Here is a 288,358-nt window from a genome sequence, read left to right on the forward strand (position 1 = left end):
AATCACAACGCATAGTCTGACAGCATTTAAGGTTATGACAGTTGAGAGACTATTCAGAGAGACTATTATCAGCGAAGTAAATCGAGCGGAGCGAGAATAGAATTTCTGTCGAATAAATTGTCAAAAATAATCATGTCCAGTGGTAGGACGTAGCATATACATATTTTAGCGATTTTCGTGTCTAATATACCTTCTATTTCTTCACTTGGGCTTGGCTCAAGCGTACCTGACCACAAGAGAAATCAAAAAACCAATGGCACGTCCCCGTTAAGCCACTTCGATTTAAATCCTCATTTCTAACAACCAAAAGGCATGTTAAACAGGACATATGGCATAAGGAAATATTTTATTTCTCCATGATAACGCTGTGTCCTACTACTCTCTCTGCACTGATGGTTCACAGACAGGCGAAAAAGTAGGGTTACCAGTTAGGCAGTTACCAACTTTTGGAATCGGGAAAGGAGGACACTTTTACCAGATCAGAAAAGTTAGTCGACCAAAACTGAAATCAGCCGATTGCGCTATTTTTGCTGAAAATTTTGGTGGTTCGACTAAAAAAAATAAAGTCATCACTTTCGTTCGACTCCCGTTTTACACACTTTTTACTTAAAATTAGTAGTGTTGACTAAAAATAAGGTCGTCACTTTCGATCGAACCACGAATTTCCTATTTAGCGTCATTCATGCCCATTCTCACTTGAATCTATCCATTATCTTTGTAAAATATGTAGAGGAGGATGAATTGCCAAAAATGAGGACATATATAGGCGTCCTCGGAGGACATTTACAGAAACCTGAAAAAGGAGGGCAAATCCTTCTAAAGGAGGACGTATGGTATTCCATCCTTACAAAAAGGCAGTTGCGAACACCTGTCCTACTCGCATTCCCCTGTCACTCCTATTTCGGAGACATTTTCTGATCGGTGTAAGCTCCAGTATGAATTACAATCTAGTGCCGGTGTATGGATGCTACAACGCAACTATGACATCCAAAATTGTAGTATAATTCGGACCATCGCCGTTGTTTAAACTTGGAAGTTTCGGCACATATCAAACTCATTCCGTGTTCAGGAAACTTCAAATCTTTCAGGCGGCTTCACTCCCTCCTTCAGATGCTTTCACGCCCCCCAGTTTGAGAACGACTGATCTAGCGCGCAGTATACATAGGCCTACAAAGTAGGCTACAAAAAGTTGGAAACTGCCAAATGATAAGTTCATCAACAGTTCAACCTCCACTACATTGCAGGCAGGGAACAAAAAAACCTTGAGCTTTGCAAACAATTTTGACAACTCTTTGACCTAACACTGCAATTTTGACAAAATTGTATTAAAAATGATCACTTTATTAATATGTTTTCATAGCATTCACATATAACCACTGGCGTAGCAGCATGTGCTGCCGCCCCTGGCTCTCGCCTAAAATGCCGCCCCCTCCCCTCAGTAGACCGCAGCAAATTTTGACATAGATTCATGTTCAAGCAACCTTGTCAATAAAATAATTACAAACAATATGCCGCGTCTCAGCCTCACGATCTCAACATTAATAAGGCCAAAAATAATAAAGACAAGAAATAGCGAACGATTGTATTGTGCAAATAGACAATCGATAGCCGCCTCAAAGCAAAATCAGCGATAATATCCCCAAATTCAAGTTTTTGAACGTAATCTCTTTTTATAGACAGAATGGATGGAGCGGATAACCGATCATCATTCATGGTAGAACGTAAATAAGACTTAATCAGTTTGAGCTTTGAGAAGCTCGCCTCACACAGCTCGCAATTGAAACACCAATGGTCAGATAAAGTTTCAGACACGAGCATAAATATGGTGTCGAATCAAGTAGCTTTGCATTAACTAACCTCTGTAAAACATCAAACGCTGTTGCACTACGATCAAACGTGGTTTCACTGCTCCGCACCAGCGTCTTAACCCTTTCAAAATCTCAAGTTGAACAACTTCATATGATCATATCTTAATTTGTGTCCGTTCTAGAGGCCTTATATTGGTTTGTACGAAAAGCTAGCAATCTTCCGATTTATATGATTCGAAGGTATAAGGCATGACAATTTTCGCAGCTAACTCCAAAAAGTCCACCTAGTTGCCAGAAGTGCTTCAAAAAGCGCTGGTGACTAAATTGTGACTTTCGCTTTGCAGCAGCGCGTGGGAATTCAAAAATCCAAACATATTCAAGTGGTGTAGGCCGGTAAACCTAGTTTCAGCTTCAAGTATAAATCTGTCCAAAGCTTAAAACATGCATCGTCTAACTTCTTCGACAACACTGAGGCCGGCATCTTCTGGTTGTTCGCCAGGCATTCTCCATTTTCTGCGAACTCTCCGAACAATCAGCATTGACGGCTATTTCGGAGTGGTTAAATCGCCATTTTAACATATTAATTCGTGTTTTCGGAATCAGCGCGACACTAGCTTTCGATTGAGACCTGCTTGATTAAATTTTAGCTTACGGGACGCTATAGCTATTCGACTATGCTTCTTTTAGCCGGCTGTGTACACTGTGCCGAGCGAGATAGTGCATAATGGTGGTGCGTCCGGCTTCTTGATCGGTAGGTCGTGGACAAGAACAAAGGGGAAAACGGGGGTGCAGACTAGATGGCCTTATTATTTGAAAAAGTCCGTATCGCATCTCCGTCGTCAAAGCATCTCGATGATACAGGCAAAAAAGAATACCATACCCATCTCTCTCTCTCTCTCTCTCTCTCACTGTGCAGCCACATCTTGCCGCCCCCGGGAGCCTGCCGCCCCTGGCGCAGAGCCAGAACCGCCAAGTGGCTGCTACGCCATTGCATATAACTAGTCTTAAACAAGTTGTCGGCTACTTTTTAGCAGTTTCATACCACATTTACTTCGTTGTGACGTGTGTTAAGTCCAAAGTGAACAATGAATGGTATATATTAGGACGCCATGCAGATAGAATACTTTCCAAAATTCAAAATCAATTGAAAATTTGATGTTTCGTTTTTCTAATTAATTTACAAGCGTCGAACTTGTGTTTTCGAACAGAGATAAAATTCTAAATTCTAAAATTCAAATATATTTCACGGACCGGCGGTTGAGAACCACTGCATCAGATCGTATTGTGTCTTGAGCATCGCATTGTTAAATGTGTGTTGAGCGGATAGAAATAATAGAAGCGTCAAATATTATTGTGATGACCATACAATTATTTGGATTCGGACATGACTTTATGATAGGGTTACCATACGTCCTCTTTTAAGAGGTTTTGTCCTCTTTTTTGACTTTTTTTGAAAGTGTCCTTGGAGGACGCCCTTTTGTCCTATTTTATGAGATTTTGTCCTCTTTTTTGAAAATTTAGGTCATATTTAGAGCAAAATGCGACTGATATGCCGTAAATTAGCACAGAAGTGACGCTCCGGCGGGTATTTCGGAGTGAAAAACGGTGATTTGAGCTCTGAGCGAAAAGTTGACCTTTTCTTATTTTTTATTTATTTTTTAGTCAACCACCTAGCAATCTGGAGAGAAAAACGGTATTTTGAGCTCTGAGCCCTTTTTTTAGTCAACCACCTAGCAATGTGGAGAGAAAAACGGTAATTTGAGCTCTGAGCGAAAAGCCTTTTTTTTCTTTTTTAGTCAACCGACCACAAAGTGGGAAAAATTCGCCGTTTATTGAGAATTCTTCTCCGGTTTTGCAAGTCTGAAATTTCTGAATAAGTGTCCTCTTTTTAGATTTCCAAAATATGGTAACCCTACTTTATGACAACATGAAAATATCTCCACTTGACTCAAGTCAAGACTCAAAAGCAGTGATTCCCCAACTTTTTCAGCTTATGGCACACTAAAATATTTATAGAACTCTCAAGTTTCACTTGGGCCCAGAAATTTTGCTTTTAAAAGATGCATGATATTGTTGATAATTGAACAGAACATACACAACAGAAACGGTTGAATTGGTGGCAAACACTCGCATTTCGTCATTCGTTTACAGCTTTAGGTCCCAGACAAAAAATAACAGCCATGTTCACAAAGCCACGAGGATGCAAATGTTAGCATAATTTGTGTTGTTTTTTCACCAATCATGAAATAGGATTTGTATGTATGTATGTATGAATGGTCACAACACAGTGTAGCCTATCGCCTTTTTAGGCCTTGTGCTCCACGACACGGATGTCATAATGTTCATGGGTCTTTGCTTTCTTGTATTCTCGGTAACGTCTTTCAACGTCGCTCGCAGTCATTCCTCAGTCCCTCTCACTCACATGCGTATCGATCGTGGTCGTTGAGGCCAACTTGCAGACCGGCTCACTTTACATGTGAGCTTTTAAATGCACTGCGGCTGCAGTGAGGACGGCCACGAGGAGCCCAAATCGGAGTAGTAGACAGCCAAAACGCCTCCAATTTCGAATGGGCATTTTCGTAAATCATAGCTGTTCTTCTGTTGACAGTTGGCAAGATTTATTACGATGCCATAATTGATGTCACTGTCACATGTGCTTGTGTATCAGCTTTTGAAGACGTTCGCACGCCTTTGAATCGCATGTGCTAGTCTCCAGGCCTTTTAAACTATTTTTACAGTTCTTTTTGAAAATATTCGTCACAAGCCTAAGAATATATGGAGGCGCACTAACGTGCCGCGGCTCATAGTTTGTAAAACACTTCTCAAGAGTTAAACTTAGATGATTACCTGTGACTTGGAGCCTCGTTTCTTAGTTACAAACCCCCAATCAATATTCGGGTACTGCAAAATTTTCATCGGGTGAAGGGGTTTTGATTGACAGCTCGCAATAGCCAACTGACATGCGCGGGTAGATCACTCAATCAAAGTTCGCTGAAAATTGCATACAAGCACATCCATTACAATCATGCGTGCACTGCGCCCGGTTACATTGAAATATTAATAATGAATAGTTTTAGATTCGTGGTGGACATTAGAATCGTCTGTGATTTGATTTTGACCATCCCTCTGGCATGCATCGTGGTCGACTTCGTCAATAACTGGGTTACGGTCATTAGACAAGTTTTTCGGGGTACAACTGCTGCTCATTGAATTCTGTCAGTTAACAAGCGGATTACTTACACACGAATGGTATCCATGATTTAGTAAGCTGTTTACAAGAACAAACCAAGACTAAGTCATCGAGCACTCCTAATGTATCGCACTGAAACTCCGCCAACCAAAATGGTCACAACTAATTCAAACATACTCTTTCAGGTTGTAGCTTGCATACATACTATAGGCCTTAGCTTCACGAGGTACGGTATGGAATCATGCAACTCGATGGAGTAAAGCAGCCGAAATAACGAAAGGATATACCGACAAATCATTGAGATGGTGCGACTGAAGACGCCACGAAAATGCGCTCTCCTGTTGCTGGCCCAATTTCTCGCAATCGGATACTTTATCGTATTAACAACTTCTTGCGAAAAACGGTCACGTGAGGCCAACGAAAATTCTCAGCAAGGTTTAATTAGAGTTTCGGTAGATGGTGAGTCAGAAACCTCGATAAATCAGGACGACAAAGAAATATTGAAGGGAAATAGAGCATCAGCTGTCCAAACTCCCTTACCGTACGACACGGATATCGTAATAGGAGTGCCTACCATCAAAAGACCCGCAGGAGTGGTATATTTGGGCGAGACAGTGCGGCAATTGATAAATAACAGAGGAAAAATTGTTAGAGTGGTCGTTCTGATTTACATCGCAGAAGAGGACGCACAATGGGCGACTGAGATGGCAAGGTCAATAAAGCAAAATTTTACGAAGGAAATAGATGCTGGCTTGATACGCGTAAGATTATCCTCATTCATCCTAACTTTGAGGGATCCACGTCCTCTGATAGAATCACTATGATGCTCTGTTCTCATTTGTCGCCCCGAGATCAAATTCTGATTGTGCCTGTGCGCTCAAGATCGGGCATTTTATTGCGATGCTGTTATGAAAATCACAGTTATCACTGCATGACGTTATTTGTCTGGATTATGTCCTAAGTCGGGATTGTCAAACGAAACATCGATTCGAGTCAATTTGCATGCGATATGATTCGAATCAGGGATGTCGAATCGAATCAAGAAGACTGATCATAATCACATAGTAGGCAAAAATCGACAGCTCCCAATAGAAGTTGTAATGGTTTGCCTACTTGTGCGAGGCGATATCGCTTTCAGAGATCTCTTCCAAATTGAAGCCATAGTGCTTACATGCACTGCAATTGCATGCGTCATCGCTCCACAGTTCACAGTCATTCATGCTGGATGCTAATGTTGTGGCAGAGATGCATGTCCGCGATCCCCAGCCTAAATGATGAACGTGATAGTGTCGATATAACGGATGCTTCAGATGATGTGAACCTTGTTTGCTTGTATGTGGTATTGTGGTGTTCATGATGCTTTTCGACATCAATCGCCATTTACATCTCCACCTTATGGTTTACATTTATCCTCGACAATTTCGTCAAAAAGACCGATGCAATAAGGGATGACGTTGTACTTCAATGAATGACCATTGAATTTGATTAGCAATCCCTTGAAAATGGTGGAACATTAATCAGCTCCAGCTACCTCTACGTCAGTGGTTCTTAACCTTGTCTTCAGCGCCCCCAAGGGGCGATTTGAATTTTAGAGGGGCGAAATGGGGGGGGGGGGGGCTGGGCTCAGGGGGGCGGTGTAGGGGGCGCTGAAGAAATATAGCCTCGCAGTACATGTTGTATGCTAGTATGGATATACGATTATATAGTATAACAATAGTTCTATGTATCCCTGGGTTTTCATTGCAAACTAACGTTCGGAGAAATCTGTCAAATCACGTTTTTCGTTGCGCCCATCGCGAAATATCCACCGACCATGTTTCCATGAATGCAGTGGTTTATTTTAATGCATTGGAAAGGAATTTGGAGTACTTTTGGATTGCCAATACCCCGTTATAATACTCCCGTCACGCTAGCTTCTCCAAGTCGCTTCGACACCTTTCTATCTTGGCATTGTAGGGCAGTTTTGTGCTGTTTTGAAACGATGAAAATATTTTAAAACTGATACTTGTACCGATAGCTCGGGTTATTTTCCACAAAATGTTTTGAACTAGGTATTCTATTCTGCACTGCGTGTCGAAGTCGATAAGGCGCCGTAGGCTACTGTACAACTTTTTAGAGTGATGACCTTTGAACATTAAAGATGTTTTGACGCTTTTTGGCTTGTTGTACTTGTATTTGCGAGCTTCAAAATTAAATTCTCGGAATGTTTCTTCATCGCATCATAAAGGATGATTCTCCTTAGTATTGTTACCCCAATTCATGTTAAAGTTACGAGCTTGGTGCAGTACTAAATTTAATGTGAGCCAATCTCTACCACATTCTCAGTTGATTCAGCAGTCACAAAAAGCAATAAAACAAAACCCAATAGCAAAGGAGAATTAGGGATTTGTACATCGATCTCTAACCAAATGCTATGAGCCTGTGGGCCTTACCCGATGGTTGCTGTAAAAACAACCTGGATTTGATGCCCGGAAGTAGCACGTGCTGTTATACCGTTAATTTGTCGAGTATTCTAATAGTGAAGTTCCAGCTCGACACCGGACTTGGCCACTTACCAATAGTTTTTTACTGCAGTCCTTAAAATAGGGGCGCGCCAGACCCAAGCAAATTTTGAAAGGGGGCGCCGGAGAATAATATCCCGCAGGGAATTTTGAATTGTAAAAAAGATTGAAAAGTGTCCATTCCATGTCGTTGCCGCCAGTGTGCGCTATCTTATTTCATCTCGAATTGCATTGCGTTTATTTACCTTTAGGTAATCACGCCACCGAAAGATCTTTACCCGAACTGGGACACAGACATGAAAATAACGCTCAACGATGCCCGGCATCAGGTCAAGTGGCGGTCCAAACAGAATATCGACGCCTCGTATCTGATGCAGTACGCGCACGGGTTAAACACGAAGTATTATCTCGGTATCGAGGACGATGTCATTCCCGTCGACGATTACCTCGATCGAATCTGGCAGGTGAAGTTTTACGCGCTTTCCGTGTTTCTACGGATCAATTTCGAGACCTGCCAGATCCTATCATGTTGGACTTAGGGTTTAGTCCAGTCAGGGTTCACTGAGCCAGTCAGCTGACTAATAGGAAGTCACGCTTCACTGATTTGCAGTATATAAATCTTCATTACAATACTTTTGTTGTATTTTAATGGTTTTGTTCTGTTAGCGTTGTAGCTAATGCACCGTTCATATTGTGCACACTCTATTGAATGTTAAAAAAGTACGGTACGCGTCTTACACGAGTCTTTCCTTCGTCTTCCGTTTGTTAAAGTAGTTTCGGCCTTCATTGCTAACATAGGCGTAGTCAGAATGGAAATTCGGGAGGGACAGCTTTAAATCACGGGATTGGGGAATGTCACCCTTCCCATTGTGACGTATATATGCAGTGAAATCTGTCAAGGCAAAAATGGGTTGGAGCAAAGGTGATGGCTGCGCTTGCTAATCAGTTATGCTGTTCTTGGATACGGTCGTGTATTCCTGCTTTCCTAGCATTTGGGAGAGCTTTCGAGGGGGGTTCCTCCATTCATCAGGAACAAGCTTATTATTGATCTTCAGCACGCCAACGAAAAATGGAGCGGACAAATCATGTACGCTTCCTACTGCCCGATGGGCGCGATCGGCAAGCTATTTTTCAAAAAGGACCTTCTGACAGTGTCCATTTACCTGCGGACGTTTTGGAATTACAAGCCGCTCGACTGGCTCTATTTCGACTTGAAAGCGCTGGTGGCTTGCGGCTATCCTCGCGTGGACTGTGAATTGCACGCGAACGACGTGGTCTTGGACTACAAACATTCGCTGTTCATTCACGCCGGGAAGTAAGTAGTGCAAGCGCATGTATTTGCATTAAATTCAAAATTCATAGAAGCACACATGTAATATGAATATGCAAGACGTCTGCGTGGGTAATGTCCATATGAGGTTATTCATGATCGGATAGGTAAATTGAGCGCCTCTGCTCCTACAGTCCTGAGCGTCTGGGTTGGAACACGTGCCGATCCCTGGAATCGACCAACGCCTGAATCGACAGAAAACTGCATTGACTGAATCAATTCTGCACTTTTATTACGCATTCTGCAGCTTGATTCATTGATCGTTTCAACATCAGCAGCCTTTTAAACCCCCTCATTTTCTCTTAGCGCCCCTTCGCCCAATCTATAGGCAGCGTAGGCTATACCCTTCACGCGAAGGGGTCGCTCGCGCGCACTTTCGAAATCACTGCTTTAAAGAAACAAACTGCTGTGGAGCGATACTCTCGAAATGTTTTCATTAGGGACGGTGTGAACCTCTGAAAGTTCAGGATCGTGTGAACGCGAACCTTTTTGAAAGGTTCTGTACAAACGCGAACGTGAACCTCGTGACGTCACTTGACGTCATATTGCTAATTCCAACCCTACATTTCAGTGAAGTGACGATAGCCCAAATATTAATGTACGTGCGTACACAATACCTAGCGACGACTCGGGCCACATAATACCACAATGCGGAAGTACATATTGGCGTTTTAAACGTCGCCAAATGTATCAACTTGGGCAATCAAATGATATAATAATCCCATAAAATCAAAATCTTCCGTCGTTTTGCAAACAATTTCGACGAGGACTTGCAAGGGAATATAAGCTTGCGCCTCGACGGTCTAAGCCAGACCGGACAATGTTTTCGGCGTCAGAGTATTGCTACGTTGATATTGAGCAGAGCCAACACCCCAATCGCACTGATTTGGTTATTATGATACAATAAACATCTACAATCAAGATTTAACCCACGCCTGCTAGAGTTTTTTACATCAGACAACGATATCAATTTCAGTGATTAGTCGAATAAGCATCATTCGCTGAATACCTATACGTCGTGTGGCGAGATAGCGCAGTGGTATGGGCTAATCCGTGGCTGCAACACCAACGGGTGCGGGTTCAAGGCCGACCGAGGTCGACTTCCGAATTTCGATACCTAAGTGTTGGAGGTTAACCTAGGCTCCTCCTCGTCACCTCATCCGCGTCAGTGGTGTCTTACAAAAAGTCTAGAGGTGGGCCGTGCTATAAGTCGGCAGTTACGGAAAATAAGAAGAATATCGGCCTGGTGTAAATGACCATAGTAGTCGACAAACACCATGAATACCCCAAAACAAACCTACATGTAGTGTATTTCTCTTAGTGTTGTGTGATTGCTGTCAAGATCACAGCAGAGAGTCAATAAATATTCACGAACGGAAAGCTGGATATTTCGAGCAAACTTTTAAAACAAAGCAAGTAAAATTCTTGAGATTGTCAAGATGCATGCTCTTTAGTGTTTATTTTTTTATGCTGCCAGCGCCATGCATAGAGTGGCCTGCAGTTAAAACGCAATAAATTTCAGCCAAAGATGTTATAATGAAATGAAAATTGTAATATATGAAAAAGGTTCACAGTGCAGAACCTACCGAGATTCGTTTGTGAACGTGAACCTCTAAATTACTGAGGTTCACACCAGTGTTGGGATCAAGTCACTACCGTCGAGTCACGAGTCATTTCGAGTCATTGCAGATTTTGACTCGAGTCAAGTCAAGTCACTCGATTTTCAAAGGTGACTCGAGTAATCTCAAGTCAAGTCACCCGATTTTGAAGGTGACTCGAGTCAAGTCGAGTCAAGTCAAGTCACGACTCAAGTCACTAGTCGAGTCAAGTTGAATTTTCGAAGTAGGCTACGATACATGATTCAAGGTCATTGCATTTTGCTAACTGTTTCAAATACAGATGGAGTTCCCATTTGTTCTGATTCGAGAACGAATAAAGAGTTGATTTTACAACACGCCAGAAGCAGTGTTGGGATGACTCGAGTCACTTTTTTCGTATGACTTGACTTGACTCGAGTTACCTTGCTAAAATTACTTGACTTGACTTGACTTGACTCGGCGTATCAGAAATGTGGATTGACTTGTGACTCGGAGTGAAATTCACGAGTCAATTTCAAGTCATCAAGTAATCGGTGTCGATAAAAATCATTGTGTCTTCGGATTGTTCGCGAAACGTTGGTGTAGCCCGTGAGAGAGACCAATCATTCAATGATCGCGCGTTTTACTGAGCCTCCGTTTGTTCTCTCACAAACAAATTAACCGAAAACAAAGTGATCGAAGCTTACAGCTTACGTTGTTGCAAACTAGTATAGTAAAGTAATTTAATAGCAAAACGTATATTCCTGTTCTCTGTTCTTACCTTCACCAAACCTCTTGTTTTATTGATATTGAAATCGAATATAGTTTATAGTCCTCAACCAGTGACGCAGACTCGAATTATATCATATCAATTAGTAAATGGGTAATGCATTGCATCTTATCAATTCGTTTCTCTATTCTCCACTTTGACTGAGAACTATAAACTGAGGCTATGCAATTACTTACGTGGTTTAGCAGTTCGACGTATATGTGAGAGATACAGCGCCTTCTTGCGTGTATATTTACCTCTATATTCGTTCATCGGTTCAAAATCAATGATAAGTCAATCTTTGTTTCAGACAGCCAGCAAAATGCAATGACGTAATCATACCTCATACTTCGAAAAGGCAGCTTGACTTGAATTATGACTTGACTCGTGACTCGTGGCTTGACTTGACTTGACTCGAGTCACCTTCCAAATTCGAGTGACTTGATTTGACTTGACTCGAGTCACCTTCGAAAATTGATTGACTTGACTTGACTTGTGACTCGAAGGTAGTGACTCGATCCCAACACTGGTAAGAAGGCGAAGATGCGAAACCAAACACCAAAATCTCCAGTGCCACGAGTTACCCAAAAAAGACATATTTACGAACTATTATGATTACCGAGGTCCGCTCTGTTGGACGTCATATCATTCCGATTTCCAACACCTTACGAAGTGCTTTTTCGGCACGGATTGCCGGTATAGTTACTGTAAGGTGTTTTCTTGCGTCACGCATTGTAGTCGTAGTTGCCAGAGTAGCCTATGCGTCCGGTGGCAGTGGGCAATGACCAAGGTAACACGACAAGGTGCTTGGTTCTACTCCGAAACGCTTCTTGTATCGATATTGTCAAAGAGAAGAATATTATTCGAGTTGGCGTGGTCCGTTAAACCCACGGCCTTCGGCACGAAAGACTGTAAACGACTCTCGACGGTAGCACGTTTATCTGGATAAGGCAATTTTACATCGACTCAGCAGACTAACTAGCTAAAATCACATGAATGCCATCGTGAATATAATTAATCACTATCAAAACCCTCTAAATGTCACTCTCTAGCATCGTATAACTGCAAAAACGTTTGCATGTTTACTTTTTGGCTTAATTTCAATTTTGAAAGTTCACCGGTCCGCCAGTCATTTTTCTGAAATTTTACCGGTCCGCGAGGTGAGAAAGGTTGAGAACCACTGATCTAAAGCACGCAAGAGGGTTGGTTGAGGTGAGCAAGTTTACGACAACGTAAGCTATATGCACCGATCACTGCGTTAACGATCAATTAGTGATCATTAGTGATGTAACAATGGAGGATCGGTAAAATGCACGATCATTGAGTGATCGGTTACCAATCCGAACTTATACCAGATACGGCGATTTAGTCGACATCGATTTCTTGATGACTTGAAATTGAATCATAAATTTTCCTTCGAGTCACGAGTCAATCTGCATTTTTGAAGCGTCGAGTCAAGTCAAGTCAAGTCATTTTTGCAAAGTGACGCGAGTCAAGTCAAGTCATACGAAAAAAGTGACTCGAGTCAAGTCATGACTCGAGTCATCCCAACACTGGTTCACGCACAGAACGCGAGCGTGAACCTCACGTTCACACCATCCCCAGTTTTCATTTTCTAGTTAGAAATGGCGTCTAGAAGGTTTCTCTTCTGCACGAATTAGGCTACATGAGAACGCCTTGTTGTATCAAATACGCACGACTTTGGAACTATAGAATGTAAACCTTGAATGGCAACGACCGATTTTCCAGTTTCGTTCCGCTTAGCTGAAGCTGGATTCAGAATTGTTTTGCGTAAGAGACTGTAGGATTTCTGGCAATCCAAAAGTGATATTCCAGAACGCAGAATTTACTGAATCTGGCCTTGATATAAAGCTACTGTCACACCGATTTAGAAAATATAAATTAAAATATGATCAGTCACTGAACCACGTGGAATCCACCCTCCAAATCTGAAACATTGGCATTGTCCGAACAATCGGAGAGCCGCAACGGGTCATTGTTTCGCGATTAGCCGATTGTTCTGAACAATGCACATTTCAGATGTTGAAGGTGATTCTTCATCAATGTCCGGACCCTGACCATATTCTAATTCATACTTTCGAATCAGTGTGACCGTAGCTTTCGATCAAGACCAGATTCAGTAAATTCTGCGCTGTGGAAGATCACTTTTGGATTGCCAGAAACCCTACAGTCGCTTAAGCAAACCAATTCTAGATTTCAGCTTCAGCGAAGCGGAACGAAACTGCAAAATCGGTCGTTGCCAATGTTCCCTCTAATTTTTGACAAGTCTGCGCACACTCACCAACTCACTGCGCAGACCCTTGAATACAGACATGCCACTCCTGGTTTTTATCACCCAGATCTGGGTTTTTCGAGCATCACCTGGGTTTCTGGGTTTTTGTGTTTGAAATCTGTTTTTTTTTCAACATCATGTTTGTCAAGTCAATTTTACGGCGCTAAATTGATTGTTAGATTAGTAAGATCTTATGGTGTCGATAAATTCTAATGTGATTGAAACAGCAGAATGTAAAGAGATCCATTTACTCTTAAAATGAGAGGTCTTGGCGTGATGCGATAGAGCTTCATTGACTACTAGGTCGCAGAAAGTCATGTTCACAGGGCAACTCTGGAGCAGTTAGTTTACAATTCAAAATGATTTAGGACTTGAATATAAGCGCTGCAACAAATTCGCTGAGTGTCAGTAAATAGTATGTTACTGCTGTAAAGTATGCAATTACTGCACATTAGGGCTGTTAAAAAAACAACTACTTTTGATTCAGATTTCACTGGCTACTTGATAAAATTGTAAGGTTGGTTAAAAAAAACGCACACACCAACTTTACCTCAATTCCAACCAGTAGAAGCGAGATTCGTACAGTAGAAACTTTTCAATTTATATTTAAAAAACAAAAAATAAAATTTCAAAATTTTTCTGCCGACCTCATAACATTGTTAGGCTGTCAGTAGAGATGGTGCACACCAAATTTGGCTCAATTCCAACCACTAGAAGCGTAGTTATTGCAGTAGAAAAATTTCTAATTCCATGATTTTATATTACATAATCAGAGAGTAAGTCACAATAAATACTATTGTATTCAAATCCAAATATTTCTACTGCCATAACTTCGCTTCTACTGGTTGGAATGGAGCCAAAGTTAGTGTGCAGCGTTTTTTAACCAACCTAACAATTTTATCAAGTAGCCAGTGAAATCTGAAGGAAAAGTTTTTTTGAACAGCCCTGATGCACATGTAAAGACCAAATGTTGATCTTACTCAATGGTTCCCAACGTGGGCGATTTGGCGGTTTAGGGGGCGAAAATACCAAAGGGGGTGATAGGGGGGCGATAACGGAAGAAGGGGGCGATGGCACATTAAAACGGCTATATGGAGTCAGGACCGTAGCTGCCACACCCGAAACTCCCCAATTGAGGGTGCGAACTCGAAGAGGACCCAAAATTATTTCGTGAATAACATAAATTATAGAGTAGGGGGAGACCGGGGACAAATGTAACTAGGGGCAAATGTAACAATCGAGCTCACCGCTAGTAGGGTGGATAAATCGCCTTGATATTTTGTGTGCACATGTGGTAGTAATCTCTCCTAACATATCTGAAGTTAAGTTGAGATACGACGCGACACTCCGAAATAATTTGAAAAAAAACGAAATTTTGGACATTCGAGTAAATATTTTCTGATCTGGAATAATTTGTTCAGACCAATAATACCTCAAATGGTTACCACGTAATATATGTAGCTGGAACAATGTTACCGCAGTCTACCTTGATTATAGAAAAACTAGGACTTGCATCGCCAGAAAGGTACCATACTAAGACACTAATCATGGTCGAGCGTGTCAGGGGCAAACGTAACACTCTGTTACTTTTGCCCCGTTACAACATCTTTTCAATGCTGAATATCTTTGTTCATATGTTGGTATAACCATTTATTTACTGCAGATGAATCTTGAAACAGCCAGAAGTTCAATACCAGAACAGATAATACCTTGCCATACCAATTCTAACATGATTATCTGTCGGAATGGCCATACAGCAGTGGTGACGTGAATCTTACGGTTCGGTTATTTCCGTGATTCTACCACCCTTTCTCATGTTGATCGACTTTTGGTGTGTCGACCTTCAATGGTCACTTAAGAACTTGCCCGTGACTGAATCCTCATCCTCTGTCTTTGAGCATGGCCCAATTACATTTTGTCATTTGTTGTGAACAAATTATTTTAATTTCGTACAGAACAGGAGAATGACATTAGCTTTGACTTCACAAAATGCTGTGTCCTCGTTTTGCTACACTATCATAGGCGCATTCGACCAAAATATTTTAGCCAGGTCGGTTTCGCACCTTCGCAGGCTGACCCAATGCCAAACCCATTATGCGCGCTGATTGAACAACAGCACCTTGGTAGAAGATGCCTAATATGTGTTAGGAGATGATGGAATGAATGTGGTTCTTGTACACTTTGAGCTCATGAAGAAATCACGAAGGCTGATATTGAATTTAAATGCCAAAATGCTATGGGACGTAGCCTGGAAGCGTTTAAACTTCTATTTCTTTAGTTTGATGCAATAATACAAGTTGTGGTCCCGTTTTCGTTTGTTCATTTTGTTTGTTTTCACTTATAAATAACACTGTTATAATTGCCCCGCATGGGTGGTACAATTGCCCCTGGGTACGGGGCGATTGTAACATTTGAGCGGCGATTTTCGCGACCCAAAATTTCCATGATTGAGTGTTGATTGAGTTCTATTTTAGTTTCTATATAAACTATCGAGTTGCAGGCTTCCTTTTATAAAACTTTGGAAATGGAATTTCCATGAGAACAACACGTAATGTTGGAAAATCCAAAAAGTGTTACAATTGTCCCCGGTCTCCCCATTTTTTAGAAATTCATGCAACTTATTGAATAATACTTCGCGTTGCAAGCGATTGCATTTTGTCATAGATCTTGATTTTGGGGAACCCTTCCCCCAACAAAAACACGCATGATTTATGGAAATGGAGACTTCGGCGTCGGCCATTACTGCGCCACGACGCACCAAGACACATGAAGTTATAGGCCATGTAAGATACGACTCCGAGAAGTGTGCCAGAACGATCATCAGCGAGAAGACCTTGACCGAAAAGGAATGCCCTTGTGCTGACTGAAAACTTCGATGTATATACCATACATATGTTTAATTGTGCATAGGTGCCTCAATGGCTGGCGTTGAATGTTCCTGTCCTGGCGATCTGAACTCTACAGGACTAATGTCATCCCGCAGAGGAATTATTTGCCAGTTAAAAATACCAATTTAGAATCATGTGTGTCTTTTAGTTCGGTACTATTGGGCGATATCCATATATTTTGACATATCAGATATAGAGGGTCACGCAAAAGCAACATGCAACAGAGTCAATATAACAACTGGCCCGCCTAAAGATGTTTCAATATTATTTAGTGGCTCTACCTTTTCCAACACCCTACAGTCATCAGCTCTACCGGCAAATCTGATTGCTTGACCAGAGAGAGGATGATAAAAAATGCCTGTAGCTGATATGTAGCGACAAAAAGCCCACTGGCTGAGGGGGTCTGCGGTTTGGTTTATCACCCTATGGGGGCCCAAGACCAACGTTTTGGGGGAGCCTGACGAAGGGCTGTTACTGTCCTGATTGGAGTCGAGTTAGAGAGATGACTTGCTTTTAGTCAACTCACGAAAATTTAGCTGTAAAAGTGTAACTTCGAGGTAGAGCTGAAAAGTTGGCCTTTTTTTATTCGCCAACTCGCCGGTGATCCCAGTTTGTATACCCATTTTTCGGTTACCAATATTTGGGGGGGGGGGGGGGCGATGATCGGTGTGGAGCCTCAAAAGTGGGCGATGAGTCGAAAAAGGTTGGGAACCACTGATCTAACTTATTTACCATGTTGACATCAGAGTATATTCACTTTCAACAGGGACACTCAAAGAGAGGCAGTTTGGGTACCCGGGCAAGTTATTCAGAGGGAGAGGGGTTAGTTAAATTCAAATGTACCCTTGATTTCATGATTTGGAAGTTTCTTTTTCGACTAAACATCCCAGATAAAAGTGCTTGTCCCAAGTTTAATGAATCGAAAGCTATTTTCAATCTATCTGGTCTGCTCACAGTCACTGGAACTACCCTAAAATCATCCTCATCATAGATGGGGATTAGCATTGTTACGAATATTACGACTATATGATACATTACGTATTGACCCCCATACCGAATGCCTCGTAGCAATGTGTCGAGAGGAAAACATCATATTTCGATGGATTTGCTCATTTAACTGAGCAATATGTATAATATGAAAATGAACCGTTGGGATTTCAATATCAAGGGCTAAAACTTCGATGTCCGATTGTCCGTATAACTGTCATTGATGATTCTCAGTCTCTGTTTTACAGCTATATCATAGAAATTTGAGTGGAATATAGGATCTGGGTTTTTCTGTCTTTTTAACATACAAATCTGGGTTTTTCCAAAATATCTCAGTGGCATCTCTGCTTGGACAACAGTGAGTAATGACTACAAACAAATTCATCACTTCGGATTTTTTGTGCGCAACTTAGATTTTCTCTACGCAGAGACCGTGTCGGTACTGCGCATTTGCGCATGTGCATTGCTTAGAGGGAACATTGGACTCGTTGCCATTCTATAGTGGAACAATATTTGGCCTGCAGTTAGAATCGCCCAAACGAACTGAACTAAAATATCACACTGGCATATCATTTCACTGGCATATCATTTTTCCCTGCCGGATGGTATTTGTTTTGTGAGGTTCAGATTGCCGTTCGGTGCCGGTCATTCAGGCGCCTATGGACAATTAAACCTATATGTATTTTGTATATACATCGAAGTTTTCGGTCATCATAAGGGCAGTCCTTTTCGGCCAAGGTTTTCCAGCTGCCGATCGTTCTGGCACACTTCTTGGAGTGGCATGTTACATGGCCTAAAACTTTATATGTGTTGATGCGTCGTGGCGCGGTAATGCTCAGCGCCGATATGCTCATTTCTATAAATTTTGCGTATTTTGTTCTTGGGGGAAGAGTACCCAATAATCAAGGTATTTGACAACTAAAAATCGTGCGCAGCGCGAGAAAAATTCGAAAAAGTTGAATCAATTTTCAAAAAATACTCTATAATTTATGCTAATTCACGGAATAATTTTGGGCCTCCTTCGAGCTCGGGCCCCCCAATTAGGCGGTTTGGGGTGCGGCAGTTACGGCCGTATGTATGTAGGCTATGTATCAATTCTTCTCTCGTTTAAGGGTATCGTCATTGGTGAAAAACGAAAGTTGAACATCTGATTGCTGCATCCATATATATATATGTATGTATCAATTCTTCTCTCTTTTACGGGTATCGTCATTGGTGAAATACGAAAGTTGAACTTCTGATTGCTGCATCCAAATTCCAGCCGGTTATTCGAGCGCATTCAAAAAGTGTATACTGTTACAAATTTTCGCACATTTAGTATAGAGGCATGCGTGTTTGGTTTCGCCGTTGAACCATGCATTATTTGCGCACATTCTGCTGTAAAATGAAAATATCTTCACGTCTGTTTTGGAAAAATCACATTTTGCGTTACTCTGTCGAATGTCAGCGTGAAAGAGCTCATTGATATTTTTCCTGAGTGTGTTTTCTTTTATGAAATCCACTATATTTTGTGACTGTTACTGTGTTTTATGATAGTAGTAATTGTCACCATATAGTATTGTCTCAGTTTTGGTAGTATTTTTCAGGGTGTAAGCCCTTCTATGCAGACTGATGATTTTAATAGTAAAAATATAAACTGTCTCAAATCAACTACACTGGTTGTACTGCACGCCAGAAAGCGAGTGGCTCAGAACCTGATGTTTAGCTACAGGTAAATTGGTGGGTATCGGGCGAAAAAGAAACACATACAAATACAAATACCATCGACAAGCATACATATTCAAAATTAGTAGAGAAAATTTAACGGTTTGAATTAAATCCACAATTCTACACGTACAATTCGAGATCGCCTGCTTGTTGAGCGTTGAGGCACCACGCTCCACTTCACTCGAGCCAAAACTATACATGTCAAATTCACTCGTGATTAGGAACATTGTGACTTGGTTTTGGTTACATCTCTGGTCTCATCCACCTGCTGGGTAACGCGACGCGCCTGCTACAAACGCGGTCCACATCCCGATTTATTCATTTTGAAAATTTCCTCCTCGCTTCACGCGATTTGTTGGAACCGGATTTCATGATTTTAATGCGGTTAGCCTCCCTTACATGCAGGAATTTATACAAAGAAAATATGCATGATATACAGCTAGTGAGGAATAGTGATGTTGGGCAGAGGAGAATTGCTGACGTTGAACAACAACAACACCAATACCAACCATACGTTTAAACTGAAATCAATTTCAACATTTCAAAATGCTTTACTAGGCGTTCTTCCGAGATTTCAAATCAGGTCGCTGGCCACAAAATATGACCTCGCGGGCCATGTGTAGGTGACCCCTGCTTTAGACTTTGGTCTCGCGGAAATTGTGGCTATTCTGATAATTTGATACCGAAGTGAGCAACGGAGCTTTACTTGACGAATACGCTTCATGCGGGAACGATCAACTGGAGCAGCGAGTCACGCGTTCGACGAAAACCGGCCGGTATTTCTAGTCTGATGTATGCATTTTTCTTGGTATTTCTATGACTGAGCTTGAGCGTGGCTGTGCGTGAGGGTATTGTTCATTCGGAAACTGAGTTTCGCATATCATTTCTCCTACGTCATTATTCTTCAGTCGAATCGGTGTTTTGGTGCGCCGCTCATTGATTGCATCAGCGAGAGACCTTTGGGGAAGAACGAAGTGAAGTCACTTTTTCTATGGTAGCCATGGTAAACGATAACCCGCACTTATGATGTTAGTATGGTAATTTGATGTATTGATGCGCTTGGCTTTGAAAATTGAAAGTATTGTATACTGCTATCTGTTTTCTAAACAAATCTAATTGCATATGCGGCTCATCGCTTTCCTGGGAAGCGTTGACATCGTTAGGTTGTGGAAAACAATGGGGGAGCCAAGAGCCGGTCGCTTGGTTTCGTTTACTTGGTGATCGAACGACGATAATGAGATTTTGAGCTATGTGATTGAAGCCAGTCGCGACAGGAAAATGTAAAACATCTGGCTTATATCAGTTAGATCAAGATGAATAGGTTAGGCTCGACAATAGATGGCATGCCGTCAAACGACGCGCTCGTATACAGCCTACCAATGGTGGTTTTGCGATCATATGCCTTCGTTAATATTTTATTCGTATTCGTGGGGTGTATTAGTGTGATGTATGATAAACATGTTGACATTACTACCAATTTATTTGAATTGGCGCAATATGTTGTCATGCTGTGCCAAGACTCTTGAATTAACGGTTCTTCGTGATATCAGTTGTAAGCACATTGCAGGAGGGTATAGTGCGTGTTTTATACAGTTATCCATTAAAGGATATTGAAGTGTTATTGACAGTGGATATTGAAAATTATATGTTGTATACATGCGAGATGCGACTATTATGTTGCTGACATTCGACTATTCTCTTTATTAAGGAATTGGCGAAATGGGCAGTTCGTAGAATTTTCAATTTTATTTATTGACAACGCCGAATTTATAGAGCGGGCGTGTGTTCGTTCAAATATATAGTACAGACATAGGCATATATACATGAGCTATACATATACAATTAATCTATATGTAACCGTGTTTTGATGTTTTGAACTACGACGAAGTTCTATGCGTCGCATATTCCACCGCACATGAGTTGAAATGGACGTTGGATAGTTCATTTATCTTGCGCAATGCGCAAGTCTTCATTATTCGCAATAGAATTATAAAATTGCATCTACTGAATTGTCCTTACTTGTGTAAATCGAAACTGTGACGTTGACTCTGATAATTCTGGCCTAGAGCTACGGTACACCGATTTTGATAAGCTTACAACTCAACTCATATTGTCATTCCGTTTATACAAAGCGCATTCTATTACGATTCGTAATCCGGCATGTCGAATATCAAATCGGACGAGTCGAAGCGAATCAACAGCACTGTTCACCAGGGTTGTATTGCCGCAACCTCAAGTCTGTATTTTCACGTGACTCCACTTGACTGCTGTCATTTTCTTGAATATAGAAAACGACTCGACTCGACTTGTGTCACTTTTCCTATCGATTCGACTTATTGCGCATGACGCGCCAATTTATATGACTTGAGACATTCTGTATGACTAAGTCAGGTATTTTGGTAGCCTTTCTCGGTGTCTCATATATTTTGTCACATTTTCCCACAATGATTTAGCGATTCCTTAACCTCCCTATTGTTCCATGAAGGCCGTTCGAGTTTCCGGTATACTAGCACACAGCAGGAGCTGTTGAGCGCGAGTTCGTGATCGCATGACCATATTGCTGTGCATTGCACACGTTGTTGTTGCTGTATGTGGGGTTTAGTGCTTGACTACTATATGGTCTTGTTCACCAGACGCCCTCGAAAAAATATATCCGCAAAAATTAGATTGATCGAGTGACCAATAATGCGAATCCAAAAACAGTCTGAATTGTATATGGACTAAATAATAGGGCCCGTACTGTCATGGTTCCGTCTAGCCGCACTCTCCAAACATCCTCTCTGGGAAGCATAAACTGGGCACACTAGCAGGAAGTGTTCAGACACAGTATGTAAGGATCTGATGAAGATAAGGAGCCTATATAATCTTTCAATACTTAGGTAGAGGGATTCTGGCGTCGATCTTGGTTGGACTCAAATCTGCTAAAGAGGCGAGTCGTTGTGTATATAGTTGCCGGCTGTCCTTTGTCGTGGCTAGTACTAATATTTTGTTTGTCTGCGATACCATATAAAGCACGTCCGTCCATTTTACCTCCGTGAATCTGTGTTCTATTCACAATAGACAGCAACGTTACATAACGCAAAACTTGGTAATTTGTAGGTCTTGGCACAATGATTCTAGTTCTCGAATCAGAATTGCGTATTAGTTCTAACCAGGGACGCGCGGTGAGGTTCATGACTGGTGAGGCACGCCCCCCCCCCACATACAAGCTCACAGACAAACACGTACGCACGTAACAATAGCAGCGGCCATAGAGAGCATCTTCTGTGCACACTAATAGCCGTTGCAATTCCATATTTTACAATACATGTAGGAGTGGTCGCTATTGTGCTAAATGGGCAAGTTTTAGACGGATAGTAGCCTAACTACTATCTCTTCAAATACCGGTGTAAATTATTCGAAGCACATGAAAATAGCATACTCAGTTACAAATATTTTCAGTTAAAAAAACACTAGATTTGCCGAATTTCGAAGGAAAATGTACTAGGCCATTGACGATAGCCCTTGATTGATACCAGTTATTATGAATTCCGAGCTATTTATGATGAATTGCATTGTCGCAAATGAGACACGACCCGCCCGTGCCTCACCTGTGCCCAGAGGTGGTCAAAGTAGTCAAGAAAGCTACTCAGGTAGAAGTAGCAGTAGCGACGAAAAAATCTACTCAAGTACGAGTAGAAGTACTTCTTCCGTGAGCAACCTAAAACTACTTGAAGTAGAAGTAGAATTGACTGACTTTAAAAGTACTCAAGTAAGTAAGTAGTTGTGAAAACGATCCTAATTCGTTCACATGGATTTTAAAAAGGTGCAAATTGAGCTATGCGAAAGGTGCCTAGCTTGATTCATATTGATGCATACCAGCAGGTCTCCAATTTTCGATAACATGTAAGCATTCGTCCACATCATGGGATGAAAATGATATAGTATTGATGTGGAAATGCTATACTAATTCTCTGTTTACTCAAACAGTACGTTTTAGAAAATATCATGGTACTGCGCAGTCCCCCATATTATAAGGCCTGTAGTTTAGTCGGAAAGCAATACGGAGATGTTGTGTTGGATACAGTGTAAACGCTTTGCGCGATTAGTAAACGTGAATAAAAATACGGTGGACCGTAAGCTATATTGTGTAGCTTTATTTCTGGATATTGAAGACATTACTACACTTGTTTTTATGCTTCAACATGTATGTTATACAGACAAAAGAACTGATATAAAGTAGAAATTAAAATATGTGGTACTGGGAATTGAAAGTAAAATATAAATCTAATAACGGAACAGGTATTTAATGTCTTTAGTCCAGAAAATTACGAAGGTTGGTATGCTAAAACAACTCTAAAACTAAAAAAGTGAGAGTCCACTTTTCCAGATTAGGACACGCCACGGGCAGCTTGATTACAATATGATAAGTAAATGCTAGATTGCGAAACATCAGTTTCAAACGTTATGATAAGCCATAAATTCTGTGATGAAATACTTGATATGGCGAAGGGTGACAATACGGTGTGAACGGAACCACGCCAACCCGCTACCTAAATTATATATTCACCGATACTTTCGTGAAATCATACTAGTTACTCCGTATTCACTGCACGCGAAGCGCGACGAAAATTCTGGGCTTAACTCACATTTTATGATATGGCTTTATGAAAATGTCGATACTCCGTGAAAACAGCCCCGAAATTTCTCTGGCTATCTTCTTGATTAGAGGATTAAACTACTTCTTGACCGACTGACATTGTGTAATGGTCATGCGTCCAGCTTCTCGATCGGTAGGTCGTGGGTTCAATCCCCGGCCGGGTCAGACCAAAGACTCGAAAACTGGTATCCACTGCTATCCAGCTAGGCGCTCAGCATCCACGGATAGCATGGAGGAGAAAATACGGTGGTGCAGACTAGATGACCTTGCTTAAAGGTCGTATCGCATCTCCATCGTCAAAGCATCTCGATGGTGCAGGCGAAAATAAATCTGATCTCTTTCTCTCTCTACTTGACAAACTGAAAATATCGAGAAGTAAATAAGTAGATCACAAAATATTATGAAGTAGAAGTAGAAGTAGTGAAATTCAGATCAACTTGAGTAAGTACCAGAAGTAGAGGAAAACTACTTGAGTACTTCGAAAAAGTAGAAGTACCTCGTTACTGACCACTTCTGCCTGGGCCACACCTTAAGTTTGGCGCTGTATTTTTGAATAATAATTATGCAGATTGATGATGTTGGGTGATAAAAATGTTCCAGTGTGGAATTGGGTGTTAATGTCTCCTACTTTGTTCCTAATGGTGAGTATAGTTAAACTACTATACCACTGTCAGATGGTCATAATGTGGCTTATCCATGCTCGACATTTGCTGTCTGGACGGATTGTTTGGTGGAATCCCTACTAAGAATTTCAACATTTGTCGGAAATGTGCTGGATTATAATACAAGCATTTTTCAATCTACTCATAATGACTTCGCGGGTCGGATGAGATCGTTTGCTGGTTGGATGTTTGACACCCCTGTTCTACGTCATTCATGATGTTGTGGCATTATAATAAGTGATAATCGAATGCTTGATTCGAAGCCTAACTCATGTGCTAGATTTTGACCAACCCTAGTAATTTCCATAGTACAATGTAGAAATTATATGATGCGTTCTGCGAATGCGGCGATTTATTCGGTAAACTGTGAAATCTGACGCAGATGCTTGTCAATGTCGACATAAAAGCGCTGTGTCTATTTCATTTTGATTTATCTGAATTATCTGGATTTCTGAGTTATCTTTTTCGTCACTATCGAGTAATATGACTCATGCTGTATGTGATGATCTAAATATCGCCAGAGTACGATCATGACCTGCGATCACTAAAAACTGTGACTTGGACACGTAGTTCGCATGTAGTTAGTAAATACTACTGCGAATACACTCTTTCAAGTTGTAGCCTGAATACGTGTGCCTTGGCTGCATTAGGCATGGCGCTACCAGAATAATGGATCTGACCGCTGGAGTAACGCGGCCGAATTAACGAACGGATATATCGACAAATCATTGACATGGTGCGAATCAAGACGTCTCGAAAATGCGCATTCGTGCTGTTGGCTCAGTTCCTCGCTATCGGATACTTTGTCATATCAACAACTTCCAGCGACAAGACGAGGCTACGTGTGGCGTTGGAAAATTCGGCAGATGACGAGCCGGAAACCCCATTAAATCAAGACGACAATGACACACCGAAGGGAGATAAACCTTCAGTAGCCCAAAATACTTCAGCATACGACACCGATATCGTGATAGGGGTGCCTACGATCAAAAGACCCACGGGAGTGGTATATTTGGACGACACCGTGAGGCATTTGATAAATAACAGAGGAAAATTTGTTAGACTAGTCGTTCTGATTTACATCGCAGAAGAGGACGCGCAATGGACGAATGAGACGGCCAGGTCTATAGAGCAAAGTTTTTCGAAGGAAATAGACGCTGGCTTGATACGGGTAAGATAATCCTCATCCATCATAATTTCTATATGCATCCAGATCCTATATCGCGGCATTTGCCTGCTAATTATTACTAGGTTTTGGGCTGTACTTACGTGTTTCCCGACCCTAGACTTCCACTATAGAGATTGTACAATCTCTATACTTCCACCATGAGAGAGCCTAAGCAAAAGCATTGAAATTATACGAGCGAGCATGGTCAAGTGTACGTACACTGTGCAGTGTACAAGTGTACACTGTACAGTACATACATAGCATTGAAATTACCTAATTGATGTATACGACAAAAGACTGGCCAAATAGGAACATAGCTCAATGGAAACAGACACTGCAAATATTCTTGAGGTTTCCAACCATCGCATATCGATATACGTCGGCCATACCTGGTGGTAATTGTCCGTAGGCTCATACAACATGTTTTTTGGAAAGTATTTGCACAATTATGGCATAATTTTACAGCTTGAAAAAAACACAATTTTTTAAAAAGGCCTTAGTTTAAAACATAAACACACTGTTTAAAACATGTTTTGAACAAAATGTTTTAAAAAACCGTTTGTCTTAAATGCAATCCCAGGAGTATGAGTTCATTGTTTGGGTTTCGTCCTTAGTAGTGATGGGCAGAACGAATCGTCCTTTACTATAACGGAATCAATTTTCGAATCGCATCCATAAGACGTATGGGTAAAGCAGTTTTCATGGACAGTAACAACTGTTTACCGGCTTGAGCGAAGATATCCCGCTCTCAGAGATCCTTTTCAGCTTGAAGCGATATTGCATAAAAGTACTTCGCTTGTGTTTATACTTAACGCGATCATTCAAGAATCAAGCTCGTTTATGCTAATGTTGTTGCCAAGATGAATGAATGAATGACATGAATGCTGAAAGTAAAGGTGAAAGTGAAAGTGTCGATGCAGAATGTTCCCGCCGATTTCTACTATCTGGTAGACCGTGTCCTCGGACATTTAGTACAAAGACAGTTGTAATTGGGATTGATAAAGTATAGCGGTGTATTTTCAATGAAAAGGATTTACAATCGGCAAATAAACCTCCTTCAGCTCCACGTACTCTATGTCCACAAATACATTAAACTGTAGGAAACAATGTTGAGTTGAGAAACTGGTGAGTGTATTTGTCACGGTGGATATTATTTTCTTTATGGCTCACTCGCCACTTGGACTGCTTTGGAGCGCACGTGCACTCATTTCGTGAGCGACATGGTGAAAGTAGCCAGCTTTGTTTTGTTGTTGTTGGTCTGTTCATTATTGTTTATTTACTGGAGTATTTGGTCTTACCAGGATATTACCAGCAATTTTTCAACGGTATTTTAATAAGATATTCGTCCATTTGGAGTTCTTGTTTCGTACCAGTTGGGGAGGAGATCCAGAGTCAGCCTACTCCAATCAAATTCTTCATAAGTCTCTACTTGGAGACGACAAAGGTTGAAAAATTGTGTGTATTCCATTAACTTCGTTATGGATCCTCCATCTACAGTCAAAGACTTCGATGCGCAAGTCAATCATATTACTTTTGGTCCAAGAAGAACCCCTAATGCCTATAAGGCGATTACTGTCAGAGGCTTCGATATGCAAGTAACTGACAATATTTTGGCCGGTCTAGCAAGGGACTTCCACGCTGCCGATGCCTACTTTACTAAATGTTTGAGTGGAGCTACTCCCCGAACTGTTCTGGCTGCAAAAGACAGTCTTGACGAGACATTCCATCGAGTCAATACCCAGTTAAACAATCTTACTACCGGTATCAAGGAAAAGATAAACGGAGGCAGTGTCGATGCCGAATCAATATTGGAAAGTATTTCGTCATTTCATGACCTGTGTCTATATACAAAGAATATTGCTGATGGCACATTCCGTAAACTTATTACTGCTGAAAGTGTAAGTACGTCACTTGACGACTTACAGACATTGTGGACGCATGAGGAAGACAATTTGAAAAGGTTGGAATGGAAACTTTTCAGTGCTCAGTCAAAACTTGAACAGTATAAAGCAATTGTTTCGTCACAATTTGGATCATTAGCTTCTGTGACCAGTAACAAAGGTTGCTGCAGCTTGGATAGTAATGACACCCACAACAAGGCCCCGTGGATATACTCAGATATCGCAGATATCGCAGTTATCGCAGATATCGCAGATATCACTACTGTGGATATACTCAGATATCGCAGATATCGCAGATATCATTGTGGATATACTCAGATATCGCAGATATCACCAAAAACCGCAGACATCGAGGTCATATAAAGGTCACGCTTCGTTTAGAGCGCAGATATCACGTCTTAAGCATGTCTAGGTCGATTGAGTGCGCGATATCAGGTCCGGACCATGCCTCGGGGAATTTTGTGCGCAGATATCAGCTCTGGAGCATGTGCGGATACAAATAGTGCGCAGATATCAGGTCTGGACCATACCTGGGCTCTTTTGGTGCGCAGATATCAGCTCCGGAGCATGTCCGAATACAAATAGTGCGCAGATATCAGGTCTGGACCATACTTGGATTCTTTTGGTGCGCAGATATCAGCTCCGGATCATGTCCGAATACAAATAGTGCGCAGATATCAGGTCTGGACCATACCTGGATTCTTTTGGTGCGCAGATATCAGCTGCGGAGCATGTCCGAATACAAATAGTGCGCAGATATCAGGTCTGGACCATACCTGGGCTCTTTTGGTGCGCAGATATCAGCTCCGGATCATGTCCGAATACAAATAGTGCGCAGATATCAGGTCTGGACCATACCTGGGTTCTTTTGGTGCGCAGATATCAGCTGCGGAGCATGTCCGAATACAAATAGTGCGCAGATATCAGGTCTGGACCATACCTGGGCTCTTTTGGTGCGCAGATATCAGCTCCGGAGCATGTCCGAATACAAATAGTGCGCAGATATCAGGTCTGGGCCATACCTGGGCTCTTTTGGTGCGCAGATATCAGCTCCGGAGCATGTCCGAATACAAATAGTGCGCAGATATCAGGTCTGGACCATACCTGAGCTCTTTTGGTGCGCAAATATCAGCTCCGGAGCATGTCCGAATACAAATAGGGTGCAGATATCAGGTCTGGACCATGCCTGAGTTCTTTTGGTGTGCAGATATCAGCTCCAGAGCATGTCCGGATACAAATGGTGCGCAGATATCAGCACCTATATGAGCATTGAACATATAATGCCCTAACCAGTGCGCAGATATCAGGTTTGGCGTCTTTTTCATGCGCAGATGTTAGCTTCGGAGCATGTCCGTATACAAACAGAGCGTTGCGACGGTCAACTTAATCGAATACGCAGGTAGGGCTAGTCGACAAACATGGTAAATACTGTTTAAACAGCTAAATGAGAAACTCCGACCATCTGCGCTTTGTTCGGCTCATGCATTAGCACGAAATCCGAGCCGTGTCGGATTCTTCGGGAATTGTGTATATTGGTAGTTAATCCGAGAATTATCAACGAAAAACTCAAATAACTCCGCTTCTACTAGTTGGAATTGATTCAAATTTGTTTTGCATCGTCTTTGAAGAAAATTCAACAATTTCGGGGGGTTGACAGGAAAATTTGAAATTTTTAAAACATTTTTTCTAATAAATTAAAAATTTAAATTGGCTCTGCGGTGGCTTATATACTTGTTAGAATTGAACCAAATTTGGCGTGCAACGGTTTTTAGGGTAACCTGACAATTTAATCAGTGAATGGCTGGATTCCGGAAAAAAAGTTATTTTTGAACGACACTGTACTCATGACACACAAAACCTGAAAGTACCTCAGATTTAAACCGCGGTATAAATACAGTAGCCTAGCCTACAACATTTTAATCCAAATTCTGCATGCTCATAGTAACGTAGAATGGTATGCACGTATAGGCACGTAGGATTTATGACCGCTATATAATTCTTAGTTAGGTTATGTTTTCTTGTACCACTCTTCTCCGCCCTTCGGGTGTGAATACACACTCTTTTCGCAAGGAGTGTGAGGCTATTTGAACATTTATCATGGCAGTTATTCTTATAAACGTGATAGAAACATGTGCCAATGCTACTCTCTACTTTACAAAATACAAAGTGTAAAAAAGTATTATTATTTCCTTAAAATTTTTTCAAGTAGAATTGGATGTAGTACAAAGATATAAAACCACTAGAGCAGGGGTGTGAAACATACGACCGGACGATTTTATCCGACCCGCGAAAAAATTTCGATTTGATGGAAAAATGCTTGTATTATCCTGCATATTTCTAACAAATGTTGAGATTTTTAGTCCGTGAAACTTCTATTAAACAATCCCTCAATGCAGCAAAAGTAAAATATGTGCATAGGCCACATTTTACCTATTATTTTGTGGTTTCACTCTAGCAGTATTACCAAAAGTTCGGTGACATTGACACGCAATTCCGGGAAGCCAAAATGGAGAACACTGAGTTCAGAGTTTTATGGAAAAATTGACCTAGAATTGACCTAGAAGAAGCGAAAACGCCAATGTGAAATCGTTGTATGCATGAATATATGGAGAATATAGTAGTTACAAAAATGTAATTCAAATATCTGCGTTCGCACTACTGTATCACTTCTGACTGAAAAGGTTCCCGACCACCAGAGGAAAACGAATCGCGATTTAAATGAACCGAATTCCAACGGCCACGTCTACAGTTAAATCTCTTGTATTCCTCCCAACACATACGCAGAGTTAACGCCAGATTACGACTGAAACAAGGCGATCATAGAAATATGCTGATATCGTCGTAAGAGCCCCTGTTTTAGCGGTTTGTAACTATATTCAACCAGTCAATATTTGTATTTTTGCAAATTCCATTGTTTGCGAATAAACGTGTCGCTTGAATAGAACCCCTAATCCCCTATGTTCTGAAGGTTTGAATGCGGCCCGCGAACACAACTTGAGTTTGACACCCCTGCACTAGAGTAGCCTAAGAGATGCAAGCAGGCAAAATCTGCCAGAGGACTCCAAAATAACTGTAAGTGGTTTGTTACTGGTCAGCTCTGACCAGTGACCAGGCCTGACCATTTCCATCCAGACATGATGTGGAGTTGATATCGACCAAAGAAGTACGCTCAGGCATGGTCCAAACCTGACATCTGCGCAATATTTGTATCCAGACATGCTCCGGGTCTGATATCTGCGTATCGCTTGGCGTCAGACATGCTGCGGACCTGATATCAATGCACAATTAAATAGTATATTCATATTGAAATGAACCCGAATATTTTCGGCTGACACTCGTCAGGGGTAATCGTCAGCAACTAGTAGAGAATTGGAAAGAACATTGTATATCAACAATCGTATCACAAAATATGACGTCACCAGCATGAAATTTCGAATGAGAGAGCGTTCAATGTACTATTTTTATTATCAATGCAGGAAACAGCGCCAGGTATGATCTAGACCTGATATCTGTGCACTATTTGTATTCGGACATGCTCCAGAGCTGATATCTGCGCACAAAATTCCCCCAGGCATGGTCCGGACCTGATATCTGCGCACCAAAAGAATCCAGGTATGGTCCAGACCTGATATCTGCGCACTATTTGTATTCGGACATGCTCCGGAGCTGATATCTGCGCACCAAAAGAGCCCAGGTATGGTCCAGACCTGATATATGCGCACTATTTGTATCCGGACATGCTCCAGAGCTGATATCTGCGCACAAAATTCCCTAAGGCATGGTCCGGACCTGATATCTGCGCACCAAAAGAATCCAGGTATGTTCCAGACCTAATATCTGCGCACTATTTGTATTCGGACATGCTCCGGAGCTGATATCTGCGCACCAAAGAATCCAGGTATGGTCCAGACCTGATATCTGCGCACTATTTGTACTCGGACATGCTCCGGAGCTGATATCTGCGCACCAAAAGAATCCAGGTATGGTCCAGACCTGATATCTGCGCACTATTTGTATTCGGACATGCTCCGGAGCTGATATCTGCGCACAAAATTCCCCCAGGCATGGTCCGGACCTGATATCTGCGCACCGAACCGACCTAGACATGCTTAAGACGTGATATCTGCGCTCTAAACGAAGCGTGACCTTTATATGACCTCGATGTCTGCGGATTTTGGTGATATCTGCGATATCTGAGTATATCCACAATGATATCTGCGATATCTGCGATATCTGAGTATATCCACAGTAGTGATATCTGCGATATCTGCGATACCTGCGATATCTGCGATATCTGAGTATATCCACGGGGCCCACAACAAAGGACTGCCGGTTGGCAATGCTATTAATGCTAAACCAGTCACAAAAGACTTTCTCAATACTCTGGCCATTCCCACGCAATGTCAAACTTTCGCAACTTGCCCTACTCCCTGTGTTGAAGAATGTTCGTTATCAGACAAGACATCCAATTTCCAATTCTCAGCCCCCCGTAATGGGTCGGCTGTGAAACCAGTTATTTCATCCTATTACCGATTCTCAGTCCCCTGTAATGGGCCGGCTGTGCAACAAGATTTGCCATTCAGTTGCCGTTACTCAGAAGCCTATAATGGGCCGGCTGTGCCTCAAAAAATTTCCTCTGATATTCACTACTCGGCAACCCGTAATGGGCCGGCTGATGCGACCAAATTTAATCGAGGCTTTCACACTTGTGAAATGTCTATTGATAGTTCTACGAACTCTGCAACTGTTACCACTAACAATAGTGAGTTGCTACAGTCTGCTCGATATCCTGTTATTCCACCTTCATCTCCTGTAAGTCACCAGGATGAAGCCTGTGTTAATCCAAATTCCAACGATTTCGTTGAATTTGTCAAGACGAAGACAACATTGACTAGGTCACCATTTGGTCCGGTTAACTGCGAATTTGATTGTTCATTTGAACCTGAAGATGTTGATCTAAACGTGCCGCACAAGATGTACTCGAAGAATCCGCGCAAAACTGCAATGGAGGTGAATTCTACATCGATGGATTCGAGCTCGATGCATCGATATGTCGCTAAAAAGGAGCTACGTTCATCATGTATCCTGTGTCAAGATCTTCATCCTCTTTTCAACTTTGAAGACTTCCAACTTCATGGACTCGTAGAAGGGGGTCTGTTGCGCCGTAATTGTTTATTCTGTGATCATGATCACAATTATTACCCATCCACATGTCATTGCAAAATTCATGGATGTGGCTGTGCTCAAAGCACTTTATTACATGACGCATATAATTGTTCATTACATCCTAAATTGATTGTTGTTGCCAGTAACAACACAGTTACGGCTCTATCTCCTGCAATTGCCGAGATAAGTTGTCCGGTACATCTGTCCGCACCTTTGGTGATAATCACCTGCCTGGTAGCTACTACCAGTTTAATCGCACGTGCATTCCTTATTTCTGAGGCTACTAACTGCCTGTGTACTTTCTTATTTCTAAACCAATTGGTTATCAGTGGTGAACCGCTGACTTGTTTAATAAATACCGCTGCCATCCTTCCCCACCAGCCTAAATTTGTGCCCATATCCGTTAAAGGAATCGGGTAAAGCACAGGCATCTACTTGAATGATGTATTCAGCTACTTTGTCACTTTCCTGATATTGTAAATCTACCCCCAAGCGCAGACATTGTTGCACATTGTCCACCCAATTATTGATGTAAATGATTTTTACTGTATTATTGGTAACAAGTTCTTATGCGATACCTGCATTACGAAGTCAGCAGTTACTTCATGATAACTTGGCCACTCTTTTATGGGTTGTGACAAAACCCTTCGAACAAATTAGGTGTATTCCACTGAGGTTAATTCCCTTGATTGCAATAACAAGACTTCTGTTATTGTTGAAAATGTCATGAGACACTTCTTTTTCTGCATTTAATGCCAATTTTACTAATCCTAATTGTCAATTCACTTCTAGCTCATCGCTCATTGGGGCATTATGTCGATTTTGAATACTTGAATGTCTATGGGCAGCAGATCTGACTTCAGATGACTTCTCACATCTTTGGAGACACTTGTACTCCTGATATTGCACAATTTTGTGTTCGCAAAATAATTGCCTGCGACGTACTTATGTCGATAAGGCAACCCTTTATTGTATCCTAATCATGCTTCCTAACTGTAATGACTTGGTCATGAGAGTGAGTTTTTGTACTGTAAGTAGAACCTACGAACATAATATTCGTAAGTTCATATTCGTACAACCACCCTGTGTATTTTTACGTTTTGTTAACATTCATTACCACCGCTCATCAGTTATTGTGACTCTATGTAATTGCTTTGGCAGTTCACAGTTCGTCACAGGGCCGGCTATGTCACGGTGGATATTATTTTCTTTATGGCTCACTCGCCACTTGGACTGCTTTGGAGCGCACGTGCACTCATTTCGTGAGCGACATGGTGAAAGTAGCCAGCTTTGTTTTGTTGTTGTTGGTCTGTTCATTATTGTTTATTTACTGGAGTATTTGGTATTACCAGGATATTACCAGCAATTTTTCAACGGTATTTTAATAAGATATTCGTCCATTTGGAGTTCTTGTTTCGTACCAGTTGGGGAGGAGATCCAGAGTCAGCCTACTCCAATCAAATTCTTCATAAGTCTCTACTTGGAGACGACAGTATTTACCATCTTTAATAACTTTATGATTTATTTACCTAGTACTCCACGCTTCTAGCTGTACTGTACAAATCTCGCAAAAGTTCGCTTCACTGACTGATGTTCCGCTAGAAATTTCGGCTCGTAAAAGAATATTGGAAAGCGGTGATGCAATTTGAGCATGAATTTCAATATCTGATAAGAGCCAGCTATCCTTCGATTTTGCCCCCTTCCAGTAGTTCTATAGTAAGAGGTGGTCAGTAACGATGTACTTATACTTTTTAGGAGTAATCAATCACGCTTTGCCTACGTCCTCTGTTTCCTTCCACTTCTACAGTTTTTGGCCAGAACTAGTTAGGCCTACTCCTTACTCTTTGGATTTTGTTTAGTAAAACGCAGTTTTGGATAGGTTTGTATCAAGTTTGAGACTGTGTTTATCATGGCAACCGGTTTGAGTGTTCGGGAACTTGGTACATTCTGAAAATTGCAACTACTTGCCGCCTTATTAGTCATAGTCATATTGCGTTGCAAAGGAGCATCTTGCGATCTCGAAAGTGGTCACGTCTGATTATCTACTAAAGGTGTTCCCCATTTCAACCCAAGCTAGTCTACTTTTCTCACTTGATTAATTCCTAGATATTCGTTTTCTGCTTTCACCTAAAAGTAATTTTGACGTGCCTTGGAAATATTATCGCTATGTATGTCACATATAGCGCACATCATGGCAGGGCAGAACCGTTATAAGAGACTGGGTGATGCATGAAGTTCAAATGTGTACCCTTTTTCCAACCACAAAGGAAATAATGTTAGTTCCACACATCATAAACATAATTGGGTATTGGGCTTGTGATCCGACCAATTAAATGTTGTTGGGAAAAACATCGAAACTCGTTGATAATATAACTGTTAGAGAAAAGGTAGCGTAAATTTTAAATCTTCTTTCGCTACTGGACTCGAATCATTACAAATAATACTCTAGTCGCGTTCGAGTATACTCAAATCAATGTACCCAGCCCAAAAGATGCTAATCCAGGCACATTACCGATCCATTTGAATCTAGATTCTAGATTCTACATTAAATCTACCATTGTACGAATGAGTACTGAGTGATTGAGCAATTGAGTAACACTTCATCAATAATTACTGATACCACCGACAAGATAGCGTAATTGTGAAGTGTCTGGCTTCTTTATAGGTAGGTCGTGGGTTCAATCCTCGGTCGGGTTAGGCCGTAGACCAGATTAGTAACACACTGGTACCATGATTTCCCCATTCACTCATACATTAATGGGACAGCGTGGACGGGTGTTGCAAGACTTAGAAAGCCAAGGCTATATCTGCACCTTCCTTGTCCAGCGACATGTGCAATAATGCACTCATGGTATGCATATGCAATGCATAGATCGTGCGTATGTGCATATGCCGCAGAAAACAGCAAGGACAAAAATATACTACGCCCTCCTCTAATCATGAGAATCGACGCGAGGCTATAATAACGTGAACTTTGTAAGAGACTTCGATTTCGACACCCGTAAGTAGGCCTACAGTAGTACACTGAGAGACGCCATCTCTCGTCTTGATAAGCCGAGAAATATACTCCGACCGTCTGTGAATTCCAATTTCACGCCGATAAGCGCTGCAATCCGCATTCCAACGTTTGTGGTAACTAGAGAACGATTTTCTGGACAGTATTGTTAGTCAGAGGGCGGGAGTAGAAGTGTGTTATTGTATATGCCTGGGAATATTTAATTCATTCTTGCGCACGATTGATACTTTAGTAAGGCGTGGCGAAAGTTAATCGGCAAATACAGCAATGTATCTAAAAATCCCGCGGTGTGAACAACTCAATTCGAAGTCAGAACACATGGTATTGACGTACTGACTAACTACTAGGGCAAGTTTTTGCAACTTTTGCAATTTTTATACAGCTTCCGGGAGCTTCTTAAGTACACAAAATTTATGTAGTATGATGGTTTAAGCCAGGGGTTCTCAACCTGGGGGCGCGCCCCCCTTGGGGGGCGCGGAAGGCTCTCAGGGGGGGCGCGAGAAATTGACGAAGTCACTATTGGGGGGGGGGCGCGAGAAATTGACAAAGTCAGTATAAATTGTACGTGTCCGAACATGTGTTTCACATCCATTATGAGAAGACGATTAATGAAGATGAAATTTATTACATATTCAAGAAAGCTTGCAAAATACAAACTCTAGCAACCGCGCTCAACGGAGTATAGTCTGATTTCAACTTGATTTGAGCAAATTTTTGAAATTCTTTGGAGATATAGAGAGCAATTCCCACGTGTAAGTCATTCATTGCTTGATAGCTTTGACAGTAGCCTAATACTTGGCGCGCTGGGCAGCTCTTGTTAGTAGCTTGCGAACTGCACTGCCTAAGACAGAATTAGATGCAACATAGGTTGCCCGGTTTCGCCCTCAATTAGGCTATAAATCAACACAATTTAATTAATTTCCAAAACTGATCAAATTTAGCCTGGCAGGACAGAACGACGCCTTGCGCTCTGTACTCACGGCCAGCATCAGGATTAGTCTCAGGGTGACCTACCTTGAAATTAATTATTGGATGTCTTGTTCAATGTTTTTTGTTATTTTCAAACAAGTTTGGAGAAATTTGTCATGTAAAAGACTCAACAACTGGAATGCCGATTCAAAATTGGCGTAAGATATACCTTATGTATACTATTAGATCAGGGGTGGGCAGCCTGTGGCCGTAGAAGGGAATTTGAGCGGCGTTCGACGCCTAATTCAACTAGTAGGCTATATGTTGGCGGCCGTAGACATGCAAATTGCAATTACGAATTCACTCCCGCATTTTCGAGAGATTTTAATTAATCTTGAAATTTTCTTCGCCCTCCGCGCAATTCAACAAGACTTCATTTTTTGATTTTAATGCAGTAGCGCCCGTCTTAATCTGAGCCGGAATGGGAATTGGCAAGAAATAACAATTCGTTCGCAGCCCTGAAAAATTTTCGCGCTCCGCGCGACAATATGCACCTCCCGGCAACTATTCATAACATTGCCACTCGCGATTTAATTGCGTACAATAGGCCATTGTGAAAAGTAGAATAGTCCGGAGTTCACCGGGAATGGATATGGACAGTTTACCATAGGAATTTTGTGTCCAGATCGTTCATTGCGGCTATGCCCTGGAATGCGGCCTTACGCTGCCCCGTACATAAGTAATCGAAATGCGGCCATGATTATCAAAAACGTTGCCCACCTCTGTATTAGATGATGTGCTCTTTTTGACATGACGATAAATGCAAGGGGGGTCAGGGGGGCGCGATTTTTTTGACCATCTCTAAGGGGGGCGCGAGTCAAAAAAGGTTGAGAACCACTGGTTTAAGCTGATTGAAGGTATTTCATGTTGCAATTTTTGCAAATTTTTCTTATTTTTCATGCTAGGTTTTACCGCAACTTTTATCAAGTATAGCAAAACATATAAAGGAGTGATTTTAAAAACATGGTATAAAATAATTTATAGTATAGTTCTCTCTTCGAGTTGCTAAACAAAGAGCTATGTGGTTAATTAGCTGCATCTCGTTGTCATCAATTACGCGGTAGCTGGTAAGCTTGAAATTCAACAATCCCTGCCAAGCGCGACAATTATACTACGCAGTTATACCTATATGTAAATATATCGCGTGATTGATTCGCTATCGTTTAAATTTGAGGTCCTTCCCCATATGATGGATGCCCACTGCCGAGGCGAGATGGAGCCTTTCGAGCATCCCATACCGTAACAATTCTAAAATATTATAAATGCAACTTTTTACTGCAACTTTTGGTAAAATTAAGAGCAACCTTCTCACGATTTTAGTGCAACAAAAACTTGCCCTATACTAATTGCTGATTAGTAGGGCTGGGCATAATGATTCTAGTACTCGAATCTGAATCGAGTATTAATTTTAATGATTCGAGTCGAGTAGTAAAACACGATTTTTCGAGTACTGAAATTATATGCTCCTCGCAACTGATAGTTAATTTACTAACGAGAGGAAGCCATGAAACCTTGATTGGCCGTGACGCAGCATACCAGACATAGTACAAAAGCTACGAACGTTAGGCCTACTGGAAATAACACATTTCCGAAGTCATGATCATCCCACAATATTGTCAAAAAGTGCAATGAAATGGGTATGGTCGAAAAAATACCAAAGCATCTTTAATGTGACGGATAACAGCCATTATGTTCTTTGTGGTGGCATAAAAGGTACATATTTGAACTTCGACATAATACATTATGTTGTGACGTCATAATGAGTGATACTCGATTACTCGACTCGACTCGAGGCATATTAGGTGATTCAGAATCGAATCACTCAGGTACTCGATTTTGCCCAGCCCTACTGATTAGCTGCTCGCATTCTCAAATAAAACTTGCAGTCATATGTTTCGTATTGCATGCTTAATTCTCAACGTAGCGCATATCACCTTGTCGGTGTGACGCGTCATGGCCAGGATTTAATTCAGATTGATTGATTGATATCGATGCCGATTGATACTAATTAATGACTCAAACCGTGCAATAATTAAATTGAAACACACAAATAAGTAAATGCTGCTCAGTAGCTAACAAGCGCGGTTCAATATTTGATCGAATTCCCGCGAACGGTTTTCGCTCACGTTCTGAATTCGTGTATCAACGTCTATTGGTGTGAATCCACATTAGGGCTGCTCAAAAATAACCTTTTTTCCGGATTCCGGCGATTCACTGGATAAATTCCCTGAAAAAACGCTGCACCCAGATTTGGCTCAATTCAAACCAACAGAAGCAGCCGCAAGGCCAATTGAAAATTTTGAATTTATGACATATATCAAATTCTACTTTAAACCCCATGACATTGTTGAGTCGTTTACAAAATGATTCAAAGCAATTCCAACCCGTAGAAGCGAAATTTGAGTTCTTCGTTATTAAGAATTCGTGGATTTCCCACCGTCAATGCTATTTTTGCATATCCACAAGTTTCAACTGCAATAACTTCCCTTCTACTGGTCGAAAGTGAGCAGAAATTGTTATGCGTCGTTCTTTTATTCGACTTAACAATTTCACAGAGTTGCCAGTAAAATTTGAAGTTATTTTTTTATAATAACTTCAAAACTTTTAATTGGGTGTGCAGTGTGCAGCCGCTTCTACTAGTTGGAATTGAGCCGAATTTGTTGTGCAGAGTTTTTCAGGCAACCCAAAAATATAATCATCGAATCCCTGGAATCCGGAAAAAAAGTGATTTTTGAACAACTCTAATGCACAGCGCACACGATTTTCGCTAAGAGTGAATACTGAAATTTGCGCCTTCCAAGTCGCTACCGACAGTGTGCGCTATCCTGTTTCATCGCGCTTTAAATTACATGGATTTACGTACAGGTAATCACGCCGCCGAAAGATCTTTACCCGAACTGGGATACAGACATGAAAATAACGCTCAACGACGCTCGACATCAGGTTAAGTGGCGGTCCAAACAGAATATCGACGCCTCGTATATGATGGAGTACGCGCGTGGGTTGAACACGAAGTATTACCTCGGTATCGAGGACGATGTCATTCCCGTCGCCGATTACCTCGACCGAATTTGGCAGGTGAGCTTTTAAGCGCTTTCTCGGTTTCCGCGGTTGAGTTTCCGAACCTGCCAGAGCCCAGCATAGTGGCTTCAGAGCAGTGGTTTTAAACCTATTTGTTAGGACAAACCGCTAAATATCTTTTGGGTGGTTATGTGGAGCCCAGAACCGTGAAACTCGAGGAGCCGGATGACACAAAATATCATCACTTTCGTCTTGCCCTCGTCACAGCCTGGTTGCCAGTCATGGGTGCAATTATTAGTATTCGTATGCGTATCCTGCGCGTGGTTATCGTGAGCGGATACAAGACAAAATAAGGACATGTCTTGCAAATAAGACGTTGTAGTTTCAACATCGACATTTCACAGATCTCCTAAATCTATAGTCAGCGTAGGCTACTCCCAAGGAAGTCATGTACCCTAGATGAAGAACCCATGCTTTAGTGTTTATTCCAGCTCAGTAATTCTAGAGGCCAGGCCTTTTCGAACTTAACCCAGATTGCGCACCTGTTTGGTATTGAGCGTATATCGCCCGTTTCACTAAACCAGTTCCGAACGTTCGCGGTCATGCGTAACGGATATGAATAATACATGTAATTGGTTTTCTTTGTTTTCCCACGCGGTCGTGAACACTATACGGTGGCTGGATTTTGCTTGAATAGGCCTATACTTTCCAGATGTGGCGATTTTGTTCAAAATTTGGTGTGAATATATTAAATGATATATGGATTTGCATACAATAGCATATAAGCCCCGCGTAATTATTCCACATTGCTGTCAAATGTTGTAAAAGTGACAATTTCCGGCAATCCGTACCAGAGCCGTGCGAATATAAACGGCTGAAACATAGTTTCGGAGTGCAGATAAGCGTTATATGTCCGAAGCTATGGGCCAGACTTTCTTTGCGCCAGTGATTTGGGATGCGTTGTACAGCCCTGCGCGTCGGTATAACCCTCATCAAATATATATGAGTAACGACGCAACAGCAGCAGTGATATCTGCTGGACGCGACACCACTAGTAAATACGATCATATCTTCATCTTTTCACCTATCAACGGAAGTCTAATTTGATAAACCTACCAAAACCTTGGAACCGCGGTTACTAGTGATAACAATCCATCGTTATGGCGGGGTGAAGTTGTTTTACAGTGCAGGCACTTTGTTGATTTTAGGACATCTGCTAGGAACTTTTCAAACGCGTACTGCTTTTTAAGCGGTTACGACTGAATTTCAGCATTTGGGTAATTCGGCAATTGGTGGCCCCTAATCCTAACTATTGCCTACCCCTACCATAACCCGAACCCCGCCTTCACGTAAACCTTATTCCATTAACAAAGTGCCGAATTTAACATACCGACTTCAGCAATTGCCACATAAAAAAATGCACGCCCATATTCAGTGAAATATTCATTTTCGAATTTATTTATGCAATATTGATGCATCGCATTCATGTATTATCGTAATTACATTTCTTGTACCAAATTCACAAGCAACCCTTCAAGCGGCTGAAATGATATCCGTACTCTTGAGAAGGTCAATAGTGCCTTGTCATGTCTTTTTATTGCGACTGCAGCAAAATCTGGCCGTAGTCGATTGCGATTACGATTACATGAAAAGAAATGATTTTTTTACATTTTTGATTTTAGGTTTGATTTTTTACATCCACGAACCTGGGCCATGAGCCATGAGCCATGAGCCACATATCCGAATACGATATATGATATATATATAATGAGACAGAATGATGAGAGAACAATATTTTGATGTCGTCTGCTTGCCACGTATGTGTATTGTGTAATGTATATATCCAATTCTCAAGTTGATCAATGATCACTGACGATTTCTCACTCCCGCAAGTTTCAATCAAGCGACAGACCATGTTCACATGGTTTGTAAGCGGATGGCTAACGGCAGATTCAAGTTCAGAGTAATGAATTGCAAAATAGCGATTGGGGTCCGTTGGAGACAGACCATAGACGAATAAGATAGAATGAAATTCTGCCGTAACAAACAATGTTTTTCCAGTTCTGACAAGTATTTATTCATTACAGACAGCATATCGTTTGATTTGAATCGGTTATGATTCATCTCAGAAACCGCAGAGTTTTAATGTTTTGATATGAAAATCGTCACGTTCTATTTGACGATATAAAAAGTTGAAATCTTTGATCGGTTAATGGGTATATGTCAGGTATATAGACATAAGCATAACCAAACATCAATAATTCTGATGATATTTGATCAGAGTGGGGATTATCCTCATCCTTCCGTGAGCTAATGGTCGTCGTCATCTGTTGATGACCATATCTACCAAACATACGGTCATGACGCAATCTCTTTCTCAACCGTGCCACTACATCGAATATATCGACCGACTACGTGTGAATAATTAATTCGTTCTTTACGTCGCTACGTCGAGCAAAGCTATAGTAATAATCGGCACTGCAGCTTACAAAAGCGGCGTTTCTACTGCCAATAATACTCGATACAACGCACTATTCGTTGTTCGCAAATGCTCAGTTTATGTCATAGTCGTCGCAAAAGTATAAGTCAACAGATTTGGGCAATCCATCACGCACTCAACTACCTCGCAAAGCTTGCAGCGATGGCAAAACCTAGCATAACTATGCTGCTCATGCCAGACACCCATACCTTCAAGTAGTCTACCTTTGAGGGGACAAAGGGTTCCATAGTCATTAGTCAGCCATGAAACTTCTCTTACTGTACAGAAACACACATCATGTGCAGGATTTTCATTATATTTGTAATATTTTTGAAGCAATTGAACAGGGTACCCTGCCAGTCGCCTATGGAAAAGCTGGAAACCATTGTTTCACATTTGACCTTGCATCAACTTTCAATAAAATCGACAAAATAAACATATCGGTTTACATGTAACCTCAACTTCAAACAACCAATTTCGGCCGTGTTTTTATAGCGTATTAGCTTTGTGTTGCGTATCTGCTCGGCTCGCTATCAGAACCGTGAGTTACGGGTTCGAGAAACGTCTTGATTTCCCCTGGCCTGTGATAATAAGTTATGATTTGTTTTGGACTCTTGGTTTACCTAGCGGATGCCATTTCAAAGCGCGCCAAATTATTTGGTGTCCTATGAAATATCATCTCGCCTGTCAGGGGCTGCCAAACTCTGGCATAGGCCCACACTGTGCGCGTGGAACGGTGGCAAAATATAGCCCACTGCTGAATTCTGACTGCGGTTAACGGATATTATTTTCCCTATAGGTAAAGATTGTAAGCTCAAAGGAAAAGATGTACATATTTTCGGCATACGTCATACGCATACGTCATACGCATACGCGTCAAATATAGGCCCTTGTAATGCGATCACGCTGTCTCAACCTCATGTTTTGATTTCAACCAGATCAGTCCGATGCTGGCATTTCGCACACGTTTGCTAACGAATAGGAAAAATATCATCACCAATGCCGAGTTGATTCGGGGCCTACACTTCACTGAAATGTAGGGTTGGAATTAGCAATATGACGTCACGTGACGTCATGAGGTTCACGTTCGCGTTCACACAAAACCTTTCAAAAAGGTTCGCGTTCACACTAACCTGAACCTTTCAGAGAATTACGTCATCCCTACAAATTACCATGTTCAAATCGGTCACCTTTTGGTGTACCCGAGTGAAAACGAGTTTAAATGGACATTGGATATATATGTTTCGACGCGACAATCTCAATGAGTGCCGATTGTCCAGGCGTCGGATCCTGTCCGCTTAACTAAATCTGCTTTTAGACTAGGCAAACCTTGCGTAGGCTATCAGTCTTGTATTCAATTCAATCACAATCAGGCAACCCAAATCGAATAATGAATAATGTGAGCTTACGAGTTGCTTTGAGAATACTAAGATGCTAACGCAAACAAAATTCGCAAGACTACTTTCTCGTCCGTTGCTAGGTGGGATGGAGAGCGAAACAAGAACAACGAGGAAAAATATAGACAAACGATAAGACAATTAAACAGTAATCAAAAAATCGAATCGACTAAAAGCGGGCAATTAGAATGATTAGAAAAACGGAATCCAAATAATGGACAGTTAAATTGCGAACTGTTTCCTTTAAAAACGAGGGATGGCGTGAACGAAAGGTTCCGGTTCGTATGATCGCGAATCTTTTTGAAAGGTTCTGTGTAAATGCGAACGTGAACCTCATGATGTCACGTTACGTCATATTGCTAATTCCAACTCTACATTTCAGTGAAGTGATGTATTAACGTACAGGGTCATACACGATACCTTGCGACGACTCGGGCCACATAATGCAACAATGTTGAAGTACATACTGACTTTCTAAACGTCGCCAAATGTATCAACTGGAGCGATCAAATGCTATAATAATCCCATAAAATCGATATCTTCCGTCGCTTTGCCAACAATTTCGTCAACAATTTTTGAGATTGTCAAGATGTGTGCTCGTTTAGTGTTGATTTTTTATGCTGCCAGCGCCCGCAGTTGTTGTTTATGAATTTCAATCAAAGATGTTGTAATGACGTGAAAAATGTAATATATAATAAAGGTTCATTTTCACAGTACTGTACAGAACCTACTAAGGCTCATTTGTGAACGTGAACCTCTAAATTTCCGAGGTTCACACACACAACGTGAACGTGAACCTCACGTTCACACTATATCCCTACTAAAAACGTCATCAAATTAAGGATGGCAAATAACATGCGCAATCGCATACAATATATCCCAGGGATGTTCTGGCCTATGGGCTATGTTTCTGTTCTGCGCCTTCTTGGGGATGTATTTTACACGGAAACATAATCTATTATTACATCACCCCATTGATACAAGAAAACTACATGGGAATTTCTGTGTTTGGCTGCTTTTCCGTCCTATTGCAATGAAGGAGAAGGCAAACTTATGAACCACAAAGTGTCGTTTGACTGATATCCGACCTACGCTACGATTGAAATCGGCAAATTACACCGAATCTGGTGTCTATCGTTCGCGATGTTTTAATCAGGGCAATGTTAATCATATTTTACTGCGAGCGTGTACGCCACATACATGCCAATGTGAAAACATATACTCATTTCCCCACGTAATACTAACACCAGCGGATGTATTATCGCGACAGCATGTTTGCACCGTTTGTGATAACAAGGAAGATACACGTTTTCAAGCTATAATCGCATCTATATGTATAGGCGATAGTTAGATGGTGCGAACTGCGGACCGCTGAAAGGTTCTGGTTCGCGTGAACAATTCATGATTGAATCAGTCAATATGATCGGGAATTGCATATATATTGCTATCACTTTTTATCCTCTCTCTACTCACGTAATCTGATTTGCCGGTAAAGCTGAATGACGTGTCTTTAAAAAGGTAGGACCCCTCAATAATAATTAAACACCTTCGGGTGTATACCCGTTGGCAGGAACGTAACAGCACTTCGTCACCCCCGAGAAAAAAAAGAGTCTTGGACTCCCATAGGGTGATAAACCGACCCCAAATCACGTTGTTCGCTTTCGCCACGAAATTATAATTGTGCTGTTTAGTGAACCAGCGCGAGGCGCGAAAATTTGCGATAATTCATGATTAAATCGGTCAATAAGATCGGGAGTTGCATATATATTGCTATAAATTTCTTGTCCTCTCCTCCCGTAGAGCTGAGTGATGTATCTTGGAAACTGTAGGGCGCGTAAATAATGATTAAACATCTTCGGGCGGCGGACACTTTGGTATGACTTCGTTCCATGATGTTATTTCGTGACCCCTGTCTGCTATATCAAAAAATATGGAATCGCCAAAACGTACTAAACTAAAAGATCACGCGATTTAAAATTGGGATCTCTTCACTGGCATTTAATTTTTCCCTGCAGATGGCATTTGTCTTGTGAGGTGTAGATGGCCAAGACAGGAACATTCGGCGCCAGTCATTTTGGCGCCTATGGACAATTAAACCTATATATATTTTGTATATATAACGAAGTTTTCGGTCAGCATAAGGGCAGTCCTTTTCGGCCCAGGTTTTCTCGCTGCCGATCGTTCTGGCACACTTCTTGGAGTCGCATGTTACATTGCCTAAAAATTTATATGTCTTGGTGCGTCATGGCGTGGTAATGGCCAACGCCGCTACGCCCATTTCTATAAATCTTGCGTATTTTTTCTTGGGGGAAGAGTACCCAAAAATTAAGATATCTGGCAACTTGAAACGGATTTGGTTCTTATGATACAATAAGGTTATTATATCAAGATCGATCTCGTAGGCCTGATAGATTAGACATCGCTGCATTTCGTTGGTGTAACTAATTGATTGGTTGACTAAGCACACTTCGCAAACTTGTAGTGTGTTTCGTTCTTGCTATTGTGAGATTGCGCGCAAGGCTCACAACAAAGTCTATGAAGATGCACGAATGGAAAGCTGAATAATCCGAGCAAACTTTCGAACAAATATATTTCGAAATCGTCAATGTGCATGCTCGTTTATTGCTGAATTTCTTTTCATGCTGTCAGCGCCCCGCGGAGAATGGTCCTAAGTTGAAATACAAATAATTTTAACTAAAGACGTTATAATGACGTGGAAAATTGTAATACATGAAGAAGGTTCACAGCAGTGATGAGCATCGGAGCGGAGTCGGAGTGGATTCAGAGCGGAGTTTTGCCGATTTTGTGTCAGTCGGAGTTAACTACAGATATTTTTTTAGATAACTTCGGAGTATTGTAACTTTTGTCTCCGATATCTTTGGATAGGTCTGACCAGAATACACTATTGATTATGATTACGAACCAAAACTGAGACAGCTGACACCTTGTAAAGTTGTAATATGACGGGTAACACGTAAAATGATTGCCAAGTGCATGAAAATCAGCCATCTGCATTGCAATTGGGGACTGGAGAGTATACAATACTATAAGGCCAACCATATTATCACATTTATTTAGTAAAACACATTACCAAGCACACCATGCTTGCCACTCTAATGATATGGTTAAAATGGTATGATTGGCCACGAGCTATCTTAACTTATAGATCAGTGGTCGGGAACCTATGGCTCGCGAGCCATATATGACTCTTTTGGGTATAAGATATGGCTCTTTGCCAAATATTAATTTTTGTATTGAATTGATCAATATTGCAACGAGTTGTTGGTAAATTTTAATCACGGCCAAAATAGTTATTCTCGTGGCAGTACAAACATGTCTTTGAGAGGTAAAGACAATGACGTCTTCAGGTTTAGGGGGTCGGACCCCCTCTTTTCAAAATCATCAAATTTAAGTTACTGTCACGCCAGCGGCCAATATCACTCGCGAATTCTATGTACCCGACTCGAAATCTTGAATCGCGCAATACGTTGATTAATCAAAGAGCATATAAGACACGGCGCCGCCCATTTCAAAACGCAGTTTTCAAATACGCATTGTCTTGCAGACCTACGTCGCGAAATGAACTGTTGTAAATGTGACAATTACAAAAAACGTCATAGCTATCCACGTTCTTGATCGGCAAGTATAGCTCTGTGTAGTGCCAGCGATAAAATGTAGGCGTGTAGCGCAACGTTATGTTGCCGCCGAATACTTTGAAAAGTCGATTCAGTATTTAGATTTTCGTAATCAGTGTGACAGTCACATTCGATTAATATCATTTCTAAAAAATTTTCAGCTACATATGAATTGCGTTATCAAGGGTGAGGCTTGGCCCGTCTGTTCTATACCTCTCGTTTCGACCTTTATTTCCGAACAACAAATACCAGATTTTACTGAGAAAATATGGCGCACACGAGGAATTCCATGCAGTGAGCTCGAATTAATGCTACCATGATGTCATGAATTTTCAATTGTGATGTAACAGTTGATTGGCACGTATGGCTCTTTGGTAGTTGAGATGGAAAAAATAGGGCCTATATGGCTCTTCGGACAAAAAGGTTCCCGACCACTGCTATATACTACCAGGTAGCCCGCGAGAACCAGATGAGTGGCACCCAAGCCTGCTCTAAAATAGATCGAATAGCAGCATTTGCCAATATTCGTCAGATTATCACCAGTGAGCTTTTAAATATGTAAATTGAGTGATTTAGCTATTCTTGTTTAAATCAAACTATAACATATGTGACTTAGAAATGACAATACATATATATATATAAACACTTAAAATGATGATATAAAATATCCTCCAATAAAATTAGTAATATACCAACATGTAATAGAATAACAAGAGATCGAAGACGTAGAATACGGCGTAGGCTACTGCCCAGTGCCCATACATGCGATATGACGGCATGCCATCCACGGTCTTCTTGAAATGGTGGGGGCTCAGTTATGGTGGCCCGACGTCCCGGACAATGCCAAAGTAGTAAACAACATTATTATCCGGTAGCAGATAGCGGTGACGTAGCCTACTAGCAGATGCAGTATGCCCATTACGTATTGCATCTTTTGACACAGCTTGTCTCTCTTACACTCAACGCAGTTTATAGTACCATGTTTCTAATTTTCTGTAATCGATGCTGCTGTCAGGTATAATGAAATCTGTCATGTCTGGATGCTGAATAGTCCGACATTGAAATTGTACCACTGCAAAATCACCTCCACCTCAAAGCCCACAAGGCTACAACTATTGGTGCCTTCATGACACGGAAAAGTACAGGGGTGAATGCGCATTGCGCACTTGCGCAGCAGCGATGAAGGTTGCAAGCGTATTTGGTTCAACTTATCGTTGTGTATCAGCCTTTGCGGATACGACATTGATCAAAAAACAAACACAGAACACGCCTCACTTGCACATTGCACATCTGCAACACTCACTCAGAGTTGCAGTGTAAGTTACATACCAGAGTACAGCGCACTAGTTGATAGCATTCAATGCCAGGCCTCGCACTGACTGGTATAGAAACAGATAACACGATGTCCAGTCTAACGTATGACGTGATTTATTTTAAAATCTAAGGTTACAGTTGTTATATAATAATTTATATAAACACGGTGCAAAGTAATTCGTAATTTCTTCAAAAGTCTTATGTGGCTAGCTGGTTGAAATGAGATGTTTTGAATTAAAAGAATCTCTTAGAAGTCTTACCGCTATGCAATACCTGCCCAATGCTATGAATATCAAAGCGGAAATTCCGTCTGATACGGGTAAACGGCGGGAGTAAATGGTAGCCCGTCGCTTCAATCAGTACCCAAAAGTAGCCCTTGGTTGCAAAAAGGTTGGTGACCTCTGTACTATAGTGATATAGCAAGGCATTTTCGTTGAGCATTGTCTGTAGTTAATTATGTTTCGAATACTTGACGAGATTCATCGGAGTATCTCGGAGTCTGAGATTGAGCTCTTCGGAGTCGGAGGGAGTTTTCCTGAGACACTAAAGTTGTCGGAGGGATTCGGAGTCTCGAAAAGCACTATCCGCTCATCACTGGTTCACAGTACATAACCTCCAAACTTTAAAGCAGGGGTTCTCAACCTGGGGGGCGTGAAATATCTGAAGGGAGGCGCAAAGAAGCGGTCACCTGAAAAAAGTTTTCGCGCTTCGTGCGATTTACCTCAAATGCACACGTGTTTCTCTTTATATGGACCTAATTTCATCTTTTTTATTCTCTTATCAACATTCATAACCGTCCATACCACCGAACAATCTGTTATGGTTGCTAGCATCCCAGTTGGATTTTGTGATATGACGATAAGGGAAGCGCGAAATTTTGCAGTATCAAAAAGGGGGGCGTATCTAAAAAAAGGTTGAGAACCATTGCTTTAGAGGTTCACTCACAGAACGCGAACGTGAACCTCACGTTCACAGTTCACACCATCCCTAGGCGATACAGTGTCGAATTGTTCAATCATGTTGCGTGCGCGAAACAACTCTCTGAAATAGGCTGTAATTGGAAATGTCGTCCGACGTGGACTATATATCAGTGTAAAATAGAAGAGCACGCTTTTTCCGACCCTAATTTTAAGAGCCTTACACGGGTAAGCCTACTTCTCACACATTTCGTTTGTTAAAGTATAGTTTCGACCTTCCTTGCTGGCATATTGGCGAAACCAGAACGAAAGTTCGAGACGGGCGGGTGTTGGGCAATTTCTCCAAGTAGATATAACGTCACGGAGACGTATATAGAGGCGATGAGCACGTAGATGTCGTGATATTTATCAAGGCGAAAATGGGTGCTTGGCAATCGCCACTATACTGTATGGTAGTGCGGAGCGGATCGACAAATTCTCTGGTCCTGCTCCGATCCTGTTTTTAAAAGCTCTGGTCCGACTCCTGCTCAATTCCTTAGCCGTGTTCTGAAAGTGGGGGTGATCCTGTCCGAAAAACTCTAATAATATTACCTAATCACAGGATGGTATTGAATATTGCTTGAAACACTGCAAACAGGAAATAAAAAACTCAAAGATCAAGCGCAACCCTTATCCGAAGTAAATAATTTTTCACTTTAACTCTTGATTCGAGGGTGGAAAAGGGTAAGGCCGTCCTATTTTTAATAAAAAGTACTGGTCCGGCTCCGATCGGACTCCGGCCTAATCAAAAAACGTTCTGATCGGGCCCCGAACATGCTCTGACAAAAAATCAGAAAAGGCTGTTGGATATCCAATCCGGCTCCGGTCCATATGCCCCGTTCTACTGTATGGATATAGGTGCTTGTAAATCTCGCCTACTGCACGTGGATACGGCTGTGGATTTCTGCGTATCTATAAGTAGCATTCGCGGGTAGTTTGAATATCCGTGTGATTCTCTTTTACTCAAAACAAGCTTATTGATTTCCAGCACGCCAACGAAAAGTGGAGCGAAAATATCATATACGCTTCTTACTGTCCACTGGGCGCGATTGGCAAGCTCTTTTTCAACAAAGACCTTCTAACGGTGTCGACTTATCTGCGGACGTTTTGGAATTACAAGCCGCTCGACTGGCTCTATTTTGACTTGAAAGCGCTGGTGGCTTGCGGCTATCCCCGCACGGACTGTGAAACGCGCGCGAACGCCGTGGTATTGGAGTACCCGGACTCGCTGTTCACTCATGCTGGGAAGTGAGTATTGCTACTATAGCAAGTGCCTATATATTAGGGTTATCATATTTTGAGATGCGAAAAAGAGGACACTTGTCAAAATATCTGAAAGCTCACCGGAAATGAAAATATTTATTCGAGCAGAAAATTCCAAAACAAAGTGTACAAAGGAATTTCTCTAAAACATAAGATCGCTTCCCTAAACAACGCAAGTCAAGTCTTCTTTTCCGTGGCCACATATATATGAAAGGGGTGGTAAAACAATAATGGGTGCAGCATGGAAGGTCTCGTATAATTTGTCCAACATAATTTCAGCTTTCGGAACTTCACTCCACATTCTCTTTGTGGTCTCGTTACATCGTCTCTTTATTGCACATTCGGCGTTCAGGATATTTTGGTCGTCATTTTTGAATTATTCCCAAATGATTGGCTAGCGATCCTGGAGCACGTGGTCCCGTGCTACTCTTTAAAGCAGGGGTCACACACCCGCAGGTCGCATTAAAGCCCGCCAGGACATATATTGGACGGAAACAGGCTATATGAAAACTCTAATGAGGAACTCAGCAGTGTCGTAGCACCTTTTCCTTTCGATAGTGTTGTTTTTGCGGATGGTGCCTACCAAGTCGGAAAATATACCCTCTTGCAATATTGGCCCTTTGAGTTGGTAACAGGTAGTCCACAAACATTTTCATTTTGAAGTGATTAAATTAATACATCGAAATGAAATTTAATAACACGCTACGCCATTAGACATTGAGTATAATGTGAGTACAGTTAGCAGTTAGCAGTCCACCTCCGCCCTTAGATATACTGCTATTTAGTCTAGAATTCCACGCACTGCATTCTTTGATTGCATATCAATACTTCTCTCTTTTAAGGGTATCGTCGTTGGTGAAAAACGAAAGTTGAACATCCACTTGCCGCATCCGAATTCCCAACAGGTTGATCGCGCCGATTAAATAGCTACTGTTACTAATTTCCGTATGTTTAGGCATTCGTAGCTTATACATGATGGACTGCCGCTTGGACCATGTAGCATTTGCGTATACATTATGCGTTAGTACCTTCAGGCATGTGTCCGCGCTAGCGCCTGTTCTAGTAAATCAAACTGCGTTGTTTGGCCGGATGTCAGCTTGAAAGAGGTCATTGAGATTGTTAGTGATGTTCTATTCTTTCATGAAATGCACTATAGTTTATGATTGTTACTGTGCTGCATGAAATGCACGCAAGTAATAATCACCTTAGCACTGTATCAGTTTTGGTAGTATTTTTCTGCACAACGCCTTTATATGCTGACTGACGATTTTAGTAATAAAATATGTGTTCAATCAAGGTCATTGGGATGAACTGTGCAGTGCAGGCTTGAAAGCGTTGGTAGTTTAGCATATGATGTTTTCGTACAGGTGAATTGGTGGGAATAAGTCGAAAAACACAGACAAATACAAATACCATCGGCAAGCGCATATTCAAATGCGAGGTCAGGGGTCCCCAAACTAGGGGTAGCGACCCCAATGGGGTCGTTTGCCTATTCTCTGGGGTCGTGAATACGAAAATTTATTACCAATGATTATTACAAGAATGCCCGTTGAGCGGATGCTATTGTCGACTCATTTCTCAAAATTTTAGTTCATCTCACAAAATAGAAGTAAAACGAATTTGGAAAAATGCGAAACAATAAACAAGGTATCAGATCAGACGAAGTTTCATTTTAAAGTGTCACCCACTGAGACGTACGAATGGTATCTGCCATGGCAATGAAGATTAAAGCATTGTGTCCTATACGGTGTGGGCCAGCGAGACAACGGCTCACTGCATTTGGGTTGCGTCATACCTTCCATTTGACCAAATGCAGCGTCACGGCCATTTTGACCGACTTTTCGAGCCCTAAATTTGATAAAATTGGTATCAATGGAAAGCTGCTGCTGTACTGATTACGAAAATGTATCTTCTATTTTGCTTATGGACCTGAAAACCCCCAAATCAGCCTTGTAAGTTGCATCGTGATCGAGCTTGCTATTTTGACGCAACAGTGCTATCTAGCTCTTTCTTCTTAGCTTCACTCTCGTTTTGCCAGACAAAACTTTTTCGTCACAAGGCCAAACTCTATTACCATCCAAATTTCGAGGCTGATCTTTTTGGAGGGGGGAGTTTCCAGGTCCATGAGCGTCTAGGTATTGCTACGTTGATATTGAGCAGAGTGTAAAACGGGTTTCTATATTTGCTACCGATATTGCGAATTACCCCATTAACAAGTTATATAGCAGTAGCCAAGTCAACACCCCAATCGCACGGATTTGGTTTTTATTATACAATAATATAATACTACACATCAGACGGCGATATCAATTTCATTGATTGGTTTAATAAGCATCATTTTCTGACCACCTGCATGTAGCGTATTTCGCTCTTGATGTTGCGTGATTGAGGGTCAAGCTCACGGCAGAGAGTCACTAAATATTCACAAACGGAAAGCTGGATGTTTCGAGCAAAGTTTTGTAACAAACCAAGTAAAATATTTGAGGTTGTCAGGTGCTTGCTCGTTTGGTGTTGATTTTTTTAATACTGTCAGCGCCATACATAAAGTGGCCCGCAGTTGACCTGCAAAAAAATTAAACCAAAGATGTTATATATAAGTGAAAATTGTAATATATGATAAATATTCTTAGTGCAGAACCTACCAAGGTTCGTTTGTAAACGTGAATCTCTAAATTTCTTAGGTTCACACACATAACGTGAACGTGAACCTCACGTTCACACCATCCCTAGTAAATACTTTCCTAATAAATGTTGTATGAGCCTGTTACGCACGATTACTTCCATATATAGCCGACGTATACGATATGGGACGTTAAGAACCCTCAAAATAATCGGTTTAACAGCGTCAAAGGAGCTTTATTTACCCTATATTCTAAATTGTCAATTTCAATCTACTGTGAAGTCGCAATTGAATCTTCGTGACGTCCTGGATTAAAAAAAATAAAAATAAAAAACATGTTTTAAACAAGGGCGTTGTTTTAAATATGTTTGTTCTAAATTGATTTTTGTTTTAAATGCAACCCAACAGGTGATGAAGCTGATGTCTGTTCGTGAGGTTTTCGCGAGTTAGCTTCGGGTGGGCCCATTGTTAATTATTATTTTCTTACACAACTTCAAATTGGCCTTTCATTTTGGGGCATTATTTTCCTCAGCGGCTCTCGTTTTGGACGCGACGGAACCAGAGCCATCTTTTAATAGGTATGTAATATTTGTTAAATTTCCCGCACCGAAAAAAGCCTTCGCACGATTTCCTACTGCTGATTTGTATGCAGTAGGCCTTCATGTCCGAGGTCCCTGTGTAGGCTATACTCAGGGCTATCTAGAAACTAGTTCTAGATATCCCTGGCTGTACTGTATCCAATAATCCGAGACACGCACAAAAGTCGTTACTACTACATTGCTTGATCATGAAATGTGTCGAATTTTGCATTACACCACTTGGTTTAAATTCATGATATGATTTACCCAACATTGGTTTATCTAGAAAACGCTGTCAAAGACCGTTGGGATGCTTTAATGTGGGGGTGTACAACGAGCGGGTGCGAGACTATGAGACACAGATTATTGGCAGCCAACCCCTTCCGCGCCGGGACCCATGAAGACATGAAATTTTGGCCAACGTACAGAGCATAGTGAGGTGCCAAAAAGATTGGGGGCGAAAACAACCTTGGCTATACAAATGACTGTCACTGTTTGGCCAAAACCTTTATACATCGATATATCCGGTCGTCGATATGGTCGGCACCGAATAGTCCCATCCTTGCAATCTGAGTGAACTGTAATTCAAATGCAGTACAAATGCCGCCCGCAAAGAACAATTAGGCTATGCATCGTAGTTTGAAATCGCGTGCGTCAAAAATATTTCATAGAGCTGCGTTGCGTATGATTGAAAAGATTGATTGAACATGAAACTATGTCGAGATTTGCTACGGTCTACTTGGGGGGGGGGCATTTTCAACGAAAGCAATAGGCGGCAGCACATGCTGCTACGTGCCCGGTTACCATGTTTTGAAATCGGGAGAGGAGGACACTTTTATCAAATCATAAAAGTTGGTTACGGTGTCACTTTCGCTGCTACTTGAGAAGCAACAATAACTATGGCCTTCTCTGGATTTCACAAACGGTAATCTTGCATAAGATCGCCATCCAAGTAATAATTTCGTTTTTTTTTTCAAGCTCGCCGGTAGTGTGAATAATAATTTAAAATGCTAGGAATCTAAGCATCACAATTGCATGGTGAGATGTCTAAACTGGGAAGTAAAAATAGGTCAAGGTGCCAGTCACCGCCGGTTGACAAAGTCCTGGAGAGAAATCGTGTGATATCAGGTTTTTAAATATCGCTCTGAGGGCGTATAACTCGTGTCATAAAATAGCGTCACTGACCTATAGCGGGTGTTACTCCGTTTGCGAGTCACTATAGCGGAAGCGTGAACGTATCAACAACTAAATATTAAGCATTTCCATTATGGACATCTCTTTTTCTAGTTTCTACGGGCTTAGATCGGGAGGCATACATGTATTGTATAACCTTTCTGTGAAAGCGGACCTCACCGGCCGCACCGGATGGGACAGAAGTTTTGTCAGATTTCGCGAATTCAAGGCTCCGAATATCCTATCACAGTGGTTTTCAAGTGTTTAGACCTTGGAGGCATCCCATGCAGCAAAATGTTAAATATTTGCCGGCAGGACAGTACTGGTTCAACGTTATGAGTTTTCAGCATTTAAAAGAACGGTAGAAAATATTACTGAATAATTTTTAACACGTATCTCAACGATCGTTTTTATTATGATTTCTATCAACGTATGTCGAAATTATGATTCAGTAATAAACTTTATTATGATAAATGCTTGAAACTTTTATTCCAGGATAAGCTACTATTCCAAAGTCGTTTTACGCGTATCTTCAAAACAAAGTCTTTGCACGGAATTAATCGATGTACTCCTAGCCATTTCCACATTATAATCCAGTCTGCGCAAAGTATAGCTGTAGATAATTGCGATACGTGAAATTTCATGCGCTCTGACACATTAAGACCAGTAGTTCTCAGCCTGGGTTCTCTTTAATCTCTACATCAGTCTCGAGGTTCCGTGGAGGTTAAAAATCACACCCCGCTCATATGATTCCTGATTAAACGCCCGTCTTGGTCACCATTGTCTGCAAGGAATGATAGGTGCGATCAAGAGCGAGATAGTGTGTTGTTGTTATTGTGGCATTTATGGTGTTTGTCGACAACTATGGTCATTAGGGTTGTTCAAAAATAACTTTTTGTTTGTAAATTTCACTCGCTTAGGGATAAAATTATCAGGTTGCCTAGAAAAAACGCTACACACCAAATTTCAGTCAATTCCGACCAGTAAAGGCCGGGCAATCTTGAGTTAAAATTTCGACCGTCTTTGAATACATAGTATTTACGGTGGCAAATTTTGACACTCCGGTATGGCCAAACATCTCGTTCCAGGCATGTCTGAACTCTGAAGTGAGAATTATGCTTTTTTCACGGGTTCACTTTTGGATAAAGGCCACTACATTGAAAGAGCCCCATGAATACGATAGTAATATACATCGCATATGGATACTTTCAGCACTGAAATCCGGGACTATAAACAGAAAATGAATTACCAAGCAGAAAATATATTTCCGAGACTTTAGGCGATATCTTCTGTCGCACATTCAGAGTGAATTTCACGTAATCAGAGGAAATGAGCTTGTGGATGTTGTCTCCAACGCATTATGACATGTTTTTCCGATGTTCTGCGGTAAAATGTCTGTATTCCCCTGATTAGCGAACTACTACTTGCGAGACATTATGTCGACTTTCAAAGAACCCACATCATTCTCCATACATTTATAATAAGGGAACTCGAGTATCTCGCAATTCGATGTTCAAGGAATCTCGGGTCATCATTAGGTTGATAGCGATGCTGGTCTCGTGTTTCGGTATTTGAGACAACGAACCCGTAGATACGCCATGTTGAACTCACTGTGCAATGTTTGCTTATCCTTTATCATTTCATTGGATCACGATCGTCTGCGGTATATAACTGATGAATAGCTAATAGAACCAATTAATTCTAACTTTTTACTGATTCCAAGTTCGCTGTTCCACAGGCATTAGCATCAATCAGCGGCCCAGACAAACGCTGCTGATTGCAATCGGAAATGGTATACACGCCAATTAATGACATATGTGGCACTTCAGATATGATTCTTATTTGCTCGAAAACCCAGGGAAGCCAAATTATAACATACCAACTTTATAGAGCGTATTAATCATCTATGGGATCTTTCACTATCAGCAAAAAACTATTTTTGCAGTAGTGCAATAAAGCGCATTGCCACATTACTAAGCTAAGTGAAGGCAATTGTATGCAAAGACAATAATCAATAATCAGGAGATTATATTTTCATCCGATCAAGACGCACACAATGTACAATGCGTTAAGACACCATGCGATGTAATGAACATATAGGAGGATGCCGAACGACGCGCAGTTGCGGTTTCTTAAACTAGCATCCACCTCGGCCTAAAGTCCAATATTATAGTTAATTTCAATGTTGGTCTTTATGCCGAGGCTCGTTCTAGCTCTTCTTATTCCTTGCGGGTGCTTACTTTCATCGGGTCTCTTTTCACCACCAAATCTCCAGGATGATATGGAGAGGTTCAAAAGACTTATTGATATGAGGAAGATATGTCATCATTATTATCAACCAACTGGTAATATGACATGCCTCAAACACCCAATTGTTGGTTGGCGTAAAAGTTCACTACGGTATACATATTTATGGCCTATGATGATGCTGATCCGCTAAAATTAGGAAATACTGCCTTAGCACTCGTAATTAAACTTGTGGATGTATATAGGATTCGTGAAAAGCAAATATTATAACCAGAGGTGGGCAAATTAGTCAAGAAAGCTACTCAAGTAGGATTACGAGTAGCGACGAAAAAATCTACTCAAGTACGTGTAGCAGTACTTCTAACATAATTCGTCAAATCTACATTGGCACGACAAAAGATACTTTCGGGTATCGATATTAACCTGGGAAATATGTTTTGCTGCATTTTACCTGTGCGTCACTTCATTTTCTGAAATGGTGACCGATTTGAGCCGTAAAAGTATTTCATTTGCTAATATAGATCACCATCGTTTAGACGAGCATATTTAAATTTCGTTATGACTCATTTCAGGCTAATCAGTGTAAAATTAATTCTTCATTAATTAGCAATTTCATTATCTCAACTCTATCACAGCCCAGTATCAAGATGTAAACCCGTGAAAAAAGCATCACTTTGCCTAGGCAGGCCGGCCTATGCCTTGAACACGATATATTTGGTCATATCGAAGTGTCGAAATTTGCTACCATAAATACTATAAATTCAAAAATGGTCGAAATTTCAATTTAAGATTGCACGGCCTTTACTGGTCGGAATTGACCCAAATTTGGCATGTAGCGTTTTCTTTAGGCAACCTGACAATGTTATCACTAAGCGAGCGAAATTTGGAAAAAAAGTTATTTTTGAACAGCCCTATATTGGTCATTTACACCAGACCAATTCTCTTCATTTTTATTCTGTAACTGCCGACTTGTAGCACGGCCCACTTACAGGCTTTTTTTACAAGACACCGGTTATACACGGATGATATGGCGAGCAGGAGCCGAGATAAACCCCAACACTTATGCCGGAATTCTGCAGTCGAGATAGTGTAATGCGTCCGGCTTCTTGATCGGTAGGTCGTGACTGCGATCCTCGGGCGGGTCAGACCAAAGACTCGAGAACTGGTATCCACAGTTATCCTGCTAGAGGAGAGAAACGGGGGTGCGAACTTGGTGACCATACGGTGGTATCGCATCGCGTGGCAAACGAATAGCCTACTTCCTTTCCTTCTGTTTCTCTCTCAGTAGTGGATTGTTAAGGATTGGATAGATCTATTCCATGGATGCCAAGATGTGGAGATCTCAATACCAGGCAGTTGTTTGCATTTTGCGTGGTGAACGTGCCTGATGAGTAATTTACTTTTATACGAACAGAGTGAGCATACGAAGTGCTAGTAGCTCACTTAATAATTGAACGCAAACGTAGGCTATTCTCTGTATTTTCCACACAAGAGGTCACGCAGACTGCAATGAAATGTTTTTTGTTATAATTGTCCAATTAAAAGTTATCCAAATCGCGATAGTTAATAAAACGGACAGTAAGTAGGCAATCACCAGCTCCAAAGTCTTCCGGTAGTGCAAAGCTTAATAGCCTACACTGTCATCGTAATGTGAAACTAGCCTACTAATGACCGTGAGACGAAAGATGGCAAAAAGTACAATCAGACCCGCCTGTTAGAACGTTTGGTATAACCCAGATTCAAACTCGGAGACCTACTCGGAGACCCCTCCATACTATACCATTCTAACAGCGATTGAACAATGAACATGTATTGTTAACCAAGTAGAAATTAATGTAATGGCAAAATTCATTGTTGATGAGTACCGTAAACACCATATTCATACCCAATACGAATAGGCAACTTGTTCCCAGAGCGCTATTTTCATTCGCGGGAAATATGCATAAACTCCATACTCCATAGATGTAAATGCAGTGGCAGACAAGCAGAGGTGGTCAGTAACGAAGTATTTTTAATTTTTGAAGTACTTGAAGCAGATCTTGCCTACTAACACTACTTTTTAGTAGTTATGATTTTAGACTACTTCTACTTCTACTTGACAGTTTTCAGTTTCTCAGGCAAAAATAAGCGTAGAATACCTACTTACTTACTTACTTGTGAACCACCACTCCTTCTCCTACTTGAGTAGAAATTCCGGCGATACTTCTACTTCTACTTGAGTAGCGACGGTGACTACTTTGACCACCTCTGCAGTAAGCCAGTATGGGATAAGACCCCGAATTTATGTCATTTATTAATGGGTGGTCAAAATCCATCGATATAGGGGCCTCGAGGGTTCATTGTAGTATAGATAACTTAACTAACCTACGGATAGATGCGCAACGCGTGATTCACGGTCACGTGATGCGAGAATCGGCAGATTTGTTGTCGCTTCATAGTTCATAGCACGAAACGGCAACGTAATTGCTAATCCCGACCCGAGCGCTCAAATTATGTTAAGTTGATCTCATTTGAAAGCTACACCCAGCAAACACGAGATATATTTCTGACATGTTGAGATATCTTTTTCTTGTCCTAATTTTGTCCAAATTATATCTTGTGCTGAAACATATCATAAATATATCTCGCTGATATTTCCCAGATTATATATTTCTGTATATATCAATAAGATATAAACTGTATATATTATTTGTATCGCGCCGTACATGCATTATCTCAAAAATACATGAGGGCTGTGAAATTCGATTTGGCTAGTGATGTATAGATTTCAGCTTACCAAAGCATTTCAAGGGTTATAGATCAAATGAAAGTCATCACTTGACTCAGGATTATTTATCGTCGTGCGACATAACCGGAATATATTAAATCCCCGTTCGACGTTTCGGACTTTTAGTTGTTACTGCTCATGTGGCGAACATTCGCAATTCTTGAAAGATATGTGAACAGCGTTTCTCGGACGCCATGTTTGAATGGATTACTGTTTTTCAACTGCATTGCGCAGTGCACTGCACACATTCCACGGGTTCAAGTATCCGACAGAATTGGTTGAGATCGAAAAAGTTTCAATGCAGCAGCAAAAAATATTGTTATTTTATTCATATCGTTAAAATTATTTCGGCTCGAAGCTTTTCGACGCAGCAGCGAACGTCAAAAGGTATGAAGAATTTTGTCTTTGTGCCGTAATAATGACAAGTACACATAGAGTCAGGATTGGTTGAAAACGAACGAAAAAGTTCGGGTCAGGGATCACGTGATTCAAGGTTCCGTCAGGAGAATAGACACTTACGTGACCTTTGACACGAACCAATCAGGTTGCAGTAGGATGTAAACAAAGAACAAGCCCGGGCAAGCTTACTATGAGCTCTTATGGAAAAGGGTTGAAAAATATAGGTTTTTAGCAAAATTACATTGAATTGGGAATAGCTGGGTTTGGTGAATGGTAATAACGTAGAGCTAGTATGTATATGCAGTGTTATAACCTATAATAAGCATGAATGATGGCAAGCACGCATCAGCATGGTATGTCCAAATGAATGAATTTCTGACAACTTTTCGGATGAAGCAACTATTGCTGTATTATCCTTAGTCGTATACTATAGGATTGTCGTAGCGAATAGAATGTATTAGAGGAATATTGAGTCAGGATATGTGTGGTATCCATTATGTGGCGTTATATGCGTTCTATTTATGGAATCGACATTTGTAGATAGTAGGCTTACCATATTTCGGAAATGAAAAAAGAGGACACTTTTTCAGAAATTTCAGACATGCAAAACTGGAGAAGAATTCTCAAAAACCGGTAAATTTTTCCCACTTCATGATCGGTTGACTAAAAAAAAAAAAAAAAAGGTCATCAATTCCGCTCAGAGCTCAAAAACACGTTTTTCACTCCACATTGCTAGGTGGATGACTAAAAAAAAAAGGTCTTCATTTCGCTCAGACCTGAAATCACCGCTTTACCCTCCGAAATACCCGCCGGAACTTCACTTCTGCGCTAATTTGCGGCATATCACTCGCAATTTCCTCTATATCTGACCTAAATTTTCAAAAAAAGAGGACAAAATCTCAAAAAAGTGGACAAAAGGGCGTCCTCCGAGGACACTTTCAAAAAAGTCAAAAAAGAGGACAAATCCTCTTAAAAGAGGACGTATGGTAAGCCTAGTATATAGTAGTCTACAGTCTGTATCATTATCTAGCAAATTACTGTTACACTGGACACTTGTCTGCATATTCAATGATCATATTAATATGATATATGTTAGGCAACATTAGGCTTACCATACGTCCTCTTTTAAGAGGATTTGTCCTCTTTTTTGAGATTTTGTCCTCTTTTTTGAAAATTTAGGTCAGATATAGAGGAAATTGCGAGTGATATGCCGCAAATTAGCGCAGAAGTGAAGGTCCGGCGGGTATTTCGGAGGAAAAGCGGTGATTTCAGCTCTGAGCGAAGTGATGACCTTTTTTTTTTTTTTTTTTTATTTAGTCATCCACCAAGCAATGTGGAGTGAAAAACGTGTTTTTGAGCTCTGAGCGGAAGTGATGACCTTTTTTTTTTTTTTTTTTATTAGTCAACCGACCGCAAAGTGGGAAAAATTCACCGGTTTTTGAGAATTCTACTCCGGTTTTGTATTATGGTAAGCCTAGGCAACATGATCTGTTCCCGGCTGAAATCGTCATTTTTTGTTCTAGCTCGTGTATTGTATCTATCAGGAGATGGCTACCCAGACCGTTCCTGGTGTGCGCTTTTACCTTTCCCAGAGCCAATGACATGCATGGAAGAATGTAAAATCTGGATAAAGGCATGTGGACTTCCTTGTAGTCATCTGAATTCTCATTTTATTAAGAAAATGACATATCTATTATTGTACCAAAAATATTGAATCGTGACATAATCTAGAATCTAGATCAGTGGTTCCCAACATGGGCGATTTGGCGGTCTAGGGGGGCGAAAATAACGAAGGGGGCGAAAATGGACAAAGGGGGCAAAAATAGCGAAGGGGGCGATTCGGGGGGCGATGACGCGTCAAAACGGCTGACATTTTTTTATTTTTCATTTTTTTTTAGTCAACCCACGGAAATTTAGTTACAAAAGTGTGTCAAATTAGACATCGAGCCGAAAATTTGACCCTTTTTTTTAGTCAACCCGCCGGTGATTACAGGTTTGTATGCCCAATTTTCGGTACACAAAATTTGGGGGGCGATGATCGGTATTGACCTTGAAAAGGGGGCGATAGGTCAAAAAGGTTGGGAACCACTGATCTAGATGAGAAACAATTCTGTGTTTCAAAATGAGTCCAATCTGAAATGCAGTCACACTTGATGCCACAATCGACTTGGTGTGTGTCTCGTTTTATTCCACTCCAGTTTTGTTGCTTGATGGTGTGTAATGTATTGAAATTGTTGAAAACAATATATTCAATAATGAGACGAATAGTTGAAATTGGTAGCGGTGATATGTTGTACGAGTCGGACGAGTACGCCTTGATAGGTGCCTGCACAGCAGTATTGCTCTGTAAAATAAACATATTATATATTTTGTGCAGGCTTGATGGATATCTTTTATGAAGCTGCAGAAAGAGGAAGTCGATGGATATAACGCAAGAAAATCAAATTTCTGGAAGAAGTATAGAAGCACAAAACAGTAAACTCGTCCAGGAAAATTACAAATTGGCGGACAATTATTGCTAGTGAAGTTCAGTTCTCAGAGGAGCATCATAATGTCAAAAGATGCGGAGAAGCTGAAATTTTATGCTAGACTACATTAAATTCTTTCTGAATTGCCCGACTTATCCTACTGACGTCAAATTTATAGTATTGCTGTAAGCATAGTATTTAACCATTGGGTCAGCCATATGTAACTGCTTCATTAAATCGCGATTTGGCCATGTAGATATGTGGTTCTTAAAAATGCACCATTTGCATTCATTCATGATTTCTCAAATCTAGAATGATTATTGACTGTCAATAAATCACATACAACTTTGAAAGGATTGATGGATTGTGGTACACTTACTTTTGTGCAGGAACTATTTACAGGGAGCATTTAAGATCGAAATATTAGTTAAATATGTGGATTCGACAAGAAATGTAAGAAAATGATGGAGTTTAGCTATGGTGAGCCAGGCAATGCTATCATGGCAGAAAAGGGATTCACCATTGAGTCTGAAATCAAGAAATTGAATCTAGATTTAAATATTCCTGCACGTGATTTACACACCTTCAAATGCCTGAGCCAGACTGTTCCACAACAAGAAAGATGGCGAGAGAACGTATTCATATTACTTTTGTGCAGGAACTATTTACAGGGAGCATTTAAGATCGAAATATTAGTTAAATATGTGGATTCGACAAGAAATGTAAGAAAATGATGGAGTTTAGCTATGGTGAGCCAGGCAATGCTATCATGGCAGAAAAGGGATTCACCATTGAGTCTGAAATCAAGAAATTGAATCTAGATTTAAATATTCCTGCACGTGATTTACACACCTTCAAATGCCTGAGCCAGACTGTTCCACAACAAGAAAGATGGCGAGAGAACGTATTCATATTGAACAGCTGATCGGAAGAATCAAGGAGTATAAAATTTTGTCTGGTGTCATACTATGCAGCATTGTGTATCACAACTATATATATATATGGACTAATTGCATACTCTAATTCAAGATTGAAAATTAAAAATGAATGACGCAACATATTCGGCAATTGTGCAAATTCAGTTCCATTGTCAATATCGTAATGCCTAATAGCATGCTATGGATCGTAATTGCGCGGTGCCATGGTCAGTCTGTACCAACAGTGCATGTCTAGATATTCCAGTGGTGTGCATTATTGAAGCTAATTTAGATGCCCAATTTGTTGAATGAACAATTCTCCAGATGAAAATGTTCTAGGATTATTTGTGTTTGATGGAATGTTATAAAACTGAAGACACCAGATACACCAAAATCTACCTTGAGGCAGGAGTTGATCGGTTGCGAGTACGGTGGAGAGATTGCTTGTCAATCACGATGGAGCTCACTGATGCTGATGCAAATCACAATGTAGTCCTTTTAGCTTCAGGTGCTGGATTGTCTTAATCAATGCATATGCATGAGAGAATATATCAGAACCTAATATGAAAATAAATCATGGTTAAAATATCTATTGAAGGAGTCTCTGAAAAAATGTCTTTTTCCTTACTTACCCTGTCTTACAAGTGCAAGACGAATCAATAATGGATTTTCCGAGAACGTGTATTTCCATTGAGTGTGTTATCTCACTTTTCCGCAAGTTGCCATAACATTGGCTGTTCACTAGAATATTGCTTCTAAAAAGAGTGGATTGTCTCCTCAATCTTTATCCCTAAATCGTGTGCATAGCGCTCCATGAAATATTTCGTAGCTTTCTCCGCGGTGTTAGAAGAAGATGCTGTTCCACTCAAATCCATAAATTCGATAGAATCTCCATAGCTTTCAAGTTTCATAATCAATACACAAAAATTGTGATGTGTGGCAGCAGCTATATTTTATAGTATATATATTTCTGAACATGAGATATGCTTGAAAATTTTGCTCGAGACCTGGAGCCTATGAAATCGTCAAAATATGCATTACCACAATCCTATAGTATAGTATACAACAATCGTCGCTTAATCATAAAAGTTGTCAAAAACCCGTGCATTTGGACACAGCACGCTGGTGCGTACTTGCCACCATTCATGTTCATCCTAGATTAAAAGCTGCAACCACATACTAGCTCTACGCTATTACTATTCATTAAGGCCAGTCATCCCCAATTCAACGTAATCTTGCTTAAAACCTTCATTTTTCAACCTTTTTCCATAAGAGCTCATAGTAAGCTTGCCCGGGCTTGTTCTTTGTTTACATCCTGCTGCAACCTGATTGGTTCGTGTCAAAGGTCACGTAAGTGTCTATTGATTGAGAAGACAAGCCATTTCCCTCCGCGAGGGAAATCGCTTAGGGCTTTGGACCCGCACGCTCCGTAGGGCTTTAGACTTGAGTGCGTAGTGAATTTACCGTTTGTTGTTAATATTGCTATATTGCCTGTCATTCAATGTACTGTTTGATCGTTTTCTTTGTGTTCGCAGATTCCTATCACTACCGGTATAGCTTTTCTGAATCCGCAGTAATATGCAGTCTGACAAAAGATGAATATGCTGTACTGTTTGTGGAGGAGGAAGAATCGGTTGCTTTGCTGTTTAACATAGGGACTGGAAATCCAATGTGGATGTGAGATCATTCATTCACTCCTTACTGATATGTTAGCTACCAGTAATTGATTGTGAATTGTGTAAAACTGTTTGCATACATTCAGGATTCAGGAAGTACCGGTATTGCATTGCTTGTGGCTAAAAATGGGACACTGTACAACCCGCAAAACTTGTAAAACCCGCAAAACTTGCAAAACTCGCAAAAGCAAGGCATATTCAGGTAATTGTATAGGTATCTTTTACAATATTGTCGCTGTAGGCCTCAAGATATCATCGATTTGTTATGGAATTTAACTGCCGGTAAATATAAAGCAGGGTTTTGTAGTTGGCTACTAGGGTTTTGCGGTTGTCCAGAAGGGTTTTGGTGGGACCTAACAGGGTGTTGCTGGTGATTAGCAGGGTTTTGCGGTTGTCTAAGAGAGTTTTGCGGGTGAAAATAGGGTTTTGCGGTTGTCTAAGAGAGTGAAGCGGATAAAAAATAGGGTTTTGCGGTTGTCCAAGAGAGTTTTGAGGTTGTATAGGAGAGTTTCGCGGTTGACTACCAGAGTTTTGCGGTCGTAAAGAAGAGTTCTGCAGTTAACTAGCAGGGTTTTGAAAGTGACTATAGCAGTAGTCAACCTCAAAACTCTCCTATACAACCGCAAAACTATTGGAAAACCGCAAAACTCTCCTACACAACCGCAAAACTCTGTAGTAGTCAGCCGCAAAACCCCATTTTGCACCTGCAGAACTCTCTTAGACAACCGCAAAACCCTGTTAGGTAACCACAAAATCCTTCTGGACAACCGCAAAACCCTCGCAGCCAACTGCAATACCCTGCTAGTCACCCGCAAAACCCTGCCGTATACTTACCGGCAGTTTAATTCAATAACTAATCCATGATATCTTGAGGCCTACAGCGACAATATTGTATAAAAGATACCTACAATTACCTGAATAAGCCTTGCTTTTGCGAGTTTTGCGGGTTTTACAGTGTCCCGCTAAAAATACCAATACTAAGACAAGAAGAGGAAGTCCCAATAACATATGATAGCAATTGGTCCTTGTACAAAATACATATGATATGCTCAGTCAGTAACGGAACTTAGAATTCGCAAATGTACATCGCAGAATTATCAGCACAATCTTCATCATCCATCTGTTTTAGATGAATGAAATGTGGTTATGAAGTATATGGTGCGAGCTGCGGAGAGTAGTGGCTTGCCTTTGGATGTTTAAAGATGGGGCAGAATGACCAAAATGGAAACGTCAGCCAAACAAAAAAATTTTGGATACTTCTGTGTCAACGAATGGTAGCCTTTTACTGTGTCTGGTATGTTATACACGTAGAATATATAAACAAGCATACTTTCATACTTTCTAGATGGGGCCAGTATTGCAAGGAGACGTATGCAGACACCAGACATGCCAAATTCAAGAATGCCATCATCAAGTTTTGAGACTGAAAATCATGATCAAAACATGCACAAAGTAGCAGCCAGCTGCAGGAACTACCCCAGGCAGTAAGTTCCTAGCAATATGATTTCTTCTCGAATTTGAGTACGGTAATTTAAAGTAATTCTGTATTTAAGATGCTCCTTCATTTGAAAGTATTGTTGACTTAGAAAACTCTGAACGTCAAGAATGTGTTGGCTTATTACAGAGCACTGGTAAGCTTCTCACATATGGTCAAACTGGCTATCTTTTAATGGAATCTATTTTTAGCTGCTCTGTATTGTACATCCACACCTGCAAAGCTGTGCGATATCGAATCTTCTAGTTCGTCCGTAGACAATTGCGACGTTTCGTTACCCGAAGATATGAAGTTGGAGCTGAACTAGATGCATGCAGCTGAACCAGATGATGGATCTCATGGAAGGTCATATGAACAACGACATCACGGCAGTTGCCCAGTATTACTGAAAGATGTTATTGAAGATCCGTGTCAAACCTTGTCTCAACTGTAACGCCTAGAAGACGACTTGAACAGGGGCAATTACAAGACGTCTGAACTGGTATGTTTTAGTTCCTCATTTGAATGAAGCGCTTGTTCGCCCAAATCATGCCATAAGTGCTAGCGTTATTAGTAGGGCAAGTTTTTGCAACTTATTTTTACAGCTTCCGGCAGCTTCCTAAATACTCGTAAGATATGTAGAATGCTGTTTCAAGCTGTTTGAAGGAATCTTATAGTGCAACGCTTTGCAACTTTTGTTCATGCAACATTTTGCAACTTTCTCGATTTTTCATGAAAGTATTTCCGATTCTGGTGAAATACACGGCCAAATTCAACTGAAACACCGTAAATCAGCACCGAAGTAAGGCTTTTACGGGTATTTCGGGAGCTGAGCCGGAAAATTAACCTTTTTTTAGTCAACCAAGCAAAATGTGGTCAAAATGGTCCGTGGACATATGAGCATGCGACATTACAGCATGCGACAATTTGGCATGCGACACATGTTCACATAGGCGCCGACTTTTATTTTTTTACGAGGTGGCGAAGTCTTGTGACATCATAATTGTCCCGTGTCGATAACGTCATCGTCGCACTAAAACGCACTTTCCTACATACCGCTGGTGTACGTGCCGAGTACCAATCACTGATTGATTGATTGATCAGCGTTAACCATTTGCGTTTTACGTTACGTTTTAATACCGACTCTGCACTCATTATTATCAAACCATGCAGTCAAGTTATTAAGTGGAATCTTAAAACGGTACGATCATTCGTCCAACGATATATACGATGCATTCCATCAGGCGGAATGTATCGAACAAAAATCAGAAATTACGTCACTAAGAATTTGAAGTTGCATCAATGTTATCAACGCGCAATGTGTCGTGTGAGTAACGAAATACACCATGCACTGGGCTGGCAAGTTCGCAAGTAACATACGACAACTCTCGAATATGAGGTTTCAAACCGACGATAATGATGATTACAAACGTGAAATCGCGCAGATAATCAGCAATTGTCTCATGCGGTTTCTGGCTTCGCATTGAGAAGCTCCCATCGCGGCAATTATATGCAGCTTAAAACAGGGATTTTGGCGGCATTGGTGCATTTCCCGATTTACGTTCGCTAAGCAATTTCGGAGTACATCCAGGCGCGGGGGTCGGAAGCCCCTCCTTTGGAAGCGCGAAGCCCCCTCCTTAAACGCGAAACCCCGCCCTTTTCAAATGAGTGCTCTGACGCTAATACTCGGTTGCAATTCAGTCGTATTATCAGTGTTACGCGCGGCCAATTAACGGAAGGCGTGTCGACAATATGCGAGATACGTCCGTACGCATTGCACTGAACAATGTAACGCGACACGATCTGCCGCTGAGATAATTGCGAAATTAGGTCAGTCATTGCCCCGCGCTTGGCAATTGTTGGTAGCCTGATTTATCGCGTCACCTACAAGCCTAATTCCGCTGGCTTGAATAATCGCATCTGCAATAGGCCCGGTGCGCACGATATCATCGTTGGCTTACAAAATCGCATCTGCATTGGCTTGGTGCACACGAGATCATCACTAGCCTACACAATCACATCTGCAATAGGCCTAGTACGAAAGAAATAGCTAGCCTAACTACCGCGTCTCGGGCCTACCATGCTTTGGCTCCTACTTCCCGATGGCGGTAGCTTGGATGAAATGCCGTTAAGTGTATGCTGAATAGCGATTGTGGTTAAAGAGTGACTTCGCGAAACTGAATGACATGGAATGTCCGCAAACATGTGCGACGCGTTCGTATATGCGTAATTGATTTCCGCTAATACTTGAACATAACCATCAGAAGCTGTGATAAGGCTTGAGTTATAAAAGAGGAAAGGTTTGAACCACCTGAAATCGGCGTCATTGTAGCACCAGGCAGAAGCCGCCAATGCAGATGCGATTGCGCAGACAAGCGATGATATAGTTTGAACTGGGCCTATTGCAGATGCGATTGTTCAAGCCAGCGGAATCAGGCTTGTTCGAGATGCGATAAATCAGACTGGCGACGATTGCCACGTACACGGCAATGACTGACCTAATTTCGCGACCATCTCAGCGGGATATCATCACAGACTCTTCACGCTGATTGACTCTCGCAAATTGGCCGCACGGAACAATGATAACACAATTACTGAATATTGGAGTTAAAATGGTCATTTCAAAATGAAGGGGTTTCGCGTTTCAAACAGGGGGATTCGAAGACGTCTCTAAGGAGGCCGCACCAATTCGCCTGATTACTAAGTACTGGTCACAAACAACTTCGGCGTTTGATCATTTCGTACGAGGTGGCCGCCACCTCGTAAATATGGCGACGAGGTGGCTGCGTAACCTCGTAAGTCGGCGCCTATGCATGTGCATGTGGGTTAAATTACGGGTTAAGGGTAGATTAGGGTTGGGTTAGGGCTAGAATTTAGGTTAGGATATATATAAGGGTTAATTTCAGGACTATGTTTCGGGTTAGGGTAAGTTTTTGAGTTATACAGTCACATGCTGAAGTGACGCAAGCTGATGTGTTCCATGCTTAACTGTTGTTTTCCATTGTGTCGCATGCTCATTAGGGCTCTTCAAAAATGACTTTTTTTCTCAAATCGTACTGGCTACTTGATAAAATTGTTAGGTTACCTAATTTAAGCCTACACACAAAATTTGGTTCAATTCCAGCCAGTAACCGCTTTGCTACAGGAGAAGAAAGTTTCTATTTATTATATAAAAATAAATGATAAAAAATTTGAAAATTTTCTGTTCACCCCGTGAAAGTGTTAGGTTGTCTATAGAAACGATGCTCACCAAATTTGGTTCAATTCCAACCAGTGGAAGCGGAGTTATTGCCGTCGAAAAATTTGGATTTGAATAAAATAGTATTTACGGTGAGCACAACTATAATAAAAAACAAAGAATCGGTCACCGTAAATACTATTTTATTCAAATCCAAATTTTTCCAAATACTATTACAAATTACGATACAAATTTCCAAATACTATTATAGACAGCCCAAAGCTTTCATGGGGTAAACAGAAAATTTTCAAATTTTTTATTATTTATTTTTATATAATAAATAGAAACTTTCTTCTCCTGTAGCAAAGCGGTTACCTGCTGGAATTGAACCAAATTTTGTGTGTAGGCTTAAATTAGGTAACCTAACAATTTTATCAAGTAGCCAGTACGATTTGAGAAAAAAAGTCATTTTTGAAGAGCCCTAATGCTCATAGGTCGGGCAACCGGTCAAAATGCAACTTCTGCAACTTTTTTCAGAAATAAATGCAACTTTCCACGAATTTAACTGCAACAAAAACTTGCCCTAGTTATTAGTATGGCTTTTACCAAGAACACATCAGGAGTTATTGATCATTCTACCACAAACGTAAAAGTCAGTACCGTACTTGTACCACTGATTTACAATCAAGAGGTGGTTCCTTCTGCCTTGGTGTGTACGTTATCAAAGTCGAGCAACGTTGGTTGTGTCATCAGGAGTTTCTGCGTAATCTAAATATAGTACGTTGATCCCAAATCATCTGTTCGGCTCGATTATTCGACCGTTTTTTGCGGTGACATCATATTTGGTGATAAAGACCTGCTGAACTAGAAGCATGTACCAGTCAAAAATATTTGTTTTGATTATAATGTGAATATAGTATTGATGGTATATTAAAATTTGATACCTCAGAGTCTCGTTAACAATATTTTCGAAATGTCTCAACTCAATGATACTTCGTCGTTGTCTGATAATGTCTTGTAATACCATATCTGAACACATCTTCGAAGTATATTTTCTTTTCAGGAGCATGTAGATTGGCTCATCCTCACATTGCCAATCCAGAAAAACGAATTAAAGACCAAGTTGCACCATATGTCACTGTTATCGGATCTTGCAAGGTGATTTTGTTAATGAGTTTGGTGCCGGTGTGATATCTGTGCAATTTATGGTATTATTTGAGTGTCAGTGAATTGTTGCTACTGCACGTCTTCAGTTCACTGTATTTACTGTGCAGTACATGGAATAAGCAAAAATTACCACTCCAGCCTCTAACAAGCAATTGAAAATATTCATAAGGAACAGTCTTAACCCCGTGCTCAAACTAGGCTTTCAAAACCATTTACTAGAATGACCACTTTATGACGCCAATGGAGTGGGAATCTCCTCGACTAAGGACAAGCCTCATTCTACAGGTTCTGGTTTCATATCTTGACTTTACAATGGCTGCAGTGTAAATCAGTGGTTCCCAAACATCATTTTCACCTTACACGAGCTAGAATGAGTCGAGCAATATAATTTACTAAACGATCTCGCATTTTTCTCCAATCGACCCTTTCGTTACCTCCCATATCTCTAAAATTCACTCTCACGATACCGCCCACTTTTGGAATCACTGGTTTTAGTTCAGGGTCAAACAGCAGGATGATCGTCCTACTTTTGAAAGAGGCTTTGAAATCTTTTAATGTATGTAACTTGAGAGGATCCACTTTACTTGTTATATTCCACTGATAATAATCAATTGTAGTAATAATCTACTCATTCTTGTTATAGGGTGATCACGATCATGAAGAAGAAAGAAGCACTCCCGTCATCGTGGAATCTGAAGACGCAGATACTTGAGGACATTTCGCGATATTCACAGCAGACTTGGACAACTAGATAATTCTAGTTGTGTAATTTCAGTAATTGGAGTGAGATGCTGGTTATCTAATTTCTAAAATATTTATTTGCTCAATTCTACTCTAATTTGTGGAATGATCTTATTTGATTCTAATCAAATTTCTGATTTTCTTGAAACTGAGACAGGAGATTTGATATCAACTGAACTTGTTGAATTTCAGTAATTCCAATCTAATTTGAAAAAGCTGGAAATTGTCTAGTTGACCAACTCCGCACTAATTCAATCGATTTAACTCACTTGCTAAGTGTTTTTTGTACTCGGTGCAAGCGCTGACTCCCAAATGAATAATGCATTGCTACCCAAATAAACCCGAATACCTCCCGGCGACATTCGTCAGCAAGTTGTAAGGAATTGGAAAGAACCTGTTGATAGTATCACCAAACATGACGTCACTGGCGTGGATCACCTTGATTATTCAAAATTTCATGCCGATGACTTTATATTTGGTGATAGGATCAACAAGTTCTACTCTCTACTAGTTGCTGACGAATGTCACCTGGAAGTACTCAGGTCCATTCCAACACATCACTCGTCTAAAAATCAACACTTGAACTAAGTAAAAAAGCACTTCGCAAGTAAATATCTTCTGACTAGTGTCGGCTGTTAATATACGGGTTTATTTCAATATGAATATATAATCCAATTGTATATTGATGCTCCGTGCGTCCAATGTATTGATTGCTTGGTTCAATTTTTTGCTTATTGTTTAATACAGAACGAAAAGTAATGCATGATTTGTAAAATTAATGTTTAGTTTGCTTTCATGTGAAGTGCAGGATGTAACCGACGACAGTTCAGGGCCAGCTAGATCAAGTTTTGTGAAAGACAATTGATGAGGATGGGGAACTGATATATTTTTAGAATATATACAATAGATATCTTCTCAGGATATCTTTTAGACATCTTATATGGATATCATATAGATATCTTAATGTGTCGACAGATTTATATATATAATACATATTATTAGGATATATTTTGAACACGTGAGAGATATAATATGTATATCTATAACATATCTTGTGTTTGCTGGGCAGTCGGCCTTGACGGCTATGTCGGAGTGGTTACATTGCCCTGATCAGCTTTTAAAGTGTATTTGCGGAATCAGCTTGGCCCCAATAGCTTTCGATTCCGATCAGTATTGTTAAATTGGAGTTAGCGGAGGAGATAGCGTAGTGCATACTCACGTTTTAATTTGTGTGTTTCAGATTCAGTGCGACACTAGCTTTCGATTGAGACCATTTCGATTAAATTTTAGCTCTCTGGTCGCCAGCTATAGGACTGCCAATTACGCTGCTTTTTTCCCACTGTGTACACTGAGCAGTGTGCACACTACAGATGCGTGGATCCTCATTTTGCCGCCCTCTTGCAGCCTGCTGCCCCTGGCGCAGAGTCATAACCGCCAAGTGGCTACTACGCCACTGGCCGAAAACCGTGGTTTTGCCGACCACACCAGCTCTGTCAATAAGCCATACTTTCATCTTTGACAATTTCGAGAAAAGAAGCGTTTCGTAGTCAGACCGAGCACCTTGTCGTGCTGCGTTGCTCATTTCCCACTACCACCAGACGTACTATTAATACACTGCGCCTCACGCAAACATCTAGCAACAGCGATACCTGATCAACCACAAAATTAACGAACCGAAAACGAATGATCGTGAAAAATGCGCGGTTTCACGAGTCCGCTCATATATGTCGTCACCGATGACGGCTCGAACTTCAAGTCAAATCGAACATGTTTCGAGACCTGATGTTTCCTCACGAAGTTATGAATCAGTGTAAAATTTGAAGGTTTATTTATTTTATTAATGGGAAAGCCATTAACGTCTTGCATCTTGAAACTAAGGTAAAAAAGGTTGATATACTAGGAGGCGGACTGGCGGTTGAGAACCACTGGTCTAAGGAACATAGATACGTTGCTAACTGCTAGTATTTTAACGCAAGCTGTGATCATTTCGTTTGCGTTCAATTTGTGATGTGACAACAGAGGCAGAGATGCCACTGAGATATTTTGGAAAAACCCAGATTTGGAGGTTAAAAAAACCCAGAAAAACCCAGATCCTATATTTCACTCAAATTTCTATGATATAGCTGTAAAACAGTGACTGGGAGTCATCAATGACAGTTATACGGACATAGAAAAAGTTTTAGCCCTTGATATTGAAATCCCAACGGTTCATTTTCATACTATACATGTTGCTCAGTTAAATGAGCAAATCCATCGAAATATGATGTTTTCCTCTCGACTCATTGCTACCAGGCATTCGGTATGATAAGTCAAACGTAGTGTATTATATATTCGTAATGTTAGTAACAATCCTAATCCCCATCTATCGTGAGGATGATTTTAGGGTAGTTCCAGTGACTGCGAGCTGACCAGATAGATTGAAAATAGCTTTCGATTCATTAAACCTGGGACAAACACTTTTATCTGGGATGTTTAGTCGAAAAAGAAACTGCCAAATCATGAAATTAAGAGTACATTTGAATTTAACAAACCCCTCTCCCTCTGAGTAACTTGCCCGGGTACCCAAACTGTCTCTCTTTGAGTGTCCCTGTTGAAAGTGAATATACTCTGATGTCAACATGGTAAATTAGTTAGATCAACATTTGGTCTTTTCATGAGCATTAATTGCATACTTTACAGCAGTTACATACTATTTACTGACACACAACGAATTTGTTGCAGCGCTGGCATTCAAGTCCTAAATCATTTTGAATTGTCACACAACTGCTCCTGAGTTGCCCTGTGAACATGACTTTCTGCGACCTATTTTCAGTAATCAATGAAGCTCTATCGCATCAAGCCCAAGACCTCTCATTTTAATGGTAAACGGGTCTCTTTAGACTCTGCCGTTTCAATCACAGTGGAATCCGTCGACATTATAAGATCTTACTAATCTAATAATCAATTTTGCGCCGTAAAATTGACCTGACAAACATGATGTTGAAAAAAACCCAGATTTCAAGCACAAAAACCCAGAAACCCAGGTGATGCTCGAAAAACCCAGATCTGGGTGGAAAAACCCAGGAGTGGCATCTCTGAACAGAGGATCCGTGAATGACTAGTTGCTCTCACGAGTCACACCGGCGTGTCGCGAACAATCCAAACACAAACAAGATACAGTGATTTAATCGACACCCTTTATTTCATGACTTATAGTAAATTTTGCTCTGAGTCACGGGTCAATCAACATTTCGTAAGCCGCGAGTCAAGTCAAGTCATTTTCAAACAGATATCCCTGTTTTCAAAAAGTAACTCGAGTCTTCCCAACACTGGATTTTATCGGCCATTAGTTCTAGTTCTCGTGATCCTGGTCCTGAACCGTATACATACTACCCGTATTCACCAACGCTGCATCTAAACACAACAGACACTTATATTTCTAAATAAAAAAATACGTTGCCAAATTGAAACTTTCTATCACAATGAAAAATGGTGCACCAACAAAGAGGTAAATGTTACAAGCATCTATACTAGCCACACAGTCTTCTAATACTGACACTACTACTAATACTGATAAGTGAGAATAAATCACACAAAAGTCACAGTGTTGTATTCCGGGCGAAACCATCACATTCAGGACATGCTGTCCAGCGTGTTTGGCCTGGACTGCCAGTAGAAATCGTCGAACTCGTTGTCCATCTGCCGCGTGCCGGCCTGTCTCTGCCGGGACACGTTGAATCCCAGCTGCTTCATAATGCTCATGGTCAGCAATCGACCTGCTTCGCTGACCCGCTGGTTTCCAAAAGAAAGTTTGCTGCCACCGCCTGTAACAGAAGAACACTCGGACGATACAACTTTATCCCGACCGGTATATCGCATCTATATCTAATTATCTATATATTCAAAAAGTAAAAAGCGGAAGCAGACAAAACCCAGTGACAAAACTTGCAGAAAGCTGAAGTACTTTGTTACTGCTTCTGATTATCGCCCCGTCAAAATCAATGTGAGACGTCGTGTTATTGCTTAAAACTTTCGGCCCCACCATCTTATGAAAAGCAAAACATTGTTAGTGTTACCTTCGCGAATCCTATCCTCCCTGGCCTTCTCCACTCTCCCGACTATTTGACTCTTCAGCAATTGGACGACCTGGACCAGAGACACGTACGCCACAACGCCTGAAATAGCAACGGTCATATTTGTATCGACAGAACGTCAATGTACAATTGAATAATATATTCGTATTGAAATGAACCCGAATATTTTCGGCTGATACTCGTCAGGGGTAGTCGTCAGCAACTAGTGGAGAATTGAGAAGAACGTTGTATATCAATAGTGGTATCACCAAATATGTTGTCAGCGGCATAAAAATTCGATAACCGAGGCAAACAGATCATCTGCTAACAGTACTACCCACTAGGTTGGCGTACTTTGATATAATCTCAAGGCACATTTACGAATTCTCCACAAGTTGCTGACGATTACCCCTAACAAATGCCACCTGGGTTTACTTCTATATGAATATACGATTCAATTGAATAGCAACTGTATTTGAACCATGAAAACCCCGACACAATCGATGAATATTTTACTAAAATTAGCGACTCACCGGCCAAGTAACCGATGGGGGCAGACCCGGACTTGTGAAGCATGTAAGTTTCCTTAGCGAGACGCTTCCAAAGTTTTTCATTCGCCAGTGGCGCCACGGACTCCATAGCCGACGTAAACTCCGCCAGGGTCATGTGACCCGCCGTAGAAACTTGAATTGCGCTCAACTTAGCCTCAGCATCCTGCATACAGAACAAAAACAAGCTGATACAAAACGGCCCCAGAATGAAAGAATAACGACAAATACGGCGCATGCTGCATGTTCCACTTGAATGATTGCAAGTGAATTCTGTGCTTGGTGAATTTGACATTGGAACTGTAATTCTCATGAAAGCGATGCATCGATAATGCACAAATACATTCGATTATGATTGTTTCACTGAATATGAGAGGGAATTGTGATATATGGCTCTTGATATGTATGTATCAAAATAGTCAGTCAACGTAAGTAGTTGATTTCACTACTTCCACTTTTATATAAGTTTAGACCAAACAACTTACCTCGTAAACTCAGTATTTTAAAGACTAGAATGTTGTTTTGGGACAAGTAAAGACAAGCATTCACAGCTGAAATGAAGAACTGCATAATCTTGCCAATATGGAGTGTGTTCGCAATCGGCGTAACCGAATGATGATGGTAACCTGAACAACAAATATAACAAGCCACCTGTATTCTGGGCTCCTTGTTCTTCAGGCTGATATGAATGAAGTAGTCCATGAGCAGCGTTTTCGATATTTTATTCTCGCTGAAAGCGGTGTATTCCACGACAAGTTGGTCGATGTCTTCCTCCTAACGAAAAACAACACCATATTACTCCCGAATAGATCTCTCACTGCAACAGCGTAGCATACTATAAAAGAACTAATGACGGAACATTCCTGAGAGAAGTCGGCTAGGTCAACGTACCGCCAGAAATGGGTAGAGAGCGTCTGCGAATCCGACAAAATCCTGCACTTCCGTCCATTCCACCATCTCTACAAGGTCGGCTATGAGATGAATGTAGCGAGCGATGGAGGCATCAACGCTTCCCGCTGTCACGAGTCCAAACAGATGAATCCCCTGCAGTAATGAAAACAACATTCGTTACGTTGTTACCTTCACAGCCAAGCGCCAGAAACCAGGTCAGATTCAGATATCTACATGTAGGGCAGATATCATAAAGTTTGATTGATTAAAGAGTGGATTATCTCGTTCATCAGATTTCACAACCCAGGATCAAGGAAACAGGTTGACCGCTGCACAGAAAGTTGACCAAGCCACATTTTTAATCTTATGATTTAGCGAACCTGGACGAACTGCACAGTACACAGTGTAAAATTCCTACACAGAAATATTTCCGACAAGGAACATGACGATTGTTTCATCGGTAATGGCGTCACGCAACAATCTGTAATCGCTCTGAAGTTTTGAAAATGTGCTTAAAGCTAGATGCCATATCTTGAGAACGTCAGCTGAATGCATGGGGATATAGGTGCTATCTATTCGTTTGATCAGTATCAACTTAAAAATCCGATATCAGACTGTAGTTGTGACCGCTCTGAAAGTGAATTTATTGTTCTCTATTTCTGTTGTATGTGTATACGTGGTCTGGTGATTATGGTATTGAATATGGTTTAGATTGACTGTCGTGTTGCTCTGAGACACAACAAAAATTACTTTACGAAATAGAGTCTAGACACACTGAACAATTACAGATATTGTAAATCTCAGACCCTTTGTCCTGTCCCACGAAGGTCGTCGCGTGGGATAGAATAGCCCGAACACAGAGTCCGGGACAGTATTTTTGGGCTCAGACCGATGTGGGGTGTCAAGCAACTGAAACCTACCTTGTCGTGCGCTGCGTACTTTGTAACGCCGGTCAAAAAGTCAAAAGTAGCCATCGGCGATATCTCGTCTTCCCGGTAACGTTCCGATATGAAATTGTACAAATAGTCTCTGAAACGCAGAGTCACGATGTCAGCATGCCCCTGGTTGCATACCCGCAGATTAGCCTATATGAGAATACTTCACAGTGCCGATGCTGTCATCATCGTGGTCCAAAGCGGGATGGTCGTCTTGCCAGACGATGCTCGCAAACAGCTGCTCGATGAGTGAGAGAACGCGGAAATGTGAGAGGTCACGCGAGACGTTGACCAGCGAGTGACGATCAGTGCCGGTACGGGTCTTGAAGTCCTCCCACAGCTTGGCTTCCTCTTCGGCGGGCCAATCGCCTGCTTATCAGAGAAAGAGAGATTTGAGCGCCGAACACTGTATGCAAATTACTTAATTCTACCCTAGCGCGGACCATAAATTATATCATTACTCTTTTTCTAAAGAAGAGTAACACAGTTTAGTTAGTTTTATGTGTAGCAATTGGAAATCAGGATTTAGTCCCGCGATGCTCAAAGCGGGAGCCATTTCACGAGACGAGGGAACTAAGGGGGGCAAAAATGCCAAGGGCTGACAGAGGCTGGAAGTGCCAAGTCTGCAGTGTTTTATTTTAAGTTTCTTGCGAAGTTGAATTTTTAAGCATAGATTTTATTGACTTGAGTCGAGTTTTAGTGGTTAATGGTCACTAGTCCTAATACTGAATCTGCACGCCTCTTGCGACTAAGAATTGCTTTTTCAAGGATGATCAATATTTCCATAATTTCTTCTCATCAAAGAATCCGAAACGCGCAGCAAAGTGCTACATGTCGTCACGAGAACAACGTTTCTTAGTAGTGATCGATACGCGTCATTATTCCTGATTAGCTTGAGACGACAATATCTTATTTGTGTTCAAAATTTCAAGAAGACTTCACTCGACTGCAAATCGAAACATCCTGGTACTCAATTTCCGAAAGCTCTAGTTGGAATTAAAGAGTATAATGCAGACATTAAACATGTTTAGAAGTATACCTGACTCGCCCCAACCGTGTGGCTCTTGCCTGGATGAGAGCCACGTATCCGCGCCGGGTCGTCCAGGGTATAAAGTGCTTGCCGTTTGTGGCACTCTGTAAAAATGCATCGTATTCTAGCAAGGAAATTAAAGCCTGCTTTGGCAGAGTGACCCGACTGTTACAAAAATACTGGCAGTTTTGTGAAAAAAACAAGTTCAAGACGAAAAGCAAATTTTGACGGTGAGTTGGCTGGAAATCATGTTGCAAACGGACATTAATATTTCATGATGACCTCCCAGAATTACAGAACTAAATAGAATCAGATCTTGACTAGCCTACTCTGTGAGGGCAAATGCTCTGAGTGACAGATTATTTGAGTGGCAATCTGAGTGTTAGTCGCATGAGTGACAACTAATTCAAGTTCAGGTAGGTCAATTTCATTTGAGTGTCAAATGCCAATGATGAGTTAGGGTTTGGTGAGAGCTTGGGCAAGCTCCGAGTTAGGGTATGAGGTTAGCGTTACAGATGAATTAAATCAGGGTTAGAATTATCGAGTTAGCAATAGGGATAAGGGACTGAGGTTAGCGGTTGGGTTGTGTTATGGTTACGGTCTATGGTCATGGAAAATACCAACTTGTCACGCAAAATGCCAAATTTTATTTCCTTCATTCAGTTGAGTCGCAACTCAAAACGATTAAAACAGCAATACTGTATCGGTCGATATACGATCGCGATTTAAGAACTAGCACTAAGATACATCATACCCTTGTGAAATGGTGATGGCGACTCGGACCTGCGGTCGAGACAGCTTCACGTGCGTGCACCGTTTAGGCAATCGTAATATCATGTCTTCCTTGGTCACTTTGTGCGGACAAATGGCGGTCTTCTCGCCACAACTTTTGCAGAATTTGGCGCAGTTGATCTCGTCGAAGCTCTTGCCTAGAAAACAATGTCTCTTTTGCACATATGAGCAGGCGTTACGGATTTATGATATCGGTTAAGAAGTATTCATATTTGATATTAAAATACCATGTGCTTGGGAAATTACTTCTCTACCAAAAATGGAAGAACTCGTCCAACGCCCCTGGACGCAACACTTAAAACCACAATTACCGCACTTAAGGGGCTGTTTCGCTAAATAATACATATAAAAATGATGAAAACATATACTATAACTACTTGGTTATACTTTTCAGGATCAATTTTCAAAAAATAAAATCGTATATAAGACACACGTTAACAGGTTCCAAAGCCTAATATGTTAGTCTCAAGTCAACTCAGCTGACGCCGGGAATGAAATTAACACTGGTTCCGCTGGCCAGCATCACGTTACCTCCGTTCACAGAGGTGTAGATCATCGCCGAATACTTGCTAAGCACACGCTCGTCTGGGTTGAACGGGTCGCTAGAGGGATCCGTAAGTTTTGTGTTATCTTCCTCTAGGCCGCTCTCAACGAGAGACGTCGAATCTGAGAAAGTCAGTGAATAAAATTGTGCTCACGAATCAGGCAATTTTTCGTAACAACAAACGAGAGAGGTATCAGGCTAATACCGTACTTTTCCAAGTATAGTACGCCCCCATGTATAATACGCACCCCTAAAATAGCATGTAAATTCTGGGAAAAAGTCTGTACCCATGTATAGTACGCACCCTGCATTTCAGTACATGAATAGTTCCGATTTCGTACACGATGTCATTCTGTTTTGCGATGTCACTTTTGAACAATCATTACACAACGATCGCTAATTATTATATAATTAGCGGGATTGTCTTTAAACGATAGTAGATAGCAGCCAAAGCCTGCGAAACGGGCGGCGAGATAGTTCAGGCTAGCGACACGACATCTTAAGCACGAGGAGACCTTTTACAGGTGCGATTGCTAATCATTATACAATTAACGGTATTGTCTCTAAACGATAGTAGATAGCAGCCAAAGCCTGTGAGGCCGGCGGCGAGTTAGTTTAGGCCAACGAACCGACATCTTGCGCACGATGCCTATTACAGATGCAATTGCGCCTAGGCTAACGGTTATGTCATGCGCAACAGGTCTGTTGGAGATGCGACTGATTAGTGATTACGCAAGCGATTATATCTTGCGCACATGGCCTCTTTTATATGTATAAATTGCATATGCGATTGTTCAGGCCTGTCGTTGACACGATGACTTGGCGAGAATTGCCACACGCGAGTGTCTATTAGTGACCTAATTTCGCTCACGTACAAATGGCAAACCAACTCAGCAGGAGATCGCACACGACTCTCGTTAATTGGCAACACGCTTCCCACTAATTGGCAGCGCGTTACACTCTATAATACGAATTACTACGCGCGCTGGCTGAAAGTGATGCACGATTGGGAACTAAGATGAAGATAGGTGTGATTTCAAGTTTTTTATCGAGGGAGATTTTTTCAAGGATTGTTGTACCCATTAGGGTTGTCCATAATTTGGAAAATCTTACAAATCCTCGGTTGTAATGTCTTATTCGATAGATTATTGATAAAAAACGACACTGAGCCTGAAAGAAGCTCACAGAAAGGCCGTTAAGATTTCGTGCAAAGCTTTTGGAAGTAACTGCTGAAGAATGGGCGTGCCACCGACCATAGAACGGCGAGAAGACTAGTAATCAAGAAACCAGGGCTCTTGATTGGATAATCGGCTATGCTTCAATGACCACGTCAGCAGCAGCTTGCTGATTAGGTGAACAAGGAGTCTGCTACTGGCGGCGATTCTGAAAGCGCATTGTATGTAGGTTGACAGATAATGATATAGGATTGATTCAAGGTATCTTGAGGTACGAAATGCATGATGTACAAACAACAGCTGCTTCACAAAAACGTCTAAAGCATGACCGCTTCATTGTGAAGGAAACCGCTGTAGCCTATATGCCTTGTTTTCAACGAGGGAAAGCATAGGCGCTTATGCAAGTGGCGACGGATTCCTAGTTTCAGAAATAATATATCATTATTGAATACAAAGATAAAGCTTAAAAATGACACTATAAGTTAGGTGATCTTATTGGGCTCAGGTTGCAATACATAGTTGAAGTTTTGAATGCTCTAGCGATCGGCTGAATCAGACGGTTAGGCTTAGCACTCATCAGATGTTTGCAGCAAATTGAATTCACTTGTAAATGTTTTCAAAGTCCCTAATGATGTCGCAGAAACGAGGTTTAAATGCAAGCACAGGCCCTGCTTGATATGATATGCAAACTATGCTGGATACTATGCACTATGCAGCATTGTCTGTGTTTACCTTTACACCCCTTTTCTGCGCGATTATTAAGGAATTTGACATATCATATCTAGCATATTATGTGCTTACTTTTACGCCTCTTTTCTGCGTCATCATCAAGGACTCTGACAACACTTCCAAGTGAATACAGTTTGCTGCAAGCATCTGACAAGTGCCAAGCATAACCCGCTGATTCAGCCGACCCTTAGAGCTTTCAATACTTCAACTATGTACTACAACCTGAGCCCAATGAGATCACACAAACTATAGTGTCATTGTTAAGCTTTATCTTTGTATTCAATAATGATATATTATTTCTGAAACTAGGAATCCGTCGCCACTTGCATAAGCGCCTATGCTTTCCCTCGTTGAAAACAAGGCATATAGGCTACGGCGGTTTCTTTCACAATAAAGCAGTCATGCTTTAGACGTTTTTGTGAAGCAGCTGTTGTTTGTTCATCATGTATTTCGTACCTCAACATACCCTTAATCAATCCTAAATCATTATCTGTCAACCTACATACAATGCGCTTTCAGAATCGCCGCCAGTAGCAGACTCCTTGTTCACCTAATCAGCAAGCTGCTGCTGACGTGGTCATTGAAGCATAGCCGATTATCCAATCAAGAGCCATGGTTTCTTGATTACTAGTCTTCTCGCCGTTCTATGGTCGGTGGCACGCCCATTCTTCGGCAGCTACTTTCAAACGCTTTGCACGAAATCTTAACGGCCTTTCTGTGAGCTTCTTTCAGGCTCATTGTCGTTTTTTATCAATAATCTATCGAATAAGACATTACAACCGAGGATTTGTAAGATTTTCCAAATTATGGACAACCCTAGTACCCATGTATAATACGCAGTACGCACCCCCCTATGTTAGGGCAAAAAATCGTGAAAATTTTGCGCATTATACATGGAAAATCACGGTATTATATTATACCAAGAATTGGTCAGTAACGAAATACTTATCATGAGCACTCAACTAGGTTTTACTCAATTTGTTGTTTTTAGAATACTTCAAGTTCTGCTTAACAGCTTTTTAGGTAAAACTACTTAGGCTACTTGTGACACTTCAGATTTTGTAAGTATGGCGGGATGTTTGCATCACTAACATGAGTGAACTTGTCACAACAAGTGGGCGACATAGCCCCTGTATCGTATCAACTGATCGTGTTTTCCATGCATAACAAATTTGGCTCAATTCTAACCCGTGGAAGCGGAAGTTATTTGAGTGGAATATTTGGATTGAAAAAATACTCTTTACAGTGGAAAATTCAATTAGTTAACTATGCTGCTCCAATGACTTCGCGTCTACATTAGGGTTGTTCAGATTTGAAAAATTGTCAGGAAACTTCGACCATTGTGATCCAAATGATGGTGTAGTACACAAAAAAGCTTTTATGAGCAATTTTGGCCATTTTCATCGTGATCTTCTATTTCCTCAAAGCCCCCAAAGATCAGAGGCCAATTCTCCTCCTAATTATTGGGGATTCCCCAGACTGTGTTTACCTAGCTCATATTGAAATGCGGTTCTTAGCGGTGATGATTATACCTTTAGTGGAGTTTGCAGTTGAAAATGACCGTCTATATGTGAGAAATATCAAGTTAATATATATATTTTTGACAATTGCACTGAACTACTACGTCAGGCTGACTTTCTGGAATATGTGTTGTAATCTGTAGGCCTACTACTGCAACTAGTCAGGTTGTATGAATGAAACAAATGCATGCATTTCCAGGTGGTTTTTACTTCGTGAATGTTGGTGAAAGATCAGTTAAGAAGGAATGTGATGTGCAATGTCAGTGTCTCCGCCTCAATTCCAGTTCATTTGCAAAATACTGTGTAATCACTTTCTGCCCGAAGACGGCGAAAACGCAGGACTCTCCTGTTCAAACTGTCTAAGAGGTTGCCATAGTGTGGAAGTGTGGAATATGACAAGGATATCTACGGAGTAACATTGTGAAAGCACTACAAGTTCATGATACCAGGCTTGCTCTTAAAACAAGACGAGAGTCAAGTGAGGAAGATGTATGTTTCTGAAACTCAATGAATTTATTGCGAGAACATTTTGCATAATCAAACTTATGAAGCAGATTATGGCAAAAAATATTCAGCACGCTATAACATTTTCGTGGCTTGCGACAATTGTTATTATTGAAAATATGTTTAGAATTCCAAGTAATTTTTCATCTGTATGCTGAAGATAAGACAATATCACAGCCAATGCTTCATAGTTTGTTCCAAATCTGTCTTCTGTCAACTTTCCATCCCAGTGTATAGCAGCATGATTGGGTAGGTCTTGTTTGAATGATTCAAATACATCATGCGAAACCCAAGGCCATCAGCCGCTCTATGTCTCTTTATACTTGATCTGGATAGCACAAAGTCGTTAATATCCCATCTGCATGCATGTATGAAAGCACTAAGTAGCATAGTTGCTTGGTTATCAGTCAATTTTAGACGGTCCAGCACATCAGTAATATGTTTGTGATCTAACAAGTTTCTTGGAGCTTGATGTTTAATAAATGAAGGATATTTGATTGCAGCATCATATTTAGAGGGTCGAGTACTGGTTTCCTCCCCAGATGACGAGGACATTAAGGTGCCAAATTCATCACTAAAACCTGTGCTCGCAGAGTCACAGATGCTGAAATAGGTTTGTCACTGATCTCAGTTGGAATCTGTGCCTGGCTTCTTTCAAAGATCTCATATTTTCCTGCGAGTAGTGAGCTGCGAGAATGCTGTTGGTCCTCATAAAATGAGACGTCTTCATTCTTCTAAGTGAATTGCGTCGCAATGTCCCACAACTTATCGAGTTTATCACAAAATGCTTGGCGCTTTTCCCCAACATCAGCTGACCGATCCATGTTCTTTTTGGGATCATACCAAGTGTCATGAACTTTTCGCAGCATCGAAACAATGTCCTGCATTTCTTCCATAGGTATTCTTGCCATATTCCATACTTTGGCAACCTCTTTAACAGTTTGAAGAAAAAATTCCTGTGTTGTGGTATTCTTGGGGCAGTTTTCTTTCAGACATAGCAAATACTGTAGAAGCTGACGTAGAGTCAGAAACTTGGAGTGACTAATACACTCAGATAAATATCTGATCAAATAGAGACCCGACTTCGATCATGTTTTGGTGGATCCGGCACAACCTTTCTCCGCTTTTGTTCAGACATTCTTCTTCAACTAAGTTGCACTATACCATCAAATGAGACAACTTTTTATTTTACAGATGCACTGAAATTGAGACAAATTTTACTGACATTACATATTACACACCTTTCAATAACATTTACTGGCAAAAAAACTAGCTGCAAATAACTGCCTTAGTTCTCGACTTGTAACCCAACGGCGCACACTCGATGTACGGTCCATAACAAACAAGTGTCACCCGTGCAACTAATACATGCTTCCCATGAACACGATAGACAGGTTTTGAAAAGGATAACGGAGATACATCTGACATTTATAAGCCAGCAATCACGTACAGTTTTGTAAACAGATATATTACCTGGCAATTTCCCATCTCTACACGACCGTTTTCAACGGCTAAATTCACAAATGCTACGAACTGGCTACACGGACAACACTACAGAGCAGTACTTCAGGATAAGATCAAGGTAAACACTCTGGCATATCAGCTGTAGTAAGGAGAAATGGCCCCCGGATCTTTGGGGGATTTGAGGAAATAGAAGATCACGATGAAGTTAACCAAAATTGCTCAAAAAAGTGTTTTTGTGTACTAAGCCATCATTTGGATCACAATGGTCGAAGTTTCCGGACAATTTTTCAATTCTGAACAACCCTAGTCTACATGTTGGAATTTGGTATGCACCGTTGTTTTTGACAAAGCAAACACTTGATGGGGTTGCCAGCATAACTTTTTTCGTACATCCAAAAATTACTCTAATAACTACACTTCTACAGATTGGAATGGATAATTTTTTAGGCAACGAACAATTTGATAAACTAGCCCTGTGTTTATTGTTGCATGGGTATGCGCTCTCCGCAGAAATGATCTATAAAGGTCTACTGCCAGACGAACTAAGATACATTCCGTTAAATGTCATCGTACATATGCGTTTGACGTCAGTGCACTTAGCCTGCAGGAATTCTCTTTCTGGATTTCACAAGCGGCCTGGAGCTTTATAAGTAATATCAGTCAGGGTATAAACATTGATACACAGCAATTGACGAGAACTATTGACAGAATTGAACTACAACTGTGTATTATATTTATGTGAGATTTTCAGGGGTCATGAGAGCTATTGAAATAACTGGTAAAACTTGGACAAAAAAGGTTCTTAATGAAGAACCTGTTGAACAAACGGGGATATCAAGGTATCCGATTCTGACCTCTTCCGTTTTTCCCATCATCGAGAAGCAACATCCTGCTGCTCCCTGGTCGTCCACCCGCCATGGAAGACGGGACCATGGTCCCGCCGCCGATACTTCCGTCAGGCGCCGCCCGTGCGCCTACTTCCACCTGCTCTAGCTGCCCGAGTTCGCCCTGTAGAGTCTCGCGGTGCGTACGGATCAGCTCCAGTTCGACTACCAGGCCCGAGACGACGCGTTGGAAATTTTGTTGCTTTGTCGCCATCTGTGGTTGTGACCAGAGATGAGTGTGGGTTTGGACACAAAATTATAGATATAGATACAGGGGTGCTCAGTAACAGGATATTTTTTATGTACTCAAGTGAAATTGAACTTCTGCAACATCTAGTTTACACAGTTTTGATATTTTACTCAAAACTAGGCCTAAAATAGCCCACTTACTTTTCCATGTGCTTTGAAATCGCTATTTTTACCTGTACTTGAGTTGAGAACCACATAATTTCTACTTCTTCTTGAGTACCAACAATTTGACTAGATAAGATAGTGAGGTCGTTGGGACGCACATAAGCTTTCAAGCAGTCAATTAATTCCATGTTAGTTCAAACAAAATGATTGATCTCCCCTGAAGCTTCATATTTTTCTGAAACTTGGCTTAAAACACTATCAAGTATACCTAAGGTTCAATTCATTTTACACGAGGTAAATATGCAGTGTTAAATTTGTCGCAAAATAATTTCATCTTGCTCATTCAACTACGAAACTGACAAACATATTACGCATATTTGCAAGTATGCCATCGTTAAGAATTGGTGACGACATTTGCGAGACTTATCGATAAAATTAGTTAAACCTATCCAACCGCAGGATAGTAGAATTTCTCTGCGGGTCGCAGGTCGCACACATTTACAGGAATCGGCTGTGATGTAGGCCTCAATAGATGCAGGGCACGTGAGACTATTGTGAAGCGAAAATTCGAACAGACAAGGTTTGAGTCTAAACGAAAAAATATTAGCATGCCTGCGGCAGACATAATAAAGTTCACCGTATCTGCATAGTAGACACATCTGCGATGCGGCTGATTCAAGCGGCCAGGAAACTGTGTCGGTGTAAGTCTACTTATATTTCAGATATCTGAAAAAACAAAATCAAGACACATCGGTTACCTCGTCTCCCATGCTTTCCAACAGCAATTCCTCGTTGTAAAAATTGGGATCGGTCGGGTTTATCGACAATTTCTTCTCCGAAAGCTTTTCCTTCACTTCCTCCAAGTACTGATCCTGCTCCTCCAGCGTCTTGTTTTGAACTTCCAGAATCTGCTGCTCCAGTTTCGAAGCGGCCTCTATGCCGGCCAGCAATTGAGTCTGAACGGGATGAATCGCCCGTGAACCAAATATTGCTTATGACTCGCTATCAACCATTACCTTCCAAGTTTTTGCGAATTTAGTACCGTAATTTTAATTCCAATCCTATTTGGAAAGGAATTGTGTAGCTAGTATAATTCTATATCTAATTTAACTTTCTGGCTGTCCTATGTTGTCACCAGTGTACACACAGCTGTACATGGACCATCTGAATTACCTTCTTCGTAGCCAATAACGGCCTCCTGAAGCCTCTCTTTGGCCTTTTCTCGGGCGGCAAATCAAAAGTGTCCTTCAGCGTGTCGTAGTTGATCTTGTACGGTCTCAGACTGTCGTTTTCGCCGAGCAATTCCCTCTTCGTAGCCAGCAAGTGGTCGATCTCGTCCACGAGTTGCATCTGACGTTCCCCCGATTCCTTTTCGACCTCGTCGATTTTCGCGTGCAAACTGACGAGACATAGTTACGTGATAGCAATCGGACTGTTGAGCCGAGCCTGATTCATGCATAGGGGTCCATTAGCGATTATACAATTGAATAACATGTTTGAAGACACTCTTGGAGGAATAGAAATTCAATACGCAATTGAATGGTGTGTTCATACTGAAATAAACCCGGATATTTTTGGCTGACACTTGTCAGGGTTAGTCATCAGAAACCAGCAAAGAATTGAAAAGGACATGTGTATCAACAATCGTATCACCAAATGCGATGTCACCCAGCATGAAAATTTGAATAATCAAAATTGGAATGTCAAAACCCGCTGAGGCGCTGACAATTTTTGCCAGTCAGAAAGAGTGATTAAGTTGGTGCATTGAGCTTAAACCAGGGGTCGCCAACTCAAAATGGGTCGCGGGCCACTTTTCGAAATTCCTGGAGGCCGCGGGCCGCAAGACTTCAATATCGAGAATAAAATAGGCAATGCAGTTTAATAACCACGTTTCATAACTCTACATTAGTACAATTCTGTGCTCTCTAACATGGGCGACGGGCATAGTCACCACAAAAGAAATAATATTCTATTGTACAAACACAATACAACAAAAAAATATCATGATCATCAATTTCATTCTATTTTGAACTATGAGCTGCGCATGATACCTGATAACACTCTGTAGCAACTATAACAGGGGTGACCAACCTTTTTGCTATTCACGGCCGCATTTCGATTACTCATGTAGCTTGCTACCGCATAATGAACTAATTGGGGCCAAATACCCACGTTAAACTGTTCATGTCCATTGTCGGTATACTCCGGACTAATCTATTTGCTCATATCGGTGTACTATGCGCACCGAAATCGTGAGTAGTCATGTTATGAAGAGCCACAGGGATTAGTTGTGTAGTTGCGCCAAGCGCGAAAAAATTTTCACTTTCATTAGTGTATTTTGTCAATAAATATTAGCAGAGTTTGACATATTACTATCAGATATTTATCCTTTCTCGGCCAATATGATCAGATTCACCGCTAGGATTGATGCAGGGGGTGTATTCGAAAACTTAGGGAAGTTGATAATGCGGTGCTGCATCTTTGTGTGCCAATTCTTATTACTCCCCTTTGTTGCGTGCAATTATTTCTTGAACTCCCATCAGATTTGTCGGTATAGTGGAGATATAGCCTATTTGATTCGCCCAAATGAAGGCCTACCAGAAACAAATTTCATTCATGATGAGGAGAACACGATTAAAAATTGTATTTCTTTATGGGGCGCATGCATCATTTTCCTCTGCTGTTTGCGTCTGTACTGTGGGACTCAGATTACAAAGGACACTACTATATTAAAATCGAAAATTAACGCGCACTGAGCCGCGCCTAGCGCGAAGAAAATTTCAAGAATGAGTCAAACCTCTCATTAAGTAGGGAGTCAATTCGCAAGTTCAATTTGCAGATTGACGGCCGCCAACTCATCCTAATTGAATTAAGTGTCGACGGCCGCACACTTTTTCTTCTACTGCCGCAGACTGGCCACCGCTGGATTAGAGAATCGATATTGGGGTTGGCTAGACACGGTAGCCTACTAGCTGGAAAACTATCTCCTAGTATAGCATGGTCTTTTGGAGAACCCGAAATCGTTTTTCAAGCGCATCAGTCTCGGCAATGGTGGGCCATTGTAGGTCAAGGCAAGATGCCCATTCATATCAGCAAATTCTTCCTCCTTGGAATGATATTACCATGCCGAAGCCGTATTAGATAGTGAGGAAAATGGATATTGGGCATGGTAGAATGGCTTATTTGAACACCAACAACAATATGTTTAAACTGAAATCAATTTCGGCATTTCGAAATGCTTTAGTAGGCGTTATTCCGAAATTTCTCCAAATCAGGTCGCGGGCCGCAAAATATGACCTCGCGGGCCGCGTGTTGGCGACCCCTGGCTTAAACCATCTGTTCCCTTGTGTATTCCAATTTTTATGCCGGTGACGTCATGCATCAATCTATAGTTGGGTATTAATTCTAATGATTCTAGTTGAAATTAGATGCTCCTTGCTACTAAGAGTTGATTAATCGACAGAAAATACACTTTCGATGGTATTTTCCATCCTGGTAGGCTTGAAACTGTAATCACCATATGTAGCATGTCGTACAAAGCTACTCACTTAATAATGAAAATGACATTGCTGTGAGATCGTGATCAACGCAGAGCATTGTCACAAAAAAAAAAAATATAAAATTACTGCGTCTTCAATGTGAAGTAGGCTACAACTGACATAACATTCTACGCGGTGGAGGACTGCTTTTATTTTCTTGCTGGCCGCATAATGGGTAGGCTACATGTTTGAATTGGAACATGAAGCACATCTTCCATACAGTTATGTGATAATAATGAGTGATGCTCGAACTGACGGCCATTATTCGATTCAGAATTTAATCACTCGGGTAATCGATTTTGCCCAGTGCTACATACGTGGTTATACAAAGGTCCTAGAACACTGACCGATTTGGAAATTGCTACCTTTATTGCACCCAAGTATAATTTTACATGAATTCTATTTCGACCCAAGTAGCCTACCAACAGTGACCAGCTCTGGTAGCGTCTTAAAAACCAAACCTCAGCATTCTCTTGAGGTTACGATGATTATTTCATACCGAAAATTCTACTGCATCTATCAACCCTAACCCTATCATTGATTCCATTACCGTATGACCGCGTCTCCTAAAACGGACAAATCGTATCAGCTTCGCTAACCTGTCGACTTCTTCGTATTTGAACTGCAACTCGTTCTTAGTGCCGATTAAATCCTCTTCCACGTCGGCGAGCTTGCGCTGCAACAACGTGATTTCGTCTTCTTTGTCTCGGACGACCGCTTCGACGGCGTCCACTTTTTTCTGCAGGACTTCGACATCTCGGCGAAGAGCTTCCGCAGTTTCGTTTCTTTGCTCTTGCAATCTCTGGGAAACGCAAACTTCATATGTGAAACCAGCAAATGGCTGCCTTCTTAGGACGGAGATCATAAGTTAGCTGATCCGGGAGATCGCTCATCACGCGATAAAAAACTGCTAATCATGGCGCATTTCGGGCAGAGATCATAAAGTATATTGCTCTGCAATGGTGCAAGTGCGAAATTCGTTGATTGTCCGATTGTCGAGTGAAGCCATTATGGAAAATCTTTCTGGTTGAGAATTTCACGCAGTGTGCCAGTAAAGTTTGTCTGGGTTTGCTAAATCACGAGATGAAAAAAGTTAACTCGATCAACTTTATGAGCAGCGATCAACCGGTTTCCTTAAAACTTGGGTTGCTGAATTATGATGAACGCGATAATCCACTCTTAACTTTATGATCCCCGCCCGTAATCAGCGATTCTCAACTGCCAGTCCGTGTCAACTTTCCTGCCAGCCCGCAGAATATATTACAATTGTAAGTATCTCAATTACAGAATGAAAATTTTGCAAAAAAATTACACGACATATTTTAAACAGATTTAGAAATTTGAAACGGACTACGGACCAAACGTACGTCAAAAGGCTGCAAGTGTTGTTATAAGCTGCAGCCTACACAACTCATTTAAGACCAGTAATATTATGAAATCTAACAAGAATTTCGAACGAAATTCGCTAAACTCACCCGTTTCAAGACAAAGTACGGTACGCGCTGCAACTTCGGAGCTTTTGCGGAACTACTGGACTTCGCTTCGCTATCGTCTTGCACGGCCGTGTAAGTGTCACTGTACACCGCGTCTAATAACAAAAATATACATGGCCATCTTCACAATGGCCTGATTCAGAACTAGAGCTGGGCTGAGTGATTCGATTTTGAATGGAGTGTTAGGCTTCCGGCCGAGTGTTACCAATTATGACTTTACAACAATATGAATGATGTGGAAAGGCAAAATACATATCGTTTATACAACCACAAAGAATATAATGACAGTTCTAATTGAAGATCATTTGGTATTTCCTCAACTATACTTATTTCATTGTACTTAGCGACAGTGCTGTGGGTTGATCAAGACTTCACACATATCTTCATTTCAGTAACATGCATAACTTTGTACTACATGTAGCATGTGTTGTGAAATGACCAATCGATGTTCCCAGCCTTCCATGGTGGAAAATGGTATCGAAACTGTAATTATCGTTTATAAATCAACTCTCAATGGCATGGATGTATAATTTCAGTACTCGAAAAATCATTTCTCGAGTACTCGAATCATTGTGCTCAGCCCTATTCACAGGGTTGCCATCGTCATATACCCAAAAATAAGGACAGTCGAAAAATTAGATTAGCATGAAAACACGTTTTTGAACATACTTTGTATTTATACGAGCCGTGGCATACCACATCCCATACTTTTCGCCAGCAACAACCTGCTCCAGCAACTCCTTGTTATCAGAAAGTGCTTGATGGATCTCACAAGAGCTAATGTCTAGATTTACCTTTACTCAGGGCCGAATCAGCACTTCGTCAGCCCCCCTTCCCAAAAAACGTTGGTCTTGCCCCCCCTCCCCATAGGGTGATCAACCAAAATTTTCACCTCGTTGTGATTAGAGGCGTCAACCAAGATGGAAAAAGGCCGTACACCATGTTTAGACAAAATCATGGAGCAAGAACTCGAGTAACAGTAGTCTTGGTCCTGGCCGAATAAAACTTATTTGCGATGTTGGAATCGGGGAATATTGCTTTGAACAATTGCGATGTGCAATCATTGGTGGGAAATGATTGCTGGTGTTTGACGGTATGTAATGCCCCGGTACCCTCTGCAGTAACTGCCTCGTCGTCTGTGGTCGTTGGTGCTGATCGACTTGTGGAAAAATTATTTTTCGACTGGCTCAAATTAATCATTATGACACACTTCTTGTGTTTTGGGGTGTCAATGTGAGTTGAAATAGCGGTCGTTCCTATGGCCTCCAAGGCTAATGTCACAATTGCAGATATTGCTATGTGCGAAACACTCGCCCTTCAAACTTCGTTAGATACCTTTGAATTCTCTCTCATAATCGTCACGAAAAACGTTTTTACGCCTGCTCATTTTAACTAGTCAGATTTAACCTTATTAATAGCTAAAACTATGTGCGCAAGTGCAATATAATTTAGAAAAATTTATCAATAATTAATAGCTTTACTACTTTTTAACCAATGTGTCGACTGCACTGCGCCTTTTTTCACTACGCAATAAATGCTGCCTTCCCGACAGCTTGAGCTTATTCTGCTGTAGACCAAACAGCAGGAACCTGGTACTGCTGCTTACTGCTAAAATGACGTCCGCCGTGGTAGCTTGGCACAGACGAAACCACTCACTGCCCGAGCTATCTCACCACTTATAAGTCAAATTTTATGGTGTGTAGTGTGTACGTCACGAGAGTTCCTTTCCTTTATGATGTCATAGAATCTCGACGCAAAAGCATAATTTATGAATATTATGCAACACAAATACCAGGGGAAACGATCAAAGTTCTGTAGTGGTTGAAAATAAGACAAATTAAGGACGCAAGTCCAAAATAAGTACATTTCTTAGAAATAAGGACAGTTGAGTTTTCTAAGACGTAGCCCTTCAAAATAAGGACAAATCTTAAAAATAAGGACGGTATGGCAACCCTGCCTATTCACGATATTCTCACCAAACAGCTCTTCCTTCACCAATTTCAAAACTGGCGCGTACACCCCGCAGTAGGGCAGCACTTCCGAGAAGCACGCAAAGGCAGAGGTTACGCGCTCCACATCGCTGACACCGGTCTGGTACGTGTCCTCTTTTGTCTTTTTTTCCAAAATGGACAGCAAGTACGCAGACGCTAGGAAATTGAAACCAGGATGAATGCATTGATGAAGTCTAGCCCGGAATATCGTCAAATCGTGTGCAGTCAAGTGTGTGTGACAAGATTTCGTGAGATCACAGTAAGATTTTGATGTCAGATACCAATCAATCTTAAAACATGGTTACATATTTTAATGATCTGATCCAATAAACATTAATACCGGTATACGAAATTTTGCATACGGTAGTAATTGTGGTACCGTAACCATTCACTTTTATTCTCTATAATTTTATTAGCGATCAAATCAGTCCAATACAAAGTCATATCTTTCAACGTTACAGCAACTGAAAACTTCTACCTCGATACATTATAGTGTACAGCATTGGTGCGCATCCTGCAGGTCGTGGGGAAAAATTTTCGGGCTCGTGAAGAAGTGTCAATTTTGAATGGTGTGCGGCCCACGAAATGGGTTTCAAATGATCTTACAGTCTGGCACATATGAGCTAAGCTGAAAAATGCGATGACTATGACTTTGCTCAATGATGGTTTTTAGAGAAAGATTTCCAATCGTCGTGAAAAGGTTTTCAGTCTCTGAGCAATTTACATTGCTAGTTGCAATGTGTTGTCAGATATAGTCCTGCCATTACCATTGAATGAGATGATGAGCTTTGCAACCATGTGTGAGATGCCAATGAGGTTGATTGGGATCAAATGATTCACTGCAAGATTAACATTAAAAAAAATCATCAGTAGTGATCAAGTTCAACGAGTCCACTCGTGGTAATAGCTGGTGAGTTTTAAATGTAAACAACGCTCTAAATGGATCATGATAGTCTGACACTAACAACCCCTGAGAGAACTGCGGTTCTATTGGTAAATATAATCCGGTTGATAACAAGCACAGAAAAATGGAACAAAACACGTGGTAACTACAATTACATACCCGGAGAGTGCTGTCCACGCAAAGCGTTACAAAGCATTCGTTTCTCAGACATTGCTGCTCCTTCACTACGGTAAACTATTCACAAGACCTACCACATTCTGAAAAAACACAATAAAAGCAAATAATATATTAAGAAAAAGTAGCAACTTCCGGTAGTACGTAGCCTTACATGTAGAGAACATAGTTTGGAAGACATGTTTAATATATAGGCGTAATAATAGGCTACAAACATGTTTCTAAACTTGTCGTAACTCTAAGGAAGGGCAGCAGTGAAAAGAGCTCTTGACAAGCGTCAAGGGACAAAATCCAAGGCTTGCAACATAACGTAGATGCAATTGATGATTGGGTCAAAGGCTGAAAGTGACAGCCTATTATTCAAAGCTGAAAAATGTGTGCTCGCAAAATTGCTTGGGTTAGGTAGGAGGTGTCCAGACCGACCTCACATAATACGGAAGTGTACATACGGTAATGAAATAGCAGAACAGAACATATGTTGGAGACATGAAAAAGCAACTACTATGAGCGGTACTTGCAAATGTGAAGAAAAAGCGCTTTATCGACACCGGAACCAAAAATAGCATGATACGTTAAAAGAAGATACAGAAAAATTTCAAAAGCAGTATTCACAAATAAAATATATTGTTTCGCTTTGTAGGGCTTACACAAAAATCTTTGTATTTAAAGTAAACAGGGCAGTCGGGATGATGGCATCGCTGAAGTAGATACAAATTTTCAACTGGATTTAGTAAGGAATATAATTCCATAGATTCTGATGTCACTATGGAAATATGTCACATGAATAACCTGGTTGCAGCCTACAGCCACTCATTGCAATATCACCGGAAATATTCGATTACCGCCAAGCCAATGCACCATTGGAAAGCTGGATGGTGGCAGTTTACTATCAATTATTATTACTGATATTTCTTCTATGACTGATATATAAGTAATTATGACAATGGCAGGTTGGCATTGAGAACTGTTACATTCATAACTGACAAAAGAAAAAAATACACATGATCCAGACCCATGTACACATACCTTCATGTAAAACACATCATTCTACATTACTATGACTGCAAAGGGATGGTCTTACAAGCAGGAACAGCAAATTTCAATAGCTTTCACTCCGAAAACATCAGATTATCAAATCTGACAAATGGTGTATTTTATTTAGTTTCATCTGCGGTGTCTCCCCTACGAGACTGACTACGGAATCATGTATCACGCATGTGCTCTGGCAGAGAGAGAAATGGCAAGACGCTCATGAAGGAAACCAAGAAGACTAATTCAATTGAATGTACTTTACAAGCATGAAAAATATGTTTTAGAGCAGTGGTTCCCAACCTGGCGGGCATGAAAGCATCTGAAGGGGGGCGACTGAAATTTCACCTCCAATTCACGCGTGTTTTTCTATATATAACCGACCTTCCACGCCATCAAACAATCTGTTGAGGTTGCTAGCATCCCGGTTGGATTTTGTGATGACGATAAGGGAGGCGCGAAATTTTTCACTATCATAAAGGGGGGCGTGTCTAAAAAAAGTTGGGAACCACTGTTATATAGGGTTACTCACATATCTTTTGTCATCATGGTGAACATAAACATCTCTACCAAAAACAGTAGTAGGAATTACTATGGCCGCAATGGATTACCGATCAGAGTGATGGGCTCATGGAAGAAGGGAGACGGATGGAGCTTATTCCCTCAGTGACTTAGAAACCCCTAGCAGACGACAGATATAAAAGTGACATCTGAATGGAAGTGCATAATAAACCAGGGTGAGAATGGTGTTGCACAATAGTAATGGGTTGTGGAGCAACTCGGTCTGGGCAAAATCCTGGGAGATCAATTATGATTCAAGTTCCAACTACCACCATAACGGTATAGCAGAATGAAAGAATTTGCACGTTTAAATCTGTGACCAGCCATAAAGCAAATAACGCAAGTTACATGATGGCAAAAATAATTTGGTACTTCTTCTCCAGGACTATTCCATAGGGCTTTTCAACAATGCCGCGCTTTGGACGCTAATTGTTAGGAATTCTGATTCCACGAATATACACACTAGGCAGCCTAGCGCTACGCGTTTCATGCACTGTTATACCCCCACGACCAGTCGAGGCTCCCGCAATGGAAAAAAAAGTATCGACAATAACTTTTTTGGTCGTAAAATGAACTTATATTTACTCGAATCATTACAATCAACACTCGACTCAAATTCAAGCATTCGAATCTTCACGCTCAGCAATTCGCTCCATATACAGCTTCTCCATCTCGTCGCAGAGGAAAGGTACACATTCGAACTGCGCCAGCTTATATTCCAGATAATGCTTCGCGATATACCCTGACAACGGATACGATATCGCGTGCTGCGTGTCCTGCGACATGCTGCACACCGCGTTTATCTTGGGGTCGTACTCGGGCGTGCCGCGCGTGACAATGTTCCAACAGCGTTCCAGTTCTTTTCGCGAGCCACGTTTCAAATGGGCGATCTTGCCGTTAACGTTTTGCAAGGCCTCCAACAGAGTCCCGTTCTCATGGGCGGTCTTCAAGGCTTGCACGGACAGTTTGTTGATTTCGTCGTCCGGCAACTCGGTGAACTTGTACACAAAAACTTCCGCCGACATAGAGCTCAGTTGGACGCTATTCTCAGCCACTTCAAAGTCAGTAAAGTCATCGTCAACACTCAATTCACCATCAACAGCCAAGACATTATCAACGCTTGAGACCCCGACAAGAGATTCATCACCAGGCGCTAGTTGATGATTATACTGATACATCTCCTCTAGTTTTGCGGTTAGCTTAGATTTCGCGAGCGACTTCTTCAAGCCTATCTTGGTGGCACGCCGTATCACCTCAGGCGTGGCCATGGCTCTAAAATCAGGCATAGGCGTAATCGGCACAGGTCCGACGTACAAGACCTCCTCCGAGTCACGATAACTTTTGTAGTCCGCATTAGGGATTGCAAATTCAGCAACAATATCGCGACTAGGCGACTCGGGAATTTCATCTGAAACAGTACCCTCTCTAATCGGGGTGGAGAAGAATTTATCAAAAAACGAATCGTCAAGGTCATCATTATCGATACAAGGAGCATCGTCGCTGGGCGGGGATTGTTCTCGATTACATGCTGGTGACTTGGACGCGATATAATCGGATAAGCGAACTTTTTTGAACTTGTACTGCTTTCGTGGCGGTGCATTGCATTGCCGCTCGGCGAAATCACAAACATCGTGACTTTTTCTCGACTGTGTCTCAACTATGGACGGAGGAGACACGGTATCATCGTTCAATCCGTCACGTTGCTGTCTATTTGCGGTCGAAACCCTGCGATCAGACGCTGAAGATTCCCAATTTTTGGATGTGGTCGGTGTTTCAGCTATGTAATCTTCCGGTTCTTTTCGCGGCGTAATAACGTCGCTTTCGTTACAATCCTGTTCGGTAACGGTGGATTTCTCTTTCTGGTTAGAATCTCTTGAGGCTTTTACTGGGTAATTATCACTTTCGCTGGGACCATTGCTCGTACAGTTGTCCTGTGTTCTTGATAACCGCGATAGGCTTCGCGATTTCACAATCTTTTTCGTCGACTGAGGCGTCCTTGTCAGCGAACGCGATAACCGATGAGTTTTCTTACCCATGTTGGCCACCGCCGGTCTTTTCAGTATGCCGGCGCGTTCTTTAAACCTCGGCAACCGCTCAGAGTATCCTATGGTGGGAGAGCATTGCTGGGCACGTACTTTGTTGCTCGGAACGCGTTTTTTGTGCTGCTGCACATGCTCGGTGACATTCTGTGGAGCATGCGCTTTCGTGCTCCGAGTGGATACGTGGTCTTTGCGGTTCTGCACTTGCTCAGAGACACTGTGATCAACCACTTTGGTGTTTGGAGTGCGATCGCGTTGTTTTTTGTGCTCCTGCACATGCTCGGTGATATTGCACTGAGAATGTAATTTCGTGCTCGGAGTGCGAACACGTTTTTTGAGCTTACGCACATGCTCGGCGATATTGCGTTGAGCATGCACTTTAGTGTCTGGAGTGCGAGTACGTTTTTTGTGCATCGACGCCTGGCCGGTGACGCTGACATCTCTCACCCTTATTTTAGTACATTGCGTATTTTCGAGATCATTCTTTTGCGGGGTCAACTTTCTCTTTGGGGCTGGAGACGGCTGACTTTGCGAATACCTCGGACTCGACGACCGTACTCTGGGAACGTAGCTTTTTTTGTACGGCGACTCGGAGATTTTGCGGTGCCTCTCGCACTCACGCGCTCTACTCAAAAGCAACTCGCGTCGCAAATCCACACGTTTTGAATTCCCCCCTTTCTTCGGCGACACAGTGACAGCAGTCTCTTTATCTTTCTTTTTCTGCGAACTGGTAGTAGGCAACTTCATGCAGCAGAAGCAGTCTTTATGCCGCCAGTGGTGGCCGATGTTGCCTTTCTTTTTCTTGACAGATACGCGGCGACTTTTTCGTTTAGGGCTAAAAAAGTCGCTCTTTTTCCGTTTTTTCGGTCCAATCCGGCGCGATCCGTTTTTTGCCGGTGTAGACGATATCGAATCGGCAGAAGATAGAACGTCTACGCCGCTGTAATCGTGCAAAAACGAGGTGTCTGCGGTTCTCTTCGCTGAATTTTCGCCGCCCTTGCACTCACCAAGCTCGGACTGACGGCTATTGCTGCTATCTTCATTGTCGAGCGAAGTCTTTGCGTTGTAGGCGAAAATGTCGAAATCCGAGCCGTCCGAAAAGCAATCTTCTTCCGTGTAATTGTCGATTAACGAATCCTGCCCTTGCGTTATCGAATCCTCCTGCGCTAAGTCACAAGCGGCAGCATCGTCTGATAGAGGATCGTCTGTTTTATCAGTATCCTTAGCAACTGGGTTTTCAGACATAGACATTTCTTTCGGTAAGCCCTCATCACTGTCCAGCATGGTTTCGCCGGCAACAGAATCTAATATCATTTGGTCCGTGTCTGAAATATCGACACCGAATCTTTTTATCAACTCTCTGATTTTCGCAAACGAGTCAGAGTCACGTTTAGCGGCGTTAACCAGAGGATCGATGACGCCGGAATACACGTAACATATAACGGGCATAACTTCGCTTTTAGCGTATTCTTCGAGGTGCAAGGTTTCGTTTCTGCTTTCAGCCTCGGAGATTTCGTCAAGTAACAATGAACTGTTGCAATACAGGATGTTTCTGTGCAAGTTGATCTTGTCACGGGCAGACCCGACAAGAATTTTCGCGTCGCTATACAACGAGTTATCAATCAGCTTGTGAAGTCTTTGCGATTCGGTCCGTTGCGAAGACGCTAATTGTTCTTCCACGGGGACTTGTTGAGAAGCCAAAAAGGAATCGTCTGCATCGGGAGAGCGTTCTAGGTGCTGTATCACAGCAAGGGTGGAATCGATGTTTTCATTATCACAAACGGAAGCTGGTGTACTATCATCAGCAGACTCGTTTGCTTGATTACGTTGTTCTGTTTCGTTGGATTTTTCAAACTGAGATAAGAGATTTTTGGCACGGTAATTCCCAGGTTGAGACGCGCCTCCTGCCAACGACCAGTTGCTATTCTTGACCGCTGATTGCTTTTCGTTCGGTTGCGTATTGGAAACAGCCTTGTTGGAACCAGATGCTCCTATAGTCAGTTTTGAGGAGAGGCCGGCATTAGTTTCCGCAATACTTTTGATCGTGCTTGAGCTTACTTCAGGCGATTGTAGCTCATCTGACATATCCGTGTTGCCTGGGTTGCTTTGTACCGGCTGCGACAATCGAGTACCCGACGTGCAAGGTTGATCGTCGCCAATCTCGCGTTGACCTATCCTGATTCCAATAGCGCTACGAGGTAATGCTGGTGTACATGGGATTTCCTCCGCAGCTACATCAGACGGTGCTAGTATCGTATGTAGCCTTCCTTCCAATTGCTGACGTCTCGAGTTTGGACTCAATTCTAGCATGACAGGGATTATGGTTTTAGGATTTTGTTTCCGTGACTTCGAACTTTTAACAGCTATATCCTCCCCTTTCGAGACACGCAGCGCAATCTGCAGCATTTCCTCTCCAAAAGCTTCAGGACTTTTCTTTTTCCTCGCAGCACGTTTCTTTTTAACGCGTTGCGGCGGAGGTAACAATTCGTCTACGGTCTGCTGTTCGATACTGTCCACGTGGCGAATTCTCTCTAAAATATCATCGTCTACAAATTCTCCATCGTTTATGTCAGGTTTATGCAGTGCCAACGTGGTCATTGTGTTAATGTTGTTCTTTTTTTGGCACTTTACCATGTGCCGTGTCAAGCCACTAGCGGAACGACAAGTTTGGAAACATATAACGCAATTGTAATCAGTCTTTTTCAGATTCGATTTCTTGGCGTTTTTAACGGGCTTCGATAACGCTTTTTCAGGTAAACTTGATTGCTGTTGAACGGTTTTCGAGCTTCCACTCGTGCTCGGTAAATTGCTGGCGTCTATACAACGGTTCATGTGTCTGTTTTTCTCTTCCAAGTCAACTGATGTCAGATCCGTGCCACAAATGACACAAAAGCAGCTTTCTCCGGATGTGATAGATTGGCGACGTTGTTCAATGCGTTGCGACCTCATTCTAGCCACGTTGCAAGCCTCAAAATTTGCACGTAGACAAGCTCCTCTGTGCTCTGCCATTTGAGTGATATCGAACAACATGCCACAAGTCGGACAATGGGATATATCAATTTCGCTGTCTCGTTCTTCAGGGTTAGCTGAATTTGTTGTGGCTTCCTCGGAATGGTCTCGTACTTCGTTCATTGCGGAGTTTTCAGATTCCCCCCTCACATCCGGATTTTTCAATTTCAAATTATCATTGTCGGACTTTGTTTTCTTGACTTTTCTTGAGGATTTTTTTGCTTTTTTCGATGTCAACAATTTGTGCTTTCGTGCCGGTCTTACAGGTTCGCGAAAGTCACTTGATTCGTCCATATCCGATTCCATGTTCGAGCAATAGAACACTACAGTATTTTCTCGTATCAACTAATCTTGTAAACAGTGTAACAAGGAAAAGTCACGGTATGTGTATGAATAGATTATATCTGCATATACCAACCACCATAATATGCCAAGTATTTTAATATTTTGATTTCAAATATTCATATGCAGATATGCTGACTTTGAACATGAATATCTTCAACTAAATCTGTTCAATTACTCGGGATTTTGTTTTCACAGTTCACACCGCACGATTTATAATGTAGTGTAGTGGTCCTGGCTCGGCTGCTGGCCATGCAAAGTAGAAAATGGAAATGGCTGCAACGTTACCGTACGTAATTATTCTATCTTCTATGCAACCCTTTTACCACCCGCTTTTTCCCAATCCTTCTATCACCTGTTTGGAAAAGTTTGAACATATCTACCGACTGTATGCCAGCATGGAATTGGTGTCTCATCCACACCAAAGATTCTACCGACTATACCAGACCTGGGCAAAGTGCGGCCCGCGAAGCTATTCTGTGCGGCCCGCGAAAGGATTTTGGAATTTAAAACATAAAGTTGCTTTTTGAATGACTAACACCATAGGCTGTATCAAGTGAGCAGAAAATTCGTTTACTTTGAAGCCTGTTCATTATTATACAATTACGCTGCCTACGTACCTTGTATGCGTAATTCAGATTCAAAATAAGGCCAATGCGGCAAAGTATGAGTAGCAAATAAATTCACAAAAAATCACTCTTTCCATATTGTTGAGTTCAAACGTTCTTTGTTGCCATTGTCACATGGTTGCCGGAGAACTCGGACCTCGGAGGGTTGCCAGTGAACCCGTCCCTCAGTGAACCCGTCCCGTGAACCCGTCCCTCGGTGAACCCGTCCCTCGGTGAACCCGGCCCTCGATGAACTCGGCCCTCGGTGAATTCCGCCCTCGGGAAATTTATAAATTAAGTGTATTAACAAGTATTAATATGAATTATTAAACTAATAATGTTATTATCAACTGATTTGTCGATCTTGTAAGGAGGTCAGGGCATGCGTAGATCACGCAGTCACGGAGTGATCAGATCACGTGATCACGATTGCGTGGTCGGCTAATTATTGAATTGACTTGGCGAGGGGCGGACGTGCGACGTTCGATATCCGTGTATCTGTTCATGACATCGCATTCGGTCTTATCGCATTGTACATTGTGTGTGACTTGTTCAGATGAAAAATATATCCCAACGATTGTTATTGCTCACATATCAACCACGCGTGGTCTGCTCGTTATTGCAACTGTAGGTTGAGGTCGGGTGTTAGGGTAGGGGGGAGGGAGACATTAGGGTTCGGGGAGTGGGACATTGGGTTCGGGTAGGATACTGGGGTTGGGGGAGGTGGGATATTAGGGTTGGTGGAGGTGGGATATTAGGGTTAGGGGAGGGGATATTAGGGTTGGGGGAGGGAGGATATTAGGGTTGGGGGAGGGGGGATATTAGGGTTAGGATATTAGGGTTGGGATATTAGGGTTGCCGGAGGTGGGATATTAGGGTTGGGGGAGAGGGATATTAGGGTTGGGGGATATTAGGGTTAGGGTTAGGATGTTAGGGTTGGGATATTAGGTTTTCCGGAGGTGGGATATTAGGGTTAGGGGAGGGGGATATTAGGGTCGGGGACGGGGGGGATATTAGGGTTAGGATGTTAGGGTTGGGATATTAGGGTTGCCGGAGGTGGGATATTAGGGTTGGGGGTGGGGGACATTAGGGTTGGGGGAGGGGGATGTTAGGGTTGGGGGAGGGGGGGTATTAGAGTTGGTGGAGGTGGGGTATTAGGGTTGCCGGAGGTGGGATATTAGGGTTCGGGTAGGATATTAGGGTTGGCGGAGGTAGGATATTAGGGTTGCCGATGAATACAAAATTTCCCGAGGGACGGGTTCACCGAGGGATGGGTTCACCGAGGGACGGGTTCACGGGACGGGTTCACCGAGGGACGGGTTCACTGGTAATCCCTCGGAGAACCCGGCCTTACAAACTCGGCCCTCGGAGAACTCGGACCTCGGTGAACCCGGCCCTCGATGAATTCCGCCCTCGGGAAATTTTGTAATTAAGTGTATTAACAAGTATTAATATGAATTATTAAACTAATAATGTTATTATCAACTGATTTGTCGATCTTGTGATGAGGTCAGGGCATGCGTAGATCACACAGTCACGGCGTGATCAGATCACGTGATCACGATTGCGTGGTCGGCTCAGTGTTGAATTGACTTGGCGAGGGGCGGACGTGCGACATTCGACATCCTCGTATCTGTTCATGACATCGCATTGGGTCTTATGCATTGTAAATTGCGTGTGACTTGTTCAGATGAAAAATATATCATAACGATTGTTATTGCTCACATATCAACCACGCGTGGTCTGCTCGTTATTGCAACTGTAGGTTGTGGTGGGGTGTTAGGGTTGGGTAGGGTAGGGGGAAGGGAGACATTAGGGTTCAGGGAGTGGGACATTAGGGTTGGGGTAGGATATTAGGAGGTGGGAAATTAGGGTTGCCGGAGGTGGGATATTAGGGTTGCTGGAGGTGGGATGTTAGGGTTGCCGGAGGTGGGATATTAGGGTTGGTGGAGGTGGGATATTAGGGTTGCCGGTGAATACAAAATTCCCCGAGGGCAGAATTCACCGAGGGCCGAGTTCTCCGAGGGCCGAGTTTGTAAGGCCGGGTTCTCCGAGGTCCGAGTTCTCTGGTAATCTGTCACATTATGCATGGTGGGTGTTTTAAATTGTTACGTGGTACGCTTCCAAATCTCTAGTTCGTAAAACAAGTCAATCAGTGCTCGCGATTACTATATAACTCATCATATCTATCTGCCATAAAGGATGAACGGTCATGTCACAAAAGAAAGCCTGAAACTGAGATTCAAAGAAGGTTTAGAGCACTGAATATTTGTATACTGGACTCACACTGCTTCACAGTGCTCGGAAAGCAACCAAGAAAATATGCTTTGTATAATTGCATAATGCATATACATTTCACTGATTTCAGTGCAGTAGTTCTCAAACTGGGGGCGTGAAAGCACCTGAAGGGGGCCGCGAAGCTGCAATTTATTGATTTTTTGTTTCGCGCGATCTACCCTTGCTTATACTTGGTGCTCTGCATTTTGTCCGACTTTTACATTTCATAATTCTCTCATCAACAGTCATAACCTTCCATGCCATCAAACTATCCGTTGGGATCGCTAGCATTCGGGTCGCACTTTTTATTATTTTTTGATATCATGATCAGAGACGCGAAATTTTTCACTATCATAAAGGGAGGCGTGCCTAAAACAGTTAGAGAACACACTATTTTAGAGTCTTAATAGAAGAACATGAAGAGGGCTTTAAAGAGACTTAATAATTTATCATGTTTACTATTGTTTCGAATGAGGACGGCAAATATATATTTTTCCAATTGACCGCCCCTTTCTCAATACCTAACATCAACCCTTTCACTGAGCAGCATTTATTAACAATGGAATTTAGAAATAGAATGAAAACACGCTGGAGAATGTAGTTAAATTTTTTCACTCGGCCCGCCAACTCATTTCTCACTTCTCGTTTGGCCCGCGGAGGAAAATAATGGCCCACCCCTGGACCAGACTGGAATCAGTGGTTGTTTTCGTCAATAAGTTGCGCGTGACAGAAGGGTTTCTTCCATAGAATAATTAAAGAATTGAATGAAAAGTTGCGCGTGACGTTTGCCAGCAATTCCACTCTGGCCCCTGGACTATACGCATGACACATGGGTGACGCTATGAACCGTTTTGGCACACCAGATATATTACGCTCAACGTCTTGGGATTCCAATACGGACTGTATGCCTTGCGCTGACACAGTAATCGACCGAGGCTCTGTTAAATAGCCATCAGGGTTGTAATTGTAACCAAGTCATGAATCGACTCGAGTCATTAGTACAACCCTGCTAATAGCCGTCAATAAATTGGTCCGAAAAGGCGCGGTACATGCCTCAAGAGCTTAGATGGCGCAAGTTAAATCATTGGATATATCGCTTTAATCAGTAATTATAGAGCCATATAAACGCTTACTACATCTATAATCTCCTTCAGTATCTTAGCTACTGAGCGCATCTTCGGTAAAAATCGCCCATGGTTGAGTAACTTTACATTTAAGTGGAAACCATAGATGAGCGTCTTCTTCTGCAATTCGAGTTGCGACTAGAGTAACGCTCCCAGGCCCAGCCCACGAGAATCACCGATTAATCAAGCACTTTAATTGATCACTTGTATCCGAACTTGCTTGACAAAGAAATATTTCTTTTTGTGATATCTACTAAACTAAGTGACCATTATTATATCGACTGCTTATTATCTCAGCAACGCCTGAATCTCAACACTTCAGCAAACAATCTGCTTAAGTTGACGAAGATGCCGTCAAAGAGGCGGCATTCTGTCTCTTTTATCCGTCTACTCTCCCTCACATCACCAAAGGCAGCTTTGACGATCAATTTGGAGAGTTCATATTCATATTCACCATCAAAGCGCTGATAGATAAATTTGCACCTCTGCAACGCATCTCAAGAAGTAGTCTCAAATTGAACAGGATACCAAGGATTTCTTTATAACGAAAATTGGATCTCTTTATGATGTTAAAATTGTGTAATCTGACTCCAGAAGGTTACTGTAGGATCCGCTGCGTAGCCTATATCTTCCTTTCGACCAATGATTTTTATACAATGATTCGAAACTCCTGTGAGCTCTGCGTTTGAGCGCGTCGCGAGTCATGCTTCGCCAGCGGTATGAAATCGATGTAAACAAACGGTTCGCCAGCAATCTTTCTTCAGGAATTGGCGTTAACGTAGTGAAGTTTTTTTTTATCGAGACCTCTGTTGCAGGTGAAATGTGTGCATACTGTACAGGTTTTGGCGAATACCAGTAGCATGGCTTATTATTCAGACGAAACTGATGTACCAGCGTCCTGCTTCTTGATCGGTAGGTCGTGGGTTCGATTCCCGGCCGGGTCAGACCAAAGACCTGATTAGTAACACTGGTATCCATGGCTTCCCTGGAATCCCTGCTTGGCGCTCATGCATTACTGGGATAGCATGGAGGGGTGGTGCATGACTTAGAAAGCTGTAAAGGCTGTATCTGCACTTCCTTGTCCAGCGGCATATGCACATCATGTACTCATGGTATGCATACGCGCAGATCGTGTGTATGTGTATCATGAGTCAGTGTATATGCCGCAAAAACATCAAGGACAAAAATAAACTATGTCCTTTCCTTTCCTTATCGGAGGTGGTCTCGCAGTATCAAATAACTGTGGATACTTCATAGTACGAGGTAGAGTTGGGATCAGGTCACTATCTTCAAGTCATTGCAAATTTTTAATCAAGTCACGAAGTCATTTCTAAATTTTTCAAGTTAATTCAGGCAGGTTCTAAAACTGACTCTGAAGTCAGGCCTTCTGAAGTTGTGAAAGTAGACAAAACCTACTTGAGAATATCGCAAAAAGCATCACGTTTTTGAAGTTATAATAGTCATTATATTCCTTTGTTACGGCGATTCATCTTGTGATTCGAATGCTCATATATACAATTGAATAAATCGAAATATTTTGTTTGATACTTATCAGGAGTAATCGTCAGCAGCTTGTAGATACAGTATACAATTGACTAACAGATGTATACAAAGTATAGTCTAACTCATTTCTTCATACTACTCAAGTACTTTTCAGACCGATCATTTTCTGCTTCAACTAATTTTCAGACCGATCATTTTCTGCTTCAACAAGTAGATTTCAATATCCAATTAACTAACAAATGTCTGAAAAATCTGGTCTTAACTTACTTTTTCAAACTACTTCATGAGTACAATTTACCATGATATGATGGTATATCTTATAAGTGTGTGACAAGAGCGACCCACAATAGGTAAAAAGTTCCTGCCACTGTCCATGTCAGGTTTGATAGACTTGTGCACAGCCAATGATATATAAATGATTATTAACAGCATATACTTTGTATAGTCATTAAATTGTAATGTTGTCCATGTCCAGTTTATCAACTCTTACAATCATAGCTGACTTGCAAGACGGTGACTTCGAAGAATGGGACAGAATAGAGACCAACCAACAATCCCCTTCACTCAACAAATTTCCGAACCTACACATCACCATCTTTACCCTCAACGGTCGAGGTGATCGTGGAAAAAGTTGATCGAATCCGAGCGTCATAACAATGTGTCATCGGATGGGTATTACAGAAGCAGGATTTTGAACAGCTTAAATACCTCACCTCTTCATGGACTCCTAAATGCGCTGATACTAGTCGTGACTAAATTTCAATGAGGATACCCACACCATAATATCATTGAGAATTTTATACAGGGTATAGATATTTCATTTACTATAACACTTGAAAACTGCATAAACAACTTCTGTTATCATGTCAGACTTGTCATCTAAATTCAGAATAACAAGAACCAAAATCCTAGTCAACGGAAAGCATTTAAGTCAAGTCAATATGTAGCAAAAAGGGATTTTCATGTTAATGCAAATTACAATATCAGATATACCTATGTTTAAGGCATTCGATAAATGTACCGTGTGCTTCCATTTTTGTTGTAATTTATGAAACTGTACTGTGCTATTATGAACAATCGAATAACTGTGCCTAATAGTTGATAACGTCAATGTTTCTTGTCACGTAACAAAAATATATATTCTCAAATGTTATTCTATCTATTCTTATTCTCTCTTAATGACAATAACAGGACAGCAGTTGGATGGTAGAGCAGCGATTTTACATGACGTTGAGCATCGCAGGGCATTGAAGCATCAAGTACCATGGCATTTGAACACTAGTTTGTTTCAAGCCTCTTTAGAAATCAATTACTCTTTGAAAATTACCATATCGCAGGTGCGGCCAGATTTCCTGATCAGGATAAAAATGATTCCAATAACGGATCAAGACTCAATCTCTTGGTGATAATGAGGTAGTCTGCTCGATGGATTGGCAAAAATGTCCGTATCAAATTTATCATTGTTGTTGTTTTCTTGTCTCTTTGATAAGCTTCCCTGCTCACGAATTTCGTGGCTGTTTCCGAATTTCTGCGGCATAAGAATAACTCCAGTTTTGCAGTAGCGGCATATCTTTTTCCAGCTAAGTGAAGCAATATTATCTGGAATGCAATATGGCTTTAAATGGCAGTTGTAGCTGAACATGGTTGTCATATTCACAAGGCACACAAAATTATCCACAGATTGCATTGTAGTGTCCATCTCCTCACCTCACGCACTCGAATAATACGCATAGTCTTTCAGCAAGACCATTTTTCTCTGCATCAATCGATCCAATGAGTATCAATCCGATCCGGCACCAATCATCAAAGTATTATTCATTTTGAATACAATCTTTGGAAATATCTCAATGTCTGAAGCAGAGTGGAACATGACATGGTTGCTTCTCATGGACTGCAAGGCGTGCCAGAATCCCATAAGATAATGATTTGCACTTTTATTAGGATCCATAAATTCTTTTTAATTTCCTCGCGGTTGTAGGTTGCTTTGCGGCTGTTCAATACACGAACAATCTTTTCTTGAAAGTTAGAATGGATAATAATTTGTAAAAAATGTTAACGGTCCTGTAAAAAATTTATGCATTAGACATTTGCAGAATGGGAATTTGTTATGTCACAGTTTTGCCAGTCAACTACAATTGAAATCAAGTTAAATATTCAATCCGTCAAGTATTTTCCGTACTTCCGCATATGCAATATATATGAGCAATGTGCATATGCAAGAGAGAGATTTTGCATTGGAGGGTTGTGAAGTTACATTGCTGGAAAAATAACCTGGGTATTTGAGGCAGCAGCACCTACAAATGCAAGTTGATGCTCATGCTCAGGTCATAGAGCGTGATGTAAATAGCGAAAAGTTATGAAGGTTATACATAAAATACCATAGACGTACACACTATACAAGACAAATTACAAAATCATTTCCTAACCTTTCAACGAATAAGACGACATAGAATGTTGCTCGCAAATGCAAAAATCATCTATTCTGTACAATCCTTCCAGCTATCAATCTTAACGAGTGCTCCTAGTTTATTTTCAAGGTTTACAGGCAATTCATGGGGAACACTTCACAACGTGTAGTTTATATCAAAGAAGTGCCTAAACGTTTACCGGGTATATTTTGAATAAATGGGCATTGGTAGACGCTTTCGGACACCCCGGTGTGAAAGATTCAACAATCCTCAAAGATTCAATTATCCTCAATGTCACTCTGGTGCATTGTTTTGCCGATTCTCATGATTGATGTGGATTCAACGGCCTGACCCGGTAAAAATTTATATATGTTAGCATTTTACCAATCAGTACAATGATAGTTTTCGGTTAGTTCCGATTTTATATTATGAAGGTACAATCGCTATACTGATACTATGGTTGCCAGTGAATTCGGCCCCACAATATTACAATATATACTATATAAAACAACTTAGTTGCTCACACATTTATCGTAATCAACCCTTCTCTTTTAAAAAATCAGGTGACACAAATGCTGCCAGAATATTTTAAAATCCTCTTTTACCAATCGGCACTTCTTCGATGGCAGTCAGACATCGAAAAGTGTTCACCATGATCACCGATGAATGTTTTCCATGAACACGAAAAAAAAATTATAAACGTCAAAATATTTTTTTTTTGTGCCTTTCGAAAGACGAATGTTAGGGTTGGGGTGGGGGGTATTAGGGTGGGGGAAAGGGGGATATTAGGGTTGTCGGAGGCGATATTAGTGTTAGGATTGGTGGATGGGGATATTAGGGTTGGCGGAGGGGATATTAGTGTTAGGATTGGTGGATATTAGTGTTAGGATTGGTGGATAGGGATATTAGGGTTGGGGTGGGGGGTATTAGGGTGGGGGAAAGGGGGATATTAGGGTTGGCGGAGGGGACATTAGTGTTAGGATTGGTGGATAGTAATATTAGGGTTGGGGGAGGGGGAGATAGCGTAGTCGTAACGATAAGCGTCCACCAATCTGGCGGACCCGGTTCGATTCCCGTCGGAGGTTTATGTGGGCTCCTCTTCCCTCGCCGTTGCCGCTCTTACGGAGACAAAAAAGACCAACGAAAGAAAGCACTCACAAGGAATGGAAAGAACTAGTAGAAAGGACCGCGGCTTCAATAAGATCAACATCGAAATGAACTGCGACATCGGGCACGGCTTCGATAAGATCAACATAGAAAAGAACTGCGACATCGGGCACTCCAGACCGAGGTGGAAATTAGATTAAAAGGATCGCAACTGCATGCGTGTCGTTCGACATCCTCCTATCTGCTCATTACATCGCATTTTGTCTTATCGCATGTACATTGTGTGTGACTTGTTCAGATGAAACATATAACCCAACGATTAATAATATGATATTATTACTATTAGGGTTGAGGTGGGGAATGTTAGGGTCCATTCATTACATTCAGCACCCATTACCATCCGTTCAAAAGATACATATTTTCCAATTGCCCAGACAGAAAGTATCGAATCTTTCATTCGAGCACGGGGTTAGATCGTTCTAGTTCATTACAAAACTGATTCAAATATAAGCGAGTGATTAATATGATGCCTATTGAATCAATAGGTTACGTCAATTCACGCGGAGTCATCATTACAAACGATGGAAAAACATAAGCGGGTGAATTCAAGCCTGCAGGCTCGTGCCGCTAGGACATACTTTGCGATAGGTGATGCTGGAGCAAACTGATGATAATCAGTATGTTGATATTTCATCCTTTCGAATACACGAAAAGATTGCGATTGAACGAAAAAATTGGAAGGTATTGAAACGATATTTAGTAGTCGTTGAAACCGGACATTCGGACACCACACTTCCTGTAGCCATAAGACAGTGTAAAGAGGCACTTACGTCATTGTAGCCTTGTAGGATGGGCAGTTGGACACTGAATATAAAGTAACAGAAGTGATGGGATGATAGCCTAATGAAGTGGCATGTTTCGGAATGATGGGCCGATATATCAAATTGAGATTTGAATGTGGACGTTCTTGACGACTGTCGGGATGGCCTTCGAGGCTTTTAGCGATGTCTTTCCCAAACTTATTTCCACGGCGTATTTCAATATCGAATATATTCCACATATCGATAGAAAGTCTTGAATCGACAGGTGAAGTCAATGCACGCATTCATGGAAGAACACGAGCATATGGAATTATAGATAACAATGTCTTGGCGAACGGGACTTAATAATTTCGATTTTCTCGACGGCAAATTGAAAGTTGAAAAGTATCGGGATAGACGTCGTTGAATGACCAGTAGCCAAAACTATTCTTTCAAACTATTGGTAAATATACTCCTACACAACTTGTGAAGCAGACGCAGTACAAATACAGTTGATGCCATGCAGCATTCACAATCAATATCAATCCTAATGAGTAATGTATGATACACGATAAATTGCCTATGCGGTATGTATTTTCATGACAAGTTGATTCTGCGTGTGTACTAAGTTGTTTCTGCTTGTGTGTACTAACTTTTTGACTTCTTAGGGTGAAGCAGAACGCACTAACACCGTACTGATGCATCATTAGTGGTGTGTTTCACTCATTTCCGCCCGTAGGAAGGGTGTGGAGAAACGATTTGGTACCCGAGTGATGCTGTACCGTAGAACCTTAGCTAACCTATTCCTTGAAATTGACATGATGCTGCCGGCGGCGATTACCAAGTTGAAAAAGTGGCCCTTTACTCTTTTCGAGTTGGTAGCCCCTGCTCTGATATCAATATACCACTATATGTCACTGCATGCACATTGCACCATGCACAATGCACATGTCTGTCTGAGGAGCACTGGAGACGGTACAATTCACGCATTGTTTTGTTAACGAATGAAATATAATAAATGTAGCAAAGCCAACGAAAAAATACAGTGTAAATCATGGATGTAAATAAGTATAAATTCAAACAGGATAGCGAGTGCGAATCTGATTTATCAAATTCTGAAATGGATCGTCGCCGAATTTGAGGCGCCACATGAATTCAAATAAGTACGTATCCAGGAGAGTACGATGAGTCCCGCACTCCCGCTTATTTCTCTGTTTCGCTCGGGCCCACATTGATTCAACGTGATTTGTCGTTGCGTGGGAGATCAGGTCCACAAAGTTTAATCTGTGGTTTACTGTGAGATGCTGGTAGCCCAAATTGCTCACCGTATTGTACGCTGCCCAGAGATCTGATATCACAGTCGTTCCGGGCAGGATATAATGTTGTATGATGGGCAAAAGAGTACCAGCATCTCGTCTCTCGACTTCCACCAGGAATCCCTCTTTCGATTCAACGTCGATGCCCCCGAACACCCACTGCGTCTTGACCGTTCTTCCAACCAGGGCCGTAACAGCACTTCGTCAGGCCCCCCCCAAAAACTTTGGTCTTGGGCCCCCCATAGGGGTATAGACCGAACTTCTGGGGGGCTTCGCCCCCCAGACCCCCCTTCGGCGTACACTGTTTACCGCCATTCATCATATTCATTGGGAGTTTGTTTGGTGTATCAGCTTTCGTCGCCTAAGCGCGCGAAGCGCGGAAAAATTTCTAGAATTCATGATTGAATCGGTCAGTATGATCGGGAATTGCTTATATCAAGGGTCGGCAACCAACGGCCCGCGGGCCGGATTCGGCCCGCCAAGCGAAATCGTCCGGCCCGTGACATAATAATTAGTTATCACAGGAATACGGCCCGCCACTTCATAATGAGTTTCAATCTACAGTGCAGCGCTGCATGAAAAAAAATGTGGCATTGCTACGATATAATAGTAGCCTACATCGTATTAGTCTATTGTTACGCCATAAAACGAGGGGGGTTGAAGTAGCAGATGGAGATAGACTGGACTGGATCAGTGCTTATCAATCGGGTGTATCTCGCAACCGAAGGTGTTCCATGCTTTTTTAAAGGGTTAATCACTCTAACGGGGTGTGACAATAAATAAAGGTGTGCTTCCTTTGCTTCGAAAACGCTTGTAGCATCTCAGACGCAATGACGGAATCTCAAACTATTCAATTATAGATAACTAGCCTCCGTATGTAAGTTAGCCTGTCTATAGTTTGATTTTCCAGAAGGCTTGTGTGCCAAGACAAAAAACCTGAAGAGTGTTTTGGCCACAATGGTGAAAACTGTTAATATGATTTTTGTCTCATCAACTGAATCAGTTACGCCAGATATTACTAGAAGCAGAGAATCAATATGGCGATGTCATGTAGGCCTATGTCATGTTCGCTCATTGAGTCGAGCAGCTATGCTTACACGAGTGTATGGACTAAGAAATGAAATGGCAACTTTCCTAGAAAATACAAATATCGCCGACTCATAATCTTGTAATCGAAAATGGGTATCTCATCTTGCTTTCCTGGTACATTTAACGTCACATCTGGGCAAATTGAACTTGCAACTTCAGGGGGAAAACAACTACATACATACATGAGATGTTGAGGCGCATTCAAAACAAATCTGTGACTCTGGAAATGTCAACAGTACAAAGAAAATTATGCTCACTTTCCTATACTGGAGGAGAGAAAACCTAGTACCAACAATATATTTGTAACTGTGATACGAAATTTAACTACTGAATATTCACCCGTTTTCCGACATTCCTTCTCTACAAAATGAATTCTGACTATTCAGTACTCTGTTTAATGTGGACGTCATTACTATCGCCTGGAAATTTCAAATGGTGTTTATCCAAGCTTGACCAGCAATGCAAAAGAAATTGCATCGATTTTTGGAAACACGTACGCATGTAAGCAATATTTTTGAACAATGAAATTAACGAAGAGCAAGCTAAGATCACGTATTTCGGACGTCCATTATGAATAGGGTCTGATTCTTGTTTCATCTGACTTGTTACCAGAAGTTGAAAACCTTTCACAAAGAAAGCTGCGTCAATTGTCACAATTATTCTGTGTCGTTGAAGTGTAAATAGCCTACATGTGTCTTGGGATTGGTATGATTGAGATTGCAGCAATGTAGGATAATATACCGATGTGAGCGTAAAATATAGTACTAAGAAAAAATCCGGCCCGCCAAAAGGTTGTTCACCCGAAATTTGGCCCGCGACTAGCAAAAGGTTGCCGACCCCTGGCCTATATTGTTATCAATTTTTATCTTCTCTCTGCTCGCGTAATCAGATTTGCCGGTAGAGATGAGTGAGGTGTGTTTGAAACGGTAGGACCACTCCATTAATAATTAAACATCTTCAGGCGTATACCCGTTGGCAGGAACGAAACAGCACCTCGTCAGGCCCCCAAAAACGTGGGTCTTGGGCTCCCATAGGGTGATAAAACGACCCCCCCATCACGTTGTTTGCGTTTGTCACTAAATAATCTGTACTGTATTGTGAGCCAGCGCCAAGCGCGAAAATTTTCGATAATTTATGATAAAATCGGTCAATCAGATCGGCGATTGCATATATCTTATGCTATCAATTTATTTTCCTCTCTAATCACGTAATTAGATTTACCGGTAGAGCTGAGTGAAGTGTCTTGAAAACGGGATGGCCCGTAAATAATAATTAAACATCTTCTGGCGGGCGGACCCGCTGGTATGACTTCGTTACATGATGTTATTTCGTGACTTCCAGTCTGCTATATCAAAACATATAGAATCGCCCAAACGTAGGCTTCTAAACTACGAGACGCACACGATTTCAAATTGGTATTTCTTCACTGGCATAAATTTTTTCCCAGCGGGATGGTATTTGTCTTGTGAGGTTCAGATTGCCAAGACAGGAACATTCGACGTCAGCCATTTAGGCGCCTATGTACAATTAAACCTATGTGTATTTTATATACAGAACGCAGTCTTCGGTCAGCATAAGGGCATAGACCTTTTCGGCCAAGGTTTTCTCGCTGCCGATCGTTCTGGCACACTTCTTTGAGTCGCATGTTATATGGCCTAAAACTTGATTGTAGGTCTTGGTGGGTCGTAGCGCGGTAATGGCCTAACACCCAACAATAAAGATAGATGGCTTCTTGAATTCGCGCGCAGCGCGAGAAAATTTTGAAAAATTGGCATAAATTTAAAAAAAATACTTTAAGATTTATGCTAATTCACGAAATAATTTTGGGCCCCCTTCGAGCTCGGCCCCCCCCCAATTGGGGGGTTTGGGGTGCGGCAGTTACGGTGCTGCTTCCAACATTATGTTTTCTGCGGACAAAGGCCGACTCGTCGATTTCAACGACTCTTCCAGGGCCGCCCAATTGAAGTGGATTGTCCACGAAATACTCGGCATATATGTCTCGGACGTAGTTGCGATAGTTACAGATGGTCTCATCGCTAGCGATCCCGCACTCCCGTCTAACATTTTTGTACGACGCCATTTCATACGAGTATAAATACAGCAATTCGATGGTGGTTTGAAGTTGAAATCTGGTCCCCTCGAAAAAACTATTTTTCACAATTTGCAATGTCGTTTTGCAGTCGCGGTCTCGACATTGCCAACGGAATCCGATTTTTGTGCTCCGCTCGTATTCCGCCATATCGCCATTGCATTCGGGGCATCGCATTTGTTTCGCAAGCAGTCCGTGCTGTCGGCACCAAGCAATTGCGCTTGCCTTGTCGATTGTCGCCAAAGTCAGCTCCCTCCAATTTACTTTAGAAAGACTCGGATATACATTCGCCCCCGCCATCATCAACTCAATGTTACTCGGTCAGGGCGGCATGGTATTTAAATACGTACGGTGAACATTGTGACGTGTTTTGTTTTCGATCGCTGGATGAAGCCGAATACAGAGTCAACTATAGGGGGCAACGCGGCAGTGAAGACTTTAGTGACTGAAAAACACATCGATGAACTCTCGTCGGTGTCCTTTCAATGACAGCTCTAACCCGTAGTAATAGAGGGTCAAAGGACGAAGGAAATTCTTCCACTTCAAGTTCGAGTACATTTTATCGACACACACTATAGCCTACTGGTTGCATTTTCTGCATACTTCTACTTCTACTTGAACAGTTTTCGATTCAAAACAGGCCTATAATACTGACTTTCTACCAAGTTTGAAGTCGCTACTTGTACTACTTGAGTAGCAACGTTGATTACTCTTATCACCGCTACCCATAGTTGAATGTCTTCTCTGTCACAACTCAAACATATAGGTCGCTAAGGGAATAAATTCTGGTTGCGATCGCATTAGCGCGATCGTTAAACATTTATGTGATATTTGTTACATATCATCCAACAATGTCCTATGTAGCCTACATTTTGTATATTTTCAACGTCACTGTGTTGGGTACCACAGGTCCACAGCCAATGATCCAGAAACGCTGAAAAGTGGTTACGGCAATACGGATTATTAATTATGAAGACGCTCGACTAATGCACGGACAGGGTAGAGCGAGTTAAAGACCATATGATGCCCATATAAACTACGTTTTCTACGTCCGACACACAGTCAGAGTTCAACAGCTTATATATCTTGACTTCAATAGCTATTCATGTGCATTACGTTAATTATTTCACTGAATACTGTTTTTGGTCTCTACGTTTTCAACTTGAAGTTCACATTAAACACGGTTTGTTCCTTGTATAGGTGGAGAAATAGGCGAATAGTATTATGATTGAGGAAAGCGTTCCGCAAAGTACTTCATTTTCCCATATCAGCCCACGCCCGCCATATATGATAGGTTTGTAGATGAACGTATAGTCAGAATAACGATTCGTGTATTGTCAGACCTGGTGTCATAGGTTCACGGCATTGAATAAATGTTGAGTATTGCGAAATCGAGAGACCCGTATGCCGAGTCAACCGGAGGTCAACGCAGCTGCTAAGACAGATTGCTATATTGGTGACCCTGACATCGCACCTGAAATCCATCTAAAGAGAATTACGTCACTCGGTATCGCCATGCAATTTCAACGCGTATACTGGCAAATTGTTAATTGCTGTATGGAATCGACACGATCTCTACTATGTATACTTCACAATATTTTGAAGAGTAGTTTTGCCTACTGGTAGTTCAGAGACGTCCAGCCAGATAATTTTGAACTTTCAATTTGCCGTCGAGAAAATCAATATTATTAGGTTGGCAATGAACATTCCAAAGTCCCGTTCACCAAGACATACCGCGCCTTTATCGTGTAGCACGCAATAGACATTAGAATTGACCGTAGCAGTAGCCCAATTACGTTCTATCGACCTAAATATATTATGGACGTATACTATAGATAAGTTTGAATATGTGATTATGCAATATTGGGTTGGCTAGTGCCAATTTTCTGATGACATTCGTTTTCTGTGTGTCACAATGGATTCCGAGGAAGATCATCATTCTTCGAAGGGTATATATCGCCTTGCCTCAGTTGGTCGTTCACGTGCTGGCAGAAAGTCCGGTCCACTATAACATTATTAAGGTCAATCTCTATCCCAGCGATGCAAGCCTATATAATCTTGATTCCATTATAGATAATTAACTAACATACGGTAGGTCAGTTATCTCTAATTCCATATGGTCGTGTTAACCATGAATGCGTGTATTGACTTCACCTCTCGATTCGAGACTTTCTATCTATATGTAAAATATATTCGATATTGAAATACGCCGTGGAAATAAGTTTGCGAAAGACATCGCTAAAAGCCCCGAAGGCCATCCCGACAGTCGTCAAGAACGTCCACATTCAAATCTCAATTTGATATATCGGCCCATCATTCCGAAACATGCCACTTCATTAGGCTATCATCCCATCACTTCTGTTACTTTATATTCAGTGTCCAACTGCCCATCCTACAAGGCTACAACGACGTAAGTGCCTCTTTACATTGTCTTATGGCTACAGGAAGTGTGGTGTCCGAATGTCCGGTTTCAACGACTACTAAATATCGTTTCAATACCTTCCAATTTTTTCGTTCAATCGCAATCTTTTCGTGTATTCGAAAGGATGAAATATCAACATACTGATTATCATCAGTTTGCTCCAGCATCACCTATCGCAAAGTATGTCCTAGCGGCACGAGCCTGCAGGCTTGAATTCACCCGCTTATGTTTTTCCATCGTTTGTAATGATGACTCCGCGTGAATTGACGTAACCTATTGATTCAATAGGCATCATATTAATCACTCGCTTATATTTGAATCAGTTTTGTAATGAACTAGAACGATCTAACCCCGTGCTCGAATGAAAGATTCGATACTTTCTGTCTTGGCAATTGGAAAATATGTATCTTTTGAACGGATGGTAATTGGTGCTGAATGTAATGAATGGACCCTAACATTCCCCACCTCAACCCTAATAGTAATAATATCATATTATTAATCGTTGGGTTATATGTTTCATCTGAACAAGTCACACACAATGTACATGCGATAAGACAAAATGCGATGTAATGAGCAGATAGGAGGATGTCGAACGACACGCATGCAGTTGCGATCCTTTTAATCTAATTTCCACCTCGGTCTAGAGTGCCCGATGTCGCAGTTCTTTTCTATGTTGATCTTATCGAAGCCGTGCCCGATGTCGCAGTTCATTTCGATGTTGATCTTATTGAAGCCGCGGTCCTTTCTACTAGTTCTTTCCATTCCTTGTGAGTGCTTTCTTTCGTTGGTCTTTTTTGTCTCCGTAAGAGCGGCAACGGCGAGGGAAGAGGAGCCCACATAAACCTCCGACGGGAATCGAACCGGGTCCGCCAGATTGGTGGGCGCTTATCGTTACGACTACGCTATCTCCCCCTCCCCCAACCCTAATATTACTATCCACCAATCCTAACACTAATGTCCCCTCCGCCAACCCTAATATCCCCCTTTCCCCCACCCTAATACCCCCCACCCCAACCCTAATATCCCTATCCACCAATCCTAACACTAATATCCACCAATCCTAATACTAATATCCCCTCCGCCAACCCTAATATCCCCATCCACCAATCCTAACACTAATATCCCCTCCGCCAACCCTAATATCCCCCTTTCCCCCACCCTAATACCCCCCACCCCAACCCTAATATCCCTATCCACCAATCCTAACACTAATGTCCCCTCCGCCAACCCTAATATCCCCATCCACTAATCCTAACACTAATGTCCCCTCCGCCAACCCTAATATCCCCCTTTCCCCCACCCTAATACCCCCCACCCCAACATCCCTATCCACCAATCCTAACACTAATATCCACCAATCCTAACACTAATATCCCCTCCGCCAACCCTAATATCCCCATCCACCAATCCTAACACTAATATCCCCTCCGCCAACCCTAATATCCCCCTTTCCCCCACCCTAATACCCCCCACCCCAACCCTAATATCCCTATCCACCAATCCTAACACTAATATCCCCTCCGCCAACCCTAATATCCCCATCCACCAATCCTAACACTAATATCGCCTCCGACAACCCTAATATCCCCCTTTCCCCCCACCCTAATACCCCCCACCCCAACCCTAACATTCGTCTTTCGAAAGGCACAAAAAAAAATATATTTTGACGTTTATAATTTTTTTTTCGTGTTCATGGAAAACATTCATCGGTGATCATGGTGAACACTTTTCGATGTCTGACTATAGATAACTAACCTACGGAGGTTAGTTATCTATAGTCTGACTGCCATCGAAGAAGTGCCTAACAATCATTCTAGGTTCTGCACATCTATATTGACGCTCACCCACAGTATCTATTATTTTTTTAGGCTGTGTCGTACATGCATGGTTGCAGCCGATGCTAAAATGCCTCACAGCTAGTCGGTACTTAGATGAATATGCATTGTTGAAAGTTATATTAGGGGAGATGTGGTACTGATGGATCACTGGGACCGAAAATACTTGAAAAATTCTCCTTGATAACTCCATGATTACACTCCGTGAATTTGTCTACAATTGCATGCTGGCAGAATCTTTCCTCATATACCAAAAATTTCCACGTGAGCGAGTTATTGGGTCTCTGACAGATGTTTTCTGTTTTTGGGGGTGTAAAGTAAATTTGGATCGACGTATACATTTTTCATTGTAACCTTCAACCAAAACAAACCAGCAATCATTTTTAATGTGATGTGTAGGGCTTGTATCAGGCTATATAATGGCACATATTCTTTTATTAAATATTTTCCTTGAGTGGAATTTTTTTCGATTTATGTATAAAATTCGTAGGGTGGGGACCGATGATACTATAGCCAAATCAAGTAAAATAATCGAGCATACTAATCACGCAACAACTGAAACATGCCTACGTACAGAAACTCTTTATGTAATATTTGCATATGGTGTTTTATCGCTATAACGAGGTATTTGGAAGTCACAATGTCGATTTTTGGGCAATATGTGTTTACCCTCAAATTTAGAAATCCGAGCCTAAATCGAAACGTGATTGTTTGGCAACATTTGAGGTCATATTTATTCTATTTTTTGACGGTTGCGACCAAACATTCTTCTTTGGCTTGCTGTAGCTTAGATTATAATACTGAGCAAGAAAAGTTATGTCACATCTGAGTTTTTGAGAGTATGACTCATACGTCCCAGGGTCGTGTGCCATTGGACCCACCGGGTGGGGACCGATGACACGTTCGAGCAACAAATTTTGAACGTCCATAAATATTTTTTCAACAGACGGATATTCATGTATATGTGCGCGATAGGTAGAGCTTGTATCAAAGTGCTGAGCCAGCAAAAGATCTGCTGTTTTTGGCGGAACATTTTGGGGCTAGCGATCATTTTCCAATTTTTGATCCATCGGTACCACATCTCCCCTACATCCTAGTATGCAGCACTGCCTCACTATGCTCAAGAATCCAACAAAAACTAAACAAATTGGGGGAAATCAGTGAATTAGTACGCCAGGAATGTCGATTACAGCACTCCCCCACAGTCGACATACGCAATCCCGTACCTCTGCTCAAGCATATCCCGTGACGGACCGATTTCGCCGGGAACCTATCTTATAGCGTTAAGGGGCGTGGCAGTTTCCAATCATTGTATATTGTAGCAGACCGCTGGTCCTTTTAATCCATTGTCCCCAGTTAACGCCAGGTAGCCAATCTGTTACGAAGGAAATATACTGTGCTTGTACTAGGATTTGACCATATGACAACTATTATAACTCTACTATCTCTTGTAGTGTTGCGCAAGCTTAGTAACCATTGAATAAATGGGCGTTGGTAGACTAGGGTTACCATATTTTTGTGTAGCAAATTCCGGACACTCTTCAGCGCCTCCTAGCGGATTTTGAAATGAGGTGTAACACGTTGACCGTCACTATGACGTCACACTATCAAAACATTGCCCATCGACTGTATACACAATACAGGAATGAAGTGGAACATAGGTCATGAATTGGGCAATCTGTAATGTCAACTCCGGTGATTGCTACTTGGTAGGGTTAGCAATATCATCCTCTACGGGGCGGATGAAATCATCTGGCGGGTCGTGTCTGGCCTGTCAGCATTGTGTTTGACAGCCCTGCTATACAGTTACGTCGGTGCGGCTATCTGTTTATGTGTTTTAATCAGGACCGAAATAACATTTTTCCCCCCCCCCCCCCAAGCACTGACCTTAGGCCCACCTTAGGGTAGTCGATGTAACTTATCGGGCACTTACTATATGCATTTGGCTGTTATATTTTATGTATGAATTCTGTCAATAATATTGATTCTTCGATATATTAGGCTACTCTAAAATGCACCAGCAGGTTGCACATCCGGTGATTTCCAACCTCTTATGCTCGCGACCTCATTTCCCACTTGAAAATGTTCCGTGGCAAAGCTCAAAACTTGATAAACTGATTACTAAAAAAAAATCAGCTTACCCAAACTTACACACGGCATAGGAAGCTGATTACGTTCAACATCATCGCGATCTTTAGATAAAGGCGGACGACCCCACAATATTTGGAGCCACTGTATGTGATTGAAGCATCCAATCGGCCTTAACCAACTCTAGGAATATACCGTTAGCTTATAATTGCGATTACAATCAGACTTATTTCAGTAAATGATGGTTATTTATATTTATTTTGATTGCATTTTTTGGCTATGGTGGTGCGTGAAGCCCATACTAATATCCTTATACGTTCCAAACTCGCGCGCGGCGCGAAGAACAATTTTGAATAGCATAAACCTGCTTGAAAATAATATTGTTTATGTTGATTTACGAAAAACTTTTGAACCTGCTTCAAGCCTTCAAAATTCCGGACATTTAGGTATATTTTTGAAATTCCTCCCGGACGCAGATTTTTCAGTGAAATTCCGGACATGTCCGAGAAATTCCGGACGTATGGCAACCCTATGGTAGACGCAATCGGACACCCCGGTGTGAAAGATTCAACAATCCTCAAAGATTCAATTATCTCATAAGTTCTACCTTTTTCGTATCACTAGTAGTTTACAACCCGTTTCTAATTGGCTCATTAAGCTTCACAATTACATGCATTGTTACGCATTTTCGGGTATAAAAACCCACGTTTTCTCTGTTGCGGCCTTGAGATCTGAAAATTCACCTCAGCGCCTGACGTACCATTCTCTGCAATACATCCGACCGAGTGAACTCGTGTCAGTTAAGGAATCAACGCGTAAGACAGCAAGCTACCAGCAAGTCGTTCAGCTACCTACTGCTCCACCACGACACACCCTTACTGTTAGATGGCGCCTCGAGTTCCGCAACACACAGCCACTATTACAATACCATTGCTTCGACGGACCAGCATCCGACGGCAGTGAACGGCTTTTACTGACGTACGACAGAGCCTGTCTTGTACACCCCTCGGACGGACAACTTTCTTTGTCCCTGTCTCCACCACTCGCCCAGCAAACACAGTACAGACCAAAGATGTAGAAAAGCCGAGCCGATATAGTAGATATTAGATCTCGGCAGGTCGTAGAAAGGGGGATTTTGTGTCGACTCAATTCAACGTCTTTTCCATGTCCTTCAATAATGTAAATATTATGCAGATGCTACAGCCTTTAAACATGGTGAGTAGAATGTAGATCCTACGTTAGAAGAAGAAGATCCTGATATAATAACCTGTTTTCCACCACTATGGGCTTAACCTGATCACGGCTGCGTACACACACCACATTATTTACTACATATTAATCACATTTGTGATAATTTAATTTCAAACGAATTGGCAATAATGCCGTTGTAAAAAATAAAACGAACGAATGTCTTGAGAAAGAAAGTGAAAACAGTCCTTATCATCAGGTTTCATCTTCTGATGAGCCAGTTAAATAACCAGCATGCGGCCTTTTTTTTTCAACACCCTGCAGAAATAAAATGAAAATGATGATTAATAGCTAAGACATTCGTACTGCGAAAATGGCAGAGGTAGCGACTAACGAATGACTCCTACATTTTTTTCGCCCATACTTACTAAAATGGATTCGATTCTGAACTATTTCCACTCAAGTTTTCAAGTTTTATTATTATATTTTTTAATATTATATGACTAGAGAACTGACTTCAATCGTCACTTCTACTTGATTATCAAGATCAACGATGACTACTTCAGCACTCTTTGAAAACAGCCACTAACACAAAAAGAATTCTTGACTAAAATTTCTTCACATTCTGTCCAAAATGATCAATTCAACAATCCAAATGAATCAGTTATTTGGCAGCTAGTTGGAGAGATATATACTCAAGTCTAGAAAGTGGAATGATACTCTGCCTGGAAAGCTGAAGACCTAACAATATTGTGTACAGAGAACAAAACATTTGAGTGGCGGCACTGGTATAGACATTAATAAATTATTAGAATTGACAGCAAGATAACCAGCAAGACATTAAAATGAGAATTAGTGCAGTTTCTTAGGCTGTAGTGATACTCAGCCAGTAATTGACCTAGCAGAGAGCAAAACGTTGTAAATAAAGCGAGCGAAACCTCCGACAAATGATACGATAAAACCTTAGAATCGACAGTCTTACTAGAAGCAGAATAACAATCATGAGGGGTTAGAGAACAGAAGCCCGGGAAGTGACCATCAGAAATTACTGCATACTGGCCGAACAAATCCATGACCACTAACAAATGGTCTTTCAATAGCCAATATTGATACCAAATGACACCACCCCTATTTCATAGCAACATTTAGCAAATACAGCGCTGGAGTCAACCTTATATAAGCCCTAACCAAACGCCCATTAGTTTTCCCACCTACTACTTCGCGGATGGAAATACGCGTTAAAGCGAACGGACGCGACTTGTCACACTCTTGCTATTTCTGCTCCTTTTTTCTCTTCGTTCCTCTTCTCTGTCGCTTCCGCTTGAGGAGAGAAACAGTCGGCCGCCTTTACGGATCGTGAATTCCCGGTGGGTGATTCTTACTCGAATGGTCAGCACCTTGAAAATTGAGAACAATGTTGTTGCAAAATGCATGACAATTTGAAAGTTACATCATTCTAATTATTCCAGTTATGGCCGTGAATCGTTACAAGTGCGGTAACCATAAGAATTATTACTATACTTCAACTACAAATACAATACATTGTATAAAATGATTACCAATTCTTTTACGTTGATCGAGTCCCAAATAGATGAAATATGTCAAAGAATTTGCTAAATTTTTGTATAATTTGACAGATTCTGAAATCTTCTCAAAGTGCACCTTTCAAAAATTTGATATCAAGACTCCCAACATTTTACAATTCGAAGTTGGATGGCTTTACCAATACAAGCAAACAGTTTGTATCGCAATTGACAATTATGTAGAGAACGCTGCGAGACATATGAGTAGGCCTACCCTAAAACGTTTCTCTCACATGGACATTAGGGCTCTTAAAATATGACTTTTTTCTCAAATCGTTCTGGCTACTTGATAATATTGTTAGGTTACCTAATTTAAGCCTAAACACAAAATTTGGTTCAATTCCAGCCAGTAACCGCTTTGCTACAGGAGAAGAAAGTTTCTATTTATTATACAAAAATAAATAGGTAATAAAAATTTGAAAATTTTCTGTTCACCCCATGAAAGTGTTAGGCTGTCTATAGAAACGATGCTCACCAAATTTGGTTCAATTCCAACCAGTGGAAGCGGAGATATTGCCGTCGAAAAATTTGGATTTGAATAAAATAGTATTTACGGTGACCGATTCTTTGTTTACTTATTAAAGTTGTGCTCACCGTAAGTACTATTTTATTCAAATCCAAATTTTTCGACAGCAATAACTCCGCTTCCACTGGTTGGAATTGAACCAAATTTGGTGAGCATCGTTTCTATAGACAGCCTAACACTTTCATGGGGTTAACAGAAAATCTTCACATTTTTTATTATTCATTTTTATATAATAAATAGGAACTTTCTTCTCTTTTAGCAAAGCGGATACTGGCTGGATTTGAACCATATTTTGTTTGTAGGCTTAAATTAGGTAACCTAACAATTTTATCAAGTAGCCAGTACGATTTGAGAAAAAAAGTCATTTTGAAGAGCCCTACTGTTCATGACCGTCCACGTTTAGAGTTGCATCTCAAAGATGCTAAAATAAGCCTAAATATAATCCAAGCAATACGATCGTCCACTTTGACTGACTGAATTTCTAAAAACACCTTGATAGCTTCCACATCTTACGTTTATATATACTGTCTGCTATCGGCACAACAAAGTAGGCCTATTTAAAAATACCAAAACAGATTCAACATACCACATCTCTTGCAAAGGCTTTTGCTTTCATTCAATTTTCCATCAAACTTCTTTAAATCCTCCTTTGTGGTGAGTTGCTTTGGAATTCTTCTAGGATCAATTCCGATATTGTTTTATCATATACAATCTATGGCGGAATAAAAGTTTCGGATAAGTTCTAAAACGAACACAATTTTCCACACAAAAGTCAATTGCCACACGAAATGCCAAATGCTACGGTCTCATTTTACAAGGTATGGCGAGGAAACGTAGTGGTACGTTCCATTATAGCTAAACACCAATGAATTGCGGGTTCGAGCGTGACACGTCGACTCCATAATTCCTACCGAAGTGTTGGCCGTTTATCTAGGCTCCTCCTCGCCATCTGATTCGCATAGCCATGTCTTAAAAAGCCTAGGAGTGGGCCGTGCTGTAAGTGGGCAGATGGTTGCCGATGCACCCGGCACTTGGTGAATTCGGCCGCACAAACTCGGCACTTGGTGAATTCGGCCCTCGGGAAATTTTGAAATGAAGTGTATTTACAGCTATTAATATGAATTATCAAACTAATAATAGTATTATCAAGTGATTTGTCAATCTTGTAAGGAGGTCAGGGCATCCGTAGATCGCGCAGTCACGGCGTGATTAGATCACGGATTGCGTAGCCACGGGAAATAACGCAGCGCTCATATACCGACCACGCGCGGTCTGCTTGGAATCGATGGCGTGAGTCACGAGCCTGTGTCGTGTAAGTTTTGAGAAGATGGATCTTGGCGTTGTATGTGAGATCAAAACTGTGGAACATCAAGCGGCGCTTCTTCGTTCATCGATCACAAGCCAGTGTTCCTCATCAACAAATGTTTCGCATGATCACGTCAAAATAAATTATTTTTTGCCTTTGGAGAGACGATTCCACTCTGGGATTAGGGTGTCTCGATAACACGTTTGAAGGATCCCAAGATTACGAGATCTACCACGAGCCACGACACGTTTAAATTTCCTTTTTGATACTGTTCATTCATACTAAATGCATTTCTAATGCGAAGGTGTTCTAGTGCCAATTCCTCCAAGGGCCGAGTTCACCAAGTGAAGAGCGTCGCGTTATTTCCCGCAATTACGCAATCTGTGATCTAATCACGCCGTGACTGTGTGATCTACGCATGCCCTGACCGCCGTACAACATTGACAACCACTCAAAGTGCCAAGTTCACCGGCAAACATTCCAGTAACCAATCATGGTGACCGGTACCGCTACGAGATCTACCACGGCCGAATTCACCAAGTGCCGAGTTTGTGCGGCCGAATTCACTAAGTGCCGAGTTCACTGGTAATCGGGCAGATACGGAATAATAATAATAAGAACCGGCCTGGTGTAAAATGACCAGTGTAGTCGAACCACCACCATGAACACCACAAACAAACAAATAAACATCTAACAAGGAAAAGAAATTACCTTTGCAGCCTTTGACAAACACAGTTACCATTGAAACCAGCAATTAAGGTCTTATTCGAAAGCAGAATAACAACTGTTTTAGTGGACATATCAAATCAAATGTTGGAAAGTTCATGTAAAATAGCCCAAAATATTATCTTACTGTGACCATATTCCATCAATATGGTCTGGCTAGCCAAATTCTCTGGGCCAACATAATCAAGCTGCGTTTGGTTTCAACGATTAATAATCTTGTCACTGGATTCGAGGTATAATTGCACTCAAATATCAAATTTTGCTCCATTAATCAACATCAAGTTGAAAATGTCCATTCTTGCACCAACTTTTATAAAATCATGAATCAGTGTTCTACAGGAATGTATCTATAGGACTTATATACCTAGAAAATTCAAGCATAAATATTATGATATACCGTATAGGTACCGGTAATTCAGATGTTTGAAGCGAATTATAGTGGTCTAATTTCACTAAATTAGAGCGAAATGCCAGCAATATAATTGTAATCTAATTCGGAAAAACGGTTTAGCTCTAATTCTAACCTGGAAAAGCTGAAACTTTTCTATAGTTGTCTACACCTGTTTTGCAGAAAGTAAAACAGCTCTAGGCGTCATATACTACAGGCAATTCGAAATACCCCATAAGCTATATGCTACTGCATATATACCTTTAACCCGCTACCTCAGTCAGTCACAATTCCTATATATTTACGGCATTTACCATACAGAAAGAGCGAACTATGCCTGGCTGCGACCTGTTGCGCTTCAAATCTTTGTATGGCGCGATGACGTAAAATTTGAATCGCCGAAATATTCTAGAAGTCACGCATCGATAATCATATTCCTAAACGTACAACATATCACTTATTTAGTTATTCTCTGAATAAAACTATTAACCATACTCGTTGAACATGCGAGATTACCGAAAGAGCGAATATATATATAATGAAGATCATATATATCAGAGGAAAACAAAACTATTCGACCTTAGAGCAACAACACGAATATACAACACCGGTGACATCCTCACGCAATAAAACGAAGGGAGAACATTGTTTTCTAATAGATAGAACGAAGCTACCGCATGAGATCGAACAAAACCGGATAGAATTCATCGTGATTGAATGTACCGACAAAGTCATCCTTTCTACGTATTTTAGTCGTACCCGCGAGAGATAGAAAATTTGCATTATTAGGTTAACTACCGGATATAACGAAGCCTAATGCATGAGATGGAACAACACCGAGTATGAATTTATTCTGATTGAATATAACCACAAGACCATCCTACTACGTATTTTAGACATTCCCTCGACACTTAGAAAATCAGAACCTAATCGAGATGATCCCGGATGATCCTTTTACGGTTTTGTGTTTGCTGGGTCGTAAATTCATTGAATCATTATAAAACATAATGTTGAATGAATATCTCCGAATTGATGAATGAATATTGCATAGAGTATATAAATAAATAACTCTGTTTCCACTCGATATTTCACATTATACACAAATTGTATCACACCACATTTCCTGTATAACATTTCGAGATACTCTAGTACAGGGGTCGCCAACTCAAAACGGGTCGTGGGCCACTTTTCAAATTTCGTAGAGGCCGCGGGCCGCATTCGATATCGATCTAAAATAGGCAATCATACGTTCGAAAACTCTACGTCAGTATGACGGTGAGCTATTTTGAACTGTGAGCTGTGCACGATACGTGGAAACGCTTTTCAGCGAGTAAGGAGTCGATATTGGGACCAGCGAGATCCGTTACTAGATGAAAGACCGTCTACACGTAACGCTTGATCTTGTGGGAAAACCCTAGGCCAGTGGTTCTCAAACTTTTTTAGACACACTCCCCTTTATAATACTGAAAAATCGTCATATTACAAAATGCAACCAGAAAGCTAGCAATCCCAACGGCTAGTTTGATGACATGGAAGGTTATGACTGTTGATGAGAGAGTTCTATAAGATGAATTCCGGACCAGACACAGAGCAATAACTATGAATTAGAGGTAAATAGCGCGTAGCGCAAAAATGTTTTCAGTTGAGCGCAGCTCCGCCTCCATTTCAGCTGCTTTCGCGTCCCCACAAGGAGCGCTAGCTCCCCACTTTGGGAACCACTGCCCTGAGCCGTTTTCTATGCGTCTTGGTCTTGGCAGTGTTTGGGCCATTGCAAGTCAAGGCAATATGCCCATTCATAACAGCCGATTATCCCTCGATGGAATGCTGTTGCCATCACCAGAGCCGCTTTAGCTAGTGTCGAATAGTGATGTTGGGCGCAGGAAAATAGCTTATTTTGAAATAACACAAAAACATGTAGAGACTGTAGCCAATTCCAGCATTTCTAATTGGTTTTCTTAGCTTTCTTCCGAAATCTCAAATCAGGTCGCGGGCCGCATGCGGCCCGCGTGTTGGTGACCCCTGCTCTAGTATATGTGATGATAAGCATATACACGGCGTTACCATTATATTCTATTCTAGGCTTACCATACGTCCTCTTTTAAGAGGATTTGTCCTCTGTTATGACTTTTTTGAAAGTGTCCTCGGAGGACGCCCTTTTGTCCTCTTTTTTGAAAATTTAGGTCAGATTTAGAGCAAATTGCGAGCGAGATGCCGCAAATTAGAACAGAATGTGACGCTCCGGCGGGTATTTCGGAGTGAAAAACGGTGATTTTAGCTCTGAGCGAAAAGAAGACCTTTATTTTTTTTAATCTTCCACCTGGCAATGTCGGTAAAATTCACCGGTTTTCGAGAATTCTTCTCCGGTTTTGCAAGTCTGAAGTTTCTGAAAAAGTTTCCTCTTTTTAGATTTCCAAAATATGGTAAGCCTATTTTATTCCCTGTAATGATTCAAAATATTTTCCCAAGTCACTTACCAAGCAGTGTTGGGATCAAGTCACTACCTTCGAGTCACGAGTCATTTCACATTTTTACTTGAGTCAAGTCAAGTCAATAGATTTTCGAAGGTGACTCGAGTCAAGTCAAGTCACGATTCAAGTCACATTCAAGTCAAATTGAATGTTCGAAGTATGAGTTATGATTGAGATTCATTACATTTTGCTAGCTGTCTGAAAGACAGATTGATTGGCCATTTATCTTGAATCAAATAACTAATATAAAGTTAAAATTATATACAAGATGGCGTGGCATGGCTGACACACCTAGGACTGCTAATGAAATGCGTGAGCCAAAATAAAGGATCGAATACCAAGCCTCGAGAAGTACACAACCCATCTACACATCCGCGAGAATATATACGCATAAACTATATTCGTTCGATTTAAATCATACACGAGGGTTGATTAAGGTGACCACTGCGTAATACATGCACTGAGATATATTGCTATTATATTAATCTACTACTAGTACATTAACGCAAGCTATGATCAATTCGTTTGCGGTCAATTTATTTGTGATGTCACAATGGAGAATCAGTGATTACATCGACACCGTTTAGTTAATGACTTGAAATTGACTCGTAAATTTTGCTCCGAGTCACGAGTCAAAATCCACAATTTTGAAGCACCGAGTCAAGTCAAGTCATGCGAAAAAGTTGACTCGAGTCATCCCAACACTGTTACCAAAACATTACGTTATCAATCAGTTTTCCATAGTTGCTCTGAAGAGAGCCAGTCGAAAAGCTTCCAGTGGAATAAATTTAACAATATGAACGTATTGTTTGCTGCAATATTGAAGTTTTGTACTTCGAAAAGCCTATACTGTTACCAAGATACATATAACTGTCATAGTCGTCTTAAAAGTTCGAACATGATCCGAAAACGGAACCAATATAGAATCACAGACTCGATACCACGAACCAGGGTTATAATGACGACACGACTCGAGATTTTTCGGTGACTCGATCGAGTCGACTCGAGTCATTTTTTCAAATGCGTAAAATGACTCGAGTCAATTTTTGTATTGACTCCACTTGTACTCGAATTTTGAAAAGTGGCCCGCGACCAGTGCATGATGACTCGACTTGGCTCTAGTCAAAACTATAAAAGTGAGAATGACTTGTGACTCGAAACCTTGTTACTTGGTTACAACCCTGCCACGAACACCTCACAAGATCGCCCGCCCGAAAAGCGATCAACATGATGGGGGGGGGGGGCGGTTTATCACCCTATGGGAGCCAAAGACCCAAGTTTTTTGGGGACCTGACGAAGTGCTGTTTAGTTCCTGCTAACGGGTATACGCCCGAAGATATTTAGTTACTATTGAGGGGTCCTATCTTTTCAGGTACATCTCACTCAGCTCTACCGGTAAATCTGATTACGTCAACAGAGAGGGGATAAGAATTGAGAGCAATAAAAATGCAATTCCCGATGATACTGACCGATTCCATCATGATTTCGTGAAATCCCCCAGAAGTCCGGTTTATCACCCTATGGGAGGGTCCAAGATCAAAAAGTGCTGTTAAGGCCCTGCCTACATGTAGAACCGTAACTGCCGCACCGCAACCCCCCCTCAATTTGGAGAATCTCGAAGGAGGCCAAATGATCTCATGAATCAACATCTTCGCGCCGTGCGCGATTTAACATCGATAGATGCCTTGAATTCAATATGGGTACACGTCCCTTTAATATAAAAAAAAATACGGATAGAAATAGGCATTCCGGTGTTGGCCATTAACGCGTCACGCCACACCAAGACACATGGAGTTTGCAACAAGCTGGCCTAATTACTAAGAACGGGCCAGCCTGAAAATCCGATTACTATTAATCATTTATGTGCCCGAAATTTTTTAAAAGACACCACCTCCTCCCTCAGCTCTACTGGTAACTCTGATAACGTGAGCTGAAAGAGTACAAAATAGAGAGTAATATATGCATTTGCCAATGTCTTTGACCCAATTCAATCATGAATTCCGGAATATTTCCAAGCTAGCCGCGACCAGGTAACTGTAACACACTGACAACACCACTAACCCCACTAGCTGTGGTTAAAAGGTCAGTCGCAAAAGAGGGTCTGGTGGGTCGCGCAATGAAATTTGGATGAAAAGTGGGTTGCGAACTGAAAAAGGTTGGGAAGCACCCTTTACAGTTGGCGACCCACTTTTAATGTCATGTTTCATAGTACGAGCCACCGTGACATATGACGGAACGAAAGAATGACGCTATTCAACGTACAATGAGTCGTGCGAAAATACGAGAACATCAAACAGACAAGAATACGCCTAGTTGATGATCACAAACGAGAAAGTGCGTATTCAAGCAGTGATTTGTATTTTGCGTTCAACACAAAGGGGTCCCGGTCATTGTTTGCTGTTTAAAACGGGCTAGATTGCATTTTCAAATGAATCTTCGCAAAGCCTTTGGAGGAAGAACTGAAGGCTGTCGAATTTTAAGGCATGCACACATACACAATGCTCAATTTCGCGCTCCAATGACTGTTACTAAATCATGCTCACGAATTATTGTGAGCATCACGGGATTACGGCACTCGGCACTTATTGGCGCAAACGCATGGCCAACCTTTTCGGCCAAAGGGCCACATGAGATTTACGGATCATTGCGCGGACCACTTGAATGTTGACCACATTTTTTTGTCTTCCGATAGGAGCGAACCGGATTAGGTGACGGTGAAACAATACTTATAATAATACGCATCACTTATAATAATACGCATCAAAATCAATAACAAATATGACACGAAGACTCAGACTTGACCCATCACCTAGCCGCGCCCAGCGCGAAAATTTTGCAAAGTTAATGAATGAATTCGGTCACTAATAATGTTACTTGCATATATTGCGGGTCGCCTCTGCATACCGCTGGCCTCATTTGGCAATGACAGGATTATTCGGCGCTTGCACTTATAAATATCGAAGATTTCGTCTAATATGCGAAATATTGTACTTTATGGTCATATACGAGGACATAGAAAAATGTGACTGGCCCCTGGCTACGCCAATGCGTTGAAACTGATATTTTAGTCATTAAAATATCAAATTTCACGGCGAGGGCAATCGAACTTTGGTTATTTGGTTTTGGTAATTTATTTTTTGATAATAGTACTAATTTAGAGAATCACCCCGCGGGCCACGGGTTGGCCGCCCCTGGCCAATGTGATTCCCCACATGGACACCGAACGAGGGTCAAAGCAAGACTAACCCGAAACACCATCAACGTCTGATCGCTTACGAGCCAACACAAGAACGCACAATTACGCACATCATTTATTTCTGCTGAAACGCAGATCACCCAGTTAATTTCGAAAAGTTCAGGGATTGAACCTGACCGGGAAGCGAAGCGAATTATGCTCACACGATATCCACAAAGGTTATACAATACATATATCCACAGTAAAACCGCCACTGCATAGCGTGTAAAAACAGTGTTTGAGAGTGCGCAAATCTATCGCGATGCCAACACATCTGACAAGCACAGGCAATATATCCTAGTACATTATTCAAAGGATGTATGATCGCCAGTATCTGACATTTGGTTGGATTTCAGGATGCACCCTAATGGCTCAACACAATGTTCAATAAAGAAAACTGAGGTGAAAACCCCATGATTCTACGTTACAGCAGTGACAGAGCGAATTACCTATGCGAAATCAAATCACGCTGCCCGGATGGAGTCAGAAAATATCGAAGCTGCGGTAAAATTCAGAATGAAATGGGGTCGTTAGGGATGACTGTTCCCATTGCTCTACGAAGACAGAGTCTCTAGTTGATAAAATTCAAAGAATACCAATATTTAGTAGTTAAACATTAAGAATTACAAAATTACGTCGTGAGCGATACACACATAAGGGTTTAGCAGAAAAAGTGACAGGCCTCGAAAAATAAACGTGATTTGGTAATAAAATTGGAACAAAACCATTTATAAGACAATGAAAAGACACCGGCCTAGAAAAAACACAGGCATTCGACCCTTTCACAGCCCACAGAAAAATATCATATCTAGCAACGAGCCATACTTGACCAATAGGTAGGTCCCGTAAATGCGCTGTCACTACATTAGAGATCATTGTAAGTACACAATTAAGATTTGAACTAGAAATTGAGCGTCTTCCACAAGTAAATGTACAATGTACATCTTCACCTTTACGCAGGCAGTAACATCACGCTCAAAGCATAATGGCTGAAGAATATAGTCATTGTGAATTGGTATTGCGTGAATAGTGCTTTATTGCGGCAAAGAGATGTCTTTGAATTAATCCAACTGTCTTTGAATTAATCAAACTCGGCGGAGGCGTTGCATAGTTATAGCGGACGTGTTTTCAATCGGCAAATATCGCATTTTAAATACATCGAAAAGGTGCAGCGAAAAAAAAAACTATTTTTACAAAATCCAAGCACATAATTGTGGATAAAAAATTTGATGGTATTTACATCTGACTAGCGAAATTCACATCATAAACGTAAATTTCAGTAAATGAGTACAAATAAATCATTCAATTTCAGACTTGATTTCATATTGCTTTTGACTATCATTGACATTTTATCCTTTATATAGCTATTTATAGCTGTCGTTTCTACAGAATATTAACAAATCCATACACATAGCTATCAAATTCAGTATATTCCCCGTTGCCGAACTAGGATCACACATAGCATCAGGTATATAATGTATGAGTGTTTCACGGGCTGATAGAGTACATGCCTTCGTATAAGCACTGAATTGAAACCGCTAAATATATTTTTGTCAAATGATGCAAAATGTTTCACGGTCAATTTTTGTTTGAATAAGAAAAAAAGAGACTTTGAGGAAATTCAGGGGCAGCATATATTAGAGGCGGTATAAGGAGTATTCAAAGTCATTGATGTGAAGCTGAGCAATGCAGATGGACGGGCGTCAAGATTAAGCTGGTTTTGATAAACCGTTGATTGTATGCAACCATACACATGAACTCAGAACAAAAAATTCTAATTAATTATCAACACCTACGCACATAACATCATAGTGCATAAAACATTCTAACGGATGGAAGTAAAAAAAAGGAACAGTATTCTAGCCACAACCAGCAACATCCGCCAGCCATAAAGAGCAATTCAAGGCCCGCTGATGAGAGTAACTGATCTGCTATCTGCGATATTCAGCTGGTTCCTTTGGTAGTAGTCGACCATCAACACCACGCTTTTAAATGAAAGCTCTCCGGGCTGCGTAAAATATAAAAGGCATATTTATTAGTCAAGTGTGGGCTGTGGACTAGCTGAGCTCACGATATAAATATATATAAGTGGCTCTCAACTTTGTCCTATCACGCCTACATTTAAGGATGGCCTTGTGCTGAGCTCAACAGATTTTAAATCAAGATTGCATTAAAAGAAATTACCCAGTTGTTAAATCATTGATTTTATATCAATAATATCCTTACGCATCTTTTTTTAGGTAGGGTGTCTGATTTATTGGATTCAGTGTATCACTGGCCAGCGCTAAAACATAGTGAAATGTCATTCAATTGTTTCAAAGCAAATATTGTGTTAAGAATGGGTGGTACATTTCATCGCTAATAGAAGATGTGCAATATAATTGATGTGCAGGAAATTCAATGTTAAATCTTGGCACACCAACCAAGTGAAATAGAATTCATTAGTCAGCTAGACAACGTGATATGTTAAATATGTTATGTGTTCCTCTAGGCCACTGGTTGGGAACCTATCGCTCGCGAGCCCTATATGGTTTTTTTGGGCATAAGATATGGCTCTTTGCGAAATTTTTATTTTGTGCCTAATTTATCAATATTTCATCAACTTGTTGTTAAATCTTCAGCACGACCAGTATAATTATTGTTGTGACAGTATAAACATGTATTTGAGAGGATAATACAGTGGCGTATTCGGGGTTAGGGGCTCGGACCTCATTTTAAATATCCTCAAATTTACGTTGCTGTCGCCCCGGCGACCAATATCACTCCCGAATTCGATTTACCCATCACGAAATCTTGGATTGCACGATGCCCTGATTAATATAAGAATCTAGGAGACATGGCGACGCCTGTATCACAATGAAGTTTTCAAATACACATTGTCTTCCTGATCTAAGGCGAGAAATGAACTATACTGTGGAAGTGACTTTCACAATTACAAATTCAAATCACAAACAACGCCATAGCTATGATTGATGACGTAGCCTTGTAGTCGCTGTTAAAATGTAGCTTTGCGGTACAACGTTATGTTGCTGCCGAATACTTTGAGAAGTCGAATCGGAATCAGTGCGACAATTAGATTCTATGATATTTACGATGAATTGCGCTATGCACTGCCTCACTTTCCTACCCTGACCCCACGTCAATGACACGTCACACATCACAGTAGGTATGTAGGGTATACTGCTGCATGGTGACCATATTTGGCTCCACCTACGAATCATGGGTCCTCGCATTTAAGATTAGCATCAAGACAAACCCACGATCTCCTATGACTGAAGAAAGTCTCAAATTTTGTATGAAGATTACCGTCACAAATTATCAACCAGACTAGACTACAAATACAAATTCATCAGGAATACCATGCAACACCAAAATACGCAGTAACTGTAAAATCATGTAAAAAGTAGATTCATTCGTTAACTATTGTCTAGGTCTGTTGGAAATCTAAATGGTAATTGTGTTAAGCCTAGAAAAATATGACAGAACTCTTAGTGCAGTACAATTAAAAATACATAACTTGCAAAAAATCTAAGTAACTCAAGTTTTGCAGACTCATTACTCAAATAAAGACAACCAGCATGATTAGTATGAGTTTTTACAGAGAAAATACGGTGCTAACGACAATCCCATGTAGTGATTTCGAATTTGCGCTACCATGACATCACGATTTTTCAATTGCGAAATAGCAGTTGATTGACATGTATGGCTCTTTGGGAGTTCAAATAAAAAATATAGGGTCGACATGGCTCTTCGGCCGAAAAAGATTCCCGACCACTGCTCTAGGCCTCGTTCTCTACCGGGAAGGGGGGGGGGGGGGGAGGCGAAACCTCTGACTTTGGAAGATCAATAATATCCTCATATTTGACTTTCAAAGTTCGGGTAAATCATCACGTCGTGCATTTCTACACTACAACGAGTAGAGATATTCAATTTACAAGCCATGTTGAAGCTACTTCAATTAGACATAGAGAAATAAGGTCTGAGAAGTCCTCAATTGGGCAGTTTCATGAAGTAGATCTGACCGAGGTGTCGCATAATAATGACAGGTATTCGAATATGGCTACTTTCAAATTGGCAACATGCATCTTCGCGACTGACACAAAATGACTATTGACTTGACACTACAAATACGCGAGATATTCTAAAATCTATTAAAGTACCGTAATAGTGGCTATTTCGCCATTTATGACCATTTCACTCATTCAAATGGTGCAAACATATCCTTGAACTACTCTCTACTTCATAATGGTCAATCATGGTAGCCTCAGAACGTGTGAAAACTTTCTGGATTTGAAGTCATATTGAAATAACGAACATTAACAGTCGCTTGACAACGAATTCCTGAAGTACTTATCTAATATAACCTAAGGGTTGAAACCTCTACAGCAGAGGTCTCAAACTCAAATGTGTTCGTGGGCCAATTTCCTAATTTTGATGACGTCGCGGGCCGCAGCATCAATAATATGGGTATACTCAATGTATAATATCCAAGTTATCTCCGATAAACATTGGAACAGATCAATAACTACTTAAATATAGGCTAATCATTATTGTTCCATAGTAACAGTATTGTTTCTTAACCTTTTAGCGATCGTACCGCTTATGCTTTCAATAAGATACCCCGTTCCCCCTGTCCATTTTCAACACAATTTGTGATTGTTTGTTTGTTTTTGATATTGATGGTGTTTCGACTACATTCGTCATCTTACACCAAGCCGATATACTATTTTTTGATTCCGTATTTATCCACTTGTAGCACGGCCCACTTCTAGGCTTTTTATAAGACACCGCTGATGGTACCTATATAGAAATCGGAAATCCTATTCACTCAAAATCGCGCGTAGCCCGACAAATATTTCCCAATTGAATAAATTCGCCCCGAAAATATTCCACAGCATATGGGCCTATTTCCACAATGCATCTCGTACCCCCTGATGTGGTGCTTCGTACCACGAAAAGGCTACAACGGACCCCTGGTTAAGAACCCCTGGAATAGAAATGACCAATCGCCGAAGAATCAATTGGTGTTACAGCTGTGGAGCGTACCACTACTTTACTCCCACCGAAAATAACATGGATAAAGAGAACATACAACACTCAGGACGTAACCAAATAAATATACGTCACCGGGACCACAGAATGCCAATAGCTTCCATGCAGACCAGATATATATATACCCTATGCAACGCAAGCTACGGGCTTTTGATATATTACTAATTACTATTCCCCATGCCAGTTTCATAGATTGTTGCGTCCGTAGGATTACAAAGTCACTATCCGAGACGCAAGTCCTACTCTGATTGTAACGTTTGACCCGACTCAACTCGAGTCATTTTCAGTTTACCCAGACAACCAAAAATCGAGTCATTTGACGAAAGGTCGCACCAAACAAAATCAAAATTTTCAGTCACGAATCATCAACGGGTCATGTTTTATCATCATGAACATGAAGTGTGACATAATAACTATCTTCCACCGCGTGGTAGATTTTAGAGGTGATGTGATAGTGATAGTCAGGTTTTTGTAGTAGTTTTAGAGTGAACTTCAAGTTCTTAAATCTAAAAAGATATATGACACTTGAACATATTGTCGAATATTTGAAATTCCCAAATGTCTTCGCGGGCCGCACAAAATGTTCTCGGGGGCCGCATGCGGCCCGCGGGCCGCGTGTTTGAGACCTCTGCTCTACAGGGAAAGTGTTTTATCCTGTTATAGACATAACCACTATTCCAGAAATTCAAAATGCGTAAAATGGACATAAACTACTTTGACTCCCTGTGACGATATGCATGGGTCAGAACTTGACTTAAAATTGAATATATTTTATACAGCATATAGTCTATGTAGGGTAGGCCCTATAATACGATCATGGAAAGTAGGCTAGATTTAAAATATCCACCTTTTGTAGCATTACTGCATTAGTCTCAGATTTACTCTTCTTGTGGCAGTACTTTTGGCATGCACTTGAAATTACCCTGGCTATGTGATTATTATCATTATCGCTTCTATTTCAGTAATATCAGAACAAAACATCTATCTCTTTCAACTAAAGAAATCACAATAGGAACACCAAATTCAGTGTGATGGTGACAAATTGAGCATGTAGTGTGTAATGTCAGACATGGACGTATTGTGGATTAGGTTTCAATCAATATTTCTGGTAGTAAATAATTGGTGTCCTGTCAATACGGAGAAAACCGTTAGCGAGAATGGACACCACAGAGACTGGAAATTACCTAGAATGCAATGTATGCAATGCAGGCAATGTTATGCATATGTACTAGTCGTGTGTATGTGCATCACGGCGTTTACCCATTTTAAGTAGGTTAGATTCTCGGCATTGGCCATTATCGGTAATGTCAATTCTCGATAATGACCATTCTGGGTGATGTCCATTCTCGGTAATGGTTTTCTCGGTATTGGTAATCTGTCGCAAGGTCATTAGTCATTTTTGAGTCAGCAATTATCTCCAGGGCAGATTACAACAGTATCCCGTCGGCCATCCGACAATCGACGAGCATGTCCACATTCTAGTCAAAATACAAGCAATTTCTAGTAAATAAATACTAGTCCGCCCCTCAATATTACCGGACCACGACCTGACCTACCAATTTCGCCTTCCGTGACATGCCATCCCATTTTTTGTCGCTTGCTTTTATACACTATCTTCTTTTACTTTTCATGGCGTGTGCATGCCCCCTCTTCACATCGCCTAGGCCAAGGTGGGTGTCTGATTCCAAAGACTACTTACTCCTAGTCCTTTCGACACCTTCCAATCTTTTAATTGTATTGCAATTTTTGTGGTGTATTTACCTGATAAAAATTGCTAACAAACCGAATCCATAGGCCAGTATTAGAGAGCCACACGCAGTGCAGGGTTGAGAACCACGGGATAGTTTAGGTCAACCCACCTTTGAGTTCCCTAATGCATATTCTCCATCTGATTTCTTTCTTATCACAAGGTTCTTGAAGGATCCAGCGGCCCACAGGGTCAGAGCGTATGGTTGAGCATTTGACTCGTGTTTGGGCCTCACGATAAAGATGCCCTCCTGAAAACGAAAGGGTATTAATAATAATTTATGGACATCACACTATCTTGTACAAGCTATATAGCTATATATATATATAGCATAGTTTAATCAAATTTGAAACCAGCTGCTCTCGAGAACTTTAATATGTGGTGATGCAATGTGACAGAGACAGTGCTGTCTGGTACTAAACATTTGCCTCTCAGCACAAGAAGAATGTTGCAACACAGGGTAGGCCAAACAATTTCAATTTGGATCTCAGAATGAGGTACACAACACAACACTGAAAAAAAACAGATATTGATATCAAAAAACCTTTCTGTTAGCTTCAATTGCCTGCTGTGCTCCATCACGGCTTGTGTTCATGAACCAGGACTGTTCTTCGGTCGGCTTCGAAAAATCAGTGCAGCTCACTAAATAGATGACAAACATACAATAACAATAGACCGTTGACTGCCTTGCGTCAAACATGCAGGTAGCGGAGGCAATGAGAGTTTATTTACTCAACAGTTTTCTCTATTTACAACGCTATTAACACAAGTGTGTCATGAATTGACCTTATTTCATATACATATTTCAAGCTTGAGTGCTGATTACTATCGGATTGACAAGGTATTTCACAGGTTCCAGAGCGGAGCCTTGAACAAAATCACTTCACAATATAAGACATCATTAAGTAGTCACAACTATGACCTTAGCATGCTGGATTACAAACAGAACACATGCATTGACAAAAATAAAATGATACGAAGCACACCTGCAGCACCCATAGGTTCATAATGGTCATCATAATCGTCAGTCAAAACCCCACTCTGTTGTCTGATCACATGCTTACTCTTTGGCGGACGCTTTGGCGGGAAAACGTTGGATATTGGAAGAGGGGGTGGGGGAAGAGGGAATTCAGTGACTGGGGATAATTGACTCGAAGATAGGGAAGGAGAAATAATCGGTTTTGGAGAAGGAACAGGTTTTGCATGATTCGGAGATAGATTTGGGGAAAGGATTGGATGTGGTGGCAGAGGGGGCGGATTATCATTAGATCTACCATTTGTTGATGAAAGACTGGGAAGCGTAGAATTGCGAGGCATGCCTTTTTGGACGTTGGAAGGCTTAGTTGGTATCGGTAAGATTGGTACAGAGACATGTCTCGTCATTGGTGGTTTCGGAAATGCGCCTAGATCAGGAGGCGGCGGTTCGTCAAAATCTGAATCTTCGGACTCTTCCGTCTCGTAAAGGTTCTGGCGAGATATCCGAAATTTCTTTTTCAACTCATCAGCGAAAGTCACGGGACTGTCTTCTGATCACGGAAAAGAAAGCAATACATGTGCACATGCAGGTTGCCCGACAGTTGAGCATGCCACACAATGGAAAACAATAGTTAAACATGCGATACTCTAGCATGCGACACTTGAGCATCTGACTTAACAAGCCCAAAACTAATCATAACCTAAACAATGATGCCAAAAATAACTATTACTCTAACTGTAGCCCAGGGTTTCTTAAACTGAGGTCCACGAACTAGTTGTGAGGAGTCTGTGCAAGGGCAATGTTGAAAAACTACATAAGCAAGAAACTAATAAAGCAGATAATCATCTGGAATGTAACTGCTTGATTTAGGCATGAAATAGCCCAAAACGAGTTGGCCTTGATGCAATGGCCTTTTTTTGTAATCACCGGGTAGCTGTTGTGATATAGCCATAAAGTTCAGTACTTTGTTTTGGTCACAACTTCTCTCAAACACACAACCGTCCGTAAAAATTTGAAAGGGTCCGCAATCAAAAGAGTTTAAGACCCCTTACTCTAACCGACATGCTCAAACTTTGAATGCCGAAGTGTCGCATGCTATTGAGCCGCATGGTCATATGTCCACAGACCACCCATGCAATGCAATGTGTAGAAGCACAACATAAAACGAACGAAAGGTACTCTCCCGTGACACAGACACCAGACGGAAGCACAATGAAAGCCATGCAAGCACGAGTGTCGCCAAGCGAATACACATAAAAGTGTGACAAAACAAAAGGCAAGTGCTGTGCATTCCTGACTACCTGGTTTGCTTGGAGCTTCCTCCTTCTCTATCTCTAATGGAGGCATCGAAGTGTTTGGGACACTTGGGAGTTGAAACGGCCTGGAACATATTAGCGGACAATAATGAGTTGGACAAGAAAGGACATAGTTTATTTTTGTCGTTGATATTTTTGCAGCATAGACACTGACTCATGCATACCATAAGTGCATGATGTGCATATGCCGCTGGGCAAATAAGGATCAGATATAGCCTTTTACTGTTTTCTTGCATCATCCCTCCATGCTATCCCAGTAATGCATGAGCACCAAGCAGGGAAGTTATGGATACCAATGTTACTAATCAGGTCTTTGGTCTGACCCAGCCGGGGATCGAACCCCTGACCTACCAATCAAGAAGCCGGCCGCTTCACCATTACGCTATCTTGTCGGACACCGTTAGTGACGTGATTGAAAACAATGTTACAAATAATCTCATGTACGTACATTGTACAATATGATTGTAAGCACTGAAATGAAATTTCGATTAACATTGTTTGAAATGATTAATCCAGGTTCAGGTGACAGCAACGCTTCAACATTTCATTTCCATGAAAGTAGATTCGCTCCAGTCATAACCACTGTCATTGAGTTCATGCCTTTCCGACATCTCCGGTAATTTAACTGCCGTCCGAATACCTTGATCATATTTCTTTATATGCCGACTCGTAGCATGGCCAACTTTTCCTCTTGGCCTTTGTAAAACGGCAATGTGGAACCACAGTCAGGTCGAACTTGCAACCATTGGCGTTGCGCGATAGGAATTCCAACTATGCCACTCATGTTACGTACATAGTACATATAGCAGACAAAAATAGAAACCAATAGACAAAAGAAATTGTAGATATATATAATCACTGCACAAGTGCACAAGACTCGAATTTCAAAAGAAATTTCGAGACGCAAGTGAAGCTTTCTTGTCAAAGAGGTGCATGTTTGTCAAAAAATCTACTCAATATTTTCTACTATACGATGTAGACAGGAAATATCCAAACAAGGTATGCACTCAAAGTTATAATGGCTACAGTTTGTATTTAAAAATTAAAAAAAATTCCTATACGACTAGAGCAGTGGTCGGGAACCTATGGCTCGCGAGCCATATATGGCTCTTTTGGGTATAAGATATGGCTCTATTACTTATTTTTAATTTTGTACTTAGTTTTATCGATATTGCAGCAACATGTTAGTAAATTTTCATAACCGCCAGAATAATTTTTCTCGTAGCAGCATAAACATGTATTCAAGAGTTCAAGACAGTGGCGTATACAGGGTTAAGGGCTCGGACCCATTTACAAAATCCTCAAATTTAAGTTGCTGTAGCGCCAGCGACCGATATCCCTCGCTAACTCGATGAACCGGACATCGCGCGCTGCGTAATCTTGGATTGTACCATACGTTGGTTGATGAGAGAATAGCAGACATGGGGACATCTCTATGACAATCTAGTCTTCAAACACACATTGTCTTCCTGATCTACGCCGAGAAATGAGCTGCCGCGGAAGTGACATTTTAAGTACAAATTCAAATTACAAACAACGCTACACTATCCACTTTTTTCATTGGTAAGTCGGCCTAGCTGAGCATTAGCCTACTTCTGTTAAAATGCAGGCGTATAGTGCAACGTTTATGTTACCGATGAATACTTTAAGAATTGATAAGTCGATCAATCCTTAGATTTTCGCAATCAGGGCTATAGTTATATTAAATTAATATCAGTTATTATAAATTCTGAGCTAGTTACGATGAACTGCATTATCACAGGATGACTAGTAGCCTACGAGTTTTTACAGAGAACATATGGCGCCCACGACGAAACCCATGTACTGAGTTCGAATTCGTACGACCATGACGTCACAAGGGATCCACATGTATGGCTCTTTGGGAGTGGAAATGGAAAAAACAGGGCCAACATGGCTCTTCAGACGAAAAAGGTTCCCGACCACTGGACTAGAGCCTTCCAGATTTCAATCACGAGTAGGAAGGGAAATGCATCGTACTCTAGATTCTTTGAAGCAATTCTGTTCCCCTAAACAAGAAGTACCATAGACAAAGGAATTTGCCGAAAACAAAGGATCACAGTTAAATTGCCGGCAAATGACCATGATATTCCACATCCCGATGACATCAGTTCAGTTAACTTCCTGGTGAGGGTGAACTGAACAGTTTCGAAGAATAAATAGTCATGGATATGTCATTACAGGCGCATAGTTCCTCAGATCTACTGTCCAAATTCAAAGGAATTGTATTTTGTTTGCAGAACACAAAGTAACTCGTTATTACTAATACTCAGAGGCATACTTCATAGGAAATTTTGATTCAAAATAACTATGACTGCTTGTATAAGGCATTACTATTTGAATTTTCACAGTATGAAAGCATGGCAGGAAAATGCTTTCCTGTATAGCTGAAAAATTATTGGTGTAAAGCAGACACCACCAACAAAATGATATCACCATAGCCTTTATCAAAAGTTCAACAAAATCTCATTTATATTCCAACTTAACAAAAATTATTACTACATTTGTTTTGGTAGTCAAGGAAATAGGAGACAGAATTAGGACAGAACTGGTAATCTAAAAATTTTTATTCTTTTTCTTCTGACAAAAACCTGTTGACAGGCTTAGGGCAGATGAATTCTATGATGCATTTATTTTGACCAGGATACTTTCAAATTAACAAAATATAATCATAGAGAGCAAGAACCCCAATATTCTCCTTATTTCAAAACAATTCCCATATGAAAATAGATAATTGTTTTTCAATTCAGGAGCTAACCTCACTCCAAAATATAAGCAGTCGTACGATAACAGAAAAGTGATGGGCAAAAATGTGTAATGTCCAAATCATCTCACTTGGAACCAAAATGAGTCATTCGAGGCGTCTTGAATGGCATTGAACTGCCTGTCGGAACTGATTTAGGCATCAGTGTAAGATCTTCGGAGCTTGTCGAGCTGGCACTGTCTATGATTAAAATACCGTGTTCACGCAAGTTTGCAAAAAGTCCATTTTGATTCCGTTGACGAACACAGGCAGCAGGCAAATAGACAATTTAGGCGGAAGAAAGAAAGCACCAAACATGTGTTTACTTAAGAAAGGCAAAAATATTAGGAACACAAAGGATAACGCATCATTGATAAGGAAAGGCATCCGTGCAACGTACAGCACAGCGTGAAAAGCAAATAAAAAATTGTTTCCACCACAGAGAATAGGCACATATGGAAACGATAAGTCAACAATCAATCATGGCGCAGCACCAACACAAAGCATGAATATGAGGTTGACGGAATGCATGCCAGCAAACAAACTTAGAAAGGAAATGATCATTTCGTCAAATATCAATAAATGAGGAATTACATAACGGACACAGGAAGATTGAGTATAGAGGATAGATATCAAAGCACTGAACATTTAGGATTGCCACACCAAACCCAACAAGGGAATCTATCAAAAGATGGTGCATTACATTGTCGTGTGTTGACTAGGAGCTGAATTCAAAATATTACTTCACTTGTTGCATAAATATCGCTATCTGTATTTGCAAATAACAATGATCATCATTCACGCTGGCTGCTTTTTTTAAAGATTACACTGCATATGTATTTCGTCTGCAATAACATCTGCAGTGCATAACAATGTATATTCTGCACGAAATAGAAAGAGAGAGCTGCTATTTCTGACAGCAACTGTGACAAGCGAGCAAAATCAAACCTCAAAAGTTGAATACGCAAGTCGGGTGCGGAACATAATCTACCATTATCGTGAATAACGGTACAGACTGTGCCGAAGACCAGGCCAACCTAAAATATGCGCATTTAATGACAAATATCTCGTGTTCTCGTGTGTTACCTTATACACAGTGGCATAATTTGAATAACCGATATAAAAGGTTGCTCATATCGCAGGAGAGCAACAGCATCGGCGATGAGAGTGACTTTTTGTAATGAACTTGCTGTTAATACATGGAATAGCGAGGAGAAAAGTGCTTGCCCCTTGATATGTCTACTCATAGCCGCCGAGTCTGAGAAAAAGGATATAAGGATACCAGTCCAATACTGCTTATTTATGAATTGTGTACGAAGTAAAATGATTCAAATCAATTAGTAATGATTGATATTATTTCCCAATCAGGCTCATCGTCTGGTTTGGGTGCTTTTTTACTATATGAGTCTGGTGAAAACCTGACTCTTTGCATTTACGGCTTATGAAACACTTGCTGCATGGTCTTGACAATGAAATTTTTGTGAAAATTGAAAAAAGCAAGTGCATCATAATAGATCTTAGTTGCCAAGCCCACATACTGCTTTTTCGATGATGGGACCAAGGTAAATATTTGGACGATGCGGTCTATTTTGCTTGTCATTTGGCTCTTGCACCTGTGTATTTATAGGAACACCCAATTTATATAGTATTTTACAGATATCATGTTGCTCAAATACTTGGGGCAGAAGATTAAAACATTGATAACATCTGTTGCGCTAACCACCACCCTGATCACAACCAGGTCTGTTGATGTTATGTTTACAAAATAAGCCACATTTCAATCGGCACACTGACCATTGTAACGCACAGAAAAAAGGACACAACAAAACACACTGACAAATGACAAATAGATTAACAACGAAACAAGTGCAATGCATGGCTTTCGTGCTTCAGGCGAAATGAAAGGAAAAACACGCAGAATTCACCAGTGCTGCGATTGTGCCTCCTGTCCTTCATGTGGAAAGGCATTGGGTCTTTGTAACTAGCCGGTCTCGATGTGACGGGAGAGTGTCCGGAATCTTTGTAACTAGCAGGCCGCGACCCGATAGGAGAATGGCCTGAATCTTTGTAACTAGGCGGTCTCGAGGTGACGGGCGAGTGACCATCTTGAAATGGTTCAGAGGAAAGTTATAAATTGAAAATTCAAAAGACGTAATATACCAAACTGCTGGGATAAAGTTAGAGTTTTAATCAGACATATGAGATATGGCGATACGGGATACGGCATTTCTGCTCGTTGTGACAAGATTACAGGAGGAACTTTGATTTTACGAGGACACGGGGACAAATGCCTGTACACTGATAGCTTACCACTCTTGCTGCTGCCCGAACGGGGTGGTTGCGGTGGTGGTCTGAAAGAGTATCATTGAATTTTACGCAAGAGAAAATGTGCAATAAAGAAAAGATTGATCTCACAAAACAAGAAAAATACCGTTCCGAGCCGAACATTATTGACCACTGGCTATCAGCTATGTACAGTCGGTGTCCTACACACAGCATGAGCTCATTTCTTGCGGCGCATGGAATTTTGACATATACAAGAGTAAAACACAAAATGAACCAATTGAATTCATTTATTCAACTACCGTAATTTTCCAAGTATAGCATGCCCCCATGTTGAATACGCACCCTTAAAATGGCATGCAAATTCTGGGAAAAAGCCTGTATCCATGTATAGTACGCACCCTGCATTTGCAGTACACGAATAGCTGTGTTTCAGTATACTATGTCGACATGTCGTTCTGTTTTGCGATGACACTGTTCAACAATCATGACATAACCATCGCTAATCATTATGCAATTAACGGCATTGTCTCTAAACGGTGGTAGATAACAGCCAAAGCCTGCGAGGCTGGCGACGTGATAGTTCAGGCAACCGACACGACATCTTGAGCACGAGCCTATTACAGATGCGGTTGCGAATCATTATACAATTAACAGCATTGTCTCTAAACGAAAGTAGATAGCAGCAAAACCTGCGAGGCCGGCGACGCGATAGTTTAGGCCAGCGACACGACATCTTGCGCACGAGGCCTATTACAGATGCGACTGCCAAGACTAACGGTTATGTCGTGCGCACCAGGTCTTTTAGAGATGAGACTGATTACGCAAGCGAATATATCTTGCGCGCATGGCCTGTAGTATATGCGATTGTTCAGGCCTGTCTTTGACGCAATGAATTACCAGTAGCGAGGTTTGCCGCTCACTTGTGCTCAATCGTGACCTAATTTCGCCTGCGTACAAACAGCAGACTAACTCAGCAGAAGACAGCATGCTGTGCTGCTCGGTATTTGGTAACATGTTTCTCGCTAATTGGCAGCGCGCAACACTGATACCAGTAGTACGAATTACTAGGTACGATGGCTGAAAGTGATGCCGGATTGGAAACAAACCTGAAGAAAGGTGTGATTTCAAGTTTTTTGTCGAGGGACATTTTTTTCAAGCGTATTGTTCCCATGTATAATAAGCACCCCCCCGGTTATAGGGCAAAAAATCGAGAAAATTTTGCGCATTATACATGGAAAATTACGGTAGGCAAGTGTCAAATGTGAGGAAAACTGGATAAAATGGCCAGAGCTACAGAATCTTTACATATATGGCGATAAAGTTGCCGCAAAGACTACTAGATCCCTGATGGCGTGGAAAAACTCAGCGATGTTATTTCGCTGTCATTTTATAAAAGAATATACAGAATTTAAATTCACTTTAAAATCCAAATATCTAATAAGCCTACCAAAATACTTTACTAATTAGCTGCAGAGGGGGTCGGTAACGAGGTACTTTTCTGGAGTAAGCCAATTAAAGTTGGGTTTATCTGCTTGAAATACCCACTCAGGTTGCTGCAATTTCAGTCTACTTAAAAGGTTCAAGGTTTTTAGGTAAAAATAGTCCTGGAATACCTACTTCGGTATAAATTTATGACTTTACTTAAAGTTTCACTTGAGTAGGATCGTGGCTACTTTGACCACCTCTGCTTAGACTAGCTGTTAGAAAGCTTCATTTCCAAGTAGTTAAATTCATATCAAGTGGTCGCATGTGGACAATATTGAAGTAAGACATAAAAGAATTTGCCAAGTATCGCTGTAGAGTTATTGTTCCATTGGATCATTAACACCTTACCGGAAGGGAGGCGTATGGTCATCATAACTTTGTCTTTGCTAAAAATAAACATCAATTAATCTCACACATCAAATGACACTGGGCCTTTTCAACTTACAGTCGGCCTCGGAAAGCTTGGTGGAATTTGTGGCGCAGGTTTATCTAAAAACGCACGAGGAACGATTAGGAAACATGACACATCAAAACTGACGATGGGCGCTCGGAAATCGAAGCATGCCTGAAGTCTCGCCAGTTCAATTACCAATTAAAAAAGAAAGATCTAAATAATAATGACAATATTAATGAACGTGTAAGATAAGAAGTTGCAAACAGTATCCCTGATGTTGAGCTTGAACTGCAGTTAACATCTCGAGGCAAAATGCAAAATATCACTCTAGTAACTAATTTTCGAACATAGCTGCAATGATGAAGAATTTGTGAATATCATAATTCTTCAGGAAAAAAATGAGAGTTGAAAGCTTTTGCGAACAATGCATCATTTATAATGAATAAAGGGGGCATGGATGGTTCACTAACATCACAATGCAATACCACGCTTAAACGAATGTCTGGCGATCACAATCAACAACTGATACTGTTTCGTTATGACCAAGTACAGGAAATGACATTATTCCTTGACGACCAAGAGTCTGATATAACTAATTTCTTATTGTCCCGCAGTCACAAACGATCGAAAACTATTTCAACACCCAGGGTTTTGGCAACTTAGGATAACCAACCCTGGTTCAACATATATGATATCGCCAATCATCATTCACAAGCCTGCGAAACATAAGTCTTTGATGAATAGCAACCGTCCAAGTTAAACGGATGTAAATCAACGGCAAAAAACTCCAGTGCATGCAGCGAAATGCATCGTCACCATAGCCAAATTGAGACTCCAAAGTCAGCTGACTAAACATTGAAGATTCCAAGCTGTTCAAGTTCTGCTCTGAGCACAGGGATGAATCTACGATAGAAGCGTCACTGAAGAGTCGCTCAACATGAAACGTAGTCTAGCTTAAACTGAAAGTACTTGGAAGTATCTCGAAGTACCGTATGTGGTAGTTGTAATATGATTTGAGAGTGTGTAGTACTGTAGTGATGGCTGCTGATTCACATTTGAAAATATTGGATGAATTAGGGTTTCAGTTCGAAATTGGATATAGATTTTACACAAAACCGGAAAAGGATTTTGGATTCGGCTACATTGATATGCGAATTCAAAAGAATGGATATGGTTGTGAGACGACAATAATTGAGACAAGAATTTGTACTTGCAAAATTTCTTTGTTACAGCTTTATGAAAATATAGACAAATTTCAGCAACAGGTTTAACCCGATCGAAACGGCACACTCATTAATGATTACTGAGCGTATTTTCACGAACACGCTTTACTTAATCCAAAATTTCCTGGGTTGTTCTGGTCGTAGACAATTACAACTATTACAGATGGATAGCTATTATCAATACGCATACGTCGAGCCATAAATAACATCTTATACTATCGAATAGCCTGTTCAAAATGCAGATTGAATACATAAAAACGTTTTGCGCAAAATACAATTCGCCACGACGTTCGCGTGAATGTGCGCGCGTGAGATAAACCAGCGCCCGTGACCTAAATCAGCGCATCTCCGAGACATCAAATTCATTTGCAGATCTTTTCTCCTAACATGTGCTGGTTATGCCCATTGCCCATCTATTGGAATACTTATAATCAAAAATTAGTCGCACAGAAGATTCTTCGAACTGGAAGTAAAAATATGTTACGAAATAACATGCGCGGGTTTTAGCAATGTATTTTCTGTTGCTGTTGAAGATTACGCATATTGAATATTTTTGCTATTCATACTAATACACCAATACGGCCATGATGTTCTTCAGCGAGCTACAAGATCGCCGCTATTGATATGACAGCAAATTTATGTCCGTAAATAGCTTCACTTCTGGTGGAAATGTTTCACGTCTTTCCCGTAGTAGCGAATAAAAAGAAATGCACCGGCACATCAATGCTCCGGTCGCGATTCTGGTATTGAAAGGTATTTTCGAGTCTGCTCGAGATTTCCGTCCACAACGCGCAGGTCATTTATGAAAATTTGACGACCAGCAAAGCCAGGCATCAAATCCCGGTTCCATCTAATCAATGCACTTTCTTGATTCAAAGTATTTTATTCGTCCATGATTCACGAGAGAGGCAAGAAAATTCGTCGTAACTCTGTCAAAGCAGTTGACCTATTATCATTGCGGTGTGGGCAACGAATATAATTGCAATAACTTCAGTTGCCAATGCTATAATGGTTTCTTACGTTTTTCCATGTGTTGGTGCTAGATGTGCTGGCTTGTTATTATTTTGATTTGCTATTGCATTACACACGTGGTGCATTATTTCATGATATATTGCGCCATGCAATAAATTCTTTTACAAAAATATGGTTGAATGTCGATTTTCAATGTAGCGGATCGAGGTACGTAGAGTCTGCGGTCACGAACGCACTTCGAAACTGATTGCTGCGATGCGTGTGTTGTACAACAGCAATGTTAGTTTCAACACATGGCACTAACTCGTACAAAGGATAGACAAGCGATTACATATACCGACGTTGTGAAATGAATCATTTGAACGTCCGCGATACTATGTTATTACCCAAACAATAACACGCGGTAATATATTTGCTGTTGTGATTAGCGCAGATTCGCTGTTGCAGATTACACATATCGATTGCTGCTTTTTATACTAATACAGCATTACCAGCATGATAATGTGCAACGAGCTACAAGATCTCCAACGCGCAATCGATATGACAGCAAAGTTATGTCAGTAAATGGCTTCACTTCTGGTGAAAATGTTTCAGATCTGGCCCATGGTAGAGAACAAAAGCAAAATATGGCTGAATGTCCAATGTCCATTGTCAAATTAGCGAATAAAATAGGTGTGTAGAGTCAGCGGTCGAGTTGTGCACTTCGAAACTGATTGCTGCGGTGCGCATGTCGTGGACACTGGGTTTTCAAAATGCCTATTTGTTCAATAGACAGCCCTTGTCTCAAAGCGATTGTCTACATCACGATTATCGATAAAAGGCTTGCATAATATGACCTAATCTTTTTTCAAATGCCCAGTAAAATATCAGTGAAACACTGTATTTTATATTGCAGGTATGACTACCTGTCAATCCAACCACTATATATTCAGTTCTAGTTGTTGTACAAGAGCAAGGTGTGTTTCGACAAAGCACTATCTAGTACTTAGTAACTCGTACAAAGCTAATATATACACCGGCGCGGTGAAATGAATCATTGAACGTCGTCGATACTAGAATAACTCACGGCGCGTGTATGTGCGCCGAATGCGAGACGCCTGGCATCAGTCGCGCTATATCCAACTGTAGCCATCGCTATATCAGCGGTCGTTACTCTCGATTGTATTATCGTAAGAACCTCACTCAGGTAATTTTAGAATCCTGATATCCTTGCGAAATCAGTCAGGCGATGATTCTATCCCGAGCAGGTCTTTGTATGACGTAGTCGCAAATTCAAAAATCAAATTCTCTTTTATTTTCTAAAAGTTGAGAACACTTCTTGGTATAGGGGCATCACCTGTTTCTCTCTCGCTTTGAGAGTAGCTCAGTTGGTTAGGCGACTGTTTCACGATTACAGCGATATATTGGGTGTCGGTTCAAGTCCCGTGGTTCAGATTTTATGAACATTTTACTAAATGCATTAAAATTTGGACTTGAGGCCGGCCGTTTCGATCGGGTTAAGGAAAAGGCAGGCTCACAGCACTATTTAGCAAGTGGAAATACTAGCAGCTCGCAGAAAATTACGATGCCAAATTAATAAGTTGAAACGCTCACTACCACCAGATATGCCTAAACTACACCATAATGTGCATGCAGAATTCAGTCAAAATTCACAGTGTAAATAGACGTCAGCGGCTTTTGAAGTTACTGCTTGAACTTTTATATTTAGTTAGGACAGGTTTGAAACCTGAAGTACTCGGTTAACTTACAGTCTATTGATTTGTGGCCAAGGCTTTATGAATGAAATCGTCACAACCATTTGAAAAATACTTTGTGCATCTCATTTCTGTAAAATGGTGTCACTTCTAGAATTACTAACCATCCTGGAGCTCATTAGAATTTTGCATTTTTATATTTTCAGGGTTAGGTAGCACTATTCCAATTTTGACATGACGAAATCCTGACAAAACTATCCCTACTCAAGCAGCACCAGTGAAAAATTCGACAACATCCAAGTCAATACAACATGCTATTGTGATTTAGTCGTGTGTAACATTACCTATATCAATGCCGAGGAATTGTTAACATATCTAGCGAATTACCTTGAATAGGAATTACCAACATAGAACTAAATCTAAAACTAGCTTTAGATCAGATTGAACATGCTTGCTAGCGCAAATTTTCAAATTAGTAACGTCCAACATTTCAACAAAGACTCAGCAAGAAATCTGTCACCGGATTGTAAAAGTGGATGGATCGAAGGCCGATCTCAATAATCTCACCATGACTAAAATGAATTCAAATCTATGTTTCAAGATTCAAAATTCAAGATCATTCATCCACCAACACCTTCAATTTTAAAATTTAGTTTTAACAACACAGCATCCTACGCATAGAAATTAACATTTATTAAAATCGAGAAACTATTCTCTCTATTTGATAGTACAGCTGATGCTTCTAAATTTTCAAGTGGGAGAGTGTCACAGCAATAAGTGAATATCACAGGTTAATGTAAGGATACTGTCCGTCCGTTTCTTTAATAAAATTTATTTTAAACTGTACTTCAATGGAATTTGCTACCTAAAATTGCACCTACAATTATATTTATGCGAAATTCAATGTAATCATAACATTACCCATATTTTAAAAAATCAGTCATTCATAATACTCAGGTAGTTAGACTGGGTAACATTTGATGATCGCTAATAAAACCCTGGGCTGAATTGAGAAAAGAATAGGCTAGGCAAACGTCTTAGGTGCAGATTGGAAATAATACGAGCCACTTGAGTACCATGGGAATATGCTTGAGAAAGATACACACACCACAAGAACTAAATTAGCGGAAACTATACACAACACAATCCACATTGGAACCAAAATTGAACTGTGAAATCAAGATGATGAACATATCCATTTCCATTACCAAAAGACAGGTAATCATCCTGGTCATCATTTTCTGAAAGAATGTTTGATGTTTACATTTGAAGAAAGGAGTGCAAACTAACTACTATGTTAGCGACAGCACAAGAACACTGATTAATATACATTGTTATATCTATTGTTATATACATTAAACTCATGTTAAAACAGGATGAGATTATAAGCTTGGTAATATTTTGCAATCATTTACGAATGATTCTGCTGTATGTTTAAAAAAAATACTGTCCATGAAGTTCATATGGGGCAGCATAATCAGAAAAAAAGCAAAATATGCTTCATACGATTGTACCTTCCCTCCCAGGCATCGGAGGCATTGAAAGCCCTGGCGGCATTCTCATTGGCGGACGAAAGGCTGTAGGTGGATGATGTGGGATTCCAGGATCTGTAAGATGGATCATTTTAAATACCGGTACAAAATCTTGTTTGCCAAAATATGCAGCACGGTGGCCTACACAATAAGCCTTCACTAGGGTTATGACTAGAAAATAAAATCCAAAATGAAAATATTAGAAAACCGAGGATGGGGGGATGAGTTTAAGTTTATCTATGTGCTGTGCAGAGCACGGTGCTCTATCAGAAAGAATAGTAGATTACCACTATTCAAATGGCATAAACTTCCATCTCTACGCAATACGAGATGAAGCTCAAGGGCTATGATTCCGTACTTCTAAGTCCCCAGATGGAGAATAACTCTTGAGATATCATGCTTATTCATCGCAAATGCGTGTCAGGAAGCCTGGTATTCTAACCAGATGTCTATAGAAGGAATATACTGGAGTCCGACCGATTTTCGGTTCGCCGATAATATCGAGACGTTATCACACTTTGAAAGAGTTATCGGTAATTTTCCTGACGTCACAACATGGCGGTAGGAAGTCAGAAAACTATAATCTTTGACCGCTAGACTGAGAATATTGATATATTTCATATAGCTCACACTTTACAGGTGCCCAGATGCAGCCTTTCTAGTTTATTTCATGTTCAAGTATAACAATGGCTGTAAAGATGTTCAAATCAATGCCCTGAAGGTTTGAAAATGTGCTTATGTATACATCCAACTTCTTTTGAATATCGGCTGAATGTATTGGGGTTATCGGTCAAGCTGTGAGATATCGCTTTTATCGGTATCAACCCAAAAATCCAATATCGGTCGGGCTCTAGAATATACCAAAGATTATTTGCTGCTATTCTTGCGGTCGAATGTCCTGCGATAAAGTGCCTCAAAACCCCATTGGAAGTCGGACATGTCCGTCGTAGATGTCCCTGACACTAATATAATAACAGAAAGCGAAGTCAAATTGATGGATGAACTTTACAAGAAGTGCAAAAGGACACATATTTGAATAGTAAATTTGTAGCAAAGAATATCTTTTAATTTTAATTTTCTCCTATATTTGGACCAGTGTCGAAAATTGAACTTAGTTTGTGCGGGACATTTTTTCGATTTGAACAAAATGATTATAATTATATAAAATACTGAAAACGCATTGCACACATGTCATACCGTACACAGGATACATGAAGAACATTCTAATACGTTTCTTCTAATTATTAATAGCATATCTGTCAATACCATTACTCGGGCTGGGGAGAATCGAATGAGTGAACTTGAGTGAATCGGTTACGATAATGACTCATCATGACGAGCATGAGTGATGTGGAAAGTTCAAATAAGCGATTTTTATGCAACCACAAAGATAACAATGCCCATTCTACACCACATGAACATAATTTGGTACTATGTCGACCCTACCATTTTTATTGCATTTTGTGACAACGCTGTGGGAAAAATGTGATACCCACTATCGTATCGTTCACGGAACCCTAGCACTTACTCGTTTGAGATTCATGGTGCTTCGACTACATTGGTAATTTTAACCAGGCTGATACTCTTTATTTTTGATTCCGTATTTATACGATCCGTAACACGGCCCACTTCTAGGCTTTTTATAAGACACCGCTTATGCGGATCTCGTGGCACTTACTCGAGTACCATGAGTGTGATATTTGGGGTTCTGATGACTAAAAAAAGGTCATCAACACGGACCAGTCAAATCATTGTTCATTGGTCAGCCCCAGACGCAGATGACTAAAAAGTTCATCACTTATCATGTTTGGCCCAACCTTAATATCACTTTTCTAATTCATCGGCTTCCGAAATGCTACTCAGTTTTTTGTTATATATCAACAGTAACTCTCTTTGCATCATTTTCTCATGGCACCCCTGATCAGTATAATGACACTCCCGTTAAGAACCACTGTTCTAAACCCATAAATAATCAATGCCAATCGCTACAACACAAGTGTGGCCCTCAGAGAACTTGATCCCAAAAAGAGAATAAACCTGTTCATCAGAAAGGTTTGGATTAAAAACAAGCGGAATTGGAACACTCGAGAACTTTGAGAACCAAAGCCGTCTACGAAGGTCAAGTTATATGTACCTCGGTCCCATTTATGAAAACCAGGAGTCACCGAGGAATGCCGTCTTTCTTTAGGCTGCGGAATGGTGCGTGGCAGTTGTACTGGCAGCTGGCTGCCAAAAGACATTGGAGGATTGCCGGGTCTGTTTCGCCTAGGAGACACCGGCGGCGCCCGCTGGTCGGGCATTTTGTTCTGATTCAAAACATTGCCGAGCTGGGCCGAGATACGGCCAGTGTCGGATTGCGACTGGAACTGGTTAACTCCGTTCATTGTCAAATAAAGTTCGTCAGCTTCACAGTACACCTCGGAGTCATCGTGGGCGTACCCAGATCCATGGTTGGTGAAACGGTTGTGATATCCTGACATGCTGGCTCGCTAAGTCCTAAGTCTCTTTGACAATGCAGCTATACCAATGGTTTACACACGGATTACGTATGCGACATTTTAAAGATTTCAATCTGAAATTATAATATACCATATGCCGATGAAACATTACCAAATATTTATGTTTATACCAGATGTGGTCAGCAGTCCTACTCAAGCAGCAGTGATGACCGAAAAAAAATCAAGCGAAAGTAGAATGTCAGATACCTCAAAAGTACTCAAATAGTCCCGTAGTTTGAGAAACCACATCTGGTCGTGGCGTTGAATGATTTTAGTCAATTGGCGGTGGCTACTTTCGAATTGAAAGCTCCCTCAGCGGCCATCGCTGCTGACACAAAGTGACTAGCTTTGAATAAAGTGTTTTTCCGTGATACAGGATGTATTTTATTCGGTTGACCTGACATTGTCACTTGTAAAAGTGATGCAAACCTGTCCATAAATTTGGCTGCTTGACACTTTACAAAATCCAAATGGTTTGAAAGGAGTTTGGTTTCAACAACCGTTACGTAAAAGTGGAAGTAACATAAGCGCATCATCCATTTGTGTAAGTCGTAAGCTTTGCAGAGTAGAGGTAGGCTACTTTGTTACTGACCACATTTGGTGGTTACCACCAATCCTAACGGCGTAGATACACATAGCAGTATGAAGTTCTGTCAAGTGTGGCTACATACATATGAATCAGTACCTTGTTCAACGACAATGCTAGTTATTGAATCACTAGTGATTTACTGGTCTAAAACATAGGCACGTGGAAGGCTTCAAGCCTGGACAACACAACTTTCAATGTTCAGTGTTCACATTTCGACGATCACATTGTGAATTCCATTCCAACATAAGAACAACAGATCGTGAACACTGTTTCAATGATCTCAGATTGCACACCCATCAAGTATCATTTTATCTAAAACTAACCAATCCTAAATTCCTGTTCTATGAACACAATATATTCATCCGGCTACCTTATCAAAACACTTCAACGATTTGATTGGACACCTTCCCGACTCTGTAATGTTGCAAATTTTGTGACGATATGACATGGTAGAATTAGAATGACTGAAACGATCTACTAAACTGAAACTGCAATAAGGATAGGATTTTCCAATTACTCATTACAATACGTTATTGCTCGTTTGTTATACCTAAGAACAACGGAGTCAAGACTACATAAACAATGGCAGTCAGTATATCAAATTCATCGACCCTTACATTTTCGCTGCACCTAGTTAGATTAGGAATCCCACAACTCAAACACAACAAATGAGATGACAAGGCATCAGTCTTAACCAAGGATAAGGAAGTAAAACAAATAGGCCAGGCCACGCTCTCATGAGCATATTCAATCCTTTAAATGAGTGCAGCGACCATTCAGTGAGTCAGTTTGATGAACAGTTATTTAGAACAAACAAGGATTAATCATCTTCCTGTATGGTGTGGGCATGGGCAATGGGCATTGAAGTATATTGGGTATTCCAACAGCATATAATCCAAATTGTCTACTCGAAAAATAGGCTGGTTATATGGTTTCATCAGACTGCAATACCCAAAAGACCTAATAGAACCTAACTGCCTTACTATAAACAAATAAAAGAACGGTGCATGCAACCTTTGTAATGGAAGAAAATTGGCATTATTTGACGTAGGTTTAGTCATCATAACCCTTGTTTCGACTGGCTAATGAGCTGTGCGTTTTCACAAAAGTGTCTGACTACTGAGCTAAAAAACAATATGTAATGATATGACACAACAATGCCATACATAGCAACAGTCACTTCAGTTTGGTAGACTTGATGACTGGACTCTTTGAGCATGGTATTACCACCAATTCGGATTCCTCCCAGGTTCATCTGGTATGATGGACGATATATATACATCATATATTTTATCTGGCACTCAACTTTCAGATATTTCAAATCAATCGATAAAATAGAGAGCAGAATCTTCTAAGAAGCAACTACACTACTACCCCAGAGTAGTGATTCGACCGGCTGATAGTATACCATACATTACTCAAAGTATATATAAAGGATATAAAGACGGCTATATGAGTTTAGGATTGTTGATATAAAATCTAGGAACAGGAATGATCGTTTGTATTTTTGTCCTCGACTTTCTTTTTTGTGCAATGTTCCTTTCAATTCTGTGCTACTTACTGACATTACTCCTGACGAGTGTCAGCCGAAAGTATTCCGGTTCATTTCAATATGAATATATTCCATCATATATTGAAGTCGATTGCCTCCAACGGTCTCTTTCATGTAGGAATTTTATCATTAATAGATAGCCTATATCACACACATTTTTGCCTTTTCTTGCCCAGTAGCATTAATCATACTTTCATCTCAAATCGAAATGCCAAAATATTCAAAATGTCACGGAAAATGTTGCCCTATGTCACGGGACGCTATAAAAATAATGTTACCAGTCGAAAATTGCAATATCAACCGAGTACTAGTATTATGTATAATGGATTATTTTCAATCTCTCTGACCAACAATTGTGCTGAAATTTTATAGGCGCAAGTGCACGTAGTGTTATTATTGTGCTTGGCCTATGTGAAAGGCATGCACGATGGAAACAACAAACTATTCCTGCAAATGATCAAGACATTCATTTAGCGATGCAGCAATAAGGTCCTGCATTTTCCCTCGTAAGTATCAAATATCCGAAATTGACTACTGCAAAGCTAGTATCTACCATTCAGCATACCAAGAGACACCAGAAAATGTCTGTATCCTACAATGTCAACCAATCCTGTCAAGAACAAGAGCATACTGACTGGGATCAATAGCGGAAAAATTTCTACAGCAAAAAAACCTCAATTGCTGTAATAAGTATTTGATCCGGCAAAATAAATACAGGGCATCTTTTGTATTCACTAATTTACAGCAGGAATTTTCACTGCTGAATAAACATTATGCTTGGAATTTGTCTCAGCAAAAGGGAAAGTAAATATCGCATGGATGCTGCTACACTCTTAATGTTACCAATACTGATGACCAGCCAACAAGATATATACACAAGAAGATTCAAATATGCAATAGTGAAATATTTGCTCAGGTAAACGAGCATATGATGGCGGTGATACAATGGGTCAATTTCATGTCCAAGATCATCTAAATACCATGAATAACCAAATTACTGACGACAAAGCTCATGAAAACAGCTGGTGTCAAATTTCAAAGCGCTGTAACTGTGAATTTCGTTACACATTTATTGTAATGAATATTGTATTTATTGTAATGAACAAATTATCACACACAACAGAGGGGCACCATCTGGTTCGATTAACATTTAAACCTCGTTTGCGCATCAAAAAAGATTTGCCGCTGCTCGATAGTAGGTGATATCAACCAGAGCATTACCATTAAGTCTCAACGAATTGCTCTGATGTGACTGATTTACATCCACATTTTCATGGCAGTGCAAGAAGATACTTCTCAAACAACTCTATAGTTTCCTGCTGAATTGCATTGTCATCAATCTTTTTATTTACTTACATTTCCAGTGATTTCTCGAAATAACTGAGTTAAGATAAATATATCGGTACACCATTAGAATATTGTGTAGCGATAATTTGCCAAATAAAACATACAATGGTATTAAATCCATCAAAATGAAGAAAATTATTGGTTTTTCATTTATACAACACCTCGAATGTTTATAGTCCTACAGATCATTTCCTATGATTCATATACAGTCACCGAAGTTGCAATTATTACCCAACTAAATTTTAACATTTATTTACAGCTATGATTACAAATCACCAGTAGGACTGCGGTTCTGCTCCAAAACCTGGACCTACCAGATTAGTGGAAGACTACATTCTCAAACTAAATTAGATGTAAAAATACACACAAGTGCTAGGCTACATATGTCTGCATAATCTTTTTCGACAGATCCACAACATTACCAAACTACTCAGCTTCACCGCCGCCTTGAAGGAAACTGCAACATACGGTACTGAAACCAAACGGCTAAAATAAGATGTCAGCACAACGGTTGACTAATCTCGTGTCCAGAAACCTAGTTGAAGTCACACGGTGCGCAACTGACTCATGTTTCAACATCCTTGTTTCATGTTTCGAATAAGGGCTCTTCATCATGCAGAAGTAATTGTCAGCAATCAAGTTACCGGGAAATCAGGGATGTTCAGTAGTGAAGCACTTCTACTCTTTGGGAGTACTTGAATAGGGCTTGTCCACTGTTACTACTTACACCAAGCACTTTCTTCATACTACCTTCACTTACAGGAACATCAGAATTTGGTTTACCGCATTTACTGACGTTCGCTCCTGATGAGAGTCAGTCGAAAGTAGCGTTGGGACCCCGGGAAATCCCGATCCCGGGATCCCGGGATTTGAAGCAATCCCGATCCCGGGATTAATCGCAATGAAATCCCGGGATTCGTGAACAGTTTCTACCAAGGCTTACGTAGCGCCATGTCTCTTATTTTGGAAAATAAAGCAGTGTTACAAACTCGGCTGATTGTCTAAAACAATTCACAATTACGTGATGTTAAAACCAACTATGGCATAGCAATGAACTGCACAATCACTTCCGTCGTAGTCTACGGATAAGTATCGGGGCGTTGCAAAGACGGTGCTGTGGAGGTGAAATACAGGTCGGGATAATAGCGAATTTCGAAGATGTCAGTGCGAAGAAAAAATCAGATGTGTGACAAAACTTTTTGTCTTGCAAATCTACAGAAAAAGCCAAATGCAACTTGTGTCAAGACGTTTTGAAAGCTTCAGGGTGTAGAACAGCTGTTCACAACGTGGGCGATATCGCCCCATAGTGGGCGATTTTGAGAAGCGAGGGGGCGATTGGGGGGCGAAAATGTTAGAACGTTCAATGAGATATATTTAATCCACAAGGCCAAAAAATGCACGTGAAGATGGCTTATTCTGCATAGGACGACAAAGTTGACTAAAAATCGACCGGTTTTTCGAGCACCTACTCGGAAAAATTACCTTTTTATTTTCTCAATTTTTCGGCGATCAAAGATAGGTGAAGAAATTTTCCGTTTATATGTCCTCTTCTTCGGATCCGTAAATATGGGGCGATAGGGGATGGGGGGCGAAAATTTGTGTCGAGCTTGATAAGGGGACGTTGAGTCGAAAAAGGTTGGGATCCACTGGTATAGCACAAAGGGACTGGTAACGCATTTGAGGTCCGTACACATGATAGTAATTAAATCACCCATGACTCAATCGGGCACGTCAAAGAAAGATCAGTCAAAATTGAAGATGAGGAAGATCAGTTGCTTTATAAATCGTATAATCCTCGGTCCGGTGAACTTCCTAGCCAGTTAACGGCTGTGGACGGGCTAGCATGTAAACAAATTGCTCCAAAGAGAGCAAATTCGTCGGGCCTTCAAGGCTGACGGCTATGAGTTGCCAAGATGTCACAAACGGGTTCGGGACTTCGTGATCGAGCACAGCAAAAAACTCGCAAGTGTGTGGAAGAAGAGCTTATGGCAATGTGGCGGAATGATGGACGTTTTTCGATCACGTTGGACAAGTCAACTCCTACACGAACAGGCGGTACATGAATTTAAACGCTAATTATCCGGGTGGCTTTCGATCTCTGGGTTTCATTCGTATTCACGGGAGCATGTTTTTGCGTCAATATTACGAGGAATAAATGTTGCTTGTGTAGCTTGTATGTGCATTTTGCTACTTTGCTAATCCCGGGAAATCCCGGGATTGAGAAGCGAAAATCCCGGGATATCCCGATCCCGGGATTTGAAATTTGATCCCGAAGTCCCAACCCTAGTCGAAAGCCTTCAAGTGGAATAAATTTGGCAATATAAGGATATTGCTTGTTGCAAGTCAAGTAAGATGTCGTGTTTGGATACACTTGTATCCAATCCATGACCATTATTGTTATGACAACCGGGAAAAACATTCATAATATTGTATTAGTTGCGAAGACGCAGGGGTGATTATAACTAAATCACCATTATAGTTCAATTGAGGAAAAGTATCTTTTGAGTCAGAACTTGAACAGCAGTGCGGCCACAGATTCTGTGTGAACTGTTATATTATCCATGTAATAATGGTTTCTCACTGGTGTTTTTCGCTTCTGTGAATAACTACTTTTCGGTCCAATTTACCATAAAATTCTGAACTCCGTGTGCACGTTTTTGCCTACTTGGAATTTGGTATTACTGTCAATGCCTTGTTCCTAGTGGTGGCTAGATTAAAATCTCATCAAGGCCGTCGGATAGTAATAATGTGGCCTATCAACATGTTTGAAATTTCCTATTTTGAGGGATTATTTATGGAGGTAATTCTTATTAAAAATCTGAACATTTATTAGAAATGTGCTTGATAATACCCTACATGCATTCTTCAATCTACTAAGAGTTGCTACACGGGCCGGATGAAATCGTCTGACGGGCCAGATGCGGCCAACAGGCCAGATGTTTGACACCTCTAATCGAGAAATAATGCGAATTCCTGTCCCACCCGACTTATTTAAACAACTAACTTGAGTAATCATACAGTTTGCTTATGAACATAATCTTGTTTCGCATGCATTAATAGACACAAATAGTCCTCATTGGGAATTACAACACACACTAAGTGTTGTAGTTGATACATTGAACCTTATCAAATTTAATAAATATCATTCTACCAGATGCTGAGATTTTGCAGCACACATGATAGAAAGGGTCAAATTCTATATTACTGATAGTAGGGAATTAGTTCGGTTAAATTTATTAGCAGTTTTTATCAGTTCAATGCACAACAAAAATTGCGATACAGTGAAAAGACGGGAAGGTGTCGAAACGACTTGCAGAAGTCTTTGAAATCAGACACCCACCTTGGCCTAGGCGATGTAAAGAGGAGGCATGCACTCTGAATGAAAAATAAAAAAGATAATATAAAAAAGCAAGCGACAAAAATGAGGTGGCATGACTGGCATGTCACTGAAGGCGAGATTGATAGGTATGTAATTTAGTAGAAATTGCTTGCATTTCGACGTGAATGTGGACATGCTCGTCGACTGCCGGATAGCCGGCGGGATACTGTTCCACACATCAGGTCAGGCACATTTGATAGAGCCATGATCTTTTAGGTCGATCATATGAGAATTGGATGACGTGCTTGTGCGCTTTTGATTCCGAGGTAAAGAAGTCATTGAAATATTCGGGGCGATGACCGCAGTGGAACTGATACATAAACTTGGCGATTTCTAGTTTCCGCATATCTTTTATGTTTAGGACACCAAATCTCTTCAGCAGCGACTTTTTGGATGGACAACCAGGCCCCTATGGGGCCCTAACTATGATATGGAGTATTTTATGTTATAGTTTTTGCAGTGGCTCGAGTGCAGTTATACTGGCGGACCCCCGACAGACGATGCCATATTGTAACTTTGAATTCTTGATTGGATTGGACTTTGATTGGCAGCGTCTAAGGCCGTAGAACAGGCCGCACTTCGGTGATAATTTAGTGTCCAGGGAGTGAATGTGACTCTTCCAGGACATATCCGAGTCCAGTGAAACCCTGAGGTATTTGGCATTTTTCGAGTTGGAAATGGGCTGACCGGCGATGTTAACGGTTGTGTTCAATAATGTCTTTTAAATGAAAGAAAAGTTATATGCGCTAAATAGAAAGGACAGAAGGCAGGCTTTTTCCTCATGGGCTCAAGGAAATATTGTATACGAGACACAACTAGGTAAGAATTCTGTCCAACATGGCCCATCATTACAAGGTTTGGCAGGAATAAGAATCTTGAAGGCCACACGATACAACAGCATTTTGCCAGAAGTAGTCACAAAAGCTACTGTTTTATTAATAGCCTTTACAAATACACCAATTGTCAGATATGGTAACAGAAATATTTATAGATCTTCTTGGAGGTACAGAACTTCAATATACAATTAAATGGTAATGGTACATTCATATTGAATGAACCCAAATATTTTCGGCTGACACTCGTCAGGGGGAATCGTCAGCAACTAGTCCTATAGTTTATGTCAGCGGTTCCTAACCTTTTTCAGTGTCAGGGCCAAATTTAGAATTTCAGAGTACGGTTGGAGCTGCACGAATATACTCATTAAGTATAGCAAAAATTATAATGAAAGGTTACCATGCGTCCTCTTTTAAGAGGATTTGTCCTCTTTTTTGACTTTTTTTAAAGTGTCCTCGGAGGACGCCCAAATGTCCTTTTTTGAGATTTTGTCCTCTTTTATGAGAATGTTGGTTAAATACAGGGACAAAATTGACTGAGATACAGTGAATCACCACTGAAGTAACGCTTCGGTGGGTATTTCGCAAGCTGAGCCGGAAAGTTGACCTTTTTATTTCAGTCAACCGACCACGAAGTGGGGAAAATTTACCATTTTTTCAGGAGTTTCAACCAGTTTTTCAAGTCTGAAAATTTTGAAAAAGTGTCCTCTTTTCAGATTTCCAAGATATGGTAACCCTATTATGAAGCATCAAAAGCACGTACCAACTTGACCAAATGACTGATTAAGCTATTGCAGCTTTATAGAATTTGTGACTGCTTTAGAGCAATAAAAAGTTGACAAAATAGAGGAAAATCGAGGAGAACTGGAAGCCTGCTGCTGGGTTTTGCCTCAACCGTAGATTTCTAACATAAGGATTGATGCGCAGCACATGGCACACGGTTTAAACGCCGAGAGGCCTACTGCTGAGCCCAGTAAAAGCAGCATAATTGGTTGTCCTGAAACTGGCGATCCGAGCGTCCATATTTAATATGTCTAATATGTCTGGTCTTAAACCAGTGGTTCCCAACCTATTGTATGCGTACCACTAGTGGTAGCCTACGAGAAGGTATTCCAGGTGGTACGTGAGTAGATTCTTTTTTTTTTCTCGATCGAAGGAAGTTATTATATCAGGTGGGCTTGTTTTTAAGTTTTTTGAAGTCGTCATGGGTAGGGGCAGTCCCATCAATGACGGCGCACGGGGAAGAGATCTAGTCGTAAAGCATTATGATTCTTACCTAACCAAATTCTGTTTTAATATATTTGACCACTAGAAATTTCAAATGGATCCACTACAGAAATCATAAACTGCGCCTTAAAATGGGCAGTTCATTTTCTGTTTCGCTGCCTTCGGCTGCTCAACACAGTGGAAACATTTTTGACCGTTTTTGGGAACGCGTAACTCATGTAGGTGGTACGCGAGCACTGAATAAAATCTCGAAATGGTACGTGGGTGGAAAAAGGTTGGAAACCACTGTCTTAATCGAAAGCAAGTGTCGTGCTGATTCAGAAAATACAGAGTTAAATATGGCCAAGGCAATGAAACGAACCCAAAATAGCTTTAAATATGACAATTTGCATAGTCCCAACCCAAAATAGCTTTAAATATGACAATTTGCATAGTCCCAAACAATCGCTCGACGCCATTGGTCATTGTTATGGTCATTGTGTTGCCGCGTTCCCATTGTTCAGAACGATCAACCTTCGGCGGCTATTTCGGAGTAGTTTTATTGCCCTGGCCAGATTTCAGTTCGTAGCAGATTTTCAGAATCAGAGCGGCACTAGCTTTCGATAAAGACCGGACATATCAAATTATTCGGACGCTTGGGTCGCAAGCTATAGGACTACCGATTATGCTGCTTTTAGCCGGCTCAGCAGTACACCTCTTCGTAGATTAGTTATCAATACCTATATCTATAGCTACTGCTCGTTCAACTGTAAAGTTAGGGCACATTGCATTGAAACAGTAGTGACGTAACGATAGTAGTCTACTCCCAACTTTCCTGCAATCCTAATTAAAAACTCCAGACGCCAAGCCAAGCAAGAGTATTTTATAAGTATAAATTTCATTTTATATCATAAATCGATTTCTTAATATCTTGTGGGGGCCGCAAGAAGGCTAGCTGGGTGCTGTATGCGGCCCTCGGGGCCGCGGTTGGGAATCACTGGTTTAAATGACCACGACCTGACATATCGATCTCGACGTATGTCACCTTTTTTTAGCCCCGTCCTTTTGTATTATCTTCTTTTACTTTTTACATAGCCTAGGCCAGGTGGGTGTCTGATTTCGACGACTACTCCAAGTTGTTTTGACACATTCCTATCTTTCATTGTATCGGAGTCTTGTGGTGTATTGAAATGATGAAAATGTTAGCAATGAATTGAATTGAATAGAAGAGAATTGGGAAGAAAATTGTGTATCAACAATCCTATTCAAATCATCCAACATGGTAAGCAATGTAATGCGATGCAATGTAACATTTGGGCATAATTTCCACATGTTACAATTACATTATTCTTGCAAAAGCACAGTGTGAGCGGCATGACCTCATTGCTAGTACCTAGTAAGCCTATCAACATCTGAACATCACATGCCAGTTGGGCTACCAAGTGACTTCTTCAACACAATAAGTGAATCATAAAACAATCTAGACCTACGAAACAATTGCAGCCTCTGCGGCGCAATATCACCACCTACCGTTCGACCATATGTGCTGAGTCAAGGCAAATTATTGACAGCTATCATATTTAGACGTCACCCTGACAATGGTACCAAGCAATAATGCAGTGTAACTTACTCGAGGTACGAGCCCGCACATTTAAAAAATTAAATCAAAGTTAGAGTTTAGACTCGGAATACCACTGAGTGACTATTGCGCAATGGGATTTTAAAACACAGACGGAGGTTTCAAAACAGCGCATATTATCGCCTATTAAATTCAAAATGTAATTAGCTGATAGGGCACAATATGGATGCCAGTGAGTGTAGGCATAGGCCTACCTTTACCAACAATTATTTGGAAGATATACTGTGCCATGCCAGGTAATTTATTTGTACGGTACACGTTGCGTCACCGACTTCTATTTCAAGTGTTCATGTGAATAGATATCTTATTGATTAAAAAGTGATAAAAAAATAATTATATTTATTTATTTATGACTCATCCGCTCACCACAGGTCGAAGCAACCAAATGGACAATGCAAACACTAATAATTACGCTCAAACTGGTAATCAGGCCATGACGAGGGCTGGGTGATAAATCTGACAATGATCAGCCAGTCGAGCTCGGGCCAGACTAGTTCGACTCAAGTCACGATTATTTGGTGACTCGATTTGACTCGAGTCATTGTTCAAGGCCAGAAACTGTTAGGACTGAGAAAAATTATGATAATATGAATGCGAGCCATTCTAACTAACTCGAGTTGAAAAAAAGTGGGTTGAACATGATTGAGCTCAACACTGAACAGTGAACACAATGACTTGGACTCGAGTCACAACACTATGCTAACCAATACGATTTTGCAGATAAATTTACAATGGTATTGCGTTGAAATAGTAGCCTATATATACGATTTCTAAATAACTACATAGCCTACTGTACAGTATGTGTGTAAAAAGCAATCTTCCATGTGAATTACACAAGTCGATGAAATCCTTTTAGTTACCATCTCAAGAATGCACGGGATAAAATGCAAATTGAAAATAGAAAATAACTTATACTCACTATCTGGCACAATGTAGTCCTGAAACATAACACAGAAGATGGCTTAGCATGAGTAATGTTGAAAAGTACAGGCTGGCCTGAAGTCTATTGAAAGGAGCAACGTGAAACAATAGAATGTAGCTTTTTGCTTTCACCACCAAAGCATCCCATTGCATTAGTATGGGACATGGTTGAGTAACATCCTTCGCAAGTGATAGTGGTCAGTCGTCTGATTTATATCAATCATTGACAGTGACATACCAACAACCACTGAGATCGCGCTCTAGCCAGTTGGCATCGACGTTCCGCAAATTTTTTTTGCAAAAGAGGCAAAACGTATAATAGGGGTAGATATTGCAGTCAATTAACATATGAATTTCAATTTCAATTATCCAATGAATAAGAACTTGAAACTGACACGACCAAACACTAATGTGTAATGCTATCAATGTCATGCTCGAATGCCGTGCTCACTGATCAGAGATGCCAAAGTTATTATTTTACATTCGCATTTACAAATACTCCACTACAAATAGTCTGTTAAACGTAGAATTTAGCACTGTCATGATTAGTGACATTTTCTAAGCAGCACGAGCTTTTCAAAATGATGAAATGGTGCTCACACGCATGAAGTTATCCATAATACCAAAACACATGGAAAAAATAAACTAGATTGCCATGTGGCATTAGTTTGAAAGTGATCCCAGAGCTATTAGCGCTACGTGCAACTTGAATTGATATAGCCTTACAGTGGCATTTAATAATAAATCTTCGATAAAGTATTTTGACAGCAGGGTTGTAACCATAACCAAGTCACGAGGTTCCGAGTCACAAGTCGATTTCACTTTTACAGTTTTGACTCGAGTCAAGTCGAGTCATTTTCAATTCTTCGCCAAGTCAAGTACGAGTCCAAGTCAGCGAGCAGAGGTCATGGTATTATGACTCGAGTCCGAGTCTAAGTCATTGTGTTGACTGCTCAGTTTGCAGTTGAAGTCTTGTTAAACCCACTTTTTATAACTCTGTTTAAATGATTCGCATTGATTTTCCTTACTTTTAGCAGTTTTTGGTCGCAATTTCAAGTGCCAATTACGGATAGAGGAAATCTCAATAGCGTGATTACTTTACTATTCTTCGAAATTACAGTGAAATGTTGGTCTTGGCCGTCTGAGTCTCGAGTCATATGACTTGATATGAGTCATACGCAATCACTCGACTCCAAGTCGAGTCAATATAAAGATAGAGAAAATGACTCGAGTCATCAGAAAATCGTGACTCGAGTCGTTACAACCCTGGTAAATAGAAAGATAAAGGGGGACGGCAGATGTTTTGGTGCAATAAGCTAGCTATAAACCCATACCCACAAGACATAGGCCTACCACTGGAGTACTTTTTCTCGAAAGTGAAACAAACAGAGATGAAATGAAAGCTGTGATTAGCAACATCAACATTCAACATGTTCTATTTGAGAAACATTATTTGCCTATCACCATAGAAAACACCAAGCATACATGTCACAAAGAGGTATCGCGCTATCTGAATGTAATACTAGTTCATTTGTTCTATAAAAAATTTGAAATTTAAAATAAAGAAATCCATCCCGTTTGTTATGCAATTTATGTGACCTGCAGTACACATGAAGCTCCCAGCTCCTCATTAAAGACATTGTTTTAGGAGATACGAAATGTCAGTGGCCTAGCAATGGGGTGATCAAACATTCATGCCTCAAATTTCAATGCAACTAGTTTGTTGCCATGCGGTAATACACCGGCATATAGCCTACATATACATAAAGTTACTCGGGCAGTGTATCACATTCATATTAACGATAAAATGGTCTAAAAGTGTTTGATACTCATGCATTCCAGTTAATTGTGATGATGGTCTAACAGGCAAGCCGTAAGATATGCCTTTCAACAAGCGATCGAAGAAAAGCAACATACATTTTAAAGATGTGTTCTCCATAGCTGCAATATTGAAAACAAATACCAAATCTCACCTCTCCAGGGTCTTCTTCATACTGTGGACCTGAGATAATAAAAGCACATCAGTCACTAGATAACCATTTGCTCTAACAAGTGAGCATATCTATCATAATAATCACAAGAGTGTATTGTCATTTTGTATGTGATTGCAATTCATTGCTCTTTCTCTGGACTTTGATTTACGTGAACAAATGTCGAACATTTCATGGCTACGTCAACCAGTAAGCCTACATACCGTAATTTTCCAAGTATAGTACGCCCCCATGTATAATACGCACCCTTAAAATGGCATGCAAATTCCGGGAAAAAGCCTGTACCCATGTATAGTACGCACCCTGCATTCGCAGTAAATGAATAGCTGTGTTTTAGTACACGGTTGGTGTTTTGTTTTGCGATGTCACTGTCGAACAATCATGACATAACCATCGCTAATCATTATGCAATTAACGGCATTGTCTCTAAACGATAGTAGAGAGCTGCCAAAGCCTGCGAGGCCGGCGACGCGATAGTTCGGGCCAGCGACACGACGTCTTGCGCACGAGGCCTATTACAGAATACAGATGTGATTGCTAATCATTATACAAGTAACGGTATTGCCTCTATACGATAGTAGATAGCATTCAAAGCCTGCGAGGCCGGCGACGAGACATCTTGCGCGCAAGATCAGATGCGATTGGTCAGGCCAACGGTTATGTTGTGCACACCACGCCTGTTGGAGGTGCGACTGATTACGCAAGCGATTATATTTTGCGCACCTGGCCTACCGATGAATTAGCGAGGATTGTCGCGCGCGCGTTCAGCAATCAATGAATGACCTAATTTCGCTCACGTGCAAACGGCAAACCAATTCAGCAGGAGATTGCGTGCTGTGCAGATGACTCTAGTTAATTGGCAACACGCTTTTTGCTAATTGGCAGCGCGTTACACTGATAATACCAATTACTGGGCACGATGGCTGAAAGTAATGCGCGATTGGAAACAAACATGAAGAAAGGTGTGATTTCAAGTTTTTAATCGAGGGAGATTTTTTTCAAGCGTGTTGTTCCCATGTATAATACGCACCCCCCGATTTTAGGGCAAATAATCGTGAAAATTTTGCGGATTATACATGGAAAATTACGGTACTTGACAAGTGCAATGTTCTCTCACCTGTAGGGGGTGGCAATGGTCGTCTGTGTCGGTCCAAATTTCCTCTTCCTCCTCCACCTCCTCCGAAGGAGGGCGGTGTAGCCATAGGCTGACTCCTTAATCTTTCAAAAGCACTGTTGGGATGTTGATTATACATATTGAATAATATGGCTGAAGTAAATCAAAAGAATGATTGAAGGAAAATATAACTGGAGTGGAGAGATCACAGACAACAATTCAAAATCAATCTGGTTGCATGCACTTTCACTCTAGCAATTTTAAAGGGGGCAATGAAGTATAACTATGATGTGGTCTCAAATTTAAGTTGACAGGGTGGACAACATTTTGTAAGCAGCCTTTTTCCCCATGAAGCTACCGTATTCGAACTACCTCTCTGTGATATCAAGGACATGCATCAACTTCTGGCCCACATTTCATTACTGTTGCACATTCTCAATGCGATCAAGACAACTAATGAATTTTATACGGTTGCCGGCGTATGCTATGAAGGAACTGTGTCTTACGAAAATAGTAGCTCAGTTAAGGCTAGTAGCCTATGCGTACGGTGCTGGCACTCAAAGGACGACGTAGCTTTGTAAAGCAATGCAGTTCATTCATAAGTTGTTCAAACATAGTGGAAAATTAAGAGTTATATTTGCAGTAGCAATATTGTGTTCTTAAACTAAATTCAACTCGAACTAATTTACAGGGGTGGGCAACCATTTCGGCCAAAGGGCCCCGTGAGATTTACGAACCACTGCACAGGCCACTTGAATGTTGATGAATTTTTTTTAGTCGTCTGATAGGAGCGAACCGAATTAGGTAACGTTGAAAACAATATTTATATTACTACGCAATAAAATTGATAACAATTGTGTCATGAAAACTCTGTGGGCAACTGTGCAGAGTGCATCCATGTCCTGGTCGCCCCAGACGCGAAATTTTTTCAAAGGTAATGAATGAATTCAATCAATAAATATGTTACTTGCATATATTGGGGATCGCCTCTGTATAGGCCTACCAGTTGGCTCATTTGGCAAGGACAGGAGTATTCGGTGTTTAGACATAGCAATATCTAAGGTTTCGTTGAAACTGCCTCTATCATTTTGTGGAAATGTTTCATCGCCAACGATCTCGCTACGAGCGCACAAGCGAAGCCGCATGTTGCAGAGTTGTTCTCCTAATTGCGAATATAGTTGGACTGAATTCTGTAAATTGCCTGTATTTATAATTTTCAAGAGAGGGCTGCAATACTAAATGCAAGAAATCGAGTGACAATAAATCACACAAAGTGCTAAGAAAAATTTGCTATGAAATATTCTACTTCATTGTCATATACGAAGATCTGCGATAAATGTGGCTGGCCCCTGGTTACACCAATGCGTTAGAACTGATGTTTTAGTCATCAAATTTCGTGGTCCGGCTAGTCAAAGTTGGCCTTGCAATTTTACCTGATGTTATAAGTAATTTTGAGAATGACCTCGCGGGCCACAGGTTGGCCGTCCATGCTATTATACATACGGTAGATGTTTGTTTATAATGAATTACGTTGTTTCAAGCATTTGTAACGTGGAAATTTCTGAATATTGAAAGGTCTTTTTAGCAGGAAATACTATGTTCAGGCAAGACAATGAACAGATACGCCATGACTCAGCTAGCTACAGTCAGCAGTACACAGGTTGCAGAAAACTCATACGAAGAATGATGTAAGAATGCCCATGAAACAGGCAAGAAGATAACAGCTGAAAGATGCCAACAGCATCGAATGGTGTATGAAAAAACTAGCAATGCTCAAGCCGGGAATTTGTATAAGGAGAATGAAAATACGAGCGCTCATTTCCATACCACAATCATGTTTACAAGCCGATTTGGAGTGACACTCTCCGTCAATATTTGCACTTTGAGATGTGCTGTTGGACAAATTGACTTATCACAACCAAAATCGTGAATATCATATGTTACAAGTGACCACTAGAAACAATGATATGAAGATGCCACTATAGTGGAGGGGCAAGAAAGAGTTCTACACAAGGTCATGCAGTTATTAGAATAGCATACCAAAGCCACAAGAAGTGGCAGTCTGAGTATAAAGGTCATATTAACTTCAGCACCCCGTCCAAAGACGTGTATTAGTCAATATTCAACCAACCACTTCCAAAACAAACAAAAAATACATCATCATAACTGACATACCGGTATCCTATTTCAGTACTATATTCATAAGATAAACTAAACACCATTTGTAATTGAATTTCAAGTCGCTGTAATTACCGTTGCATCCAAACACTGCCTCTGACCAGAAACATTTTCCAGCATTACCGGTAATCGTATTGGTTATTCAAGGAAGTAATATTATGAAAACAAAACCATTTTTGACTCCAGTAAATAGTGCAATCAGTAACTACGTAGCTGTATCCTACTTGCGTACAAAGAAGGGTTAATAACAAATATTCTTGAATATCGCCTAAATCTCTTCTAAGATGAGTGTATATGATCAGCAGCACATACTCAACCTAGTGTGAGAGGCAATAGACTAATCATAGCCAGCTCAACATAGAATTCAGTTTCGAAGTTCTAGCGACAGGAACGAAACTGGTTCTAATATCTTGCTATTTGTTATTGTATATAAGAGAGCTATAAACGGGATGCTGTTTTGTAATACAATTAGTCCTGGCATTTAAATGCAAGGAAGTGTGAATATTGATATAATATACCATGATAGAATGACGGCTTGCTGCTTCATTGGGTAATAACAATGCAATACCATACTATTTTGACATGGTTTGGATTTACCATCTAATGGCAAATGTGAGATAGCTGAGTCCATTCATCATACCGACCAAAACATTGCATGAAATATCGGCACATATTGGATAAAATTTGCTAATGGATCATTGAAGTCAGTTGATTACCAGATAATTCCCTTTTGAATTGTTAGCATCATATTAAAGCAGCTGGTATCAATTTTGCACCACATTGAATTACCAGGCATTTTATGACAGATGTCACAAACGATACAGAATGCTTCAAAGAGGTCGAGCCAACGCCTTGACTAAACATTACCAAACTATACCAAACTATATTATCCTCTATTCACAATATCCCATCACGTATGGAGTCAATCTGTTAACTTCCTCGTAGCTTTCCAGTAACCGTATAGTTATCGCTGCATTTAACCTAACAGTACCACATACTCTTAATATTCAGCATAAGTAATTCAAGCTATGCAATTTCGTCTCGGTATTGGGAATTTGGCGTTGCTCAGAATTACTTTTCAACGTGAGGAATCTGCGTTGTCTAAATACTCGCATAAAACATGTTATTGATATCCAGAATGGAAGTACTATGACGATAAAACAAATGATAGTTAATGATTAAAGAGTTGAGTTAACAAAGATCTGTCCCACAAAGAATGTTGCCTTTTAGACTGGCGCTTCTGACTATTTCCAAATGAAACATTAACTTCCTGTGCACAATACATAAAGCCGATACTGGAAATATGACACATAATTCATTCCATGATGGCTGTTGCTAAATAAGCGGATACTGCTAAACGTATGCATCAGCAAGACAGGAGTAGACTGTTGACCAAGCTTCATTCGCACCCACACTCGAATCAATGCACAAAAGGAAACTTCTGTTCTCGAAAAAGTCATGTCATATTCATGTCCTGATGATTTCTGATGAATCACATCGTATGCAATTCACAATCGAGCACAGTGTCAATAAAGATTGGTGATATAACTTCATTTACATGCATGGTACGCCTATATTGTCAAGACTATCGCAACATCTTACATGGTTACACATGGCTGTTTCTTTGAGTTAGCTCTAACGCATTCAATCAATTTGTATTGCATCGAAAATGAAGTTGATTTTGTGAAATGAATGATATCTTAGTACTTTCCTTCCTTCCTTCATATTCATTCATGATGAGTTATGGACACCAACACTTTCTCAGATATTGCAAGATGTGTTTCCCAGACAAATGCGAGAAAAGTTAGGTGCTAATACTGCAACTGATGGCAATTCCATAAGGACTCAAATTGCCATGCCCAATGGTGAGCAAGAGTTTTAATATAGGTATCGTACTATAGGCTATATGCGCTACCAGTATTTGGAAAAATAGAAGGAAATATTTCAGTTTCCAGTGGAAAATTGGAGTAGTGCGATATTAATTCGCAAATATAACAGAGGTAAATACCTGTGCGTAGATATAGTACCATAACAGAAGTAACATATGTTGACATAAACTGTCGTTATTGAGCATTATATCAATCACGGAAGTTATCACTGGCTATTAGAAAAACAAGTATGAAGCTGGATAGCCTTCATTTCCTGTACAAGCTACAGAAACACATTTCAGACTTTTTATAGGTTTGTATTGTTCAATTTTGTTTATGGAGCCGTTCTTATCAATGTCACAAAACTACTAATAACTTTATAGACTGAGGTATTTTGAGATGTATCCACATTAACTGATTCATTGTGCAATTCAAATTCTATTTGAACTGGGTCAAAATACTTCTTGTAAAATTCTGCCCGGCAGTTTTTAATATTGCAATAGATCTGTGTCACTTTACCATAGAATTTACAGCAGCAGGATGTGATTCAAGAAGTTACTCTTTTGTTGCATTATAGGCTACATCTTTCTGCGTTTGATAAGTTATTGTAAGTATGTGACTAACTGACTATGCTTCAGCTATAAAATCCTTTCAATATCCACCATCACCTAGCTGTAGGGACCCAAGCTGTGGAACAAAATTATGTCCAGTCCGTGTTACAACCGCAATCCTCGAATGGCCTGCCCATATTTTGTTCTTGGCAATCTTGTGATTATCTATCTGCAGCTGCATTTGTCAGGAATCCCAACTGCCTTAATACCTAAACATCAATGCTCAAAGACTTGCAGATTGACATGACTTTTTGATAAATGAACTTCAATCCATTTCAACACTTTCCTGTTTTCAGTTACGAAAGTATTTGCAAAAGCGCAAATGATATACAAATGTCAACACTTCCTAGTAAATCTGCACTGCCCTGCTTTCTATTTCGAGTTTCAGAAATCGCCCAATAATATTCTACTTTATGTCGATTTGTGAAATAATTTTGGCCCTTGAACAGCGCATAATTACACACTGCATTTTGTTAGCTCCACATTGGTGCTTCATACCCCCAAGGGGGTCCATGAACCCCTGGTTAAGAACTGCTGCTGTAGTTCAACAGTAGAATAATCTATAGCCATAAATTAATATTTATATGGGCGTTACCACGTAATTCAAAAAGCATGTATTGGCGGCCTTCAACATGCAATTCAAATTTAGGAAGTGGCCCACAAACTGGCATACCAATTATTAAATAGCATAATCACAGATCTAACTAACATAATCCATCAAGGAACTCAAGCCTGTACCTGTCACTGGGATTGATTGTAGGTCTCCTCTTTCGTCTTGAGTATGGAATGACAGGCTATAGCCTATTGAGTTTCCTTGGTTTTATAGTTATTAGGGTGTTTACCAATACTTCTGGTCCCGTGAATTTGTCTACTTTATGCACTGTCCTATTTGTGAGATAGGGCCTTCTGCTTCTGCAATTAGAAACTGTAATGCTTCAGGTATTTTACAAGCAAACAGAGATGGCAAAGAAACTACACGGGCGTTTCGAAATTCCCCAGTAGTCTATTTAACATGGACATTTAGCGTTCAGGTGGTCCTTTACGAGTGTCCGCTGGTATAGGGCCATAAAGTATGCAACTACGGTAATCGAAATCCGGCCGTAAACAGCAAAAGGTTTGAATATAATCATTATCAAAATGAATAATATCAGATAGGCTACAATGTATATGTGTGAAGCTGTATTTCTTTTTATGCACATGTAGTGCTCTGCATTACTTAGTACAAAAATCTGCTTCTGTAGGTGGCTTAAAGTGTATCAGATTTCATTGAATGTTAGTCATGTACACACACAATGCCTGCTTACAAACGGCAAAGGCTGATTACTCATAAAACAAAGCCGCTTCAACATTTACAATAGCATAACAACTTTCACATTGTAGGCTTGCTTAATTATTACACAATTACAGGGCTCAATGTGTGCTGAAAACAACCTTTACCTTCCGTTAGAAGACGGGCTGCCGTTGCGCATGCTCTCCAGAAGATTCCAAAACTTACTGAGAAAAGGAAATATTCGTTTCATTTGACTGTGTAAATGACCAAGACAATTCACAAAGGTATTGATGAATACTGAATAGTGTCGACGGACAAAAATCGACAGTGTAAAAAAGCATTATAGAAGGGCACATACCTTCGCTTTTTGGAAGCGCTGAAGCAACTTGCACCACACTTACACACGGGTTATGTATTGACACCATTTTCACTGCTATTAAACAGTCTCTAAGTCACATTGAGATAAGTGGGAAGAAAGAATTGGATAGATTGGTATACCTTGTGTCACAGAAATTGTCACAGCAACTGGTCGAGCTAGTCCCTGTAACACTAAATATCAATAACTTAAAATTCGCATCTATGTGTGACTGGATTAATTAGTCACAATAAATGCAACCGGCTGACCATACTGAAGACTCATGCCTCTGTGCTAGTGTACTCTTTCACAGTACTAACCCAATTACTTTTTCAAATCCTTTCGTTTCCTAATTCTACATGATGTAGTTTTGCCATGTCTTAGATGTCATGGGGCCTACTTTCACTTGTAAAGTTGTAATTGAGTGAGAATTAACAGTAAGACTTTTACTCATAGTCTGGTATCACTGCATTGTATGTATTAAAGAATACATTCATTTCTGGTGTCGTTATGTGCAAAAGAAGTGGTTCGCATTACATTTATGAGCACCCGGCATGCAATACGTTACCTTTGATTATTCTGGTCTCCCGGAAAGTATGTTCTGATTTGAAACTGTTTGAGTTCCTGAAAAAAATGAGTAGAATCAAAATAGATTCGGAAATTACTTTCCCGGGCGGTTTCAAGAGCCAGTCGGGTCAATATTTGCGCTTGATCTGGCCACAGTTGTAGAAGACATGTGTCTCCAGTTTTCAGTGTCTAATTTTACCTAAAAACGGTCTAAAAATTAATAATTTGCTCGTAACTTTTTTTCTGTTCATTTTTGAGACAAAGCTCTGAGGAAGTGAGATAGAAACATGCTGCTTCCGCATCTTTTAAGCCCAGAGTCAGCTTTCTAGCGTAAGCGGTCATCAATATATAGCAAAATTAGCTATTTTTAGCACGTTCGGTGAAATTGCATGACCACTAGAGGGTGCACAAGCCCGAAATTATTATAGAAACTATTTTTCTGATATTTGGCAGCACATATCAAGTGTCTGTTTTGAAATTCAAAATTTTCCATTTTTCACTCAACCCTATCGAGTCAAGTCGAGTCACCAAAAAATCTTGACACAAGTCGGACTCGAGTCAATACAATCCTTGAGTACTCAAGTAGGTTTTGTCTACTTGCACTACTTACTCAAAAGTTTGACACGTTGTTTTAATTGAAAAACGATTTTCAGCTTTTAGTGAGGCTTTTCAAGTCTTGCACCACCCCTCCATGCTATCCTGTTAATGCTGAGCGCCAAGCGGGGAATACATGGATACCAGTGTTACTAATTAAATCTTTGGTCTGACCCGGGCGGGGATTGAAGCCACGACGGACCCATCAAGAAGCCTGACGCTTCACCATTTCGCTGCCTTGTCGGCTATTTGGATGGATTTGCATCAATTTCATTATAGCAACGAGGTAATGTTGCCAGGTCATATGTGCATTAGGGCTGTTCAAAAATAACTTTTTTTCCCGGATTCCCGCCATTCACTGATTAAATTGTCAGGTTACCCTAAAAAACGCTGCACACCAAATTTGGTTCGATTCTAACAAGTATAGGACTCCGCAGATCCAATTTAAATTTTTAATTTATTATGGAAAATTGAAAAAAAAATTTTTCAAATTTTTCTGCCAACCCCATGAAATTGTTGAGCTGTCTTCAAAGACGTTGCAAAACAAATTTGAGTCAATTCCGACCAGTAGAAGCGGAGTTATGTGAGTTTTTCGTTGATAAATTGCAGATTATTCACCGATCAAGGATAATCCGAGGATTATCATCGAAAAGCTCACATAACTCCGCTTCTACTGGTCGGAATTGACTCAAATTTGTTTTGCAACGTCTTTGAAGACAGCTCAACAATTTCATGGGGTTGGCAGAAAAATTTGGAATTTTTTTTTTTAATTTTCCATAATAAATTAAAAATTTTAATTGGATCTGCGGAGTCCTATACTTGTTAGAATTGAACCAAATTTGTTGTGCAGCGTTTTTTAGGGTAACCTGACAGTTTAATCAGTGAATGGCTGGAATCCGGGAAAAAAAGTTATTTTTGAACAGCCCTAATGTGCATGCACCAAACACTGAGTCACAACTGAATTCAAATTTACAGTCACAAAGTTGCTTGGTGCCATTTGGAGTACCGTATCATCAGTGTAATTAATATAGTGCCGGGCAATTTGGCCATAAAGTCAATTCATTTCTGCAGCAAAAAATAGTGTACCAATATTAGTGCCTATCACTTTTTACAGCCATCTGCCCGAACACAAAGCCAGATTTTAACAACTTGGCTGTGAAAACGGCTAAACAGAAACCCATGTTAATTTTGAAACGACACCCATAATTGTGGCAGCAATAATCATTCTGCATTCACTGCAAAGCTGCATGTGCATCTGACATTTTCCAAAGCTTTCGCCGGCAATTCACTAACATAAGTTTGCAACGCCTCGTCTTTATCTAGCCTCCTACTTGAAAGTATTGGTATAAGTACTTTCCAGAACATTTGAATTCGACACCCAATCCGACGAGTCCTTGCATGTGTCGAAACTTCAAAATTGTTACTCCTACTTACTATTGAGTAGAAATCTATGGCGTCACCTCACCGACTCCTTTGACAGCATGAGTTCATAATGAGTTGATGGAAAAGCAAATTCTGGGATGTCAATTCACCTTTGAGAATTGCGACGAATTTCTGGTGTTCCTTGCAAGAATGCAAGTGTAGGCCTATTGCTTTGGCACGGTCTATCAATTGGAGGCGGGATTTTTAGGTCTTATTACCTCTAGAATGAGGTAGTAAAATGGCTTAAATGACATATTGACATGGCTGTAGTTTTTCGAAGACCTCTTAATTCAGTGCTCTTGTTTAATATAAACAATACCACCCTTCTCCATGAATGAACGCTGTGTGCTGATAACTATATTGCTACATTCGTAGATTTATCAATAATATCATTGATTGAAGCAGCATAGCTATAATACTATAGGCACTCTAGAGTAATTTGAGGCCTGTACTATGTCCTGTTTTGTAACAATTTTCAGAGCAATGTGTATCTTTACTGTCTGTAGAGTTTACACAAAGGACTTCGCCAATGAAAATTCTTTATTTTTATATTTCAAAGGACAATTTACGTCAAAAATGCAAATTATAACGTGCTGAACTGTGGCTGAAATTGAAATTGGTTACCGTATTCATAATTGCGTTGGAATATCGTGAAATAGATCAAATTCGCAAATATGACAAAACAACCATCTCACCAATAATTTTTGTCCATTGATATCACGTTGAATAAAACCGGCGGTATAATCTCGAAATCCAACCTGCAGGAATATGGTACATAACAATGATTAGTTTGATCATGTAAGCGAACACAAAATAAACGGTGTACCGTACGCCTATATATGCAAAATGCGATCTTATATAGAGGCTGCAGGTTGCTAGATCATCCAGTCTATATCTAAGTAAATAAATATTTATTGGTTGGCCTATATTACCATCAAATAAATTATCTCTCTTTCTCTGAAAGTTATGAATTTCGGTATTTTCAGTTAATAATCATCACTTTTACAAATGCTGTACTCGTTACGGGGCTTCTTACCAATAAGATTTCTGCAAGAGCAGCCACTGACAGCATTACCTTTGAAAAATGAGCGAAGTTACTTGAAAGTGGAGTGTAAAATATAGCTGCTCAGGGATATTTTCAGAGTTTCTCAGAGATTTTCGAGAATTTATAATAGGCTCGGACGAAGCACCATGATCATTTCAGTTCGGAAGAACTTCACATCGTGTATTCATAATGAGTTTCATGGTTATAGCAATATTTTTGGATGGTAAGATAGACTTTTGTCCGCGGTTTTGTTGTCAGTTTCAGTTAGGCCTATGTAGACAAAATTGAGTTGTATTATGACCCTACAAACTCAACAGTTGAACTAACCTTGGGTCATGGTCAAGTAGTGTGATGGCTACTCCTTGAATGACAGTCGGATTTTACTTCAAACTTTCTTGCAGAAGTAACTATCGGACATTCGCAAGTAAGTTTGGCGTGACTAAATGACTGAGCATCGAATTATGATCGATTACAGACACAGCCTCTGGGTGGCTTATTGAAATCATGGAAACCTTAACATTCCAGCACCAGCACCAGTAAGGTTATAAAAATGGTAATAATAGCTTGCCTCTACTGATGAAATGAAGCACCTCAGTATTAGTACACTAGCCCTTTATGAAATTACCAACAAAAACCAAGCCTCAAAACTATAGCAAACTCAAATACCAAATAAACTAACCTGGCACAGCCAGTTGGCTACATCCTCTACGTCGTATGTGCGCAGCTCATCGGGATGAACGCTTGATGCACATCGTCTACCACTCATACCGGAGAAGGCTGCAGGATATCGGCAAAAAACTGTGAGCCGTGATTTTATGACAATAGGAAAGTCGTAGTTCTCCAACTAACCTAAAAATAACAAATTCAAACTCTTCATTCACAACTAAAATAGCAACAAGATGGCAGCTATATTGATTGCAAGTATAATAGTTTTATGGGAGGTATTAGTATCAATATTAAGGGATGTGAGACTGGTTTCTGGTGAGACTAGCCTAAAGAGATGGATGATTCACCTCCAAATTTGCAACATTTGCAACTTTTTTTTACAACTGCCGGCAGCTTCGTAAATACTCGGAAGATATGTAAAATGTTGTTTTAAGCTGTTTGAAGGAATCTTACAGTGCAACTTTTTGCAACTTTTCTCCATTTTTTTCATTCAACAACGCCTCAAACTATTCAGACGGCATGTTTTCAGTTTTATTCAAGGGTAGAACCATATTTCATTTAACAGCTTTGGAATCCATTTTCATCAAACTCAACAACCCGGTCCTTTGTCGACAGAAAGAATTTTTGCATAATCTTAAAATCTCACACTAGTTGTTGTTGCTTAGCTTTTCGTCCGTATTTCTGTACAATTTTTATTCTGTGTTGCTGCATTGTCTCATTGTATTTGTATGTTATTCCTCACGGGCAGTACTTCTTGAAGTTGCTTGTTGCTATATACGCCGCATTGTTGCTATGGTTGAATTTCCATTCATGTTATTTATAAATTTTCATTATTGCGTCACAATTCGCCATTTGGTTTTGAATCCATCTCTGTTCTGTATCCTTTATCGTGCCGGTTGCTCTTGATAAGAGGCACGCGAAAAGTTCTTCGAGTCAATAAATATGAATTTACTGTTAAAAGCCGTATTCAACTTTTTGCAATTTTTTCGATTTTTCATGAAAGTTTTTTCGATGTGTCATGCAACCAACTTTTTACTCGAAATATTTGGCAGTATATGTCATTGTTTTTTGAGAATTACGATGAAATACACGGACAAATACTGAAATACCGTAAATCAGCACTGAAGTAACACTCTTCGTTATGGGTATTTCAGATTCTGAAGGAAAGGACGTGGTTTATTTTTGTCCTTGATGTTTTTTGCGGCATATACATCGACTAATGATACACATACACACGATCTGTGCATATGCAATTGCATACCATGAGTGCATGATGTGCAGCGTGCACACTGCACATGCCGCTGGATAAGATAGTGCAGATATAGCTTTCATACGGCTTTCTAAGTCATGCACCACCCCTCCATGCTATCCCAGTATTGCATGAGCGCCAAGCAGGGAAGTCATGGCTACCAGTGTTACTAATCAGGTCTTTGGTCTGACCCGGCCGGGGATCGAGCCCACGACCCACTGATCAAGAAGCCGGACGCTTCAACATTACGCGATCTTGTCCCATTTTCAATCAACAAATACAAAATAAAGATTTTACGTTTTTCGGTCACAACTTTGCCATGTTTCGGTTTACCACATTGTTTAAAAAAGAAAATGTAAACTTTACAAAAATTTCATTCTCTCGAAATGTGTGAAATGGACATAACGTCACATAACATAAGCTATACTTTGATTTCACAGCGACGATATCGTCATCTCCAGTCATATATTAACTTTTGATGAGGATTCTCAATATATTGTCTGTCTATACCACTAAACTGACTACGAAAAGTATTCACTGCTGGCTTTTCTCGACCCATGACTGGCTTCCTCTGATTACCCAACGTCAATACTGCAAAGTGCAAATACTATGCTATTGCTAAGCAGTGCGTATCATTTTGGGGACTTTTCGTGGTGACGCCAGAGTTGCCGACACAGCACCATTGATATTCAAAAAAATTGACGGTATTTCTCTTTAATTAGGTTCTTGAAAGGGTAGCTAGCCGATATCAAATTTTTTGAAGGGAGCGAATCAGTGTTGAGAACCAGTTATTACTTTCGAGTTACAAGTCATCAAGAGTCATTGCCCATTTTGACTCAAGTCAAGTCACGTCAATCGTTTTTTCGACGGTAACTCGAGTCAAGTTAAGTCACAATTCAAGTCATGTAGATTTTTTTAATTACAAAGTGTGATTCAAAGTGATAGCATTTTGTCAGCTGTTTGAAACGCAGATAAATCGATCGAGACGGCAGATCGATCGGGACCGCTCACACATTCATTTGTGTGTCTATATTGGAGCCGACCTTCATCCAAATACATCAGCCCTGCTTTGTCTACAGAAGGAGTTCGTGTACCATCTTAAAATAGTACATTGTAAACTCTCTTATTTGAGATTTCATTCCATGCTGGCGTTTTTGTGATACGATTGTTGACATCTAATGTTCTTTCCGATTCTCTACTATAGTTGCTCATCCACGATTACCCCTGAGGAGTGTCAACCGAAAATATGCAGGTTCATTTCAATATGAATGTGGTATTCAATTGCATATTGAAGTTCTGTCCATCCAAGAAGCTCTTTACACAAAACCCAATGACCAAATAGTAGGCTTACCATATTTTGGAAATGTAAAAAGAGGACACTTTTTCAGAAATTTCAGACATGAAAAACTGGAGAAGAATTCTCAAAAGCCGATATTTTTCCCACTTCGTGATCGGTTGACTAAAAAAAAAAAAAAGGTCGTCACTTCCGCTCTGAGCTCAAAATAAATAACGTTTTTCTCTCCACATTGCCAGGTGGATGACTAAAGAAAAAAAGGGTCTTCTTTTCGCTCAGAGCTGAAATCACCGCTTTTCCCTCCGAAATACCCGCCGGAGCTTCACTTCTGCGCTAATTTGCGGCATATTACTCGCAATTTCCTCTAAATCTGATCTAAATTTTCAAAAAAGAGGACAAAATCTCAAAATAGAGGACAAAAGGGCGTCCTCCGAGGACACTTTCAAAAAAGTCAAAAAAGAGGACAAATCCTCTTAAAAGAGGACGTATGGTAAGCCTACCAAATAGGAGGATGTCGAAAACGACCAAGTATGGTCTCTCAATCGAACAACCACTTTCGTTCAAATGCTCGATGTAGCAGTATTCGAACTTGGTATTTCACCTGACTTTCTTTTTGAACGATTTCCATTCGTCCTTACGCGGGCATTTTCATCCGCTCTGAATATTGAGTGACGCAGTATTGTAGACCCATCATGGTCTTACGTTGCATGTTCGAGAGACTACTTTAGGTGTTTCTATATTTATTTATATCTCACCGGTAATCCATTGCAACGTTCGCAATGTCTTGATCACTCACTTGTAGAGATGTTATCCCAATCTTACCTCCAATCTTTGCCAAATTTACTGGGGCCAGAAACTTTTCACGTCCCAATGTTCATCAAATGCAATCTAACAGTATCCGAGCAAGTGAAAATGTAAATGCGAACCAAAATATTGTAATTCTGAGTTATCATGAGGTTCTTTCCTTTTGCATTTATTTTAATTTTGCGCACGTTATCGGTATCATCCTTATCGCTGACGCCTTACATTTCATTATCCTGACACAGCTCTGAGTAGCCTAATCGTTTGATTACATTCATTGACTGTCATGTAGGCCTATAGCCTATTCGCTGTTAGTCGCTCAAACCTTTGGTTCTTAACAGTCGCTTGAAACATTTTTCTGTGCTTGTAGTTTTCAGTACTCATGATTAGGAATAGTTCGAATCAGTGTTGGGATGACTCGAGTCATGACTTGACTCGAGTCAGACTCGGGTCACTTTTTCGTATGACTTGACTTGACTCGAGTCACTTCGCCAAAATGACTTGACTTGACTTGACTCGGCGTATCGGAAATGTAGATTGACTCGTGACTAGGGCTGGGCAAAATCGAGTACTTGAGTGATTCGATTCTGAATCACGTATTATGCTTCGAGTCGAGTCGAGTATTCGAGTACCACTCATTATGACGTCATAACAGAATGTTATATGTCAAAGCTCAACCTACCTTTTAAGCCACCACAAATAATAGGCTATAATGTCTGTTATTCATCACATAAAAGATACTTAGGTATATTTTCGACCATACCGATTTCATTGCACTTTGTGACAATGTTGTGGGATGATCATGACTTTGTAAATGTGCTATTTCTAGTAACGCTATTTTTTTTACTGTTTTGAATACTGCGATACGGACAATCAAGGTAGGCTACCACAGTGGAAAATAGCATCGTAAATTTAATTCTCGTTTATAGATTAACTTTCAGTGGCGAGCAGCGTATAATTTCAGTACTCGAAAAAATCGCCTTTTACTACTCGACTCGAATCATTAAAATTAATACTCGATTCAGATTCGAGTACTCGAATCATTGTGCCCAGCCCTACTCGTGACTCGGAGCAAAATTCACAAGTCAATTTCAAGTCATCAAGTAATCGGTGTCGATAAAAATCACTGTATCTTGTATATGGTCGGATTTTTAGCGAAATGCTGGTGTAACCCGTGAGAGCGACCAATCATTCAATAATCGTACGTCTTACTGAGCCTCCGTTGTTCTCTCACAAATAAATTCACCGCAAACGAAGTGATCGAAACTTACAGCTTACATTGTCGTAAACTAGTATGGTAAAGTGAGTTCATAGAAAAATATTTATTTCTGTTCTCTGTTCTTACCTTAACAAAACATATTGCTCGATTGAAATTGAATTCGAAATACATATAGTCCTCAACCACTGGCGCAGGCTCGAATTGTATCATATCAATTTGTAAATGGGCTATGTATTGCATGTTATCATTCATTTCTTTATTCTCTATTTTTGCTGGTAAATACAAACTGAGGCTGTAGCAGACTGTAGGTATATGTGAGCGATGCAGCGTAGATCAGATAGCTAGTAAAACGCAATGACGTAATCATTCCTAATACTTCAAATAGGCAACTTGACTTGAATTGTGATTTGACTCGTGACTTGACTTGACTTGACTCGACTTGACTCGAGGTACCTCCAAAAATCGAGTGACTTGACTTGACTCGAGTCACCTTCGAAAATCGATTGACTTGACTTGACTCGAGTCAAAATATGTAATGACTCGAAATGACTCGAGACTCGAAGGTAGGGACTTGATCCCAACACTGGTTCAAATACGTTCCATTTTTTTTTTTAATTTAATGGTGTTCTACATATCAGGAATGAAACATGAATAGCTTGAGATTGTTGCTAATTACGACGCTACGGTTGTCAAAGAACACCTCTTTGCTGAATCAATTACCTGTTTTAAAGTAATTGTACTTGTAATTATATTTGAAAATAATTACATGTTTAACAGTAATTGTAACTGTAATTTGATATTTTTAGCATTGAGTAATTGTAATTGTAATGTAATTCAAGCATGCAAGGAAGTAATTGTAATTGCAATTGTAGTAGAATTAAAATATTTTAATTGATCGAACTCTGGTTCTTAGTTCTAGTTGCTGATTTTGAAAATTGAGTAGTTGTAGTCAGGACTATAACTGCCGCAGCCCAAACCCCCCAATTGCGGGGAGCCAAGCTTGAAGGGGGTCCCAAATTATTTCGTGAATTAACTGTAAATTGTAGTGCGCGATTCAACGTTTTTAAATATATTGTTTATTGGGTAGCCTACTCTTCCTCCAGAAAAATACGCATGCTTTATAGAAATGGGCGTTTCGGCGTCGGCAATTACCGCGCCACGACGCACCAAGACATATAAAGTTTTAGATCATGCAACATGCGACACCAAGAAGTGTGCCAGAGCGAAAAGCAGTGAATAAACCTTGGTCGAATAGGACTGCCCTCATGCTGACCGAAAATAACTTCTCATCCGCTCAAGATTGATGAGGACCAATCAAAGGCCATAAATTCTGCAATTAGCAAACACTTGTTAGATAATTCCGCCTGTGCGAAAAATTATCGAGACGACAGATTTCGAGTCATCGGAAGGGGCCGTTCGCACTTTCATTCGTGTGCCTTGGAGTCGACGTTTATCAAAATGCACCAGCAAAAGCTGTGTCAGCAAAAGGATTTTGTGTACCATCTAAAATAGCACATTGAACGCTCTCGTATTCGACATTTCATGCTGGTGACGTCATATTTTGTGAGACGATTGTTGATACACGATGTTCTTTTGAATTCTCTACTAGTTGCTGACGATTACCCCTGACGAGTGTCACCCGAAAATATTCGGGTTCATTGGAATATGAATATACTATTGAATTGAATATATATAGGCCTAAATATATCTGATATATATGAAATTGTCCATAGGGGCCTAAATGGCTGGCGCCGAATGTTCCTGACCTGGCAATCTGAACCCCCACAAGTTAAATGCCATCCGCAGGGACAAATTAATTGCTAGTGAAGAAATAGCAATTTTCAAGTACGTCTGGGTGATTTCAATATCTTTTGATATAGCAGAGAGGAAGCCACGAAATAACATCATGTAACGAAGTCATTATACCAACGGGTCCGCTCGGCCGAAGATGTTTATAACTATTATTCACGGGCCCTACATTTTCCAAGAATCATCAGTTACTTACTTAGCTTCGCCGGTAAATCTGAATACGTGAGCAGAGAGGATGGAAAATAGATAGCAATATATATGCAATTCCCGATCCTATTGACCGATTCAATCATGAATTATTGGAAATTTTCCCGCTTCGCACGTTTTGGCTCTATAAGCCGACTCACTAAACAGCACAACCACACTCGGTGATAAGTCACGGCAAAAATGAACTGCCGAATGGGGGTATGGGGGGTCCATAAGGTCGGCTTCTCACCCTATTGGGGCCATAACGAACGTTTTTGGGGAGCTGACGAAGTGCTGTCACGGTTCTGGTTGTAGTTCTAGTTCTAGGCTAGCATCGGATACTGAAAGTCGAGTAGCCTAGTTGTATTGTATTGTATTCATTATAGGTACGACAGTGATGCTTACAGCCTTGGGGCTTTGTGCTCCACGACACTGGCACAATGGCAATTTGAATAGTTCAATGCATTTTTTTAACCGCGATTTTTCTTGGACTAGGCTAGCTCTTCCACGAATCAGACTCCTCTTCCTCTTCCATGCTTTCATTCATTTAGTCTTTGCTGCCGACTTTCAAGCTCGGCTCACTGTACTTTTTTCCATTTTAAGTCACTGCAATGAGGAGCCCTGATAAACCAAGAGGAATTAGGTAGAGCCAAGACTCGAACCAACAACCAATGGTGACGTGACGGTGTCGCTAGCACACTGCGCCACTCGCTTCCCTATGTGTTCTAATCTGTAGGACTAAGCTAGTCAGGCAGACTTGTACAAACTACCCATTTAGTTAGTTGATAGTCAACTATCTAACGTTTTTTTTCAGTAGTTCTAGTTACAGTTCTAATGGCCGATTTTGAAAATTGAGTTGTTGTAGTTCTAGTTCCAGTTGCGGATTTTGAAAATTGGTTAGTTGCAGTTCTAGTTCTAATTGCGGACTTTAAAAATTGGTTAGTTCTACTTCTAGAGTTGCAAGTATCAAAAATAATGAGTATTTCTAGTTTTCGTTCTAGTTACGATTTTTGAAATCCATTAGTTTGTACAAGTCTGTCACAAGTTGCGTCACAATATCAAACTCCGTTACAATGCAACATTCCAGGCTGATTTCGGGGGTTCCAGGACCACGAACAGAATAAAATTTATATTTTCGCAATCAGTACCTCGGTAGCTTACGATTGATACCCGTTACATCAAAATTAATGCTCGGCAAGCCGATCAAAAATTACCGTCATATTGCCTTTAGCCAAATGGACAGTGTGACGTAGACCAATTTCACGGAGCCGTGAGATTTGCTTGTGTAGCGCCCCTTTTCGAAAATTGTCTAGGTCCGGCGTCCCCAACCCCATATTTTAAGGGCGATAGTAAAAACTCGGAGTAAGAGTTTGACCAGGGATATCTAGAAGTTCTGAGTTCGTCGTCGGTTCGGTCTTTTCGGGTTGGCACTTCACCATTAGAAATAGCTTGAATCGTGATCGAGGACGATCGACTAATTACCACTATAATAATCGCATGTGCTGTATTGGGGATCAAATCAAGATTGCTATAACAACCATCGGATACGGGCTCATATACATATCCGGCTCGAGCCCGGTGTACAGGTAACCTACGTATCTTGAATTCACTTGTGCGGGAACGTTAATTGTATTGAATTTTGTTTTATTGCTTTCTTGGACTAGTAAATCAAATGAGATAAAGATCTTTGCCCACATTGAATTTGGTAATGCACCCAGTCTGACATGAATGTATTCCAAACAAAGCGACCCATACTGTGTAACGTTCATGTGAGGTTGCGGGTCAAAACACTAAACAGCATCATCCTTTCTGATGCGATGAAAAAATATTCTGAATATTTAATTTTGTAGTTCTCAAATACAAATATAATTAGTTAATCATTTTGATCTCTAAAAGCTTCAAAGTATCTTTATTGTACAAAGGGCTCTCACTCTCAAAAGTTAGGAAAGACAAGGTTAAGAAACACTGCACTATACAGACATTGTTTCTATAGTCCATTAGATGAAGAGATTTTCATGGCATGTCTAAACTATTTGAACTGGAAGTAAAAGAATTATGAACTGAAAAGTACTCAAGTAAGTAATGTCAAAAATTAATCAAGATGTCTCGCGAGTTAGAGAGCAATAATATATAGTGATAGACGGAGTATCGTGGATCCTTCGCCGGGGCTGACCACATGTTAATTATTGCAAGATAGTAGCCCCGCAGTACACACCAAGTTGTAGATGTGCAGAGGTGGTCAGTAACGAAGTACTTCTACTTTTTCGAAGAACTCAAGTAGGTATCCTCTACTTATGGTACTTACTCAAGTAGATCTGATTTTCGCTACTTCTACTTCGTAATATTTTGTGATCTACTTACTTACTATTTTCAGTTTTTCAAGTAGAAGTAGTTCAATCTTTCAATCAGGAATATAACCTGAGAAATTTCGGGGCTGTTTTCACGGAGTATCAACATTTAATTTTCATAAAAATTGCGTAAAGCCCAGAATTTTCGTCGCGCTTCGCGCGCAGTGGTTACGAGGTTGCCAGTATGATTTCACGGAAGTATCGATGAATATAATTCAGGTATCGGGTTGGCGTGGCTCCGTTCACACAGGGATATCTAGAATTGGATATCTCTATATCCCTGCGTTCACACCACATTGTCCCTCTTCGCCCATATGAAATAATTCATCACAGTACATCAAGCATCAAGCCATCATATCCTATTCGCATCAATTTTGCCAAAAATTGTCTTCGCGCTCAACTTGATAGGAACACGGACGAAGAGTCGTCGTTGGTCGCGCTGTCCGCTGATCGGAAGAAGCACTGGCAAAAATGTTCCTTCAGTTTCTTATCGGTCGATATGTAGACAACAGGATTCACAGCGGAGTTGGACACGCCCAATACGAACAAATAGGTGCTGGCCAGGTCTTCGTAGTGGCAAGTGCCGCTCACGCAGACTGCCTTGAACATAAGATAGATTGGATTAGGCCGGGTAGTTTCAAAGTAATAGAACTGAATAAAAAGTAATAGAAGATGGCGTAAAAGGGCAAGCGACAAAACGAAGTGGCGGGTGAGGTTGATCTATCTATCAGATCTGGGTCCAATATTCTCTAACGCTGACTACATCGCCTAGGCCAGGTTGGTGTCTGATTTCAAAGACTACTCCGAATCGTTTCGACACCTTCATATCTTTTCATTGTATCGCGGCCTGGCGGGCGGTGTATTGAAATGATGCGTGTCACTCGATCTGTGACGGCACGGTTGTTAAAGATTTCGCATCTCTCGCATTTTCATCCTGGCTAAACCTATTGATGAAACTGTAAATCTACCCCAGTAAGAAGTAAGATTTTTATCTTTCTCAAATTATCACCATATCCTAATTACCGGGGTGAAATGACCGAGTTGCTATTTTGTCTGGAGTGGGAATTTTGATCTGCCTGAATTCGGATAACCTCGGATAAAGAATTGGTAATCGCTACCTGCATCACGCAGACAATCCAAAACGGAGTCCACATGCATATGAAAAATCCAAGTATCAGTATGACCGTGCGAGACCACTTTTCGGGCCTTATTGTGTTCCATATTCTCTGCGAAATGAAATCAATATTAGCGCGTGGCAATAATCCACTTTGATTGAGCAACAAACGTAAAGAGCAGGCGAGAAACCTGAACAAACTGCCAATACATGTCTACTGTCAAGCCAGAAGCCACCCAGACTTTTACAAACTACTGGATTTTGAAAACGAGCAACCAGAACTAGACCTACTCACTTTTCAAATGTTGCAAGTAGAGCTAGAACTACTCACATTTCCGAACTAGCGACTAGAACTAGAACTAAAACAAACGACTTTTAAAAATGAGATAAAACCACAATTAGGCTATTCACTGGCACCTAGCAACTCAAATACAACTAACGACCTTTTAAAATCCGCAACAAACTAAAACACAAATTCCAATCCGAAGCCACTCATTAATTTTATTTTAATCGGAATTCGGTTGGCATTTAAATGACTGGGTTTCGAGTTTGAAACGGTAGGGGTTTCTACCCTGAAAACCACACCCTGCTGTTCCGCAACGAAATATTTTCAAAATCCGCAACTAGAACTAGAACTAGAACTACTCACACATTCAGTAGAGTTGACCTTCAACTAACTAGAGTTTTTTTACAAGCCTTGAAACACCATAAAATAAATACAACGTCCCTTTCCACGACGGAGAAATCATACGCTCAGTAAACAAAGGTAACATTTCTGAGAGCAAAAACAGAAACATCAATATTCAAAATGTGCTAACATGCTAGTGTTAGTTATAGTTAGTCACTCACCGGAAGATTGTTGGAGGAGTTGCTATCGATGCGGCCATCGTTCGTTTCGTCCAGTACATCATTTCTATTTCCGTCGTTCGTTTCAACGAAGTTGCACATTGGATGCCCATCCGCAATTATCTCAATCGGTCCGTAAGGCGTACTTGAGGTTTCGTTTTCGTCAATTTTACCGGCCACCGTCAATATATATTCGGTGTGGTTATCATGGCGTGCGATCTCCGTGTAAGTAGGCGAAGGAACATCCGTCATCTCTGTTTTCAGGCGATCGCGTGTTTCTCTGTTACTCTGCGCAGCTTGAGAGCAACTTGGCAATATCTCGCACGCCGCAATCTTGCGTCCTTGTCTTCTCGACGCTGCAAAATTTTGGCATCGCTATTGCTAGTTTGCTACCCAATTGATATTGTAAATTAATACGAGCTGCTGGATTCTAGATGGATTAGGCTCATACACTATTGGTAAACGCGTTCTATAGTATGTGCTAGCATCATGCTGCGTTAAAGAGCATTGTATCGCATGATCTCCGGTATAATCAGGGTGATGCTACGGAAGATAGGTCTACGTTGTTCCTCCTTACAGTAATGACGCACGTTCACCAGGGTTGTTCTGAATATCTTTCTTTTTTAAATTTCACAGGGCATTGCATCAAATTAATTTGTAGCTAAAAAACGCTGCAAATCAATTTTGTATCATTTTCGACCCGTAGAAGCGAAGTTATTAGAGTGGAAAATTTGTGATTTGAAAAAATAGTACCGTATTTACGGTGGGAAATTCTATCATATAGAGATGTCGAATGCTCGGTATTTGTGAACGTGAAATAGGCTAATGCTGCTAACTAATTTACATGCATTAATCGTTATGGTTGCCTGTAATCAAGTGGTATTGCCATTTCATGGAAATGAATTGAACAATTGTGCTGTTGACGGTAGAAAATTTTGATAAAAGAGTAGCAATTTCAGTAAAGTAGCAATACAAGTTAAACAGTAGGAAAAACGAAAACAGGCAATATTAAAAAGCTTAGCCTACATATAAATATCATATCGCAATGACATCATATAGGTACCAATTGATGCGCGAAAGAAGATATTTTGAAATCTTGGTATGTAGTTGCGCCTGTGCTAGGCTACAATTAAGGGTAAATGACAGCACGATACTATGCTCGATGGTGCAAGGAAGCATTAACGGGTGAAATATTCGGACTTTAGCTGCCGAATATTGACAATGATCAGATCACGAAGGACGTATAGGCCTAGCACAATTGATGGACGCAGGTACGTGTACGACCCGCAACTGGAGACGGAACGCCAGAGCCGGGAAGCCCGATTTCGCGTGTCTAGACTGTCTACTGCAGTGGTCGGGAACCTATGGCTCGCGAGCCATATATGGCTCTTTTGGGTATAAGATATGGCTCTTTGCCAAATATTCATTTTTTTACTGAAATGATCAATATTGCAGCGACTTGTTAGTAAATCTTCATCACGGCCAGAATATTTATTCTCGTGGCAGTATAAACATGTCTTTGAGAGGTAAAGACAATGCCGTCTTCAGGTTCAGGGGCTCCGAGCCCCTCTTTTTAAAATCATCAAATTTCAGTTATTGTCAAGCCAGCGGCCAATATCTTTCGCGAAGTCTGCGTACCCGACACGAAATCTTGATTTGTGCAATACGTTGATCAATCAAAGAGCATAGTAGACATGGCGACGCCCATATCAAAACGCATTTTTCAAATACACATTGTCTTCCTGATCTACGGCGCGAAATGAACTGCTGTGGATGTGACATTCACAGTTACAAACTCGAATTACAAACGACGCCATAGCTATCCACGTTCTTGATTGGTAAGTATAGCTCTGTGTGGTACCGCGGTACCGGCGATAAAATGTTGGCATGTATAGCGCAACGTTATGTTACCGCTGAATACTTTGAGAATTGAGAAGTCGACAAGTATTTAGATTTTCGGAATCAGGGTGACAGTCACATTCGATTAATATCAGTTGATAAATTCTAAGCTACTTACGATGAATTGCGTTATCAGTGTTGAGGCTTGGCCCGTGTGAGAAAATATGGCGTACACGAGGAATCCCATGTAGTGAGCTCGCATTAGTACTACGATGACGTCACTAATTTTAAATTGTGACATAACAGTTGATTGGCATGTATGGCTCTTTGGGAGTTGAAATGGAAAAAATAGGGCAAATATGGCTCTTCGGACCAAAAAGGTTCCCGACCACTACTGTCTACAATACAATTTAGATGTACCAAATCTGCCATAGCAGAGATGAGCATGGATTAGAATTAGGTTTTGAAAAAACAGGATTTGTGAAATTTTGTCGGATTTGGATTGGATTTGGATTAGACATTTTTTTCAGAACGGATTAGGATTTGGATTGGATCTAACTATTTTCTGGGAGATTGAAATGTCGTGTGGCGAATGGCGACAACTTTATTCAGATCAGTTATTAATGTAATTATATGGTTACTAAGTTATCTTGAATCAAGTGAATAGTTGGTTGTGAAAGAAAATTTTCGAATCCCTCCATTGCATAAATTAGTATTTTTTCTGGATTTCCTGTTGGAATCGGATTAGGATTGGATATGGACTTGAATATGAAAAAGTTATGGATTAGGATTTGGATTTGGATTTGAAGGTTCGGATTTGGATTGGATTAGGACATAGAAACTTCAAATCCGCTCATCTCTGTGCCATAGGCTATACTTACCCTGGCACATCACAATGTGAAGATACGCAGTTGCCGTGAGTGTCGGCAAATATATCCCGAGAAACACAAAAAGGATGTAGGAGGGAGGAACTGCAGTAAGAAACAGACACCTTTGTTGATCGTTGTAAGGATCGTCTTCATGCCAACCCATAAATGGAGCAAAACCAACGAGCGCAGAAGCTACCCATATGAAGAAAGTGACAGCAATCACCTGAATAAAATCGAGGATTATAGCAATCATATCCAACGGCGCAAAACGTAAGATTGCCTACGAAAAAGTGCTACGAAAATATAAGGCAGGCAGGAAATCCTATAACGATATTTATGTATCCTTGTCAGTTCTCGTATAGTGTGAAGTCAAAATTGTTTTTCTGAGGTGCAAAATGTTGTTTCAAAACAATCTAGTAACCGATATAGCCAACCTTTGGAGTGTCGTTCTTTCTCTGTCGAAACGGCATTCTAATTGTTTTGTATCTTTCAAAGGCTATGCCAGCCATTATCATACAAGATGCCATTGTAGCCATTGCGATGAAACCCATGGTGATAAGACAACTGGTGAGCGGTCGTTCAGGATTCACCGCATCCGATATAGCAAGTAAAGACGCGACCCCAAGCTGAACAGTGAGCAGTGGTTGAAATTACAAAGTGGTTAAAAGGTTCAGCGTATATACTAGGAATGGTGCGAACCTCTGAAAGGTTTGGGTTCGTGTGAACGAGAACCTTTTCGAAAGGTTCTGTGTGAACGCGAACGTGAGCCTGTGACGTCACGTGAAGACATATTGCTAATTCCAACTCTTCATTTCAGTGTGTTCACTAGGGTTATGACTAGAAAAAAAAATCAAAATTTTGTGTGTCCTGTAGTCACAAACGATGAACTTTTGTGTCCTGATTGCAAAATTACCAAAAGTTAAGACTGGATTAACAAAAACCTCCCGCACAAAAATTTTCTAGTTTTCACGGTATGAAGGATAGGCTTTTTTTGTAGATACAGACTATATAATATATATACCGACTGATTTGAATTTAACTGACAAAATCCCAGTTGCTAAGATTTAAAATAGTATTTTTGTAAATTTTGATCGCTCATATTGAATTATTCCTATCGTTTTCTTGCTTACAGTCAAAATTAAATAATTAATAAATAATTATTAATTTAGATTTTAGATGGAGACTGTATAGATCGGATGATTTCAATTTGTCTGACACAAATCGAACTGGTTGTTCGAAAAGGCGAAAGTAGAACAACTCAACATATTTTCAGCGGTCTAGAAAACCGAATAGAGGAATATGTTGAAAATTTGAAAATGTCATATCATATGTGACTCAGCATCTGTTGATACTGGACGGCGGAATGGCGTTGTTGTGAAACTGCAAATTACAGTGATGAGCAAGGGTTTTCATAAACCACATAACATTGGTTGCCAACATAATATTATCGATTCTTTAAGCATATATCAGAGTTCCTCAATCCAACATCCTCAAAAAATCCAACTCTCAGCTACAAATTTGGAGATGATATGGTAAAATACTATGAGAACTTGGTACAATCATTCAAGCCAGGATTTCAAATGAAAATATTAGAAAACCGAGGATGGAGGAATGATTTTAAGTTTATCTATGTGCTGTGCAGAGCATACCGCTCTTTCAGAGAAAATAGTAGATTACCACTAATCAAATGGCATCAACTTCCATCTCCACGCAATGCCAGATGGAGCTCGATGGCTATAATTCCGTACTTCCAAGTCCCCAGATGGAGAGTAACTCTTGAGATATCATGCTTATTCCTCGCAAATGCGTGTCAGGAAGCCTGGTATTCTAACCAGATGTCTATAGATGGAATATACTGGAGCCCGACCGTTTATCGGTACGCCGATAATATCGGGACGATATCACACTTCGACAGAATTATCGGTATCAGCCATTGAAGCTGAACAATTATCGGCAATTCTCGTGACGTCACAACATGGCGGTAGGAAGTCAGAAAACTATAATTTTCGACCGCTAGATTGAGAATATTGATATATGTCACAAGCTTGCACTTAACAGGTGTCCAGATGTAGCCTTTCTAGTTTATTTCATGTTCAAATATAACAATGGCTGTAAAGATGTTCAAATAAATGCTCTGAAGCTTTGAAAATGTGCTTATGTATATCCAACTTCTTTTGAATATCGGCTGAATGTATTTATGGGGTTCTCGGTCAAGGTGTGAGATATCGGTTTGATCGGTATCGACCCAAAAATCCAATATCGATCGGGCTCTAGAGTATACCAAAGATTATTTGCTGCTATTTTTGCCCTCGAATGTCTTGCAGCGATAAAGTGCCTTAAAATCCCATTGGAAGTCGGATATTTCCGTTGTAGATGTCCCTGGCACTAACATAATAACAGAAAGAGAAGTCAAATTGATGGGTGAACTTTACCAGAAGTACAAAAGGACATATATATGAAGATTAAATTTGTAGCAAAGAATACCTTCGAATTGTAATTTTTTCCTATATTCTGACCAGTGTCGAAAATTGAAGTTGGTTTGTGCGGGACATTTTTTTCGATTTGGACAAAATGATTATAATTTTTTTAATTTATAACAAAATGCTCATCAATTCCTGCTACAGGCGAATTTTTTTTTCTAGTCATAACCCTAGTGTACACGATACCTAGCGACGACTCAGGCCACATTTTTCAAATTGCTTATGTACATGCTGACCTTTTAAACGTCACCAAATGTATCAACTTGAGCAAACAAATGCTATAATCCCTAAATAAATATCTTCCGTCGCTTTGTCAACAATTTCGACGGGGACTTGCAAGAGAATAGAGGCTTACACCTACGGTCTATGCCAGTCCGGACAGCGTATTCGGCATCTGATTGTTGTTACATTGATATTGAGCACTGAGCAGAAAGTACAATCGGGTTTTATACTCGCTACCGATATTAGCCAATCAACAAGTTAGCAAACCTCCCAATCACGTGGATTTGGTTTTATGATAGGCCTACAATAAACATACCAAATCAAGATGGTATGTAATATAAGAAAAAGGTTCACAGTGCAGAACCTACCAAGGTTCGTTGGTGAACGTGATCCTCTAAATATATGAGATTCACACACAGAACGCGAACGTGAACCTCGCATTCATACCATCCCTAGTATATACTAAGGTTACCATACGTCCTCTTTTAAGAGGATTTGTCCCCTTTTTTTTTAACTATTTCCAAAGTGTCCTCGGAGGACGCCGTTTTGTCCTCTTTATTGAGATTTTGTCCTCTTTTTTGAGAATACTGATCATATCTATAGCAAAATTCGACAGATCTGCCGTAAATCAGCACCGAAGTGGCGTTCCGGCGGGCATTTCGGGAGCTGAGTGGAAAGTTGACTTTTTTTAGTCAACCGTCTACAAATTGGCAAAAATTTACCATTTTTTGAGAATTATCCTCCGGTTTTGCAATTCTGAAAATTCTGAAAAAGTGTCCTCTTTTCAGATTTTCAAAATATGGTGACCCTAGTATATACACATCACAGATTTACAGTCACAAATCCGCCCTTATAAAAGGCTGAATCATACAAACGAAATGCTTTTGTAAGTCAGTGAAGGTTTGGGGAATTTTACATCTTAAATTTCGATGAACGGTCGACATGGTTCTGCGGTAAGCTCTACCGAGAAATAGACTATAGACCAGTGCATAGGCGCCGACTTTAATTTTCGCATGGGGTGGCGGCAGGCGCGTAGTCAGGGGGTGTCGAAACCCCCTCTTTTTAAAACGCAAAACCCCGTCCTTTTGAAATGACCATTCTGACGCTAATATTCAGTGGCAATTCAACAAGTCGTGTTATCAGTGTTACTAGGGCCAATTAACGAGATTCGTCTGTGCACGCATATCGCATCGCACAATGTAACGCGACGCGATCTCACGCTGAGATGATTGCGAAATTAGGTCATTGGTTGCCGCGAGCTCGGCATTCGTCGCTAATAAGGATCGTTAGTTTGCTGAAATCAGCATCAGCTCACTGTGCAAAATACATAGTAGTGATCAATTTTATCGGACTGTACAATCGGCCGGCAAGGTTGCGCTGATAACGAAATTGCAGACATGCCGCATACCTGCAATAATTACAATTACACGGTGCGCTATTCATATCCAAATACCCAGATACCGCAATGGCAACGAGTACAATTTGTTCAGACCCGGGGATAAGTTTTAATCCAAAAGATACATAAACACAAACAATATTACACTCATAGATTGCTACTGTTTGGCGAAAGTGTTTCTGTGGATGGTAGGCCTGCACACGGACGCGCTAAATCAAACCACCGACGATAGTGCACGTGAGATATCGATGACCCATTTCGCATACAAATGATTCTCGCTAATTTGCAGTACGCAGCATTGGTAAAACGAATTAGTAAATTGGCATTTCAAAAGGACTGGATTTCTAGTTATAAATGAGAAACTCACTGGCTACGCACCTAGGGTTTTAATACCGACAACGCGCTGGTTAATATTAGCCAGGGGCCTACGGCATACGTAAGTCCCGATCAGCCAGTCGAATTTGATCGTGAAATGGTGCGATTTTAATTATCCAGGTGTTATTGCAGCAAGAGCAATATGGGCGCATGTCGCAACCTTATCAATAGAAATACAAATCCCGATGGTTTGAAATTCGATCCGCGAAGTGGTTGCGCCCGATAGAGTCCGTCCAGCGAAGTTAGTTGGAACATAGAAGGTTTCCGCTCAAACTAATCGAATAAATTCAGAATTTCCGCCACTGAGGATCTCTTATTGCATCAATATTTGACAACATAATTCAACGCCTTGCACTGCACAATGCGCAGTAAGAATAACACTAGGGGGTTAAACACTAGTTTAAGCTGCGCATTCGGTTAATAATAAATAGTTGGCATTTACGCGATAATCACAGACTCGCTAATTGACAGCACAGACGGCGGACGATTAAGCATCTTGTATGGGGTGGCCGACACCCCATAATTATGTCACCCCGTCACTCGGCACCTATGGACCGGTGGCTCCCAACCTTTCTGGATGTCGGAGCTGCATTGCGATCTTCGGAGCACGTATGGCGCCGCATGAAAACACTCGAGTAGGCTACTAATACCGAAAATTTAGAGGTAGCTAGCCCACTCTGGATCCAGCTATAATACAAAAGCGTGCACAATGTGTGTGAACTGCACAAAGACTTCTATAGGTTCTATAAGGGTTGTTTTTAGCATTGATAGATGCAGATTGGCGAGCGCTATACATTGTAATAAACTGAAAACGCACATCATTACTACAACATATTAAACAGAATATTATGTCATTATGTGATGCTAAGCTTTTAATACATTCCAGCACTTAATGCAAAAGTATGCGGGGGATTATACGATGAGTTATTATACGATTGCATTTTATAATTGACTACGGGCTGGTATTTTGATGTAAGTAAAATTGCCGAAAAAATTTACTCTTCACAGAGACGATATATAAAGGTCTATGACCAGCAAAACTCGAAAGATATCCTTGTATGACGGGTATTCGCTATTCATCCATTCGTTTGACGCTAGTCTGCAAGAATTCTCTTTCCCGGTTTTCAGAAACAGCCCTGGGCGGCTTTAGACATAGCCTACCTAGCATCACTCATTGTAGCATTCATATACAAAAAATGACTATACCTATTCATCGAAATAAACAGCAACTTTCCTCAATCGTATTTTGTGGCATATTTAGAGGTCAATCAGAGCCGCAAGCGGCTCTGGGAGTCGCGGTTGGGAATCACTGCTATAGAGCAACTCTAGCGCCTCGTAAATGACGAGTCGTTCGGGGATTGCCTATTCCGTATAACGAAGACGAGACAAACTCCCGCAATCTTTGATTATTTGGGACATTATTTGAATAAGCGATTTTTTTACATGTAAAAAAGTTGCAGCGTTAGGTCAAAAAAATGATTTTGCAACCTGTATCTCGTTTGTATAGTAGATGTCGGCGAACTTATCATTTGTCATTTTAGATCTTGTAGTCTTCTTTATCGGCCTACCATTGTAGACGGCTATTGTCTGATCATTGTGAATCATACATGGTCAAATGAAACAAATAGGTTGACATGTAATGCTCAACATACCGCAATATCCTAACTGAAGCAAAACTGCGTGGGTTCATATATCAAGAAACGCATGATAAAAAATTGTGATGTTGACAACATTGTCAGAATGAAGCAACACGATGTGTCACCAGCAGTGTACGTACATTGCACAAAGTCAGTGTTTCGAGCCACCAATTGCTGCTGTTGAACGTTCTTGCTCCATTCTTGGCAAGCTACAGTACTTAGTAAGGACAGACACTTTCTACCCGAGAATGTGCGAAAGTATCTTTCGTATTACTACAACAGTGGTTCCCAACCTTTTTCAACTCATCGCCCCCTTATAAACATCGAAACAAATTTTCGCCGCCTGTATTTACGGTTACGAAAAACAGGACATACAAACGCGAAATTTATTCTCTCAACTCTGATCGTTGGTGAATTTACTAAAAACATGCTATTTTTCCGAGGTGGTAGGTGCTCGGAAAACCGGTTTCCGCTTCTACTTTCCGATGAGTTGACCTTTTCTCCGCATCATAATCAGAATAAGCCACGTTTGTAATCCGTTTTTTAGGTAAAAAATCGCCCTAGTAAGTAATGCGTCTGTGAAAAATCTAAGGGAAGGCACCAATCTTCAAAAAAAAAACTGACGTTCCTGTTGATGTAAATAAGACGTGCCAAATTCATGCAACGTTATGTCAACTCAAAAGGATGATCATTATCATAAGAAATTCACAATTAGCCTAATCGATGAGCGCAGGTCAGCTAGTCCTTGATAATGTTTTGACTTCAATACAGGTATGGAAATTTGGAATATGATTGATCGACTTTCTATATATAGGAGAAACAAAACTGACCAAGACGTTGCAATAGAGTAGTAATGGACATATGTATTGAGAAATAAAATCTTACCAAACAGTCGGCGATAGCCAGATTCAACACCAGTACTGCTCCTCCGCATGACTCTTTCCTGCCTCTTGAGAGAATCATATCAAGCACCGCGGTAAACATGAGTACATTCGCAACGAGCAAAAATATCACGATCGGAAAAAGTATAGCGGCGGCAATCACATAATCGTGGACATACTCAGTTGACGGAACGGTAGGAGTGGACTTGGACGGTAGCCGGCTAAGCGTCACGTTCAAAATATCCCGCGCAAAAATCATTTATTAATGATAACGTATCTTATCAGCGCGACATGAAGTTGATATTTGATCAAAATCCGAACCGTCGGCAGATGTCTCTCAAACAAAACTGTTACCGTTGTTGAATCGTAATTTATATCAAATGAGACGTGAAAATATTTGTTTAAGAGTGACCTCATGAGGACTGCTGCTGAAATTTGTGTTGGCGAATGAAGGACGATCGATAGAACTATCGGGACGAGTTCTAATTACATACGTGGCTAATTGTACTTTAAATGCTTATATACATTAAAACTCTCTCGTTGAGAAAGTCAGGTTTGTTCTAAGGATGGTGTGAGCCTCGGAAAGGTTCAGGTTCGTGTGAACGTGAACCTTTTTGAAAGGTTCTATGTGAACGCGAACGTGAACGTCATGACGTCACGTGACGTCATATTGCTAGGTCCAACCCTATATTCCAGTGAAGTGATAACTTATATTTATGTTTACTATATACCTAGCGACGACTCGGGCCACATAATGACACAATGCTGAACTATATATTGACGTTTTAAACGTCGACAAATGTATCAACTGGGGCAATCAAATGATATATTGATCCCATAACGTCAATATCTTCCGTCGCTTTGCCAAGAATTTCGATGAGGACTTGCAAGGGAATATAAGTTTACGCCGTAACGGTCTAGGCCAGACCGGACGATGTATACAGCGTATTGCTACTTTGAGCAGAGTGTGAAACGGGTTTCTATACTTGCTATCGGTATTACCCCATTAACAAGTCATACAGCAGTAGCCAACACCCCAATCGCACGGATTTGGTTTTTATGATACAATAAACATATGAAATCAAGATTGACCCCATACGCCTGCTACATTTTTTACATTAGACAACGATATCCATTTCATTGATTGGTTGAATAATGAATATGCATCGTTCGCTGACTATCTACATGTAGCGTATTTCGCTCTTGATGTTGTGTGATAGCGGGTCAAGCTCACAGCAGAGAGTCACTGAATATTCGAGCGAAATTTTGTAACAAAGCAAGTACAATTTTTGAGATTGTCAAGGTGCATGCTCGTTTAGTGTGGATTTTCTTATGCTGCCAACGCCATGCATGTAGTGGCTCGTAGTTGAAATGCAATAAATTTCAACCAAAAATGTTATAATGAAGTTATTTTTTTTAATATATGGAAAAGGTTAACAGTGCAGAACCTACCAAGGTTCGTTTGTGAACGTGAACCTCTAAAATTCTGAAGTTCACACACAGAACGCGAACGTAAACCTCACGTTCACACCATCCCTCCCGACGACGCAATAGCACCCTGTCAAGCTAGGTATTGTACCAGACAAATGAAACTCGAATTGAGGTCGAAACCTGGATCAAATTGACACCCAAACAGCAGAAACAGGAAAGTACCTCAGGTGGTAAAGAATTATCCTCAGTAATTTTAGTATGATCAAATATTATCAACGGCCGGTTTATTTCATGCCTGACTGCCTGATGCAGTCGCTTTCCAATGATATTCAACACTAATACTCTCAGGCATAGCACGGCCGGCTTAATAACTTTTACGTGACACATTGGTAATTGCTTACTATACACTAATATCACTAAACTGCAATAACTAATCAAAGTTAGTAGAACCGTTTTGTTTATAGCTGGGTGCATTTTGTAGCAACATTCATAGATCAGGGCCTTAACAGCACTTCGGCAGCCCCCCCCCCAAACGTTGGTCTTGGGCCCCCCACATGATGATACACCGAAATTATGGGGGCTTCGCCCCCCCATACCCTCCCAAGGCTATCCGCTGTTTACCGCTACATGTCATTTAGATTGGGGGCCGTTTACTGAGTCCGCTTTTCTCGCCTAGACGAGCCAAGCGCAAAAAATTTCTATAATTCATGATTGAATCGGTCAATATAATCGGGAATTGCATATATGTTGCTATCAATTTTTATCCTCTAACTCAGTGGTTCCCAAACTTTTTCGGTGTGAGGGCCAAATTTAGAATTTCAGAGTACGGGCGGGGCCGCACGAATACTACGGCTATGAATCGGACCCAACCAGTCATCATGGCTATTTCGGAGTAGTTTTATTGCCCTGGCAAGATTTCAAAACTGTACACTGTTTACCGCTACTTATCTGCTGCATTGGGTGTCCGTTGAGTGAATCAGCTTTTCTCGCCTAAACGCGCGAAGCGCGAGAAATTTCTTTAGTTTCATGACTGAATCGGTCAATATGATCGAGAATTGCATGTATTGCTATCAATTTTCATCCTGTCTCTGTTCACGTAATCTGATTTACCGGTAGAGCTGAGTGAGGTGTGTTTGAAAAGGTATAGGCCCCCTCAATAGTAATTAAACATCTCCGGGGATATACCCGTTGGCAGGAACGTAACAGCACTTCGTCGAGACCCCGGGCTCCCATAGGGTGATAAACTGACCCCGCATCACGTTGTTCGCTTTTGCCACGAAATTAAAGTTGTACTGTTTAGTGAGACAGCGCGACGCGCGAATATTTCGATAATTCATGATAAAATCGGTGAATAAGATCGGGAATTGCATGGTTGTCCTCTTTGCCCACGTAATCAGATTTACCGGTAGAGCTGAGTAAGAGGTGTCGTTGAAACTGCAGACCCCATAAAGTTAAACATCTTCAGGCGGGCGGACTCCTAGGTATGACTTTTTTACATGATGTTATTTCGTGACCTCCTGTCTGCTATATCAAAAAATGTAGAATTGCACAAACCTACTAAACTGAAAGATCACTCGATTTCAGATTGGTATTTCTTCACTGGCATATAATTTTCTTTCCTGCGGGATGGTATTTGTCTTGTGAGGTTCAGATTGCCAAGACAAGAACATTCGGCGCCTGTCCTTAAGGCGCCTATATGGACAATTAAACGTATATGTATTTTGTATATATAACGAAGTTTTTGGTATTTCGAAGTTTTTGGTCAGCATAAAAGCAGTTCTTTACGGCCAAGGCTTTCTAGCTGCCGATCGTTCTGACACACTTCTTGGAGTCACATGTTACATGGCCTAAAACTTTATATGTCTTGGTGCGTGGTGGTGCGGTCATGGCCAACGCTGATATGCCCATTTCTATAAATCTTGCATATTTTTTCTTTGGGAAGAGTACCCAATAATCAAAATAGGCGGCGAATTGGAATCGCGCACAGCGCGAAAAATTATCGAAAAAGTTGCATAAATTTTCAAAAAATACTCTATAATTTATGCTAATTCACGAAATAATTTTGGGCCCCCTTCGAGCTTGGCCCCCTCAATTGGGGGGTTTGGAGTGCGGCAGTTACGGCCCTGACCATAGGACTACCAATTATGCTGCTTTTAGCCGGCTAAGCAGTATGCATCTCGGCGTATTCAACCGTGAGTCACGTGTTGTACATCTAGTTACCATAGGGTTACCATGCGTCCTCTTTTAAAATGATTTGTCCTCTTTTTTGATTTTTTGTAAGTGTCCTCGGAGGACGCCCAAATGTCTTCTTTTTTGAGATTTTGTTTAATTTTTTGAGGATTTTGGTTACATATAGGGCCAAATTCGACTGATATACAATAGGTCAGCACTGTAAGAACGCTACGGCGGCTATTTCGGGAGCTCGACCGGAAATTTGACCTTTTTGTCAGTCAACCACCTGTTAATGTGAAAGAAAAACTGTATTTTCCGGGAGTTGAGTCTCTTTTTCTTTTTTGATCAAGCGACCACGATGTGGGAAAAATTTACCATTTTTTCAGGATTTTCCACCGGTTTTGAAAGTTATCAATACCTATTTATATCTATAGCTACTGCTCGTTCAACTGGAAAGTTAGGGCACATTGCATTGAAACAGCAGTGACTCGCAACTTTCCTGCAATTTTATAATTAAAAACTACAGAGGCCAAGCCAAGCAAGAGTATTTTATAAATATAAATTTTATTTTTTGTCTTAAATCGATTTCTGAATATATTTTGGGGGCCGCAAGAAAGGTTTCTGAGGGCCGCGCTTGGGAATCACTGCTCTAACTGCTCACGTAATCAGATTTACAGGTGACGTGTGTCTGAAAAGATATAGGACCTCTCAATATTAATTGACCACCTTCGGACGTATACCCGTTGGCAGGAACGAAACAGCACTTCGTCAGGCCCACATCCCAAAAAAAATTGGGTCTTGGGCTACCATAGGGTGATAAACCTACCCCCAATCACGTTGTTCGCTTTTGCCACGACAGTAGTCGTACTAATCAGTGAGCCAGTGCGAAGCGCGAAAATTTTCGATAATTCGTGATAAAATCGATCACTAAGATAGGGAATTGCACATATATTGTTATCAATTTCTTGTCGTCTCTGCTCACGTAATCAGATTTACCGGTAGAGCTGAGTGAGGTGTCTTGGAAACTATAGGGCCCGCTGGCATGACTCCGTAACATGATGTTATTTCGTGACCTCCTGTCTGCTATATCAAAAAATATAGAATCGCCCAAACGTACGCTACTAAACTAAAGGACGCACACGATTTGAAATTGGTATTTTTTCACTGGCATATAATTTTTCCCTGCGCGATCGTATTTGTCTTGTGAGGTTCAGATTGCCGAGACAGGAACATTCGGCGCCAGTCATTTAAGCGCCTATGGACAATTAAATCTATATGTACTTTGTATATATAACGAAGTTTTCGGTCAGCATAAGGGCAGTCCTTTTCGACCAAGGTTTTCTCGCAGTTGATCTTTCTGGCACACTTCTTGGAGTCGCATGTTACATGGCCCAAAACTTTATATGTCTTGGTAAATCGTATCGCGGTAATGGCTAATGCCGACATGCCCATTTCTATAAATCTTGCGCATTATTTCTTGGGGGAAGAGTAGGCCTACCTAAAAATCAAGACATTTGGCAACTAGAAATCGCGCAAAGCGCGAAAATTTTTCGAAAAAGTTGCATGAATTTTCAAAAAATACTCTATAATTTATGCTAATTCACGAAATAATTTCGGGCCCCCTTCGAGCTCGCCCCCCCCCAATTGGGGAGTTTGGGGTGCGGCAGTTACGGCCCTGATTCTAACAAAATCTTTTCTTTAGTTTCGAGCGATATCAACGTATCGACTGCGTGCATTCGGGATTAGCCTAGCACGTATGATATGCACACTCGTAACGGATATGTATTGATTTAACCAAAACCATACAAATACATGTAGGCAAACGGGTTATGCATGTTTGGCGATATGATATGTGCGATTATGTCAGTCGACACGACAGACATTTAATGTATTATTAATAAGCGAATATGCATAAAGAGAGGAGCAATCAAATTACGAGAAATTCCTCACGCCCCTAAATTATTGGAAAATCATTACCGACATATATTTTACATACATCATACGATGTGTACATTTTCAAAAACATGAAAATCCACTGACAGGATTTCAGCAATGCAAATAGGCGTACATCCGAAAAGCAACAGCATAGCTGACATTAATGTGACCTGGACAAAGCTTACACAAGATGCTCCATTTATTTTGGTAATACGGCATCTAGCTATTGCAGTAATAAAAAACGTGGCATAATATAGCTGTAAGCAATAGCAAACATTTGTATTATTTACTCACGAATGGCAGTGTATTTGTCATCGCGAATATAACCGCAGCCAACCTACGAAGCACATGCGTGCACTGCACAGGGGAATTTGTTGTTAAAAATCAGCGTACGTGATTTATGCTCCAATTTCCGGAACTATCAAGAATTGAGACCTTAAGAGGCAATGCACAGTTAATGTGTATACCGATCTCTTTTATTGAAACAAGTAAAAGCATGGCGATGCTTGCCGTACGGTGCGTAAATGCCGACTGCCTGACAGTTCGTAAACTATAAGTGGTAATAATTCCGCGAGTAATCAGGCAACTCAGGTGAAGAGTAGGCCTACACTACACAGGAACGTGTATCTATACTTGCACTCTCAAATTTTTCGACCATGTTGACAAACAAATCGAAATACAAACAGTTTCTAATGAATAAATAGTATGCCAGTCAGATCACGTAATTACCTGACCAGGATCTGAGATATCGACTTCGCCTATTATACCGTCATATAACATGGGTGTCTGATTGACTGAGTTCAAGTATCGACTGCCTCCTATTTTGTTATTATATTGCAAATTTGTTGTCTTATTCGCAAAATATCAATGAATGAATACAAATAACGGGTTACTTCAGTCTGCTTTGCGACAATCGTAGTCTGGAATGCAAGCTTCAATTACGACAATGCGGTACATTTAATTGAATGTGTTTTTAGTCCAGTCAGATCATTTTCATTCAGACGTAAATAACTCAGCAGCTTATAATTATATATGTATACCTATTTCGTAGATAATAACTCATTCTTTTGGTAGTCCGCAATTATTTTAGATATTTCGAAAAGGCTTAGTATCTATTTTCATTCAAAATGCGTTTACTAACATAAATAACGGAACAAATCCATTGAAAAGGAAATGTTCCAAACCACAAAAGAGTGCTTAGTGTATTTTCGTATACCCGGCAAAGGACACGAACCGAATGAAGTCCACTGGTAATGCGAATTAGTCATTTCTTTGCCGTACACGTGTGATTGGAAAGAAAATATCGGGGATGATAGCTCTGTCAAATTTGCATGTATGGAATGTGTTATGTTCTTGATCTTGTTTGAACAATAACTCAATGCGACGAGGTTATGCAATACAGAATCAGTATATTATCAGCAGACTAACTTTAGTACAGGCGACACGATCCAGAGTTCAGTTAAATGAAACAGTACGAGACAACAGAACACAGGGTATAAATACAAGCATGACACACGAGGAAATAATGATTGGCTGAAATTACTAATCCTATAGAAAGAAAGTTCTACGACACCGAACGTAAATGCACGAACATAACAGTCCTCCCTTGTAAGTTAGAGGGTTGCCCACATTTACGGTCTATAGAAATCGGTGGGTTTCCTATTTCTAAGAGGATAAAATCTGCCCGACGATCGAGCAGGACTAGCTGCAGGACGTTGTGCCCTAATTCCTGACCAATGGTTGCTCAGCTTGGGACTGTTGAGGCTGAGCAACTTCCTGTGCGGCTGTATCATGACCAGTGGAAATCAAGCGTGGTTGGAGTTGGTTTTTGTGCCTCCTCCAATACCCATGATCTGTTTTTATGATGTACACAACACGCCCCAGTATTTCCGTCACCACGCCAGCAACCCACTTTGGTCCGCTTCGGTAACTGCGAGCGTAAACCGAGGAACCAATCTCAAAATGAGTGACTGATTGTCTAGGCGTAACGGGTTTCGATTTGTCGAAGGGCGAGCACAAACTTAACAAATTGCGCAGCTGCCGACCATGTAAAATCTCGGCAGGCGTTTTCCAGTCTATGCCCGGGTGCGGTGCACATCGGTACGTAGCGAGAAGTGTTTGGAGCGCGAAGTTGAGATCTTTTCCACCGTCGCAATTTTTTATTAATCCAGCTTTTAAAGTCTGGACGAAACGCTCCGCTTCCCCGTTCGAGGCAGGGTGAAAAAACGGTGATACGATATGGCTGATTGCCAAATTAGAGCAAAACGTATCGAATTCATTCGATGTGAATTGCGGCCCGCCATCCGTAACAATTGTTATGGGCAAGCCTTCTATAGAGAAGACTTCCCTCAAAGCGTTGACCACACACAAGGTTGTGGTTGACCCGACATTCATTACTTTAACGAAAGGATATTTCGAATGCGCATCGACGATGACAAGAAACATTTTATTGTTTATTGGACCTGCGAAGTCCAAGTGAATCCGTTTAAAGCTTTCAGAAGTTTTTGGCCATTCGCGATACTGACGATCAGGCGCTTTCATTACCTTACGGCAAGCGTCGCAACTCTTAACGAGATTTTCAATGTCGCGATTAATGGAAGGCCATGCGATGTAACGTCGAGCCATCTGCTTCATTTTCGCGATACCCCAATGTCCTTCGTGCAACAATGATAAGGCTCGCGAGCAAAGTGACTGCGGGATTACTACGCGCTGAAAACCATCAATATTGAGCATGACTATGTCTTGGTGCAGAGAGAGCGAATGTTTGCGAGTCGAAAACCAAGAAAAATCATCAATGTGCGTCTTTGGATTCCAATTACCATGAGTGACAGATAATTTTACTAGTTTCATGGTTTTGTCTTTCAGCGTCGCGTCCCGACTTTCATTGCGAGTTAACGGTAAGCCATCGAATGCCATATTAATAGCGTGAACGATCTCCGCGTTTTCACGAATTTCCAGTTCGTCAAACTCAGGGTCTGGACCCTTTGGTAGGCGAGATAAACCATCGGCGTTTCCGTGCTGATTAGTCGGTTTATAGCGAATATCGTATTGGTAAGCCATGAGCGTTAGTGCCCATCGCTGTAAGCGTTGCGCTGTAATCACGGGAATTTTCTTGTCCGGCGAGAAAATAGCTAAAAGCGGTTTGTGGTCCGTTACGAGCGTAAATTTTCTACCATACAAGAATTGACGAAATTTAGTGACTCCGTAAATGATTGACAGAGCTTCCTTCTCTATTTGAGAGTAGGATTTTTGCGAATCGGAAAGCGTTTTCGATGCGTGCGCGATCGGTCTCTCTTCGCCATTGCGCTCGATTGAGAGGACGGCGCCGATTCCGAATTGAGAAGCATCAGTTGACTGCGTAGCGTCGATTACGTCGTTTTTGAGAATGCGAAAAGCTGCATCCCAGTCCGTATTCCAAATGAATTCCGCGTCTTTTTGAAGAAGACGGTACAAGGCAGCGGCTTTATGCGTGAAATTAGGAATAAACGCGCGATAATAATTGACTTTGCCCAGGAATGCCTGTAGCTGGCGAACATCCTGAGGTTTAGGCAACTGTTTGATTGCTTCAACGGATTTGTTAGACGGGCGTTTGCCGTCCTTGTCGATTATATGACCAAGGTACTCGATACTACTTTTGAAAAATTCACATTTAGCGAAGTTGACGATGAAACCGTATTCGGTGAGGCGTTCAAAGAGTAGCGATAAGTTGCGAAAATGATCGCGTTCATCAATGCCAGTAACGATTATGTCATCGATAAAACTAGCAACACCGGGTAAGCCGGCGATCATGGCATCAATACAGCGTTGAAAATTTGCGGGACTAGATGCGACTCCGAAACACATGCGCCGATAACGGAATAGACCGAATTGCGTGTTGATGACACACAAATTTTTCGCATCATCATCTAATTCTAGCTGAAAATAAGCATCGGCAAGATCAATTTTCGTGAAAATACAACCACCCTGTAACTTGTGAAGAATTTCATCTAAGGAGGGCAGGGGATGTTGATCTATCTGAATTTGTTGATTCAATGCTTTGAAGTCACCACAAATGCGTACTGATCTATTAGATTTAGTGACGGCAACAATTGGTGCTGCCCAATCACTGTAATTTATTGTTTCGAGGATACCTTGATTGACTAATCAATCTAATTCGGTTTGAACAGCGATTTGCCTTGCGAAAGGCAAAGGGCGTGACTTGTTGAATACGGGCTTGGCATTAGGTTTCAAGTGAATTGTCACCCTTGTCTTGGTGCATCGTCCTAATACATTAGAGAAAACGGAGGGAAATTTGGACTGAAAAGATGCCAATTTGTCGTTCGAATCAGAAATGTCAATAGTATTACATGATTGCGATTTGACCATCTGCGAAGAAATTGCATCCAAAGCAGACGTTCTCTTAGCGGTCATGGAGAAAGCATCGCTCCAATCGAGACCAAAAATGTTTTGCCCACGGTGTTCGTCGAGAACCACCAATTTTAAGCCAACTCGAACTTCAGAACCCACCTGCACGCTTACAGAGCAAATACCTTTCACTTTCAGTGGCTTGTCGCCATACGCTACGAAAGAGCAATGGTATGCTGAGAGTTTCGGAGAGCCCAAAGTTTTGTACCCAGTCAATCCCACCATGGCGGAGGGTGCACCAGTGTCCCACTGAGTCGGCAACGGAATGCCGTTGATGCTGGAGTTGATCCAGAGCTGGTTTCCTATGCGTCGATATAGTTGATCGATGTCGAAGGAGAGGAGTGGCACTGAGCAGAAATTGACGGATGTGACCTGTTGCGTGATACTAGGTTTGGTAGACATGCACACAGGTTTGATACGACCTTTACGACCACATTTCTGACATACTGCATGTCGATACTGACAGTCTTTTCTCTGGTGATCGATGAAACAGCGGCTGCAGGATTTCAGTCTTTCCGGGAAGTTGCCTTGGATGGATTTGGAAGGTTTTCTCCCCTTCTGATAACTTACCGTCATTTTGTTGACGATGGAAGTGGCTTTAACGCTACTCTCGCCCTGGATAACCCTATCGGTTTCCAGCGTTCTCACGTGTGTTGCGGCTACTTTGAGAACGTCGTCGAGGGATGGATTGGTTTGTGTTAGAAAATGCCGACTCACATCCGCGTGCGGCGTTTCTTTAATGATGAGATCGCGCATTAGCTCATCAACGTAGCTCTGATCACAGCCATCTCTTGAGCATATGAAGTTGCAATCCTTGGAGATTCCGCGTAGAGTAGCGATCCAATCGGCGTACGATTGTCCCAGCTGCATTTTGCAATTGTAAAATTCGTACCCGGCTGCTTGCACATGAATGGAGTCTTTGAAGTGTGTAGACAACTTCTCCGTCAACGCATCGAAGGTTTGCGCACTGACATCAGCAGCCCCAAACAAATTACGTAGGAGCGAGTACGTTTCAGGTCCGACCCATGAGAGTAGACACGCTCTTTTCTTCTCCATGTTGGAAATGCCGTAAATTGCTAGGTGATGGTTGAATCGTTGCAGATATTGGTCCCATTTCTCCTTTGATTTGATGAACGAATCAAACTTGGGAGCGGTAGCTTCAGATGTTGACGCACCGGGATTCAACCTCTGCGTCAATTGCGCCATCTCTGTCATGACTTTTGCCATTGCTTCGTCATGCTTTGCTTGTTGTTGCACCATCATCTCTTGCTGCTTCGCTTGCTGTTGCACCATCATCTCTTGCTGCTTCTCAAGAATTTTCAAAATACGTGATTCCATGATATATATTCGTCGCAGAAATAACTTTGAATCCGACTTCTGACACCAATTGTTATGTTCTTGATCTTGTTTGAACAATAACTCAATGCGACGAGGTTGCAATACAGAATCAGTATATTATCAGCAGACTAACTTTAGTACAGGTGACACGATCCAGAGTTCAGTTAAATGAAAGAGTACGAGACAACAGAACACAGGGTATAAATACAAGCGACACGATCCAGAGTTCATTTAAATGAAAGAGTAGGGGAGATGTGGCACCGATGGATCAAAAATTGGAAAATGATCGCTGGCCCCGAAATGTTCTGCCGCAAAAAAGCAAACCTTTTGCTGGCTCAGCACTTTGATAGAAGCTCTACCTTTCGCGCACATGTACATGAATATCCGCCTTTTCAAAAATTATTTATGGACGTTCAAAATTTGTTGCTCGAACGTGTCATCGGTTCCCACCCAGTGGGTCCAATGGCACACGACCCGGGGACCTATGACACATATACCCTAAGAAACTCAGATGTGACTATTTTTCTTGCTCAGTATTATAATCTAAGCTACAGCAAGCCAAAGAAGAATGTTCGGTCGCAACTGTCAAGAAATAGAATAAATATTAACTCAAATAATATCATAAAATCACGTTTCGATTTAGGCTCTGACTTACAAATTTGAGGGTACATACATATTGCCCGAAAATCGTCAGTGTGACTTCCAAATACCTCGTTATAGCGATAAAACATTATCTGCAATTATTACATAAAGATTTTCTGTACGTAGGCATGTTTCATTTGTTTCATGATTAGTATGCTTGATTATATTGCTTGATTTGGCTATTGTATCATCGGTCCCCACCCTACGAATTTCATACATGAATCGAGAAAAATTCCACTCACGCAAAGTACTGAAAAAAATAATAGGTGTCATTATATAGCCTGATACAAGCCCTACACTTCACAATAAAAATGATTGCTGGTTTATTCGTGTTGAAGGTTACAAAGAAAAACGTAAATGTCGATATAAATTTAGTTTACACCCCCCAAAACAAAAATGATGTGTGAGAGACCCCATAGCTCGCGCACGTCGAATTTTTTTGTATGTGAGGAAAGATTTTGCCAGCATGCAATTGTAGACAAGTTCACGGAGTGTAATCTGGAATTATCATAGAGAATTTTCTAAGTATTCTCGGTCCCAGTGATCCATCGGTACCACATCTCCCCTACGAGACAACAGAACACCTGGTATAAATACAAGCATGACACACGAGGAAATAATGATTGGCTGAAATTACTAATCCTATAGAAAGAAAGAGTTCTACGACACCGAACGTAAATGCACGAACATAACAGAATGTACAGCCGTTTGACATCGTTAAAGTTTCCGAAGAAGTCAAACGAATGAATGACAAGGCATATATGCTATTACACAAGATAATTAGACAAAGTGGCCCTAGCTTGACGTACAATAGTTATTTCGATGGCGCGTTTCCGTGGCGGTTACTGCTTTGAATCACTTGCAGATTTGTGAAATAATTGTAAGTCTGTGAAAAAGTGAAAATTATTGATTAGATTAACACCGCCTTTGCATAGTGGGCTGGAAACACCACGAAGGAAATTCGTTTCAGGCATCCATGCAAATATTCGTAGGCTTTTATATTTTCATCCACCCAAGTCGCACGATGGCTAAATGCGATACACGAGACACAATGTATTGTGATGCGTTGTAACTAACAGATAAGAAGACGTCGTAATGAGCAATTGAGGTATCTTTATCGAGCATCCACCTCCGTGTGGTGCAAAGGTCGTCGATGATATACTGACTGATCACAATAACAATCCATTCACGTAACATTCCTTGCTATCGTCAAAGATACCGCGAATTCATCAAGGCTGGGCAAAACCGAGTACCTATGGGTGATTCGAGCCAGTCGAGTATTCGAGTCTACTGATTATGACGCTATAAGAGTAAAATTACTTGAAAAGTATAAATATGTATATGTTCGTATTCATAACCGATAACTGCTTCTACAGAGATTATGATGCTATAGTTTCACGTCATCCTAGATAATTTCGTACTTCGAGACTACGACTATTTCGTGGGGCTTCAAGAACATTGTGAGCGTCGATCCCTATACTTGACAAAAATGTCGTCTCATGTATAATTGTATATTCGTAATCTTCTGCAACAAGTTTCGTCGATTTTGAGATATCGTTAGACGGGATTTTTAGGCTGTAACGGTGGCAACAATCAAGGCCAGTGCTTTTCAACGTTTTTGATCAACCGGAAATTGTTATACTAAAAGAAAATGAAGATATTTAACAATATATTTTGTTTAAGATGTGCAACAAGTGGGCTACCGGTTCAGGCAATCAAATGTATCATTAGAAAGACAACTCTTTCCTTTCGTTTTCATTTCAAATTTCGTGCACTAAAACTAGAGATTTCGCAAACAAACCATGGTTGGTTCTGCACTGAGAACCTTTTTCATATATTGAAATTTTGCACGTCGTTATAATCTCTTTGGCTGGAATTCGTTCCCTTTATACTTCGACCCACACTCTGCATGGCGCTGGTAACATGAAAAAAAAAACACTAAACGACCATGCATCTTATTGCCCTTTTTAAAAATTGTGTTGGCTACTGTATAACTTAATTTTGAGGTATTATCTGTAGGAAGTATAATTACCGATATTTAACTCTGATCGATATCAATGTAGGAATAGTCTGAGGCCTCAAGAGTACATTTTCTGGTCTAGCCTAGACCGCTAAGGCGTTAACTTATATTGCCTTGCAGTCGAAATTGTTGGCAAATATTGATTACAGGAATTATAATAGCATTCGATTGATACATTTGGTGATGCTCAAAAAGTCAGCTTCACTTCAGCATTGTGGCATAAGGTGGCCTGAGTTGTCACTAGGTACCGCGTACATTATTATAATACTTAACACGTTAATGTAGGATTGGAATTAGCAGAATGACGCCACGTGACATCACAGCTTCATGTCCATATTCGCGTTCACTTAGAACAGTGGTTCCCAAACGGTAGGGAATTCCCCACTGGTGGGGAATTCAATGGTTTCTGGTGGGGAAGCGAGTGGCGCAGTTGGTTAAACACTGCAGCCACGACACCAATGGTTGGTGGTTCGAGTCTCGGCTCTGCCATGTTTCTATGTGTCGGAGGTTTATCTGGGCTCCTCATCGCCGAACCCGCTGTAAATACAGCGCGTTGAAAAGCTCAGAAGAAGAGAGAGCCGAACTCTTGAAAGGAGGCAGCAAATGAGCCGAAAAAAGACTCAAGTTCAAGAAGACATGACATTATGAAATGTATGAAATTTACTGTGTGGGCGCAAATAACCACGAGTTGCAAGCGCCAATTATATGAGTTAATAAAAACAACAACAACAACAATGGTTTCTGGTGGGGAATAAACGCATTTGTTCAAAATTGTATACAGGACAGTCTGAAGAGCTTCTTGGAGGTACAGAACTTCAATATACAATTAAATAGTATATTCATATTGAAATAAACCCGATTTCGAATCGTAGGGCGAGGCCGTTCACAATTCCATTTGTGTGCCTTGGAATCAACTTTTATCAAAATACACCAACCAAAACTCTGTCAACAAAGGGAGTTCGTGTACCACCTAAAAATAGTACATTGAACGCTCTCTCATTCGAAATTTCATGCTGGTGACGTCATATTTTGTGATACGATTGTTGATATACAATGTTCTTTCCAATTCTCTACTAGTTGCTGGCGATTACCCCTGACGAGTGTCAGCCGAAAATATTCGGGTTCATTTCAATATGAATATACTATTTAACAGGACAGTCTACATATTCACGGAGACACATGCGCAATTACCGTTACCAGTTAACTGCTCTGGAATGTATGTATCGAAAATTATATTGCGTGTTGTTCGCAAAACCTCATTTTGTAACTCAATGATGGCGTCATAAACGCATCACGCACGACTAGTTTGACGTGAAATAAAGCTTTTGCGAAATTTTGACCGTTATCACTGGTATCGGTTCACAATACGTTTTATGTTTTTCAGTTATATGCGATTGTCTTGCGTTCTGGTGTGGTTGGGTGTCTTGTGTAGTCAAACCAGCAAATAGCTGCTCTGTGAGGAAAAAAGTGTTGGGTAGTGGGGAACAGGACCGGAACTGTCGCACCCCAAACCCCCCAATTGGTGTGGCGAGCTCGAAGGGGCCCGAAAATATTTCGCGAATTAACAAAAATTAGAAAGTATTTTTTTGTAAAATTTTCGCGCTGGGGACGCGATTTAATATTGCCGAAAATGTTGATTATGTGATACTCTTCCCCCACGAAAATACGTAGATTTTATAGAAATGGAGACTTCGGCGTCGGCCATTACTGCGCCTCGACGCACCAAGTCATATGAAGTTATAGGCTATGTAAAATGCGACTCCGAGAAGTGTTCCAGAACGATCAGCAGTGGGAAGAGCTCGGTCGAGAAGGAATGCCCTTGTGCTGACCGAAAACTTCGATATATATACAATATACAAATACATATATGTTTATTGTCCATAGCTGGCTAAATGGCTGGCGCCGAATGTTCCTGTCCTGGTGATCTGAGCCCCACAGGACAAATGCCATCCCACAGGGAAAATTATTTGCCAGTAAAGCAATACCAATTTGAAATCGTGTGTGCCTTTTAGTTTTGGCGATTTCCATATCTTTTGACATAGCAGGTATAGGAGATCACAAAATGACATAATGTAACGAAGTCAATATACCAACGTGCCCGACCGAAGATGTTTAATACCTACTTAGGGGTCTTACCTTGTCCAACACACCTCACTCAGCTCTACCTGTATATCTGATTACGTGAGCAGGGAGGGGATAAAAAATCGATAGCAAAATATATGCAAATCCCGATCATATGGACCGATCCAAACATGAATGATACCAGTTTTTCGCGCTTCGAGCGTTTAGTCGAAATAAGGTGATGCACTAAGAAGTAAATGAAATAGAGTAAAGCTGCCCTACGTAGCTAATAAGTAACGGGAGAAAGCGTACTGACTCAAGGGGACTGAGGGGTTCCCTGCGGGGGCCAAGACCAACGTTTATTTTTGAGGGGGTGGGTGGGGGTGACAAAGTGCTGTTACGGTCTTGGTGGGGAATGAAGGCTCGTAATAAATCTGAAGTGGGGAAGGCCGACAAAAAGGTTGGGAACCACTGACTTAGTTCCTTTCAAAAAGGTTCGCGTTCTCATAAACTTGAACCTTCCAGAGCAGTGGTTCTCAATCTGGGGATGGCGCGAAGCTGCGGTCAACTGTTCTTTTTTCGCGCTCTACACGATTTACCTCCAGTTCATGGTTATTGCTCTGTTTATAGTCCGAATTTCATATTTGAGAATTATCTCATTAATGGTCATAACCTTCCATGGCAATAAACTATCCGTTGGGACTGCTAGCATTCTGGTTGCCTTTTGTGTATGACGGTAAGGAGGGCGTGTCTAAAAAAGTTTGAGAACCACGGTTCCAGAGGTTCACACCCTTCCTAACTAAGACCCTTTTCGGCAAAATAAGTGTTGGGTTTTGTGCAAGAGTCTCTAGTGCTTGGATGGTCAGGTCTTTATAAAAAAAAACATCCAGCACTCCTATTCGAAATATCGCGTATTTTCCGCCAGTGAAAAATGCTTGCCGGCAAAAATCGGTTTAAAGAGTATGGCACAACGGTCTGGGATGCTTCAGTTCGTCAACAAGGTGCAAAATCCACGTACTTGTTTTAATGCTTCTGCCTGATGACTTGGAAAATAAACTCGAAAACTATCAACATAATAGGCACATTAAAGCTTGCTACCTAATGATAAAGCCGCTCCAACTTGTTTTTCAATTTCCCATTTTTGGTCTCGCAAGTAAATGAGAAGAGCAGAGAAAGTCACGACACCGTGTGTTCGGTTCTTTAGCTGGCTAGTGGTAGGCCCATTTCAAACGATGACCAAAATCTCGGTTTCAATGGTAGCCTATCTCGCGACCCAAGCCTTACACATCTAAAAGAATGCATTTTTAACATTATAATAGTATGCTACGATTTTATCGGCATGTATGACATATCGAGAACGCACGGACAACAATTGTACAGAACACAGCTCTTGTCAGACGCACGCCATTTCAAATTGAGGTGATGTAGTTTCCTCTTAGCCATTTTACTACTGTTAACTCAGATTGCACGCTCGGGACTATTCGTTGCCAAGCGCCGAGTATTTCCACGACTTAGCATATCAAAATCGAAAGTTTTGACCATCCAGCGACGGTCATTTTTTGTCCAAGGTTTTGTCATCGCCGATATTTTTGCACCACACTTTCCAGCGGTGTGTTGGCCAAACTTCATGAATTCATGTCTCCAGACGCCGAAGAGGTTCACCTCGAAATGAATGTGCCTCATAGTCTCGCAGCCGCTCGTTAAACATTACTACACCGAAGCATCCCAACGGTCTTCTACGGTGTTTTCCAGAAAAACCAGTCGGACAAATTTTATCATGAATTCAAACCAATTTGTGTAATACTAAGGTCGGCACATTTTCATGATCAAGCCAGGTTTTCTGCGTAGCTCGCTTATTGGCCTTCGCTCCTGGTGAGAGTTAGTCGGAAAGCTTCGAGGAGACTAAATTTGACAATGAGAACATATTGTTTGTTGCAATATTAAACTATTGTGTACAATAGTGGAATTCCTCCATGGGTAATTTCTGCAATTTAGGACTCTCTGTTTCTTTTTACTTATATAGGGGTAACGACTAGTTCCAACTTGGGAAAACGAGTAGAAACGGCTGGTGTAATATATGAACCGTGAATTGAGAGAATCCCGGTGGTATTTGATAGGGATGGTCTGAACCTCGGAAAGGTTCAGGTTCGTGTGAACGCCAAACTTTTTAAAAGGTTCTGTGTGAACGCAAACGAGAACCTCATGACGTGATATTGCTAATTCCAACCCTACATTTCAGTGAAGTGATAGCCTATAATAATGAGTAGACGATACCTAGCGACGAATCGGACCACATAATGCCACAATGCTGAAGTAGGCCTACATATTGACGTTTCAAACGTCGCTAACTGTATAGGCTGGGGCCAGTGGTGGCTTTTGGGGTGGGCGAAGTGGGCGGTCACCCGGGGCCCTCCTGGTCGAAGCCCCCCCCCCCTATTCAGATTATGCGCTTTTTTCAAGAATAATAACGAATATACATGGAAATCCGTGTACCAAGCAAGAATATGATTCCGTACAGATGTGTCAATCATCATCAAATCTCTGCATTTGTTAGAAAAGTCCCATACACGTCTCTGCATGCGGTATAATTACTTAGTTTTGATGTAGTCTATCCTTGCACACATGCAATAATAGACATAGCCGAATCCAGCAACTGGCCAAACATTGCCGTGGTGAAAGATAGATGATAATAACAGATGGGAAATGGGGGTCTGGGTTGCGGATCCCCCCAGAAGTTACGGTTAGATACTCATAGGGGGCCCCCGGTAAGTCTCGCCCAGCCCCCCCCCCCGTTCGTAGGGCCACCACTGGCTGGGGCATTCAAATAATATATTAATCCCATAAAATCAATATCGTCCGTCTCTTTGCCAGCAATTTCGACGAGGATGTGCAAGGGAATTAAACTTACGCCTTAACGGTCTAGGCCAGACCGGACAATGTAATCGGCGTGCGAGTATCGTTACGTTGACATTGAGCAGAGTGTAAAACGGGTTTCTATACTTGCTATAGATCAGTGGTCGAGAACCTATGGCTCTTTTGGGTATAGGATATGGCTATTTGCCAAATATTTATTTTTGTACAAAATTGATCAATATCGCAGCGACTTGTTGGTAATTTTGATCACGGCCAAAATAACTATTCTTGTGGCAGTATAAACATGTCTTTGAGAGGTAAAGACAATGCCGTCTTCAGGTTTAGGGGCTCGGAACCCCTCTCTTCAAAATCATTAAATTTAAGTTATTGTCACGCCGGCCGCCAATATCACTCGCAAAGTCCATGCGCCAGTATTGTTTGTAATATACTGGAGCCGAATCTCGGCACCTGTTAATTGGCACGCTAATGATTAGTTCTCTGATTGCGCCGTTAATTTAGTTGCCTGACATAACGACTACTCGTGCTGTTAAGATGTCTCTTCTGCAATAAACGGTTATCGTGTGTCGACATCGTTTCGTGGTGCAACAGGGAGTGCAGGCTCTGTATCCTGGCGTGGTGGCAGCGATGGGATTCGAACCCACGCCATTGAAATGACTACTGACGCAAACCTCATGGCGATGTATCCGAATCGAAATCATGAATTGTGCGATACGTTGAGTCGAAGAGCACAGCAGATATGGCGCCGCTCATTTCAAAACGCAGTTTTCAAATACACATTGTCTTCCTGATCTACGGCGCGAAATGAACTGTTTGGATGTGACATTCACAATTACAAACTCGAATTACAAACAACGCCATAGCTATCCATCGTTTTCTCCACGTTCTGTGTAGTATAAAATTTATGTGCGTAGCGCAACGTTATGCTACCGCCGAATACTTTGAAAATGGAGAAGTCGATAAGTATTTAGGGCGGAGATAATAAAGTTGGATTAGCAATGAAAGTCGATTATCGCGTTCGTCAGGATTTATCAACCCAGGATCGCAGCGCATAAAGTTAGTGTTAATCTCTTGATTTATCAAACCGGAACAAACTATAGATAACTTGTTATCTATAAAAACTGCGTACCATTCCTACGCACAAATATTTCCGATAATGACCAGGCCGATGGTCTCCTAGGTAATAGCTTCACTAATTATGTACCCGCCATTGCAGAGCGGTACCAATATTCTATACTCCATTTCTCAGCTGTGCCGAACGAATTGGACACGACCTTCATTTCGCGATGATGATAATTCGACATACAGTGGCAGTGTCGCTGGCAGCAGGCTGCTGTTTCATTCAAAAAATTGACAACTGATGGCCTTTAACGCGTTTTCGTATTATGATGCAACAGATAATGCCACTTGATTGAAAACTCGGGACACCTCGACTAACCATCGGGCGTAACCTTCCAACTTGATGAGTCGCGATTAGCAGTATTTAGTCACACGATTAGCAATATTCCGGATCAGTTAGAGTGGTTCCCAACGTGGGCGATATCGCCCCCCAGGGGGCGATTTGGCGGGCTAGGGAGGCGAAAATGACGAAGGGGCGACAGGGGGGCGAAAATAGCGAAGGGAGCGATAGGGGGGCTATGACGCGTCAAAACGGCTGACCTTTTTTTTTTTAGTCAACCCACGGAAATTTAGTTACAAAAGTGTGTCGAATTAGACATCGAGCCAAAAATTTGACCTTTTTTTTAGTCAACCCGCCGGTGATTACAGTTTGTATGCCCAATTTTCGGTACACAAAATTTGGGGGGGGGGGGGCGATGATCGGTGTTGACCTTGAAAAGGGGGCGACGGGTCGAAAAAGGTTGGGAACCACTGAGCTAGAACTTTATTATATCCGCCTGAGATGCGTCCCGATTAACAGTTTTTAATCACATGATTATCATTCTCCCGGGTCAGCTGACTTTATTATCTCCGCCCTTGGATTTTCGGAATCAGTGTGACAGTCACATTTGATTAATATCCGTTATTTTAAATTCTAAGCTACTTATACAAGGAATTGCGTTATCCTTAGTGGAGGCTTGGCCCGTCTGCGTCTTACCTCTCGTTTCGAGCTTTATTTTGGAACAATAAATACCAGTTTTTACAGAGAAAATGTGGCGCACACGAGGAATCCCAGTGAGTTCGAATAAGTGCTACCATGACGTCACGAATTTCCAATTGTGACGTAACAGTTGATTGGCATGTATGGTAGGCTTACCATACGTCCACTTTTAAGAGGATTTGTCCTCTTTTTTGACTTTTTTGAAAGTGTCCTCGGAGGACGCCCTTTGTCCTCTTTTTTGAGATTTTTTCCTCTTTTTTGAAAATTTAGGTCAGATATAGAGGAAATTGCGAGTGATATGCCGCAAATTAGCGCAGAAGTGAAGCTCCGGCGGGTATTTCGGAGGGAAAAGCGGTGATTTCAGGTCTGAGCAAAATGAAGACTTTTTTTTTTCATTTAGTCATCCACCTAGCAATGTGGAGTGAAAAACGTGTTTTTGAGTTCTGAGCGGAAGTGATGACTTTTTATTTTTTTTTTTTTTTTTTTAGTCAACCGATCATGAAGCGGGTGAAATTGACCGGTTTTTGAGAATTCTTCTCCAGTTTTGCATGTCTGAAATTTCTGAAAAAGTGTCCTCTTTTTTCATTTCCGAAATATGGTAAGCCTAATTTTTGGCTCTTTGGAAGTTGAGATGGAAAAAATAGGGCCAATATGGCTCTTCGGGCAAAAAAGGTTCACGACCACTGCTATAGATATTGCCCCATTTACATGTTATACAGCAGTAGCCAACACCCAAATCGCACGGATTTGGTTTTTATGATACAATAAACATATGAAGTCAAGATTGACCCTTTACGCCTGTTAGGTTTTTTTTTACATCAGACAACGATATCAATTTCATTGATTGGTTTAATTAGCATCATTCGCTGACTACATGCAGTGTATTTCTCTCCTGATTGCCGGTCAATCCCACAGCAGACAGTCAATAAATATTCACAAACGGAAAGCTGGATATTTCGAGCTAACTTTTGCAACAAAACTAGTAACATTTTTTGAGATTGTCAAGGTGCATGCTCGTTTAGTGTTGATTTAGTTTATGCTGCCAGTGCCATTCACAGAGTGGTCAGCAGTTGAAATGCAATAAATTTCAACGAGAGATGTTATATAATGAAGTGAAAATTGTAATACATGAAAAAGGTTCACAGTGCAGAACCTACCAAGGTTCGTTTGTGAGCGTGAACCTCTAAAGTTCTGAGGTTCACACACATAACGCGAACGTGAACCTCACATTTACACCATCCCTAGTATTTGACTTCGAGAAACTGCGCTCTCTCAAATGAACGAGATGCAGAAAGCTATAATTGGTTGCGCGCCATCTCCTCTGAAACTATGACGAAATATAATTCTAGAAAGGCCTATTGACTTCTTTCCCGCATGCTGTCGTGTTGGATTGCAGTGGATTAGTGGTGGCTTATACACAAGAAGCAAATCCTCCCGACACATTACCGATATTTTGTTTTGTGATGATATAAGCTGTTTGACGTATTCGTCTATTTGTACTTCGAGCTATGACTCGCAGATATCTCTCAATCTCTTGCGCAGTGGAATTCGAGTAGGCCTACAGTTCCGAAAAACAGTATGTCCCAAGTTGAAAGGTTATATTGTAGTGTTCCAGAATAGATAGCATTATTTACTGATGTGTTGCGAGGTTAAATCGAGATCAGACATATCTGCAGCATTGCGAAGCCATGGATAGCTGGGTTAATGAGTTCTGCAATTGGCCTTTGAGGGATTTTATTTTTCGCCATGAGCAGTAAGCACTAGGGTTATAACTAGAAAAAAAATTTCAAAATTTTGTGTGTCCTGTAGTCACAAATAATGAACTTTTGTGTCCTGATTTCAAAATTCACAAAAGTTAAGACTGTTTAAACAAAAACCTCCTGCACAAAAATTTTCCAGTTTTCTCTGTATGAAGAATAGGCTTTATTTTGTAGATACAGACTATATATTTTTATATATCGACTGATTTGATTTTAACTGTCCCAATTCCAATTGCGAAGATTTAAAATAGTATTTTGGTAAATTTTGATCGCCCAGATTGAGATATTCTTATCGTGTTCTTGTTTACAGTCAAAATTAAATAATTAATAAATAATTATTAATTCCGATTTTAGATGTGGACTGTATATATCGTATATTTTCAATTTGTCTGACAGAAATCAAACTGGGTGTTCGAAAAAGCGAAAGTAGAACAACTCTAGATATTTTCAGCGGTCTAGAAAACCGATTAGAAGAATATGATGTATAGGCAAATTTGAAAATATCATATATCATATGTGACACCGTAGCATCTGTTGATACTGGACGACCGAATGGCGTTGTTTCTAAACTGCAAAATGCAATGATGGGCAAGGGTTTTCATAAACCAAAATATATTGTTTGCCAACATCATACTATTGATTCTTAACGCATATATAAGAGTTCTTCAATCCAACGTCTTCAACAAATCCCACTCTCAGCTACAAATTTAGAGATGATGTGGTAAAACACTACGAAAACTTGGTGAAATACACCAAGCAAGAATTTCAGATGAAAATATTAGAAAACCGAGGATGGAGGGATGATTTTAAGTTTATCAATGACCTGTGCAGAGCATGCTGCTCTTTCAAATAAAATAGTATAGATTACCACTAATCAAATGGCATAAACTTCCATCTCTATGCAATGCGAGGTGGTGCTCAAGGGCTATGATTGCGTACTTCCAAATCCCCAGATGGAGAATAACTGTGGAGATATCATTAGTCATCGCAAATGCGTGTCAGGAAGACTGGTATTCCAACCAGATGTTCAAATATGGAATATACTAGAGCCCGACCGATTACCGGTTCGTCGATAATAACACTTTGAAAGAATTATCGGATTCGGCCATGGCAGCTGAAAATTTATCGGCAATTTACGTGTGACGTCACAACATGGCGGTAGGAAGCCAGAAAGCTATAATCTTTGACCGCTAAACTGAGAATATTGATATATATCATATAGCTTAAACTTTACAGGTATCCAGATGTAGCCTTTCTAGTTTATTTCATGCTCAAGTATAACAATGGCTGTAAAGATCTTCAAATAAATGCCCCGAAGCTTTGAAAATGTGCTTATGTATACATCCAACTTTTTCTGAATATCGGCCTAATGCAGTGGTTCCCGCAGTGGGCGATATCGCCCGACTTTTTCAAAAAATTTTCGCGCGTTGTGCGATTTAATCTTGTTATGTAAATTGTTGTTGTGGTCCCCGTCACCCAACGAAAATACGCATGATTTATGGAAATGGGAGACTTCGACGTCTGCCATTACTGCGCCACGACGCACCAATACATATGAAGTTAGAGGCCATGTAACATGCGACTCCGAGAAGTGTGCCAGAACGATCAGCAGCGAGAAGAAACTGGCCGAAAAGGGATGCCCTTGCACTGACCGAAAACTTCTATATATATACTTATATGTTTAATTGTTCATAGGCGACTCAATGGGTGGCGTCGAATGTTCCTGTCCTGGCGACCTTAACCTAACAGGACAAATTCCATCCCGCAAGGAAAAAATTATTTGCCAGTAAAGAAATACCAATATAAAATCATGGGCGTCTTTTAGTTTGGTACGTTTTGACGATTTCCATATCTTCTGACATAACAGATATAGGAGGTCGCGAAATAGGATCATGTAAAGAAGTCAATACAACAACAATTCCGCCCTACCTTTTCCAACATACCACATCGACCATATTGCCCGATTCAAACATGAATTATAGAAATTTGTCGCGCTTCGCGCGTTAAGGCGAAGTACGGTGAGCCACGGCTGAGTGGGACTGGGGTTTGGTTTATCACCCTATGGGGCCAAAGACCAGCGTTTTTTTTCGGAGGGGGGGCGTCACGAAGTGCTGTTTTTCGGCTCCCAATATTTGGGGGGCGATGATCGGTGTGGAGCTTCAAAAGTGGGCGATGAGTCGACGAAGGTTGGGAACCACTGGTCTAATGTATTAGGGTTATCGGTCAAGGTGTGAGATATCGGTTTTATCGGTATCGACCCAAAAATCCAATATCGGTCGGGCTCTAGAATATACCAAAGATTATTTGCTGCTATCTTTGCGGTCGAATGTCCTGCAGTGCCTCCAAACCCCATTGGAATTCGGATATGTCCGTCGTAGATGTCCCGGACACTAACATAACAACAGAAAGGGAAGCCAAATTGATGGATGAACTTTACAAGCAGTGCAATAGGTCGTATATTTGAAGATTAAATAAGTAGCAAAGAAATCTTTGAATTTTTTCAATTTTTCTAAATTTGGACCAGTGTCGAAAATTAAACTTAGTTTGTGCGGGACATTTTTTTTGATTTGAACAAAATGATTATAATTTTATTAATTTATACCAAAATGTTCATCAATTCCTGCTACAGGCAAAAAATTTTTTTTTAGTCATAACCCTAGTGAGCACCTCCTCAATTTACTTGATTTTTCAATCGAAAAGAAAAACGTGGTAAAACCGGCTAGAAAGACTCGCGAAGGATTCACTCGGTTCAACTAACGCATAAAGATGGAGAGAGAGAGAGATTTTGTATTTGTCGATCTCGCGAATCAATAAAATAGTTAAAACAAGGAAATTGAGGGAAATGTGGAGTACAGATAAGCAAGATATAATGGAGACTTGATATAACAGATCTTCAAAGTCGAACCAACAAGACCAGCAGCATCTTACTACAGAAGTCTTTATCCTCTGATCGATTGACTAACTAACTAATGAAAAATACAAATAGAGAAACAAACTACAATGCACAGCATCATGAAAGAATTAAAAATTAAATCAATAAAATAAGGTCATTGTAAATACAATTTAGCGGTAACTTGAGAGCAGAGCATCAAAACATCGTTATTATGAACTCACAGAAGGTTTACATCGAAGTCCATGCCCTTGTTTCTCACTTGAATACTCCATTATCAAGCCTATTTACATGATGGTAGGCCTATATTACCTCATGTTACGGATCACAGGGGTTCTATTTTAATTATACCACCTTTATTGGCAAACAATGAAATTGACAAAAGTACAATGAATATCCGGTTGAATACAATTATGAACCGCTAAACAACGGCTCTGTAACGACGATATAAGTTGGTATATTTCTATGCTTTGTTTTAGTCGTAATCCTGGCGTTAGCCCGGGGTATGCGTTGTGATGCACACAACACATTGAAGAGTAAACACCGACGTTGAAATTTGGTTCATCAGTATTACATTGCGATTTGAGTTTCTGTGGAGGCAGGGGACCTTTTAAGACAAAACTGTAACATGGTCCATTTTTCATAAACCTCTGAACTCAGCGTGCAGTTTTTGCCTATCCTGAATTGAGTGTCAATATAGGCGATTTGATTCCTATGGTGATCAAAGTGAAACCATATCACCACTGTAGGATGGTTTCGATGGGGACTATGAGCATAATCGACACTTGTTGTCATGAGAGATTATTAAATGGAAATATTTCTTGCTAAAAATCTAAATATTTTTTAGAAATATGCTGAATAATACGAGCAATATTCCAATCTACCTAAAATTGCTTCACGGGCTGGATGAAATTGTGTGGCGGGCCGTATGTTTGCCATGCCTGCGACAAACTGAAAAGTTTGAAGCTTTGAATACTTCATGGTAAATAAACAAAAAATGCTGTCTTGTTCATTTCGTCCGTGTTCAGAAATTGCCGCCTTTTTTTTGTAGGCCTAATGGGTTTGTATAACCAAATTACAGCAATTATTTGTTCACTTGAAGCAAGTTTCAATGTGGTGTATTAGGACGTCTAGTCTCACACATTTCAATATGTTACGAGAATCCGCTACAAATACGAATAAATGAAACATTTTTTGTGTAGAATATATCGAAAAGAAGAGATTTATGCAGCACAGCTGCGATTAGCTGATCTCATTGCGCCTCTACTTTACTTTTTGCTCGTTCTTGTAGATTTAGCGTAGATAGACTTCTAGAACGTCTAATATAGGGTTCGGATGAACTATCACCTACCTTTAAATCAGTGTTTCTTAACCTGGTCACCAGTGCCCCCAAGGGGCCATTTAGAGTTTGCAGGGGGCAGAAACGTTCAGTGAGCGATATGGGGGGTCGCTGGGATCAGGGGGTGGTATGGCAGCGCTGAAGAAAAATGGCGTCGCAGTAGAGCGTGCAGTAGGAACATATACGAGTAGAACAACAGTTCTAAGTAAATCCCAACCCGAAAAGACCGAACTCTTACCCCTTTCACAGCCGTCCTTAAAATATGGGGGAGGGGGCGCCAGACGTAGGCAATATTCGAAAAGGTGCGCTGCAGGAAAAAAGGTTACGAACCCCTGCTTCAAATAACTAAAAATATGAAAAATACCTAAATTCGTTGATATATTGGAAAATAGAGCCTATCTAGAAAAACTAGTGGCAAATTGGAGCTCAGCGACCTGATATAATACAAAATCGTTTTTACCTTCCGTGCCAAATTTTTGTCCACCATCGCTAAGACGGGACGTTACGGTATAGCGAACGATAAATGGTCAGACTTCACTTCAATTTCCGCGCGCGAATGACAATTTGTAACGCGTGAAAATTTTTGACTTTTGCACATATTTCCTACTTCAGTGGTTCCTAATCGGGGAATTTCCCTTTAGGGGGGATTTTGTGATGTTTTTTTAAACTGGTTCAGATGTGCTGAAAGTGCAGTTCGCCAGACAATTTTGCTGGGCGCGCGATGGCCTCTCAACCAAAGTTCTCATAAGCGGGCAAACGTCGTGCCGAATCTATCACAACCAAGTCTAGTGAAAGTATTCATCTTAGTTTCAAGTCAACATTTTTCTGATAGCGATAACACATTCCAACGTCATCGATTCAAGTCAAAGAGATCACAAGTGAACTTGATTTAGTTTTAGTGAACAGCTACCCGAGAGAGAAAAACATAGGCCTTCTAAACTCGGTGCAATGTTGCCAAATCGAAAAGTGATGAACTAATTTATTCTGCTGTATTTTTTAGCCATAAGAGAGCGAAAGGGACCATGCCTCTATTTTTTGGTATTTTTTTAATGAGCAATAAACAGACTACTTTTGTGCAACTTCATTTAACCTGAAATATTTATTTGCGCGCCTCGCGCGATTAAAATCAGTAGCAAACTAAAAATGATAAGATACCGCATTAAATACGCTTGATTAACAGAATTGGGTCCAACTGTATTCGCAATTATGAAATGACAGCCTCCGTATCGCTTGAGGCCGTAGAGATGCATCAGTTTAGAGTTGTGCAGTAGGCTAGTGCGGGGCCATTAAGCACGTGCATATTCGCGCTAGGACACATCACGATATAATAAACGTTTCAAGAAACCTACGACTCCGCGAAGTGTGCTCAAAGAAAGATCGACGATGATAGCAGCTAGAATCCAAAATGGCGACACATGTTTACCGAAACCGCCGATATTGATATCACTGCGCGTTTCCGAAATGACGGCAACGAATATAGTCCTGGCCTCGATATCTGAGCCCCGCGGTACAAATGCGACCCGAAGATGAAAACATATCACCCAGTCAAGTAATACGAATTTGAAATCTTTCGAGTAGCCTAGCGACAATCTTTACCGGAGGTTACGAAATAACAACATGCTTCAACAAAGTTTGTTTGAAGTATTTACGGTGTTTGTCACATGGTCAATTTTCTTCATTTTTGTTCCGTAACTGCCGACTTGTAGCACGGACCATTACTAGGCTTTTTATGAGACACCGCTTACTCGGATTATATGGCGAGGAGGAAACTTCGTTAATAAGTCTTAACTGTGTGGCAAGGGTGTCCTGAATTTTCGAAGACACCATTTTCATCAACTTCAGCTGAAATTCTGATCACGCGTATGCTATATATGGAAGTATCAGTGATATTGAACAAATTCATACATGAACTTCAAAAAAAAAAAATTCGCGTGACCAGTAAATTTATGCATAATGATTTTTCACAGTAGTTATGTTAGCTATCGGTGCATGGTAAGCCGACAAACATAAATGGATAAGTTTTGCGTTCGCCGTCACCCGCAACATGGCCACATCTACGAATCGCGTAATACCAGGGAGCATGGGGAGTCTGAGTAGCAAAGCCCTCCAGAAGTTGTGTGGATTGGGAATATGACCAATGTTTTTGAAAGTCGACAAAGTTTTGTTACGACCCTGCTCGAAACAAACACTCTGTGGCGCCAGTCAATAGGTGTTTGCGCGAGAAGAAAAGACCTTTTGTAATCATCCGACTGATTTCTCCAGGGGGGTTGGCTCAAATTTAGGCCAAAGGGGTCCACGAGATGAAAAAGTTTGGGAACAACTTTATTGCGAAAAGAGAGCCTTCACAATCAAGTGAAATTCCACATCCAAGTCATGCTCAGAGAGTTCACCAGTCATATTTAATAGTTAACTATAGGCGTGGTTGAGCTTGAGCCACATTCCAAGGTCAAATTCACACAATAACCACCGTGTTAGTGACTCACACACAATGGCGACTTCGAGGCTAAAACGCCCACCCCACCGTGGGGTAAAGCGCCCACTGTGGGTGTTTTAACCCGTAAGTCCAGTTTGTGGATAAAGTTTTTCTCAAAATATCAGTCTCGTCGTGATGAGGCGGAGAAGCATGCAAAGGTTACTGCATAATAGGGATTCGAAATTAATCGATTTCTGAGTATCATTCGGAATTTTGTAGGGTAAAATGGGGTAAAGGGCCGATGTAGGCGTTTTGCCCCACCCATGTAGCACAACGACAATTTGATGAACATAGATTAATGATAATTTTACGTATGATAATTGACTGTTTCCAGATGATTGTGGCAGAATGGAGACGACATCTCTCGTGAATAATCCAAAATTCAGTCCGTTTCGATCTCTTTGTTGGATGTCATGGTGTTTCGCGCTTATGGGAGGCGTTTTGCCCCACCCTACCCTGGATTATTATTATGAATATTATTAGCAGTTGTCAGTGTTGGGATGACTCGAGTCATTTTCGTATGACTTGACTTGACTCGACGTTTCAAAAATGCGGATTGACTCGTGACTCGAAGCATATTAACCAGTCAATTTCAAGTCATCAAGTGATCAGTGTCAACTAAAACGCGGTATCGCGTACAAGTCCTGATTGTTAATGACCCGCTGGCGTGACCTGTGAGCGCAACCAAATACTCAATGACTGCGCGTTTTATTTAGCCTCCATTGTTATATCACAAATAAATTGATTGCAAACGCAATGATCGGAGCTTACAGCTCACGTTGTCGTCAACTAGTGGTAAAGCAGTCTAATTTCAATGTTTGATGTATCTCTCTTCTGTAGACTGTTCAAATAACCAATCCTCTTGAATGATTTAAATCCATCGAATATCGTTTACACGTTTATATTCCTACTCATCAACAATTGAAGCAGGCTTCAATTGTATATCATGGATGTGTAAGTGGGTAGTGAATTGTATCAAATCAATTTTTCATATTACTGAGCTCTGTGTTTTGGCTGATGGTTACAGACTGGGGCTATACCCAGGACAGTAACTCCCTCACCCCAAACCCGTCAATTGGGGAGGGGCGAGCTCGAAGGGGGCCCTAATTGATTTCATGAATTAATATCAATTATACAATGTTTATTTTTAGAAAATTTATGCAACTTTATTCACTTTTTTCGCGCTTCGCGCGATTTAATATTGCCAATTCTCTTCATTATTGGGTACCCTTCCCCCAAGAAAAAATACTCAAAATTTATAGAAATTGGCATTTCGGCGTCGGCAATACCCGCGCCACGACGCATCAAGACATATGAAGTTTCAGGCCATCTAACACGCGACTCCAAGAAGTGTGCCAGCCCATAACGAACGGCAGCGAGAAAACCTTGGCCGAAAAGGACTGCGCTTATGCTGACCGAAAACTTTGATATTATATGCATAATTACATATATGTTCAATTGTCCATAGGAGCCTATAAATGGCTGGCGCCAAATGTTCCTGTCCTGGCAATCTACAAGACAAATGCCATCCCGCAGAGGACAATTATGTGCCAGTGAAGAAATACCGATTTGAAATCGTGTGCGTCTTTTATTTTAGTACGTTTGGATGATTTTAATATCTTTTGACATAGCAGACAGGAGGTCACGAAATAATATCGTGTAACACAGTCATTATACCAACGGGCCCACCCGATTATGATTAATTATTATTTACGGACCCTACATTTCCCAGGTGACACCTCAGTCAGCGCTACCGGTAAATCTGATTACGAGGGCAGAGAGAGGATAAAAAATTTATAGCAATATGTATGTAATTCCCGATATTATTGCCGATGCAATCATGAATTATAGAAAATTGTCGCGCTTTGCGAGATTCATCGATGGAAACTGACCCACTAACGAGCTTAACAAATCTTACTGGTGCAAATGTAAGTTAAATTAACACCCTATGGAGGCTAAGGAGCAACGTTTGGGAGGCTGACGAAGTGCTGTTTCGGCCCTGGCTACACTGTTACTTGCGTAGTTTCGCAGTTGTACGTATGTGAGAGCGATACACCGTCTTTTTGCGTGCATATTCAACTCTATGATCGACTCGATTCAAAATAAATGGGGACTCAATCTGTATTTCAGACAACTAGCTGCTAGCTAAATGCAATGAATATGAATTACTCCTCGGGAGATAGAGGGAGAGAGAGAGAGATCATATTCATTTTCGCCTTCACCATCGAGATGCTTTGACGACGGAGATGCGGTATGACCGTAAGGTCATCCAGTCTGCACCCTGCATCACTTATAAAGGACTGGTCCGCCATGGTCGGTAATTGCCATATGTTACAAAATACTGTGGAAGTTCATTTAGAGTGGACAATACCGATCATAATTTTAGGAATCTACAACATGAGATCACATACTCGACGACAGGGGTTATATTTCAGGCAAAGCTAAATGGTTATATTATATCGAAATGACATCACAGAACGTATATTCTGACTTTCACTCTCGGGTTGCACGGAAATAGCATTTTGTAAGAGTCTTACTGCAAGAACTTCGATATAGTGATGAAAGAGGTTATTGTTAAGTAGCCTATGTACATTGTTAAGTAGCCTATGTATTTTAGCCGGTAAACTGTGGACATCTCTGCGTCACAGCCACTTTTTCACACCTTCCCATCTTTTCATTGTATCGCAGTTTAGCGGTGTTTTGAAATGATGAAAATATTAATAAACTGATCAGATCATGATATTGATATACACTATAAACCAAACATGTGGATTTACCCTATTTCGACATATCTTGGGGTGGTGACCGTGTCCATAAATCACGTCACCTCGGGTATGTGACACATCAATCGAAGTATTTGTGGTTTGGGTCGTTTTGTCGATCAAATTAGTAAAAGCTGGATTTTATACCTGTGAGTGTCGCTGTCACCTGTCACGATTTGCTCTTCACGGTATGATGAAAAGTAGGAAAATTCTACGTGGCGTTTGTTTTCAATTCGTTTGCCGGATAGTAGAATCTTACACCAATGCATATTCTATCGCCGTCGCCGTTGTATACTCCATACCCTGGCAGCTGGCATTGATTGAATAAATCGCCCAGCTATATCTTCCTAATTACAACTTTTAACGGCCAGAACAAGGGCGCTGTTGTAATCAAAGAGATACTTTAATCGTATTCCTCGTGTTAACGCTTCGTTATGGTAAGCGGTTCCAGCACCACTAGGATATATAAGCAGTATGAAGACATCATTTCTTGTAACTTGTCTTATCTTACATCGGATCTTTTACGTCACGTGCCAGTCCGATTACTGGTCAACGTGATAACGTAAGTTACTATCGGCGAAACGCTCTGATTTGGCTTATATGATTTGGATTTCTTCACCCTGCATTTGATAAGACGATGGGTTTGAGATTGAAATATATATGTATATAGTATGGTTTATACCCGTACAGAGATTACTCTTCCTTCAACTACGAAATTTTATTACATTGGCAACGAAGGATGATATTTCAATGAGCAGTATAGGCACCAGGCACCCATCCATTCAGGCGGAAAAATAGGTGCATCGCTAACTTGTGAAACGCTAAACTAAAAACAATAATGTAACTATGTTTCAAAGATCGTGTGACAGGACAAGCATATTCGAATAATTGTTACGGCCAGTCAGGCGATCATTTCACCATGTGATTTTGAGGGTATCAGTATGATGTAGCGAGAAATCGATAAAAAATATCGTTTATTGCAGGTAAATCGAGAGCACGTTTCATATAACACCATCACCATCCCCGATGGGTTTCTCAGGGTGACGCAATCAGTATCAGATAAGAATTAAAACTTTCTGATGGTATATCGGCGCAGGTGGGCAATTTATGTGAGCTCATTGGAATATTTAAGTCAATACAGGCCCCGGGAGAATGATCGATGACGTAAACTGTAAAGTGTTAGGAACTTTAAGTTATTTATTACGCACTGTTCTGAAGCGACATCATGCGAGCAGATTATACTTGAGACTTGATAAGAGATTTTTCTTATTCCGTTGCGATAGACTTTATTGTATATTTGTATTCGTCAATGAATTTGAGGTTTGTCCCTATTTTGGCAGCCGTAAAAGTGATACGACCGTAAAGAATGCTGCAATAAGCAGAAATGTAGCCTTGAGGAACGCCAATTCACATTTCCGAAACTTGTGTCGAGCGATACTGGCGTGAGAAAGTTGCAACTTTGTATATGTTGTGAATCCAAAAGCGCCGCGTAGAAAGACACCTATTGTACAGGGTTGTAATGACTCGAGTCATGACTCGACTCGAGTCCGACTCGAGTCACGTTTTTCAGATGACTCGACTTGACTCGAGTCATTTTCTCAAATTATGGAAATGACTCGACTCGACTCGAGTCAATTCGTGTATTGACTCGACTTGGACTCGAGTCATTGCGCATGACTCGAACCAAGTCATATGACTCGACACTCAGACGGCCAAGACCGACGTTTCACTGTAATTTCGAGGAATAGTAAAGTAATCACACTATTGGGATTTCGTCTTTTGGTACTGGTACTTGGAAATACGCCCAGAAACTTCTAAAAATGACGAAAATTAGTATATTATAAATGCGAACCATTCGATATCACCAAACAGAGTTACAAAAAGTGGATTTAACAAGCCTTTACCTCGAAACTGTGCAGTCAACACAAAGACTTTGACTCGACTCGAGTCATAATACTATGACTCGGACTTGACCCTCTGCTCGGTGACTTGGACTCGGACTTGGCTCGATGATGAATTGAAAATGACTCGACTTGACTCGAGTCAAAACTATAAAACTGAGATTGACTTGTGACTCGGAGCATTGTGACTTGGTTACAACCCTGCTATTGTAGGTACAGATTTCGTGGAAGATGTTATATCAGATCAAGTGAGAGATTAGGCGATGTCGAACGACACTAGCGAGATTAACTTAAAAATTGTATGCTATCCGCCAATGTAGATAGTGTTCTATACGTAAGAGGACCAAGTAGATTTGTCGATAAAATACGGAGATGTCGCCGAAACCATAATCATGGAATGTTGATTTTCAAAACGCTGAAAAAATGTATACTGATTTGGGTTGAATCAGTGTGACGTTGCAAGCAATGGGTATATAACCAAGTTATTCTGTAATCTAGGCCAGGGCTCTTCAACCGGGTGTATGGTACACGCTACAGCAGGGGTGTCAAACTCAACTTGCGTCGCGGGCCGGATCCAAACCTTCAGATCGCTCGCGGGTCAGACTGGTCAAATGGTTCCAAAATGTTACCTCAAAATCCATGCCCGTGTTTTTTACTTGAATACCTTTTATTACCAAGCAAGTGATATTATGTTACATTATATTACTATCAAAGAGCCTCCATTCTAGCAACACCTTGATTAGTAAAGCAATGGAATTGACAAAAGTAAAACCTAAAACAGTGGCTCTAGCGACGATATAAGTTGGCATATTTCTATGCTTCCTTTGTTTTAGTCGTATTTTGGCGTTAGCTATGAGTATGCGTTGTGAGGAATTCAAGAGATTCAGCTGTAAACGCGGACGTTGGAATTTGGTTCATCATGATTAAATCGCGATTCGGGTTTCTGTGGAGGCCAGGAACCTTTTGAGCCAAAACGGATGCGGTCCGCCGGCCATAGGTTTGACACTCCTGCCCTAGGGGGGACCATAATTGTTAAAGGGTGTACCACTCGGATGGGACATTTTGAATTGGTACTTCATGCGACAAGCTTATAAATAACGCTGTGTACATAATTGCAGGGGCGTAGCGAGGGGATCTCGGGGTTTAGTTTGAGAACCACCGTGTTTGATGGTGCTCCGGCAAACTCGATCCCTGGTTAGAATTTAGCATTTCCTATGCGTTGCAGCCTTGCTCCGTACTTATTTCGATTAGGCGAGGAGTGACCACCTGCGGACGTACGGCCGCGTGCAGCCGTAAAACCATAATTATGCGGCCGCCCACACATAATTAAATTGGCGTGTGTTGGCCACCGTCAATATGCAACTTGAATGAACGAATTGGTTCCCAAATCTTTGATAGATTTCAATGCAACCTGAAAATTTTCTTCACGCTTGGTGCGATTCAGGTTGATTCGGATTTTTCGTTTTTAATATAATAGTGCCCTTGCAATCTGAGCCCAACCGAACAAATGCGAACGGCAGAGTAAAATGATGCACCGCAAAAAAAAATTACAGGCTGGAATCGTGTGCGTTTCACGAATGAATGTTTTTTCTGGCACGTTTGGACAATTCCAATATATTGTGACATTACCGACAATCCTGATGGTAGGTCAAGAAATACCAACAGGCAACAAAGTGATTATTAAAAACCGGAAGATGAATCATCATTAATTTTGTGCCCGAATTCGCGATTTTGTTACATATAAAGTAAGCCTGCGGGGATGTTCTGCTTCTACGATTAGAAACTTTTACACGCAAGGTAAGCTATATCTCAAGAAATGAGTTATGGATCAGAGCACCACGATGGCTCTACGCCAATGGTTCTCAACCGGGGGTCCGCGAAGCAATTTCAGGGGGTCCGCGAGACCACTAAATTTTCAGCATGATTGATGACCTAATTTTAATTTTTAAATTTTATTTTAGAAATCACAAGGCAGGTTCGCACCACAACTGCTAAAACCTCATGACTTACATCATTATACTATTTACCATTACCATATTTTGGAATAGCGAAAGGATGACACTTTTACCAATTCAGAAAAGTTAGTCGATGAAAACTGAAATCAGCCGATTTCGTCATATTTGCTGAAAAAATTGATTGGTCACTACTTTCTCAAAATAAGTGGTGTTGACTAAAAAACGTCGTCGCCTGCTATGACCCAGTGTTGGGATCAAGTCACTACCTTCGAGTCACGAGTCATTTCGAGTCATTGCACATTTTGACTCGAGTCAAGTCAAGTCAATAGATTTTCAAAGATGAGTCGAGTCAAGTCAAGTCACTCGATTTTTGAAGGTGACTCGAGTCAAGTCGAGTCAAGTCAAGTCAAGTCACGAGTCAAGTCAAGTCACGAGTCAAGTCACATTTCAAGTCAAGTTGCCTTTTCGAAGTATGTATGAGGCATGATTATACGTCATTGCAATTTGCTAGCTGTCTGAAATACAGTTTGAGTGGTCAATGACCACTGGTCATTGATTCCGAAACGATGAACGAATATTGAGTTAAATATTCATGCAAGAAGGCGCTGTATCGCTCACATATACGTAGAAGTTAAACTACGTAATTGCATAGCTCAGTTTATAGTTACCAGCCAAAATAGAGAATAGAGAAACGAATTGATAAAATGCAATACATTATCTATTTACAAATAGATATGATACCGTTCGAGCCTGCGCCAATGGTTGAGGACAAATAAAACTATATTCGACTTCAATTTCAATAAAACAAGAGGTTTGGTTAAGGTAAGAACAGAGAACATAAATATACATTTTGCTATTCTATTACTTTACTACTAGAGTTACGACAACGTAAGCTGTAAGCTTCGATCACTCCATGCGCGGTCAATTCATTTGTGAGAGAACAATCGCGGCTCAGTGGTCATTGAATGATTGGTCGCTCTTACGGGTTACGGAAGCGTTTCGCGAACAATCTGAACATATGCAAGATACAGTGATTTTTGTCGACACCGATTACTTGATGACTTGAAATTGACTCGTGAATTTTGCTCCGAGTCACGAGTCAATCCACATTTCCGATACGCCGAGTCAAGTCAAGTCAAGTCATTTTAGCAAAGTGACTCGAGTCAAGTCAAGTCATGCGAAAAAGGTGACTCGAGTCTGACTCGAGTCAAGTCATGACTCGAGTCATCCCAACACTGCTACGACCACAAATTCCCACAAATTCCCATCTTCACTCGACTATATCTATAATCTTAGATGTAAAAGCTGTAAAAGAGGATGAATTGCCAAAAATGAGGACATTTAGGCGTCCTCGGAGGACATTTTCAAAAAATTCGAAAAATAAGGACTTATATATGGTAACCCTAGCGTTATTTTTGCATTAGCTTCCATATATTTCTATAGAAATGGATTTTCGGCACTCATCGTTCATATCATATCGAAGTCGCAGGTTTTCAACGCACGACCACGTACTTCAAAAAATACAGCTGGAAATAAGATTTGAAATGATAGAAGTCTACCTAATTTCTATATAAATAGTAAAATGTTATTTTCAAGAAAGTCATTCTGTTGCTGTTTATCACAAGCCTACAGTTCATATTTGCACAAGACAGACGACGGTTGCACCTCAATTGAGCCAAATTTGAACTAAAACTTGAGGGGGTCCGCGAGGGTCCGTGACGGTCAAAAGGGGTCCGCGAAGCCAAAAAGGTTGAGAACCACTGCTCTACGCGGTGCAAACTTACCAGTAGCCAATTTCACACGAGCATTTGTCGTCCAGATGGGCCATGACGACTCTCCGCTGGAATGCGGCCGTATGCTATATATGTGGGAGAGATGTGGTACAGATTGCAAAATTGCAAAGTGATCTCTGGCTCTCAAATCTTCAGCCGAGAATAGCAGATCGTTTGCTGGCTTAACACTTTGATACAAGCGCTACCTATCGTGGACATTTACATGAATATCCACCTTTTTAAAAAATCTTTACGAACGTTCAAAATTTGTTGCTTGAACGTATGATCGGTCCCCACCCGGTGGGTCCCAAAGCACGCGACCATGGGATGCATGAGACATACGCTCAAAAACTCTAATTTTTCATCTTGTTTAATTGTGCACTATAATCTAAGCTACAGCAAGACAATGAAGAATGTTTCGTCACCACGTTCAAGAATAAAATAGATTGTTTCAACTCAAATGTTGGCGTAAAATCACGTTTCGATTTTCGCCCAAACTTACAAAATTAATGGCACATACATATTTCCCGTAAATTGGTACTTTGACTTTCAAATACCTCGTTATGGCGATAAAACACCACGGGTAACTATGATTTGTTGCCTCTATATATGTAGGCATGTTTATCTTGTTAAGTGATTAGTTGCTCCAACTATTTTGCTTGATTTGGATATGGTACTACAGGCCCCCCACCCTATAAATATTGTAATTGAATTGAAAATAGTCCGCCCGAGGATGGTATTGAGTTTAAAAAAACATGTGGCATTATATACTCTGATACAAGCCAAACCCTTCATATTAAAAATTATGGCTGGTTTGTTAGTGTGGAAGGTGATATAGAAAAATGTATACGTCGATTAAAATTTATTTTACACCCCCCAAAACATAAATCATCTGTCACAGACCCCATAACTCACGCAGGTCTAAGTTTTTTTTGCATGTGAGGAAAGATTTTGCTAGCATGCAATTGTAGACAAATTCGCGTACTGTAATCAAGGGATTATCACAGAGACATTTTCAAGTATTTCTGGTCCCACTGTCTCATCGGTACCACATATCCCCTAATCGAAGTGCAGCTTACTGCGGAATCGGTGTATTATATGGTCAGGGGTGTACAAGGTATGGGTAAACGTTAAAAGGGTGTACCACGACGGAAAAGGTTGAAGAGCACTGATCTAGGCTGATGGACGTTGTGAAAGTAAAATAGCCCGAATGTTGTATTGAAATCGTTTGTAAACATTACTATTGTACATTTCAAATTTTCAGGGTGAATGATTTCGTATCATTTATCCATATTTCTTTCCGTAATCATATTATGTTGTTGGGGATCTTTGGAACTTGTTTAGAAATGTACAGGATAAACCGATAAATTTATTTTTTACAAGTGGCTCGTTAACAAATAAAAAATGAAATTGGGTAGGATTGAGCATAAAATAATATAAATTAAAGTGAAATTGGGATATATAATCAAATTATGATTTGTGATTGCAAAGCTTATGTTTTTTAAGTTCTACAGTTCTGATGATATTTCGGCAGCTGTATCCTATTTCTGTAAGATCATTGTGCTGCTTGACATTTGCTGTTTGTCACCATTTTTTGATTTACGCAGTAGAAAACATTCTCTATATCCATCTTACTGTATTTTACTATTGTCGATACCTGAGCATTAAGGCCCGCGAGTAAATATATACGATAACTATTCATTTATACAGTATTTTGATCATTCAATAACATTTTGATACCAATACGAATGAATTATAGGCACACATTAATTTGATTTTATATACAGACACTTCTTTATCTTGGCCGTCGCTATTATAACAAAGCTTCAATTGATCAAGAGGACAGCGTATGTGATGACTTGGATTATCGCTTTGAGTCTCGCCTACAGTTCCTCTCGAAACGAGCATCACTCAACTCGCAGACGTAAGTTGTGGTTAGGTTTCACGATAAACTTGTCGATTCGTCATATTTGCTCGGGATTCAATGATCGGTTTGACTGACCTCATAGCGTATTAGTTTCGTACTGTTCATTAGAAACACCGAAAAGGGGAGGCGCACTACATATTGATTTCGAAGTTATTTTTCGATCGCATTCATTACCTACAAATGGGGAAGCGATAATTTAGGACAGGGGTCACCAACTCAAAACGGGTCGCTGGCCAATTTTCTAATTTCGTAGCGGCCGCGGGCCGCATGCATTCAATATCGATACAAGATAGGCAACTACGTTTTAAAACTCTACGTAAGTACAACGCTGTGCTACCGATAACATAGGGGATTGGCATAGTGACCACAAAAGAAGTAATATTTTATTAAAGGAATACAAATACAACAGAAACTCGATAGACCTCGAAATGCTTTTCAGCGACTAAGGAATCGATATTGGGGCTAGCGGGATACGTTACTAGCTGAAAGACCATCTCCACGTGAAGCTTGATCCTGTGGGGAAGCCCTAAGCCAGTGGTTCTCAAACGTTTTTAGACACGTTTCGCTTTATAATACTGAAAGATTTCGCACTCCCGTTACCGTCATATCACAAAATGCAACCATAATGCTAGCAATCCCAACGGATAGTTTGGTGGCATGGCAGGTTATGACTGTTGATGAGAGAATTGTATTCTATGAACTCCGGACTACACACAGAGCGATAAGTACGAATAAGGGATGAATCGCGCGAAGCGCGAAAAATTTTTCAGTTGACCGCAGCTCCACGCCCCCAGTTTGAGAACCACTGCCCTAAGCCGTTTTCTAGGAGTCTCGGTCTTGGCAGTGTTTGGGCAATTGCACGTTAAGGTAATATGTCCATTCACATCAACTGATTCTGACTCGATGGAATGCTGTTGCCATTGCCAAAGCCGTTTCAGCTAGTGGCGAATAGTGATGTTGGACACAGCAGAATAGCCTATTCTGAAACAACAACAACAATATGTTGGAACTGTACTCAATTTCACGATTTCAAAATGCTATTTTTAGCTTTCTTCCGAAATCTCAAATCAAGTCGCGGGCCGCGTGTTGGTGACCCCTGATTTAGGACCTTCAAAACGACAGATAACATCTGACGGAAGGCTTAGCATTAGATTAGCATTAGATCCACGCACAAGCACGTATAGTTATGGTGATTGTGTCTCATGCATACCGTAAAATCATAATATATAGGAAGTCACGGTTTCGGCTTGAATTTCCGACTTTTGGCAACTATTCGGCCGTGAGAAGCAAAGTATGCGCTCTGCAAGCCTATTTAGATGTACTTGAAACACCTATTAGTATGATTAATCACGTCACAAAGTACTGTGAGTTCTGCAGTCTTAAATTCATGACGAGCGGCGGTTAATCAGGCTTGCAGTTGAACAGTGCTGATGAATACGGTTTCTCGAATCACGGTTTCGTTATTTACTTGTGACTGATTCGTTATTTATAATGAATTCCCTTGGGCATTGCACAATGCACATTCACCTGCACATACACATACACAATTGCTATTTGGTATTACTTATAGGTATTCGACGATCGTATCACAGACACTATGTGGCTTCAAATTTCAATATTTAGGCATATACAAATGGAACAGTAGCAAAGACGAAATATGAAATGGTGTCGACAAATTTTCAACAAAAATACGCTAGGCAATAACTGTAAGTGAATGCTCCAATCCCGAAATCAACATATCAGAGATCCTATATTTGATTTCGGAGGCTGAATTAGGGTAATGTGATTCCACTTGACATAACAAAGGTCACGGTATAGGCCAGCGTACGAGGATGGAGATACTTGTCGCGCCGTTATTTATATAACTTCGCGTATCCTACTCATTTTCTCATGTCTCAATAGCTCTAGACACGATGAACAGCTTATTCAATGACTCTCTTTTCAAGCGCAAACGCAACTTGAAGCAGATTTGATCTTTGCGATAAAATTCGGCTAGGGTGCTCTTGGTCCATGATGTCTTTCAACTCCCGTTGCAGTGTCTGAAACAGGGCTACTGGAATTTATTTATTCAAGACCGTAAGAGATTTTCGTATATTGTCATAATAAAGTCGTAATCACCGTGCCCACAAATCTAAAACGAAATGGCAGGTGAACACTAAATAGCACAAATGTTTGAAATCTGTGGTTTTCGAGCCATATATGGCTTCAAAAAGCGTCATAGCTATGGATTGTTAAGCGGAATACAGCTTTTTCGTGAATTATCCTAAATTTACATGAAGTAGAGTTTCCAGGAGTATATTTATTCAACTTGAACTTTACTTCGTGCGAATAAATTCTTGACTATCATGTGGGTATATCTTCCTCCCGAAGACAAAATGCAAAAAATCGCATAAGAGGTCTACGTCACCAGTATTCGCAATTACGAAATAACGGTATATTCCTCGTATCGCTTGAGACTGTTGAAGGCCATTCAAATGCTTTAAGCTAGGAGTATCTAGCCGGCGGATGCGGAAATATTAGACACCGAGGATTTTGGTGTTAGCCATCATCTTAGCCACGACACACCTAGGTACTTGAAGTTTCGGCCAGAAGTGCGATCACAGAAAGGTCGATGGCGATAAAATGTTGACCGAAATGATCAACGCATGTTGGCCGAAACTTCCAATATTGATTTGCCCCGGCGCCGTTATGGATGGTGCCGAATATAGTCCTTGCAATCCTAGCCCCGAACGGCAAAATAATCTACCCCGTGAAGAAATATGAATTTGGAATCACGTGCGTCTCACGAAAACAGTTTTTTCTTTCAGTTTAGTCTGATAGGCGCGAGCGACTCCAATATTTTGAGTAGCGAGAATCGTTGCCGGAGGTCATTGAATAGCAACATGCTTAAACAAGGTTAATACTAATATTATGATACAACGACGATGGTGGCGCTTATCGCATGTCCGGGATTTGTACGGCACGATAGTTAATTTGATAAATTTAAGTGTCTTTACTTTTAATTTCATGGACAACTTTTCACGCTTGTGCACTCCCACTCTTCAGTCACTTTCTTGCATCCACTTTCGGGTGCCTGCTGCTGACTTTGAGCTCAGCTAATTCTTTGTCTGGGCTTTTTTAAGACGCTGTGTTTACAACGGGGTCGGCGTTGAGAATCCCAGATTAACCATCGAAACACAGAAAATCGAACCAGAACCCATAGGTGTTGTGACAGTGTTAATTAGCACACTGCACCACATACTTCCCATCCAGTTAATTAACAAGGTAATTACCGACAATGAACCCGTCTGAAGCTAACCCGCAAGAACTTCATGAATAGTCTTAACCGTGTGTCATAAACAGGACATGGACATAAATAATTACAAGCCCTACATTATCAAAGACACCATGAATTTCCATCGGCTCTTCCGAGCACGTATACGCTATGCAAGTATCAATAGTATTTTCAAAACATTCATATCAGCGATTTTAGTGCTTATTGAGCGGATAAACATAAACAGACAAGTGTGCGTTCGCCATTCCCTATTCCGGCTCGTTCACGAATCGCGTATTATCGGAATTCGTTCGCTTTGCAAAAGGTGAGTGACCAGGGTTGCATTTGAAACAAAAATCAATTTAAAACAAACATGTTCAAAACAAGGCCCTTTTTTGAAACATGTTATTTTAAAATTTTTTAAATCCATGGCGTCACTAATATTGTCACTGTGACGTCATAGTGGATTGACATTGACAATTGAAAATATAGTGAAAATGTAGCTCCTATGACGAACTATCTACGTGCTGTAGCTGTTGAACCGACTATTTTGAAGGTTCCAACCATCCCTTATCGTATACGTCGGCTATGTCGGATGGAAATTGTCCGTAGGCTCATGCAACATGTTTTTGGAAAGTATTTACGCAATTATGGCATGATTTTACAACTTGAAAAAAATTACAGTTTTTTAAGGCCTCCGTTTAAAACACTGTTATATCGGTTCAATTTCCACGTACATTTACCAAAAATTTCAAAAAAGAGGACAAATTCTCAAAAATAGGACATTTAGGCGTCCTCCAAGGACACTTTCGAAAAGGTCAAAAAGATGACAAATCCTCTTAAAAGAGGACGTATGGTAACCCTAGTATTAGCGAAACTATAGCTAAAAATCCGTGCAGTAAATGGCGAAGCCAGGGAGTCGTTGCTGTCAAGACATCATCGACGTTTACTGTCAGAGCACAAGCTCAGCTTTATTCAACTCAGACCTGGGCAAAGTGCGGCCCGCAGAGCTATTCTGCGCGGCGTGCGACAAGTTGCTGGGAATTCAAACATAAAACCTACTTTTCAATGTTGCTGCGTGGAATAAAGCCATACGCTGTATAAACTGAACCGAAACGGAAATTGGCTTACTTTGAAGCTTGTTCATTAATATTCCACGATTACGCAGCCTACGTTCCTCGCATGCGCAATCCAAATTCCAAATAAAGTAAATGTAGCAAAGTATATGCCGTAACGATTAAAGTCACAAGAAGTCATTCTTTCTATATAATTTAGTTCAAACCTTCTTTGTTGCCATTGTCACATTACGCATTACACGGTCTGTGCTTCAAATTATTACGTGATACGTTTCCAAATCCCTAATTCGTAAAACAAGTCAATCAGTGCTCGTTTTTACTATGAGACATCATCACCTATACGGGATAAATGGGCATGTCCAGCTGAAATTCAAACAAGGTATAGAGCACAAATAAAACTGCAAGCTCCGCTCAACAACAAGGCAATTTCAGCCAGTGTTGGGATCAAGTCACTACCTTCGAGTCACGAGTCATCTCGAGTCACTGCAGATTTTGACTCGAGTCAAGTCAAGTCACTCGATTTTCAAAGGTGACTCGAGTCAAGTCAAGTCACCCAATTTTTGGAGGTGACTCGAGTCCAGTCAAGTCAAGTCACGAGTCAAGTCACTAGTCGAGTCCAGTTGAATTTTCAAAGTACGAGACATTATTCAAAGTCATTGCATTATGCTAACTGTTTTAAATACAGACGGAGTCCTCATTTATTCTGAATCGAAAAACGAATAAAGAGTTGATTATACACGCAATAAGGCGCTCTATCGCTCATGCATACGTAGAACTGTCAAACTACGCAAGTATAGCGGTATAGCCGCAGTATAACAGGGGTGGGAAAACGCGACTCGCGAGCCGCATGCTGCTCTTTTAGCATGTGGCTCTTCAATGAGTGGGCAATGTGCATTCGGTGATAATGAGCGTACGCCACTGTGCCTTTTGCGTCAAGGTTCGCCTGATAATCACAAAGCTAGTATTTAACGATCATTACGAAACCAAACACCAAAACTTTAATTGCCACGAGTTACCTAAATAAGACATATTTACCAAGTATTATGGTTACCGAGCTCCGCACTGTTTGACGTCATGTCAGCCCGATTTCAAACACCTTGCAGCCAGGGTGGAGACGCATCGTAGTAATAATAAACTTCATTCGATACGCCACTTTTCCTTGTGACGGAATAAATTGGTGTATATCAATTTGTGTGTTGTGACTCTTTTAAGGCAGCGATTTTTGATATGCGGCTCGCGCGTGAAGCAGCTCTGCCCACCCCTGATCTATAATAATTAATCGGCCAAAATATGGGATAACATATGAGACATCAGAAAGTTCAAAAACCGATATCAAGCAATACTCTATCCACTTATATATCCATGATTTACCTACCATTATAAACGTGTGGACGATATTCGTTCGATTTAACATAACATCGTTGGGTTATATTTTTCATCTCAACAAGTCACACAAAATGTTCAATGCGATAAGACACAATGCGATATCATGAACAGTTAGGAGGATGTCGAACGACACGCATCAGTAGCGATCCTTTACTCTAACATCCACCTCGGCCTAGAGTGCCCGTTGTCACAGCTCTTTTCGATGTGATCTTTTTTGAAGCCGCGGCCCTTTCTACAAGTTCTCTCTATTCCTTGTGAGTGCTTTCTTTCGTCGGGTCTTTTACTGGGCTTTTATGTCGCCGTAAGAACGGCAACGGCGGGGGAAGAGGAGCCCACATAAACCTCCGACGGGAATCGAACCCGATCCGTCAGATTGATGGGCGCTTATCGTAACCACTACACTATCTACCCCGCTAAAGCACACAAGAAGGTTGGTTGAGGCGAGCAAATTTACGACAACATAAGCTATAAGCTCCGATCACTGCGTTGACGATCAATTCATTACTGACGTAACAATGGAGGATCGGTAAAACGCACAATCATTGAGTGAACGGTTAACAATCCGAAGTTATACAAGATACGGCGATTTAGTCGACATCGATTACTTGATGACTTGAAATTGACTCGTAAATTTTGCTTCGAGTCAATAGTCAATCTGCATTTCTGAAGCGTCGAGTCAAGTCAAGTCATTTTGGCTAAGTGACTCGAGTCAAGTCAAGTCATACGAAAAAGGTGACTCGAGTCTGACTCGAGTCATCCCAACACTGATTTCAGCAAGCCGCACACTGTTCGGAAGGCAGCGACCAAGACAATAAGCTTTGTAGTATCCCAAATACATTTTAATGTATTGATATAAAAACGTGGATAGGGGCTTCAAAGAGAGTTCAAAATGTATCAAATGAAACTAAAAATAAATATTATTTTTGTTAATTAACCGTCATTTTCTCATTATCTAATATCAACGCTTCCACTGAGCAGTATTTATTACCAATCTGATTCACTGCTTTCAATTTAGAAATTATTACGCTGTAGAATATAGCTAAAAATTTTGACTCGGCCCGCCAACGTATTTTCTATTTCTCATTTGACCCGCGGAGAAAAATAATTGCCCACCCCTGATTCAACGAATCAAAACAATAATAGTATTTATCCCCATCCAGCAAGTGCCATCGCTGTATTGGGTCTCTCGATATGGTTCATATTACTAGAAGTAAGAAAAGCACTAAGCAATGAGCATTGATCCGAATTGGCAACTTAAACCACCGTCGACTCACTCTCTCTTACGCACATATATGTTGACTGCAAGTTATTTCGTTTCCGAACTAATAGGAAATCTTTTCTATTCGCTAGTGGTGAAGGCATTCCGTTTACTTTCGACCAGATGTAAATCTACATACTGTCCGGCAATATTCAACGAAGATGGATGCATGCGTTTTAGGAAAGATAGAATCGAAATGAAATGTGAGTACTTGAAACCGTAAAACACATAGGATTACGAAGATCATCGGAATACGATACGGCCCTGAGCGTTTCGACTCAAAAAAAATCAAGAATATATTCTATGGATAACAAATGGACGCGAGGAAAATATTGAGCATTACTTCACATCAACTTAGTGTAATTGTCGCAACGACGGTTGCGCTTACCGTCTCGAATGGTCATGTTGGCCTACACCACGACTCTGACTTCGTAATATCGATTATATCAAATGCAAGTGTATTCGTTTGTTAGGTCATGTATTGAGAATTCTTATCAATTCAAAACATCGCAAGATTACGATAGAAGGAAAAGACAAGAAGGTGTCAAAATGACTTGGTGTACTCTATTAAATCGCATACCCATCATGGCCTAGAACAGTGGCTCCCAACCGGAGTCCGCGAAGCATTTTCAAGGGGCCCTCGAAACTACTAACTTTGAAAAATGATAATGATTTGTAATTTTGTAAATTAGGAAATAACGAAGCGGGTTCGCTTCATAACTGCTAACACTTCAGGACTCACATCCACATAATGACTGTCTGAATTGAAATATCCTACTGTACAAACTCATTTAATTGCTAAATTGTCAATAGCTCATTGATACAAACATATTGCTGTTTAGAGATGTTTCGTTAGGGTTTGTGGAAAAAATAAAAAGTTGTAGTAGCAAGGTTAATCAGGGTGACTTCGAAATGTTTGCAAACCATTTTGGATTTGATATCTAAGCAAATTAGTGAACAGTGGTTTGAAATATGAATTACTGAAGTTTTCTTCATATCAGCTGTCCCAATAAAGGGGTTGCAATCCCGTCACGCAATCCATTTTTTCCTGTTAGATAGCCTACATAACCACTATTCCAGAATAACTTCAAGATGAGCTGCTGAATAGCAATTACTAGGCTAGACGTGATATGTTCAATAAAAAATCTTTTTTTCAATTCTATTGCCATGTATGTTGCGATAATATCCAAATGTGTTATAGGAAGCTTAAAGGGGCACTGCACTCTAAAAATGATGTGGTCTCAAATTGACGGACAAAACGAAAGAAAAAGTTCGGCCACAGCCGTTTTCTTCGGAACGCCACCGTAATGGAGCTGTAATGTATTGAAATTTCCACAGATGCATCACGCTCCAGCAGTCACGCAGAGATCGAACTTTATATAGTAGTCACTAGTCAGCCGATAATATGAAGGAAATAGAATACACTAGGCCCGATTTTGACATAAATCTCCTGACTGAACATCGTCCGTTGAACGCGGTATCTAAACCACCTTGGCGTGTACGACATATTTCCTTCATAACATCAGCTGACAACTATATAAAGTTCGATCTCTGCGTGACTGCTGGAGCGTGATATGTCTGTGGAAATTTCAATACATTACAGCTCCATTACGGTGGCGTTCTGAAGAAAACGTCTGCGGCCAAAATTTTTCTTTCGTTTTGTCCTTCAATTTGAGACCACATCATTTTTAGAGTGCAGTGCCCCTTTAACGCATTACTGGTACATCTGCCATCACCCACCACCTATCTTTGTGAAAATGTATTTTCAGCGCCCGTTCTTTTCAAATCAACGGCGCGGATATTCAAAGCACGAACACTTATTTCACGAAATGTAGCTGCAGAATTCGCTTTGAAATAAGAAAAGTTTACCTGTAACTTATACATATAGTATGATGTTATTTTCAAGACAAGTCATTTTGTTGCTGTTTATTACCGCCCTAATTCAGTTAATATTTGTACAAGGCAGATTTAACGGAGTATATTGGTATAACGCCATTTAAATATTATTCGATAAGGAGTTGGTAAACCTTACATAATTATCTGAACTGGAACCTGATAAGACCTTTGTAAGTCGTATATTTTATCGTGTGAACGTAGATAACAATTTGTGCATGTACTCTCTCGTGGCTATGAGAGACGGTCATTCAATTCATGATTTTTCGCTGATTGGGAAGTCCGTTACTTTGTCGTACGTGATTCAATAAAGTTACAAGCCGGGGAGACGGAAACAAAATATATTCGTCCGTGTGATCCATCGAATACGTGTCCAATAGACAGGCTTCGTGGTACGTCAGCCAACAAGGCCGTACGGCGCGGTTACGCCGGTTCGTCGAACGAAAGAAGAAACACGCAGCGAATTGTAAACGCAACCTTCTTGGAGTCAGATATACAATTATACAACTACAAACATTCGCTCTGCGTTAAATGGTGACCCCGACATTTAAGTAATCAAGACGGACCGGCCGACCGAAGACAATCAATATAAAGATACGCCCTGCCCGACGGCGAGAAATAGCGATACAGCAACGGACCACGGAAACGATAAATATAAAGATTCGCCTTGCAAGACGGCGAGAAAGACCATTCACAGGAAACGACGATACGTTATTGCCAGGAAGAAATGCAGCGGGGTTGTGCTTTCGACGATCAATACGCCGTAACGAAGACAACAATGAAGAAGACGTATGCAGTGTCAGAAAATGCTCGGAAATCGCAGAAGTTTAGCAGATTTGCGGACGGTGGTGCTTCAAGCATGCATCACACGGATTAGAAAAATGTAAGGTAGATCGACTTTATTATCTTGCACTACGACGTTAGTTGGTTACTGTTATTGGGATATTGACAAAGTATAGTTTTGTAAAGTAACTTGCAATCATTGGTTTCTATACCCAGATAGGGGTCGCATTTCCTGCGAGTCAGGACGCAGGTGCTTATATAGCATAATGTTTTGATAAGAGATGTGTGCGGGTAAACCCGTAGCAAGAAGGCTACCCTATTTATTCGATGCCATGATGCATCCAATAGCTGAATAGCTTGATATGTATGTGTGATGAATGATGATATATTGCAAGCCTTATGAAGAGATATTAGGCCTCTGCCATACGACGATACCCTATGTTGAGTATATCATTGAGAAAATATGCACCGCGGTAGTGCATGATATTTGCAAACATTGCTTTGCATGTAATACAATAAATAGGGCACACTCTCGTTCTGTTGGTATATACCAATGTTAAATGCTACGTGATATGAATTAGGAAGTTTCATATCAATTTAGAATAAAATGATTGCTGGATGAATTATGATGTTGCCCCTGCATATAAAATCGTTTCCTGTCTCCAGTCCCTATGATTAGCCCCAGTCCATATGTTGTATGACCCTAGGTTTGAGATTTTGACCAATATACTCGTTTTTTTTTACACCAAGTTATTTTGGTGGGAAGGGGGAACTTTTAACGGAGTATATTGGTATAACGCCATTTAAATATTATTCGATAAGGAGTTGGTAAACCTTACATAATTATCTGAACTGGAACCTGATAAGACCTTTGTAAGTCGTATATTTTATCGTGTGAACGTAGATAACAATTTGTGCATGTACTCTCTCGTGGCTATGAGAGACGGTCATTCAATTCATGATTTTTCGCTGATTGGGAAGTCCGTTACTTTGTCGTACGTGATTCAATAAAGTTACAAGCCGGGGAGACGGAAACAAAATATATTCGTCCGTGTGATCCATCGAATACGTGTCCAATAGACAGGCTTCGTGATACGTCAGCCAACAAGGCCGTACGGCGCGGTTACGCCGGTTCGTCGAACGAAAGAAGAAACACGCAGCGAATTGTAAACGCAACCTTCTTGGAGTCAGATATACAATTATACAACTACAAACATTCGCTCTGCGTTAAAGCAGATGACGGTTGAACGATAAATGAGCTAAATTCGAATTCAAACTTGTGGAGTCAGCAGCGGTCCGTGAAGACAAAAAGGTTGAGAACCACTGGCCTGGAACATGTTAATAAGAGGCATGCAGACTGAATGATAAGTGTTGGATAACATGAAGAGGATAAGCTATGAAAATAAAGTGGCATATGTCGCCTGTCGGTAGGGGAAGTCGATATGTCAGATCGTGGTCCGGTAATGTTGAAGGTTGTCTAGTGTTTCTACAAAGCGCTCAGCGGTGTTGTAATGGCTCGAGTTGTAATTTTTCGGTACTCGACTTGACTCGAGTCATTTACTAAAAATGGAAAATGACGCGGCTCGAATTGAGTCATTTTGTGTATTGACTCGACTTGTGCTTGAGTCATTGCGCATGACTCAAAACAAATCGGGCCAGAAACTGTCTTTGATCTGTATGAATGAACCTGTTAAGATTAGAGGTGGTCAAAATAGTCATCGTTGGTACGAAATCAAAAGTAGAAGTAATGACGTAATATTCATTCTTAAATACAATTAGAACTAACGATTTCGAATTCAGTAAAAGAATAGGTAAAACTGAAAACTGTGAAGAGGAATATCTGATTTTATCATACCTTATATACACACCATTACTTCTTAAGAGTCAGACAAGTGAGTTTATTATGAATGAGACAACTTCGTTTCACCCTAGCAGTGTTGTAAGAAATGAGTTGAACATCAGTTGAACTCGAAGTTGAACAGTGAACATGCAGTAATAAAAATAAAATGACTTCAACTCAGACTCGAGTCTCATCATTGCGACTCGGAATTGACCGTTTGAAGCCTCAGTTGGACTCGGACTTGACTCGGTGGTAAATTGAAAATGACTCGACTTGACTTGAGATTGACTTGTCACTCGAAACCTTGTGACTTGGTTACAAGCCTGATACTCATTTCAGCCGTTCATCTTCCTGCCACTGTGAGCGCATGTTAGCAGCAACAACACAGCGACCCCCCTTAGTAATGGACGTTAATTGGATATGTACCCGATTTGTTAATTGCAATAATATTCATCTTTTTTTAGTCTGCCGGATCTGTAAGAGCTACTTGTGTGGAGGAGCCGAGTCCAAGAAGTCTCCGCTGGGGTGGTGGTCATGAGAAATCCTCCAAAAAAAACTGGTCTTTTTTCAATGGATCTTTTGTTCACCGCATTTATTTGGCACCAGGGTTACGTTGCATGTGTACTCGAGTCTTGTTATTTGTGTGTCTAGAATAGTCACATATTTACGCTTTTATTGATAAGTCAAAGTCCTCTTTTGAAATGTTCCTTGCACATTATTGGAATACATAATTGACATTATGAATTAACTTCGACTGCACGGTCGTGTTCGGTGCTTCATAAATATAGGCCTATACTATCCAACCGATTTTAACTACAGCCTATTATACGTACTTATAGGTCAGCGGTCGGGAAGCATGGCTCACGCGCCACATATGGCTCTTTTGGGAATATTGTATGGCTCTCTGATAAATTTTCTATTTGACACATAATTCGCATCTTATTTATCAATATTGATGTAACTTCGATGTCAATTTTCGAATCCGCCTTAATCATTTCTTGTGGTAGCTGAGACAAGTCTATGTGACTCTGAGGTCAAAACATGACGGATCCTTTCCAGAATCCTAGAATATATGTCAAATAGTGCCTGCTGATAACTGCTCAGAATGCCCAATGCTTATTTCTCATTCCAGTATAATCGTTTTTTGATAATACCGCAAACACGGCCCCTTCAAGTTATTTAGGGGTAAAGGCCTACGTCGGACAAATCTTATAGGTCCTGTTCGATACGAAGTTTGTATAATGACGAAAACAAGGTTCCTGAGTAGTAAAGTTAACCGAATGATATCAGTTGAAAATTTTGATTATCCTGGATTAGGGGAACTGATTGAATCGTGCGTGACTGCCATTGAGGGTGGCTATATACCTTCTTGCATGTTGCACGAATTGCTTGGAAAGTGGCTTTATTGTAATAACGTGCTACTAGAGAATACACAATAGTTTCGTACTGTAATTCTTGTCTAAAAGTGTTGATTTTGCGTTAAAATATACATGCTAATTGCCTTAAATTTCGAAAAATATCATTTGGCACTCATGAAATCAGAGTTTATAATATAGGTAGCTGCAACAGTTTCCCGAACAACGTGTCGCTTGCTGCTTGCTCAACAGCCGTTTTTCATTGAGTCGCACATAATGACGTCACTGATATTCATTGTGATGTCACAGTTGACACTGCTTTATGGCTCTTCGGAAGTTACTATTGTAAATATAGAGCCAATACGGCTCTTGTGACCGAAAAGGTTCCCGACCGCTGCCACAGATGTTCAACCTACATGATTTGACAAAATATATCATGATCTTAAAGATAAACGATGTAGTTCGAGATATTCTGAATTCCATGTCGGCAATGTTTTGCGACGTAACTGTCAAGTTCAAAATGTCAATCCTTTGCTACACGCTTCATGAAGCCAGAGGAATCGAGTATTATCATGACCTTCCTTTGTGTACGCACTTTTGCGGTATAAGGGGATATTTTGTGCCATGTAAGCTCTTTTCGAGTGGAACTGCTGCCTACGTTTGAAGTGCTACATCAACAACCAGCGCCAAACTTTGGGCATCAGGACATTATTTACTATCGTCAAATTTATTATACGTTAAGCTTTTTTGTACTGTATGACCATCACCAGGAGAGATCGCCGGTGAAACTGATAAACCAAATTTGAAACATGGCAGGAATTATGTGACTGTGACGAAAAATCCAGTAATCACTGACCGCTGAATGGTATTTTACGTACGACGTATGGTTAACTGCAGCGAACAATTCTATATACTGTGAGGATCATAGAAATATGAATGTATGAGTAAAATTTAACCAAACAAGCCGGTTAGTCGGAAAGTAACATTCTTGCAAGGGGCTTAACTTCCCAGGTATTTGAACCAATTTCTGTAATCAGGATTGCCAGATACGGTAATATTTACGGTTATAAGATATAAGTTAAAAGAGAACCCATTTCATTCATCTTCCTCCTCTGTAATAATAAGCTATTACAAGTGCCGAGAAGTTTAACGAACAAATAAGGATTTTCCAGGGAGCGAGTGGTTCCCCACCTTTTTTCTCTGTTCACCCCTAGGCTTATTTTGGAACCCTTGATTCTCCACTCCATTCGAAAGACAACGAAAACAACGAGAACCAAGTTTCTTCAAATTCTTGCGCATCACTCATAACTGCCTCGTGCGAAATACGCTCTTGTTTGCACTGTTTACCAACGAGTGAAGCATAGGATCGTGAAAACGATAGCCACGAAAGATCGCATAGCCGTTTTAAGTATTAACAACCATCGATTCTAAAACGAACTTGAAAAGACACAAAACTGTTAATAAAATAAAATGGACTAAATGTTTTAACATTTTCGCACCTATCGACCTCCAATATTTTCGCCTCCCAATAGCCCCTTCGTTTTTCTCACCACAGACTCTCAAAATCACACCCAGCGTGATTGATCGTCTAGTTCAGGTACCACTGCATTAGATAGAAACTATAGTTATTTCGACTTTTTCATCCCCATGATTTCCATTTAAAAGTACTTTTTCTCTCTGCTCACTGGGATTGATTTACGCCATTCTTGACATTAGACCAAAGGCAATATGCCGGCACTATTCAAACTTGCTTGCCGAGCGCGAAGTTATCAATCGAAAGCTACCGCGGTACTGATTACGATAATATAAATTTGATTGTGCTCGTGGTCTTGGAACTTCTCAAAATCAGCCTCGAATTTTGCATTGTAACAGAGTTTTGCATTGTGCACTGCCGTTCTGGCGTTCTGGCTCTGCTTTCGTACCATGATGTGTGGTTCTCGTATACTCATAATTCACTTACACCACCAGGATATATCTCCATAGGATTTGGTGCACCTGCCTCATTTTCATCCATTGGAATGGGTGAAAAGGCAAATTTTGCAACCAGGAAGTGCTGATGGCCTGATTTGTACCCTACTCCGTGGTGAGAATTTGGAATACGTTATCCGCCTTTGCATTTGCATTGTGGATCTCAATAACTCTGATTAGGCCTATCGTCTATCTCCCTAGCTCCAACCAAAAAGTTGGAAACATCCCTAGTGCTACTGCATGCGGAAAATATGCTTCTACCAGCGTCGATTCCGAATCAAATGGATCAAGCGCTCGCGCATTAACTTGCAACTAAAGCATTCTATCAAACAATGTACTGCACTCCATGAACGAAAATAGTGTATTTTGCCGATTTTCACTATAGGGTTAGGTCAGTGGTGGCTGGCCACAGGGCAACCACGGCATTGCTCCACCTTGTTACAACATTTCTATGAACTACATTATCATCAAGCCAGTGGGTACAGAACTGCCAACAGTAATACGGTGAATGAAATTCGAAATGCGGGGCATATTTGAACATTTACCTGCGAAACTTAGTAATATTGGAAACAAACAAATAGTTGATAGTGTCATGGTAGTAACAGCTTACAACAATTGTAACAAGTGGACCACTATCACAACGTCACATGAAGCAGTTACATCATCCGTTCTATATACCATAGACAATTACTATATACCTCCTATAAATAGCTCTTAATCATAACAGCTGACATAGTTGTGACGGCAGATGAGGCAACGAGATCACCATGAAAGGGTCTCGGTACGACCTATTGCAAGTCACTCAGTTACACGGCTGTAACCTAGTAACAAGGTTCCGAGTCAAAAGTCAATCTCACTTTCACAGTTTTGACTCGAGTCAATTCGAGTCATTCTCAATTCACCACCTAGTCAAGTACGAGTCCAAGTCAGTGAGTAGAGGGTCGAGTCCAATGTTCCCTCTAATTTTGTACGAGTCTGCACGCACTCACCAACTCACTGTGCGGTGCCTTGGACAACAGTGCGTAACTACTAAAAAAAAGTCATCATTTCGGCTTTCTTGTGCACGGCACACGTCTTACTGTGCACAGCGACATTGTCAGCAGTGCGCTGCCGCGCACGGGCGCGGCTTAGAGGGAACAGTGGTCGAATCTAAGTCATAGTGTTGTGACGCGAGTCCGAGTCCAAGTCCATGTGTTCACTGTTCAGTTTTGAGTGCAATCCGATTCTACCCATGTTTTTCAACTCTGCTAGAGTGATATAGAATGGTTCGCATTTATAATGCGCTATTTTCCAAGTATTAGGACTGATAGACGAAATACCAGTAATGTGATGACTTCACTATTCTTTGAAGTTACAATCCGTCCTATAGGCTCAAGTCATAGGACTTGGTTCGAGTCATGCATTTGAAAAAATGACTCGAGTCAAGTCGAGTCACTAAAAATGGGACTAGAGTCGAACTCGAGTGGAGTCATGACTCTAATCATTTCAACCCTAGCCTGGTATTTCCTAGTTGAGCGACTTTTGGTATGACGTAGAGCAGGGGTGTCAAACATAGGCCAGCGGAACGCACCGGTCCCGCCAGACGATTTCATCTAGCCCGAGAAACAATTATGAATAGATTCCCAAATGTTTATATTATCCAACATATATTTCTAACAAATGCATGGATTTTTAGTAAGAACATACTTCCATTGAATAATCCCTCAAGACAGCAAATGTCAACTATGTCCATAGTTCATAAGCTTTATTATAACCATCCGACAGTGGTCTTCTGTTTTCACTCTAGTCAGTATTAGGAGCAAGTCGCTAACAATGACACACAATTCACTCTCCTTTTTATATCACCTGTCCTTTTAGATTATCTTCTTTTACTGTTCATTCAGTGTGCACTGTGCATGCCTCCTTTTTATATCACATAGGCCAGGTGGGTGTCTGATTTCGAAGACTACTCCAAGTCGTTTCGACACTTTCCTATCTTTCATTGTATCGCAGTCTTCTGGTGTGTTCAAATGATGAAATGACTAGCAATAAATTGAATTGAATTCAATTGAAAAATTCCGAGAAGGCATAAAATGCACGAACTGAGTTCAGAGTGTTATGGACAATTGAACCGAAAACTGGTTAATCCCAGAAGCGAAAGCGCCAATACGAAACCATTTGATGCAGGACATATAGATAATACAATAATTGCTCAAAACTATAACTCAAACATCTGAGGTCGCACTGTTGTATCACTTCTGACTCAAAAGGTCCCTAGCCTCCAGAGAAACCCGAATCGCGATTTAATAATATGTAGCAATATTAAACTGGCCAATCACCGTATTTCTTTTGGCAATTCGGTTCTTTGCGAATAAAGGTGTTGTCAGAATTGAGCTTCTATGGTCTGTAACATAGGCGCCGACTTTCATTTTGGCATGGGGTGGCGGCATGCGCGTAGCCAGGGGATGTCGAGACCCCCTCCATTTTAAACGCAAAACCCCGTCCTTTTGAAATGACCATTCTGATGCTAATATTCAGTTGCAATTCAACATGTCGTATTATCAGGGTCACGCGCGGCCGTGACCAATTAGCGAGATTCGTCTGTGCAAGCGACGCGACCTCCCGCTGAGATCATTGCGAAATTAGGTTATTGATCGCCGAGCGCTTGGCATTCATCGCTGGACTGAGCAGTCACACGGCGCAACAATTCTGGAACACGAAAAACAGACAAGAAATATTATTACAAACGCGTGCGGCAAATCAGTAATCATCCCTAACCGCCAACACAATGGATTTTTACTTAGTATTGAGTAGCTCGCATCGCGACAATTGGTTGCTGATTAAAACATCGATTTTGACTGCATTGCTGCATTTCCCGATTTACGTTCGCAAATCATAATCGGATTAATATTATGGGCACTGGAATAAATTACAACTAGCAGGCACACACAATAAAACACTGTTCAACTTTGCGCTCAGAGAATATATATCACAAAAATGATTCACAGAATATTTTAAACGTGGCTTGCGGCCCTCATCGATGCAAATATTGCACTTTAATTTGTAGAAGATGAACGTATATTTGGTCGTCAAATCGCGATAGGAGATGGTGTTTCTCAGAGCGCGCGATGAAATCTAAGTTTCTGGCGATGAGATGGAATTTTTACATCTCATAACGATCGTTAATTTGCTGAAATCAGTATCAGTACGCTGTGCGGAATACATTGTATTGATCAATTTTATCAGGCTGTACAATCGGCCGGCAAGGTTGCGCTGATACCGAAATTGCAGACATGGCGCAAACCCGCAATTACAATTACAGGGTGCGCTAGTCATACCTAAATACCCAGAGAGAGAGAGAGAGATAGAGAGAGAGAGAGAAAGAGAGAGAGAGAGAGAGAAAGAGAGAGAGAGAGAGAGAAAGAGAGAGAGAGAGAGAGAAAGAGAGAGAGAGAGAGAGAAAGAGAGAGAGAGAGAGAGAGAGAGAGAGAGACAGTCTTTATTTTCATCCAACCAAAATACATAACAAACGGCAGTGATGGTGGTACAGAAAATATCTATGCACAGTATTCGGTATTAGATAGGAATGATCGATAAAACCGGGAAGGTCATCTAAACTGATCACACCAGCATGATACAGGTACTTGGGCAAGGGAGGAGGACATGTTCCACGTTTTATTCGATCCCGCATACATCACAAAGTCCATTTTGGTGACATTTATGTGGAGATGGCCGTCAGTCTGGAATGACCAGTCCGTAATCTAACTAGAATTCCGGCTTCTTTGCGTGACAAATTAGTAATTGGGTTTATGGCCCTGATTTCTCCAATTATTTTCCGATATTGCGAGTCTTCGTCATTGGCATTCATGTGATCGATCCACTTTTCCCGACATATATCGTCAATGTCGGATTTCATTTCCTTCAAAGTTATTTTTTGCTGGAGGGTTCATCACGTGCGACTGACATCAGGGCGGCTGCTCTCAGAGCAATTTCATCAATCTTATTAGTCTGACCCCGAAATTAGGGATGTTGATGACTTAAATACCAGTTTGGACGCATTGGCGTAGCCAGGGGCCAGCAACATTTTCCGTAGATCTCCCTATATTTTTTTGGTAGATTTATTTGAATTGATATTTTTCTTGGCACTTCACGCGACTTATTGTCACTCAATTTCTTGCTTTTTCTAGCCCTTCCTGAATATAAAAATACGCCCAATCTACTTAATTGACTATATTGGCAATTATGAGAGAACGTGCCGTCCAACATCCGACTTTGCGTCTGCACTCGCAGAGATGATGATGAAGATGAAGATGATCGGCGATGAAACTTCGGCACAAAATGATAGACGCATGTTCACCGAAATCGTCGATATTAATATGTCCGAATAATCCTGTGTCTGACAAGTGAGCCCAGTGTTATACAGAGGTGACCCGCAATATATGCAAGTGACATTATTATTGGCCGAACTCATTCACTAACTTGAAAAAAATTTCGCGCTTCGTGCGGTTACTTCATGAGTGCACTATGCACACTGAGTTTTTGTGACATAATTGTTATCGATTTTGATGCGTAGTAATATAAGTCTTGTTTTCATCATTACCTATAATCCGGTTCGCTCCTATCAGGTGGCTAAAAAAAGATCATCAACATTCAAGTGGCCCGCTCAATGGTTTGCAATTCTCATTTGGCCCTTTGGTCGAAAATGTTGCCCGATCCTGAGCTAGTGGAAAATAAACAAATGCAGCCATCGCATTAAACAAATTGACTTTTGTTGTTTGTCATTAATTCATTATGATGTTCTTCTTGTGACTGGTGGCGAAAAAACAATTCCATGCATCCCATCAGCCCTGACTGATAATGCCTATTTTAATAGAATTTCTTATTGCACCTCACATTGATCAAATACGTGCCTATGACGTCATATATGACGGAAACATTTTTGACCGCCTTCGGCGCGCGTAACTTGTAGGTGGTACGCGAGCACTGCATGAAACCTCGAAATGGTACGTGGGTGGGTAAAGGTTGGAACCACTGCCATAGTAGAACGAGGAACACTTTTTAGTAGGGACCCAAAAGGTTCAGGCTCGCGTGAACGCGAACCGTTTTGAAAGGTTCTGCATTAACGCGAACGTGAACGTATGATGTCACGTCACGTCATATTGCTAATTCCAACCCCACATTTCAGTGAAGTGATATATTAATGTACACGATACTTAGCGACGACTCAGCTCATATTCGCCACAATGCTGAAGTACATGCTGACGCTCTAAACGTCACCCAATGTATCAACTGCGGAGCAATCAAATGCTATAATAAAATCAATATCTTCCGTCGCTTTGTCCACAATTTCCACGAGGACGCGTAAAGGAATATAAGCTTAGGACAGGCCGGACAATGTATTCGGCGTTTGACTATTGCGATATTGATAATGAGGAGAGTGTCAAACGGATTTCTATACTTGCTACTGATATTACCCCATAAACACCCCTATCGCACGAATTTGGTATTGTAATTTGGTATTTGGTTTTGTATTTTGATAAAAGTCGACCCCAAGGCACACAAGTGGAAGTGTGAACGGCCCCTCCCAATAACCCGAAAATGTCGTCTCGATAATTATTCGCACCTTGGAGTCGACTTTTATCAAAATACACGAACCGAAACTCTGTCAACAGAAGGAGTTCGTGTACCACCTAGGAATAGTGCACTGAACGCTCTCTCATTCGAGGTTTCATGCTGGTGACGTCATATTTTGTGATACGATTGTTGATATACAATGTTCTTTCTTATTCTATACTAGTTGCTGACGATTACCCCTGACGAGTGTCAGCCGAAAATATTCGGGTTCATTTCAATATGAGTATACTATTCAATTGTATATTTCGTTATTGTCAATACGTCAGCGTGAAGGTACGAGAGTAAATCACATGTTCATGTTGAGTTTTAGTTTATTACCGCATGCCAATTCTTTAATAACGTTTTTATAAATACCAATAGATTACGCACAGGTGTCATCATATTCAATTTTATTTTGTATATAGACACTCCTTGATCTGGGAATCGGTACGCCAAATCTTGAAATGATCACGAGAACTGCATATGTGATGACTTGGATTATTATCGCTTTAAGTCTCGTCGTTATGGTTCGTCACGCGTCACGCGTAAGTATGCTTGGATTGCATGATATAATAGTCGATGCGTCTTACTGGTTTGGGATTGAGGCACGTGTAAGACCAACCGCATTAAGTGTTAGTTTTGCACTGCTCATTGTAAATCGCCTCCGACCCGTCCTCAATATACTAGATATTGTATTTGTGTCCATTGTGATCAATATAATAAGCTACCGTTCTAGGCGCATTGATTTGGGATTTATTTAGTTCGATTTAGTTCGAGGGATATGCAAATAATTTAAACAATTAAAACCAATTATCAACAGCAATAGATTGTTCTGCCACCACGCACGCCTGTATATAGTCATAGGATTGTTTCTCGTGATTGCCGTAAAATTCCTGCTATTACAAGAAAGAATATTGCTGCCCGTGTATGAAGTCATGCTTTCTTTTTGAAATTTCATTTTCAGCAACTATTCGGATGATAACGCATTAGTATTCATTGTATCCACCTCCATTGATATTTACTTGAAATGCCTGTCACCAAGATTTATGACCTCGGAAATTGGAGCGAGTTCTTCATTGATATGGAAAACGGCGGGTACTTAGGCTAGTGGCAGTAAAGTTCTGATAAAAACAGTTTCTCGTACCACAAGCTCGTTATATTTTGTTGACACTCATTTCTTATTTGTTATGAATTCCCATAGGCATCGCAGAAATCTAATTATTACTTTGTACTTCTATATAAGTTTCGAGAACAAAAATATGACGTCATATACTTAGGTTTGCATTCAAAACATAATCGATCCATAAAAAGACATCTTTAAAATGTAGCTCGTGTTTAATCATGTTCGTTTTGTTCTATTCATGACTTCCTGCAGACGGAAAATAACACCTGAAAAAACATTACAGATGGATATTCATCATACGCGATATTGAGCGACAGGATTATTGCCATGTTGGGTAGTATTAATCGGAAATTATTTCACTTCTAGTTATCCTCGAAAAACGAACACACCCTCTATTGATATTGTACACAGATGAGCTTTTGTTTAATCATATTAAAAGGACAGGAGTATTCGCCATTTCGGGACCAATATCGATATCGAAGGTTCGACCGACATGCGCCGAAAGAGGGCACTTCTATTCTCAGTCGCAAGCTCTTAGCGAAAAGATTGTGTACTTCTACCCGTGCACCACCCCTGATATACCGGTGTGAATATCATTCCAGGACACATGAAACCAGGGTGGTCATTACATGCTCATTCGTGATCGTGTTCGTAATCGCGTTCGTGATAGCGTTCGTAATCGCGTTCGTGTTCGGGAATTTGCTCAACCGAACAGAATATTTATCTCCGGGATACGCATTGTATGCTTTGTTCGTACTCGTGACTTCTGTTCGTGATGAGTTGGAAGTAGAAAACTTAACACTTCGTTTCGTTGATTGTTTGAATACCCCTCTAAATTTGTTAACGGCAATTTCTGGGAATTAATACTGAAGTACAAGCACAAGTCCAGACAATGAGCTCAGAATTCGCGGAACGATGATTTGTTTATGACTTGATTAATTATGAGCTGAAAACGAATCAAAGACTTTGGAGACATAAAGTTTCCACATCGCAGCTCAATTATGACATGGTAATTACCCTGTGCTATCAAAAATGCCATAATTGCTTTCATCGCCACGGCTATCTAGCAGCTTTTGAAACAGTAAGAACGCTTTCTAATCGTAAATGCGTATCTTCATGTCTTTTTAATATTATTATATTTAATATATCCAAATTTACCTCTTTTGGAATCGTCACAAATTCTTGAATTTTGAAGTATCATGATTTGATCCAGGCCATTTCCTACAACATCGGTAAACATATGGTTTGCATCACTGATTCCTTGGATGTTGATTGAATGTAACTTTTTACTATTCGCATAAGCAAACTCGTCATCATGTGGAGCAATTATAGGAATATGAGATCCATCGATGCAGCCGATTACGCCAGGAAAACCCGCTACGGTAATTGATAAAAACAACGTTTTTCGGCAACGACTTCCGTGTTATTTCTTGGCATGTAAATGAAATTTGGAGCTATCGAAAGCATTGAATCCCAAAATGCGCTTAATACTTTACTCGGAGTTGGCTGGGATAGGCTACTTTCAAGAAATCTTTGCTGCAATTCTGAAAGCTTCCTGAACCGAGCGTTGTAAGGGATACTAAAACGATGTGCTGCAAGGTTAGGTCTGCCGAACGATGACATAATGGCTCCATGCTAATTCTTTACTGCTGGTAATGGACACAAATATTCGATTTCATATTTGCTCATTCTAAATTCTGTAACAACTTCTTCATCGCTCCGTTTGTTCAAGTCAAAGTATTCCCGTTCTTGACATCCTGTAAAGTGCGATGTGCGATTATCTACTAAGAAATAACGGGGAGCCATAATGCCGAAATAAGTGCTCCGGAATGACGATCGTACGAATACGAATTTTCGACGAATTTTCGGTCCTGCTACGCGCAGACACGGTTGAAGGCTCCGACTCTCATCGAATCCCAACATCTCGCATTCATACACACGACTGATCCTTTTATAAAGCTGTAGAATGCTTGCTAGACGAAGCACTGGTGGAATATGACGAGGCGACGCAGTTAAAAATATTAGGGGTCCTCTCAATCGAACATTCGTGAGAATCGGAATCTGACAGAGGCGGCATGGGTCTCATTACTGTCGTTGAATTAATAACGAAAGAGCCACCACGTTCCTCCTCGCCACTTCATCCGCGTCAGCGGTGTCTTACAAAAAGCCTATAGGTGGGCCGTGCTATAAGTCGGCAGTTACGGAAAATACCAAGAATATCGGCCTGGTGTAAATGACCATAGTAGTCGACAAACACCATGAATACCCCAAAACAGACAGACAGACAGACAGCCACCACGTTGTCAAGATAGTTATCGATGGTTGAAGAAAGACAACATGTCGGATCATTCACTGGCGGACTTGCTGAGCAATACTATTTTCAATAAGAGAATGATTCCATTACGTACTTTACGGGAGAAGTTTTGATCGGTAACGTTATTGGTACTTACTTTTAGGGACACGTCACTGTACACCAGCGGTTCTCAACCTTTTTGGACATGCGCCCCCCTTGGGGATGATCGAAAAAATTGCGCCACCCTGACCCCCCCCTACACTTTTCGTCATGTCAAAAAGAGCACATCATCTAATACAGAGGTAGGCAACCCTTTTGTTAATCATGGCTCATTTCGATTACTTATGTCGCATTCCATGACATAGCCGTAATGAGCTAACTGGACACGAAATGCCTATGTTAATCTGTCCATATCCATTGCCGGTGAACTCTGGAGTCCCTACTAATATACTTTTAACAAAAGCCTTTTGTACGTACCGAAATCGCGAGTCGCAATGTTATGAATAGATGCTGGGCTTTTTCAGATTCACGAATGAATTCCGTAATTAATAGTAGCAGTATCACATATTATTCACAAATATTTATCCTCTCTTAGCCCATGTGATCAGAGGTGTCCGGTGAATACCGAGCAGGGCTTTGGAGCCGGAGCCCGGAGCCGGAGCCCCGGAGCAGTGCATTTTTACCGGAGCTGGAGCCGGAGCCGGAGCTCTACTTAAAATTCAGCCGGAGCCGGAGCTGTAGCCAGTTATTTGAGGGGTAGCTCCGGCTCCGACGTATTTCACAAGGTGCTTTTATATATGCAACAACCATATATGCTGAGTTCAGATAATTCAACAGCAGGCCTTCGCGAAATTAAGAATCTTTTCCTCTTTGGCGCTACCTTTTCCGACTAACCATGTTCCTTGGGATTTAAAAGCAGAGCAGTCATATGTTCAATGTTCAATTTTAATACATGAGTGCCGAACCTCGGTATGCTAAATATGCCTGTGAATATTGTGGGTATTCGGCATGCCCGCAATTTCATCACCAGCACAACTTTGTTGGCCAATTTTATAGTTCGAAAATAATGATCACTATGTATTATGCGAAATGGGAGAGAGGCTAAAAACGTGATTTCGTTGCACATGTAGATATGACGAGCACGAGCCGAGAAATTCCATCTCATCATTGCTATGAATCGGATGAGCAAATACTCGTACTTTCGTGATAGTTCTTTAATCGGGAAGCAATATTGGATACTGTTATTGTGTATGCAATTATACATGCGAATTGGAATTAAGTACTGCGCATGATCGTCATTCACTTCAGTGAGGATTTTCGAGCGGAAATAGGGAATGGCAGAATAATAGCCCAAAACGTCGTTACACTCAGCAAACAATTGTCGCGGTGCGAGCTACTCGATGCGATGTCAGTTCAGGACCCCATGGTATTTTATGTTGGAGACAAATTACTGCTTTGAATCGCGATTTCCAATTTGCAATCATCTGTTTCGTAAATTCATTCGTGATGTCTGCTTGATACTCTGGTATTCCTGGATAATCGCGCACTGTGACTGGTAAATGTGCATTATGCAAGGTGCTTACTGCATACTTTAATTCGATATGGGCATGGCGCAATGTGCATGGCGCAGTGTTTAATTCGATTATTTGATTCGTTTAAACGAGAAAATATTATATTCCGATAAACCTAATCGACACCGGATGGACTGGTACCGAGTGCACCAGCACCGAACGTCAAACCATTGGCCATTTGAACAATTTGGTACAAATCGAATTTCTATTGATGATGTCGTGATATACGCCCATATTGCTCTTACTACAGTTACAGTTGAATAATATAATCGCACATTTAAAGATTGAATTGAGCTGTATGGCTTAATGTTAACGAGTGCAGTGCCAGTGTTAAAATGCCCCATCAGAATTTTAATGTTGTACACAGTAATGGCAAGGAGTAAAGGGCGTTCTAGTGTAACTATGATGTTATCGACAATTGACAGGTATTCATTATGACGTCACAAGCCGGCACGGCGACACCCATGTCTTCGTTGCTGCATCCGATGTTACTGACTGCTGACAGACTAGAATCTAGATTAGAGTCCAGATTACCATAGTTAACTAACCTACGGGTAAATTAGTAATCTATATAGACCAGGGGGCCAACCTTTTCGGCTAAATGGCCACATGAAATTGACGAACGAGTGCGCTGCCCACTAGCCGCGCCAAGCGCGTAAAATTTTCAAATTCAATATTACTATTACTTGGGTATATTGTGGGTCGACTGTATACCGCTTGCTGGGCTCAGTTTGCAAGGACAGGACTATTCGGCATCTGGACATATCGATATCGAAGATTTCCGCTAATATACAACAATCATTTTTTGCCTACATTTCAGTGTCGGCGATCTTTCTGCGAGCGCGAACACGAGGAGACTTTTTCTCGTAATTGCGAATATAGTTAGACTCAATCGGCTAAATCCGGCGTTTTTTCATTTTCAGGAAGGGGTAGGCTACAAAGAAAGAAATCGTGTGACAATCTATCACGGGAAGCATGAAGAAAAATGTTACTTACTCATTTAGTTTATTGTAATGTCAGACGATGTATTGAAATTGTGACTGGACCCTGGATCTGCCAATGCGTCGGAACTGATATTTTAGTCATCAACATCCCAAGTGTCGCGATCAGACAAATTATATTTTTAGTTGGCCTTGCAAGTTCACAATCTGAGCAATTCAATTTCGATAATATAATAGGATTTCGATAATATAATGGGAAGTTGGCTCGCGGGCTACTCAAAACCTTCTCACGGGCCACATACGGCCCGGAGGCCGCGGGTTGACCCCCCTGATATAGACAGACACCTTCGATAGTTTTCAGAGCCGGAGCCGGAACTGGAGCCGGAGCAGTGGTAATAATGCGGCTCCAGAGCTAGAGCCGGAGCTATTGTTTGATAGGAGAAAGCTCCGGAGCCGGAGCTGGAGCAATGCAAATTTACGGCTGCTCCAAAGCCCTGATACCGAGAAAACCATTACCGAGAATGCCGTACCGAGAATGGACACCACCGAGAATGGACATTACCGAGAATGGACACCACAGAGAATGGACATCACCGAGAATGGACACCACCGAGAATGGACATAACCGAGAATGCAATATATGCAATGCAGGGATGTTATGCATATGCACAGGTCGTGTATGTGCATCACGGCGTTGCCACATTCGGTATCGATGCTCAGGTATAAATTTATTGACAACGTCAGTCCTACTAAGTGGTGGCCATTCTCGGTAATGACCATTCTCGGTAATGTCCATTCTCGGTAATGTCCATCCTCGGTAATGGCATTCTCGGTAATGTCAATTCTCGGTAATGATTTTCTCGGTATTGGTATAGAACCGTGATCAGATACACCGGTAGGGTTCATTGAGGGAGAGCTTTTGAAAATTTAGGGCAAGTTATAAAGGATAATGCATCTTCGGGTGGGCCAAATCTTATAAGTCACTTGGTTGCATGCCGTTATTTCTTGACCCCCGATCAGGATTGTCGATTGTATCGGTAGTGGAAATATATTAAAATCGCCCAAATGTACCATAAACAAATTTATTTCGTGAGGAGCACACGATTCTGATTCCGGCTCAGAGTGAGAAGGGCGCTACTATTAATATCGAAAAATTAAGTTATGTTGAATTGCGCGGGGTGTGAAAAAAATTTCAAGAATAATTAAAATCTACAAAAATTTGGGAGTGAATTCGTAATTTCAATTTGCATGTTGACAGATGCCAACACATACCAATTGAATTAGTTGTCGACCGCCGCACAAACTCCCATCTACGGCAACAGGTTGCCCTTCCGTGATTTATTAGTATACCTATACATATATACATATGGTATGTCTTACGCTAAGTTTGAATCCGCATTCCCGTTGTTGAGTCTTTAACATTTCTGACAAATTTCCCCAAACTTGTTTGAAAATAGAAATAAAACATTAAACAGGACATCAAATTATTTCAAGGTAGGTTACACATAGATTGGGTAGGTAGGTTGCATTTAATGCTGGTAGTGACTGCAGAGGGCACGGCATCGTTCTGTACTGCCATGCTAAATTTTATCAGTTCTGGAATTGAATAATTGCGTTTTTAAGGTGAAACCGGGCAACTTATATTGTATCTAAATCTGTCTTAGGCAGTGCAGTTCGCCAATTATTTTTAACAACAGCTACCCAGCGCACCCAACTTAAGGCTACTGCCAAAGCTATGAAGTAAAGAATGACTTACACGTGGGAATTGCTCCAAATTTTCAAAGAATATCAAAACTTTGCTCAAATGAAGTTGAAATCAACCTACACTCTGTTGAGCGCGACCGCTGGAGTTGGAATTTGGCGAGATTTCTTGAATACGAAATAAGTTTCATCTTTAAGAATCGTCTTCTCAGAATGACTGTGAAGCACATTTTTAGTCAGAATTCATGCAGACGTGATCAATTTCTCGCGCCCCCCCCTGAGAGCTTCCCGCGCCCCCCAGGTTGAGAACCCCTGTATTAGAGTATAGAAAATTTGGAATTTGAAAACATAGTACCGTATTTACGGTGGCAAATTCTATTACATAGAAATGCCGAATACTCAGTATTTCTGAAAGTGAAATAATGCTGATTACTTATTTACATGCATTGATCGTCATATTTACCTATAATCCAGTGGTACTGCCATTTATTGGAAATGAGTTGTACATTTTTTCTGTTGACGGAAGTAAATCTTAACAGAAAAAGTAGCTGCAACATGGTGAGTAGAAATTTCAGCAAAGTAACTATACAAGTTAAACAGTAATAAAAACGAAAACAGTATGGATGGTGTGAACGTGAGGTTCACGTTCGCGTTCTGTGTGTGAACCTCGGAAATTTTGAGGTTCGCGTTCACAACTGAACCTTGGTAGGTTCTGCCCTGTAAACCTTTTTCATATATTACAATTTTCACGTCATTATAACATCTTTGGTTCAAATTTATTGCATTTCAACTGCGGGCCACTTTATATGCATGGTGCTGGCAGCATAAACAATCAGCACTAAACGAGCATGCACCTTGACAATCTCAAAAGTTTGCTCGAAATATCCAGCTTTCCGTTTGTGAATATTTGCTTGACCCGCAATCACACAACACCAAGAGCGAAATACACTACAAGTATAGTCAGCGAATGATGTTTATTCAAACAATCAATGAGATTGATATCGTTTTCTTATGTAAAAATATAGCAGGCTTACGAGGTCAATCTTGACTTCATATCTTTACTTATCATAAAAGCCAAATCCGTGCGATTGCGGTGTTGGCTAAACCTGTATAACTTGTTAATGGGGTAATATCGGTAGCAAGTATAGTGAACCGTTTTGCACTCTGCTCAATATCCATGTAGCAATACCCAGATGCCGAATACATTGTCCGGTCTGGACTAGACAGTTAAGGCGTAAGCTTATATCTAGGGCTGGGCAAAATCGAGTACCTTGGTGATTCGATTCTGAATCACGTAAAATGCTTCGAGTCGAGTCGAGTATTCGAGTATCACTCATTATGACGTCACAACCTAGTGTACTATGTCAAAGTTTAAATATGTACCTTTTATGCCACCACGAAGAACATAATGCCCCTTATCCGTCACATTCAAGATACTTTGGTATTTTTTTCGACCATCCCGATTTCATTGCACTTCTTGACAATGTTGTGGGATGATCATGACTTCGGAAATGTGTTATTTCCAGTAACGTTCCTAGCTTTGTACTATGTCTCGTATGCTGCGATACGGCCAATCAAGGTTTTAAGGCTTCCTCATTGGAAAATAGTATCAAAACTATAACTCTCGTTAGTAAATTAACTTTCAGTTGCGAGGAGCGTATAATTCTAGTACTCGAAAAAATCGTCTTTTACTACTCGACTCGAATCATTAAAATTAATACTCGATTCAGATTCGAGTACTCGAATCATTGTGCACAGCCCTACTTATATCCCCTGGCAAGTCCTCGTTGAAATTGTTGGCAAAGCGACAGAAGATATTGATTTTATGGGATCATTTGATTGTCTCAGTTGATACATTTAGCGACGCTTAAAACGTCAATATGTACTTCAGCATGGTGAAATGTATGTGGCCCGATTCGTCGCTAGGTATCGCGTACGTACAAGTACATTAATATAGGCTATCACTTCATCGAAATATAGGGTGGAAATTATCAATATGACGTCACGTGACGTCATGAGGTTCACGTTCGCGTTCACACAGAACCTTTCAAAAAGGTTCGCGTTCACAAGAACCTGAACCTTTCAGAGGTTCACACCATCCCTAGAAAACAGGCATTATTAAAAAGTTTACATATACAAATCATATTGCAATGACATCATATAGTCATTAATTCATGCGCGAAAGAAGATATTTCGAAATCATGGTGTAGCTTGTAGCTGTGTACAACCAAGGGCAAAGGTCAGCACGATGTCATACTCGATCATGTAAAAGGAAGCGGTAACGGATAACATGCTCGGAATTCAGCTGCTATCGTCAATGATCAGATCAGGAAGAACGTAGCTCAATGGATGCAAGTACTCGTACGATCCACGAATGGACACGTAAGCTAGGGTTTCCATACGTCCAGAATTTCCCGGACATGTCCGGAATTTCACTGTTCAAACTTGCATCTGGGAGGAATTTCTAAAATATGCTTAAATGTCCGGAATTTTGAAGGCTAGATGTAGGCTCATAATTGTTTGGTAAATTAACATGACAACATTATTTTGGGAAATAAATATGCTATATATGATATTTTCTTCGCGCTGCGCGCGATTTTTTTAATCACATTTACTGATTTTAATATGGGGACTACCACCCTCGCAAAAACTGTGATAAAATACAAATAAAAAAAATTCATTTACTGAAATCAGCCTAATTGTATTCGCAATTCTAGGCGAACAGTATATATCCTAGAGATGGTTAAGGCCATTTAAATGCTTTATTCAAAGATACTGGTTCAAAACGGGGGTCGTTTGCCTTTATTCTGGGGTTTGCGAAAATGTTGAACGTAATCAGCTTCCAAAATAGCCCGTGAGTTAATATGGGCACAGGTGCTGGGGAACATTTTCACACATGGGAACATTTTCAAATTGGAGATGGAGACGTGACCATAAAAAGATTGAAACCACTGGATGTGGGGTGTTTCTAAATCTCAATGGTGCTCACCGGCATAAGGGTGATTAACATTGTTATCGGTATGACATGAGCATGACTTAACGATGTACAATACAATCACGCTCCCTGTATTTTCGAAGTCATTATCCTTCGACCAACTCTACCGCTAATTCTGATCATGTGGGCGGAGGGAGGATCGAACTATATTGTAACATGATAGAACCAATACTATTGACAGAATTCATTCAAGAAATTCAACCGCCAGATGCATATAGAAACCAGATGCATATAGCACCCCCCCCCCAGAAGTTGCATCGATCACCCTATGGTGGGCCCAAAATCATTGTTTATTTGGGCAGGAAGTGGCTGAAAAAATGTGGTTTCGGTCCCGGTTACACAACACACAGCCACATACTCCTGAACCGGATCGTCACCCCTCTGGTGCTTTGCTAGTGTGACGTCACATTGACAAACAATGTGCTCATAACTCATTTTGAAGTACACTAGTAGGCGCTAAAGAGTGTCCGGAATTTGGGTAACAGAAATATGGTAACCCTAACATAAGCCTCATTTCGTTATGTCTACAATCTACATGTATTGGCCTACCAAATCTGTCATACTTACCCTGGCACATCACAATGTGAAGATACGCAGTTGCCGTGAATGTCGGCAGATATATTCCGAGGAACACAAATAGGATGTAGGATGGAGGAACTGCAGTAAGAAACAGGCACCGTTGCTGATCGTTGTAAGGATCGTCTTCATGCAAACCCATAAATGGAGCAAAACCAACGAGGGTAGAAGCTACCCATATAAAGAAAGTGACAGCAATCACCTGGACAAAAGCGCGAATAAATATAGCAGGCATATCGAATTGCGCAAAACGTAAGATTGCTACGAAAAGTTGAGACAGGCAGGAAATCCTATAACGATATTTATGCATCCTTGTCCGTTGTCGTAGTGTCTAGTGTGAAGACATAATTGTTGTTATGAGGTGCAGAATTTTGTCGGAAAACAATCTAGTATTCGATATAGCCAACCTTCGCTGTGTCGTTCTTTCTCTGTCGAAACGGCATTCTAATTGTTTTGTATCTTTCAAAGGCTATGCCAGCCATTATCAGACATGATGCCATTGTAGCCATTGCGATAAAACCTTTGGTGATAACACAACTGGTGAGCGGTCGCTCAGGATTCACGGCATCCGATATAGCAAGCAACGACGCGACCCCAAGCTGAACAGTGAAATTACAAAGTGTAAATGCGGTAAAAAGCTTCAGTATACACGTATGTGATAATTATAGCCACATAGCCGCTTTTGTGGCAGGCTGAATCATAAAAACGAAATGCTTTTGTGAGTCAGTGAAGTTTTGGGATATGTATAACTAGGTTAGTCCGGAGTCCATTTATATTCGGCGTCCAGTTATAGTTCATTATACGATTATGCCTCGGAATGCGGCCGTAAGCTACATGAGTAATCGAAATGCGGCCGTAAATATCAAAAAGGTTGGCAAACCTGCCGTATACTGAAGACGAGACAAACTCGCACAATTTTTGATTATTTGGGACAATACTTGAATAAGTTTCAAGGATCAATTGTTTTTGTCAAATTTTCAAATTGGAATGACTAGGGCAATTATTTTTATATGTAAATAAAGTTGTAGCGTTCGGTCAAAAAATGTCAAAATTGTTTACCAAGTCAAATTTTTTTTGCAACCTGCATTTCGTTTTCATTGTAGATATTTGCGCTGTCGGTGAACTTACCATTTGACATTTTACATCTTGTAGTCTACTTTGTAGGCCTACCGTTGTAGACGGCCATTGTCTGCTCATTATGAATCATACACGGTAAAAAAACAAATAGTTTGTATGTAAAGGTGTAATGCTCAACGTACCGCAATATCCTAACTCAGTGGTTCTCAACCTTTTTGACTTCGCGGTACCCTTTAGAAATGCAAATTAGATGGCGGCACACTAGCACAGTTGAACTTACGGGACCAACAAACTACCAGCACTCACAGTCGTGCAGTAGTGGTCTCTAACGAAGTAGGCCTACTTCTACCTTTTCGGAGTTCTCAAGTAGGCTTTGCATTGCTTCAAAAATGAACTTATCGGTATCTTGTACATTTGTGGACATGTCACAAATACGTCTATGAATGATATCATTTGACATGGGAATCGCTTTGATCCCAAACATTTTGTCTACAATTCTAGTGCAAGCCGGAAGAATAATTTTCTCCGCTTCTGTGTGATGTTTTGAAATTTTAGGTATTACCTCTGCTACCACATAACTGTCGTGCTGCGATCTCGTTGAAACTTCAAACGTGTTGGTAAACGATTGTCATCGGTTTTTTCGCTCATCCAAAAGTCTTTTGAAATAGCTCAGCGGTTTGACAGACATGAGTCTATGCTTTTTCTAAAGTGCATTTTCAATTTACACGGCACTATTGCTTCCTTTGACAATTTTGCATGACAGATAAGACATCAAGTGAAGCACATAGATAACTGTCGCAATATAGGCTGATAACTAATATAATTTGATCAACTTTATTTCTGAAATTCGTCGCCGGTAACATAACGTTGCGCTTCAAGCCAGTGTTGGGATCAAGTCACTACCTTCGAGTCACGAGTCATCTCGAGTCATTGCACATTTTGACTCGAGTCAAGTCTAGTCAATCGATTTTCAACGGTGACCCGAGTCAAGTCAAGTCACTCGTTTTTTGGAGGTGACTCGAGTCAAGTCGAGTCAAGTCAAGTCAAGTCACGAGTCAAGTCACGATTCGAGTCAAATTGAATTTTCGAAGTAGCCTATATGTGATGATTTAAAGTCATTACATTTTGCTAACTGTGTGAAGGGTAGATTAATTGGCAATTTATCTTGAATCAAATGACGACTATAAAGTTAAATATTCATGCAAAAAGGTGTTGTATCGCTTACGCACACGTAGAACTGATAATAAAATACGTGAGTAACTGTATAGCTACATGCTACAGTCTGATTTTATCAGCGAATATAAAGGATCGAAAACGAAGAAATTGATGTCGTACAATAGCCACTACCCACCTACACCTCTGTGAGAATATAAAGGCATAAACTATATTTGTTCGATTCAAATCATACAAGAGTGTTGGTAAAGGTGAGCACTACGCAAACAGAGATACGATGCGATTAGATAAATCTACTGCTATTACGACAACGTAGGTGTGGGGGTTTCGTATGCGGTCAATTCATTTGTGATGTAACAATGGATGATCAGTGAAACTTACAATTATTGAAGACTGGTTGCTCTCACAAGTGACACCGGCGTATCGCTAACAACCAAAACATAATAATATAGGGTGATTTAATCGACATTGTTTACTTAATGACTTGAAATTGACTCGTGAATTTTGCTCCGAGTCACGAGTCAATCCGCATTTCTGAGGCGTCGAGTCAAGTCAACTCAAGTCATTTTTGCAAAGTGACTCGAGTCAAGTCAAGTCATACGAAAAAGGTGACTCGAGTCTGACTCGAGTCAAGTCATGAGTCGAGTCATCCCAACACTGCTTCAAGCCTAAATTTTGACGACAATGTCGACACGCTAATCAACAACCGTGATGTGGATAGCTGTTTGTAATTCGAATTTGTAAACGTGAACATCACTTCCAGAAGAGTTCATTTCTCGCTGGTGATTAGAAAGACGATGAGGATTTGAAAACTGTATCGTCACATAGTCGCCATACCCTGTCTGCTTTTCTCTGCGATCAATCAACGTATTGTGCAAAACTGAATTGGGCCTTCCAGGCACGTGATATGGCGGGTAGAGCGAATTCGCGGGAGTTATTGATTGTGGGCGGCATGACAGCAATTTTGATTCGTCAAATATACAAACTTCACATCGAGTCCGATTTAGATTATTGATCGTTTGCTATATAGACTATAATTATTTTGCGCATAATTTCAAAATTTCGAAGAAATCTCTCGCGGCACCCTTGCGAGACGTAAATGGCACAATAGTGGCACTCCGGTTTAGAACCACTGTCCTAACTGAAGCAAGACTGCGTGGGCATTGTTTCTTATATCAAGAAACGCATGATGGAAAATTGTGATGTTGACAACATTGTCAGAATGAAGCAACACGGTGTGTCACCAGCAGTGTACGCACATTGCACAACGTCATTGCTGCTCTCCAAAGTTCTTTCTCCATTCTTTGCAAACTACAGTACTTAGTAAGGACAGGTAATTTCTACCCGAGAATGTACAATGCGTGATGAAATTCTTCAGAGATCCAGATTTCGTTGAAATAATCATTTTTCATTTGAAAATTCGTCTATTTTCAAGTCGAAAAAGTTTTTTCAGGCCAGCCTACTTCGTAAGGACAGACGGTTCCAACCAGAAATGAAGATAAGTAGTACAATTCGAATACTATGTTCGAAAACACCTAATTTGAATACATTATTGCACAATCTTGTCAAAATTAAGTTTTTTTTTCAGGTAAAAAATGACAAAAGTATCATTTTTCGTCAAAATCCTCCGTATTATAGGTGAAAACATCGCCCTAGTAATCCCTCTGTGAAAAATCTAAGGGAGGGCACCAATCCTTAAAAAAACTGACGTCAAGACATTCCTGTTGATGTGAGTAAGACTTTCCAAACTCATGCAACGTTATGTCAACTCAAAGGGATGATCATTATCATCAGAAATTCACAGTTTACCTAATCGATGACCGCAGCTCAGGTAGTCGTTGGCAATGTTTTGACTTTAAAACAGGTATCGAAATTCAAAATATGATTAATCGACTTTCTATATTTTTAAGAGAAACAAAACTGATCAAGTCGTTGCAATAGAGTAGTAATGGACATACGTATTGAGAATTGAAATCTCACCAAACAGTCGGCGATAGCCAGATTCAACACCAGTACTGCTCCTCCGCATGACTCTTTCCTGCCCCTTGAGAGAATCATATCAAGCACCGCGGTAAACATGAGTACATTCGCAACAAACAAAAATATCACGACCGGAAAAAGTATAGCGACGGCAATCACATAATCGTGGACATACTTAGTTGATGGAACAGTAGGAGTGGACTTGAACGGTAGCCGGCTAAGCGTCACGTTCAAAATATCCCGCTCAAAAATCATTTTTTATCGATTACGTATCTTATCAGCGCGACATGAAATTGATATTTGGTCAAAATTCGATCCGCCGGCAGATGCCTCTCAAACAAAACTATTACAATTACTGAATCGTAATTTATATCAAATGAGCAGTGAAAATATTTGTTTATGAATGACCTCATGAGGACCGCTGCCAAAATTTGTGTTAGCGAATGACGACCGATCTATGTGGCCGAGTTGTGATAATATATACGTGGTTAGCCCCACGTTAAATGCGTATATCTATTATTTTCCACTCGTTGAGTAAGTCAGATGCGTTCCTGATTACACAATACTACCCAATCAAGCTAGAATTTGTACCGGACCAAATGAAACTATAGATGAAATCGGCATCGCAACTGCTAAGACATGAAAATACCTCAATTGGTAAATAATCCTCAGTAATTTTAGTATGATCAAATCGTATAACCTGTCTGTACGTTTGTGCCATGTCTGACTGCTTGATGTAATCGCTTTCGAATGACACCCAACACTTACACTCGCAGGCATGCACGGCCGGCTTAATAACTTGTGCGTGACACATTGGTATAATTGCTTACAATTGGGGCGATTTTTTTACCAAAAAAACGGAAGATTTTAACCTAAACAACCAAATTTTGACATTTTTTGACCTAAAACCTTAATTTTTACCAAATTTTGACCGCACGTACGCAAAATAGGTGTTTTCGCAAAAAGTATTAAAATTGTACTACTTATCTTCATTTCTGGATGGAACTGCTGTGAGTCCGTTTAAAGTAATTTGGCCTGGAAAAATGTTTTTGACTTACAAACTAACATTTTTTCACACGTAAAAGCTTGTATTTTAACGAAATCTGGCCCTATGAAGAATTCCAGTAGCAGCTGTTGGTTGACAACATTGAAGCTGTGTGTACACTGCTATGGTGACGCACCGTGTTGCTTCATTCTGACAATGTTGTCTATATCACAATTTTTCATCATGCGCTTCTTGATATAAGAGCCATATAATGTCCAAGCAATCTTGCTTTAGTTCGGATATTGCGGTATGTTGACCGTAACACCATGTCAACCTATTTGTTTCATTCGACCAGCAGATAATGGGCCGTCTACAACGGTAGCCCTATAAAGTAGGCTATACAAGCTGTAAAATAGTATACAATAAGTCCACCAGCAGTGCAAACTCTACGGTACAAACAAAATGCAGGGGTCAAAAATTTCTTGACTTTGTAAATAATTTTGACAATTTTTGACCAAACGCTACAATTTTGACAAACTTGTGACTTATTTTGACATGTAAAAAAATCGCCCTACTTATAATATACAAAGTCACTAAACTATAATTAATATCTAACCAAAATTCATAGAACTGGGTATAGCTGGGTATATTTTGCCGCAACATTCAGGCCCGCGACGGGATTTTGTCCGACCCGCGGACAGTTTCCCGGTTTCCCGTCTTCCATGATAATGTGCCCCGCGGCCCCAGTATGCCGATATTCCCCACCACTTGATTACTACGTCAAATTTTAGTGACTGTATGTTATTAGATATGTGTGTGCGCAGCGTGCGAGAGAGGGGTTTACGTGTTTTATCGGCATTTACGATCTACTCAACCCTAATGTTGTTTTTGGTAATGATGGTATTTGTAGACTACAATGATCATTGGTCATTTACACCAGCCCGATATTTCTTACGTTTGATTCCGTAACCACCGACTTGTAGCACGGCACACTTCTAGGCTACTCTAAGACACCGCTTATACAGATGGCGAGGAGGAGCCTAGACGAACCTTCAACACATAGGTGGGAATTCTGGAGTCAACCTCGGTCGGACTCGAACCCACAACCCATTGGTGTTGTTGCTGTTGATTATACCATTACGCTATCTTTCCACCTAACCAATCCTAATGAATTGATATCTTGGTAAATTTGGGGTCCGGCGCTTATTGAACGCCATGAATTCTTGCACCGTTTGTTGATTGATCAGAGAAGTAGAAATGGCGGCGCCTGTATGACAATACTGTTCTCAATCCCATATTGTCTTCGTCATTTTCGATGAGAATTGGCTTTGAAATGACATTGCTGTTGTTAAAATACATTCATTAAATACGATTTACTCCCTGTATATGTGGGTAAATGGCGGATTATTTATCGATTCTGCAATCCGGCCCGTCAAGTACTTGATTTCCCTATATCCGGCCCCCGACTGGATAAGTTGCCCGCCACCGATTCAGACCAAAGTCATTTTTTAGTTACAAGCGATATACACGTATCGACATGCGTGGATTCGGGATTAACGTAACACGTATGCCATGCAGACCCGTAATGGGTATGTATTGATGTAGCCAAAGCCATACATATGCAGGCTAACGGGTTATACAAGCTGGACGATATGATTCTATTATGTCAGTCGACAGGAAAGACATTTAATATATTAATAATAAGGGAATAGGCATAAAGAGTTCAGAGGTCTCAAACACGCGGCCCACGGTTGCGGTAGAAGATCAGCTATTACATCACATTTTTAGTTCATGATGATAAAACATGACCCTGTGATGATTCGTGACTGAAAATTGTGATTTGGTTTGGTCCGACCTTTCGTAAAATTACTCGATTTCGGATTGACTTGGTGACTGAATTAAAACGACTATAGTTGAGTGTGGTCAAACGTTAAAATCAGAGAGGGACTAGCGACTCGGAACGGTTTCTTGGTAATCCTATGGTCGCAACAACCTATGAAACTGTCATGGAATAATAATCTATAAAAAGGTCATAGCTTGCAGCGCAGTATGACAACCATCGGCATTATGCGACCACCGTGATGTATAGTTGGTTACATGCTGGGTGTTGTTGGTTCTCTTTATCCATGTTATTATCGGTGGCGAGTAAGGTAGTATACTATAGTACGCTCCACAGCTGTAACATCAATGAATTCATCGGCGATTGGACATCTCTATTCCAGGGATTCTTAACCAGGGCCTGTTTACCCTTTCGGGGTACGAAGCACCTCATCAGAGGGTACGAGATGCATTGTGGAATAGGCTACTTTTTGGCCAATGTGCTCAACTCGAAAATAGTCTTCACGCCACTCGCGATTTTATGTGAATTGGTTTCTGATTTTAATATCGGTGGCTCAATAATGATTATAATAAAGTTGTTATTGATATGCTCCAACAATAATCGAAGGCAAGATCTAACGCTGATTTAATTTGACTTTGTCAATAACAGTAACAATAGCATACTTATCACGACTATATATCAAAACCCGGATTAGACTACACCGGTTTAATTTCTGATATCAGATCAATCTTCAGTAGATTTTAAAATATTCTACAGAAAATTGTGGCCCGTCAAAGGTTCACTAGGTGCAATATTATAGCCCGACAGTTTGACGATGTCATATTGATGCATCCTCTTGCATGATGTTTATAACTCATTATTTTAACAAATTATGCCCGGCACAAAACAATTTTATTCAAATGTTCGAAAAATTTTTTCCGTGTCAAGCGAGAATAAAACAATAATAAATTACATTCTCAAGATGTTTTTTATGGAATGCCGGTCTGCCAGCTCCCGTCAAATAACGTGTACTTTGAAATTAAACATTAAATATCCCTGTTTTTGATGCTGCGGCCCGTGGCGTCATCAAAAACCAGGAATTCGGCTCGCGAGCACATTTGAGTTTGATACCTCTGTAGTAAAGCAATTAAATTACGTGAAATTCCACATGCTCCTAATTTATCGGAAAATCATTATCGACATACATTTTACATACATCATACTCATGTGTACATTAACAAAACACATGAAAATCCACTGACAGGTTTCCGGCAATGCAAATACATCCGAAAAGCAACAGCATATAGCTGATATGGTTATGACCCGAACAAAGATTACACAAGTTGTTCCATTTATGGCATCTAGCTAATGGAGTAATAGTAAACATGTCATAATATAGCTGTAAGCAATAGCAAACATGTTCAATTTGACTTATTGTATTATTTAATCACGAATGGTTGTGTGTTTTTATTCACAAACACAACCGCAGCAAAACAAATACAACTGCAGCCAACCTACGAACACATGGGTGCACACGAGCGAAATTTCTTGTTAAAGATCAGCGTGCGAGATTTATGCATAATTTTCTGGTATTATCTAAAGTTGTGTCGTACATCGTACTCTAGATGTTTACACATTTACACCTTTAGAGGCCAAGTGTATTTTCCGTGTGTGGCGTGATCTTTTAGTAAAACAAGCAAAAAGTATGGCGATGCTTGCCGCACATTGCGCAAATGTCGTACGCCTACTGCCTAATAACGGATCGTAAACTGCAAGCTGGTAATAATCACGCTCCACGAAGGCATTCAATCAGAAATCAGCAAATCAGTCGAATCACTTGAGAAGCCTAGTCTACTGTACTCGTGTATGGAACAGTAAATCTTAGTATAAAACTTTTCGATCATATTTACACTCAAGTCGAAATACAAACAGTTTGTTATGGATAAATACTGGTCAGTGCACAAGATTACCTGACCGACTTCGCTAATGCCGACTCATGATATGGGTGTCTGATTGAAAGTCTGTTCCAATAATCGTTTCGAAACACTCCAATCCATCCATTATATGGCAAATTTCAGATATTTTTTTGAAATATCAATCAATGAAAGGATGAATGTATCTAGCATATTATGTCAGTTGCAAGCAATATACTCGGTCGCTAGCCATGAACATTAGGGCTCTTCAAAAATGACTTTTTTTCTCAAATTGTACTGGATACTTGATAAAATTGTTAGGTTACCTAATTTTAGCCTACACACAAAATTTGGTTCAATTCCAGCCAGTAACCGCTTTGCTACACACTGCTTCATTACCAAAATATAGACATGGCGCTACGTAAGCCTTGGTAGATGCTGTTTACAAATCCCGGGATTTCATTGGGATTAATCCCGGAAACGGGATTTCCCGGGGTCCCAACGCTAATGCTCATACTACATGTTTCTTCGAAATTATTTACACAACTATGACATCGGCCTACATATACAACTTTTGAAGAAAAAACAAATGAAAATTTTTTTAAATGTCATTTTTTTGAAACACTGTAAGACATGTTTTGTTTGAAATGCAACCCTACATACGTCGTAATGTAAAAGACCTGTAGTTGAGCAAACACGATTCAACAACTGTTGCAGAGACTTTATTATACGTCGGCTGCCGGAATCAAAAGAGGAAGTGGACACACGGTTGCTAGTACACATACGACATATGGGTCAAACTGACCAGAGTCCATGTCAATTGAAAGTAGAGCTTAAGCAGAAGATAATACTATTACTGTGCTGTAATAGTTGCAAAACTAAACAGTAGGTAACCCAGAACACTACAGAGATAGCATGATATATATGGTAGCTGCGGAAGGTATGCAGTATGGTAATTGTGAGCTGCAATTCTTTTCAAAACGTTTGTACGTAGATTGCCCCTTAACCCGGAGAGGGCAAACTTTTCATCTCCAGGGCTGCATCTGAAGTCATGTACATCTGTCTCAGGCCGCACTCGGGCATATATGCTAGGGTTAGTTACAATCACGATCATTACGTGGAACTTACTATCTAAAATAGTAAAAACGTCAGCTTTTACCTGGTATTAAAATGATCGAATATTTATTATATACATTACATAAATATACAAAAAATGTAAGTCTCAAGTAATAGTATCATTACAACAATCACACATAAGGCTCAAATATTTTTTTAGTTGGTCATCATCATTAACCAGTCGGTCACAACCAGTGACATGTGGTGACGTTCATATAATTACGGAGAGTGATTCACGTTTGGAATAAAAATTTTAAATATATATAAACTTAAAGAATAGAAGACGACTCTTTATTAGGACATTGCCACTCCAAGCACGCATAGTTATGGTTACATCAGGGGTCGGCAACCTTGCGAATATGAAGCGTGTCAAAATATTTCTATGTCAAAAATATTACCAACTGGCATGCCAAACATTTTTTGTCATATTATTCGTTTCAAGCAAGGAATTACAACAACCGCTTATCATAAGCTGACATCGACATCGCCAGTGTTCGATAAAGTATGGGGCGCGATTAGTATAAATTCCGGTTGCTACTACATCAAAGCTATCGTTCAAGTATTGCGAAAATGTTTTTGTCGACAAATGGCAAACTTGTAAAAGCTGAGTTTATAGCAGTACGTGTCGCTGTCACGATTTGCACCTCACGGAATGATCAACTTGGGAAAAATTTTACTTTTTTGTTAATTGCCCTGTGGCGTTTGTTTTCAATTCGTTTGGCAGAGAGCAGAATGATACACTATTGCATATTACATCACCAATGTATACTTCATACGCATACCCTTACATTGATCGAATAAATCGCCTGCCATATCTTGCTAATAACAATGTTTAAGGGCCAGAACAAGGGCGCTGTTTGTAAGCCAAGAGATACTGTACTCGAATCTTCTCAAGTTAACGCATCATTATTCGTTATAATACGCGGCTACAACCTTTCTGCGGATATATAAGCGTAGGGATGGTGTGAACCTCTGAAAGGTTCAGGTTCGTGTGAACGTGAACCTTTTTGAAAGGTTCTGTGCTGTGTGAACGCGAACGTGAACCTCATGACGTCACGTGACGTCATATTGCTGATTTCAGCCCTACATTTCTGTGAAGTGATAGCTTATATTATTGACCACATGATGTCACAATGCTGAAGTACATATTGACGTTTTAAACGACGCCAAATGTATCAACTGGGTCAATCAAATGATATAATAGTCCCATAAAATCAATATCTTCCGTCGCTTTGCCAACAATTTTGACGAGGACTTGAAAGGAAATATACGCCTCAACGGTCTAGGCTAGACCGTACAATGTATTCGGCGTCCGAGTATTGCTATTGCTTGATATTGCTTGATATTGAGCGAAGTGTAAAACGAGTTTCTGTACTTTCTACCGATATTACCCCATTAAAAATTTACACAGCAGTAGCCAACACCCTATTCGCACGTTTTTTTTTCATGATGCATTAAACATATGAAATCAAGATTGACCCGGTAAGCCTGCTAGATTTTTACATCAGACAACGACACCAATTTCATTGATTGGTTGAATAAGCATCATTCGCCAATTACCTATACATGCTACATGTAGTGTATTTTGCTCTTGAGTGTTGTCTGATTGCGGGTCAAACTCACAGCGGAGAGTCACTAAATATTCACAAAGGAAAAGTTGGATATTTCGAGCAATTTTTTGTAACAAAGCAAGTAAAATATTTGAGATTGGCGGGTGCATGCCCATTGAATGATGTTTATTTTTATGCTGCGAGGGTCATGGATAGAATAGGGCGAAGTTGAAATGCAAAGAATTTTAATGAAAGATGCTATTGTGACGTGAAAAATGGTGATCTATGAAAAAGGTTCACAGTCCAGAACCTACAAAGATTCGTTTGTGAACGTGAACCTCTAAATTTCCGAGGTTCACACACAGAACGCGAACGTGAACCTCACGTTTACACCATCCCTAATATAAGCTGTATGAAGACATCATTTCTTGTAATTTATCTCACCTTACATCGGATCTTTTATGTCACGTTCTGCTCAAAACGAGAACGCAAGTTTCTATCGGAGAAGCTTTTTCATTGGCTTATCTGGATTGAATTTATTCACCACTGCATGCGATCCTGATGCGATCCGCCGACTTTGCGGTTGAGTCTGGGACGTAAATGCATATTGCATATTGTATGATGTATACCCGTACAGAGATTACTTTTCCTTCAACTATGAAATTTGAAGACATTGTCAACAATAAAGGATGATATTTCGATGAGCATACATCCATTCAGGTGGAAAAATAGGTGCATCGCCAACTTGTGAAACGCTAGTAAACTAAGAAGTAATAACAATGTAACTACGTTTCAAAGATCGTGTGACGTGACGAGTATATTCGATAATTTGTGAAGGCCAGTCAGACGATAATTTCACCATGTGAGGGCCTTGGTATGCAATCGAAACAAATCGTTTCTTTTGGTGAAATCAAGAACACGTTCATATAACACCATCACCTTCCGCAATGGGTTTCTCAGGATGACCAAATAAATCATCGACAACAATTTCAACTTTCTGATGGTATATCGGATCGGTGTAGGTTGGCAATCTATGATCGTTTTTTGTAAGTCCAATGACATATTTAAGTCAATAAATGCCCCGGGAGAATGATCGGTGATGTAAACTGTAC

The 288,358-nt window shown here is 40.7% G+C and overlaps 6 protein-coding genes and 7 long non-coding RNA genes across 25 annotated transcripts; 5 read left to right on the forward strand and 8 right to left on the reverse strand.

Annotated features, from left to right (window-relative positions):
* Positions 1-5,155: 5,155 nt before the first annotated feature.
* Positions 5,156-18,993, forward strand: LOC145453463 (alpha-1,3-mannosyl-glycoprotein 4-beta-N-acetylglucosaminyltransferase A-like). The gene is made up of 4 exons (XM_080331449.1): positions 5,156-5,759; positions 7,751-7,963; positions 8,555-8,814; positions 18,456-18,993. Exons 1-4 carry the CDS (start codon positions 5,301-5,303, stop codon positions 18,484-18,486), a joined length of 963 nt encoding a protein of 320 aa, XP_080187575.1. The 5' UTR covers positions 5,156-5,300; the 3' UTR covers positions 18,487-18,993.
* Positions 18,994-20,049: 1,056 nt separating this feature from the next.
* LOC145453465 (alpha-1,3-mannosyl-glycoprotein 4-beta-N-acetylglucosaminyltransferase A-like) lies at positions 20,050-51,932 on the forward strand. The gene is made up of 4 exons (XM_080331450.1): positions 20,050-25,522; positions 39,437-39,649; positions 50,362-50,621; positions 51,479-51,932. The coding sequence occupies exons 1-4, from the start codon at positions 25,085-25,087 to the stop codon at positions 51,507-51,509; spliced, it is 942 nt and encodes a 313-aa protein (XP_080187576.1). The 5' UTR covers positions 20,050-25,084; the 3' UTR covers positions 51,510-51,932.
* Positions 25,529-34,395, forward strand: LOC145453477 (uncharacterized). The gene is made up of 2 exons (XR_013919792.1): positions 25,529-26,644; positions 34,073-34,395. It is a non-coding gene; the product is annotated as an uncharacterized LOC145453477 (long non-coding RNA).
* LOC145453476 (uncharacterized) lies at positions 51,760-53,644 on the reverse strand. Its single transcript, XR_013919791.1, has 2 exons — positions 53,345-53,644; positions 51,760-51,872 (listed from the first exon to the last, which is right to left on the reverse strand). It is a non-coding gene; the product is annotated as an uncharacterized LOC145453476 (long non-coding RNA).
* An 8,404-nt stretch (positions 53,645-62,048) lies between these two features.
* On the reverse strand, positions 62,049-65,166 carry LOC145453471 (uncharacterized). The gene is made up of 3 exons (XR_013919785.1): positions 64,438-65,166; positions 64,205-64,363; positions 62,049-62,764 (listed from the first exon to the last, which is right to left on the reverse strand). It is a non-coding gene; the product is annotated as an uncharacterized LOC145453471 (long non-coding RNA).
* Positions 65,167-65,171: 5 nt separating this feature from the next.
* Positions 65,172-72,804, forward strand: LOC145453468 (uncharacterized). Of its 2 annotated transcripts, none has more exons than XR_013919778.1 (6): positions 65,172-65,683; positions 66,611-66,755; positions 66,827-66,965; positions 67,035-67,457; positions 71,197-71,291; positions 71,944-72,804. It is a non-coding gene; the product is annotated as an uncharacterized LOC145453468 (long non-coding RNA). The 2 variants fall into 2 exon arrangements; XR_013919777.1 differs by having other exon boundaries at positions 65,172-65,482.
* Positions 72,805-75,435: 2,631 nt separating this feature from the next.
* On the reverse strand, positions 75,436-95,661 carry LOC145453456 (uncharacterized). 2 transcript variants are annotated; one of them, XM_080331441.1, is made up of 17 exons: positions 95,550-95,661; positions 94,472-94,642; positions 92,478-92,590; positions 91,602-91,804; positions 88,637-88,862; positions 88,222-88,419; positions 87,080-87,323; positions 80,821-80,955; positions 80,252-80,426; positions 79,507-79,601; positions 78,632-78,836; positions 78,453-78,561; positions 77,533-77,685; positions 77,293-77,415; positions 76,627-76,807; positions 76,097-76,195; positions 75,436-75,844 (listed from the first exon to the last, which is right to left on the reverse strand). In XM_080331441.1, exons 1-17 carry the CDS (start codon positions 95,599-95,601, stop codon positions 75,654-75,656), a joined length of 2,673 nt encoding a protein of 890 aa, XP_080187567.1. In that variant the 5' UTR covers positions 95,602-95,661; the 3' UTR covers positions 75,436-75,653. The 2 variants fall into 2 exon arrangements, with proteins under 2 accessions (XP_080187567.1, XP_080187566.1); XM_080331440.1 differs by having other exon boundaries at positions 78,632-78,839.
* Positions 95,662-97,708: 2,047 nt separating this feature from the next.
* Positions 97,709-103,294, reverse strand: LOC145453453 (uncharacterized). The gene has a single exon (XM_080331436.1). The coding sequence runs from the start codon at positions 102,506-102,508 to the stop codon at positions 97,772-97,774; it is 4,737 nt and encodes a 1,578-aa protein (XP_080187562.1). The 5' UTR covers positions 102,509-103,294; the 3' UTR covers positions 97,709-97,771.
* Positions 103,295-111,280: 7,986 nt separating this feature from the next.
* Positions 111,281-120,307, reverse strand: LOC145454342 (uncharacterized). Its single transcript, XR_013920101.1, has 2 exons — positions 119,832-120,307; positions 111,281-111,701 (listed from the first exon to the last, which is right to left on the reverse strand). It is a non-coding gene; the product is annotated as an uncharacterized LOC145454342 (long non-coding RNA).
* A 4,045-nt stretch (positions 120,308-124,352) lies between these two features.
* LOC145454409 (uncharacterized) lies at positions 124,353-129,901 on the reverse strand. The gene is made up of 3 exons (XR_013920122.1): positions 127,094-129,901; positions 125,610-125,795; positions 124,353-124,716 (listed from the first exon to the last, which is right to left on the reverse strand). It is a non-coding gene; the product is annotated as an uncharacterized LOC145454409 (long non-coding RNA).
* A 4,787-nt stretch (positions 129,902-134,688) lies between these two features.
* On the reverse strand, positions 134,689-183,932 carry LOC145454340 (uncharacterized). Of its 11 annotated transcripts, XM_080332332.1 has the most exons (20): positions 183,727-183,932; positions 182,698-182,760; positions 179,988-180,043; positions 179,232-179,288; positions 173,141-173,253; positions 172,006-172,034; positions 170,031-170,049; positions 156,051-156,143; positions 155,745-155,777; positions 151,464-151,550; positions 150,699-150,742; positions 150,602-150,639; positions 148,793-148,833; positions 148,408-148,587; positions 146,575-146,683; positions 143,707-143,786; positions 142,416-142,955; positions 141,974-142,071; positions 141,542-141,679; positions 134,689-136,638 (listed from the first exon to the last, which is right to left on the reverse strand). In XM_080332332.1, the coding sequence occupies exons 1-20, from the start codon at positions 183,811-183,813 to the stop codon at positions 136,531-136,533; spliced, it is 2,013 nt and encodes a 670-aa protein (XP_080188458.1). In that variant the 5' UTR covers positions 183,814-183,932; the 3' UTR covers positions 134,689-136,530. The 11 variants fall into 11 exon arrangements, with proteins under 11 accessions (XP_080188458.1, XP_080188460.1, XP_080188468.1 ...); XM_080332334.1 differs by lacking the exon at positions 151,464-151,550 and having other exon boundaries at positions 183,727-183,931; XM_080332342.1 differs by lacking the exon at positions 142,416-142,955 and having other exon boundaries at positions 183,727-183,931.
* Positions 183,933-192,968: 9,036 nt separating this feature from the next.
* Positions 192,969-197,902, reverse strand: LOC145453277 (5-hydroxytryptamine receptor 1A-alpha-like). Its single transcript, XM_080331260.1, has 5 exons — positions 197,722-197,902; positions 197,300-197,510; positions 194,583-194,935; positions 193,738-193,845; positions 192,969-193,219 (listed from the first exon to the last, which is right to left on the reverse strand). Exons 1-5 carry the CDS (start codon positions 197,836-197,838, stop codon positions 193,016-193,018), a joined length of 993 nt encoding a protein of 330 aa, XP_080187386.1. The 5' UTR covers positions 197,839-197,902; the 3' UTR covers positions 192,969-193,015.
* A 45,946-nt stretch (positions 197,903-243,848) lies between these two features.
* Positions 243,849-256,579, forward strand: LOC145453467 (uncharacterized). The gene is made up of 3 exons (XR_013919776.1): positions 243,849-244,026; positions 251,095-251,205; positions 255,983-256,579. It is a non-coding gene; the product is annotated as an uncharacterized LOC145453467 (long non-coding RNA).
* The last annotated feature ends 31,779 nt before the right edge of the window (positions 256,580-288,358 follow it).

The sequence above is a fragment of the Botryllus schlosseri genome, chromosome 13 (genome assembly GCF_051294905.1).
Source record: "Botryllus schlosseri isolate E-star chromosome 13, Bs_hap1, whole genome shotgun sequence".
NCBI classification, from domain to species: domain Eukaryota; kingdom Metazoa; phylum Chordata; class Ascidiacea; order Stolidobranchia; family Styelidae; genus Botryllus; species Botryllus schlosseri.

Bases quoted from the DNA above. Each gene is read 5' to 3' on its own strand.
- LOC145454340 (XM_080332332.1), bottom strand. From the start codon at position 183,813: ATGAGTGGTAGACGATGTGCATCAAGCGTTCATCCCGATGAGCTGCGC. The intron at 148,588-148,792 runs GTAAGCTATCAG...AACCATTTCAAG, and splicing joins TTCGGGCAGCAGCAAGAGTG to ATGGTCACTCGCCCGTCACC. The intron at 136,639-141,541 runs GTGGGTTGACCT...TATTTTACGCAG, and splicing joins ATGCATTAGGGAACTCAAAG to CCCGGAGAGCTTTCATTTAA.
- LOC145453453 (XM_080331436.1), bottom strand. From the start codon at position 102,508: ATGGAATCGGATATGGACGAATCAAGTGACTTTCGCGAACCTGTAAGA.
- LOC145453463 (XM_080331449.1), top strand. From the start codon at position 5,301: ATGGTGCGACTGAAGACGCCACGAAAATGCGCTCTCCTGTTGCTGGCC. The intron at 5,760-7,750 runs GTAAGATTATCC...ATTTACCTTTAG, and splicing joins TAGATGCTGGCTTGATACGC to GTAATCACGCCACCGAAAGA. The intron at 7,964-8,554 runs GTGAAGTTTTAC...ATTGATCTTCAG, and splicing joins ACCTCGATCGAATCTGGCAG to CACGCCAACGAAAAATGGAG.
- LOC145453277 (XM_080331260.1), bottom strand. From the start codon at position 197,838: ATGGGTTTCATCGCAATGGCTACAATGGCATCTTGTATGATAATGGCT. The intron at 197,511-197,721 runs GTTGGCTATATC...GATTTTATTCAG, and splicing joins GAAAGAACGACACTCCAAAG to GTGATTGCTGTCACTTTCTT. The intron at 193,846-194,582 runs GTGAGTGACTAA...TTCATTTCGCAG, and splicing joins ACTCCTCCAACAATCTTCCG to AGAATATGGAACACAATAAG.
- LOC145453456 (XM_080331440.1), bottom strand. From the start codon at position 95,601: ATGTCTGAGAAACGAATGCTTTGTAACGCTTTGCGTGGACAGCACTCT. The intron at 94,643-95,549 runs GTATGTAATTGT...TCAATTTCCTAG, and splicing joins GCGTGGACAGCACTCTCCGG to CGTCTGCGTACTTGCTGTCC. The intron at 87,324-88,221 runs GTAACCGATGTG...TCACAACCACAG, and splicing joins TGGAAAGCATGGGAGACGAG to ATGGCGACAAAGCAACAAAA.
- LOC145453465 (XM_080331450.1), top strand. From the start codon at position 25,085: ATGGTGCGAATCAAGACGTCTCGAAAATGCGCATTCGTGCTGTTGGCT. The intron at 25,523-39,436 runs GTAAGATAATCC...ATTTACGTACAG, and splicing joins TAGACGCTGGCTTGATACGG to GTAATCACGCCGCCGAAAGA. The intron at 50,622-51,478 runs GTGAGTATTGCT...CTCTCTTTTAAG, and splicing joins CTGTTCACTCATGCTGGGAA to GGTATCGTCGTTGGTGAAAA.